The sequence below is a fragment of the Falco peregrinus genome, chromosome 1 (genome assembly GCF_023634155.1).
Source record: "Falco peregrinus isolate bFalPer1 chromosome 1, bFalPer1.pri, whole genome shotgun sequence".
NCBI lineage: Eukaryota > Metazoa > Chordata > Aves > Falconiformes > Falconidae > Falco > Falco peregrinus.
The window spans coordinates 87,109,444-87,367,402 of record NC_073721.1 but is presented as its reverse complement, the minus strand read 5'-3'; the positions used below and the strand labels follow the sequence as shown (position 1 = coordinate 87,367,402).

At 39.3% G+C, this 257,959-nt stretch overlaps 3 protein-coding genes and 2 non-coding genes across 6 annotated transcripts; 2 read left to right on the top strand and 3 right to left on the bottom strand.

The window, feature by feature from the left end:
* Positions 1 to 40,399: 40,399 nt before the first annotated feature.
* On the bottom strand, positions 40,400 to 122,002 carry KCNK13 (potassium two pore domain channel subfamily K member 13). Its single transcript, XM_055812786.1, has 2 exons — positions 121,371 to 122,002; positions 40,400 to 55,066 (listed from the first exon to the last, which is right to left on the bottom strand). The coding sequence occupies exons 1-2, from the start codon at positions 121,705 to 121,707 to the stop codon at positions 54,174 to 54,176; spliced, it is 1,230 nt and encodes a 409-aa protein (XP_055668761.1). The 5' UTR covers positions 121,708 to 122,002; the 3' UTR covers positions 40,400 to 54,173.
* On the bottom strand, positions 114,306 to 118,547 carry LOC101918579 (uncharacterized). The gene is made up of 3 exons (XR_008748566.1): positions 115,972 to 118,547; positions 115,688 to 115,775; positions 114,306 to 115,504 (listed from the first exon to the last, which is right to left on the bottom strand). It is a non-coding gene; the product is annotated as an uncharacterized LOC101918579 (transcript).
* Positions 122,003 to 130,997: 8,995 nt separating the features above from the next.
* Positions 130,998 to 176,354, bottom strand: TDP1 (tyrosyl-DNA phosphodiesterase 1). The gene is made up of 16 exons (XM_055812703.1): positions 176,272 to 176,354; positions 174,965 to 175,515; positions 173,546 to 173,589; positions 172,833 to 172,888; positions 171,711 to 171,807; positions 170,377 to 170,411; positions 168,018 to 168,110; positions 165,527 to 165,697; positions 163,892 to 163,970; positions 161,373 to 161,558; positions 160,559 to 160,607; positions 157,610 to 157,676; positions 153,463 to 153,570; positions 151,903 to 152,005; positions 138,733 to 138,847; positions 130,998 to 131,484 (listed from the first exon to the last, which is right to left on the bottom strand). Exons 2-16 carry the CDS (start codon positions 175,509 to 175,511, stop codon positions 131,411 to 131,413), a joined length of 1,824 nt encoding a protein of 607 aa, XP_055668678.1. The 5' UTR covers positions 175,512 to 175,515; positions 176,272 to 176,354; the 3' UTR covers positions 130,998 to 131,410.
* Positions 144,587 to 144,668, top strand: TRNAL-AAG (transfer RNA leucine (anticodon AAG)). The gene has a single exon. It is a non-coding gene; the product is annotated as a tRNA-Leu (tRNA).
* A 174-nt stretch (positions 176,355 to 176,528) lies between the features above and the next one.
* Positions 176,529 to 257,602, top strand: EFCAB11 (EF-hand calcium binding domain 11). 2 transcript variants are annotated; one of them, XR_008748555.1, is made up of 6 exons: positions 176,529 to 176,974; positions 177,729 to 177,821; positions 184,856 to 184,957; positions 186,335 to 186,425; positions 217,283 to 217,368; positions 218,185 to 218,372. XR_008748555.1 is itself a non-coding variant. In XM_055812872.1 (5 exons), the coding sequence occupies exons 3-5, from the start codon at positions 184,885 to 184,887 to the stop codon at positions 257,535 to 257,537; spliced, it is 285 nt and encodes a 94-aa protein (XP_055668847.1). In that variant the 5' UTR covers positions 176,529 to 176,974; positions 177,729 to 177,821; positions 184,856 to 184,884; the 3' UTR covers positions 257,538 to 257,602. The 2 variants fall into 2 exon arrangements, 1 of the variants encoding a protein (XP_055668847.1); XM_055812872.1 differs by lacking the exons at positions 217,283 to 217,368; positions 218,185 to 218,372 and adding an exon at positions 257,417 to 257,602.
* Positions 257,603 to 257,959: the final 357 nt, after the last annotated feature.

Below are 257,959 nucleotides of genomic sequence, written 5' to 3'. Positions count from 1 at the left end.
ATTTAAAGTTATGGGATTTTTTTCCTAGGCCTGATGCTTCCTTTCATCTCTTGCATTGGCTAGTCAATATAAAAATGTAAATTTTTTGTGTGTAAGACTTGCTTTGCTTATGGGTAGCACTGTAGGAACACCGGTGAAGTTCAGGAAATCCCTCCCTCCAGATAAACATAACATTTCTACTTACAGTGAGCTCTACCAATCTGTAATACTCCTGGGGAAACTTTTGGTGCCAGCTTTTGACATTCCCAGAGGTAAAGCACAGACTGAACACAAGCATGTGATCAGTTTGGGACCAAATGCCGGTTTTGGGTCAAGTGTGTTTTCCCCTGTGTCCTTGCACCAGAGGCCCCATCCTTGCTGGGGGCCTGCAGCGGCTGCTCCGTGGCAGCTTGCTGCAGAACCGAAGTGCCTGCTGCCTCTGGGAACCCTGGCTGTGTCGGTGATGAACTTGGGGGATCTTCAGATACTTCCTCTTCTTTGGCCTGAAAACTGTGACATGATATTGCAAGTTTGTGTGGGGAGTCAATATGGAAGGACAGGGCCTTTTGTCAGCGTCACTATCAGCAGAAAAGTTACAATCACAATGAGGATGTAGTCTAAAAATACTTGTATTCTGTATAAATCAACCAGCATAGAGATTGTATTTACATCCATCACTGTTCTCAATGTAAAGATCAGTGTTCATGAAAAACGCCTTCACTATAGAGCAGTCAGTAGGGTGTGAAGTATGATTTGCTGTTTGCTTTGATGTTGTTTCTTCTTTCATGCTTTCTCTAAATCCATGTCTGAGTAGGGAATTTTATTTATTAAATATTAATGTAACTGGCGGGGCTGTGTAAAAAGGTGAGATTTTGATAATTTATTTGGGTTTGGTTTGGTTCTGTTTGTTCACAAGGGTTACTGTTTTGCACTGTGGATTTAATCTGACTTCTCTATTATTTTTATTTTTTTGTGAATTAGCTGCATTTTTGTTATGCTATCAGCTGTTCTGTAACTTCTAAGGACACTTGGAATGAAATGAAATGAAAACAGATGTTCTTTGCTTTAATAACATACACTTTATGGAATTTACTGTCTTATAGGATTGCATCTGTATTTCTTTTAACCTTACAGTGCACAGATGCTAGAACATCCTTTCCCTCAAATATAATTTCATCTCTTCAACTTCACATTAGATTCAGACATACCCATATTTATTTAGAATTATACCTGTAATTGGTAACGGTCAGTATGATTCAAATTTGTCGTCACTTTTTTCTTATAAAACCCGGATTTAGTGGCTTGTAGCTTTGCAGTCATTTGAAGTGGGAGAATTATTTCATAAGCTGACCTAAACAGTAGGGGTGTTGGGTGAATCTAAAAGCTCAGCTTCGCATTTGTGGGCTTGTAAGACACATCTGCGCCAGCATATCTGGTTTTATAGCCTTTATAAAAATTAGGAAATTATATATGGGACCAACAGTAAAAGGATGCTGTCAACATTGTCTCCCAGCTCATTTGCTTAAATACATGCTGTGGCAGAAAACATGAATCACAGAAGGGAAATGCTGTGGGTTTTGAACCAGCTTCCTGATTTGGGGCGATCTGGTTAACGGCTTTCAGCTCTTGGGGTCAGTAATACTGGCTAACTGTAAGCATTACAGAAATGCGGTTCTGTAACCTGGCTGCTTGTCTTAACTTTCCACATCCAGATTTTTGGTTTAGCTGCAGAGTATGGATAATATCAAATTAGAAAGTTTAAACAATAAATATGTTTAATGATCCAAGCACCTCTGATTTTTTGTGTGTGTTATCCTCGCTAGAAAAAAACAAAACAGCAAGCAAAGAGGAGTAACAGGAAATAACACACAGTCTTTGTTTGCTAAAGACAAACATAGCCTTGGGGGCATCAAAAAGCTTCTCTTCATATCAAAAAATACTAAAAGTTGTTCAGGGAAGGTGGGGTTTTTTTGTGCTTTGTTTTTCTTGCTGTTTTCTATACCCTTTTCTTTATTCTGAAGTAGGCTTATCTTTTAGGCATATTGCAAACCCCCACCTCTGTTCCCAGGCTTTTGAGGAGGAAGAGGGCAGCTGAGGGCTGGGGGAATATTGGGGTTGGGATTAGTACATAGCAAAGAGGTTTATTTTCCCTTTGCACACAGAGGAAATTACTAGGATTGCTCATATTAATTTGTCTTTCTTAATTTATGTCTAGGCGCCTAGAGCTTTTTATGTTTCCAAAAGTTTAAATAAACAAACCTACAGATAAGAGGAATATTAATCTTGCTATTGTAGCTAATATAGTGGGTTATATTTTCAAAAGTTGCAATTTGGCCCTCCTTGTAAGTGGGTTATGAACTTACATCCCCTTCAATAAATGAATAAAACTGCAAGTTATTAAGGACCATTTGGAAATATATATTTTTTTTGAGTCTGTGTGTGTCTGAGTACCCAATTAACCTTTAAGTTTCTGTGCTGCTTACAAGTTGTTCAAACATTTTAGTAATGGAAGCTATTCCCACCACCTACTAACTGGCATGTAACTATGTGGAGGGTAGTTATCCACAGGGTATTTACTCCATGTAGGCTCCCCACAGAGTCAGTTAAGAGAAGTTTCTCCCCCAATTCAGAACAAGGCTCATCACCTTCTGGGAGAGTCTTTCACTTTACATTGCCCACCCAGGGAACTAGGGACAGGCCTTTTTTTAACTAAGCTGCTCAAATAAGTGTCTTTGGATTGCTCACCTGAGTTTCCAGCTACTGACTCACCTGCATCACTTTATCTTCAAGTATTTGTTCCTCTGCCCAGCAGCTCCCACTGATACATGTTGGTGTTGTGAAATCTGAGTACCACTAAGAAGTAGACTCCTTGGAGCAGGAGTTATTTAGAACTGGACAAGCAGAATTCAAAACATCCAGAGTGAATGGACACTTTTAAAAATGTTGATAATAAAATTATTGGGAAACTTTCAGTGCTGTAGCAAAGTCTGACACCTTGAAGACTGACTCACACATGTTTTTAGAATACTGCAGAACAAGTCATTATATTAAAAGCTATGCTTGTAATATGCTGTGTCTTCATATGGTCTCATTTGGAAGTCTCAAAGCAACACACAATTCCCCTAAGTTAAACCTCATCGTCTTGTAGGCAGGCAGAGGCAGGTAGGTGAAGGAGACTGTTTCAGTCCTAAAGTGAAATTGTGTCTTCCTTAGTATAAGCAGTATCAGATTCTCCTCATTCACCTGGTGGCAAATGCATTCCCATAAGTGATGGCAAAGTTTGGCCCAAAGGGTTCCGATGAGTGAAAGCAGCACAAGAGGAAAGGTGCATCCTAAACCCAACTGAAAGTGAGTGTAAGAAGAAAATGTCTTTTTTTCCTGTTTTTGAAACAGTGGTTGGCAAAATACTAGGTGGTGTGGCTTATTAGTTCTTGTATTTCTGTAAGAAAAGAATTTATAGTACTTCAGCAGTGAACAAAGAATGATGTTGCTATGGTGACTTTTTGTTGCGTGGCAGGCAAATGTAATAATCAGCTGATTTGTTTGTGAGGTCTAACATACTACCTAGTCTGTATTTTGTAGGGCTTTTGGTAGCTTTATGAAAGCTGATACAAAAGACTACCTGATGAGAATACTACTAAATTTGGGGGAAAGAGAAAAAGAGAAGTGATAAAATACAGAGATGCCATCTAAACAGAATACAGAGTTCTTCACCTGGCCGATTAATAGTTGCTGATGTTGAAAAGGTGCCATCACCCAGCACTCCTCAGGGTCGACCTATCAATATACTAAGAGCCTGGTATAGTTTTAACAAACTGAATACTTCATCATCAGTTACATCAGCCTGCACATAAACTTAGTTTGTTCCAGAGCCACTTTGCAGGACTCATTCAATTGAGGGAGAAATACTGAAATAATTTTCATGGAAAGAAATAGACTTACCCCCTCATTATACAGAAAGTAATGTTTCTAAAGACACTTATGAATGCTTTCTAGATGTTATACTGACTACTACTTAGGCTGTGATCCTGAAATCCTTAGACAACAATAGATGTTTGTCAAGCCTGTGCACTCCATGGAATTATTAACTGTTAATGATTTGTATTTTTTTTTCTCATGAAAAGGCAGAGTTGTTATAATTACTTACCTAATGCTGCAGATCCTCATGCTTTGCAAAACCCAAGAAAGGCATTATGCCTGCTCCATGGGGCTTCTCCGCACAGTGCAGTGCAGGAAGGAGGCCAGAGGGCAAAACAGATCAGTGCAGATGCGCTAGCGAAGGGTTTGTTAAAGACAGTAGTTTTGAGAAGTCAGAAAGCATTTAGGGACACTCGCAAAGCCCACTGAATTAGATAGAAGGAAAGGCTCGGTATAACAATGAATAGTGTAAGTGGACATAATGCACCGGAGTATTAAAGGGAAGCAGAAAGTGGAGAGAAGGGAGAGAGCTATCATCAGTGTAAGAGAATGGGAAGTCATTATCTGAGACATCAGAAAACAAGTGGAAAAATTTTAATGTCCCTAGTCACCTAGGGGTCACTAGCTTCACCACCTTGCCACTGGAGTTGAGATAAAGATATGCTGGTTTTAATTGCTCCTCACTGAAGTACTGGTTCTACATTAATCTGTTGGCTATAACGTAATCACTCCTTTCTGTCATTTCCTGCAGCACTGTAATCTTATACTGCTCAAGCGTCCCACCGTGTTCACATCCTCTATTGAGTAATTGTGGCTTCAGTTTCATGATGCATAGTCTGTTCAATCAGCCTGTAATTGCAGAGCTATCTGGAGGTATGGTTGATATACCTATGTAATTATGTTTACTGTTAATAATGCAAATTGAATCTGTTGAGTTAGTCAAATCAGTCATCGTCACTTGCAAGCAGTAGTTTCTACAGATTATTTCTTCAGCTGCTGAGGGACTGTTTTTTCTAGTTCCACTTTGCTCATTTACACAAAAGATATTCTTATTGAAAGAAAACTTCGAAAATAAGAACCAAAGCCTCATCATGGAAGTTCCAGTACTTACTATTGAGAGTGTGCAGAAATCTTGTCTATTCAAAACAGCTGGAAAAGGCCCTGAATTCAGTGGAATGAATGTGGTAGTGGCATGCAGAGTGAGAAATGAGAAATGCATGAATTTCTGTTTGCTTTGGGTATTGCTTCACATGGGGTTTTCAAATAATGGGCAGGATGATGAATTCAGGAGTATTTGGAGATGCCAGTCTCCTCTGGAAAAGCACAGGAGCCATGCATGTGCTGTATTCTGTCTTCTACAATTCTACAAAGAAATCTATTGAAAAAAAACTTTGTCCCTCCCTGATACAGATTCTTTCCCCCCCAATCCCATATAAAGTCAGCCTTAGCAAAGGTTTTCAGATATAAGTTTATAGTTAGTGAAAATTTCCATATTCCCTGCTTTAAAAATAGCTCGCTATTTCAGTTTCCTTGGGTTTCATTCACAGCAGTTTCTTTTGTACTGTATCATTCAGATGTTATATCTGTCAGGATAATATACTTCATAATCTAGTCTTTAGAGAGTGTATGAGTTTGATTCGTAGGATTATATTGTTTTTCAATAACACCAAACTGCACTGGGGTCATACTATGACATTTTGGGTGTCACATCTTTCATAACCTTTTGGTTTAGAAGCTATGCTATTTACTCTTAACTGCATTTGAAACATGTAAAATCACCTGTTATATTAGTGACTTCTTGAATGGCAACACGAGGAGATTGTAATGCTTTGGTGACAGGCTGATGCACACAGTTCTTTGTGTCAAAAGCACTGCATCAGTGTGAGGACTGCAACTGTCTGTGCTGTGATTATTTGGTAGGATTTGTCTGTATCCCCTCTAACAAAAGAGAAAGTCTTCAACCAAAGATACATGGATTTATACAGGCTAGAGGTAGAAGAGACATTACTTTTTTTCAGAATATGTTTTTCAGTCTGGAAAAAAACCCCTGATGTAACCTATGAGAGTACCCCCAAGCTCAGTCTGAAGTGACCTATCTGACACAGGCTACATGTGACTCAACATCAAGATGCAAAATTCTCTAGTCCCTTATCCTGCTTTCATCACTCTTAACACCTAAAGACAACTTTCTGTAGCAGCAGTATATTGCTGGCAGGTCTCACATCCAAATAATGGTCCAGCCCACGCATATTTATACATGAAATGTGATTTCATTGTGGCACAATCGTGGCTGCAGGAACCTCATGGAAGTGTTCCAGTTAATTAAATATGAAACAGGGACAGTAGTTAAAACAATATCAATGTATTCTGCTGTCAGCTCTTAAAAGGAGACATCTTAGGTCATGGTAAAACAAACCTCCCCAGCCTGAGAATGAAAAAGGCAGATGCCTGCTCAGAGAAACAATGTTTCTTTGCAAAACTAAAAGAATTCCAGCTAAAATGATATGTTAAACACAGCACACCATTGGCAATAATTACACAGGAATGTCTGGACCTTTCAAACTACATTAGTAGTATATTTGGTAGAAAATACACATTAAGAATAGATCATGCATTGTAAGAAAAAGTGCCATGACAATATTCCTCCACAAATACGCAAGTGATACTTTATGGTTAGAAGTAAAATTCATTAAACAGTGTAATAATTTGACTCTCGTTTTCATCTCAGTGATTCTCAAATAGAGCTTAGAACTTGCCAGCCGAGATCTTCATGTGTATGTGTGCTGCTGTTTTCACGAAGAGATGCACTTTTTGCTCTAGGTTATCCTGGTTTTCCCCATTAGTCATTTATTGTTTGCTGTTGCTCTTACTGACAGTGCACACCTATGCAGCGGTCATACAATCTAAGTAAACTGTCTTCCTACACAGAAAGGTCACAGCTGCAGAAAAAAGTGAGATACTTATAGGCCGGTTTAGCTCAATCCTAGATACATAATAAAGTGAGAGACTAAACAATGACAGAATGGGATGTGATAATAGAAATCACCAAGGAGGAAATATTTAACATTGCAAAATCAATAATAGAAAACAAAAAAGATCTAAGGAGTATTTACATGTATGTCAGGGTATATACATGGCAAGGGTTGGGAAGAACAGAATAATAGAAGAATATAAGCACTAAGAAGTGAGAGGTAGTATGTGAATAGGAATACCAGGATGACAGAAAGAAGCAGAACATGATGTTACTGCACGGACAAAGCTGCCCAGAGATGAGTCTGTCAAGTATTCTTCTAAACAGAGCATTGGAATAAAGACATTTAAAAGGACAATGAGCCAAATGTTTAGGCACACACCGCTGGCAATGTCCCGCTGTGGCTGTGAGTGGCTCTGGGTACAGCAGTGACTTTCTTCTTCCCAGCAGTATGTGGTACATCGTTTCCTTCTGCCGAAACCTGCTTTCTTGGGACTTCCCTGTCAACAGGAATTACTCACATTGTGTTCTTTTTTACAGCTTAGGATACTCCTTTTGTAAATGAAGAATTGGTCAGACAGTATGAATAACATTTGCAAATGGATCTCTTGAGCACATGTAATTGAGAGTGAACATAGCACCGTTGCAGTAAAATAAATCCAGTTCAGCCTCCAACAGCAGGGAAAACTGCAGTTTAAGGTACACAGTCCCAGAGTTCTCCCCCCTTTTCTGCATTTAGGAGACTGCTGGAAACTGTTGCTACTGTATTGTTATTCTGGGCAACTATTCCCTATGGCTCTATAAACTCCATGAAAAAAATTATTAATGACTCTGAGTACAGCTATTTACATAATGTTTGTGGAGTTTTCTCAGGAAGTGTCCTCCAAACATGCAAATCTATCCTCATGTTGCCTGTGTGGTCCCTCAGCTCTGACTGACTCCAAACATCATTTCAGGTTCTCACGTGATGCAAAAGTGCACAAAGGAAGAACTGTCAAAAATGGAGCTTTTCAGGGAGTGGTGTTACTTCGTTTACACAAATCTCAGAAGTGCCCCTCAAGGCACTCTCCCTCTGTCCTCCTCTCTCACAGCCAGCCTGCTGGACCCGCAGGTGTGGGGCTGTGGCCACACTGAAGGGTCCCTGCCCAGCTGGTTGGAGTTGGCCCTGGCCATGCAGCAGCTCTGCAGGGGGAAAAGCCTTGCTGGCTTCTGTAAGGCAGGATTACAGAAAACGTTAAAGAAAACAGCCAAGGGGAGCCTGCCAAGCCTACCAAATTTGCTATTTTTTCTTTAGCAGTACTGTCAACCTGTTTCATACTTCATTCCTCTGTCCAATTTAAGCTTTGAAGTTTCAGAGTATTAGGAAGGACTTCAGGGCATTTTCCCAATAAATCCAGGCTTTTGGCTTTTCAGATTGGAGCATAGTTACTACTTCATAAATTAGAAGGACTTCCAAGTTGGTGTTATAGCAATTAAATGGGAGCTATCACCATTTCCCTGGAAGCTAGACAAGAGCCCTCTCCCACTGTTTTTGATTTCCACTGTTGCTCTACCTCCAGTCTGCTCTGATGTTGGGACTTTGTATGGAGATGAAATAGTTTTCTTCACTACAGTATGGGTGACAATATTTATTTGTCTCTTCATTACATAGTCTTGATAATGAAACACTATTTGCCTTTTTTTCCTAACAGAAGTATTCCTCTGGAGCAACCCCTGAGTCCTTGAAGTAAGCATCCCAACAAAGGCAAATGCCAGGGCTTGGGTAAATGCAGACCGTACTCTCTACAAACTGTTTTCACAACAGAGAAGCAGGGCACTCCTTCGAAACCTAGACAGCAATTGTGTGTTCCCAGAAAGCCAGTAAGTCTCAGAAATCAGCCGTGATCGTGGAGCGTGAAAACTTCTCCATTTTTTATCCTGGTCTATTCTTTAAAGAGGCCACACTTCTTCTATAGCAGATAGTACACAGCATGTCTTAAACGTAGCACAACACCTGTGAATCTCATTCTGGAGGTCCTGACTTTTTCCTATGCATTTCCCAGGGGAGCCCACACATCCAAGTCAAGGTCATGATTTCTAAGAGGGGATGAGAAAGAATTTAGAGTAATGTGATTCCAGAGGATTTTGGTGGGTATCTGAAGCCCAGCTTGGCATTTACCCATTTGAGGATATAGATTTGTAGCCTATAGTAACTACAAACTGCCCTGTACCAGTATGAACCATACCCAGGCAGAGAAGAAGCAGGCATGTTACTGTAAGTAATTTTGATACCTATGTAAAACTCATAAAATTGAATATCTGTTCTTTAGCCAGAAAAATCAGTAGCCTTCATAGCCGTGGTCTTTTTCACTTATGCTAGATTCTGAACTATTAATAAGCTGTCTTTAAAATATAAGGGCATTTAAAAAGAATGTAATATGACTCATTGCCTTGTAAGGAGACAGTCTCTCTTTTTATTAAATAACTGCAGTCTGTGTCTCCTCAAAGTATTTGGAGCAGTTGATCTGTCTTTCACCTCCTGACTGGGTTATTGGCTATATCATAACAGGAAAAATGGCATCAAAATAAACGGTACACAAATGATGCATTTGTACAGTGAATGGCAGCACTGCCAATTATGGCCTGTGTGGTCTTCATTGAAAGTCTGCAAATTGTTCAATATCATAAGCAAGACAAACTAGGAGGAGGAATCACTACAGCAGGTGGATTCACTACCCCAAACAGATGTATTTGTAAGAGAACCTACTGCCAGTTGAAAAGTGATTACTGATATGATTATGAATATTAGATCAACAGGCTGACAATAATCATGGTAGCCAGATTTTAGTCTCTGGCAGAAATGAGATTAACAATTGAGGAGTCCTCTCATGCAGACTAACCAAATTTCCTGTACGACATAAGCATTCTTTACTAAGCTTGTCAAACAAAAAGGCTACAAGACATCCTGAAATAGCAGTTCCAAGAAAACTATCATTTCATCTATTTTTCTTCCTCTGAATAGGTCAATGCCTGACACTCCTGTCAGTTTGTTCTGTAGCCCACTCATGCATTGTGGAATGGGAGCCAGGTTTGATGAGTGATCCAGACGTGGCACGGAAGGCAGCAGAGCTAGATCACTGCTGGGTGAGGTATCTCATCTGAATCTGGAGTAAGGCAACTCGCATGGATACTGGACAAGCAGGCTGGCGCATGGGCTGTTCAGGGAGCAGCCAGGTTTGAATTGCAGTGTCAGAAGTCACCACTGTCCATGCTAAGCACGCAAAGGTTTTGGCTGAAGGCAGTGCAACCCCTGGGGAGGCAGCCAGCACCACTTGCCTTGGAGTCTGCATGTTCGTAGCGCTGGGTACCTTCTGCTCCTGCCGGTTTGCAGAGTCAGAACATTCTTCCCCCTCCTTCAGGGATGCTAAATCCCTTTTAAGAGGCTCTTCTCAGAGCTTCCTGCTGTCTCCTCCTGATGACTTTTCTGTGGAGGCTACTGACAATCCAACCCCATGTTAACAACTGCTGGCTGCAGTGCTTATACGTAACATTCACAGCACTGCCAACCCCAGATCTCAAAGCCATGCTGTAAAACACCGAAATGAGAATCACAATCTTCTCCATGATTTTTAGAAACACATTTTAATGGCCCCTCTGTCCTCAGCTTTATGACCTTACAGAGTGCACCAGAACCTTACGTTCAAGGTTTACTCTGTGACCATGAGAGAGGACTTTCTTTTATAAAAGAAAGCTGAGATGCTCCTGGATCACAGTAATGCAGTGGCTGGGAGTTCCAAGGAAAGTGTTCAGTATCCTCAATATACCAATAAAATAAATGGTGCTGACAAAAACCATGATTATTGATGGCCACTCCAGGAGTGAAGTGAAGACTTTGCAAAGCAATGATAAAACAGTTAGAACTGGTTGGCTAGACAGAGCAACAATAGCTGAAGCAACTAAAGGAGAGGTGCTGCCTGGCTGCTGGCTGAAGCATGAAGGGATTTCAGATGATTCCTGTCACCTATAGCCGGAGAAGGTTTTTCCAGAAGAGGAAAGTGTCTGAAGATGTGTAACAGCAAATAGAAAAACAATGAGACCATTGTTTCCTTTTCATCATTAGCTTGTGGTAGAAACATGGGTAACTCACTGTTTACATATACCCTGAATAAAAAAGGAGCATTGGGCAGGCAGAGGTCTGACAATTAAAACAAAGGTCCTCAATTAAAACAAAACCAGCAGGAATATGACATCTTTGTCTGTGCTGTCAGACTCCTTGGAAGAGACAAAAATTGCTGGAGGAATCCTCAACCTTTTATTTGCATTAATATTCTGAGTTTGTAAACAATTCTCTTCCTCCCATGGTAAAAGAGATGCAAGGAAGGAAAACAGCCCTGAGAGTTTTGGAGCTGGGGTGAGATATGTCCTCTGGAGCCACCCTAGCCAGGCTTCCCAGAGACTTGGGGCTACTAGAGAACTCCTGCACTTGCTGCTGGCAACTAAAAGACAGTATCACACAGAAACATGAGTGTCCAAGTGTTCAGAAGGACCAGGAGGGCTTCTTTTTTCCTTCTCCTTTCCATTCTCTGTGCATCATGGCTGAACATACTCACTGACAACCTGATGACTGAGGATTTCTATACATGCCAAAGACAGTCTGGATTTCCTCCCTACTTGTGTGACCTGGAGGGAAGGATACACTTTGAAACAGGCAGAGAAGTTCAGCTTTCATGACCCTATCTCTTTTCATCCTTTCCCCTCAGCTCATGTGGTGGCCAGACATCCCAACTGCAAAATACCCTGAGGTAGGAGCATCAGCCCCAGAGGAACTGGGCACAGACAACTCACTTCTCAGAATGGCTGATGAGGAACAACCAGCTACTGAAAGCACTCAGACCCAGCAGACACATGGAAACCTGTAGTGACCAGCCCAGAGGGAAAATCACTGGTTGTTACTCTTGTGCTCCCAGTCCTCCAGAACAGATGCAGAACAGACAAGCAATAAGGAGGAATGGAAACATACACAGTATCACCCACAGCATGCTGGGAAACTCCCTGCACATGATGTTCAACCATAGACATAGGCAGCTGGGCCATTTGCCACACCAAGGCACTAGCTCATTGATTTACTTTTCACTGTGGAGAAAAAGAAGAGACGAAACTTTCCTCCCATGCGGCTTGTCGCAAATGATTATGGTAGCAACTCACTGTGAGACCATGGAAAATGTCATATTAACATCTTTTTTTATATTTAAATGCAATACCTGTTTGGAACATATGAGCTGCTTGTTGCCTTTTTGGCCACCTCCACATTATCGCTGGCACTGTGGAGAAGCTCTCAAGTCCTTTATCTACCCAGGTAATTGAAAATAAACTACCACTGTCTGAGCATGAATGCAACACTCGGGACCAGAACTGGTTTTGGTCATTAGGCTAATTCAACTTGCTGAAAGTAAGTTTACGCCAGGTCTGACTAAGAGCCTGCCTGCAGGAAGCAGTGGCCAAGGCTAAGAGCTCAGATGAAAAGTCCAGAAGCAGCACTAATACAAATATTTTCTCACTAAAAAAGTGGAAGTCTATTACAGGCCTGTAAATTCTTTCAGCTAAACCTAGGTGCATGAGACCAGAAGAATTTCATGCTGCTTGAGGATTATGTTATTGAACAGCTATTGTTGCCATTAGCCTTAATAGAAAAATCCTCCTTGAAGCATATGTCAGTTCATTGTCTGAACTCTGCCTTTAGCTCAGTTATAAATGTCCTATCTAATTACCAAGTCAGAATCAAAAAGCTACCAAACACATAACATATTCCAACAAGTTCAAGAAGCCAGAAGGGGCTACTTGGGTCATGAAAGCCAGACCCTATAATCCCAGCCAGCCACACAATAGGCATTTAATTCACCACATTCTTCAGAGCATCCCCTCTGTGCCATAGCTCTGGCCTGGACACATTTCCCATACCCTGGGATAAGTATAACCTCTTTTGTACACCACCAAAAGTCCGCAGGACTGTAACATGCCATGGCAAAAAGGCACAGGAGATAGAGTCACCACAACCTGAGGTCCCTGCAGCAGTGGGGCTTTAATTGGGTGAACACACCAATCTGGTCTAGAAACTGATGGCAGCTCATCTACCCTTCAGTTTGGGTTTTAATCTACAGATTCTTTCTTTTGTCACTTGGGGACAAGTAATTTCAGTGACTGTTTTCTCCCTGTAAATTGCATGGGTAGTTTTGTTACTGTGTCTGTTGCCATCTTTGTGCCTCTGGTTAGAAACTGTCAAACAGTTTCTTACTCAAGCACTTCTGATTGCAGATTTCAGATTGTTTACTTGCTTTTGATTTGGTTTCTCACAGAAAGCCACAGCCAGAAACCATGTCCACAAATGAGAGAACAGGGCTGTGTTGCTAATTAGCGCCCTGCCAATTTATCATATTTTACAAAGCCTAATCTCCCGGCACAAGTGGCCACATGTTACACTGCTCTAAATTTGCCCAAGAGATCAAATGAAAACTCCAGTGGTTCTTTTCCAAAAAATGGAAAATTAAAACAAATGTCAAAGATGCTCTGAGGCCCTTTGTCACACTTAGAATACATTATTCCTATTGATTCATCTAGAAGGCATGAAGCATGCCTAAGCCACAGCACAGAGTGAATCTGAAGTCTGTCAGGAGGAAACTGATCTGTGGAAAGACAAAATGATGAGCAGATGAGCATAAGCCCCAGTGTTCCCCAGCACTGCAAGCAAACCGCAGGGGCACCCCTCACCCAGGCAGCTAACGCTGGTCTTCTGGCAGAAGCTGTGCTAGAAGGCACATGCGGCGGAGGGCAGAGAGCCTGTCACAACAGAAGTGTCTATACAAATGCTCACCCAGAGGAAACTATAAGATAGTGATGAAGCACAACAAAGGCAGTGCTGACACTCCCAACCTTTCAGTTGCCTTTCTGCTTTGTATGCCAGTCCTACAGAGATCAGCCTGAGCTTCCCTGGGAACACGCCTTTTCCCACAACTGAGGTCAAGGCAGCCACCTGTCTCTCTGCAGTGGCTGGTTGTCGTCTTCTCACTAGGATGGAAAGCACTGTTGACCCCTAACTTTGCAGAAGCTGCTGCTACTGTCCTAGCACTGAGGTGCAAACTCAGAGCTAGAGATGCAAGCTGAAGGAATAACTCACTCCCCCAGCAGCAACCTCCAAGCCTTCAGTGTGAAGTGAGGCATGAAGGAAGGAGCATGCCACAGCAGAGCAGCTACCAGGATTTTGTAGTACAAGATGTCAGTGCACCTGCCTGTCCATGGGAGATGTGAGAGCGCTTTGGGGTTAACTGCAGTGAACCACCTTATGTCTTTCTCATACCTGTAGAAACCTCTCTGAGAAGTTAGCACAAGTACATCCTAGCAGGCGTATGTGCCACTACTGCTTGTGATGCCAGCTGGGGAGAGCATTTAGATTTGAAATATCTAGGAAGGACTGAACTGCCTCACAAAACTGGGACAGCCATGCTGTGAACATCTTGCACCCCAGATCCTCAGCTGCTCTGCAACATCTGTTAATTCTCACAACATGCTATGGCATCGATTTTTATTGCTTTGTTTTTACAGGAATAAACAGCTTGAAGAACAGGTGACTGATGCTAGAAAGACAGTTCTGTTTTGTATAGTTTTATCAAGTCTGTAGATCTTCTTCTTAAAAATTGGAGGAAATTTTACATACTGGTACAGAGCTCTGGAGCTGGGGTGTGGACAAGAATGCCAGAAAGGTACCAGCAGGGTGCAACCACCCCAAAAAGTGTAGCTATATTGCAATTGGTAGCTAATGGTGCCATCCATTGGCACAATGTGGAGAATGGAGGCTTTCAGAGAGAGGATTTCCCTACTCAAAGGCAAAAGCAGTCACTTAGATAACTAAAAAGAGTAGTCACATCAATCTGATGCCATTACATTTAATGGAGCTGAATGTGAGACTTCTGCTGAAATAAAATAGTCTTACAGCAGTGCTAGGAGAGAGAGACACATTCTACATTGTAGCAGCCTCATGGGAAGGAGATCAAGATGACGCTGTGAGCTTAATCACAGAACTGTGGTTATTTTGCTCATTGCAAAAGTGAACAGGAGATTGATATTTACATAAATTCCCTAGGAGAGCTGAGCACAGGTGGAGTGACTGGCTTCCCCACCAGTATGGCCCAACAGGCACACACATCTCTGGCTCTGTATTCTCTCCTTTGTAATTTCTCTTTGCTTCCAATGTCATGCTGTTACAGAACCCTTATTACCATGATAAGGGCTTGGTAAAAGTGACTTTCACAAAAGACTAAACAGCTTCTCTCCTAACATTTCAGAATTTTTAAAATAAATAGGTTAAAAAATTCTTGTTTGGACTCTTTGGTCAGAGATGCAAGTATGAATTCTCCTTCTCCATTCCCATACACAGTCTATATTGGACTAATGCACAGTGGAAAAATGGAAGCAGAGAGAAACTTTCCTCCTTCCCCTTAATGCATGGTCAGGGTCTCATTCTCTGGCCCCACACAGGATCTTACAGTAAAGTAAGGTTTAACTCTTACTGTTCCCCACTGAAGGGTATCTATCTAACACTGACCCTCTGCTCCCAGTTTTTTCTCTCAGCTCTTCTTCACAGGGCAAGACTTGCTGGCATGAGTAACAGTTAGATCTGCAAAGGATTTGTGCCTCAATTCACACAAATGGCCATGACATGACAATACAGAAAGTCTGAGTTGCTAAACTGTAAACACAGTTGCTGCACAGCCCTGGAGGTGCCTGGAGTTATTTCCATTATTATATCCTCAAAGTGGGTCCGTAAGCAGCTGCATTTTGGCTGAGCACCTGGTTTAAACTGTGGGGAATTCAGATGCTCCAGCTGTTTTATCTGCAGATGTTTTTGGAGCATACCTGATTTGGCTTGGGATAGAGTGGACCTGGGAGCAACGGGATCTCCCAGCTACCCTTTCTTCCAAACGTGGCAGTACCTGTAGCACTCTGAACACATGCTGTTAACACTGGTTTGCCTTGGACGTCAAACAGACATGCCTTTTTCTGCCTACCCCAAAAGCATAAACAAATCTGTACTCATAGAGGAGATGGCAGGGTAAGAGCAGCTAAAAACAGTCTTTCATAAAAGTTACCCAAAATCCTAGTGTTTATGGTCTGCAGATTATAGATAGCTGCTACCCCCCCTAGATCAAAGTCCAATTCATAGCCCAATTAGCAATTGTGGCCTTGCTTTTAGTGCCACATACATGGGGAGGTCAGTAACAGCGTTGGTACAGGACAGGAAACATCCCAAACTAAATGCAAAATGGACATTAGCCTCTGGTCATCTTCCTTCCTTCCTACCCAGACTTGGGTAGCTAGAACAAAACCACATGATTCGGACCATTTTTGGAGGAAATAATGCAGCTACCACCTGGCTTTGTACCATGGCTCACTGCAATCACTCTTTCCTCAGTGCATTTTTTTACTGTACCATTCAAGTAAATTTTGGAACAATAGATGATAATGTGACTGCCAGTCAGCTTTTTCACCCTCTTTTCTGCTATAATTATGGGCTTCTGTTCACTTCCTTATTACTCAAGAAATCTTTGGTTTTACATGACGATTTAATTAATCCCATTATTTTCCAAATTACAAATCACATTTTCAATTTCTGCATTTATCAGAGTGGCAAACCACTCAATTAGTTTTACAGTACAGAATTCCCATAAGGTCTGATTATTATAGATCAGCTCTGCGTCACTGTGTTGCATTTATCACTTGAGGTTCAATCATTTCAATAACCAGCAGGAAAAGAAAGCATTCTGTATTTAAATTAAATCATTTCGTTCCCAGTTCAACAGAGCATTTAAGCCCATGCTTATGGGCTAGGAGGTCACCAGGACTCAGCAGGTGTTTCAGCAGATGAGTGATGCATTGCTGTGTCAGGAAAGGACCTGAAAGAGCTCAGCTGTATGAAAATGATGTATCTAGCCCTTACAGCACACACTACACAGGAGAGCTGCAATGCACCTTCAGCAAAACGGCTTATCCTACAAGTATTACACAGATGTTTTCTGCAGGAGGTATGGGATGTTGGTAGAGTCAGCAGCAGCATTTTCAGCTGATTCATGTTTCTGAGCTTCTTGGCCCCCGATCAGTATAGTAAGAATGCATGTGTAAATGCTGCTGCAGATAACTGGGCTGAAATCCATGCTGACGTGAAGGTACACACTAGCTGGTATTGCTGCCTTCCACTGCAATCCTGCAGGGTTGCATGCTTGCTTTCCTGTACAATTCGGTGGGAGCTACTGGAGCCCTGTCGTGGCTCACTCCTACTCTAAGACTGACAATCTTAACACCTTTTTTTCAGAAAAATATTTGTCTCTTTGCTAGCTTCTGTTCAAAGGAAGAAGGGACAGCCATTAAAAGCTGCTTTGCATGTACCCTCCACAGCACCATTTTACCCATTAGTTGTACCATGGCAACTGCTGATGTGGGTCTGGGGTACAGGAGATCTGCTGGCTGGCAAAGGCTGTGAAAATTTATCTGTGCAAAAAGGTACCAAATGCCATTAAAAACCTACATCTGACTGTGGCAACCTGTAAAAGACACAAAGGATGCCACCCAAATTAACTAATTGTTTTATTAATGATTATTATCCTTGGAACTCATTCAGTACTTTGCAGTTAGTAGACTAAAAAGCTGTAATCAAATTTAAATTCCCACATTCTTTTTCTACCGCATGGACAAGTTACTGCAAGCAAAATACCATGTGAGTTTCTTGTGTGGAAGTATTGGGGTTGAATGGCAGGGGTTGAACAACCTTGCAGTCCCTGCTGGCTGGGCATCTGGGGTGGAAAGTCACATGGCCAAATGTTTGTACCCCAGCATACACCCTGCTAATCTGCCTGCTCTGCACTGGCTGAGCTGTGAAGGAATAACTGTGATGCTCATACAATAGGAGCAAACCTGGCAATGGGCTAACAGATCTCCTACCCAACCCTGCAACTCTCCCCTTTGGATAAAAGAGGGCAGATATAAAAAATTTTCTTCTGAGAGGATGAGAAAAATGTTTTTTGCTTTGTTTGTGGCTTTTTTCTGTTGAAAATGCAAATTTCTAACTCTTTTTTTCCCCAGGGAGCTCCTCACTCAACCTTGCCAGGATGTACTGTATCGGTATAGCATTATGAAATCAGCTTGTATTTGATGTCTCAGTTCTTCAGACCATGGGTAAATGTTCTATCAAGAAAGGAAACAATACTTTTTCCCCTTTCACTTATTAGTGATATGACTTACCATGGGTGTAAAAGAAGACCACTCTACTGGTATGAAGACCTATTTAAACATCTAATCTGTATTGAGACATGGGCCAATCAGTGATTTCATCCCTATGGACCTCAGTTTGACCTTTCTTGTGAAATTCTGTCAGCTCCAAGGATAACAGTGTGCTTTGTTTGGGAGCTTGTTGCTCTCATGTGGTTCACTTGTGCCTTGAAGATTATAGTCAGATGCAGAAAATACTTATATAACATAGTGTATCCTAAGCCAGATCCTGCAAGAGCAACATGTGCTCCCACAGCTTGCTGGGATTCTCATTTTGTAAAACTCTCAATAGAATCATATGATAGCTGCAAATTTAAAAAAAAAAAAAAAAAAAAGTCTTATAATCTGGACTCCCCAGTGAGCCTTTTGCAGGTCTTGGCCTCACTGGTCTGACTCAACTGCCCTTGTTGGATGAATCATAGCATCCACTTCATAGAGAGGAGCCCTGACACAGTGCTGCTGCCAAAGCAGTGGGATGTATTTGAGAATAACTGGTTGGGAGCAAAGTGCTCCAACTTCTGTTTGGTTATAGCCAACAGGTCAGTGTGCTGCTCCTGCAGTTCAGAACAGCCCCTTCTGGAGGCCTTTTGATTTTATCCAGGGACTTTCAAAACTAACTATTAAAGTAACAGCTACTGTGAGAAGAGTTTTTGCCTCTGATGCTTCAACAACTAAGCACATTGATTTCTCAGTGAAATGTACTCTGCTGTTGAATCATGTAGTCTGTATTATCAGGGTTTCTCCCAGAAGAGACTGCATTTCCTACTCTCATCAGCTTTTGTATTTATTAATCTTAAGTCTCAAAGTCTTCAAATTGATAGGCAGAGGCACAAGAACACACTGGAACGGAGTAGAAGTTCAAATACTGTCTGAACAATTATATTAATTTGGAAAGACAATTTGTAATTAGTTTAAGGTCCATAAAGACAAATCAAAAGCATTTAATACACAACTGCAGTGCATATGTGCTGTTTATTGCCAGTGCTTTTCTTGCGTAGTTCTCAATGCATCCTACAGAAGTAAGCTACTGCAAACCATACTACAGGTGGGGAAAATTAATTATAGGGAGCTTAAGTTACTTTTCCAGACCAATGCTCTGAACCAACATCATACAGGCAAACTCCAGCTTCATAATTCCCTATCTGATGTACCATAGTGCATGAAATAGTAACCACAAATAGAAAAGCAGTGGAGTTGTGTTCTAAGCCACAGATTTCACATCTCAGCTTGGAGCCCAGCCTACCCGTTTTCCAAACCTTGGGTGCACTGGTGTTTTCATAGGGGCAGGTGTGCTGGAAGTTCCCAGCTGAAAGCCACTAAATGCAAAATGCAAAGCAGCTTAAGTGCCAAAGTTCAATTTTTCCAAGGTCCAAGGGAAAATAAGAGTGAAACAGGTAGCCTGAGCCCTAATTTGGGTCTGCACATCTAGAAATTATTATCTAAAGCACCCACAGGACTTGAGCTTCATCTGAACTGAAAATGAGCTGGGATCAGAAGATACATCAAAGTTCACCACTCCTCCCTCCTTCACCAAGGCTTTGGCTCCTACAGGATCTTCTGGTGAGGGTCAGCTGAGATTTCTGCTGCTCTAGTGAATAGACCTTTCTTTTCCCCAATGCTTGGATCATGGACAAGAGCCCTCCCTTCCTCTGGCAGCATGCTGTTCTGGTCTGAGTGGCCTTGTCAAGCTGTGTCCTGAGACAGCTTGCACTTTGGCTGACTGTGGTTTGAGGGTCTCTAGAGCTGGATCTATTGTCTCATAATGCAAACCCAATCATGAAGCAAATTACTGATCTGGTAAGAATTCACCCAAGCAACTGAAGTTCCTTCAAAATATTTGCACTGGCAAGATTGCCAACCTTGTATTTTCATCTCCATGAAGGCAGGAAGCTGGTATAAACTCCTTGTTCTGTGCCCTGGCTAATATAATAAAAATGCAGTTGCATGTATGTGTTGGGGCTGTGGTATTATTGTGTGGTATATGCTTCTGCTGTTAACAATCACAGACCGTGACAGTGGGTCTGATCACGAGAATAATTCCTTCAGTCCCTTCCAGCTTCTCAGTAAAGAAGGACATTCAACAGCTAACCTGTTAAACTAGGGGAATTTATTTCCCGTGGTTATCTGAACTCAGACAACCACAAAAAACGTAACAGACTCCTGCACCCTCACTGAGGACAGGACTCAAATAACTCACAAAAGAGAACCATGGAAAAAGCCACATAGCCAAAACATGTACACTGATTTATTCACTGTATGGTGGGATGATAAACTCTTCTGCTTTTATACCTCAAGCACAACAAACCTCATTTTAAGTCTATTCACAGCTCGTAGCAAGCTATAGACTGAAAAAGAGTCAGTGTACTTCAAGGGAGGTGTAAAGGCCGTTGTCAGTCAGCAAAGCTATAATTAATCATGATCATATTCTTTGGTGACTAATGAGGAATTAAATTATGTTATTATTCTTGTTTTTCAAACAAACCACGGAAGCTTTAAATTACTGAAGGGAAATATTAGCTGTGATCTTAAGATATTGAAATGCTGTGATAATACTCGAGTATTTATGTTTGAATTCGCTTACTGCATATGGCTCGCTCTTGAACAGATGGCAGGAATTTTTGCTTCTGAATGTTGCTGTGATGGTGGAAGGTCAAGAATCCCTCAGTTACAGCAAACCATTGTGAAGAGTAACAGCGATTGAAAAGTGACTACAGTTGTTTTCCTGCACAGGCAACCAACCAACCAAGCTGGAGTGTGTGCTTATGGCAAGACAGCCACCCGCAGCTGCTGGCCATGCATCTCTCTCCTTTCCCCTGTGGTGCATGTGGAGGATGGAGGTACAGAGACAGTTAATGTGATAAATATGTTTTGGCTACAAAAGTAAGATGCCAATTCCAAGGATATTGACTTGATCAGAGACATCTTGTTGGGCAACACTTGTTTTTACAAGGAAAGGTTAAGTCTGTCAATCACAATAAAATCTTGATTCAGCCACAAATACGCTCAAACATAGACTCTGAGAAGAGGATTCTAAGGCTTATAAAATAGGACCCAACAGGTGACTGATTTGTGTATTTCTTAGAAAAAAAAATCAAACATTTCTTTTTAAAGAACATCCAGTATTATTCTTGTTGTAAGAAATAATTGCCCAGACAGGCCTAGTGGTTTCGATCAATGCAACAGCCCTTATATCACTAGGTATGTTCTGTCATTATTCTATATTTAAACACTGGCTATAGTCTTCCCCCCCCCCCCCCCCCCATCCTGATCAAAGCTACCTGTATATAATAAGCTCTTTCAAAAGTCTCCCTTCTCCTATCATACATGCTACCAGCAAGCCTTGTTGTCTCATTTCTCACAAGCTCAGGTATGCTTGCTTTTTGTATCAAGGAAGTTTTCCACCCAAACAGAACGCAGCTGCTGCACTGTTGCCTCTTGCCTGAACCCACACAAGAGCTGCTGTTCTCACACCCTTCACCAGTGCTATACCATCCAACTTGTTCAGTTCCTGCCTCTGCTGCCTCCCTTTCTGCACTTTGCTGTGCAAAATCTGCCCCCATGCCCTAGAATGCCTGTGTTTCCCATCTCACACAACACAGCAGTTTGTGTACTTTTTGGACCATCAGCCTCTCTTTTGTTCTCATGGTACATTTTAGGAGACATCTTCCCCAGCTAAGAGCCAAAAGGGACTGTGGCATTTGCTTATGACACAGAGCCTGTAGTACACATAGGTTCCTGCTAGGAACTGGTTGTGCCAGGAAGAACCTATAAGAGTGGTGCATTTTTCCCTCCCGGCACTGTGCCTTTCAGTGCAGGTCACCCTGGTCATGTCTCAACACAAAGACCACAGCAGATGAGGTCACCATGCTGCTGCTGCTGTCACTCCTTCACCTCTCAGGACAATGAAGGAAGAGAGTAAGAGGCAAAGCAAACTCACCTTTTGCTGTGTCACACTGAGGAAGTTGTGCCTTGCAGCACGCTGCCAGAGTGGCAGAAGGGCTGTTGCAGGGAAAGGCCTGAGCAGGCAAGCACAGGTGCACATATGGCAAACTAAAGGACCTGCAGGTATTAGAGGTACTGGTCAAAACACCTCACTGAAGGGAATGGGGTCACTGCTGTCACCAGTGTAGGGCAGTTTGGTCTGTTTGTCTGAGGACAAGACTTACCCATTTTCAAATTGCCATAGAACTAATTGCCTACACAAACCAAGGGGTTTTGGAGGCTTTATTGAGGAGGCGGCTTGCTTCTTGACAAGCACACATAGCTGTCACCTGTATTGCATAATTAGCTTCCTACAATCCAGTCTGTGGTGTTTCAGAACCTGATAGATCCCACATCTGACAAGGCCATTCCTGTTTCTACGCCATGCTTCAATTGTCTCAGTTTGCAGGAAGCATTTGGATGTTAAATTTTATTTAAGCCATTATGTTTCATTTTTATTGAGAATCTTTGACTCACCACTTATTTAGCTGCTTCAGTTGCTTGTATGGCAGGCTGCCCATTGCCAAGGCACCCAAGCACCTCATCACCAGTTTAAAAGTCAGCAGACTGACAAGACCCAAATCCTGAGAGACTGGGCCAGATTTTACAGGGGGTGATTAATCTTTCAGTTGACAACTTCCAGCAGCTGATACTGGGAGGTTTAGTTCTCTGTATTGACAGCACAAATGTCTCAGCTGGTCTTAGCCATTTTATGTGACATGAAGAGATAACGTCTAAACTAACTGATCCCTGATGCAGAAGGGCCAGTCCATGTTTATTGGTAATATAATGAAGGCTATGTACTCTAGTGCCACTGATAGCCCTTGATGTCAGTGAGAAAGGAGCAGAGGGGTCTGTGTGGGTCATTTTCTTCACCCATGGTATCACCGCTGTGAGGCATCTTGTAATAAAGTAGTATGGCTGGGAGCTTCATGGAGGGCCATGCATGGTACATTCCTTACAGCCTCAGAGACACTAAATCAGTGAGTAGATTGTGGGAGACCCTGTAGTTGATTTATAATTATCCCGATGGCAGCCTACTCTCCAAACAGTGTTGTTAAGAGGCAGAATCATTTCACTAGACTGTAAAATGCTTGAACAGCAGACAAGATTTATGACACATTGTGTGTGAGCAATGAAGTTAGTTTAGTAGTTACAAACATTGTCAGATACAATGAGTAACTGAGATTTCCAAAATTGGGGTATTTTTTAAAGTTATCCTTAGAAAGCCTCAGAACCATTAAAAAGAATTGCAAAATCAAATTATGGACTTCAGAGTAGATTCACAAAGTAGTTATTGTTAGTTTTAGATAACTATATAAAAAAATTTAGATTCTCAAAATTAATCTCCTGCTACTAAGCAGCTCTTGAGGATACACAAACCAGATCCAGTAAACATACAGCCTATGGGCATGTGGACAACAACCAAGATCTGAGTGGCATCCAGCCCCTTCAAGCCTACAAACTGATGGTACACTGAGTGTTCCCCAACCCACACTGCTTGCAGAACCTTCATCCAACAAGCTAAGAGTGTTACAATGTCAAAACACCACACATTTGGGAAAAGGTAATGCCATCCTTTTTGGCCAATACTTACAGCAGTCTCCATGAAGTTTTTCAACATCCTATGAAAGTGTAGTTAACACAAGCTATAAAGCATACAGGAACATCAGCACCAAAACTGTTGAGCACTCCTGAGGCATTGTGTGGTGTTTCTGGTCATTCCTGCTCTCCTCACCAGCTGCACAAAAGTGTCAGCCCCACATAGGGCCATGCTCTGAACTTGGGGCTGCTCCTGCACAGCTTTCTGACCCCACCAAATCTAACTTTTAAAGCATGGCTGACAAATATGTGTTAGGGCTGGGTGTGCCAGGGGGAACTGGCAAGCTGCTATTCGCATCTGTGCCTGCCCAAATCACCTATGAGAACCCAGGCATGAGGCTGTCCTTTGCTCAGAGGGCAACACACACAATTTCATCCTCAAGAGTCAATGTCACAGAGGACAAAAAAGTCAATAGGATGACTAAATAGCAGGATGTGCATCCTGAGAGTCACATAAGTTTTATGGCACAAGTGACCACTGATGTACACAGCTGCTGAGTTGTATAAACACCTGCATACATTTTTTAGAGGATTTGGCCACCAATTGCCTGTTTAGTGGCTTGCTTGCCACAGACTCTGACTTCTTTCCTGCACCTTTTCTTAAATTTCATTATTGTATTTGAAATACATAGGAAGAAGATGCTTTAAAACTGTTTACATTACTAATTGAATCATAATTAATATCAAATTTGTGCAGGATGATGAAACAGAGCAGAAAGTAACCCTGAATTTGGATAAATTATTTTTTTAACACCTTCAGTTAGGGATTTTTTCTGTTCTACATTGTTTGATAGTGTTTTATTCAAAATCCAATTCAACCACAGCTATATCCAGGCAAGCAGCCACCATAGGAGCCTGATGATTGCTAGCAAAAGGTGAAAATCTGTTTTCTGGCCCCCCTCCCAGGAAGGGCAGGTATTATTGGGCTGCAGGGGAATGGTGTGCTCTTTCTTAAATATGGTTCTTTCACAGTTATCCCTAGGGTAGAAGTATTTATTGATTTATTTATTAAGTCCTAGTTCAAGGATGTTAAAGTTACCACAAGGAGAAATAATTTTATTGGATAACTATCCAACAAACAAGTAAAGTGATTTTCTGCTTCTGGAACTTGCCTTCCTTAAATTAACCGCTTCTCATCTCCAATCAAAATACTTCCCAGTGTAAAAACCACCTGTCCTGTTTATTCACAACTAACAGGGTGAATAGGTCACTCACTGGACTCTAAAGGAAATCATTGTAAGCATCATCTGCAGCTGGACAAAGCTGCCCCAGGGCTCTCTGAAAGTCTTCCCTGTCTATGTTTTTCTGAGTCACAGCATGGCCAAGACAGCTGAAGGGTTTCTGGCAGGGGCACAGCAGACAGAGCTGTGGTCCGTGAGCCAGGAGAGTCAGGTGCTGCTTGCAGTAATTTGCCTGTTGTATGGCCCCAGCCAAGATACTTTTTGCCCTACCTCCTCCATGAGTTGTCTGCTGCTGGGACAGGGTGTTGGTGCAGCAGGGGCTGGATGCAGCAGAATGAGAAAGGATCCTTCCTGAAGCCATGGAGCAGAGGAACAGGTTTGTCTTACTTGTCAGAGCTGGCAGCGTCCATTCCATCTCTTGGAGGTGTTCACAAACCAAACACTATCTTATGAAGTGAGGCTGGGGACAGCTTTCAATATCCCCTAAAGGCTAGGATGGTCATCTGAACAATTCAGAATTTCTTAGCCTACAGGACAGAAATGGGTAGCACTCAGTGTAACATTGTTTGCATCATGGTTTTCCTTTACTGTTTTCTTCCAAAACGCTTTTCTCTTTCCAAACCAAAAGTACAAATCATAAGAAAAATATATCAAAGGGGGCAGGAGGGACATCTGTCTGCCAAGAATCAGGAGAGGAGAAGCCTTGTTCTGGAGCAGGAGCCAGGTCCCTTTACACACAGGGAAAATCACAGAATCAGAATATCTCAAGTTGGAAGAGACCCATAAGGATCATCAAGTCCAACTCCCTGTTCCTCACAAGGTTACCTAAAACTAAACCATATGACTGAGTGTCATCCAGATGCTCCTTGAAATCTGACAGGCTTGGTGCCATGACCATTTCCCTGGGGAGCCTGCTTCAGTGGCTGGCCACCTTCCCAATGAAGAACCTTTTCCTAATGTACAATCTGAACTTCCCTTGAAGCAGCTTCATTCCATTTCCTTGTGTCCTATCACTGGTCACTAGAGAGGAGATCAGTGCCTCTCATTCTTCTGCCCCCCCTGATGAAGTTGTAGAGTACCATGAGGTCACCCCTCAGCCTTCTCTTCTGCAAGATGAACACACCCAGTGACCTCAGCCTCTCCTCATAAGTGTTGCCCTCAAGATCTTTCACCATCTTGGTTGTCCTCCTCTGGACACACTCTAATCGTTTGATGTCATTCTTATATTGAGGTGCCCACAGTACCTGAGGTGGGGCTGCACCAGCGCAGTGTAGAGTGGGACAGTCACCTCCCTTGACCAGCTAGCTATGCTGTGCTAGATGCAGTTTAGGACGTGGTTGGCCCTTTTGGCTGCCAGGGCACACTGTTGACTCGTATTTAACTTGTTGTCAACCCAAGCCCCTAGGTCTCTTTCTGCAAGACTGCTCTTCAGCCTCCCATCCCCCAGTTTGTATGCATAAACAGGATTACCCCATCCCAGTTGCAGAATCCAGCTAGATTTTGTATGGCTGGTAATAGCCCAGTTCTCCAGCCTGTCCAGATCTCTCTGTAAGGCCTCTCCATCCTCAAGGGAGTCCACGGCTCCCCCTAGATTAGCATCATCAGCATACTTACTTAATGTACGTTCAATTCCTGTTTCTAGATCATTTATAAAAATATTAAAGAGCATTGGCCCTAAAACTGAGCCCACCAAAATCTGAAATGTTGCTCATAACCACAAAGATAACAGAGATTTAACTAATTTTCCAACTAATCTTAACAGCACTCACTTTAAGACAATCTTTCAAAGCTCTGTACTAAGCTACCTCACTGGTAAAGATCTGGATATGAAGTGTCAACAGAAGATTCTACTTTCACATTCTTCACTGTAAGCTCAGTTTATAAAACACTTGTGTCAGTAGTCAGTCTCATTTTGGCTTGATTTGTTAATACTTTTACTAGCATAAGCTTCATCTCACATAGGTGCTTGGTTTAATTGTAAATAGGAAAGTCTGGGCTAATACCCCGTTCAGAGAAAATAACACTTTTAATAGAACTTGAAATTATTTTTATTAGGCAACCTATGAAAGAACTTGGAGAAGAGAACATACCTTTGTCCTAATATTCTTATAATTTTCTTGAGGCAAATTAAAAAAAAATCACAGAAGGGGCATCACATTGTAAATTCTAAGAAAATTTTCCCAGTTTTTGTGCCTTGGAGTATCTTTTAAAGGATAATGTCTAATGCAAGTTCCATTTTACAATACCTAACTGAATACCTACTGAAGCTGCTAAACCAGCACAGAACTGTTAGAAATGCTAGGTTATCTGATCATGATTTCCTCTCCTTATTCAGGTGCATTAGGCTACAATTTTTTATTTTATATCAGTTTTGGAAGAGTTCAGTAGCCCCAGTCAGAGTCCTGTCTCCGCAAAGAAACATCCAAACTGTCTACAGGTGCTTATGAAAACAAGCAAAGAGCAGGCCTGCTCCTCAGCCCCAAGCAGATGAGGCATACCTACATGGGTAGGGCAACAACAAATCATGGAAAATCAGTGTAATTCCTTTCTGCAAGAGAGGACATTCTAGCTGAGGGAGAAGAGGCAGAGACCATACATCTTCACAGGTCTCTGATGCCACCTTTCCACAATATTTTCATAAGCAATCTGGGGAAATATGGCCCAAGTGAGACTGCTTAAAGGTGAATCAGAACTAACTGCAAACTGTCAGAGATATAGTTCACCATCAAAATGCACGAAAACGGGCTTGGTATAATTCCACATTTTCACCAGTGAAGAGATCAGAGTTAATACTCCCTTTTCTGGGATGAGCACTACAGATGTCTTGGGATTTTTCTGAATAGCACATGGCAGAAGCAGTGAGGAGCTGAGGGCAGAAGCATTGAGAGGGGTCAGACTGTGGCTCCCTCACCCCAAGTTCTCTGGAAGCAGCATCATGAGGCATACTGTCTTGTTGAGAGTAAAGGCAGCAGTTACTCAAACAGGACGGACCTGCACTGCAGAAATAACTCTAAGGTGGTTATTTTATACTTTTCCTTGAATACAAGAAAATGTGTGCATCAGATGTCAGGAGTGATTATGGTAATTAGATGAATGATTAGGTCAGATCAATGATTGCAAAGCCTCACAGAAGCTTTCTCATTAAATGGAATAAAGTTTCAACCTAATTTTCCTCCCTTCAGCTTCAAAAACATAGCCAATATTTTATGTAACTAAATTCCTTAAACTTAGGGGTTTGGAACCTAGCCAAATATCTTTAAATTACATGAGATTATCTAACAGTATCCTAGTACGGTTTTGGAGTGCCAAGTTTATACTGCACAAAGAGCTGTGCATGTAACATAAATAGTGTGCAGAACACTTCACGTTGGTACATAGCTTGCCCTACATTGCAGAGCTCCTGTTTGTGATAGTACATAGCAAAGACAGTTTGGGAACCCCTGGTGTAAAATTAAGGAGTAGAAGTCCAGAGTAACAGCCTGTAACACTAACAATGCTCATTAACACTTCTCACTCATCATTTTGCCTACAGTAAACTATGACATACTGCGAACAGGGGATTAAATTTTAATGAACAAGTGCCAAAACCTCCCCCTTCCCACATGTTAAAACTGGAAAGCTGAAGTGGTAAGCAATGAGTGTATAGCTGCTGGAGCTCAGGGAAATAGATAACAGTATGTCTTTCCCAGGGACTGTCACATGAGCTTAAATTCTCCTTGTTTGACTTAACATTAGTCATCTGCTGATTTCATTACCCATAAGCAAAACCTGGAATTGTGCTTGCAGCTAGAGCAGTAATATAAGGAGATTTTATAGCACAGAACAAATAATGCAGTATTGAACTACAAGTATTTTTACCAAGAACTTTTTAGAACAAGAGCCAAAGCTGAGAAAACTCGCTTGAAACCAAGTACTGACGGCAGACTGATGAGCACATCAACATTGCGAGTGTCTGTGCCAGCAATATTGTACTGCCTTGGAGTGTCTCACACAACAGCGTCAGCCTTTCAGCCCCAAAATTATCCATACAATGTTCACGTGTGTACACATTTCTGTACTTCTTGGCAGTGCTCAGAAGCTACCTATTTTGTGTTTTTACTACACCAGGGTAACACTGGGGAGGACAAAAAGACCTTGGATTTTGTTCTGTAGCAGGTTATGTATGGGTTCCTCTGGGAGCAATAGATACTTTCACATCCCTCCGAATGGGCCACCTGCTCCCTTTCCCTATGTGTGGAGCAATGTCCTACTGCTACTTAACGTGTGGCTTTGCCATACAGCTTTGCAATGCAAAGAACAGTTTTTAAGTTCAACATTTTGTGGGTTCAAGTTCCAATAGCCTCAGACTGATGTCACTCTGGGCAGCTCATCAGTGTGCTGAAGGCCCTGTTCACAGCCATAGGGGAAGATGCTTCTTTCCCCTCTGAAATGCTATGGTGGCAACTGTCACCAAAAAACAAACCAGAGGGAAAGTGTATAAACATCAAAATGAAGTTCCAGCTCTCCCTAGTCACTTGCAAGTCTACATAAATCAGTATATTACTGCTTCCTCTTACACTTGAATCTAATGGTTTCATGCCCACCATATTATTAACTTTAGTCCTGCTAGCAGCTCTAAATGAGCTGAGCTGGGACAGAATGCAAACATGCACAAATTACTGTTTCAAAGCAATAAAACTAGCCTTCAGATGAAGGATGTGCATCTATTATACTACGAGAAATCAGAAAGCAAAACCAGAAATCCACAGTACAGTCAGACACTTTAAAATGAAATGACTGGTAATTTAGTGAGTTCATAAAACTTAGGTGTTTTTTCATATGAAGGATGATTTATCAGAAGACAATAAAATATCTTTGTTCTTTTTAATACTCCTGTTATCACCTTATTGAAGTAGTATCATATGTCATCTTGCCTTATAAGAAAAATGAGTGCTTTGACACCAGCTTTGCAAAGCGTGTAGCCGAAAGGTATACAGGTGTTTACATAGGTGTAATAGAAAATAATTTATTATAATTAAAAATCTGTTTTCCCTGTGAATTTGGAAAGATAGGGAAACAGGAAAATGAGTGAGAACTTTCTAGGCCTGCTAGAATATTCTATGATTAGAGTGAAGATGGTGAAGATGGTCCAGTGCTTAAGGTCTTGGATATCTTTATCAGGAACATTTTCCATGAAAACATCCCAGTTTTAGTAGCACTGGCCTTGTTCTCCATTGCTTTTCTCTTTATGCACTTTGTGTAGATGTTTAAAATGTTACAGTCCACCCATGAAACTCCAGTGCATTTCTTTTACACAGAACAAAGTAAGACAGGAACATCCATCTGAACAGGGCAATTCAATATAAGACGTGACAACTTTCTAAGCAATATAAACTGTACTGTTTCTGGACATAAGCTGCATTCTAAGTGAAAGACTTGAAAGAGAAGTTTCCAACATAAGCAGATTATTTCAGTTATTCAGGCAGTCTTCTCTAAGCCATCTTGCACCAGTTGCTCCCAGATACAGATCTGAATACATCATTCATCTGGTCCAGCATTATCTTCTTTTCTCCCCATAAAGACAAATGAAAATCCTAGTTGTATATTCTGGGATTTTTTTGGAGGGTGGGTGTGTGGAATGAGACAAGGAGTTGGAGGATTTATGGTTTTGAAGATTTTACCTCAAGATGCTCCATACCACCTCTTAACTTCAAATGCATTACATTTATAATAGAAATAGTTTAACTGCACTGCAGGGGAAAAAAAAGAGAAAATAATCAGCAAGTCCAAAGCATTTCCACCCTTAAAAGTATTGGAATTTGGAATTTAGGTACAGCAAAAGAAAAGAAAATTATTACATTGTGATAACATTTTCCCTACGCAAGTCTTGACATACTTTAAAATATGGATTCTGAAAGGCATTATTTTAAAAGAGAGTCTGACATGACAACAGATTTTGGAGCCAGACACACTTATGTTGGAATTGGATGGGATCATCACACCCAGGATGCCTTTATACGGCTTAATTGAGTTGCAACAGAGCCAGAGCTATGACAGGCACCAGCACTAGCTGCACAAGCCTGCCAGAAAACTTTGATGTTAACTCCTACATCTAGGGCATACCACAATGTTTATATCAAAATTGTTATTCAGACTCAGTGGACTGAGGGGAAAGGGGGTCACTACAGTGACTGCAATGACAGCATTGGTAGCAGACTCTTTAAAGCTAAGCATATACTGCAACCATAGAAACTATAAGATTACTATCAAGGCTAGCCATAAGAGAGGGCTTTTTTATTGCTCAGCTGTGACCATTTGGCCAACACCTGAATTTTATGACTAAGACAATTAAAATGGGTATTTTTTTCTTGTCAATGTACTGCTCTGTTAAATTCCCATTACCTGGGAAGATAATTAAGGAAAAAAGTGAAGTACCAAGCAACAGATCACCATGATACCAGGAGCTGGCTGAGAAAAGACAGGCTCAGGAAGAGCATTCCCACCCAGACGGAGCTGTGCAGGGAGAAGACAAATGCAGCTGCAGAAGTGCCCAAATGGGCAATGAAGCTGGTGGGGCTGGAGGCTGCATATGGCAGATGGCGGCATTGCAGTATAATTTACAGATGGAAACATAACATTTAAGTCTGGCATAGCATCTTCCTAGTCCATACAGGGAGGGATAGAGAAAGGTTTGGAAGTTAGATGGTGAGAACAGAGCTGTGCAAAAGGGCTGTTGCAGATCTAGTCTGTAGTTGGCAAGGCCAGGGAAGGTTTCTTTAGTAGTTTTGCATAATCCCTATCTCAGTAAGTCCAAATGTTGTGGAAGGGTTTCCACATCCGTTATGAAATGTAGGCACAAATGTAGAGAATTTGAAGGAGAGAAGGTGATGGCACATCCATCAATTGGAGCAAAATGGCACCGAAGCAGACAGCTGCTGCTGTTTCACCACAGTTAGCAGAAAAAGGTGTCTCCAAGTGACATCACAGAAGAAATGTTGTTGCGCAGTGAAAGAGATTTTCAAACTCACAGTTCCAAGTAGCCTGTGTTAACCATAGGCAGTGTAGCACTCACCACCATACTTCAGCTGCCTCTATATGAATGCACATTTGAAGAGTCCAATTAATTAATGGATATCCATAAGCAAGAGGAAGAGAGAAGCAACACTCTCCTTCTAAAATGTTTATCTGAGAAGCAAATGAATGATTTTGTAAGAGATGGAAGTACCTTCTCCCCTTATAGGCCCCATTTTATAATCATCACAGCCAAACTGCTCTCTGAAGGCTGAATGTACCATTGTGTCTTTTTCGCTAGGCTCAAATAATTCTAGCCAAGAAAATATTCAGCTGAGTCACTTGAGATTGATGAGATTTCTGAGTCTTGTCAGGAAGAGATGTACCTGCTATACTTGGTGAACAGAAATTGCAGGGTCTTACTTTGATAAACAAAGATGGTCCAGGCTTCTGGGGAAAAAATGTAACTTCCATCTCATTGGCTTCAAAACACTTCATTAATAAATACAGTTTTGAATGTAACTTGTTTCACATACAGAAGAGATGGCTTGGCAAGGCCTGAGGATGTTTAACCAGCTCCTGTCTTTGCAACAACATTTGCACTGGTGTAATGATTAGCACAGAGCCACTTGACTGTTTCAAGTTCTGATCCTTGATGACATGACCTTTACATTTAATGTGTTAGGATATTCCTCTTTCTTCTCCACAACCCAACATCTAGAAACTTGTCTAGCATCCCTACCTATAGTCTGTGTTCAGTATGTCTGTTAGACCTGAGTTTGATCTAACTTCTCTTCAGAAGGACCAGTTTGTTGTCTTGAATGACTCCCTACCAAACACAAGCACAGGCCACTCCAGAGAAACACCAATAAGTATGATGTAAATGCAAAACACTTAATATACTTTATTTGTGTATGGATGTAACCCATTACTGTGCATGGCTAAATTTAATTCTCCTTCCTGAGATGAGTGAGGAAAAGTGCACTGGAAGCCAATGTTCTCTGAATAGATTCATCAAGATAATCGCTAGTGACAACAAAAGAGAGGTTTCTTAAATACAGCAGGGAACCACCTGCACTGTGGTACTTTATTAAAGCAAGTGCTAATAAGGTGTCTAAACCAACTCATCAAGAGGCAGAATATCTATAAATTACCATGCAGATTTGTGATATATTCTCAGAATCTTAGAGCTATTATAGATCAAGGCTATTTTAACAAAATGTGTGCTTAAAGTAGTGCTACTTTAGGGTTAATTGTGCAAGTACAATAAGTGTCCGGTTATATACTTAATGGCCAGATACAGGTATTCTTTTAATATTGGAAAGCGTATTTGGCTTGCTTTTACATTTTTGCTGCAAGTGGAATTGCTCAACTTTGTGCTATATTGCTAAAGCTGGAGCAAAGTTATACTCCTATTGCTTGAACAAAATGTAACCACTTTCGAAATAGGATGATCAGATTTTTGTTTGCTGTCACTGAGAAATTTCAGATGACCGTGACATGCTGCATGGTGATAACCACAAAGTGCTAGGTGGACTTAGATTTGTTAAAAGGCTTACAGTTAAATGAAATTGTCATCCCTTTTCCTACTACAGATAGTTCTGTTACTTCTATCTCCAGGAGATGAAATGGTAGACTAAGTAACTTTAAGTATTTTTACCATAAAACTTGTTGGCTACCAAATTGTTAAGAGGCAAACAATTCTGAAAGTTGAGAGGAGAGCTGCAGAGCAGTAAGAACAGTGAACACGTGAAAAAGGATTATGCAAAGTGAACATATGAAGATTTGTTTAGAGCTAATATAAGGCACAAACATACATACAAGAGAAGAATCATGCAATTTTCAGAAGAAGTTTGGCTGAATATGCCTCTGGGATCATAAAATCATTTAGGTTGGAAAACATCTTTAAGATCATTGATGCATCTCAGTCATTCCTCTTGCACAGTCTGAGCTATGATCTTATACAGGAATTTCAGTTCAGCCTCATTTCTTAAACTGCTACAGATATGATATGAAAAAGCATTACCTCGCATAGCACTGCTGTTTAATCTATTTAGTATTATCATTCTCTTAACATTTGGCTAACATCCCAGAAAAAGCACATAGATAAGGGAAACATTTGCAAAATGAAGGAGAAACCTTGGAGGACTTAATTCAAAAAGCTAAACTGTATTTTTTTCTGCAGGAATCTTAGAAAATCCACTTCCATAAATTCAAGCAACTTTAACATTAGGAACAAGCTGATGTTTTTACTGTAGGTATGACAGTAGCATGTGCAAATAAATCCACTGCTAGTTTTTAATTAAATCATCTATCTGGACAACAATGGCAATGAAAACACATTAACCCTTAAACACATTAGCAGATTGCCTGTGCATACGGCAATTGCATTGGCAGAATCCCTGGGTGCATTGTGCTCTAGTTCTCAGCTCACAATAAACCCCAGACTGCCAGATCTTTACTCTGTTGTTTTCCCTACTGCAGTCATGCCTGAAACTTCTTATCTGAACACACTTGAGATCTCCTCAGTGTTGTTACTTTTACAGTGACTTCCTCTTGGAAGTCACTATAAAACTGCCATAGGAAAAATATCCATGGTTTTGAACTGTGTGCTTATAGACTTGCAAAGATGTGCGCTCCAGAACTGCATAGACATCCTCACTCATAAAACTGGCAACTCTGGAGAAAAATACTAGACTTTTGTCTAAGGCAAAAGACTTTAGGTAAAATGACATGACTCAATATAATTTTTTCATGTGGCTGTTCCTGGAGAAGACAGAATGAAGTATTCTGTATTTTCTGCAAATAAAGAATGGAAAAGAGAAACATGTTTCCTTGTTCTTTTGAGGTTATCTGTCCTATCACAAATTCTATTTAAACAGGCTACAAGAACCCTGGTATAATAATCAGGGAGAAATGGAACCTTCAATCATCTCCTTTTCAATCAAACATTTTAATTTAGAAGCAGAAGACTGCAGTGCAGGAAGATATGGAAACTCGTTCTGCTCTGGCATATCAGATAATTAATTCATAAGGCTGCTACATCTGCTATATGCAGGGGGAAGAGGGAGTGGCATAAATGCAGAGTAAACTGCCAGCGTACTAAGTAGCAAATTTCCATGAGTGTCCACAGATTTCTATCAATCTGCATATGTAGACTTCCTCTGCACACAGCTTCTGACATTCAGATAAAAAATAAGTCAAGAGAGGTAAATGAGACCTCTTACATTTATTTTCATCAGCATCAAGTGGTTTTAAATTATCACAGTGACACTGGCATGGTATGAAAACTTCTGAGTCAATCAGGAAGTAACAGGAAGTAATCAGTAAATTGTGGGAGTCTTAAAAGTAAAAAAGAGGACAAGTTTAGCAGGAAAGTCCATGAAACTTGACATGAAGGACAACTGTCCCCTCAGCTGTGCTCAGTATTGGTAAGGACAAATGCATTGTCAAAAGTTAAACTACTTGGCTACCCCTTAGACCTCTTAGAGTAAGAACAAGGCTTTCAGACATGATGAGACAGAGCAGAAGACATACAAAGTGAAAAAAGCAATCCAAAATCTGCCTTACTACTTCATTAGGACTATACTAATAAGCACTAAGAGAAACCAGTCACCCAATAAATGTCAGAAGTAACACTTTTAATTGGAAACAAATGGCAGAACCTGTGTTTATTTCATCTGAAGACTGAGATTCTTAGAACTCAAAAACTGGGAAAAAAACCCAAACAACAAAAGAGGTTACTCACTAAAGGAATACAAGTTAGAATGCAAACAAAGAGTACAAACCCCATTTCATAGCCTCTTCTATTATCTTCCGTTATCATGCTAGTTCACTGGCCCTGTCCAAAGATCTAATCTTTTGGACAGGCTTTCAATACCGACTCTAAAGTTCACTGGAATTGATGAAGATTCAGTGCCTGGAAGGCAGGATCCTACACTTGGGATTTGAACATACCAAAAAGATTAAAGGGGCAGAGCAGGAATCTTCAATAGCTTAGCTTCCCAGAAGTTCCTCATCTCATTAGCACTGATATGAAGGAAGGGTTATATCAGGTAATGACAAGCTGGTGTCACGTACTCAAAGCTATTAACATCAAACAAGTCTGCTGTTCACAGTGTAAAGCACAACGCATTTCTAACAGAGTACTTGTTGGTTGGTATCAATTGCACTGGAAATGAGAAACAGGGAGAGGAAATGAAAATAATATTAAGTTCAAAGGTAGTGACAGCCAATGAATAAAGAACAACCAGATTCACACCGACATTTATATGTGTTTGTCTGTCTCAGCTTGGGAAGTACTTATCAGGCCTGCTCCATCACCAGTCCATTGTGCCATAGACAATGTGCTACAGTCAAGATGAAAATGGTGGGTTGTTTTTTTTTCTCAGCTAGCATAGCAGAGTCCTTCACCACCCCAGCTATTCACTAAAATAGATCACACAGAATTTTATGCCTTAGGACAAACTCTGTCTTGGTAAAAAAAAAAAAAAAAAAAAAAAAAAAAAGACAGTGGAGTAATGTCTACTGTGACATTAGTTATTGCCTTTCCTCTCTATAATTGTGCTAGGAAGATAGAGAAATTGAGGATGTGAAACATGCCAACCACAGTCTACAGGACTGAGTTCTCCCAAAACCTGTGCTGCAGCTCTGGTAGCTCTGGGCCCCTAGCTTTCCCTGGCTGTGCATCTGTTTCACATCCAGAGACTGGGTTTGAGTCCTACACTTACCTCCAAGTTTCCTTTAAAAGGAAGCAGTGGCACAAGTGAAGGGGGTGATTTGAGCTGCTCTCCAACAAGCCTCCAGCAAAGCTTGGTGTGGAGGAAAGGGCAACCTGAACAGTGGGACATACTAGGGAGAGCTCTTGTCCCACCATGTAGACTCAGCCTCAACAAGGATCACAGCAGTATCACAGAGGTTAGTTTTCACATAAGTACCTGGAAGCACCCTTCCTTCACAGACCTTTTCCTCACCAGTTTGCCTAATTCTCCTTTGAAATAATTTTAAAATTTTTGTCACTTACTAATTGGAGAACTTTTCAGGCTTGCAGTAACATTTTGCTGGAACAGATATAACCCAAAGAAAGTAATCCATGATCCTGTGACTGAGACACTAACCTGAGATATAGGAGTCTGGTCTTTAGAAGAATAAAAATCAGGTCTGTTCATTTATTTCCAGCAGGGATTTCAACATGAATGTTTTTCCTCCACTTAGACAAAGCCAATGCATCTTCCTGCAGCATTTGTTATCTTATACCAAGCAAAGCAGGAGGAGAGGCCTTCAGGAATCTGTAAAACACAAACCCTAGGTTATGCTCTGAGAATAACATCATTTACTTCCCATATGAGAACTGAGTTCTCACTCACCACTGATACTGTATTTGACAGAGCACAAACTCAGCCACAAGAATAGCTTTCAGAAAAAATAGAATTGAAGACATAAAAATCGTCTTAATTATAGCAACTGAGTTTCAATGAACAGAAACATCTGCCTTTTGGCAGACAGCATGCCCAGGAGCTGTCGGCGCTGATTTGATACATCACATTAGGAGGGACAAGTGTCTAATTTAGCTGTTTGCTGAGACCATGAGAGCATTTTGACAAGCTGTGCTAACATACTAATAGACTGGGTTCGAGACACTTTTGCACAAAATGGCCCAAGTCCGTGACGGGCAAATTAAATTAGAGAGCATTTAACTGACAGACTCTCGCCTCGGCAGTGAGCGCTGACTGTTTCTCCTGTCACGGGACATGGCGGGGCCTCACAGCGCTGCAAGGCAGCAGCCAGCTCCTGCCAAGCAAATGGCTGCTGCGGTCTGGGGGATCACTGGTAGGGTTTATCTGGGGAACCGAAACTGAGCTGAAGCAAACCACAAACCCTGTCATGATCTTGCTGCCCTTTGAGAAGTTCCTGCCTAAAATGGCTGCTTCTTACCTCTGCCAGCTGACAGACCCATGCTTGGGGGCAGCCATGGCCACCTGAGCTGGAGCTCTCACCCTCACCAGAGCAAACCGCGCATGAGTCAGGGCGCCTCGGGCCCCGCCGGCCCTGCCCAGCCTCTCGCACCCTGCCCATGGCCCAGAGGCCTGCAGCGGGCTGGTCGCCGGCTCCCCCTGCCCTGCCCACATCCCGGCCTCACCCTGGCCTGTCCCCATCCCCACAGCACTGCCCAGCCATCCCAGGGCCGTGTCTGATCCCGGCTCCCTTCAGCAGGGTCTCACCCAGACCCACCTCACCCTCGGCAGGTCTTGGGCAGGTCTGTCGCAGTGCCTCGCACTTGTGCTTCTCCCCAGCCCTCCTCACTGAGCGTAGCCCTGTGGGGGACAGGCCAAGGCATACTGTTCCCCTGAGGGACTGACTAACCGCTGGCTTTGCTCCAGAGCATCAGGGGGTTGCCTGGTGCCACCCCAAAGCACCTGGAAGCTGGGGGACACACCAGGGCCTGCTTTGGGGGCTGCTGTGGGGGCCAGGCTGCATCCCCATCATAGGGTGGGAGCAACAAAAAGGCCTCTCACTTGGACATCTTGTAATCTGTGCTCATACAGCAGCTTTCTGACTTGTGCAAACACTTTTTGTGTGGTGCCAAATCCTACTCTCGCCACAAACCACCAGCCGTACATTTCTGTGCCTTGTAGCAGGGCCGCTCATCCTGCCCTTACACACTCTGAACAGGTGTTTGGAAAAAACCCAGCATGTTTCCTGATGTCTGCTGCTTTGTAGTGTTAAGCAAGTAGTCATTTTGGTCAATGCTACCTGAAAAAAAATTAATCCACGCACATATGGTAACATTGCTGTCTTTTATTGAATAGAAAAATACCAGTATCTTAATTTTCAAATAACTTGCAAACCATTTCTGGACATGAAAATAAATGGATTGCATGCTATTAATATTCTCATAGCTTCTCATTTGCAGGAGCCAAACTTGGTGACGACAGTGCTTTTTTAGGGACGGATTTTCTACTTATTGCTTTCAGCAGGCTCTACCAATCTTCATAATAGCTGGTCAATAATTGAATATCTCTCAATGAGAAAGTGTCAACAAATGAATACCTAATTAAAAAAATAGTGGGAAAATCACTTTGAAAGACTTGAATCTCATAAAATGTGAGTTTTGAATGATACATTATCACTGTTGCCTATCTTCATGGAACATTACCCTAATCCCTGATGCTAAGCTTATGTACCAATATATGCAAAAAGCAAATAGCTGTTAAAGTAGAATAAGATGATGAAATACAACACTTAAAATACAAGCTAAAAGATTCATACAGCTACATATATTAGCCACACTAGTAGTCATTTCCTTACAGGTCTTTTAATGTAAATTATTCTAATATCTAATTGCTGCAAAAATCAGAAATGTGGGCACTCCAGAAGGCTTTGGACAGAGCAGTCCATTATTTTAGTGGGAAGGAGCTGGGTGAATATTTAGGCCCCACAGTACCGAAGGCTAAATCCTTCTTTGGTGTAAATCCATCAGTTTACCCCCACCTGAAAATCTGTTTGTATAACTGCTTAAACAGTCCTCAGCATTTACCAAAGCTGGAAAGGAACTTGGTAGTTTACATCAATTTGTAACAAACTTGTTGATTTCCTGAGCATTTGGCAGTGGAGAAGAAAATCTTTAAATGTTATGATATGGTTGCAGTGTATAAAAACATACATTTTGCTTTTTCAATAATTATTTTTTTATGGGATCCATGCTGCTATTAGCACGGATATATTTTCAAAGTAAATTCACTTTGTTCAAGTACTTCCTGAGCAGTTTAGTTACATGGGAACTGCAGAGGCTTATTGGTCTGGTTACCAGTCCTTAATGCAAACTGCTAAAGAGAAAACTTTCACCTACACTTCTTAGAAAAATTTATGTTTTCCAGGAGAGGGAAATTTTTTCTTAACATTATCTGCCTGGAAGAATGATAATTCTGAAGCATTACTTTATATCAGATAGCACAATTATTATTTATGTAGACGTCCATTTTTTAAATTCTACTGCATTTTTACATTATTATTGTTCTGCTTTAACTAAACACAATCTTAAAAGTGCACTTTTTTCCCTTTTACTTGCCCTTTTTTGGCATTTTATTCCAATTCAATCCTTTTTAATGCTTTCAGTGAAGATAACCAGAAGGGTCCCAATATTTATCTGTTCTGTTCCTTTTATTCTGCAAGTGGTCATTCTGCTGGCCACCCTGGGACTTGAGTTAGACGTGTGAGCCTTGCTCCTGTTGTACCTGCACACAAGGGAACAGTTGCCCTCCTGAGCACCTGGTGAAGCTCATGCTGAAGGACTGGCTTTTCTCAGTCACGCCCTGTGCCCCTTGGGTTCCCTCTTCTCTCCAGCCATGGTGTAAGCAAGACTCACAATTATTTCATGATTCATCTGCAACTAGTCCTGACTTTTTGTTTTCCTATGTGTGTGCCTCAGAAGTAAGCATTTGGGGACCTCTAATTTGGATTTTTTTAATTGCTTTTCCTTGAGCTTTTTTTTTTATTTTTTACTTTTACTAATCATCTTGTTGTCAAGCTATTACAATAAAACCAGGATGAGGACATCTAATCTATATAGTACAATAACACATCTTAATACGGTTTAACATGCTACTTCTTTTTCACTTGCTTTGTACCTTGAGCAGATGTCATCATTGAGCTGCCTTTGGAGATACAGGCAGTAGCTTTTTTACTTGCTTCTATAAATATTGCTTAGAACCCATCTCGTGCACTTTAATGTTTTCTCTTTAAAATAGAATATACTCAAGTACTTTGTGGTATTACATCTGGTAATAACACAATGTTGCTGGAGTGCCTCAGAGTTATTTCTAGCTCTATGAATGTGAAGTATTATTCTTCAGGTTTTCCACTGTCCCTGAAATATTCTGATATTGTTCCTGGAATACCCTAGTTCTAATTAGTTATTAGAGCATTTGTGCTGGCAGTTGGACTAAGTCAGATGCAGATTCCTTTCCCCCATCACAATACCTATTTAGTATTAGAGCTGTGTCATGGCTACAGCCTCCTGCTCACAGTTTTTGATGGTAATGAGCTGGTAACGCAACTGTTGGGACTCTTTGAAAGCATTTGAACCTCTTGGTTATTTTTGACCACATTTGATACAGGGGTAGAAATATGAAATATATTAAATTTCTACAAATTTTGTGAAGGTAATGCCTAGAAGAGAAGTGTGCCTGAGGGAAGGGCAGGGCAAGCTGCTACCTGGCCTGTTAGCAGCCTGCCCAGGCACTGCCAGCTTAGGATGAGCTGGCCAGGGAGCAGGGGGCAACACAGGAGACGGGTATTAAACATGTGGAAAACAGGATAACATGGTGGGCTTGCTATGGCTACAGGAGGGAGCTGAGACTATCTGAATATTTGATATCCAGTGGAGTATTGGATTAGGGTGTCATTGGGAATAGAAGGAAAGGGGCTGGATTTGTTTGCTAATGATATAGGGAATACGAGGATGTTACAGTCTTTACAGGGAACAAGTATGGGTGACATAAATTTGTATGACACAGGCATTATTAGTTCTGCTGCTCACTTAAAAAACTTGTTTATGGTGATCTTTAATAGCTATATTAGTGGAGAGGCTTTTAAAGTAAAGGAACACCTGAGCAGAATCTTACAATTTCATCCTTAAGCTCTTCCAAAACTGCCCATCCCTGTGAGCACCTGCCCCAGCAATGTGCAGGGGGTCAGGGCACTTGACCTGCTGGCTGGGCAGCGAAACCTCCATCGGAGGCCGGGCAGCCAGCTGAGGTGCAGCATTTTCTGCCACAGCAGTGCATGGACGCAGGGCTGCAGGTGGGTGCCCTGGAACGTGGTACCTGGGAGGTTACCTGGCTGGCAAGCCCGCTCCCTGGGAAAATCACCGCTGGATAACTGTGAAAACAAACAGCAAGAGTGGGGAAATCCCTTGCTACTGCAATCACAGCAGCCTTTGTGGTATGGGGCTGTGTGTACCTTCACCCCTGCAAGTCGCAGAGGGTCCCCAGCACAGTGAGTGGGAAGCAGGTGGTGGCTGTGTTCATGTCAAAGGTGTTTGGGGTGACATGACCACACTGTGCAGCAGGCTGGTGTTGGAAACATAGACACTGTTTTAAAGTCGCCCTTAGAACGTGACTGAAAATAACTCTAATTTCAGGTTCAGGCACCTAAATAATTTAGATCTTTTGGAGATTTTATTTGGGAGGAACCCAGTCTATGAAGATACTTCAGTCCTTCGGAAGAATACTCTGTTCCTGTAATAACAACTCAGACATGCTTTGATTATCACGTATCCTCCTGCTGCAGCTTACTACAGCACCAGAATTATCAGGATACTGCATGCAGCAGGCTCATTTGCTTACACACTTAAGGACAACTTCTGGAAAAAGCAGCCCTAAAAATCTCCCACACTACCGTCCACCTGAAAGGAGACCAGTGCTTCCCGTTTAAAAGTCCCAGCTTACATCTAGTCCTCATCAACATCCAATGTCACTTTTAGTGAGTTCTCCTCACTTTCTTCTCTGTGGTGCTGTTCTACACTGTCTCTGTTGTTTACTAATACTATTAACTTATATTTGCTCCCAGAGGCCCTGTGCTGTTCTGTGCTGGAAATTGCAGTTATGACTGTTGCCAAACAATTGTGATACAACTCCTCTCATGTTGCCAAACAGTTGTGATACAACTCCTCTCATGAGCCCATTCAAAGTTTATCAAAATCAAGAGAGTGATGTCTTTACTGTATTGACCTACTTCCCACAAAGCGGATTTTGTATATTTAATATATAACTCTCCAGAGTTCAGAAAGGGAGCAGCATGACTTCTCTCCAGCAAACCTTAGCTCAGACCAGCTTCCCTGCAAGGAAGATTTCCTTACAATGAGTATCTGATGGGAACACAAAGTACATTTTACACCTTTTTTGGTTTTTTTTGCTGTCAGACAAGCATTTGCCAGTGGACCATAAGCCAAGATGCCTTAGGCAAACAAATAATTAACTCCCTCACATTCAGCCTATTCATTATCAATCCACAAGGTTTGTTTTGGGGATTGAAGCAAGAAAGTTTCTGTGATATGCTGGTCACACAGCTCTATTCCTGCTCTCCTCCTGCTGTTTCAAAAAGATAATCAACAGCCTCACACATCAAGGGAAAATTGTTCTTGAAAAACCTTTCACTTTTAGCCACTCAGGATGAATATTTCTAGCATAATATCACCTAAAATAGGATTTGATGTACAAACTTAAATTAAAATTGAACTCATATTTATAGAATAATATTCCGTGGTGATGTTTGATTTTTTAAATGGATTTTAATCAGTAAAACAGAAATACATGACATGGAGGGAAAAACCCAACCCAAGTCCTACTGTGTTATTGCCAAAGTACTTTTGTATTTTTCAGACTGAATTCTTCCAGGTAGTCTTTCAAGTAGTTTCACCCACTTCTGTAGCTCTGGGAACACAATTTTTTTCTAAGATGTGACTGTAAAAGGACAGAGCAGGGGTTTATGCTGGAGGCTTGGCAAATCAATATTTACTTTTGTTTGATTTTAAATTTTAACTATTCATTCCCCTACTAAACACTTGTGCAAATTCATTCAGGGATCTGAAAGCTATTTCTGGCTCATATTTCACAACCTGGAATAAAAATATTGCAACTGCAGCTTACTGTCATTTACATTTGATGAAACTAGCATGAGATGAGTGCAAAATTGATTGGGAAACATTATTTGAACAGCAGCATTTGCAGAGTGATAGTTTAGTTTCAAACTGGAGGAAGGTATCTGCTGGGTTTTGCAAAACTTTCCCTGGGTCAATATTTTTATTAATAACTTGGATGATGGAATAGAGAACACAATTTTTAAGTCTGAAGATGATCTCAGACAGTCATATATAGAGGAATGAAGCTGGGTTTATTAATATTGATAACATAAAGCTGTGGGCTGGCTTTAGGGGTGGTGGGTTGGCTGATGTAGATAAGGTGCTGCTGTGGCTGGTTCTGTTCAGTGGTGGGGCAGCCAATGAAGAGAGAGAAGCTGAGGAAGAGAGAGGAGGAAGAAGCAGAGAGAAGAGAAAGAACATGTACCCTGGATGAGAAGAGACTAGGAGAAGGCAGCAGAGGGGCTGGCATAAAGAGTATGCTGGTATGAGATGGTAAAAGACCTTATTGCAGCTGGCTAGCTTTGAGAGTGCTGTGACAGTCAGGGCTGTCAAAGATGCTGAGGACTAGAATTCAAACCCAAATGGCTATGGAAAAGTGATCTGAAAAACTAGAAGCAATTCAACAATAATGTAAGATGGTACACAGGAATAATCACCTATGTAGACTAGAGGCACTACAGTGTAGGTAACAGTTTTGCCAAAAATAATTTGATGCTAATAGCATATGACAAATTGAAGATCAATCAACAGTACTTTAAAATAGCAAGCAACAGCCCAGAACCTAAATGAACAGGTTGTTGTAAGAAAGATGTGGAAAATAATCATGCTGCTCCATGTTCCGTTAATAAAATATTTTCTGAGTCACTGTATCTGATTTTGAGCACCGTATGTCAAAGGGGAAAAAAGTGGATCTAGCAGATAGTCTGGAGTACAGTAGAGCAACTATAGGAGATGTCACACGTGGAAGGGGATTTTTGTAGTCAGACATAGTGAAGACTGAATGGAGATATTGTGAAAAATCACTTCTTTTGGAAAAGGAAGGGAATATTCTAATCTCCGTATTCAGCATGGCTAGAATGCAACCGATGCACTTTGGCTGTAGCTAGGGAAAGTGAAATTAAGCATTTAGAAATTTTTTTTTTAAAAAAATTTGCAATAGGTTGCCTGGGACAACTGTAGAATCTCTAACACTGGAAATGCATGAAAAGCACAACAAAGTTCTCTGATTTCTTGTTGTCATGAACTGTGGTCTGTGGATACTACTTGCTGTTGCACAGATCCGTGCATGGTGTCAAACATGGACCAAATCTTTTGCAGATAAGGTGACACATTTCTGTAGTTTCAGTGGTTTAAGCACAGGGCATCCAAGGAAGGTAACAGAGCTCAGGGTAGGGACTGAGCTATAAATAAAAAAGTTAAAATCTTGGCAGATTAAAGAGATCTTTTTTTTAGTGATGCTAAAGTATCGCAACACTCACTGTTCTCCCTTGGGATCTGTGCTGCATGTCTGAGGAGGTGTAAGCTCTCTTTGACACCTTCTCGGCTGACAGGATATTCAGAACATCATTCTCTTTGTGCATCTCACTGTTTTTCCCTCCTGACCTGTTTTGTGTGGCTTTTCTTGTATCTGACAGGTTGCGAGCCTGCTTCTCAGACTTTTTCTCAGGTGAGGTGCTAACATTTATGAAAACTTCCAGGATGTCAATTCTGTGTGAGACTTCTCCCCCTTTGGCATTTTTTTTTTTAAATTGGTCCATGTTTAAAACAGAGCGGAGGCACACAGACACATATGCACAGTCTGATCACATGCAATTTGTTTCCATGAGGTTTCACGCAAAAATGCTTTAAGAACATCTTATTACTGCCTCTGGTACTGGTGCAAGAAATTGCACTCAAATGCCAGTGAAGTCATGGCTGAGAAGATGATGAGATGAAAGTCTTTAGCCTCTATGCCATGGTTGTGTTTTATAGCAGCCATGAAGATTAGTCCTCAGGGAAGAAAGTTAAAGTCAAGACTATTGCTTCCCTAATACGTGGGGAAGTCTGGAGTGTTACTGATTGTTGCTGTGCTCAATGAGCAACACAGACCCATTCATTTATTAAAATGTGGTAAGCCGAAAGTAATAATGACTCTACCAATCAACTCAGCCTCTACTGAAGGCATCATTCGATAGTATATAAGTGTGTGCAAATTGCAGGCCAAATGGATGTACAAAAAGAAGCAGAATATCCCTTCCAGCTGCCATGGCATCAAAGTGACTTCTGCTCCTCTCCATCCCAAGTACCTGCATGTGATACTTGTATTCCAACTCCCTAAAAACTGTCTTACTACTCTCAGTGAAAGCAGGAATGAAAAATAATAAAAACACATCTTTATGATTACATTTAATGGATGAGGTAGGGCTCTGAATCTACATTGAATAAAGAGGTGTTTGTTTTATGACAATCTTTTTTTGACAATGAGTCCACTTCCAAGTGCAATGTTCAACAGAGGCAAACCCCATCGTATATTTGGCTGGGAGAAGGATTTGATGAACTGACAGAAAGATGAAGGGGGGGGGGGGGGGGGGGGAAGAAGGCAAGAGGTTCTTGCAGGTGTGGACTGAGGGAAGAAAGTTGAGGGAAAGAACAAGGTGATACAGGCAGTAAGCACAGAGCGAGACCTGTCCTTGCAGAACTGAAGGAAGTTTCAGGGAAAATGAGAAATTTGTCAGAGTTCTCCAGCTGAGGAAATGAGTGACTACTAAACAATTCTTAGATATAATAATCTGGATACTTTCAATTATAAGTAAGTCTTCCTTATAAGTAGATTATTATTTTGTAGACCAAATAATGGTCCCTGGGTAATAAGCTGGTGCAGAACTCAGTATTGCATGAGTAGAAATAGTATTTGCACAGCTGGAGGTAAAAGCAAAGCTAAAGGCTAATCAACATTTCTTTGGATTATTTTGTAAAGTGAAATTAATTCTTGTGAAAAATGTCAGATAAAGAGCCCAGTAGCAAAGTCTCCATTGATTTCAGTGGAGAAGAATCAGTTCCTGAGCCAAGAACGGAGCAAAATCCAACATGCAGAGCTAAGCCAAGATGCCATGGCTTTCTTGCCAAAGGGTAATACCCTGCCTAGAAGCCTGGGGCTGATAGACTAACTGGCCTTTTCATATAGTGCCATCTGTAATAACACCACCAACCATAATGATATCTAAGGATCAAAATACCCATCTGCTATGTATTAGGCTGAGAAAAGCAGCTGCCTAGATGCTATTTACAAAGAAATGTGTAAGCTAAGTATTTGCCCAAATGCAATAGCTGCAGAGGAAAGGCATTTTCTCTTGGTATGGGGGGCTGGCCAGTATTTCATGAGAGAAGGGCACTCCCAGCACACCGCAAGAGTGCTACACACAGCAGCAGCAGCACCCAGCAAATTACAGATATTTGCACTCATGGGCAGGAACTAGCTGGACCTGCTTTGGAAAATGGTTTGGAGACTAGATGGCATCCAGAGGCCTCTTCCAGAGTAAATTATTCTGTGAATTTCTGAACTGGTGGTTCTGGAAAGCATTATCTCTTGTTTACTTCTGGCCCGGTACACTAGATGCAGACAATACGACGCCCAGAGGTTAATAGCCAGCAATTGCTGCTGCAGCAGCAGTATGGACTTTACTGGTCACACAGCATCTCCCTGACCATTGCAGAGATGACAGCAATGGTGATTCCAGTCTTTTTAAGTCTAACAGACTTAGCACAATACCCACTATTCAGACCATCAGCTCATTTCTAGCATGTAGAACAGATGAACAAATGCAACTTTAAGGTTCTTTGATTGTATTTGTTCATCAGTGACCTGGATGAAGGGACTGAGGGTACCCTCAGCCAGTTTGCTGATGACACAAACTGGGAAGAGTGGCTGATTCACCAGCAGGCTGCGCTGCCATTCAGCGAGACCTGGGCAGGCTGGAGAGCTGGGCAGAGAGGAACCCAATGAAGTTCAGGAAAGGCGAGTGCAGGGTCCTGCACCAAGGGAGGAACAATCCCACGCACCAGTACAGGCTGGGGGCTGGCCTGCTGGAAGGCAGCTCTGCAGAGAAGGACCTGGAAGTGCTGGTGGACAGCAAGTTGTCCATGAGCCAGCAGTGTGCCCTGGTGGCCAAGAAGGCCAGTGGGATCCTGGGGGGCATTAGGAGGAGCGTGGCCAGCAGGTCGAGGGAGGTGATCCTCCCCCCTCTATTCTGCCCTGGTGAGGCCACACCTGGAGTGCTGTGTCCAGTGCTGGGCTCCCCAGTTCCAGAGAGATGGCAAAGTACTGGGGAGGGTCCAGTGGAGGGCTATGAAGATGACTTGGGGACTGGAGCATCTCCCTTGTGAGGAAAGGCTGAGAGAGCTGGGCCTCTTTAGCCTGGAGAAGAGAACACTGAGAGGGATCTTATCAGTGTCTACAAACATCTTAAGGGTGGGTGCCAAGAGGATGGGGCCAGGCTCTTTTCAGTGGTGCCCAGTGACAGGACAAGGGGCAATGGGCACAAACTGCAACACAAGAAGTTTCATCTCAGTGTGAGGAAGAACTTTACTCTGAGGGTGCCAGAGCACCGCAACAGGCTGCCCAGAGCAGTTGTGGAGCCTCCTTCTCTGGAGACTTTACAAACCCACCTGGATGCGATCCTGTGCAACCAGCTCTGGGTGAACCTGCTTTAGCAGGAGGTTGAACTAGATGATCTCCAGAGGTCCCTTCCAACCCCAGCCATTCTGTGATTCTAACGGTTGGACTTGATGATTTTAAAGGTCTTTTCTAATTAAATGATTTTATGATTCTGCAATTTGAACTGTGACTATTCACTAATAAGACCAAACCACTTCAATGAGCTGGATGCAAACCTAGTTAGCAAAAAAAGGAGGATTTCTGCAGCCTCAAGCAGTACATGTAAAGGTTATGTAAGGTTATTTTCATTTTTATTCATGTGCATCTTTTTCTTCTAAAGGTATCAAAAAGCAAGGTTATGTTTTCTCAGGTAAGACCACAAACAGAAAACACTGACAGTGTTCTAATGCTTTGAAAGGGGAAATAGATCTGAAAGATATTTAAAAAGATAATTGAAAATTAGGTCATCTTTCCTCTCTCTGGGAGCTTCTGCATGAACACCTAATAGAAAACCCATTTGGAATCCAGAAACTGGCACACTTGCTTGGAAAGGAAGCTCGTTGATTCTACTTTTATTTAAACTTTCCCTTTCTAAAAAGCTAAGTGACCTGAGGAAAAGGATATTTAATTTTAAACAAGTCTCTCAATTGTGCTCTCAAAATCTTTGCAAATTTATATTCTTTATTCTATTATCACAAATAATTTCAAATAATGAAAACGGAAGGCAAATATTAGAGTGGAACTGTAGAAAACCAAAATATACATTAATGTATCCATCCCAAAAGGTTGTCCTTACATTTACTAATGACTTTAAAAAGCTGCAGTGTTGGAGTTTTTCTCTGGTCTGACATGAAACAGCTTTATAAACATGGGCCATATCAAAAAGCTTCTGACTACTTGGACCTGAAGCGTCATTCTTTGTGTTCACACTGTGTTTCTCTTAAATCTAATAAAGAATAGGATTGTGTTAGTCCACCTTGATAAGAAATGGCTTTAATTTTCCTAGTGAAATGTGACCTTTTAAACGGTAAGCACAGAGTACTGTGTGGGCATTGTTGCCAAGATATGTTTGGAAGATAGGGAAGAGGGAAGGGATTGTATTCTTACTTCCTAGGTTAAGCAAAAAACTGCTGTGAAAGTTCTCAAATAGACAGATTGTACTCGTATATTTGGCAGTATTTTCTGCCCAGGGCAAAGACAACACTTGGTTCCACAGCTTGTAAATTAAATTGGAACAAAATAACTTTGCTAGTTCTTAAAGAGCGCAAGAAATTATGGTATTATCCAAATGTTAGCAACTGAAATCAAAACAACAAAAGATGCAAACTTTATTGATTGAAATGCTGACCCTTCTCTCAGCTAAGGCTTGCTGAGCTGCTGTTCCCAGAGTGGGGACATCAGTGGGTCATATCAAATGGCTCCATTTCCACAGCTGTTGGGAGAGGAGTCATCCAAACCACTTAATACCCTCCACCTCCTGAGGAACTTTATTCAAATATAATGTTAATCAGAAAGCTCTTTCCCCAACCTGATCTCTTTCTCTTGATTAATTCCATCTGAGAAATGAAGCTAGTTTGGTTTTCATGTCCAGCCCAACCTTCTCTTTTTTATTCAATTTGTAAATGTGTCAAATATAATTAAAACTGGCAGAGGCCAAGATTAAGTCAAACAAACTGTAAACATTGCTTGTGCTATTTGGTTGATGCAAAGAGTTTACCATAAAAGGCTTTTAAATAAATGAATTCAGCTATTACTGTCCGGCAGCACTGAAACCTTGCTGCAAGTGTTTGAACTTTTCAGGGACACTGTCAGGTCAGCTTAAATTCAAAACCTAATACACAGTCGGGACTCTGAAATTGCCTAAGGGAATTAGGTACTTGGTTTCTACTGAAAGTCAAGGTGAATTGAATTTCAGCAGGAATTAGATGCCTTCAAAAAGCCTGTTCGTGTCCTTGTAAAGAGAGGACCGTGTCCTTCATGGAGATGAATGTAGCTTTCTTTACAGCTACATAGCCAGCAAAGCATCTGCAAAACCTGACTAGCCAGAAAACCCTAAGGACTACCTTTACTCATTTGATGGTATTTTGGTTAGCACTAAATATTTCCTTTCAATGTGCAATAATTGTTTTGTACAATAATAATATTATTAAGGTGTGGCATAACTATAAGCCCAACTTCCAGATTACTCCATTAAGGACTTTCAGTTTCAGTCTGCCAGGCTGCAACTTGCAGTTTAACCCACTGATTTTAGTGGTACTCCTGACCTGTTAAGTGCAGATTCAGAGCATCAGTACATCCAGGGTTTTCCTTAAAACATTTTTTCAATAAAAACCCCATACCCATATCTCATTAGCCATCATGCAAATTCATAGCAGGCAATAGGGAAACTCAGTACTTTTGAAAAAAGGCTTCTGTCTTGTTGAGTGAGATTTTAGTGCTAAGCAATACAGCATTAAAATTTAGATTGCACAGCTTTGAAAATAGATCCCTGGCTATTTGACACCATTTCCTTTAATTCCTGATCACTACTTTAAAAAGTAATGCAAGAAATGTGATGTTGTCTGTATTTTTATTGTAACTAACATGATGCTAAATTATGAAGTGAGCTTTTTGGGATTTCTCTGTCCAATGCCTTTAACAAAACCCACTGTAGTAGCACCATTGGACTGGAGTCAGAATGTCTCTTTCCAATCTTAAATGTCTTCTTATTTATCTCCAGATGTTCTCTACGAATTCTAATGGTCTCCTAGGTAAAGCCACCTCACTCAGCATTCAGTGTGGCTGCTACAGAGGGAACTCAATGACAAAGTCAGAGGTCTTCTGGGGACAGGATGACACCATAATACAAGATGGCACAGTCACAGAATGTACTGGTCCATCTCTGGAATAGCAATTCACATCTGAATAGAGACGATGAGATGAAATTAGTGCACTTATTCCCTCTTTATCTTCAGTGGACATGAAATCAGACCACTGCAGAGAGATTTACAACTGGCAGACTCGGGTCATGGGGAAGCCAGTGCTTGAGATCAGGACTGATCAATGAAGGCAGAGCTAGCAAACACCAAAGGTCTCATACAGCCTTGCCCAATCTATTTGATCAAGACTACATATTAGTCCCTTGATTTCATAACCACAGATGTTTTCAGATCTGTTGAAAATAGGTGATAAAAGATTCCTCTGTGGTGACGAATAACTGAGGCTTGGTATCACAAAGAATGGAAAGGAGCAACGTAACTTCCTTATGTCTTGGGAGCAGCTGAAATCGTCTGAAGACTGTCCTAATGATTTGCTACTAGAATGTGTCATATTCTATAAGTTAAATAATCCCTGTTGAATTGACTATACAGGATGTTTATCTCTTTCCCTCAATGTATACGATTTTCTCTCCTTCTATTTGCTTTCTCACCTTTTTGCTATGAATTTTGCTCTGTGTTTAGACTTCCAGAACCAAATTTTGAAAGCTAATTACATATGGAAGGATTTGAGTGAAAATCCTATATGGAAGCCAAATCCTTCATTAACAATGATACAGAACTATATAATAAAGAAACTTGCATGTTTTGTTTGTTTGTCTAAAATGAAAATGTGTATTGCCTCAATCATCTGGAAAAGGTAGCAGTGTTGAGTAACTTCTGCCTTTAGCGGTCAGCAGAATCTGATGATTATAACTTAAGAGTTAATGATCGGCATAAATGGAGAAGTTGCACTTTTCAAGACTGTGGCTGTTCTGCCTGGGATGAGAGCCCTGCTTAAGCAACAGGTAAAGTACTAAACAATTTCTGCTAGTTGGCAGCATGAGGAATACTTCTGTAACAAAGGTATCTTAGGTTTGCAGGCAGTGAACAAAGGTATTGCTGAATGAGTTTGGAAAGAAGGCTTCAGAGCGGTACTTTTTTTATATCCAAGTATTTTTATTCAGTGAGGTTGAGACAAGGTCTTGGGAGAAGAAAAAAGGTGTAACAATAGAATAGATCTTGGGTACTATAATATCACCTAAAATAACTTAGTGGCAATTTTTGCTAATACATAACCCCCCTCCTCAAAAAAACAAGTCAGACTGCTTTTCTCACCAAAGTTGGGGTTTGGGAGCCAATTCAGATTTTACACGGATGCAAATGTGAAGGGATGCTCTTAGGGGTATTCCACTGCTACACAGCTGAGTTGATATCAAAATCTGGACTAATGGCTTCAGCTTGAAGCTCTCCTTGTAAGGACGGACAGCAGGATTAGACTTTTAATCAGGACATTTTAGCTGTAATATGTCAAAAGAGCTTGCAATTCTTTTCACTAGTTAAGTAATATCTGGTTTTACTTTATCATATGAAAGGATTCCAAGAGGTATGTTTTTGTTTTCAAATTCATATATTGCTTAAAATAAGTACTAAAATGCTATTCTAAAGCATTTGGAACCTAAATAAAATAACTTTTTGGCCAGAATGAAGAACAAGGATATGATATTAGTTCCTAATACAATTAAGCTGAAGAGGCTGTCTCCATCGTTCCATATGAGAGAAATTAAGAACTGCATAATGGTGTTTTAAATTCCCTAAACCTGTAGTATTCTGCAATATTTTCTAGCTGTGAGAAAACACTTGGTCCTGAGGCACGCAGTATTCTTTTCAGGGGGAACTGGGTCAGGTCTTTCATGACCAGTTCTGCTTATTTACACCCTCATATACTGTTTAGCTTTAATGCATTGCATGGTTAAAGAAGAATCAGGAATCCAGTCCAGTCTTCCTTAAATTCTTGCCAGACTTTGTTAATTTAATCCCTCATTTCTCCAGTTACCTAATAGAACGGATGATCTCATGGTCATTAAAGATCAGCTCTTTTCCTGTTTTCATGCTCTTGTTATTATTCTTCTCATTGAAATCTCCTTTCTAGTCATAATGAACGCTTGGAGCATTTCATTGAGAAAAATGAGGAGTTAAATATTTTCTATGTCCCTAATCAAGACCCTGCCATTACCATCACTGAAAACCAGAAAAGCAGCTGAAGAAGGACAGAATTACATAAAAGGTAAAAAGGACACTGCCAAAGTGATTTTGTGATCACAGTAACTTATAATAATACATTGAATGTTGGCATGGCAATCTAATTGCGTACTAAAGATTGTTGTGTAAACTCAGTTACTACTTGCATTTCATAATGCTGATTTTCAATTGCTTCAGTCACAATTGAGCAAAATATGAACTGGAATTTGGAAGTTTCTGATTATTCTTGTGGAACAATTCATACAACTCATCAGTGTGGCAGTTTTCAATGTCATTTAATATTTTTGAAACAGAAAGCCACAGTGATTTAGTTCTAGAAGAAAAAGTAGCCTAGAAAAAAAAATCATTTGTTTTGCAAATGCAGAGAAGAAAACAAAAGTAGGATAAATTTTGACAGGGAAAATGAAGACTACATTAAATTCTAAAGGCCAAGGCCTCTTCTCACTCACATCACAAGAGCTCCAGAATAGTCCTACCAACTTTCATATTATTTTCCATTAAATTAGATCTACAATATCACAGAGAAAGGCTGATTCCTCTTTTGGTCTCAGGTAAGCTACTTTCAGAAAACAGGTATGACGAGAATAAGACAGAAAGCTCAGAACAATCTTTGAATTAAGAATGTGTTCAGTAGACACACTTGGTTTCTTCCCATAGCACAGATTTCTTATCCTGAAATCTGTATTTCACATAAATTGGGGAGAACAGGACATGGAAAATTGATCTGAAGGCTAAATTAGATTTCTTTTGCAATGATCTGCTTGAGGAACAGAAGGAAGGAGAAGAAGGAGGGCTGAGACTGTGCAATTCAAAGAGTAAAGACATTGACAGCCCCAAAAAAGTGTCAGAGGTCTTCCAGCAGGAGGTATGCCATTCATATCCATCCCACCCTCTTGTGACACTCTTTCCCTAGCTAATTCCACTTGATTCATGTTGTTTCTATGCTTGTTGAAATGGTTCACACTGTTTCACTATCACTGTAATTCTTTTACCTATCCACACTTGTCTCTGCCAGTCTGTTATTCATAATTGCTAGGGCTCCAACCCCACCAGAGAATCCATTTTGCTTTGAATTAGAGCTCATTTGCCTCGGATAGCCATTAGCAGTTTCCGACAGCTGTTTCTGCATGATGGCCAGTGAGACTTTATTGGAGGCCAGGAAGTCTTTCATGGAGATCATCTCGCCTGACAGCCGGCGTCCGTCTGTGTCACTCTCATTGACAACATCAGTCTCGATAGAGATGTTTCTCCGGCTGCGCACATTTCCCGGCATTACCACATTCCTCCGTGAACGAAATAATTTTCTTTGGCATCTGTGGCAGCACCTGCAGTCCAGCTTCTTTAATATCCAGTTTATGGATTGTTTGATGACAATAGAGATCACATTAAATAAGGAATAGATGCAGCACACCCCCATGAGTATGAAGACAAAATTGCCAAAGCGATAAAGACCTTGGCTCTCATAGTTGATGTTCTGGCTACTGACCAGATCACCGAAACCGATGGTGCTGAAGGCCACGAAGCAGAAGTAAAGTGAGTCAAAGTAACTCCACCCTTCTATCGGTGTGTACATTGCAGAGGCACAGCAGGAAATGATGAGTGATGCTACACATAAAATCAGCATGACATAGTACACGGAGGGCTTCCAGCCTGCCAGGCTGTCCACCTCAGATGTCCCTGAGCCCCGCCGGCTGTTGTGAGGGAGAACCCCTTTCCTCCTCAGCTGTCTTTCATGGCAGGACTTCATGACATAGGCTATGACAGTGATCAAGCGCTCCAGGAACAGGTTAAAGAACAAAATGGTCCCTGCACATCCTATAAGGCCGTAAAATATCAGAAAAATTTTGCCTCCAACGGTGGCTGGGGTGGTCATGCCAAACCCTGGAAGACAAAACAGAACAGTTGAAAAAAATAAACCTGTAGTTATCGTGTCAGGAGTTTTGTCACATGCAAGACCAACGAACTGGCAGCAAATCCCTGTAGTACAGCTCAGCTCTGGGAAAAAGCAGACACTCTCCACAGCTGTTACCCACTTGTGCTTGACTATGTCCCAGCACTATGGGGAAGGAAATTCATGTCAGCATCTCCTCCAGAATCAGAATGAAACAAAAAGCAGAAGAAAACACAGAAAAGTGTTTTCAAAGAAAACATTTAGTGGAGGTCTGAATTTTGGTCTGATTGCTAGGCTTACTGCATCCCTCTTTGTGCCTTGGATCACATCCAGGCTTTGATGTTATCACATCCACTTCCTTCTCTCTGGTGCTGTTCTGCACCATGGGTCTGACCCAGAGGTGGCCCTGGCCTTGCAGGGGTCCATTCCCACCATGTTTTTTTAATGCAAGGTGAAATTTTTCTGACCATCACTTAGCTCCTGCTGTAAGTGCAGGTGGCATATCAGCCAGCACCAACACCCACCCCAGCCCAGCCAGGGAAGCCCAGTCTGGGAGCGCACACTAGAGGGTACAGCCCCTGGCAAGGTCAGCAGCCCCTTACAAGGGTCCCCAGCAGGCATTTGAGCTGCCCAGCATCTGACCCTGGTGTCTGTCACACATTATCAGGCCTTTTAAAATCAGCATTGTTGAAGTTTTCCAATTTCTCTGTGTCCCACTCCACAGCTCAAGACTGTATGTGAGTCTTAACAAAAGTCTCCTCTGGTCTCATTTCCTATCATGGGATTTCTCAGGCCAGAGGTGCTTCAGTCTTCTCTCAAGTCCCTCCCTTCCTAAAGCCGGCAAATAGTAATTTTGTTTTGGTTAAAACTACTCATAAGACAATCTTGCTTTAATAAGATATTACTAAAGAATAAAAAGCGTGTCCAGAACATCATTGAGGAAACCGGAGTAATTAATACTCATACATACATACAGATAAATGACTTTGCCACTGTTTCATTAGGATTAATAAGGGATTACATAAACGATCAATTAAGCCAAAACACTGGCTGAGAGGACAGAAAAATCATGTTGGACAAGAGACACAGTTATTTGCTCTTTGTAACTGTGAGAAGCTAATTATGAAATCAAGACATTAGGCTCTGGGAGATAAAGGAATCCTATTCAGCATGATACACTTGTGCTTGGGACACACACAACTGCAGTGTGAAGAGACCACATTTCCAACAGCCTGAACCACACTCATCCCTTCCCCGGTAACCTGCTACCAGTGCAGGTTCCTCCCTAACACTGCTCCTGCCTCACACAGCTCAGTGACAGCCCTCGCCCTCACCCTGCCGGCACAACCCACTCTGAACTGCAGACCCAAGAACGGGCTCTCGCGGGTCACTGCATCTGTGCCTGCAGCCAGAGCCAAACCGCGGTGTCTAGGGGACCTACAGGAGGCTCAAGCCTCCCCATGACATTTCTGTGATAGAGAGAGCTGGGCTGCAGCCCTGTGTTGTGGGGAACAGCATGACAAGAGACAAACGTTCTTTGTGACAAGAATTTTTTTGCTGTTGTGCCCCTTGGCACACAAATATTTCCACTTGCTTTCTTCCTTCCCCTTCTGCTCCATGACCTGATCCCCCCATAATCCTAGTTTTGATGCTCATTTTCTGTGCAGGCTGGCTTATATGCAAGTCATGACTTCCACCCTGTGGACAGACACATAAAGACCCATGGACAAGAGGAACCTTTGCAGCTTGTGGGATCTGCCCAAAGCAGCTGGTGGGGTGGGAGACGGGGGGCTGCCACATCCCTGGCCCACCTTGCTCATTGAAGAAGAGAAGCAGCTGCAGGCTGGGCAGAGATGGAAAGGTGAGGAGCCTCTGGCACTGGGTGAATGGCATGAGAGACTGGCATGCATCACTCATGGCATAAAGCAAATGCCCTGACACGAGAAATACAGTTATGGCTCACTAGCAAAAGCAGTATTTATCCCTTCTCTTCTGCTTCAGGTACTTTAGCAGGCAAGGGACTAAAAAATGTGGATTTCCTCCTTTGCTTGTAAAATGCCTTTTTTTCCTTCCATTATAGAAAAGGAAAATGGACTCTGGGGTGCCACTACAGGATTTAAACCCTGAAAGATTGCAGATTATTTATTTTTTTTGCAAAAATATAATATGAACAAATGCCTAGCAGGTCTCTGCATAGCAGCTGAGGCTTTCTCTGACATGCCACATGAGATGCTACCTACCTGACAAACTGAACCAGAGACGAACAGGATGGAGTGTATCTGAATTACTATTGATGTGTTTGATTAAGGCAGAATTTTTAATCCGAAATACTTAATTTTGCAGCTGAAAGATGTCAGTTTCAAGTCTTGGCAGAATGGTAGGACACCTGTTGCTCAGCCTGGTGTCTTTCTCCAGTCCTTGCAGCATCCCAGGAGAATTACACTTCCCCTGTTTCCTGGTGGGATACCCTAGAACTGGGCCAGCAGTCCCCATTTCCATGCCCATGACCTGTACAAGCAGAACTGCCCCTGAACCATCCTCTCTTCGTAACTGAGTACAGCCTTAAAACCAGCAGACGCTTTCTTTCCAATCCCTTAAAATGTTAACCAAAGGCAAAGTCCTTATAACTTCAATGATTCCTGGAGACGCTAGAGAAAGAGTGTGCATACAGAGGTACTGGTTCATTTTTGCTGTCGCCTTGAGGTAGCTGACAGTGTCACATGCAAGTATTTCTCCACCATAATTACAAGATCAGGTTTATTCACAAACTGGATCTACGTATCTTTTATAGCTGCATGTTTATCTGAAAATGTAGCTATTGGTATTGTCATTGTCAAATCAACCATCCAAATACATACTAGAGTTGTGCAACTAAGCCTTCCCAGGTGCTTGGCTTTTATTACAACAAAGAATAATGGGTTTAGAAGAAATTGCCATATTTTTGCTTGCCACCTACTGCAGGAGGTGGGCATCCATGTTCTGTGTGCCAGCTGAGGGGTGTCAGCTGCCCTGGGATTAGAGACTTCAGCAGGACCAAGCTGCAAGGACACAGTATCACCATAGTGGGTCAGACTGCTGCCCTTGACAGTGAAAGAATACAAGAAAGTGTGAAGAAAATATGAAGAGTGGTCTTTCCCTGGGACATCCTCCCAGCTTGTGGAAATCGGCATTTTAGAGGCTTTGAGGACATCATATTTAATAACTATCATCAGTCTTGTCAAATAATTTTTCAAATCATTTATACTGTTGGTTTCCATTAAACCTGAGGCAGTAAGTTGCACAATGTAATTATAATTTGTGGAAAAGTCTTAGTCTAACCTGCTGCCTGACAATTCATTTCAGGCTTCCCACTTTTTGCAGATAGCTGTAGCACTCATCATTCTCTATGCACTTTCTTACTTCACCTTCCCTCTTCTGAATTTTATAGACCTCTATTATTTCCTTCTTTCTAATTTCTTCCCCAGTATAAGGAGATCTATAGCATTTAGTATCTAGTTTTCAGTCTGCCAAGACATACTCCTGACCAGCCCTGTTGTCTTTCTTGTTTCTTTTCTACCGTAGTACAGTCTTTCAGAGGTAAAGGAGCAGGACCAGAACTATATACAACACTTGCAATACAAAAGTACTTTGAATTCATGCAGGACATACTTATGTGTTGGGCTTTGCTCTCTTTTTCAAAGGAATTCCTATTTGTCTTTTTAGTTGCTATTGACCACTGAACGGATATTTTCAGCAACCTATCCACAGCGGATCTTAGCTCCCTTGCTCAACAAGTGATGGCTGTCTTGGAGCTCTTCAGTGTCTGGCAGGAGCTATGCATTACTTTGCATTTGTCACCACTGAATCTCATCTAAATTTTTTACTTAGTTATTCAGTAATATGAGATTAGTCTACAGTTCATTACAGTCAAGTTTATAGTTGACTATGCTGAATGCTCCTCTGTCCTAAGAAATGTTATTATCTTTTTATTTATCTCTTTTCTTACATTGTTTATGACGGTTGAAATGTGCAGGTGTCAGCAAAGACCCTCAGAGACCCTGTTATTAACCTGCTTCCATCTTTAAAACTGAATATTGATACCTAGACTTTTTTTTTCTGTTATTTTTAAACAGTTATTTATCAATGGTAAGACTCCACTTTTCAGCCCATTAGAGTTTTATTTCTTTAGAGGCTTTGGTGAAGATGTTTGTGAAAAAGCCTTTGGAATGTCAAGATACACTGTAATTTTTGTGAGACATTACTTTCCTCTGCAAAAGCTCTATTGCCTTTTTTTAAGTCCTGACTAATTGTACTCCTGTTTACACTTTACTAATATGCCTCTATGGAAGACAGACTTACTGGCCTATGGTTTCCAGGAATATCTCTGCAGCCTTTTCTACAAATCATTAAATTTGCTGTTTTTTCTTCTCCTTGCAGCAAACCTGATTTTAGGCTATAAACCACACTTAGTTAAGCAGCAGTCTCATGTTTGAGCTCTTTTGTAAGTCCTGCGTGGAAAACTTCAATCCTGGCAGTTTGAAAGAGATTTGTCAAATATGAGAAACAGGGGATAAACCAACAGTCTAATATATAGAAGGGAAATGACTTAGTGAGCAATTAGAGCAGCAGTATGATCCATACAGCATAACTCTGAAAGAGCAAGAAGTTAAATTGCAGACCGGCAAGCAAATACAGAATGAAATTATGAAATCACATGAAAGAGGAAATAAAAGCAGTTGCTGACACTGAGATTATTTGAAAATACAAGATAGCTTCTTGTGATGAAGAAGCAAAACCAGGAAACTGCAGAAAAACAATGCTAGTGATTTTTTTTTTACAGTATGAGAGAACGCTGATGAAATTTAGTGAACTTTATGTTACAAGTTGGGTGACATTTCTTGAAAAATAGTTACTTCAAGAAATAGAGATTATAGTTAATCAAGTGGGAATTTCTGAGTTGGGAAAATTGAATGTTTTTAAGGTACTGAAAAGTGTTTCAATTGATTTGTTAGATATGTCTGCAGATATGGCACTATATTGTCACCACTGATAGATATGCATGAAAAATCCTAACTTTGCCAGCCCAGCACTGAAGGACTTCTTAGTAAAAATTTCAGATTTCTGTTCCGAGATGTGTATGATACCGACTTGCCTGTGTCCCATGATCCATTGACTACTGTAAACTCGTGTTACCTTTTCTAATGTTCAGCTGAACTGAGCAACTACTTGTACTACAATTGTACTACTTGTAGCTACTATTTGTAGCTTCAATTTTCGTTCAACTATTGTGGTTTGGTTTCTTTCACATAGTGCTTAAGCAAGAATTCAGATTTGTTTGCTGACTATTCATACTAATTCTGAATTTATCTGTGGAAAAGCTATATTTTCAGAAGTTGGAAGGAATTTAAACTCTGAGTTAAGTCAGTAAAAGTTTTCTAAAGCACTGCACACCGCCTATGCAAAGCGATTTTGCAGATTTTGTCTTGGCAGCAAAACTTCTGTTATGAAGACTGTTAATGCAAAGTGGTCTAAAAGCCACCCGTGTGTTCAGGCTATATGGTGTGCATATTCCAAGAAGATAAAGGTTACTTATAAAAAAGAACAATTCAAAAGTGTAAACACATTGATAGCATATTATAATAGTCCTTCAAGATTTCCTGAAGCAAGTACTGGGTATAACCAAAGAAAAGCAAGCACCTGTAATTCTTATCAATAGTCAGTTTGATAAGAATGACTGAGGTCCAACAAGAAGTTATCCTAAAGCAGAATCCTCTGACAGAAGGTAAATATTGGATGAAATTAAGCAAATAACGATCTCAGTCCAACAGTAGCATGCTTATATTGAAATCTAACAAGTGGAAACAGGCATCAACTTTCTATAACTAATTAACTCTACAAAAACAGTCTAGTTTATTTTCTTTCCTCAATACCTTGATTTATCAACCTCTGAAAATCTAGAAAAGCTGAATTAAAACGTGCCAGCCTCCAAAAGCCAGACCCCTGGGACAAGGCTGTGCATCAGTCCTGCCCAGCTGTTCTTGCTCTGCGCAGGTCCCCCAGCCCGATCACACCCTGTTCCTCAGACAGTCAAATGGGCACAGCCCAGGGGACTCCGCCACCCATGTCCTGGCATGTCACACATGACACACAGCCTCAGGGAATCCAGCTGCTTGCTCCAGGCCAGCACTAGGTCATTTCATCTTTTCTGTTCTAAACTACTCCAGCACTACCAGTTGCTATAGGTGTTTCTCCTGGATCATTACCCATGCTTATCTCCCTCTGCCTGGTGATACATGGTTTGGCATGTGTTTTAATTCTGGATGTCCTGACATTCACAGGTTACATTAATTAAACCTTCAGTTTTCATTTCCTGGTATGATTGATGCTGTGAAAGTATATGAGAAACAGTACATCAGTCCTAATCCCTCATGAATGAGGCCTGGAGTGCTGAATATAATGTGTGTGTAGGAAGACTAGGACAGACATATTGATTTTACAGTTAATTTTGGATCGCGAGATGGGGTCTCTTTTCTGAGAGGTTTCATTTCCTTTTTGAACGTGTGCAGTTCGCTGCTCCTGCCTTTCCCACAAAGAGGAAGTGGGTAGAAAGAGGGGTAACACTGTAGCAACAACAATGAATCATTGTGATGTTAGAAATATAAATATCATCATGTAACAGCTTTCCAGTTTAGCCTACGATCAGTGCTCTTTGTCTGTGATATTGTGGTTGTACTCCTAATGCATTTTCTATTTATTTGATTAACTCTTTTCCTTGTTTTTCTCTATCAGTTCTACTTTGGTCATGACTCACTGGGGAAATTATGAATTTCATCAGTGGAACAGTCACTGGAAAATGATTGAGGATATCATGACAGGTGTGAATCAAGCTAAACAGGGTGAAGACTTCCAACTGCAGTGAAAAGATCATCAGTAAAATAGTAATTAGGAAAGAGGAATATAGAAAGTCTTAGATACCTGCAAAGATTCTGATCCTGCTTCCCTCAGACACATTCCGAACTGTCTACATAAGGATAATTTGTGCTTCTAAAAAGAGGCACAAGAAACAACTATAAGAGAAGCTGTACTTCAGAGACTTTATTGAGAAAATGTCCTGTGCTGCGCACTGTTCCTACGGTGTGCAGACACCAATAATTGGGCAAAATTCAATTCTGCCACAATATTTTTGCTCTCCGAGCAGAATAAGTAGTTCTAGAAAACCTCTAGTTCTGCTGGAGTGATTGTCACCTGTAGGAACTCTTGTTGGAACAGCTAAGGCACTCTCAAATCATGTCACATCAGTCCCATTAGGACTCCGAGGTCAGCAAGCTTGTAACAGAGTCCTGTTCTAGAAAGGAATGAGGGCATTAAGTGCTTCATCCCAGGAAGAGAAGAAGATGACATTTCTGTGAAGACTTTCACTGTGTGAGCGGACACATCTATGGAAGCAGACACGGTGCTGTCACAGCTACCTGACAGCAATAAACTTGGACTTGGATCTGATTTCTGATGAAAAAAAATGTCTAGCATGGTTCACGTTGCTAAGTGTGTGCAGAAAATCACACACACATGCATGTACACATCTCTGATTTCCCATCAGTGGAAGCTCGGCATCTGAACTGTGTGGCTGGCTGGCGAGATGTGTTTGTACATGTTGTCACGACCATTCATTTCAACATCTTGACCTTCTCTCTGACGAGGAGGGGAAAATGAGCCATCCATGTCCTCAAACTCTCCTCTACTGCAACAATTATTTGACAAATAATATTTTATCGGGGACAGCCTGGTGTGTGGTAGCATTTATTCCATCGGCAATGCTATTTGCTTGTGCAGATGGCTATGTGGTGAAGGGCTTAGCCTGCCCAGGAAGGCAAGGATATACAGCTGTAACAGCATTCCTTCATGCTATATGCTCTTCTGTTTCCAGATCTTCCTGCCTGAGTGAGCTCTGTGCCTCCCACCTGGGCATGCTGAGCATTCTGGAGCTGTAAAAGCTGGAAATGTCTCCAGGGCTATTAAGAGCTGAGTCATATCTACAGATATACTGCTATGCCGAGTGATGGCTCCTTGATGACCTGGGACCCTGCCTGGAGTGCCATTGCTCCTGCTTCCTTCTGTGCCCGTCTGCACCTGCAATGTTACGCTTAGGCAGGCTGAGAGAGATGCAACTATCTGCAGAGCTCCTAGCGGGGTTAAGTCCATCCCTAAAGGGCACTATTGATGTTGAAATTGCTGGTATAAGATGCTTTGATTAAGTTAATAAGTATAAATAATAAAATAAATAAGTAAATACATAAATAAAAAATAATCATGATAATAATAACAGGTACCCATGTACAATCTATACATCCCCACATATATTGAGATATTTTTCCTCTGACTTGCTCGGAGCGTTGGCAGACAGCACTCTCACCACTGTTTCAATGATGCTTAAAGACAGGAGGGAGATACTGCTTCAAGGACTGCACGAGTCCCCTGCTCAGTCTGTGCCACCATGGGAATATAAAAGACTGTGTAAGTGATTGTGCATAATGCTTCTTTGCCTCTGAGAAAAGCCTTCTGAAAACCTGATCTCATAATGCGGATGTAGGTTAGTGTCACACCAAGTGCCTGAATGGGACTTTGAGGGTAGAAATAGCAAAATCCTGGGCTTTCACAGATTATTTTTTTTTTATAGCATAATAAAAAAATGGGGTTTTTTTGTTAATGTATGTAAGGCAATGTCTGTATTTAACACAGCAAAGTTCAGCTCACAGTGAGTCACTGTTAAAACCTGTCTCTCTCATTTCACATATATAAACCACACATTCTGCCTTGAGCAGAAACCTAGCATAAGAAAAGCTTCCAATGTTAAGAAATCTAAAAGACATAAGTAAAAAGAATGCTAAAGGGACAACGTTTGATGAAAAATATAACAAAAATTCAATTTTAATAGACATCTCTATGGACCCATAGAGATATGGGTCCATAGAGATATACCGCTGTTATAATATCTACCTAGTCTTTAAATAATACATGACTCTTCGGGAGAGAGAGCCTCTGTAATTTTCATTATTAAAAGTTTTTCAGGTAAGATAATTTATGGAAACCTTGCCATTATGCTTTGTATAATTAAGGTTATATTTTATTTAAGGTTCATTCCAGGTCTTGTGTGAGAAATGTACACAGCCTTGATACAGCTCCTTGTATTAATATTCCATGTACAAATATTTTACACCTATCTTCTGGTTTCCCTTTATAATTTTTACATAGTTTTTGAAACCTGAGGTGCTATGCCCAGTGCCTTTCCATCAACCCTAGACAGAATTGTAAGTCTATACACCTTCTGTATTACTATAGGGATAGAAAACAGGGCTTAGATTTGAAAATATATTCTGCTTTGTGAATTGAACAGTCATTTAAACATTTGTGTGCGTTTTGTTTAGTCTTAAAACATAGGAACATTTATCTAATGAAATATTCTAAATTTCATTAACAAGTTTGTATTTAATATTTAATACTAATTTTATTATGTCATCTGAAAAGGTCCTTAAGCCCTACATATAGGTGCAACACCATTTCTGGTCCAGCCTGCACACCCCTCAAAGGCAGCCATCAATAGTTCAGCAGGCTTGAAAAGGCAGAATAATATCGGTAACCCTGCCAGGGCTGCAGGAGTGTTCGAGCACTCTATCACATCTATAGCACCACTTCCCAGCCCCTGGGAAGGCAGTAAAGGTTCAGTGCCCACAGCTGTTTGCAAATGCACTGCAGACACCAGCTTCCACCTCTCTCCTCCACAAAAGCAACCTGCCCCAAAGGTGACACCAAGCCCAGTGCAGCAGGGCTCAGACACCTCTTTGGGTACAAACCTGCACCTGCGTGACCCCAAGATGGTGGGAAACTGTGCTGAAACGTGCGCAGCAGCTGTTCCCTTAGTATGGGTAATAACGACAAGGGTTAGTTCTGGGGACAAGTAGCATCAACTACAATTCAGCGAGTGGAGCTCTTTAGCACTCCTGCCCCGTCTCAGCCCCTGGCAGAGGCTGCAGCCCTAAGGCTGCTGGCGGAGTCTATTGGGAACCAGTGTTTTGCTACTTCTTTTTGGAGAAATGAAAGCCCTGCGTTTTACAATGAAAAAAAAAAAAAAAGTTCTGTTTGATGCCTCCATAAAAGCAGGATGCTAAAGCAGTAGCATTTCTCTCATTCAAAATAAATAAATTAAAAATAATTAGATTGCTATGTGCTGGAAGGATGCTTAGCCTGTGCCTTGAGGGGAGAATGTGCCTGTTTGTCCAGCCCGACTGCACCAAACCCAGGGGACTCATCTGACCCTGTCACTACACCAATGCATCCTAGAAGTCCTCTCCCCGGGGTGGGTGCCAACACACCTCACAGAGTTTGGCAAACCTGCAGTAAATAAGTGTCTCAAATTCAAACTATAGCAAAGTGTTAGACCCCCCGCAGTGGGTCAGCAGATTGTTTAACACTAACTGGTTTTCCTTAAAATTATAATAGCCACAATATCCTAAACTCAAAATTACGCACAAATTTATGGAAGGAACAATAAGGAAATATGACAGAATGAACCAATACTTTCCCTGGTTAAAAAATGTCATGGCTGACCAGGCAGTTTATATAGTACAGCAAAAACCAGCAGTATCACCAGTTCCATTCCTGTTAAAAAACACCGTAAGAATAAAAGCAAATAAAATTTTAATCACAACAGAAATATATTCAATTTGAAAGCCAAAGGCATACACTTTTGGATTGAAGGTCATTGAGAAATGCATTAGCAGTCTGATTTGAGATGTATGTTTGGTTAACATTTAGCACTAAAAGAAGTCCCTGTAAATGCTTTAATAGGAGAAAATGCTTTAAAATATTGGCCTTCTCTTACTGATCCCAGAAGACTATGTTCAGAAGACAAGTATATATATTATTTACTCTGTATATATGAGGTGTCTGTGATGTGTTGAAGAATCAAAACCAGACCTAAAGATCTTAAAGTGTGACTGAAACAAGAATAAAAAAATATTTCTTTCTCTCAGTTCTTTACAGCAAAAGGAACTTAACACAAATATATTTATATATACGCAAAACTCAAAAATATATGTAAGTCTCAGAGAAGCATGTTTCTATGTGATGAATACATATACTTGTATAGAAACCTCTTTTCTGTTTAATAATTTATCTTACTAACGATATGCAGTAACTTCAAGTCATAATTCATTTTGGCAGGATAATACTTTGAATTGTGAATGTAATTAACACTGTTTCGAGGTTTTGTTTTCAGTCAGTGTAAACATAGTAACTTCAGCTATTAAGGAACAGGAACATAATGTTGTGTACTAATTAAGCTATAGGTTCATCTACACTAAATCTTTCCTTTTAAATAGTACAAATCTGTCTGTATTTTAAGTTTTCAAAGGTTAGCTTAAAATTGCTTATTGTGAATTTTATTCTTGGCATACACAACTTTGCTCTGGAGTAAAGCTTTAGTGTTTCTTCTCATTTAGGGGTAAAACTATGGGAACTAAGGCAGGTTTTTTGGTTTCCCTCAATGGAAAAATGTGAGCAACTGTGATGTCTATTTGAATCCTTTTGGCAACATGACCCTGGGGAAACACTGTTAGTGGCATACTGCTGAAGGAGATTTGGTAAAATTAAAGCTCTTCCTTGGCTTTAAATACCAACACAATCAGAGCAATTTTATGCAACTGCATCACTTTTAGTTCAACTAAAGCAGAAAGACCTTGGCTGTGAGCGTTAAGCTGAAAAAAAGTAAGGAGAAGAAAAAAAATCTCCAGCATTAGAGTCTGGAAGGAATCTGGACACAGATATGGAAAACTAACTTTTGGTAACATGAAGGAAGAGTATATGTGCGTGTGTGCTTGTGTGTGATTACATTTTCCTAACCTTTCAAGCCTTATCTTGATGATGGAGAGGGAGGTTGGGAGCCATTGCTACCAGAACCACCACGTGCCAGTGCCTCAGCATTGGCTCCAAGGAGAAGCAAACATCACCTAGAAAAGTAGGTTAGCCTGATGCTTGGATACATCAAACTAAAGGACAGATCAAAGGAGCATAACATAAAAACACTGCTTTAGTTCCTTAGAGACTGACAGAGAGCCCCCAAAAGCTAAGAATAAAGACGAAAAATCCACAGTTCCCAAGCAGGTGCTGCAGGGACTGCAAATGTAAAGCAAGGGCCATGAGCTCACACCATATAGAAAAGGCTGCTGGCATGGTACATATAAATATTCTGTATAAAAGCAGAAATTAATATTGTGATTAAAATAAAAACTGGCAGACAATGCTGACAGCAAACATTATGAGAGATTTCAGTGAATATTTATCACTGGAGAACTGGTGACAGAACTGAAAATTCTGTGAGCACTTGCAACGAGCACATGACGACGACCTTAAGACCTGTTTTATCAACTTTGAATTTCTTACCCATTAATCTGTGTCTCATGAAGGGGAAAAAAGCTACTTCTCACCCTTTTTTGATATTTTGAAAGCAAAAATTTATGCTGGGGGCAATTATAGATGGACACTTGGGAATAAAACCTGAGTTTGTGAAGTAATCATGGAATCACCGAACAGTTGGGGCTGGAAGGAACCTTTAAAGATCATCTTGTCCAGCTCCCCTGCCATGGACAGGGACATCTTTCACTTGATCAGGTTGCTCAGCCTGAATCATGTCAGGCTACTCCAAAGAACACATCACTTACAAAAGAAATATTATTGCCACCAGGTGCAAAAATGTCAAGACAAACTTAGAACATCATAGAGAACTAAAAAAAAAAAACCAAACAAATCAAAAAATATAAAAGCAATAGAAAGCACAGTGATTTTGGGTTTGGAGGAAAGAATAAGTCTTGCTTAAACAGTGTGCTGGCTTCTATGTGCACAATGACAAGATGTATAACTTTGTTTTCAAAATGCCTGGCTTTTTCAAAAGGCAAGGACTTGCTAAGTCCCTTGCTCATGGATGTCCTAACTGTAATGCATGTGTCCCTTCCTTGTGAAGCCAGAGATGCTCCTTTAGTGACAGGTCTAAGTGGCATGTCTGTAAGAAAAACCTAAGTTCAGTGACCCAGCCTACTCAAATGATTTTACAGCTCCAAACATTTATGTAGAAATGATCTATATGTAAAAATAGGACGGGAAGGTTCACACTGCACTACTCCAAATCTTCCATAGCAAGTTTGGCTTGTTGTCAAAGTATTGTGCCATTGCAAATACTAAACTAACCCACAACAGAATACCTACTGCAAGGACTGATAACCCTTCTTGACTATCTGGATGATGACCATTCCTGCTCTCTGTGCATCAGGCATACTCAAAATCTCAGCATCAGATGCCTTACCCACACAAACAATTCAACAAGAAGACGACAAGCATGCAGAGCAGGGTAGAACTGAATGAGATTGTAACAATATGTTAAAGAGTGGTCAAAAGCTACAAAGCTGGGCATTTTCCAATATAACTGGACAAGCAATGTACTAAGGTCATCCCCAAATCAGAGGATGGCTGAGACTGGAAGGGGCCTCTGGAGATAGCCAGAGCAGCCCCCTGCTCAAAGATTTTTTTAACTTTTTTTTTTTTTTTTTGGGGGGGGGGGGGCGGGGCGGGGGGGGCTCCCATGCACAGCAGGTGTCCAGTCAGATCGGAATTCACTTTGAGGATAAAAGGGATGCCAGGCTTTCCAGTCAGTTATTTATAAATTTGTGAAAATAAAATCATACTGTAATGATGCCTGGAAACAGAGACACTCATATATGCAAAGATAAAACTGTAGTGAGTCCTTTCAGGAGTAAAATTGTGAAACTTTCTGAAACACTTTTGATAAAAGGATTAATGCCCAAGAGCAGCCTTTGAGAGACCCACAGATTCTTTATTTGCTTTCTCTCTGCTTTGCGAGGCTTCCGTCTGCAAGTTTGTTAACTGAATCAACAGCTGTTGTTTGTGAGCAAAAAACGCGCTGCTGTTGGACATGCAACCTGTTCCAGGGGGCCCTGACCTCTGCCCACAGGTAGCACCAGCTACCTGGCTCAGCAAAGGAGATTCCTACCCGAATTCAGTACCTGTGAGCCTCCAGGAGAGGGAAGCTCTTCTCTGAGCCATTACTTGAAGAACGACAATCACTGAGTTGAAATCATAATGCCGAAAAATATAAGAATAAAAACTTGAGGGGGGGAACGCCTGGCTGAACTTACAAGACATTCCATGGAATTTGCAGTGCAACATACCAACTCACTTTCTCGAAGCCTGAAAGATCTAACCTAGGGCTATGTCCTGGCCTTCGTGCTAAGAAACAGTCACTTAAGAAATGCCCATCATTTCAAACAGTGTTAAATAAAGGAAAGACATTTTAAAAGGCACAGAGAATCATCCTAGAGATTTCAGGTTATTTTGGAAGATAGCTTTTCCTAGTCTTCTGGAAGCGGTTAAGCCTGGAAGCAGAGAGGTTTGGCTGTTGGCAGTTTGTGTACAGCACCCTGCTTTGTAAATACCTTTTTCACAGATGTGCTGTGGTTTACTTGATCCTGTTCGTGCTGATCAGTTAGATAACTATGTTTAATGAAAATTATTTTTCACATTCTGCTTATGAAAACCGTGAAGCTGAGAAAACTTTTGCTACATATGTTTATCCCAGGAACTGGTGTCACCTATTTAGTTCATAAAGTATTCTGCCAGGGGAAGAAGAAATACATGAATAACTTGAAATACAATATACCTGGTTCATTTAAAAACCCTTGAAAAAATGACAAAGTCAAGTCCTGAATCTTTCTAGAAGTTTTGAAGATGTCACCTGTGCTGGTAATTGGTTTAAATGCTTCTAACCACATCACTCACAGAGCTGATTCCCCAGCTGAACAGCAAGTTCTACTTTGGAAAAAGAAGCAAATAATTAAATGACAGCATTTCTCAGGACTCTAAGTGACCAATGCCATGGCTAACTGTGTGAAAATAAATCTGAAAGTTTTAGAGGCCATTTACCAAGTCCTTTCTGCAATAAAAGGATTCTGCAGTCTTTTGTCTCTCTATAATGGCTTCCTGGAAGCCATGTCCAAACCCGTTTGCCATGAAAAGGAAATAGTGCTTTGATACAGCATATAATGTACATGCTGAAAAATAGGTGCAAAAGCCTGTGTCACAAAGGAATGTCTTTTAAAATAGGAAGCCTGTCAGTGGAGTAGTTGGAGAGAGGGACTTTATCAGACTTCCATTAGAGGATCATTTTCTTCTGAAAACAAGGCTTGTGAACTGCATAGGAGAAAAAAAATAATACCTTTTTTCCACCCAGACAGGAGCTGAAGAAATTAATGGTTTCAAAGTCACAGCAACTTTCTTAACAGGTAGAAAAATAAGTGATGCTCTCCAAAGGACAGTTTCAGATGAATGGGAAAAAATTAAGCTTTTACGTTTTTGTGTTTTCAAAAGTCTCAACACATATGATGCAGAATGATGTAGACAGAAAAATTAACCGTGTTGCAACAGAATAGGCAGACCATAACTGCTGAAATCCCACAAGTGCAAAACAAGGCAAAAAAATCCCCAAACTACAACAGGATGTTGTTAGGAGTATAGTATGATTTGAGTATGTAATAACATTAAAATGCTGAACGACAAAATTGGCTGGTCCAGTACAAAAATATTTTGTGAACTAACAAAAGGGAGCTGTAGACCAAAAATTAGTAATTATTCCAGTGCACTCTGCTTCACTGAAACTATTAGAGGTCCTGGGGTGCGGATGCTTTAAGGAAAACTATGGCTGACCTAGTGATGCTGCATTTTGCTGTGCACTGAGTATTGCTGCAGTCCCAAGAGCAATGTTTTACTTAGAGGCATGACAGTGACGTTCTTTACCAGATGCATGTCTGGACTTGCTAAAACATGTTTTTAGATAATCTTAACACGCTCATGGCTTTATGATTTATCTTTTACAAAATGCACCACTAGAAGTCCTCTTTACAGAAGCACTGGAATAACAAGCTTTAAGTATATTCAAATGATAAATCCTCCTGGTTGAGGTAAGAAAAAAAGCATCCAATGCTGTCCATGACTAAGAGGTGTTTTAAGTATCCAGAGCAAAATATAACATAAAATGCACTCTTACTTGAAGATTTAATGACTATTCTGGGACAGTATATACAGTTCAGGGAAAGAGGAATGAAGACATCCTGACAAGTAAACAGCAAACTAAACTCCATCCATCTCTGTGAATGTGCATTGACGGATGGAGTTTAAGACACCCTGCCACCCCAAAGAAATTTTCGTTTGTGTAAGATCCGGTAGTTGCCCATGCACCAGCAACGGTAAGGTATCATCACGCAGAAAATTTGATACATTCATGTAACCATTGGCTAGCAATGGCAGCTGCTTCATATGCATGTTATAGCTGATTCATGTTCTCGTCCTTGTATCTTCTGACCTCATATTATGGTTTTGAATATCAGGATCTTTTCAACACCCACTTATCAGCCTCACAACTGACAGAGTAACATTTAAAGCTGAAGATGTCTTAGCAGACTTTCTGCTGAAGACATAACTTCCAAAAAAACTGACACCTAGCTTAGACAACTACCTCAAGATTTGTATTGCTGGTAACTGGTCCAGCTGCTCGAACATCTGCGCATCTTTACTGTACAACCCATGCAATATTTACTAGTGAGGAGGCCTAGCAATACTTTCACCTCCTTCCCGAATCCTGGTGTGGGTGCAGTCTGTAATTTACCATGTTTGGTTAGATCCTCACTAAGCAAGCAGATGAGTTTATTGAAAGTCATAATAATTTCCCCTTCTATGTTATTAGTAAACTTTTCTTGAAAAAGACCTGGTGGCTCAGGTAACTTGAAAACTATTTTTCCCACTCTGGCAATGAGTTTTATGTATTTCTTAAGTCCTGTTTCCTATTGTCCACTTCTGCTGTTATGTGTCACCAGATATATTTATAAAATAGACAAACAGAAAATTGTTAGGTGAAATGCTGATGCTGAAGTTAAGCATCAGTCTTGGCATGAGCAGTAGAGGCCACAGAAAATTTCAGAAATGGAATAGCAATATTCTATTTAAAACCATATAATTTATGTAATTCCCAGGAATAAAAATGTCAAAAAGGATTCCTGATGAACATCTGTAGTGTTAGAAGGGAAATTATCTACTTATACTTGATGCTGGCCTGCCAGGCAGCAAACTGGCACAACCCATAGAGTCACGGGGCAAAACTACACAGGTGCTAAAGGTTTTTCTTTCATCCAGGAAGTTCCCTCTTTTGCCCAGGCATCCTCTTAGACTTTCCTTAATGGCAGGTATGACAGCTTAAAGAATTTAGAAAATCAGGGGTGTCAGCATCCTCTCAGCCCAGATCCTTCATCCTTCCCAGTCAAAAAAAAAAAACCTGGGCAAAGTGATGCACTAAATCCTCAGCTATTTTGGAGATGCTGATTTTTACATGGCTGCCACTTTCAAAAGAGCTATAACGCTGGCAGGAGGCATTGGATATTCCCACCAAACACACTGATTTCAGGCAGCACAGATGGAGGATGTGCTCAGCCTTTGCTTTGCATTAGCTCTTCATTTCTAGGATCTGGAGTCGAGGTTTTGAAGTCCTAGCACACTGGAGCAACTTTGCTAAAGCAAATGGGGATGTGTCACTTCTGCTCTTTTCTGAATGATCATCAGGTCAGGGTCACATTTATTTACAGATGCAATGCAGTTTGCCATAAGAGTCTGCATGCAGCCTGGTAATGTATTTATTATTTGTTCTTTAGAGGGTAGGCAATGCAGTAGGATATATATACAAAAAAATCCTCTATAAGTGGTTGTTACTTGATTGTGTACAGAAACAACAGTTTAAATCTGTAGTAATTTTTACTGAAGATGCTGGATAATCCCAATGGATAAAATCTACAGATAATACTAAACTATTAGCTAATAATCCACTTTATAGGAATCATCACAGGATTGGCATCTAACTTTATAATCCCTGGGTTTCCTTTTATATATAATAATGCAGTGTTGAAAGGCTTCCCCACAACTGTTGCATCTATTGGATCATCCAAAATAATTAATCATCCAAAGTAATTAATGAAGATGCACTTTTAAATGGCCTTTTCTTCTCAGCTGGAACATTTTAATCCCTGCCTATTTGGGGGCTAAGTAATCCTTTAGTCAGAAACAAGAACTGTTTTACAATATTTATACCTGTATTCAAGTCTCAGTCTCTTGCTTAAGATACCATTCATGATGAACAGTTCAGCAGTAAACACCTGTTCACAACCCTTTCAAAGCCACCTTTGATTATGGAAGCGGGCTCAAATGATCTGCTTTCACAAATGGGGGGTTATAGACAGGGCAAACTGTCCCCATAGGCCCTTTCCATGCTCAGAAAATGTGTAGGAAAATGTCAGTACATCTGTGACAGACATTGGACAAATTTTGTGTTAAAAATCTTGAAACTCCAACAAAACTCTTCTTCACAAATGCTGCTGTGGATCAGGAAATGCTTCTACATCCTAGATATTAATCTTTGTTTTGTTTCTGTGATTGATGATGCAAAAGCTTTTAACAAATTGCTTCACAAGTTATGAAAAATATCCCCTCTCTGTTTAAAATTTTTGACCTGTATCATCTTCTGAAAAGGCTCTGAAGAACTGGGGTTCTTCAGCAACTCTTATCTTTCAGACCTAAGGACTGAGTTACTTAGAGAAAACGTTTAAAATTTCACTCAAAATTTCAAACTGTGCTTGATGACCTGCCACCACAGATGCTTGTCACTGAACCTGCTTGCCTGAAACGCTTCTCTTTTTAAGTGTGTTTAAGCTGGTGGTTACCTCCTGGCTTGGAAACCAAGCTGTTATCTGCCTGCTGTTTTAGTAAGTGCTTTTTGGCTGCTTGTAAAAAACATTCACTACTTCAAAATTCCTACTCCATCTGAGGAATGATACATTATCTTTAAAAATGCTTTCTGTATAAATGTATCTGGATCTGAAATGTTGTTGACGAGTGAAGACATATTGATTACATAGATTACAAAAATATTAAATACAAAAAAAATCTTTAATGAGGTGATACTATATAGTGGTTTACAGCTGTTTGATAAAAGCTACTCTTTCCCAAACTATTTTAATATGGTGTTTGAGATTATTTTCACATCATTTATTTCATACTCTGTCAGGCATGACCAGCCATGGAGGGTGAACAATATGTCGACTTCTGCAGGACTGCCAGCGTGTTATTTGTGAAAGGCTTTAAAAGTCATCATCCAGCTATTGAGAACGAAGAGAAGAAACAACAATTCATCACAGCTTCTGCATTTGGTGTAGCTGATCAGTGGCTCTCCTGGCTGCACGCTGCCTTTCATTTCTAGCCCCTTTTGCTGTTTGTTATCTATTTGCCCATGCAAATTTGCTCCTTGGTTCAAACCATTATATGGATTCACTGAAACATTTCTCCAACAAAAGTTCAGGCCAAGAGTGGTCTTTCCCCTTGCTGCCTGGAATGCTGTCACTGATCAATGGAGGTAAAGTGATGAATTATTATTTTTTTTTAAGAGCTGCTTTATAGACATCCATATTTCCATATCCCATTCCAACTCCTGGGGAGGAAAATCTGTCCTTCTGTTTGAAAACTGTTGCTTTGGAGCACAGCCCCAGCCCGAGCAGCTCATTGCCACTTTCTGTTCCAAGTGACCACAGAAGGAAGGGAAAGTTTGCCAATTGCAAAATGTTTATGTTCTTTTCCAGAACTTACAAAAATGCATTTCCTCATCCTTATTCCTAGTCCTTATTCTTAGCTAAAAGACTGTACAAAGACAGAACAACACACTTTGTATTCCTACATCATTTCTTATCACTGCTTGTAAGGTCTCACACCCAAAGAGTTCTTATATTCTAGATAAAGAACATAATGTGATAGGTACATGCTTCCCAGATTTAATGTAATAGAAACATCAGTGTGATGGGAAAGATAAATGAATTAAATAGGAAGACAGAGCATGGGTCAATACAACTATATGCATATGCAAACCCTTCCCCAAAAACTAAATGGCAGTAAGAGAAGCTAGTTAAGTCTTTCATTTCAACAAGAAGCTTTGGCATTAGCAAATATTTGCCCTGTGTTAATCCAAACATCAAGGAGAATTCTGAACTACTAGTCATTATTTTCACATTTGCAGCACCTTCCTTAGTAAAGCACTTCCATATAAATTGTCCTTGCCATCTCCATCCCAACCTTGCAAGAAACACCCTTCCGTTTCAGTAGGATGAAATTCAGAGGGAGTTAATCAAAATGGATATAATCAGTTGAGGCTGAAAATGTTTCTTAAAATCATGTTAAATGCTTGAATTTTGTTGCTTATTGCTTTTATTTCCAGTAGGCAGGAAAATCCAGTTGACAAAGCAGTAATTACAGAGTAGTTCTAGTCAGATTTCCGTACCCTTAGCACATGACACAGTATCAGATAAATACACTGGGCAATCAGATTTTGGCCTTGATACAAACCATATTCTACAAATTAGACATAAATCTATTAAGATTAATGTAATTACAGTAGTTTTGCAGCAATAAGTGAGGTAAAATTTGATCCACAGCCCTGGGATTTGTTGGGAGCTACCTATTTATAATAAAAATATCTTTGCAGATAGAAGCATAAATGCTAAAAATAGAATGGTTACTTCGGGCAGCATTTTATCTTGTCTAGAATTTGGGGGGTTGCCTGCTGCTATTGATGTGAAATTCCTGGAATTTGCTACTCACATCTTACAAAGTGAAGTTTTGCCATTAATTTTTGTGATGCGAGCAAGTATATTGCAAAAACAAACTGGAAAGTGAAGGAATAATGCACAGCAAGAACCATATATACTGATGTTGTGTGCTTGCTGTTCTTGCCTTTCCCTAGGTTTATATAAGCTTGCCCAAGATCATTCAGCTTCTTAAAACCTGACAGCTGATTCTGAGGAGTCAACAAAAAACCTACATGACATCCAATGATGATTCAAGGACTCTGCATAAAGCAAGGTTAAGTAAGTTCAAGGGTAAATTTCCAATTGTATAAAATTATCTGTCTCAGTATGTAGCAACTCAGCTCACAGCTGACCGATACCAACCTCCTCTCTGGAGTAAATAAAGAAACAGAATAAAACAAAGAAGAACTTGACTTCAATAACCAAATTCTGGGTAGCTGATGAAGATGCCAAGAAGAGTCTAAAGCCAGAAAATAATTATTTAATTCCTTTCCTTCTCAGGGAAAGAACAATATATTATCGCACATCTTGCAAAGGAACAAACAGAACTTTTTTAAAGAAAAAAAGTCAAAGGCTGTCAGCAGAAGAAAGGTCTTTAAGTCCCCAGAGAGCAGGAATTTCTGGGGAGCAGAAGGAGACATGTTTCTCTAGAGGAGACTCCACAAGGAAGAAAAGTCTAAATCAAAGGGGGGGGGGGGGGGATACTGGAAAGATTGTGGGCCAGTTCATCTTAGCAAACAGATACTTTATCTCAGTTTGAGTATTTCTTCCTCTCTTCAGAGAAGGCTGTGGTTGATTTTGAACATTTGAAGAATTTATGTGGGATGTGCTTCACTGTGTGGTCCTGGAGAGGTAAACCACGTATCAGAGCTCCCTGGGGCCAGAGCTCTGGGAAGGGCGTGCGCTCACGCTGACAGGTTGTCTTATAGGATCAGTGTCAGCCCTGGAAGCCATACACTGAGATCCATGAAACAGAAAAAAATGAGTCCTCTCCTCAAAACATGCTAGACAGGCCAAAAAGGTTTTAAATTCAAACTCGGGAATGCCCAGGAAGTTGGGTGCAATCAAAGAGATTTGGTGAGAATGCAAAGGAGGTCACATAAAGATAGACTGTACAAACTGATGATTTTTCTTGATTAAAAAACCATCAAACCCAAAACCAAATAAAAAAAAGCACACAACTTTTTCATTAACATTCTCTGGAAATAAACACAGCTGGAAATTTACTTGCTGAAGTAAATACTCCTGCACCGTGAAGAGCACCTTGCAGTTGGATGTATGTTGAAGAACTATTGGCAGAAGACAAGAGGATATATTGACTGTAAAGTGCATCTTTAAATACTTACTGAAGACCAAAGCAAAAATAGTACATCAGCACCTAAAGTGTGCTTCATGAAAAATCTAGGTGACAAAGTTTAAGAAAGAGATGCACAGAACTCCAGGTATTGAAAGTCTGCAGGTAATTATCCTCCCTTCCTCAAAACTTCTCTAGATGCTTCGTTTTGCCATGTGACTATAGATGCTGCTGCCTCCACTAGCCTGAGCATTCCTGGATGCACAGGCGAGGTAGTTGTCCTGTTAAGCACCCTGCAGTGCTTAAACCACTGGCTGTACTAACCATGGCTAATGTGCAGCGGCAGGACTGGTTTTAGCACAACACACAACAGCTATTGCCACTTCCACTTAAAAACCTGGCTGGCGATATCTGCCTGTTACAGAAGCTTGAGATTTGGATTCAGTCCTCTTGACATTGTTTGCTCGTGCAAAGCACCAGGGTGGAAGCAGTGTACACGGACCTTGTGTAAAACATGGAACGGGATGCCCCACTATGCTGGGAGGAGCGAAGCCAGTGTTAGGAGGCACGGCGTCCCAGTCCAGCTGCTTCCCAACACAGCTACTTTTAGCACCTCACAGCCAAAGCAGCTGATGCACAGCTGCAGCAACTTCTTCCTCTGCCTGCATGTCATCTCAGAGCACACACATACAGGGAACCCCTACTCATGATGCTCAGAAAAGGATTTGTGGAGTAGCTGCTGCAGGCAAACCGGAACATTCCTCCTGTGTGTTGCCAGCAACCGGTAATCAAATTCCACGGGTGTTGCTGGTGAGTGAATGCTGGCAGCGGAGACTTCTTTAGAGGAACTTGGCCCCTCGTGTTACCCACATTTAAACTGACCTTTACAGCACTATATGAAATGTGTCAGGCTCCCGACATCCTCTGAACATGTCTTGAGTAGAAGGTGCCATCAGATATACCTACACACCAACTAGATAGCTTTCGTGAAGAGTAGCATGCCAGGTATCTCCAGGGACTTTAGCACAAACCAAGAATAGGGAAAGGAATAAATCACAATTGTTTTAACAAAGTATGAGGTTGCACACCTGATTAGAGGACCAGAAAAATATTACCAAAAAAAAAAAAAAAATCAATCATCAAATATTTACTTGGAAATGTCTCTGCTCAGACTCAAGTTTTCACTTTAGGTGTCAGGACTATGGACAGAGCCTCATAAACATCCTTCTCTAAGAGTAACATTTTTTCTTCCTATATTCCTTCTTTACTAGATATCAGTGAGTCCACCTGAACTTTCAAAGTGAAGCTGGCTTAGTTCTTTATTTTTATTTTTATCATTACATCAGTGTCAGCAAAAATATAAAAGAGAGATTCTGTACATTGATATAGACAGGAGACCTTCTGAATGCACCGATTCCCCAGGGATCGGTATTGGAACCAGTTCTATTTACCATCTTCACCAATGACCGGGAGAAGACAGTGCACTCCGAGATTCCCCAGGTTTGCGGGTGACACTAAGTTTGTTTGGGTAATCAAATGCCACTGATAGCAAGGAAGGATTTCACAGAACACAGTGAGTCTGCAGAAAGGTAGCAGATGAACTTCAGTGTAGTAATGTAGGGAAACTTAGCAAGGGAAAAATAACCTAAACCATGCCTATACAGTGCTGAACACACACCTGGACATTTCACCATGGGAAGATGATCTTGGAGTCACCATTGCCATTTCTGTGAAATTACCGGCTCAATGTGCAGCAGCACTCAGAGGAAAAAAACTCAGGAAAAAGCACTAAAAATAGTGCATCATTTGGCTGCTATAGAAGAATCTTGCTGTAAACATCTTGAACTGCATTCAGTTCTGGTCTCAAGAAGGAGAGTGGAGTTAAAGAAGATATAAAGAAGGATGACTAAAGTGATTAAGGGAATGGATAGCTTTTTTTACGAGGAAAGAACTTCTCCATTTAGAGACTAATGAGCTGAGGCTGGGTATGATTAAGGGTTGCGAAATTCTAAGCTGGGTTGGGGTATGGTATTTTCCAGATTCTGAAATACCAGAACTAGCACACCATTTAATGGAACAAATAAGAAACGGCTTTAAATCTTAAAGTTCTTTTTTACACAAAGAGTTCTGAATGTCTGGAATTTGCCTCCAATGGAGACCATACAGGCAGACAGCGTGAGCAAACTCAGAAAGGAATTTGACAAATTCATAGGGGAAGGGTCCGTGAGGAGAGAGTAATTGGATAGGGTCAGAACATATATTCTAACATCCACATCCAATGATTATGGATGCTGAGGGAGTACAAGGGGAACAGACCTGTGACTGGCCAGGCTCACATCCCCAAATGGCATCACGTCCTGTTGGTGTCAGAACATGACACAGGACTAAAGGGACCGTTGGTCTCGCTTTGTTGGGAATTTCTTGTGGTTTTACAGGAGCCTTGCTTCCCTGCTTGCCCAGTCAGGGATTGCATGTTACTCCAACTCTGCTGAAAATTTGAGAGGAAGGTTCCTTCTGTCCTTCCTCCCACCTTGTCCTTTAGTTTTGGATTAGTTGTCACATTTCTATTGTGTTCTGTGGCATATGAAGACATGGACCCCAAGTGAGATCCTTTATTGCACACAAGTGCTGGTTACATACAATCACTTATCCACCCAGGTTCTGCCCTGGAATATGCCTATGTGCAGCAAAGCACCTTTGCAGCCAGTTCACACTCCACCAAACTGTTTTCTCCCTCCATGCTCGTCTGAGGATTTCTCTTCTTCCCTGGTACTTTGGGCACCCCCCTCATTGCAGACAGGTGTGCACAGAATGGATTTGCAGGTGAGCTCAGAGAACCAGATTTAGTTAGTTGTTTCCTCACTACATTTTAAGGCATAACCACTCTGCAGTGCAGCCTGGCACCCATACAATAAACAGAGCCTTTTCTCAGAAAGCGCCCTTACAATTCCCCCCTTTCTGTTTGTTAAATTGAATAAATTAAGACCGTGTGAATTTGAACCATCATAGCTTGATGGATAGCCCTCTGTATCACAGCTCATACCAGGTTCATCAAACACAGTAGACATAACAGTGGCCAAACCCCCTAGCAATATAACAAACCCACACATCAATATTTTTTGTATCACATCCTAACTTATTCAACATGGTTAAAGCTTGTCAGTGATGTCAAGTGCAAGGAAAGAAACAGGAAAATCCACATTATTCTGACTTGTTCTTTGGCTCATCGTTGGTAAGAGGACTATGACCAGCTAGTCAAACAAGCTGAACAGGGATCCACCAAAGCCCTCGATCTAGATCTTTCATGTTCATTAAATTATCCATTGTCTGCACAGTAGCTCAGTCCCAGTACACCATTATCCAAACTGTACACTGCATAAAGTTGAGTCATATGACACAGCCCTTTGCAGTCATATTGGGTCATTACATATCCTTCTGCAATGGCAGTGTACAAGCTCATGGTAAATGCTGATTTGAGTCCAGAAAATCTTTAACTCAGCATCTGAGTTCTTTTACAGCTTCATATGGGAGCTGTTCTCACACAGCTGGTCACTGCCTGGTATCAGACAGGGAATGCACTGAATAACTCCACATCTCCCTTTTGCATAGCCTCCTTTCTGCACTGATCTAAGGCACTGTAGTATACTCTCTCTTGCTTTCAGAACTGCTTCAGCTCAAGTCTCTCTTCAGGTCTTTGTCAATAAAACTCATAGTACAATTTAAATCTACAGATCTAGTCACACTTGCAAAACAACACAGAAAAGATTCAGGTTTTTCTCTTACTCCTTGCTGCAAACACATGAATAAAATTCATACAGCCTCTACTGGACATGATATCTTACTGTTGCAAGAGGATAAACATGATTACCAAGGGAATGTTTGTTTCAAAAGACTAATCTCAGACAACTCACCAGAATGTGATAACCCAGTTGGCTTTGCCCAAAATGCAGAATCTGTGGGTGGGGGTGATTTCAGCTGTTTTGGTCCAAAACATCCTTATGATTTTTCTGTTCAATTTTTCTATTCCAATATTAATGATTGTCCCATGGCTCCCAGCTGCTCACCTACCATCCTGCAGTGGTGATGAGAGTGTTCACATGTCCATCTTCACATATCCATCTTCCCTGGCTCAGCTGGGCTATGCCACCATTTTGTTGGGGTTTTTTGTTGGGTTTTTTTTTTCCCCTTTTTCCTCAAGTCCCTGTTCAGGCATCATTTGTGGCATATGAAGGCACAGACCCCAGGTGAGATCCTTTATTGAAGACATAAGTGCTGGTTATAAACAATTGCTTATCCACTCAAGTTCTGCCCTGGAATATGCCTACATGCAGCAAAACACTTTTGCAACTAGTCCACACTCCCTCCATGCTCATCTGAGGAGGTCTCTTCTTCCCCGAACTTAAGCCATGGGAGGCTTTGGGCACCCCCTCATTGCAGACAGGTGTGCACAGAATTCATTTACAGGTGAGTTCAGAAAGCCAGATTTAGTGTTAGCTGTTTCCTCACTACATTGTAAGGCATAATCACTGTAGCCTGGCACCCAGACAATGAACAAAGCCTTTTTTCAGCAAGGGCCCTTACAGTGTTCCTTGGCAAAAGTATTAACTCAGGTTCAGGAAATCCTTTTTATCTTTTGTCATTACCTAATAAAGCACATATCTTAGAAAATAGATACTATGAAAACACCTTAAAAACACCTAATTAACCAGCTTCCAGCAATTCACAGAGATCAAACATGATATACTGACTGACACAATAAAACCCAACACTGAGACAAGAGAGGCTGGGTGACTGACATCATGCACATGATTAAATTTTGGGTACCTCCTCCCAAGCAGGTTTTGATGTGAGAACTAATCTGTTTTCACAAAATTATTAAGGGATATTAGCAAACCAGGATTACTTTACTGCATGTCAATTTAAATTTGAGTACAAGATTCTATGGCTAAAGACATATAGTTTGAACTGTAAATCACTGTAGCATCTCCATACATTATTAAGGTACGTATTTCCCTTCAACACAGAATAATCATGACTACACATATTTCAGTTCTGTTCACAACTCAGTTATGAAAGTACACAGTGCTGTGCAGATTACCTCCTACGTCTCTTGCCACATCTGAGGCTTTGATGCTTGTGAGGAAGAGGATGTGCAGTTCTTGCACTCTGTCTTTCCACAGAATGTTCACAGCTTCAGTTGAAAACTTTGCTATTTTCACCTTGGAACAATTGAATCTGAGGAGATCTCTGATGATTCAGGCAAAGACACCATTTGCTTTGCAGCCCATTCAGCATGAGGAATGGTAACTACTTTCTTTTTTCAAGGACTTTGCCCACTGCAGGTTTATTGAAGGCATTGATGCATATGATACTCTCTTACTTTGGTACATGACAAAAAGCAAATTAAAAACCCCAAACTGCCATGTTTTATATATCCCCATGAAAAGCTAATGATAAAAATCTGAGTTCATCCTTTTAAGGAGACTGTAGAGTTATAGGTCTTATACTACAAATAAGTATTGCTTTACTTGTTCTACTCAGATTAGTAAATTCTGAGTCTCTATTATAGCATCCTCCAAGTAATGCTATTTTAAATAGGCTGAAGTGACTGTTTTTAAACTCAGCAGTCTGAGAGCAGTAATTCAGCATAGTCACAACTTAGTGATGTGAGCAGGTGTGAGGAAATTATGGAGTTATTCCAGCGCTGTATGAGTAGGCGCATGCTAGAGCAGCCTGCTCGAGGATCAGGTCTTCCACAGTATAACGATACTGACCGACGGTATGGACATCTTAAAAATGACACATCATTTACCGCTTTGGCTTGTAAGATGCTAGTATATAATTTAAAAACCTCTGAATTCCCCATTTTACACAGCCTTTTTTTGCAGCAATGGTCTCTCTGGAATGAGACAAGGCATACAGCACTGCCTGTACTGATCCCCCGAGAGCTGCATCAGGCATACAAACAATTTTGCAGGCTGAACTAATTTAAACACTTAAAACATGAGTTGACTACTTTGAGTAGGAAGGTATCTGTAAGTATCTGAGCTTTTCTACCCACTGCACTGGCTAAGGAAAATCTAGGTTCCCACTGCCATAAGCTTCTCCTCCAGAATGTACACACCTACTGCGTATTTTCTAAGTGTCTCTAAAAGACATGCTTTACATAACAAATAGAAATTCACTTTCAGTCTGAAAAAACTATAATACGCTTCTATTTTGCCATGTTTATTGGAGATCTGCTACATAGACTTCATTTTGTATTTGTATTTGGACATAAGAAGAGCCATATCTGCAAGAACAGAAATAATAAACTCCCTCCTATTAAGATAATTTCAGTGTAATGCACACCAAATAAGAAAATGAAGGCATCATTAGCATTGATGAGAGGCAGGCTCAAGGACTTTGGAGCTCCAGTGCCCAGTTCTGAGCTGTACCACTATTCTGAGTTACAACATACTAACTTCAGCAGTTCTTACTCAGAGACCTCACTGCATCTGGCCTTGTTAAATGCTGCTGCAGTTTTGCTATTTCAGTAAATGGAACATGTTTAATCTGATGGATTAAAAGGTACAGATCCATGGTTTCACGTAACTGGCAGGTGGTGGCATATGTTGGGGAAGCAATAAAGAAAAAGGATGCAGAAGGACCTTGGCGTAAGGATGAATGACCTGTTGAGAGCTTAGATCTGGGTCCAAACATCCCAACTTTAAGGTTGAAAAAGTCTGGGACTTGGATGTCCAGAAACACAGACTTGACAGATGCTGGCTCCTTATCAGCATTGGGCACCTTTTACCAAATCCTTTATATTCTCAGGTGATGGCAAATTTGGGTGCAGGACTCCAGGAGAAGTGAGTCCCACCTGCCAAGTTCTGTCTGAGCCCTGTTGCTGCAGTTACACCAACATTGGCAGCATAAATATGGTTGTCAGCTATACTGAAAAAACGTAGCTTTCTCAATTTACACTGAAGTTTGATAAGCATTTATGTCAGTGGCAACAGCAGCAGAGGCAGCTCTTGCCCACTTAGCCCTGGCGTTGGCTTTCCTGTCATGCCAGTGCAATTGTCTGTGGCTGCACATTGATCCAGAGGAGAAGGTAAAAAATAACACTTTTGTCAGAGTACTTTTAACTAGATGAGTTCTTTGACCCAGCTAATTGCACAGCCCCATGAGAAGCAGGTAGGTGGGAGAGAGGACGTGGTTCTGGGTGTTGGGTGTGGAAGGGCTCCAGGGCTACGGGGTGCAGCACTGCCTCTGAAGCAAGATGTGCAGCATTAGGAATATGGTCTTTTCACCAGACCAGCTCCTAGTGAGTGAGCGATTCATCAAATGCTTTTGGGTTTGGACATGCTGTCCTTTCATTCCTGGAAACTGTTGTTTTCTGGAGGTATGTTTCCTTTGATCCCTGCTCACCAGGGGAGGCTCAGAAAGCTAAGCTCTTCCAGTGCTGCTCCTCCAGAGGACTGGAGAGATAGCACTGGGGGCCTTTTCAAATGGATGTTGCTACGGGCAACTGTATATAGGAGAACGTAGGCAGAGGCAGAGAAAGCTAGGGGGATGCAGCAGAAACAACAGCCCAGCAGGATCAGTTCTCAGAGTGGGTATAAATGCTGATAAAATGGCAACTCAAGCAGTCTGCCAGCCATTGCAAAAAATCACCACCAATGCACCAGCAGGCTGAAAGTCATCCCTGCTGGCAGCAGATGTGAGTTTTTGTGCTTCCTAAAATGAGGGTGCAGAGGTGCCTGTTCCTCTGGGGATGGGGAGCAGATGGAGCGGTGCAGAGGCTCTGCAGAGCAGCAAGCCCTGCGCCTTCCTCTGCTGTCTTCCCTCCTCTCACGAACGATGAGGAGGAGCTGACATCTGTGTAGGGAGTGTTGTCCATCGTGATCAATTTACTACCTTCCTCACATCTAGCTGGGCACAGCTGTGGGGTTTTCTTAGTATTATTTTGGATCCATTAGGAAAACTAGTGTTTAGTTTCTCTAAAGACACTTACAGAGCATCTGACAGTCACTTGTACAAGTCAGTTTGAAGTGAGCAGTTTAGCTGCCCAGGAAAAGAGCAGATAACCTTCTGTGCAACCCTCCGCTGAAGAAAAACATTAGTTCCTTCCATTAACACAGAAAGGAGCAGAAACAGCTATGATACACCTTAGTTTTAAAGCTGACTTTCACCTTCAGTTGCTTTGCCATTGCATTTCCGGGTCTAAGGTGGACAACTCCATGTGTGCTACAGCTTTGGTAACTTTCCCATATAACTGTATAGCACGAGGCCAGAAAGCACTGTGGAAACAGGCTATCAGGTACGTCAGTGCTACTACTGGAAACCAGCGACAGAACTTTTTTTCCTCTGCATCCTCCAGTTCACCGTTCTCTGCTTCCCTGGTCTCATCCTCAGATACCAGCCCAGGGGAGCCAGGAGTGCAGTACTGCAGCTGCCATCTCAAAGGCCACCTGGACAATCAAGTAATTGATTTTGCTTAATTTAATAGTCCATCCTGTTGCTGTTGCCTTTCTCTTCCCAGATCCAAGACAAAGTATTACCTTGCCTGCCTGTTTTACTTTTCCTTAGGCGCTTCGCTGACGGAGGTCCATCCGGCTCAGAGGAGGGGGCTGCACCATGACACACACAACTAGGCTCCTTTGGGGGACACTCATCCAGATTAGACTCCATCGAACTCTGTTTTATATGAAAGCGGTTCGGCTAAATCAACCTTTTTTTCAAACACAGCAAATTACTCACTTTTTAACACAGGCCAAGTAAGACTAAAGTCTCCTCGGCTCTCATTCAGCCAAACATTATTCATGCCCAGCTTTGAGTTTCACACATTATGACATTTGTTTCTAAGGCAAGAAATCAATTGCAGATATACAAGAACTTATCCTGAAATTTGCAAGCAGCTTTTTAATTTCATATAATTTATTTTAGTCTTCTATTTCCAAGAGGATAAAAGTAACCTCTGTGAAGAAGTGATAGTGAAATAGCCATTGCCAGATTATATTTCATTGCCATTTTTTCCAATGAACAATGATTTTATCCAAGCCCAACTTTAATAAAATGAAATAAATCATATCAGGAACTGTCACATCTTCACATCTACAATTATTTTCGAGCATCATTAAACAGGTATGTTAAGAAGTCTGCTAGAACCTCATGGACAAAAATGAGACTTCTTCTAATTAGGTGTGATTCTACCTGAACACAACCTCCAGCTTTCCTGACCCTGTTTTTCCTCTCATTCTTCTCACATTTGATACAGGCATAGTCTGCTAGAAATGAACAATCTCACATTCTTTTCAAGCTCACCTTCCCTGCTATTTATGTACATGTAAACTAACTGGAACATTGCAAAAGAGAATTAGAGCTTCATATAGGAAATACAGATGAGGACAAGATTTCACTTTAAAGGAGATGTACAGCACATGCGCATCCACAGATGAAGCACTGTGTTTTAGCACACTAGATAAGATGCAATTGTTGACACCAATAATTAACAAGTAATTTCTAATGTTTCCCACTGTAGGACAAGTGAACAATTCCATTAATACAAACTGAGTCTTGCCAATTTAAAGTAACAAGATGCAGAAAACTGCCATATTTGCTTTTACTGGGAAGTTAAGCATATCTCCATGGGTGATGGACACTTTCGAGTCTTGTTCCCATATGCTAAAACTTCTCTTTTTCTGACAAAGGCTTTTCTTGCCTTCCAGGATGAATCCTACTGAATGTCAATGAGCAATATTGAACTGCTATGAAAGGATGCTTCCTTTTAGCTTGACAGATAGAAATTAGAGCCTTGCAATGAAATGTGCACAGATGGCATGGGGCTTATGACTTGAAAAAAGTGAATTGGTGACAGGAAACAGGAACTTCAACTCTTTCAAAAAGAAAAACAGTTGTTGATGTCACATGCAGATTAAGTGAGCATGCAACGTGTGCAGTGACGCTGAGTCTCAAACACACAGACCTCTCCTTGAGTTCCTCACCGAAGGGTGAATGACTGAAAATATTGTCACTGCTTTCAAAAACTTGAAGTGCAGGGGTCTGTCTTTGAAAGACAGACGAATAAACTGATAGATGGCCATTCAATCCCACTGAAGATTTTTTAGTGTGCTTTCAGTTACAATGAATGGGTCTGCAATTTTCTTTCAGTGATACAGAAATCTGATGGTCTGTGCTTCTTTTTTTTTTTAATGGTTTAAGCTGATCCTGATAAAATCATTATTTGTTCTCCCAGAGATAAATTTTGTTTCTACAATTCAAATCAAAACCAACTCAAAAGTCAAGTATTTCTTTTTCTTCTTCAATGTTAGTAAGACGGCCATAGACTACTGAAAGTGAGAACAACAACAACAGCAACAAAGCATTTCAGTAATTGTCCTCTGTGGCCCTTCTGAGGGGTTTTTCAGTGATTTTGCAGTTAGTGAAAACAGGTATGAGTTCTGCTTTTATATCTGGGCAGATTCTCAGGCAGCAATATACAATGCCATAATATTTTGGCTGCAGACACTACAGAAAATTATTATTTTTAAAAAATTTCTATTAAATAATCACCATGCCTGCCACAATAAAGTATTCATCAGCATATGGGGATTAAAGGCTAGAAGAAAACATTAAATTAGCTTTCTTTCTAGGATTTAGACTGTCCCTGGAGACAAATACCTTCCATAGAACGTCTTCTCTTGTATTTTGATAGAATGCAGAGAAATATGGGGGAGTCACTTTTTTTCCCATAATAAAAAAAGGAAAAACTGTTCCTGCCTCAAAGGGAACATATTATGTAAGATTGAAGATTATGTTTAAGACAATAAAATTATTTAGATTAAGAAAAATAACACATAGTCATTTACTTTCAGTTATATCAATATTCTTGCTGGCAATTCTTATTGGCATGGGAAGGTAATAAAATCTTCAACAAGCAAAAAAATCCTTCTTCATAAATTCTGAATGAAAGAACCCCTAACTGTAAATGCTGATGGATGAATTCTGCCATAACTCCAGTAGCTAAAATCAAACACTGAAAGCCTGGGCTGGCCAAACCTTACAAACCAACCTGCTGGATTGGCTATTTCTAAAATAGGTTTTCTGTTCCTCATGTGGTCACAAAAGCACCACACACCCCCCTTCCTTTGTCATAAATTAGAATGAAGTCAAGACTTTCTTTAGAAAACAAGTCTCTTCATACTCCACTGTTCCCGTGACTCTTTCCTAATATCTTCTCTCCCGAGTCTTTGTATGTAGTTTGAAGCAAGAAAGATAAAGCATAGCCTTGACCAAAGGACAGAAACCTGGAGACGAATTTACTAATATATCTCAGGTGTCCTGTGGACAAAAAATAAGTTCAAAACCCCAAGCACCGAAGCAGGATATTAAAGAGTCTGTCATAATAAATGACTATCAGTGCCTCAACATTACTTAGTCTCAAATAAGGTGAGGCAATAGGCACAGAATTTGCAAAATATTTCTCTATAATTGTAAACGTGTATGGGGTAAGTTAAAGGAATCCTTCTGTTGCGTTAAATGTACAAAAAACTCCTGCACAGTGTAAAATCTCGGCTTGGCTGAAGTCAATGGCAAAGCATCACCTTGAAAACTGAAGAAGCTACTGAAAATTATGATTAACAAGGCTTTAACACTGGCATTTATTTGTACTTTTTGTAACTCATAAACTCAAATATTACATTCCGTTATGTATGTGATTAAACTGAATCTCGCTGAAGTTGTGTTAGATAATAAAGCATTTTTGCCTAATTTGGCAGATGTTTAAACTGAGGCAGAGGAGAGGCAAAGCCTGTCTATCAGTTAGTGGCAAAACTTCAAATAGATGCTAAAACCTTTTGACTTCTATTTCTTTGAAGAACTTGCAGCACTAAGCAGCTTCCCCATGAGTGTAAAATGAATGCTTATCAAGAAAACATAATAAGGTACTGAATGAAACAAAAAGACTGCACAACTAATTTCATCTAACAGATTAATCACAGTAGTGCAAGGCATCTCACGGTAGTGCACAGCTGACCTCTGACTTCCCATGGACAAGTTATTCTGCATTTGACTCCATGTACACTTCCATTGTTAAAACTTCAGTACATGGCTGCTGTGGCATAAAGGATGAACTGCAAAAGGCCACAAACAGCAACAGCCTCACATCTTTCTGGTCTGTATTCGTACATCTGCTCCCCAACAAGGCAGTGTGTTAACTCTGCAGCACACTCCAGATTTCTACCTGTCATGTCCAGGTGTGGAGACCAGTCTTAGCAGCTGTCTTCACCCTTGTGTGCTGTTCCCCCATGCTGGCATCACCCAGTTACACCTGCAGTTTTCAAAGAGACTCAGACATCGATGTTAAGATACTCTGCCAGTTACACAGTGCGAGGCAATATGCTTAGCATGGGAGCCCTGCACTGGGTCATCACAAGCTGGAAAAGATTGCAAATGGCATTAAATAAAGGCAAGAGCATGTTTTTAAAATTGCATTTGCTTCACCACTCCTGTACTACTGTTCGGTTTCCTGAGGAATATAGATATGGCATCATGGTGTCTGCATGCCCAACACAGTGTATCCTGCCTCTGAAAATAACCAGGTAGTTAGTCTTCAGAAATGGAAGGACTATAAGACTCTTACTGTATGACTATAAAACAAATCAGTCACAGAAAGTTTCCTTCTGTCTATGTCAGATAGAAAGCAGTTAAGACCTCAAAGCATACCTATGTACACAGCTCATAAAAAAAAAAAAACAGCCCTGAAAAAGTGTTGCTATGTGTGTATATTCTCATTAGCCATGCACAGATATTCACATAGAAAAATTTTACACTAGCCAAAGCTTTTTGTCTAGTGCTATGTTACTCCTTTCTTATGCCTTTGTAACTCCATTAGAAAAAAAATCTGTTTACACTGGGGAAACACAATGATGAGTCAGACACCAAGATAGCAAATTCAGTGACATATAAATGTGGTGTGAACAGCAGATGTAAAACTTTGCACAAATGACTCAGTATCTAGCAAACAAAATAAATACTATCTGATAGGGATGACAAAGACTGGGGGGAAAAGCCATCAAAACCCCTAAATAATTTTAATAGCCTAGTTGAGTAATAAGTTACATAATATTTCAGCTACATTACTTTTCTGTTACACAGAAAAAAACTGAAAAGATTTAGGATTCTGAAAGCTACTTGTTGGGCATAGCTTTTCCATTAAAATAAAGTTACATGGTATTCCCAAGTTTAAAGTGGGATCCTTATTAAATCAAAACCTCCAGCCCACTGAAATTATTAAATGAGCTAAAATATATCTTGTAGTAGGACCTGCATAACTTCTAATAAAATGTTCCTCATCAGCTCATAACATGTTTGAAAATCTTTTCCTGTACAAGAACCACATCTTACTAGAAGAGATGTTTCATAGCTGCCTCTTCTACCTGTGACTGAACATGTCCTTTCCCTCAGCGTTTGCAGTCATGGTCTATCCCCATGCCCAGCTTGGCACAATTGCAAACTTAGAAGGAAAGAATAAGAAAAGATTCGCAAGACAATTGCTTCAAACACAACAAATGAAATAACTAGAACATCTAACAGCAAGCATCTTCTAGACCACTGCTGATTCAAAACCACAACCTGAGAGATAATGCCAAATAAAACTTCCAATTTTTCCCTAATATTCATCTTAAACTTTTTCTTGCTTAATTTTAGCCCATTACTATTAATCATATTATTTTTCATGCTAAGTAAATGTACTCCTCCCATAGTACCAAAAAACATATGTTTACATTTCTAAATATTTTAATTGCCATCAGTTTATCCTGTACTGTCAAATATTTACAGGATGTTACGTAACTGCCTCTTACTGTGCAATTAATATTTGCTTTTTAAAATCCTCTCTCATCTATCCACACCTTGACCTGCTGGAAATCTGTGTGGCTCTCCCCTAGACTCCCTTTGTTCTGTAAAAATTTTGCTCAAAGTAGAAAAAAAAAAAATTATCTCAAAGGTCAAAAAAGCTATGTATGTTTACCCAGACAAAGTTGTGAGTAAACACTTTGGAGCCCCGAAAGCCTCCTCCGCTTTGGCGAGGCATGTGGGGGGACTGGTTCAGTTGAGGAGCTGCCACAGCTCGGTGTCCACCATCCAGCGCTGTTTGCCTCTCCACTGCCTGGCCATGGACAAGGATGGTGGCAGGTGTGCAGCCCACCAACACCAAAATGAGTTTCTGGGAGGCATCAAGAGGCATCGGCCTGAGGGTTTTCTAGAGAGGCTCAGCGCTAGACAGACAGTACGAGAGCTGGCACTACCTTGCTACTGAAATAATGGAGGGTAAGAGGTGCTCTAGGCAGAGCTCCCGACTGCAGGCATCTGCAGAGCATGAAGGACATCTTTCCTCTAGCTCCTTGTCACGTCCACAAAACCCAATGAATTGACCAAGCAGTAACTGAGTTTTCTAGTTTCTAGAAGTACAATGGAAAAAAGTTGCAAAAAACAATTGTATTTTCCTTGCCATTAAAAGCATTTATCATGAGGACGTGGTACTACTGATTTTAGTGTTGGTGACTCAGACAGGGAAGGGAACTTGGGTTGTTTTTTAAAGAAAATACTTCCTGGAATACTTTCTTAGTACAGGGAGGGTTTATTTTAAAAATTCTGTAAAAGTCAGATTCCTCAAAGCTCTTTCAGAATTACTGAAATGTGTGAAATATTCATACCTACAACAATTGCATGAATATATTTACTAGAAAATTCATGCTGTCTGCAGCCTAATACCATCGTTTGCTCTAAAACTCAGTTTCCACTGATGTTCGTGTTCTGAACAATGATCCACTAGCAAAGTAATTCAGGGCAGCTCTAACTACCACATAGGAGAAAAGTCTGTACGTAGGTCCCTGTTAAAGCCTGTGGTGACTTCAAAATGCAAACACAGCATCAGTGATAAAATGTACATTCAGCAGTAAATTTATCCCTCCAGGTGTCCTGTGCTTTAGATTAAGTGGCATTTTTTCAGTTTTTCTCTGAAGAAGACAGGCTCTGAATAAAATCTTTATTTCCAAGCATTGATTTAAAACCACCATTGACAGGTATGCACTACAACCACTATTAAGGGCTACTTTAATAGATTGCAGACTTTCTGATTTCATCACATAGCCTGGCCACAAGCAAAGTTAGAAGACATCCTAAGTGCTAAAATAGCAATATTACAAAGTATATAGAGGCTAAGTTAATTTTACCACTAGCAATTTCGCTGTTACTATGGTAAGTGTGAAAGCATTCCCGTTATTTAAGGCAGGATTTTGCAGCGCTGTAAGTCCTCATGCTGTTATCCTCCCAGTTCTGTAAGAACAAACCATCCCAGAGATACTTAAACCCCTTTTTCATATATGAATCACTTCTACATCTACCTCTGGCTTTTCCCTTGTGGAAAAACATTGCCAGCCCATGTCCTCATATGTCGGTTGCACCTCTGAGGCTTTCATGACAGCTTCAACACAGCATCTGGATCTGATCCTGTCTAAAACTCTGTGCATTACTGGCTCTCCTTCTGATTTCATCCTCAGCCAGAATGACCTCAACTGGGCCTTGAATTTTGCTGAGGGAGTAGCTCAGTAAAGAACCCCCCCAAAGAAACAGAAAACATCATCAGACTGTGGAAAAAATAGGAAAATATATACGGAAGAAGAGGCATAAACTAAAATAGAAAAAAAGAATGGTTAATGAACTAAATCAGTCTAATACAAACCTGTCTAATACTAGTCAAACACACGCCTCTGGAATGAATGATGAGAGGACACAGCCTTCCACAATGAAAAGAGATGCTGATTTGCCACACCAACTTTTATAATTAAAAAGATGTAGAGCCGAGTAACAATCAAAATAGCTAACAAATGCTAGAACATAAAGAACAGGAGATTAATTTAAAATACAGTACAGGCTAAGGTACCATATATATAATTAAAGTTAAGCACTTAATGTAAATTGCTAGAGTTGGGTGTCACGAGCGTGCAGCACTGCAAAGCACTAGTCCACATCACTGGAGCGATCTCATCATGGTTACTACTTTCAAGCTGTGGACTTCTCTCAGCGTAGGAGAAAGAGGATTCGGGGTATTAACAATAATGATGAAAAGCACAGGAAAACTGCTGAACGAAAAGAGATTGAAAAGGCTCTGGCTGTTAAATATGAAGAGAAGATATACTAAGACAAACATTAAGATACTTCATGGTGTAAGGAAAATGAAACATACTTGCTTATGTTTTCTAATCCAAGAACAAGAGGTTGTTTCTTTAAATACCAATACTGCTGAAGAAGAGAAAATATTTTCACATTATACAAATCACCAGAGACAGGGGTTGGACTTTACCACACACTTGCAGAAAGCAGCCCAGAAGTGGGTATGAGAACTCTATGTACTACTGCAATTGAAATATGAATAAACCCAAAAGGTCATCTCATCTATTACCCCATCCAGAGCAAGCCTAAGTAAGGTTGTCTAATTGCTTAGTAAGATCCAAAAAGGCACTGAAATATATTTCTGCGGACACCTAGCCTGAATTCTTCTCAGTCCCCCTAGCCCACCTGGTCCTGCTCACTGGACAGAGAGCAGACTGCTCCCTCTGCCTTTGCAGGCTCCTTTCATGTAGTGGGAGATTCTTACCCCATTTTCCTTCCTCCTTTCTTCAGCACAGTCTTAAATCTTCACTTTTTGCTAACAGATGACGTTTCAAGGCTCTGATCATTCTCAGCCATCTCCTCAGGACTCTCTCCAACTTAGTTCCACTTCTTTCTGAGGGTGCAGCGCCCAGACCTGAGGAATACTCCAGCAACCGCAAACAGGGTCCAAACAGACGGCAGCGCTTGCTTTGCACACCTCACAAGCAATGTTCTTGCTCACATACCACAGAGGGAGACCTTCCTTTTTTTCCAGCAAGATACCTTTTCATGTTCAGTTCATGATCCTCTGTAACACCCAGGTGTTGTTACTGAAAAATTTCTACATGACCTGTTGTCCAGCTCCCATACTTGCACACTTGGTCATTCTCCAGTGCAGGATTTTGCAGTCCCATGTTATCAGATCTCACCCCATTCTTGCACATCTTACCTCTCATTTGTGTTCTCATCCTGCCATTCAAAAGGCTTGCACCCATTCTACCATTACGACAGCTGTGATTTCAATAAGTAAATTATCTCCTTTTTCATGAAAAGACCTCCAGCAAAAATATATATGTACACATATCTTATGTATCTCGTATGATAAACATATACATATATCATGCCTTAAAAGCATGTAAGCATTTTTTCTTTTTATTTGCATTATGTACCTGGCTGATTCATAAAATATATTCTCTGACAATCCCTGAACGTTTGGAGTACCATCTCAGGTGCACTCAGGTTTTTCCCCAGTGCAGAGCCAGACCTGGAGCCATGAATGGGAATCTCCGCCTGGTGCGCAGCCCAGCCACAGCCGTCCCATCTCCTCCGGGAGACTGACACAGTCCCCCGGTTCAGGTGGCCACTGCAGTACTGTGGTGATGGTGGGCCGCATCAAGACCATAAAGGCAGGTACTCTCTTCATTTTTAGCAGAGATATGGGGCAAGGGGGATGCAGGGAACAAACCAATCTGAGAATAGTTCCTGCTTCTCACTTCTAGCAAAACACCCTGCGATGCCTGCTTAAATTTCTATAGCATTTTCTTTGTCATACTCATATTTGCCTCCCACTGACAGTGGACTTCAGCACTTTCTTCTCCTTAGTCTATTTAACCCTTTGGAATCCCACGGTAGCCAAATTTTACATTGAAAATTTCGTTTTGGCAGTATAAACAGGATATAATTACTGAATATTTTGGTACTCTCAAAATTTATAATTGAAGGATTGTTTTGATATTAAACTCAGATTTGTTCAGTTGCACATCAGCCCACAAAATATGAGCTAAGCTTAGCCCTTTTCTTTTCAATTATAATATTGCATGGCACAAATTCAATTTTCTTCCCTTCTCCTGCTCACATATGTGAGGACTGATCGTATGGTGCAGCATGCAAGATGGTATGGTATGGCCAGTTGACATTATATAGTAGCAAGGACAGCAATTTCTGAGCTGCATCATGTGACAGGCTCTCCTTTGTAGGTGATACAGTTAACAACATACTGTTGAAATAACACCAAATACATATACTCTTATTAACAAGGACATACTCTAGCAAGCTTTAAATGAGGCAGCAATGCAAAGTACGGTGTAGTGCGATGTCTGTGACAGTGAGTACAAGTTTCTCTTGCAGAATTTAACTGCTGTTCAGCTGACATATAGGAAGAGAAAGACATCAGAAAATCTTGGTTTGGAGTAGCACTAGCACAACTTTCCTATGTGATGTAGGTATACACAGGGCTTGGTTCTTTGCAAAGAAATCTTTAGGCAAACAAGATGTGGTCTTCCGGTGAAGTCAGTCAGCCTCTATTTCTGTTTCTATTTCGAAATATTCCTGCAAGGAAAGATGAGCAGCACTTATGTAAGGCCAGAAGGCAACAAATACTTCTCCTCAAGCTGAGATATTAAGCCAATGTTTCTTCTATTCATGTGTGGTTGCTGTGGAGGTGGGGTGTGAAGATCCTACAGCATTTAAAAAGCATGGGGAAGTCCTGCAGCCCCAACCACACGCCCGTCTTTCCGTCTGCTGAGGCACCGATCACTTTCACTCTGAAAAGGGGAAGCCCTGAATATCACCACAGTATGAGATCAAATTTGGAAAGACAGAAAGATCTGCTGGAAAACATCACTTAGAGCTAACTAAACACTAACTTTCAACACCTTGCAAATCACACCTGACTTTATATAAAGGGGAACTCTTTTTTTTTTATACATAAAGGTATCGGAAATTGAGATCATAGCATAGTCCACCTTAATTTTAATGTTCAAGACCATCAGTAACAGATTGACAGCAACACCTTGGCTGCCACATCTGTCCAAGTGTGAAAACTGATTTCAGGGTCTAGTTTCTTCCACTGAGATAACCAAGACCATATGGTCCAAAAGGACAATTTTATTCTAATTTTCTACTTAAAATACCTTGTCAAGGGAGGCACCTTTGCAAGATGACACTGCTTACAGTATCGTAAAGATCTCTGTCAGTTCATACCTTTGAGCACTACCTGGCAAGCATAGCTTGTGGATTTGTTGGCACATGTCCCATTCCAAAGCACTCAGCCAATCTTACAATAATCCAGGATTAAATACAAATCACTGCAACTAACACAACTGGATGCATCACCATGAAAACATGAAATTATCCATTCCTTAAAGACATTTCTTTCCTTCCAGATGACATACTTATTTTTAAGAACAAAGCACCACCTCTCAAGGAATATATCCAGTAATATAGAGTTTACAATAAAGAAAAAAATATGTAAACCAAACTTGCATAGGTGAGAAATTGATGTAATTTCCTTTTCTTCCTTCTTTATTATGAATTGACTACCAAGAAATAAAAGTGATGCTGACTTTGCAAATTCAGGACTTTCTAGACTTAGGCAATTACCTCTAATCTCTAGGCTCTAATCTAAAACAGTAGACCTGTGGCTCAAAGCACATTCAGTTCCCAGCAATAATCAGTGGCACTGCCTCTATCAGTGAGAAACTAAAATAACCATTAACAGTGAGTTTCATATCCTAGTGTCCTAAGCAAGAACATTAGCATTGTAAAATGTGCAATCACCATTTTTTTCCTAATGGCAGAGCTACTCATTTCCTTGCTGTATTGCTCCTGAAGTGAGGACAGAAGTCTTAGGATGATTTGCATTTCAATATGGAACACAGAAGAACTTGAGAGCCAGCCTCATAAACTCATATTTCCATGGGTACAGGACTGCACTAGCAGTGGCATTTTCCTAGAAACTAACAAACATTATAAGAACAACAGGCTTTCTTGCCTATGCCTGCAATACTATTCTTTCTAGCTGGCACTGTACGTTGGTTCTAAATGATGGTATCCTATTTTAAAAGTTTTAAATACCTGGGTGAATCACTGAATTGTTTCCATTCTTTACATTTCAAGGCTGATTATTTGTCCTGGATTTTGCCTATTGGGTGCTGAGAACTCTGATAATTTATGAGCCCCAGGATTATACTGGCGGATGGAAGAGTGAAAATCTCCCCTGCAGAATTTTCCTCAACTGACTCAAAGGCTGCTTTCTCCAGTAACTCTTTTCTTATGGCTGCTGAAGAAGATCCATCGTGATCTTGATTTTCATTAAATGCAATCATGAGCAATGTGTAAGAGTCAAAAATGATTCACTGGATTTTAGGCAGGGAAATCACAGCTGTTACATTTTTACCCAGCAAATTCTTTCATAGTCCCATAGCAATGAGGAGAAATGGAATTTTTCAGCAGAAAAAAAGGTGGAGGTAACAGTAATGATGGCAGATGATACTGTCTGAAAGATTAAAGTTTTGTCTTACATATTTTCATATGCTGCTCAGGAGTTTCTGAAGTTTTAATCCAAGTGTGTGTGAACGTCCACAATCCATGTCTTTCCTGCTTATCCTTTACATTCTAGTTTATTTAGAGATTATTTACAAAGCAAAAATACTCTTAGGCAAAGATTACATTACTTTGTAAAGATTAGAACTCACAGGTTCCCTGCCTAATTCTGCTATGAGAAGCCCGCCATACCTGTGTTGAACCTATGTTATGTACACATAAAACATGTACATGCAAAAACATTCTTACTGTGCCTAGCCAGGAATTAACAAAAAAGCACTTACACCCACAGATACGTTGTGAAGCTCAAACCTTTTAGAAATCTGAAGAAAAGCTTGGCATAGGACAGTCCAGTAGTGATAGCAACAGTAAAAATAAGCATATATATCGTTTTAGGGCTAGTTTAGGGCTTTGCAATAAAATGGAGCTTACATACCCACCTGTCCATCTCTGATTACCTGTGAGTGATATTCTGCTTGAGTAATTTTTGGAGCCATTGACCAGTCTCTGTCAAATCTGAAACAGGGCTAGAAGTCTCCAAGATAATTACAATCCTACAGGTTTTCTGACAAGAGTTTGGATAACAGACAGAGATGCTAATTCATGTTATTCTAAAAGAAAAGCAGTCTGAAAAACCTTCTACATATTCTCTTTGACAGCAACTAGCATATCTGCATTGCCCAGCATTTAGCAGTGTAGCTCTTGATAAGACATAGTATGTGCATGTGCTTTAAGAAGAACAGAAGACATTTAACAGTTACTGTAGAGTGGGTTGCCTGAGGGAATAAAAGGAATAAATTGAAGGAAACTGAGTTCAAGTAAAAATTTAAAATTAAAAAAAATCAAATTAAGTTTCAATATATCCTCACAAGCATCTGGGCCACTTGGGATGCTATACACTCCCAGTTCAGCTGAAACCTAAGTTATAACCTCAGCTTTGTTTCTGAGGTTATTATCAGATGTCCAGATGTGTGAGTGCATCAGGTACAGACAGAACCATCTCCAAAACCATCCCTAAGCTCAGTTCCTCTGTGTGGATTTCACAATCACCACTGGTCTCCCCATGACTTCGATCAGATACACACATCTTGGTGTTCAGTACAGCAGTATTACTCCTGCATTCCAATTGCTTGCCAAATACAGAAGTCAGCCTAAAGATATATATGGTTTCTATATGAAAACATGCTTTCTGAAAACAGGAAAATCCCATATCAAGCGCTGATAAATTTCAGGAGAACTTTGCAGGTTTGTTTCATTTCTATTTACTACTTCACTTGTTTGTGTCTAGGTGTGTAAATGAATACAGGTCTTCTGTGGTGTGGCATGTGTCAAATACACCTTCACACAGAGGTGTCCCAACAGCCTGGGCAGCCTTACTCTGTAACTTCTGCAAGGAAGATTCTGCAAGATTAGAAATCTTCACATCTAAGTGCTGATGCACTGAAAAAAAGTAATTTCTACCCAAGCCTAAGCTAATATCGGAGCCCTGCACTCACAGATTAGCACAGTTCATCAGCACGATGGCCCTGGCAGTCAGGCTCCTGGTGGCACATCAAGGCAGTTCTTGGCAGCGCAGCAGCTCATGCCCAGACCCAGTGACATCAGGGCAGAAAGCAAGCCACGCAGTTTAGGCTTCACCCTTCATGCATCCAGTTGACTAACGGCCACAAAACTTTTATCGCCATGGTTCACTATGTTATGTCTAAGGGGACAGTAACTGTTTTTCCAACAAAATGCTCTTAATTTAGTGAAACTAAACTGGTATCAATTACAATCCAGAAAGGTTCAAAGGAGATAAGCATCTCTCAGGTACTGCAGGGTTGTTATTTTTTATTGGTAATTTGTGCGTGTTTTGACAGTAATCACTGAACCCCTTGATGTTTCCAGAGGTTCCCATGGTGTTGCTGGTAGAAGTTTTGGCAGATTCTGCAGTCCTCAGATCAACAGCAGGAGGATTTATTCAATAGCAAGTATTGGGTTTATTCTTTTACTTCACACATCAGAGCTTCAAGCCTACATATTTTCATCATAATACCTTAAAAAGATAATTGTAAATGTAAAATTAAATGAATACTAAAAACTTGAAAACTAATTGATCTAAAAAATAGCTATCTTTTTATCTTTCTGAGATTGTTTGTGGCTTTACAGAAGACTTCACGTGCTCTTCTGTTTCACCTTGCTGTAAGAAATGCCAGTATGAAGAAAACTAGCTGTATTTCACTGTCCTGTGACGAAACAAATGGAGGAAAAAAAGCAAAAAAAGAAATTTCAGCTACATTAATTATATGTTTTTAATGTAATTGCAGAAGGAAAATTTTAAACTCATTTCTGCAGAGACCTGCTTATACATATTACTTGCCCAGAATAAGAAAGTAAGTAGTTTCATCACTTCAGGGTGATTACTGAGGATGTGTAAGATTAAGCAGCCACACAAATCTGGGTTGTTTTTCAGATACTGTCTACAGTACCATCTATTTTAGGCACATTTTCAACACAGAAATTTGAGTACTATTCAGAATATTTCCCCTCTGCAGATACCTGACTTGCAAAATTCCTAGAGCCTCATTGTTCCTCCACAAAGTACCCAAAGTTTCCTCCCAAAGTGCCATGAATACTCTACAGAGCCTGACTATCCAAACCTTGCGCTTGAGGAGTCAGGCAAAGAGATGTCTAAACTCTGCATCTCTTGACTTACATTTGTTAACTTTCCTAGGCACTGGCAATTATGAATTCTGTCCAAAGTCACTAGTGGTGGTGCCTAATTGTATTGCATATAATGAGCGGGCAATGACTGAAGTAACCAATCATCTGGGAAGTCAGCAGCTTCAAATCTAAGTCCTACTTGGCCACAGGGAGGTTTCAAGCATTGCTCTCGCTCCCCTGGAGCAGTATCTAAACCACCAACTTGAACACAAGGCTGGGACAGAGCCTCTTCTGTCCCTTCTTAGGGAACCTGTGCCACAGTGCCAACGATAACAGGAGGAGAAATGGAGCAGGGATGTAATGCTGCTAGGGAAGATAATGACCATGTTACCTCTGCTTTTTTATTTTACCAGTATAGCAAAGTCCTGACACTGACTGTCACCTCTTACAGATGCTGTTAAGAGGTCATCTTTCATCCTTGCCCTAGGAAATAAGATTCTTCAGAGGAATCTGCAGCTGGAAAAACTGCTCCTGGCAGCCCCTTAGCTTATCACACCTGGCAGCTGGCTCAGGTTAAGGGCTCCAGGGGCTTCTCCAGAGCTGTGTCCTAGAAGACAACTCTTCAAGAAAGACAAGATCCAGTCCAACACAGCCTGAAAGCCTCAGTCACGCCTGTGTTGTCATCAGGGGCAAGGCAACGGTCAGGAACAAATGAACAAGTAGACAATAAGGAAAAGAGGGAGGGAAAAAAGAAAAATCAGGTGCAAAGCCTGTGGTTGTTGAAAAAGATTTATATAGAGTGGAAAAAACATCTGAATGAAACCATTCATAGCAGTGTCTGTTGGACCTCTGCTGTCATCATACCCCACAGCTTTACAGAGTCCTGAAACAAAAAACAAGACCCAGAGAGGCTCTGAGGGGGATATACTTCACTGAATGGACCAGTTGTAAACACTACATTCTACATTTTAGAAATAAACTTCTGAAATTAAAAGTCCTACTGCTAGCACTTCTATTTAACCAAACTGAATTCATGATTTTAGAAAACAAAACCTAACCAGTTCATGGTATTTCAGGGTCTGACCCATCTTGTAGCACTAATTGTGCAGTGTTAATTATGCATCTACTCTGCTGAGCATCTTTTTCTTCTACATTGCTTAGTTTTGTGGGATCTTGCATAGATTTACTTCTTTGGATGTCCTGGAAGGGCAAGTGCTAAAGAAAGTACATTGCTAGAAAATCAGTATTCGTATTGTTAAAAAATCTTTGCCCTTTCTTTTGAAATGGCTGTTATTCTAAGTACTTTAAAGTTGTATTTGTTGTAATTGAGGCTTTTGCTTCTATCTACAGGTTTTTGATCACCTCCTAATTAATGAAGTAATAACAACCAATGATATTTACATCTAACACAAAACATATCGTTAAAGTTTGTCATACCCACTTCACATTCCTTTCTTGCATGCTGACACTATGTTGTAACCTTAACATTTTCTGTCTTTCTGCCTTACTGCTGCTGGGAGCATTACTCAGTAAAGTTATTCCATTTTAACATTTTAATTAAGTGGCAATTAAATGCAAAGAGCTCAAATGTCTGCGTAACTCGTCTCTCAGGATGCTTCTTCCAAGCAAAGCCTACAAAAGACTTAAAATGCATTAGGATGTTGTTGTTTTGCTATGGACAAAGCCTCATTAAAGCCATGAAAGGGAGCTACACACCTCTCTGCAGGGCTAAATCTAAGTTTTATCACTGATTTGAGTTATCTGTTCTCTGAGTCAGAGCCTTGCAAGAGCACGAGCCTCAGAATAGGTGGGGAAGGCCAACTTCACTTTCTAATGTTCACATCCATAAGCACCGTTGGGTTTTTTGTAAAGGAGAATTTGAATTTGTCTCTGTGGCTAAGGCAGAGGTTTCTGACATCCTCTATGGAACAAAAATGTTTGTTTGTTTTCTTTGGATTCAAGTAAAACTCTGTTGGCCACCATAGATGATTCTTCACTGGGTAGAACAAACTGGCTTCTTACCAAGTCCCATAATAGTTACTTGACGTGAAGAAAAGCCCATGGTGCCAGATGTTTGATTCATTTCTAATTTTAAAAATAGAATATATTTTTTTTAAAAATTAAAGCCAATTAAATTAAAAGTAAAGGGAACAAAGAAAGAAAGTTACTTATATTCTAATTGTTTCTGTGTAGTGGAATTAAGTAGGAATTTTCTAACAAAACATTTTTTCATGGGGAAATAACAAAGCATCAAACCCAAGTGGTTCACTGAAACATTTTGGTTTTGACATATTTTTCCCAAAACAGAAACAAGATTCTGACAATTAAGAAGCCTCTTCCTCAGTGGTCTGCTTAGAGGCCCGGCTTCCTTGCATGTGGCTGAGAGACAGCTCCGCTCTGTGGCTTGCCCAGTGGCAAGTAACTAGTAACCCCAAAACAGCCTGTCGCAGAGCCAAAGGTTCATGACAGCCCAGCCACACTGGCGGCTCTCGGATGCACAGCGCTCCTCAGGCTCCCTTCAGCATGGGAGAAACTACCATTATTCCAGGAAAAGATCTCCAACTGTCCCAATACCAGAAACTTTCCAGAAACCACTCTCCTTTTTATATTCAGCAAGTGGAGTCCTTGGCGCACTTGGCAGCCTGCAGAATCCTTGACATTACATATCTGGCTGCTCCACATTGCTTTGAAGGAGAAAAAAAAAAGTATTCCTGCAGACAACTTTTTGTGTATGATCTGTAGAAACTTCTGGAGTCTCTGTCCAAATGGTATCTTGAGCCTGAACTAGGTCCACCAGGTCACCTGCTTCCCCTAACTCACTCACTCCCCTGAGCGTGCTGCTGTTGCAAGCTGTCCTCTAGCAGCCAGACTGAGCACTAACCTGTGTCCTGGGACAGTTCCAGAGGTCAAGGGTTCGGTGGGCCAGTTACTACCTATCTCCTTTCTTAATAAAGCTGAGCAGCTGTTTTGTAAAACAGTTCTGCTAAGAAACACGTTTTCATTTTATAACTTGGTCTGTAATTCTGAATTATGCGGTAGCGCCGCAGAAATGGAATCACAGATACTCTGCAGCCCAACTTACCATTAAAGGGTATATAAAATGATGACGAACTGTTTGGATTTACAACAGCTCAGAAAGAGGAATACTCATTATTCCAGGTCATACCATGAAATTCAGACACAGTCAGGAGGAGACTGCCCCCTTAATACCCATCTCTTGGTAGCTGGTTATCTGCACATCATGACTTTCACCTTACAGCAGAATACAGGGCCAGGGCCCACTAGACATTACACAGAAAATAAGACTTGCAGAACAGAATGGAAGAATGAGGATGAAAATATTTTTGCCGAAAGCAAGTCCTTCCTCAGCTACAAGAAGCATAATCCCCCGGCAGCTGGGGAATAGTGGGCTGGATACTGTGGGCCAGTAAGACACATCCCGCATCCCTGGTTACAGGAGACTCCCACAGCAGCCAGCACTGGATAAACGCTTCTACACACTGCTTTGCTGGGAGCACCTTCCTTCTCACAAATCACGGGCATCAATCAAAGCACCAGGGTCCAGTTTTTCCAGTTCCATAATTTGGGCATGGCTCCAGTGAATAGATAGAAAAACAGCCAAAACAGCATGGGGGGGAGAAAAGCAGACTGCATTTGCAACCAAGACACTATTTAAGATGAAATGTAAATAAATGATGTGATTAGAATGTTTCAGCGCAATCAGACAAGTCTCCCCTGCTGTGGATGCTTAACTGTTTTCCCGTAAATTCATAGCCTTTTACACTTATTCCTTTCTTCCACAGCTGTCTGAACTTAGAGCTTAGTCACTCGACATTTCTGATATCACAGCAAGGCAAAAGCCGGCTTCTAGATGCCCGCAGCCTTCTTGCTGCAGACAGCTGCACCTCGGAGTGCCGGCCTGCGCTGGGAGCAAGTGCTGGGAAATGCTTGTGGAAGTCAGAGCAGTGATTCTTCTCACCCGTACTTCTTGCTTTGATTTTTCTCTATGCTGATCAGGTGCGGATTCTCTGTCAACTCTAAAATATCTTAAACTAATACTTAAATGTGTTTCACACTTTTTTTTTCCCCGATTACTCATTATGTCAGGAGTTGACATGATTTTGTCAGGATTGCAAACACTTGCCAATGCTCCCCCTTTAATCTGTCAGGGAGGCAATTCTGGGTATGAGACTGTTGTATCTCACAGCTCTAGCAGCAAATAAACACATCGGAAACTGAGCTGGTATTTTTGTATTCTTACGAGCTGCTCATTTTCATGCTAGATCTGGGCTATTCCCTATTACTTCCTTCTTGCGCAACTTGTTCTGTCATGGAAAATAATGATCTGTTTGCAATTGAAAGTGCTGCTGATATAATGCACTGCTCTAAGGGAAAAAAAATAGATGAAGAAACACAACTTTAAGTCATTTTTTCTAGTCAGCACTTGATTTACCCTTGCAGGATCACTCCAGGGACCCCACTGAATTGGAGTAGTCTTGAATTTCAGCTAGGATTGCACAATAGACTCTGAGAAAGGATGCCCTGAAAGTATGCAGAATCAGTGGCAGTTGACACACTTGTGCCCTTTCCTCATCAGCTTCAGCGACTGCTTAAATACCAATCTGACTGCATCAGAGCAACATGACTCCTTGTGCTGCAGGAGAATTTTCTGCCACCAAGGCAGTGTCTGTCAGCAGCACTCATGGAGCATCTATAGCAGTATGATCTAGCTCTCTGCAGCAAGGAATGTGCAGAAATCTGCACAAGTCTTTAAATCCTTAGGAAGGTTCCCAGCACACTGGGACAGCATGTGAGAGGGTTCTGAGCAGAACTGCCAGGCTGAATCTGAGATAGAGGGATGCAATGCATAGAGTGAGATTGTTTTTACTCTAATTAGGTTCCTGGTTCATGTTACTTCCTTATTCAGGAAATTCTTACAATGGTCACAGGCTAGATCCCATCCCTATCCATACACATAGATGAAGTTTAAACTTCTGTGCTCTTGATTAGGATGAGATTGTGCAAATTTTTAACCTTTCCCACAAATAAAAGAACACACCAACATACCCACCCCAAGTAACTATATTTTCTACAAATGCTCTAAATGATTAAAATGCTTCCCACTGAAGTGGTGAGAAGAAAAACAGGCATTCCCTGTGTGAAATAAATGGACAGGCACCATTAATGAACGGACCCTTTCATTATGTTAAAGGTCTTTCCTCTTCAGGAATTACAGATATGCCAGTTAGCAGCAAAGCCTCAAGCTCTAAGTCCTTAACGAAGAAATGAAATGTTGTAGGAACAAGCACCCGTACAATGCTGTAATTATCATGTGTAAGGGATGAAATCTCTCTTAGGATTCATTAAAGTAAGCAGTCCAGAATACACAAGTCAAAAGATTTTGAGCATAGCTTTGCTGTTGAAAGGCAACTGCCTATATTTATAATGTTCTTTTGCTGGATCTGTGTCTTCAAAACATCTGGAATACCTGTGAGTGAGGGACAAAGGCATTTAGCCTGGATAATATTCAGTGGGACCAAAGACAGCTGTATCAGTTCAGTTTGAGCAAGCGGTAGTGAGTACCTATGTACTTTTTTTTGAGTAATTTTTTTTTTAAATCCTTAGGAAGGTTCCCAGCACGCTGGGACAGCGTGTGAGAGGGTTCTGAGCAGGACTGCCAGGCTGAATCTGAGACAGAGGGATGCAATGCATAGAGTGAGATTGTCATTTTGAGTCATGCCACTGTTTTCTTTAGAAGGTTGTATAAGACAACCTGCAGACAGGTTGTATAAGACATTGAATTTAGCCCCTTGAATGCTGGTAAGATAAAAAATTAATCTTAAAATTATCTGCCCTTCAGTGCAACAGCCTCTCCAAGATACAACACAAACTTTTAGACTAAATAAAATGGTATTTCAAAAAGAAGTATTTTGTCCTTGATTTGAGTAGCAAAACACTTTACAATCTGTGTAGAAGTACACTACAAAAGATGGCTTTTAAACTAATTGCAAACTCACATACCTTGTTATTTACATGCTCAACTTTAAATACCTCAGAAAACAATTCCAAAGTTTCTGCAATAAAATCTCATTCATTTCATTTCTTTTCCAGCACCCTCCTGAACCAGACCTTGAAGCAGGACATAATTCATTCTGGGGGAGTGTCTGAGGAAAAACATTGCTAACAGGAGGATTTCTCCTTATAAAAGGACAATTTGCAAAGCAGTAACCAGCTCTTGCTGCATAAATCACAAAATATTTAGCACCTAGTTGTGACAAGCCTGTTACTTGCTACCTTCTATTGCTCTCCTCTTGCCAATTCCAGACAAAAAAAATTTAGAAGGAACAAATGTAGAGAACCTTGAAATTGTCACTAATGGCCTTCAAGAGTAAATGAGGGTGCTCAAGAGTAAATGTTTTATTTCTTTGCAATACTTCAATACTAGCAACTTGTGAAACACATTTCCTTCCAAAATTATATTTTTAGGACTGTATAGGGGTGTCTTGTCACTGGCACTGAACTATAGCAGTCCTGCCAGGAAACAAGGCTGTAATGTAACAGGGAACATAACCCCACGAGGTATCAGAGAATGGTGTCAGAATACACTGTCCAGCTGAAAATGTGGGCAGAATTCCTTTTATGTACCTGTACCAGGAACATCCCAATTAAAATACGGGCAAAGCTAAAGTCTTACTCTTACAGAGAGTGCCAAGACAGTTGTAATGATAAGGGGCTTTGGTTTACAGCTCATCTGAAAGGCAGTGTCTCTTTCAGCACTAGGATGTTTAAATTTGTGGTGAAGTAGCACTTCAGAGAAAGGAATAGTCAGTACTGCTCCCTAAAGCATGTAGGACAGTCTTAAGAATTTTCTCATTAAACCACAAACCCAGCTTGCACCTGCTTACTCAGTGAACTAGGAATATTGCAGCCTGAGACGGACAGTGCAGACTCTAGTTCTTTGGGCAGATGAAAATTCCCATTTAAAGCATTACACATAAAAGATGAAAGGAAGAAGGGCAGCCTGTATAACAAAATTAACTCCTACTTAGAAAAACGAGAGAAACTGTCCAGTACAAAATCTTTTTCTTACAATAAACAGCACCACAGCACCAGTGCAGAGCACAGGGAATGGAAAAAAGGTGTGATGTAGGAAGAAGACAAACGGAAGGAATTAAAAAAAAAAAGGAATTAATCTGCAATATGAAAGAAAAGTTGCATTTAAAGAGAAGTTTCTATTGTAACAGCATTATCCTATTTATATTTTTATAGAAATAACTTCAGAAAAAATCCAGTTTCTGCTTCTAACTGGACTATAACATTTCCTTATTCTCAAAATAATTAATGGACCATGGTGGTTTTGGTAACTACCTTAAGATTTTTGAGCTCGACTACATAAACAACTTTATGCGTGTGCGTAAGAACACGGAATTCAGTACCATGCCTATTTGGTAAGCATTATCCTCTACCAGACAGAACCAGCAAAGCTCATCTGTCTGTACAGGCTACATCTACAACACTGGCATGAATAAGAGAATCAGAAAAACAGACGTACACAAGGAACAGTCTATTTTAGCAAGAAGGCTGGACAGCTGTTGCTGTGAAGTTCTAATTACTGCAAAATACCATTGCAGAAAAGTACAAAATGGATACAAATACATGCTTAAAATAGAAAACTTCTTTTAGTCTGCATCCTCAGTACATTTAAAATCACTTTTGCTACTTCTTTTTTTACAATGTTACAGTTTTACACTGAAGTAATATGCACTTTCCACTTTTTTAGTTTTTTGGTAACTGAAGACTACCAGATTTTCAGCAGAACTGCTTCCTATTAAAAAGTGTTATGCTTAAAATACTTGCCGTTTCTTCCGTGTGAATAAAATCACATTTAGTGTCTTACTAACATTCTTACTATGAGAACAAAACCACCTCGAACTCAAAATTGGTTTGAGGCTACAAAAAGCCTAGGCTATATTTGCAATCAACAGAAACTTCTGATATATTGAATTTTCACATGTCAAGAAGACTGAAACACTTCCACAAGCTATATTCTTCCTTCAGGGATGGAAGTGTGAAATCAATGGAACTCTTTAGCCACATGAATGCTATAAAAATCCCAATATTATAACCCTAAATATTTTTCTTGGCATCTGAATTATATAAGAATATTACAAAGAATACCATTCATGTATAAACCCCTTTTTTTTCATTTTCAATATTGAAACAATTCTGAAGTATTTTTTACTGTGCTAAAAAAAGGTTTAATGTATTAACTGTTGGTGCATCAATCACCTGAACAAATGCTTCATCTTAACAGCTGAAATAATTACAGTGAATAAACAGTTCTAGCCATGTAAATAAACATAAATGGTAACCAAAGCCTTTATTTTCAGTACTTTATATCTTGACTAAACTATTCTAACATTCAGTTAAGACAGTCAGCTAATATTGGGATTTAAGTTTGCAACCCTTCCCCCCTGCATTTATGATTTAATTAGCACAACTTTCCCATTTGTTTTATATGTGGGCTAATCCAAGTCAAAATAATTATTTTATGTTAATAGCTAAAATATAAATCATTATTTGAACTGACTAGTTTTTAATCACTTAAGTCAATATAGTCTTTTTTTTTTTTAATGATCCCACTATTTGGGATCAGCCCCCTTCATTCCTAGAAGTCATTCACTGGACAAATTCAGACTGCTTCCACAACCAGCGATTAATTTGTTTAAATTAGTATTTTTCTTTGCTTTGTCCAATTTATCCCACTTTGTGGCATGTCTAATGTTCTCAGCCCTGATTAGGCTTTTGCTTTCAATTAAAAAAGTAATTTTCCCTCCAGGAAACAGGAGAACTTAGTACTGCATGTTACCACTCCAGTCAGAAAACTCTCATTTGCTGTGTGCTCCAGTACATTGAATTAACCTCTAGCTCAGCCTGCACCATGCTCCTCAGGAAACGTCTGGCTTGGAAAATTATAGGTGCCTTAGAAGTAAGTATTAGGCAGAAGTGGTAGAACGATAGCGGGGAGATCTTTTCACAAGGTGAGTAGGCTGGAGAGCGGCCTGTCTGGAGAACGGAGCTATCCTTCAGCTGGCCCATCTGGAGAAAGCCAACATCTACCTGAGCTTTCCTTGGCTGGTACTTGTATGCTCAGCCTTTGCCAGGGAGATGCTAAAGCAGCCGTGACCACGGTGCCTTTCCCAACCTGCTCACCTTTCTGCAACGGGCTGCAGCGTAAGCGGGGGACACTCCGGCTCTGCCTGCAGCGTTCCCTCCACCTTCACCTAGCGAACGCGCAGAGTTCCCTTCAGACACACAGACCTCCTGCGAAGGTCCTGCTGCACGTCACCTGAAGGACTACGTTCCATTTTCAGCAGTGTTTTGTGCAAAAAATGCCTTAGCTTGGGAGTATACGGACTTCTAGAAGCTTTAATTGTGTTAAATAACTCCTGAATATAGGATCTGGCCATCCAAATCATTTAGGCCTTCCAACAATTTCATATTCTAGGACTTATCTGCCTGTGATTGAAAAGTGGCATCCCACACCGTGGCCCCAGCCATGCCTGTACGTGTCAGCAAGGTCTGGGCATGCCCAGCCACCCTTCATTTCCACTCATCCCCTGGTGTCTGCAGGAAAACAACAAAACCATATTGCCCCAAAAATGAGCAATGGTTTCTTTTGCTAGGTCTCTCTTTTCAACATGTGGGAGATGAAGAGAGCAGTGGAGGGCACAGTGGAGAACATCCACCACTCAGTTTAAATGGAATTTCATTGCCTTCATTCTTCCCCTGTTGAATATGGGTAACTGCTTTCCTCATGCTCTTTTGTCTCGAAGTCACACCAGTACATGTAACAATTAATTACAGCTGCCAAAACAGAGACTTCCAGCAAAGTACTTGGCTCCTTACAGGACCAAGTTCTTGAAAGTAAAGGGTCTGTTTATTTTTAGCTGTCTTTTGATGAGTCTTTTTCCATTCAGGTTTTTTTTTTTTATTCCAGCAGCAGTAAAGACATTGTTATGTCTGATTTCACTGGTTTTAATTAAGTGCTTCTTAGTCCGTGATCAGTTCTATTTTAGGCTTTTTTTAAAGTTTATTTAATTTGAGATTTATACTAAGCAGGGTAACATAAGTGCACATGTTAAAGCTTCATCCTAATACTAAAATGTTGCTTTCATTTCCTGAAGGTTTAAAAAAAAAATCTATGAAGTCCCACGTAAACTTGTCACAAAATTCTTTTTATCGATACTTGAAAAATACAAGTGAAAAATTACCAAAGAACAAGATTCTATATGCAGTGCGCTGAACAACTTGCCTTTTTTTTTTTTTATTTATTTAAGGATAACAGGGATAATGAATACATACTATGAGAGAACCTGGGGAAAAAAGCTCTGGCAGAGGCATCAAAAGGTCATCTAGTCCATTCACTGCCCAATGATGGAATTAAAGATTCCAGCGTCATTCTTCCGGGATGTCTGGTTAAGCTGAGTGTAAAGGTGATGAAGTGTCTATGGCATTCCTAGGGAGGCTGCACAACTGCTTCACTTTACTCAGTGTTAGGAAACTTTTTCTCATGTACGACCTGAATCTTCTTTGTTGCAATTTAAGCCCATTGATCATTGATCCTAGCTGCCATGCACTTAAAGAACAATGTGTTTAATCCTTCCTGCATTGTATTTTCATACATCATACTCTCCTTCACTAATTCCGTTCTTTCAGCTGTGCAACTTCCTTAATTTTTTCAAATTTTTGCGCAAGTTCTGTTTTCTAAATGCCTCATCATACCAATCAGTTCCTTCTAGACTCTGCTTCCAGAGGCGAAGCAGCCGAGATCTGAAAACTGTATTCCAGGCAATGCTTCCCAGTGCAGCACACAGCGGAAATATTACGCTGCAGTCTTCCTCCTATATTTAAATGTGATCTTAAAAGAATTTTTTTTACAAAGGCATAGCAACAGTTCTGGACCGGAGACAGGTGGCAGGCCCCTGCAGAACCCCATCTGAGATACCCTTCTGTTCCGACAATGATCTGGTGAAAACTGGTCAATAAATACAATTTCCAGCTGGTCCCATTGCTAATTCATTGGAACCACATTTCCTCAGGTTGCTTATCCAACGTGAGGCAATGTCAAAAATCATGCTAAAGTCAAGCTATCTGATATCGGTTGCTTGTTTCTTATCCACAGGGTTAGCTACCTTATCATACAACAAAATAGACTGACTTTTATGAGATCTACATTTGGCAATTTCATGTTGATCATTACTTGACTCCTTGTTTCCATTCTAATGTTTACAAATAGTTGATCTGATTACCTACTCAAGCAATGTTCAGTGAATTAAGGTTGTTTGGGCTATAATTTTGTTTTTTAATTCCTTCCTGTCATCATCTTTTTTAAAGACTAGCAAAATATTTGCTATTTTAAGTTGCCTGGAATTTCAGCCCCTTCCATGAATTGCCGAAGGGCTCCTTATAGCTTTAGTAATTTGACTATAGAATGCAGTTGAGTTGGCTAAATGATTTGAAAAGATTTGACAATTTTAGGGATTCTAACCCATTCTTATACTTTCCCCTTTACTACAAGTATTAGTTGTACCACACATCAGTTCAGAGTTGACCTTTTCAGGAGACTGATGCAGAAAAAGGCAAAAAACATCAGCCCTCTTGCATCATTTGTTGAGATCTCTTCCTCTTTTCAAGGCAGACACGTCGTTTTCTCAACAGTATTGTGCTGATGAATGAGTTCACATCACCCTTGACACCCCTTGCTAATAGCATCATGTTTTGAGAGCTGGACTTCCTTTCTATTCTTGAATTTCCACATTATTCCTTTTATTTGTCTTCATTCTTGTGACTGAAACCAGTAACTAACTTAAATTTTGGACATACTGGTCTTTTATTACAGTACCTGTCCTCCTCCTACATTTGGATCACTTAAGTCAGTATCACTCATACCTTTTGTCCGAGAAACTGCTAGCCTGCCTTAAGTAATTTTTTCTTTAGTTTTGGTTCCTCTGAGATTGCACACTGCAGATCTCTGAGTTTATTACAAGTTTTGCTCTTGAAATCCCCTGGTTTTCTGTTCTTCCTCATTCTCCTTTAAAGAATAATGAGCTCTGCCACTCTGCAGTCACAGTTGTCTTCTACACTTTCATTGAAACTAGGCTAAAATCAAATCTGGTGTGCTGATTTGGTTCTGCTACTGCCTGGGTTCCCATCTTTAGATTGCTAGGGTGGGATTTAGAATACCTAAATTTCAACTCCAATAGTATTAGTATCTACCTTTGCACTCAGCATCTCAGCTGTTTTTTTTCCAGGCAGGGAAGAGGAACAGACACGTTAGGGCATATTAATTTATCTGACCTGTATTAGTTATCTTCTGTAAAATTGGATAACTTGAAGACTCTGGCACTAACAAGAAAATTTACAGAGGAGAACTGACCTGGCCCTTCCCCTAACCTTGTGTGTTACAGCCACATGGTTTTCCTTGTGTTTTAACCAGTATCCAAGACAGAACATGCTAGGCTATCACACTTGTACCTTTTTAGATCTTGCTTGTAAAAGAAGTTCCAGGCTGATTTAATTTTATACTTCCTTTCTATGACATGGTTTGCTTTCTTTGAATATTTCAACTTTGTTCTGCAGATAGCAGAGGCTGGTGGCCATCCTGTCATTATAACCACTGTCGTCCTTTTCACATTTTTTCCTACATCTTTGCTTTATACAGATCTGTCATATATTACAGAAAGCTTTCAGTAAAAGTTACAGTGACCCATTTACTTGAGCATGTAAGTCTTTCAAAGGTGGGGAATGTTCTAGTTTATTAACAGATGCAGTCCTAGGTTGGTAGCAATTACAAGTTAAAGTGAGTTGACAACTACTTGGTAGTCTCTGTAAAGCAAGTAAATGGCCTCAGTTTACCTGCAACTTCCCTCAAGCATCAGCCTAAGCAGCCCTTATTGGCAAACACAGAACAAAGCAGGGCAGGGGGTGGCGATGAAGGATGGGAATGAGAAGTGAGGCGCCTTCTGCTCTAGAGATGCCTCTCCTGAGGCACCCTCCCAAGCCAAGGGAAGGGAAACAGTCCCATCCTCCTCCCACAGCATATATATCTTTCAGGCTCTCAGGGCTGTCAATGCAGGAGTATTAGAATGCATTTTAAAGATGACCTATAATTAATGAAAGACTTTTTTATATACACTAGACAAAACTTTCTTCTCCAAATATCAAAACGAGAGAGGAACATTTTTGCCCAATTTGTTTGGTGTTTTTTTTTTACTTCACTGCCAGCTCCCTGCATGTCAAATAAATTTTGTTCTTCGCTGCCTCTAATTTCATTGTTTATGGCTGCTGTGTCCTCTTGTTGGCATCAGGCAAGTCTTGTTGTTCCTCTTTCTTTTGTAGCTCCAATTTTAAGACATATACTGGGTGAGACACTTTTTATCTTTAATTAAAATCCCCTTTGCAGTCCTCTTAATGCAAATGCTACACTATTTTGAAAAAAAACCCAAACCCTGTTTACTCAATGTAGGCCAGCAGGATTGTTTCAATACCTTCTGAAAAAAACAGCCTCCAAAGCAATCAGTGTAACTATTTTTCATTTTGTTTCTCATACATCTCTGAAATATTTCAAAGCAAGATCTTCTCTTCTAAACTTCATCTCCTTGTTCAATGTTAGTTACTCAGCCAAATGCACTTTTCACTTTTAAATTATCACAATGAAGTTGTTGATACATTAATTAGCACAATTACTTTTTTAAGAAGCTGTTTCTTGCATAATGTTTATGCTCATCAGAGTTTCTAGTTTTCTGCACTGAAACTATGAGATCTTTGAATATTTTTTCATCCTGGAAAAAAATTATCATTTTTAAAGTATGCCAAAAAGGAAAGGACAGCAGACGTGACATTCGGTAACCTGTACCCCATCTTTTCAGGGTGTAAGTGGACAACGCCTGTCAAGTCAGAGACTGCAGGATGTGGTAGATTCAAAGGAAAAAAGAGAATATGTGTCACACTAACTTAAGCAATCATGACCTGCACTGATATTTGGAGTATTCCTATCCTCCTGGTCACTCCACAATAGGAGAAAGCAGGGAAACCATCAATACATTACCTTCATCAGAGCTCGTTGGAACTAAATCTTTTATTTGCAAGTGGTTATCTTAAAGAGAATCTGAACAGCGTGGTGCAATCTTTGCACTTCTGCTGGTGAGTATGGCAAGATGACAGAAACTACTTTATATCCAGGAAAGGACTCAGAGGCTTAGTGGCTCGAGGAATGTAATCCAGTCCTTGCATGCTCTGGTACTGTACGTGGTACCAGGGAAAGGCAGGCAGCTCAGCAGGGTGTCTGAAACAGCCCCCATGATGAACAAGTTCTTCCTCATAGGAATGTCTCCATCACCGACAGCAGCCTTGGTGAAAAGCATCCTGGAATCAGTAAAGGATCCATAAAACTTAAAATTATGTACACATTGCCCTCCACTAAATGTAGCCTCTATCAAGAATAGGCAGAATATGAGAGCTGTGGTCAAAGCAGGGACCTGAAACCCAAACTCCCCTTCTTGTGGCAGAACTTTAATCACTATGCTTTTATTCAACAGCTGCATGCCACTGTTTTTAAGGAAAAGATGGATCTCTTTAAAATCAAATCTATAGGGGGTTGCATTCAGGACAGGATTCAGGGTCTGATGCTGTCTTCCAAAGTTCGCAGCTAGGCAACTGACATTCAAGGACAAGAATGACAATAGACTTTATGGGCGTAACAATGAGCTTAGCCTCTCTCAGTCAAAGAATAGTTCTGTTCTCACTGCTGGCCTGGATAAAGTGAAGCAGCGAGATGACACGCTTTATTAATGAATGAGGGGTACAGCTTCAAGCACAACTAAAAGATTCTACTTGTATTGCTTTCCTCTAAATGGCAGGACACGCTTTCTGCACATGCACAACTTCCTTGAAGCATCAGCTCACCAAGAAGCAAGAGAAGACCAGAGTCTATGATTAGAAAAACCCAGAAACTGAATGAATCTACAAAAAAGGGAACACTAGCTCCTGTAAGCTTATCTCTTTGTCCCACCTGGGATTACGGAGCTGTGGTTATGGCTCAGTGGCTGAAGCAGGTCACTTGGAATCATTAGGTCTGCTTGCGCGTAAACAATACTTAAAGAAGAAAAACGTTAGCTAGGAGAACAAAGTACCTTGTGCTGTACAAGTTCAAATAGCTCAGTATGGTTAGGCAATGGCACATCCTTTGGTCTCTGTGACTCCAGGAGCAAGCCTGGTCCTTGGCCTCAGGTGGATCGTTCAGTGCAGTTGTGTTCACTCTACACATGGTAAAGACAGGGTAATCTCAAGGCTACAAGCAGTAGCCCAGCTCTCTGGTTTTAATGACCTTGGTGGTTTGCTGGGCATTATCCCCATGCACACTTTTCTCTTGCACAGCTGTAACTCCACTCAGTAGTAAGTACTGCAGTTACGCAGGTGAAAATGAGGAAACAGGTACTTACTCCGACATCGGTCAGCACTCCCTCCTTCATGCCATTACAGACTGCTCTAACAGGGCCAGTGCAGCTGCCTCACACCATGCAGATATCCCTGTCAGCAAACAATGCTCTTGTCAGCAACCCTCTCTAAGCTGCTTGAAGAAGATGCTGTGACTCCTTCTACCCCTTCTGTACAATAGGCTCTGTTGTTGCTTGTCACTCTGTGGTAAACACCTCACCTGTCACTCCAGGAGATTTTACCTCTTTGGCCTCAGGTAATGCATCAGTGGAGAAATCTCTTTTCTCACCTTGCAAGAAGACTTTACACCTCTGGCCCAACATGCTGCAGCTTCTTGCAGAGAAGAAGGATGCAAATTTTGACAATTTCTCCAGAAAATGTGCCTTGTTTTGTGAGGATGATGCAACTTCCTCCTTCACCTCACTGCTCGTGAACAGTTCACACAGAAAAAACACAAGAGGCAACAGGCACAAATTGAAAATACAGGCAATTCCATTTAACAGGAGAAAAAACCCCTCTTTTACTGCGAGGGTGGTTGAACACCGGCACAGGTTGTCCTGAGAGCTTATGGACTGTCCATGGAGATACCCAGACCCCAGGAGGACACATCCCTGCACAGCTGGCTGCAGCTGACCCCGCCTGGAGCGCAGGCTGGACTAGAGCATCTGCAGAGGATCTGCAGAGACCCTCTCCAACCTCCATCACCCCATGAAAAGGGCAGCTGTATCATACGCCAGTTTGAGGAGTTGCTTCAGGCTGTGCCTTTATGACAAGATACATTTTGTGCCATTTACAGTTAAAATAAACAGGTTTTAATCAAGATCATAATATGGGCTGGGGTGAGCATAGGTGGGGGTTTTTTAAAAGAAAAAGGAAACACAGTCCTTTCAACGTTCTTAAGTTATTCAAAGAAAAATAGCTGCTCATGAGATAAGGGTGTCTTGAGGCATTGACAAATCATTCATTTGACGCAACTGAAGTCAGTAACAGGTTTTTTCCAATGGTTTCAAAGAGCAGAGGAGGATCTAGATGCTGCAAATATCCCAGTATGCTAACCCTCTGTATTGCTCAGGGGTCGTAGTGTCCACCTATTTCCAGTGGAACGGAGGGTGCCCAGGTGTCTGTCACAAAAGGTAGGCAGCGATCCAATGCACTGATCTTCAGACACCTGGGCAGCAGCTCCCTACCTCTTGGAGGCACTACTGTCACAAGGTACCACAGAGGTCCTTCAGTATCAAGAGTGCCTGCTGATGACTGCAACCCTACAGTCTAATGCTGCTGAACACCCAGAGCCTACCAAATGCTGTACCCCCCTCTATAAACCAAATAAACATTCACTGAAGTGCAAATCGGGACTTAGAACTTGTACTTTCTAGTCTGCAGAATATTTTATCAGTCTATGCAAAGTAAATGAGTTTCAACAGAAAACACCGAGAATCCTGGCTTAAAAATATTCCCCAGACCGGTGGTAAGGGCACTCTGCTGAGACACGAGGATGTTGCTTCAAGTCCTTGCTGAGAAAGAAGTTGCTTTGATCTCTCGCGTCCTGAGACAGCACTACTACCACCCAATTTCTAAGCAAAACGGACACTACACTATGTGACAAAGGGCTGATCAGAAACCAAAGTGGGCTTATGGAGGAGCCCAATACACACCTGTGGTCTCCTTCTGCAGGTTAGACTTAGGCATCTGCCTTCATGGGATGGAGAGGCTTCGACCCCATCTTTTTCCTTGGGATCACCTCCTGGCTGGTCTACAGTGTCCCAGTAGGGCAGGTATTTGTCGCTACCTTCCTACATTTCTAATAGTAGCATTAGTGCTGGGTCACACCTTCCAAAAATCACCAATTTGAGCATTAGTTAACAAGCAGACAGTGCATACGTGTCCCAGAGCACAATCGTTAGTTGCAATGTATCCTTCCCCTTTAGTTAGCTAGCAACCCTGGCACAACCCCTGCCACCACTCCTCAAAACAACATTAATAGTAATTACATGGGCAGTGTGTTTTATACTAAATAAAACAGAATAATAGATCACAGGATCATAGAATGTTTTGGGTTGGAGGGGACCTTAAAGATCATCTAGTTCCAACACCCTCCTCTAGACAAGGCTGCTCAAAGCCCCATCCAGCCTGGTCTGACCATGACAAACATGTGGCGTTTATTCCATAATGGCTTACACAGAGTCCAAAAGACATATTAAAATTTGGAGTTACAGGCTGAGTACTGATAGGAATAAACCCTTTTATGGAATGAACTCTAAATTAGTAAACTAAGAAAAGACAAACTATTTATTTCTTATTAGTTCAGCTCTGTTTAGCTTTGTTATTTTCTTGACAAATAAAATTAGGCTGGTTATATTTAGTTTTGACCTCTTGACTTGAAGCACTGACACCATGCTCTGATACCTATGTGAAAAACATTTCATGTGAATCTTAATTAAAAAGACAGTGTTATTCCCTTGGATATCGCAAAACTCTCTTCTTTCCTCTGAAACGCAAAAATACATGATGGTATTTCTAGCTAAAGTACAGGAAGCAGTAGATGCTACAGGTAGCTTTTGAGTGATTCTTTAGCGGTATATCAAAGTGTCTAGGTTTGCATTATTGACTGCAGAAAAAATATATTTATGCTGGTGGAGTAGCAAAATAATTTCCTCTATGCCAAAGAGAAAAAAAGAAATTTACAAAAGAAATAAAAGATGACTGCTTTTACAACAATTTACCTGCTAAATCAAAAGCTCCTATACCAGCACATAGTGCTGAGTGTAGAAAGTTAGCTGATACTAGTAATATGCCATAAAAGCACCCATTCCTGAAAAAGTGCTTTTAGCTGAAGTCACAAAATTCTATTTAGCTGTAGAAATGTAGAAATGTAGAAATGTAGAAATGTAGAAAAGCCACCAGAAGTATAGACTGAAAACCACATGGAATAATCCTTCCACTTTCCTCAGAACTAGCAAGGTCACAAGATGGAGTAATACATGAACTTTGGGGCACTATACTGGGGCATGAAAGATGTGGACCATTTGGGAAGGGCTGACAAGACAGCAAAAATCTTGATTTGAGATGCATAAAACAAACCCTATTGTTAGGACCCCAATACAGTTCATAAAAATGAGCGTGTGGTTGCAGAGCCTGCAGGAGAACCCTCCTGCATGGCACAGCTGAGGGGATCTGGCCAAAGCACAACAGTCTTGTGTACGTCTGGAGAGCCCAGCCTGCAGCACAAGCTAAGATCAAGAGCTGAAACCCACAGTCTCACAAAGTAGCAATGCTACTGAGAAGATTAAGAAAGAGGGATGCCACTGATATGACTGAAAGAGTGCAATGCCACTGACGGGATTAAGAAAAAATGATGCAATTGATAAAACACACCCAGAAAGTGACACCATTGATAAGACTGAGAAAAAGCCATGCCAGTTCAAAAGAAGGGACAGGATGTAAATTGCCAACGTCTATAGAGCAGACACAATCTGAAGCAAAAGGGGTCTCAAGGATATTTTCTTCAGAAACATTGATGGAGCTCTAAATTGTGGGCTATGGAAATCAGCAAGCCTGAGAAACTACCAGAAAGTGTGAGTGGGTAAGTGGATGCTTGTGTTTGCAAGCAGCTACAGTTAGTAAGACCACAGATACCCCTCTCTCCTCTACAATCTCATTTATATATGATAAATATGAATGTTAAGAACTACCGGCATCAGTTAATATATGAGAAGTAACTGTATCACTGCAAAGCGGGGTTACAACATTGGGGTTTTCTGAATGAGAAGACTGAAAGGACACATGACAACGATCTTTGAGTACCTAAGAGGCCATTCTCTGGGTATGAAGGATGGTAAGACAGAAATGCAAGTCACTGAACTGCAGTAAGGTAGACATCAGGAAAACCTTTTTTTCTAGTGAGGATAATAATGCACAAGGCTGGATTCCTTGTGGAAGTTGTGGGATCTCCAACAGTGCAGGTTCAAAATGGCAGCTTGGCCAAACTTCTATTAGGTAAAAAGAAGTCACATATAATTGTCCTCCTCTGGTAACAGAGGTGGACCAGGTGCACTTTGGAGACCTGGTCCCAGTTCTCTTTACTACGATTCTGTGACTGTAGCAAAGGTTAGTATCAACATGTATTTTGCTCATACAAGAAGCACACCTTACAGGAGATGTTACAATGCCAAACGGCTACAGCAGTTTGCAAAAATGGGTTTAACAACGTTAGAAGTTATTTTAAATTACCCGTTCAGCAGAACATTCAAGCATAGTTCTTGGTCTTACAGACAAGGTCTAAGGACACAAACACCCAAATCTTGATGCCCCGAGGAAATATAAAACTAGTGTGATGGCATCTTTCACGATAAAATTAACTGCAGACCTAAGAAACTCAGTGTTTAGGGACAGGCTGAGCAGAACCACCGGAAAGCATCAGGTATTCTACAACCTGCAGCACAAACTCTCACATGTCCTGCATAAAGCAAGGCACCTCAAAACTCTGTCAGGGAACGAGTGTTAACGGAGATTTCCTGAAGAATTGCTGTCGGTAATTAACCAACCATTCCTCAGTGTGCATTTCAAACGTGGAGGAAGACTGATGTGCATTGGAGATAGCATTACCAAGATTTAGTGACTCCATTTGCCCTAGTGGTAAACACACACAACATCGCCTGTCTTTAGCTAAAGGTCTGTTTCTCCAGGCTTTCAGCTGCCCGCAGCTGCCCGAAGGAAGCCTTTCTGTTGACACCCATGGGCTCCCTGGGGTGCGTATGTCAGTGCCTGGTGCTGTCCCTTTGCATCTTGATGTACTCTCGTAAGCCCCCTCGGAATTTCTATTCAGTATCGCCTTCCTCCCGAAGGCTCCTTCAACCTGAATAAACTCGGGTTTATTCCCAAACGAAATAAGCAGCGCCCACCCACTGGTTGATTTTGTCTCTGAAAGCCAGAAGAGCAAAAAGCCGAGTGGTTTGGAACCCAACATTTCCAAGTTGCATGCTTTGTAGCTGGACGCTACAAACCCTATTTTATGGTTCTCATTAAGAACTAACTAGATCCTCAGAAAGGTCCCTTCCGAGCTCACAACCTACGAAGCCACCTACCTCCCGATCTGAGATTCGCTATAATAAGATTTCCCAGCATTTAAAGACATACAGCATTTGTTTAAAGCTTTCGGCTCTGGGCGCGACTGTTCTCCCACAAAATCTGCCACCGCATGCCAAGGCCAAGTTGCTCGGCTAGGCAAGCGAGCCCCGAGGAGGGGGGCTGCCGGCCGGGGAGCGGGGGTGCAGCCGGGAGGGGAGGGCGGACAACCGGCCGGAGCGGGGGGGGGACAGCCAGCCGGGGTGGGGGACAGCTGGCCGGGGAGCGAGGGTACAGCCGGCAGGGGAGGGGGGGACAGCCGGCCGGGGTGGGGGGCAGCTGGCCGGGGAGCGGGGAGGGCAGCCGGCCGCCGCACGCTCCGGGGGCCGTTGCCCGGGGCGCGTCTCATCTCCGCGGCGCGGTGCTTCCCCCCGCAGCGTCTCTTCGGTGGGCGGAGGGAACAAAGGAGCAGCGAGGGGACAGGACCCTGCCCGGCACGGGCACGAAGCCCGCTGAAGCCCGGGGAAGGGGAGAGGGGGCTGCGCATCCCCGCCCGCCCTCGCCCCGCCGCCGCCCCGGTCCCCGCCCGTCCCTCCACGGCCGCCGGCGGGTGCCGCCGCTCACCGATAGTGGAAACGACGGTGCCCACGAAGTAGAAAGCGCCGGTGAAATCCCACCGGGGCCGAATGTCATCGACGCGGATGCCGGCCACGCTGGCCTCCTCGTACTCCCGAAGGAAGTGCCGGAGCTCGGCGCGGCTGAGGTTGTGGCGCCGGGTGAAGTTCTCCAGCCGCTCCTCCCAGCGCTCCTTGGCCTCCCGCTCCGTGGGCAGCTCGATGGCCGAGAAGACGGCGGCGCCGCACAGCATGTACAGCACGATCAGCACCGCCAGCAGGAGGAACCGCGCGTTGTCCGCGTTCAGGCGACCCGCGCTGGAGCAGCAGCCGCCGCGACACGCCATCCTCCGCCCCGCGGGACCGGGCTGCCTCGCCGCCACGCTACGTCGGGGCCCTCCCGCCGCCGCCGCCGCTGCCGCCGCCGCCGCCGGGCATCACGGCGCCGCCCGCCAGGCGTGCGCAGGGCCGCGGCCGCAAGCTCAGGGTGCCGCGGTGCCCGGCGGCGGCGGCGGCGAGTGGCGCTCCCGGGAGCCGTCCGGCACCTCCGCCCCGGGGGCAGGGCACTGCCCCACCGCGCACGGCACGGCCCCGCGGCGGACGGGCTGCGGGCTGCGGCGCATCCTGCGGGCGAGGGAGCCGCCCGTCCCGTCCCGTCCCGTCCCGTCCCGTCCCGCCCCGTCCCGTCCCGTCGCGTCGCGCAGAGCCCCTCAGCCCCGCCGCGCCCCGCGCCGGGCTCCCGGCCCCGCCGGTTTCATATCCCCTTCCTTCCCCGCCCCAAGCACGTCGGAGCGGGGCGCAGGGACAGGCACCGCCAGGCGCCTCCTGCCTGCCGCGGGGGGGGGGCGAGGCGGGACCGGCGGCAGGTCGCCGGGGGGCAGCTCGCCCCGCCGCCCTCCCTCGCCGGCGCGGGGCTCCTCCGCCCCGGTCCGACGGAGGCGGCGGCCCCCAGCTCCGGGCTGGCCGCGCCGTGGCCGCGCCGCGCCCCGGAGGGACGCTCCCCTCAGCAGAGGCGCGGCCGCCGCCTCGAGGGTCTCGCCGGCGCTGCGGGCAGGGCGGGCCGGGCCGGCACCTGGCGGGGCGGGCCCACGGAGGACGGCTGCCCCGCGGCCTCCGCCTCTCCGAGGGGCGGGGGGTGCCCCGCCAGCGGCCGCCGCCTTCCCGCCCGTCGGGGCTGCCGTCCGCCCCGTCCGCTGGGGTCGCCGCGGGCACGGGGCCTCTCACAGAGCCCCGGAGTAAACACCTGCGGCCGATGAGGTGCCCCTGCTATCGAAGCAACACAAATGACCCCCCTCTGCCAAAAGAGGGCACCTCTCGCTCGGCAGGGCTGGCCACCGCTTGCTGTCGCGACAGGTTGTGGCGTCTCCGTCCTCCAGAATCGGGCAGTCGGAGGGCCGCGGAAGGCAGAGGCAGCTCTCCAGCTGCGGTGTGGCTTCAAAACGCATCGTTCTCAGGGGCAAAGAGCTCGCGATCCAAACCTTCTGGAAAAATCCGTGTTACTATAAGGAAAAAAAGCTAAACTCTGCAATATCTGGCAATTACTACAGTGATGAATTCTACTTTAAAATCATTCAGAGCTATAATTCAGCTCTGTAAAACATATTAGTATATAAACACTCTTTCTTTCTAGTGAAAGACAACTTTTAATTTTAGAAAGCAGGTTAATGAGGTATTACTACAACAGCTACCTTTTTTTTTTTTCTTCCCCCCCAGTTAAATGCAGTTAAAAAGCAATGGGAGCTAACACTAAGGTCTTAGCAGTTAGAAATCTCCCTTTGCGGTGCACAATCATACACGCTCAGTGTAAGAGTCACTGGTGGTCTCTCAGCCTGAGGCGTATTCAGGTATCGGGTCAGAGCCCTGGGAGGGGGCTGCGGGCAACTCTGTGCCGGTGCTCGAGGGAGGATCACCAGCTGCGTGGCAGCGCATCTGCTTGGGCACCAGGCACAGAGGAAAGCTAAGTCACTTCCTCACATCGCACAGCAAAGCAACAGCCGAGGATGAATGAGACTCACGCTTCCCCTTTGTTTATTCCCATTGGTTTTATTTGTTTTATTCGTAGGTAATACAGAACACATCATGTTGCAGGATTTTATTCCTTTTTCATTAGTCTGCAGCATAGACTGACATATGGCAATTAAAATTAGCAGCAACACTGGAAGACATTACACAGCCAAAAAAAAGAGGAAGACAAGATGCCAGTCAAACTAACCACACTCTGTGCCAAGTGCTAAAGGTAACCACATGCTTCCATAAAAAATGCTGGTGTATCTTAAAAACTATTGATAGTTACTATTAGAGGAAAAAAACCACACCCCTGTATTTCCCTGCTTTGCCAGAAAGATGGCTCTCAGTCAGTGCTCTCGCAGCCAGCAGAGGCAGAACTGACTGAGCACCCTCAGTCCACACTGAGGTCTTCATCCATCAAAGTTGTCCTTGGGTGGCTTGGAATAGCGCGGTGGGAACAGGAACTTTAACTGCCATTACAACATGTGATTATTGATCTGCTTTTTGAGGTGTGTTTGAGGTGTATCTGAGGTGTATCATCTTTGGCTAGTGTTGGATGCCTGTTTTGGAGAAGGATACATCAAAAAGGTTGGCAGTCTACTTCTGTCATTTAAAAACTATGACATCAATGTGATTGCCCAAAGGAATGTGAACAACGATCACATTATCCCAAGAATTTTCCCGGGAAAATTATTCAAGGCTATTGAGTTCCTCCTATTATTTACATACTATTTTGTTAGTGAGGAAAAGTTATTCTTGTGTTGGTCTTGGGCGTAGGGGGAGCAGGTAAGAATTAATGCAGATAAGAACATCTGGCATGGTTTTGAACAACAATGAAGTGTACTAGTGTCACTGGATATAAAAAATGGCAACTTCCCTTAATTTGTCAAACCTGATCTTCACCAAACTAAAACACTGAAGGATGTGCTGTGATTTAACCTCTTGAGAAAGCAGCTTTTTAAGGACATGCTTACTGTTAAGGGATCAAGAAAGTGTGAGCTGATATTGACTGGAATCCTGAAGTGGAAAATGAGAAGGTGGCTGTCAAATATCACAGGTGTGGCACCTTTTATTGTTTTAAGCTCCTTTTCTTCCTTTACTTCCTCTGTTTTAATTAAGGTACTTATTCTAAAGAATACTTTCTTGTATAAAAGGTCATTAATTCCATTGTTGTTGGGTAGGTAGCTGGAAAAACTGGAGTGTGTGGAAAGCACAGACAGTGTAATGATGCAGTCACCCATTAAGAGCATTTAAGCAAGGCTGAATAAAGAAAAGCAATGTATTCACTGGCATTAGGAAAAAAAAATAGCTTTTCATTTCAGGTAAAAAAAAATGGTTAAACCTGTTGCTGATGTTTAACTCCAAACCAAAGTTAACACCTTGTGAGCACAAACACTGCATTGCCATTAACCTCAGTACAGTCCCTGGTGGCATCATTATCAGGAAACCTGCTACATGTGCCCTACCTACCCCTCAGCACCAGCAGCACACAGCTCCCTAGTGCCTATGTGTGCAGGTATTTCGTGACAAAGAGACTGGTGGTGGTGAGGCTTAGCGTGATTGTAAATAATAGGAAAAAAATCAGTGTCTTTACTAGTTCTGTTGATAATGGTAAATGAGAACCCTGTAATTAACATATTTACAAATATCTTAAGGGCGGGTGCCAAGAGCATGGGGCCAGTCTCATTTCAGTGGTGCCCAGTGACAGGACAAGGGGCAATGGGCACAAACTGCCACACAAGAAGTTCCATCTCAGTGTGCAGAAGAACTTTACTCTGAGGCTGCCCAGAGAGTCTGTGGAGCCTCCTTCTCTGGGGGCATTCAAAACCCACCTGGATGCAACTATGTGCAGCCTGCTCTAGGACAACCTGCTTTAGCAGGGGGCTGGACTAGATGATCTCCAGAGGTCCCTTGCAACCCTCACAATTCCATGATTCTGGGATTCTGTAACAAAACTACAGTCACTGAGCACCCTAGTAACTATTACCAACAAATGTCTGGTCAGAACAGAGCTATTATTAATGCATCAGCAAATTACTTGGAAGCATCACATAGAGATTTACTCTCGTTCGTTGACAGTGTTGGTACTTTTTGATTAAACATCTCCTTTGGAAGTGATAAGGTGGTACACTTAAATAAAATACACTGCTTATCTATGAGCTGCTGTAGGAGAGCTGCAATTTACTCCTGAGCAAATTTTATACATAATAAAACATATTGCTAGAGAGGCAAAGGAAGCAGCTTTCTGTTACCTTTGATGCTGAACAAATCTTCTTCTGGAACTTAATAACCTTGATGTTAACAAACTAATTTGGAAAAAAATTCCAAAACCTCATGAATGTGTAACACTTGGGGCATCTAGAATACGCTAAACTTTTCAACATCCCCATTGCTTTGCTAGGAGTTTCAAAGAGATTGTATCTCTGGGGGAGTCCTACTGAATGTGAAGTAAAAAATCATAGAATCATAGAATCATCTAGGTTGGAAAAGACCTTTAAGATCATCGAGTCCAACTGTTCACATAACACTGCCAAGTCCACCACTAAACATGTCCCTAAGTGCCACATCTACACATTTATTTTTTTTTAAATGCCTCTAGGCATGGCGATTCCACCGTGCCCCTGGGCAGCCTGTTCCAATGCTTGACAACCCTTTCACTGAAGAAATATTTCCTAATATCTCCCCTGGTGCAAATTGAGGCCATTTCATCTTGTCCTATCACTTGCTACTTGGGAGAAGAGACCCACACCCACCTCGCTGCATCCTCCTTGCAGGGAGCTGTAGAGAGCGATAAGGTCTCCCCTGAGTCTCCTTTTCTCCAGGCTAAACAGCCCCAGGTCCCTCAGCTGCTCCTCATGGGACTTGTGCTCCAGACCCTTCACCAGCCTCATTGCCCTTCCCTGGACACGCTCCAGCACCTCTACATCCTCCTGCAGTAAGGGGCCAAAACTGGACACAGGACTCAAGGTGCGGCCTCGCCAGTGCCGAGCACAGGGGGACCATCACTTCCCTAGTCCTGTTGGCCACACTGTTTCGGACACAAGCCAGGATGCTGTTGGCCTTCTTGGCCACCTGGGCACACCGCTGGCTCATGTTCAGCCAGAATGTTGCTTCTTGCCTTTATCTAGTGTGCACATCCCTCCCAAAGCAGAAGACACTTAGCAGTAAAGACAACTGAGCCTTGCTGTATAAAAGAGATTCTCAGGAATGAGAAATGTGAAAACTTTTTCCATATCTTTTACATCAGTTACTAAAGCGTGGCTGATAAAGATAATTGTATTCCAGTCTACCTGAGGAAGACAATATTTCATTTATACTTAGAGAATACCCTATAGGTGGGTTTTTTTTAAAATATATTTGGAAATTAAATTTTACAATTGGGAGAGTGAGGCAGATAGACAGGGCTTAAAAGCCCCTACAAGGGACTGCTCGAGAGTTGTCCTTAAGAACAACTTCCACTTTTGGAAGCCACTTTGCATTTGCATGCTGTTTATCTTTCAGCATTTCAGCAGGTAAGAAAAACTTGGTCGAGTTGATAGCTTAGTTTTCCAGACTGCATACCAACCAACCACAATTCAGAGCAAAGTTGTTTATTCATGCTAGAACTGTGTCCGGTAGTGATTTGCATGTTAAGCGAGAATCAGAGGCACACGAATCAACTAGTGTGAAGTCAGAACAGAGTTAGTAAAAGAATCCAGGAGCCCGCTTGCAGTCCTCCGTTCTAAGCAATGGAAAATACTTTCAACTAAAGGATGAACTTTTTATTCTGATTAATACAATGGGGTCACAATACCTTGAAAGCACTGCAGCAACATTTAGAAAGCAGTACTGGGAAATAGTCTGAACAGAGATAAAATCTTGATAAGTGGAGAAGCAGAAAAGAGTATATTACAAAAAGAAAAAAAGCCAAGGAGATAGAGACTGTTGATTAACATAGGAACTTATTTGTCTGAACTTTCACATCTCCCTTCAGTCTCCAGTGCTTTTTGCTGTGTTTCTTTCTTTTGCCCTTTAGGATGCCAGTTACAGTTGCTCAGATTAAAAGAAGCTCGGAGGTAAGAGAAAGGGAATGGTGTGACTACTGTCAGTGTTCCGCTAAATTTCTGACATCCTGGGTCACAGTGATTAATTCTGCAGCTGTAAAATGTCAGCAACTTTACCGATGTCAGTAAAAATACCTACGGGATTAGGTAGCATCTAGCATTATAAAGAACATTACATCTCCATTCTAGCTTTTTCAAATACACACGTTGGGTAGCCAGAGCATGTCACACTGAATATCTATATATGACATTAATCTACCGATTTCAATATTCAGTTCTTGGTATCACATCTCTCTATTAATTATAATTTACCTGGATTTTTTGTGCAATTATTTCTGTTACTGTATTCATATTTGTTTACTGGAAGACAGTCTGGAATATCAAAACCATAGTAAGCCTTAGCAGAAGAAAGTACAAGGAATTAACATATCAGTAACTGCTGAAAAAAGCATGTTGAAACGTTTGGGAAGGTCACCAAATGACACAGTTATAATATCGTAGCACATTTGCACACCTAACATGGAACAAAATGCATGGTACCTTTTATGCCTTTTTACCTTCTGTGATGCTGGATTTAATCTCAAGTACGGTGAAAAGACTCTAAATAGATCACTGTATCATGGTCTTGAGCAAACCAAAATGAGATCATTGTTTTACTATGTGACTCCAATAAGAAACTGCAAATGCTACACTGCCCTTGACAGAAGATTTAACCTTTTCAGAATCATAAGCAACAACCAAGTTTCCTTCCTTTTTCCAGGAGGGAGTAAACTTTTATTATCCTATTATGTTAATGGCTACAGCAAAGCAGTCCAATATTGAAGTGCCATTGTGTAACCACATTTCTAGTCGTCCACCTTGATCTCTCCTACAGGGTGTATGGCAGCTCTGCAGAGTTCACTTCCCTTCCAGGTTGTGATGTTTGTGACGCATGGTTTATAACCCCAGTATGGGACCTTGTACAGCTGGGGCTTAGGAGTCAGCTGAGCTTTTACAAAACGTAAGCAATTATATTAGCCCTTAAAATTGGCTAGGGCTTGATCAAATTGTTTGAACGATTTAGGCACAGAAAAATGCACAACTTCCTTCTTTACAACCTAATTAGCAGCACTGCAGAAATGCATGCACATTGTTTGCACCAGCACATACTAATATATTAACAAATTCTGAAAAGCACTTATTTTTGAAGGGGAACCAGAACAGATTCATTCTCAGCAACAGCAAGAAAAATTAATCAGCAATTTATTGAGTAAAAAAGATGTTGTACTGAATAACAATTACTTGTATAATGCTATTGCTTTTTTCCTATTTTTTTTAAATTTTAACTACCTTTTAAAAATAAAGAAGCACACAGGTCTCACACCTAAATATCACTTTAACCAAAGATCCCAGAGTCAAATTCAGTTACATGTCAGACATTCTGCTGTGGCTTGACTACTCTGTTTTCTCCTTCTCTTTATTCAGTTTCACTTCTAAATGCTAGGGACCCTGACATGAAATAATAAAAAATAAATATTAGGGTGGCATGAAAAATGGAATTTCAAAATATTCTGCACAAGAAAAAATTTAAAATTTTATTTGGACAGTTAAGAAGTATTCTTAGGTCTGTCCTGGCACCCAAGAGGCTGCACATCTAGAAAATTGTTATTAAATAGCATTTCCTGGCCAAAGGTTTTTCAAGACCCTTCTGTCCAGCTCAAGTATGTCATGAAGCCCAGCTGGGTTTGGGTTGCACAGGACTGCAAAAGACTGTTGCCACCCTGGAGTTTTAGTTGTCTTCAGTTTCTTCAAAACAAGTTTTCCTTGCAGTTCTGGAAGAGCATTGCTTAGACAGTTAGAACTACACACGTTATCTGTTTCAACCAAACTCAACCTTGATTTGAACCATTAGTTTGCCCAACACCACATATTGTCCGGCAAACCAAACCCCCACCCTTCACTCTTACCTCCACCTCTGCCACCAGCAGTGCTCCACTTCCACGCTTATACCACAGTCCAAGTTGCCTTGGGTCATAGCTCTGTGTCGGAAAGATTTCCTGAATTTTCCTAGCAGAACTGATCACTTGGTTTATTGGTTCCCACCAATGGGCTTTGGAAGGACCTTCTGACACTACGTTCATCTGAGCCCTGGAAAGCTGAAGTTAAATCATGCCAAGTTCCTGGAAACTGAAAAATTCCAGCTGGAATTTAAGCAGTAATGCCTCAGAGCTAGTCAAACCACTCTGTGGCAAAATCAGAAACGCTCATATATGGAACACTAATAAATCACATTCTTCATAATTTAAAGATACATGTCCATTAATTGTTAGCTCACCTTCTGGAACTCTTAAAGCTTTCCTCCTATGAAGATATTTTACTACTTAGAACTTCTAATTCTCATAGAGTCAAAATAATTAAAGTGATAATACTCTGTTAACAAGAAAGTACAACAATGGCTGTGAAGTTGGTAACTCGGTTTTTAGAGCTCACTGCTCCATTTTCATGTTACCTTCCCTGATCCCTGTCTCTTCAGGCTCATCAGGGGCAGAATCAAAAAGTTTTTGTGTGTAGCACAAACAGTACAGATTCTGCATACAAGATCAAGGGAAGGTGAAAACAGAAAGCAATCTTCCTGTCTGTTCCGTGGACATCCCAGCAGCACTCTGACCCACACTCAGCTAACATTACTTGCAAAGTTCTCAAAACCAGGTGAAGCAATAACAAGGACCACTGGCCTTCTAAATTGCCAACATGAACTAAGAAATGAGCGACCTAAATACCTAAGTTCCTGGTATTTGCTGTGAGGAGCAAGTGTAAAATTTCTCTGTGTTATACGCAAGGCTATTTTGCTTTGTAGTTCCATTTACTCTTTGAGTAAGAGACTGTACAATAAATTCCCCAAAAGTAACTCAAAGCTGTAACCTTTCCGATTTGAAAGACCATCTGCTAACTGCACCAGAGAACTTGAATGTAACTAGAGGGTAGAAAACAGGGAAAGGATATGAAAGATGGAAAAGTAGCAGAACTTGGAGTTTCTCTATGGATTGTTCTGTGACAGTGTAGGAAAAAGAGAACTTCTCCTTGGTAGGCAGACAGATGCCATGACCATTCCTAAACACACACCATTTCTATGGTGATTTTTGAATGAAACAGGGATAAACACTAGATAAACATTAGGAAGTAGCGCACTCCCAGCGTACTCTAAACCATCCTGGGGAATGACACTGCAAAATGAATGAGATAGTACGGGAACAGCTTCCCTGTCAGATTATTTGGGATCCAGAGGGAATTCTGAACAAAGCATCACACTATATTACAAGATTTCCAGGCTGCAGGACCAGTTGTTCATACATTCCACAGCACTACTTAAGACTACTCTTCAGTACCCAAGCCCATCCACTGCAAATTAGTGGTTTTGACAGTACTTGGATGTCTGCAAAGTGGCGTCGGGGGGGGAAAAAAGAGATTAGGAAATAACTGACAAGAAGCCAAATGCTGCAAAAAGCCAAAAAAACAAATATCAGAGTTTGCATTAGAAGTGATAATTACAAAGCAAAGTTTCAATCCAATTTGAAATGCACACACTTAGAAGAAGATGGAACAAAGGATATATAAACAAGATTGACTTTATTTTTATTTAAATTTTACATACAATAGCTTCTATTCCAGCTACTGGGGCCAAATAAGTCTTGCAGAACAGAACATTTTTAATTCATTACAGCTAAAAATGCAGAGAGAATCTCTGAGAACAGTCTACACCTGTTAACCTTGAAAAGTATATTAGGAACCACAGTAAGGAAGAAGCATATAAAAAGGTATTTTAAAACGTGGGCTCATCTGTAATAATGTGGTTACAGATTCTCCAAAAATCCTCCCATTATCAACATTTTTATGCTTCTTTCAACTACAAATTACCCATTATAGCAGACAATATAGCTTAAAAAACAGAAATAAGCAGTCTTGCAAGTAGCTTGGCAGGGTCAGTGTCAGTAAGTGAAATGTCACAGAATACTGGAAACATTCATGATGGAACCCACATATTTCCATGCGTATCAGGGGCATTAGTGTAAGGAATATTCCAAATCCATGGCTGATCTGTAAACCAAAACAAAAACATGCTCACGATAAATTCAGTTATTAAATGTAAAATTTTGATCCTCTTCCTCCCCTACTCCCTTTGGAGGAAGAGGAAGGTCAAAATTCCCAGTGATTTTCACATAACCCCACGTGCAATTTCAGTTTACTGAAATTCTTATTCAGCTATTTTTTAAAAGGTTACAGTTTTCAAAGGGCTTTGCTTCCCCCCCAAGTATTATTTTAAATATAATTTTCATAACCCAACATACTCCCCCACCAGCTATAAAAGAATGGTATTTCAGACAGTATACAAAGAACAGTAATGCAGCCACATTTGGTTTGGCCCACAGGCAGCAAGTTTTGACTACGTATCTCTTAACCAAATGCAATTATAAATAAGTGCTGTAACGTATTAATATTTCTCACACGGACAGCAAGAATTCAGTATCTAAGAATGACATTGTCTGAACTCTGAAATGTTCAAATTCACACCTCACTTCTTCAAACATTACATCTTTAGATGAATAACATGTTTGCAGCTGACATTTCCCTCCCTCCACTTCTCAGCATACAGAAACTATTCCCACTTTTGGGAAGGAGAAAAGGCAATGCAGCACGAGACAACTGCTTGCTCTGCAACCTGCTCTAGGCTCTTCCTACCATGTACATCTTGCAGAAAAGCAGCTGGTCTATGAAGCCAAACTATTATTCTTCCAACCCAAACATTCTATGATTCTGTGATTCTCTCAGGCTATTCCTACTGGAATACAGAGAAAACTCCTTAAATTCTTTCAGTGATTTTTCTCCAATAAGTTTATATAAATCTAGCCTTGCTTCTTTTCTCCATCTACAAAATGAGCCCTGAAGGAAGACAGTGACATTAATCTGTACGATGCAGAGATTAAACCGAATGTACTGAGGATGATGAGTTGTTCATTTATCAAAACCAAGCTACTCATCTACATGATACATGTATACATGATACACTTGCTAAAGAAGATTTGCTACATGCTTGTCAATCGAAATTTTAGATAAGCTACTGATGATTACTGTTGTCCAATTTTAAGTTTACAGGATCCAATGCCAGCTCTCACAGTATATGAAGTGAGAATTACTGTAGCAAGAAGAGGAGAGTAAGAAAGTGACAGAAGCAGTAGTGAAGGGATGTACACACAAATTACACAACAGCGCACTACAAGTACCGCCAATTAAACATGGGGCAGGGAAAGCATTCCTACCAAGTCCTATTAACTTGCTAACAGAGTGCGTTTAATTCTAGTACTGTAGTTCCATATGTTGTACTGAAACATATCCCAACTATGCAAAAGTTGTACAAAAGTGTCTGTTCACAGTAGTAAGAGGGTAATAGGAAAATGCTTTAAATTACAACAAAAGTGAATCTGCTTGACTTGAAGAAAGACTTTCAGTTTAGAGTTTATGAAGGCTGATAGGGATTTTACAAGTCACAGGAATGTGATCACCAGAGAAAGAACAGCCTGTGCCACAAATGCCATCTTTCATATAATGTTATTGTAAGAGGACAATAAACATCTGTGCTTTCCCCTGATCTAAAATCATCAGCTTCTAGGTGGAACAAGTAGTTGGCTAGCCTTTGGTTACAGTGAATTGGTGACCTCCAAGCGCAAAACAATAAAAGGCATCAGAAACTGGAAGAAACTATAGCACTTAACTCAGTGTACTGCCAAAAAATGTCTCTAGGTTTCTGGGTCAATTGCATGAATGATCTCTTAAAACCCAAACCAAAACAAAAAAATGAGTAGCACCATTATTTTCCTAAGCTGCTCCTATCAGTCTCCTGCTTGACAGCCATGTGGGTTTTTTTTTATTTTAGGTGGATACCTTACTGCATAGTAAACATTAACAGTTATAAGAATGGGTAAAGAATAGAGCAAGTGCTGGAAAAAGCATTGAGGATTTCGAGCACACATTGAGATTTGATCATTGACCTCCATCTATGACATCTGAATAAATCCAGTCCCACTGAAGCATTGGAATCTGTCGCTTGGAGTACATTATGCAGCTTGGACCTATCCATCTTTGTTACCATCTGCAGTAACCGTTTAATTCAGCAAAACATACATACAGGCAGAGGAAGACTTGGATGTACAGGAATTATTTCAGTCAACCCTTAAAGCACTCTGAGAGGCTTCAATACTTACTTTAGTTCTTTTTTATTGTGGCTATCTTAATAAAATTTTTTAAGGTAGCTATTAACATACTTGGAACTTTGTTCTATTAATGGAAATGCTATTGTTTTTGTGAAACAGTGGATATTATTTTAATAAGATGTGTAAAACTATTGCTGAAACAAATTATAATTCAGTCATTTTTAAAGTGTCAGATGCATTTAAAAATTATTTATCACTTTTAATAGGAGCTATATCAGCAAAAGAAAGACAATGACTGTGTAAAAATACTGCATGAGCACAGCTACTTACTGTTGCACACTAAAATGATAGCCAAACATTTGAAAATTAAATCCTTTGGGGCGGGGGTGGTGTTAACTTCCCTATTTAGAACCCTGCTATATGTATTTGTAAAGCATCCTCAATGTACCTATCCTCTACACATTTCAAATTCAGCTCCTCATTTCTGATAATGCTAATGCCAAGAAGATGCAGTTGAGACAAAATGTGGGTATCTAGTGACCCAGTACCACTGCTTCCTTCTTGCCTCATAAGCAGCAGAACTCTAGCACTAGTTAGCACACAGTAAAATGAACGGGGCCATTCCTACCCCATTGCTACTTTAAGTTTATCTGAAATCTCAGACAAAGCACTGTTTCAGTTATACTCTGGCAGACTTTTGAAGATTCTTCCACAACCGAATAGACTATCACATTTCATATAAAGATAAAGAAGCCCTGAAGAACAAGACAAGTTATTTTTCAAGTACACCTGATTAATCACTCAAAGAATGCCCCACATTTGGAGATCATGTTACAGAATATGAAATCATGAGCTGACAATGGTATAAGAAGGTTATTTTGCAAATTTTAACAATAGTATTTTATAAATGCAGTATATTGTGTAGGTCAAAAACACCCTAGCAAGCTATCTCAAAATTTCATGTTCTCGTAAGTATGACAGATGGCAGTATGGTATGTACAGCCAAAACCTGAAAAGGCTATGAATTACAGGAACATGCCATTGAATAGTAAAGTATAAAACACAATTAAAGCATCTCCGTGATCCTCTTCCTACAGTTTAAAATGCAAGTGTCTTTTGCATTGTGAGTGGAGATCTGGATGAGAGCTATTCCTGGCTGATTTCTAAACACGGACACTGGAGTCTTACATCATCTTTCACAATATTTCATGAGTCTCCCAAATGAAAAACAGCTTTGAAGTAAAAAGTGTTCACCTATATAGAAAGGTTACTCATGAATAACTGGAGTTCTTCAAGTCATTCTACATATACATTGTAATGCAGCAAACTTGCTGCCTGCTGCATGAGGCTGGAAAGTTCTCCCTTTCAGCACTTGCAGAAGGTGCACACCATACTTCAGTCTCTTTTCTCCCCTCCCTTTGGATAAGCATGGCATATAGAAAGGAACTCATCTTGTTCCTCTCAATGCAAAAATCATACTTGAAAGATCTCAAAGAAAGGGGAAAGGCAGACAGGGTGTAAATGTAGGGTCTATAATAATATTCACAAACAAGGTCAGGACAACGACCACTTATTGGGGAAAAAAAAAAAGAAAACAAAACCCAGTACTACAATTTAAAAGCAGCATTTGCTTTGTTTCTCAAAGCGTTGATATGATGACAAACACACACACACACACAAAGACCTTTGCACTTTTCTGATGCCTTTCTCAAGCTGTTCTATAATACATTAGTACATCAAAGGGATTTTTTAAGTTTCAAGTTCCTCCCATACAGATGACTTCTGTATGGGAGCGTACAAAGCAGATGATTTCCTTTACAGTCAGTAAACTGTGTAATATTTAAACCACAATTTAAGTGATAATCCATGACTACAGCAAGCAGCTTGCACCTCTTCCTATGCAAAGGTGCAAAAAAAAAAAAAACCTTGGGGCTGTATCTCTTTGTGTAATGTAAGTCTGTTCTAAGAAACTTCTCAATAGGTTGAAACAAAAATGATAGGGGGAATCAGTTCTCCAAACACTAATACTGTGCTTTCATGAGAGGATCAGGTTTTTGATCTTTGCAATTAAATTATTTCCACACACTAAGGAACTGTTTTTCTTTCACTTTGTTACATTATACAATTCTGTAACATTAAGTGTGTCTGGTCCAAGATTTGAATTTGCATGTGTCCAGGAAAAAACAGCGTATTTTGGTATACCTCAGTTCTACTTAGAACTTCAACATGGCAAATATATGGCCCTGCACCTGACCATCTATTCACCGTTCCACTTGCTTCTCTTCCCTCCTGCTCCTAATAGGATTTTTCTGATTATATGAAAGTGATGTGTACTTTGTTTTCCCATGGTTAGAGGATCTAAGTTCATGGAAAATGCCCCCGAGCCTTTTCTCCTTCAATTATAGGGATCAGTCAATATGGTTTCTTTAGGGAAAAGATAATTACTTGCATTTCTGCTTCTCAAGACTTTAAAAATACAGTTATCAACTGCCAAAGTCTCTGGAGTGATATAAATAGGTTTATTTTAATAAAGACAGATTACAGATTATTTTATGAGTCCATCCCATAACATGGAAATTCTTTAAACAGCTTTTCCACCAGGAGACTGAGGAACTGAAGCAGAATATTCAGGAACGAGATGTGAAAAGGCACAGGGCAGCTGTCTTTGCTTCCATTGCCAAAGCCTAAACAACTTGAATTCTGACATTTGTTCCTATCATGGGAGAAAGCTGAGACCCAAAAGCTGAACTACAGACAAATGAGTTCTCTACAGAAGTAAGTTTTCCATGCAAATAGTGAAAAAACTTATTTGGAAAAAAATCTTAACATTTAGTTGAAACATGCATAAAACTCACTGCCACAGTAGGTTAAATGGAAGACAACGTATGTAACACATTTGAGAGTGCACATGGATTCTACTTTTTAATCATTGTTTTAAATTTTCAACAAATTTACGTATGAACTTTTAGAAGAACCTTCCAAAAATCATCAGTCAACATTAGTTAACAAGCAGACAGTGCATACGTGTCCCAGAGCACAATTGTTAGTTGCAATGTATCCTTCCCCTTTAGTTAGCTAGCAACCCTGGCACAACCCCTGCCACCACTCCCCCAAACAATATAAACAGTACTTCAATGGGCAGTGTGTTTTATACTAAATAAAACAGTTTAATAGATCACAGAATCATAGAATGTTTTGGGTTGGAAGGGACCTTAAAGATCATCTACTCCCAACCCCCCGCCATGGGCAGGAACGTGTTTCACTAGATCCTGTTGCTCAAAGCCCCATCCAACCATACGATACATTTGATTGTATTATCATTCCTATATTGAGCCAGTATTTTTTCTCTGGGAAAACTGAAATAGCAGTCAAGAATTCTTTAGGTAAGTAGCAAGGTCTTAAAGCAGAAAAATCATCTTTGCAAGTTACAAAAGTAACATTTAACATATTGAACAAGTGAATGTCTGTATGCAGCTGGTGCTATACTCAAGGTCTGGCTTCTATAATCATGGATCTACCTGTGACAAGCCAGGTTTCTTGGGAGCTGATGGGATTCACCTGACACCAACTGGGGCAAGAGCCTCTTTGCCAACAAGCTGGTCAGACTTGTAAAGGTTTAATCTAGACTCCTCAGTGGTGGAAGGGGATGGAGTTTTAAGCAACACAGAAGGGCCAGGGGACTGCTGATGCCTTAGGAAACAACAGGGAAACACCTGTGAAATGCTGCAAAGGGATTATGGCTTGTTCCTCTAAAAGGGTGACACAGTCAACAGCCCAGCTGAAGGGCCTCTATATGAATGCCACAGCATGGATAACGAACAGGAGCTGGAAGCCACTGTGCAGCTAGAAAGCTGCAATGTAATCAATATCACTGAAACTTGGTGGGATGAATCACATGACTGGAGCACTGCAATCAATGGCTATAAACTGTTCAGAAGGGACAGGCAAGGAAGAAAGGGAGGGGGCTTGCTCTCAGTGTAGAAAAAAGTAAACTGACTGCACAGAGCTGTGTTTGAAAAACAGCACTGGGTTGACAGCTTATGGGTAAAAAAATCATAGGACAAGCCAACAAAGAAAAACACATCATTATTTACTACAGGTCGCCTGACTAAAGAGGATGCTACTGAAACATTCTTACTTCAACTACAAGAAGCACCATGCTTGCAGACTCTGATCGTGCTGGGGGACTTCAGTCACCCTGAAATGATGTGTCCTTACTTTTATTTACTATATAAGACTCTATAAATAGTCTATTTACTTCACAGCTTTTAAAAATTCTTTCTCCCCACATCATTCGTTAGTTCAAAAATCTACAGAAAGATTTAAATTGCAATAAACACCATCTTTCCTGAACTCTTTGTTACTCTCTATTATTTCAAACTCTGCTGCAGATGACAACTTTTCTAGATCATGGCTTCTCGAAGAAGTTAGTTACAATCTTTTAGCATTACTCAGTGTATTTTTAGGTTTTCAAGCCTTAGGTTTTCATTACCTCATAGCAGCACTTACTTATCACTTTCCTGATCTGAATGTTCTAGAGTCTCAGAAGCTGAGAAGGTTGAAATTTTTACCATCTCAGCAAGTGTTATGAAATATATCCCCTCTGCCCCTCCAAGGAGGATTCTAACACAGATCTTCAAGAAAATGGAAGTCTGAAACTATGAAATACAGAATAGAACAAATAGAACTCTTCTTTCTTCTGATTTGCAGCAATTCTTTTACATTTGCTCTACAGTATTTCTTTCACACCCCATTTTTTCCTGACACCTGCTCTTTTCTAAACATTCCTCTTTCAACACTCCTTCCCCCATTAGTTCTGCTGAAGAATATTTTGATTCCATAAAGAATATCTATTTTCCTAATGCATACAAGAATCCCAGAAGAGGAATGAAAAAATATTTAGGTTGCTGACTCAAACCTTAAACAACAATACAGAAAAAATTTGAACCACAAGACTCTGTAGTTGCTTGCTTTGAAGTCACAAGCAGAACGTGGGACTGATATAATCTCAAATGGAGTCATGCCACAAAAATGTTAAAGCTTTGGAACATCGCAGTGTTCAAATGACTCAAGAGTTACTCAAATTAGTTTACTCCATATATAACACACCTACTTTTCTTCTGAAGTCATGCCTTACCTTTGCTTCCATACTGTTCTGGTGGCAGGTCATAAGGTACAGGAAAATATTTTGCTGAATCATTACTTTCTGAATGCATTTTCCTTCTCACATGAAAGTAACCTTTGTCCAATCCCTATGAAGGAAGTGAAACATACAGAAGATAGACTTATTAGTTTTTGAGGAAAAAGACAAACTTAATCCACAATAGATTCTTTCTCAGTAAGACTTACTTTAGTAAACAAAATGTTTTGGCTCTGTTACTTAGATTAGATACTTTAGCATCTTCCTGTCCTAAGAACTCAGCTTCTATTAGTGCTACTATTTTAGGCTCTTCTCTTTCTTTTACATTCATGTGTGTGGCCCCACGGTCCCACTGGATATACTTCGTTTTCTCTGTCCCTTACGCATATATCTATCTATTTACATGTTCAATAGGTAAACACACTCGTGACTTTGTGTAAGCAATTCTATATAAGCTGCACAAGTCTTTGCTAGTACAGTATGGGCAGCATATCTCGATACAACAAGATGTTGCTTCTTTTGCATAAACTCTTATGGATGTTGGAATCAAATTTTAATTATTAAACAAAACATTAATACCTTTGGTGTTTAATATTTAACTAAAGGGAAAAGCTTTAAAAAAATTCTCTTTGTTGTTCAGTTTCATCCTGACCATATTAGTTAGATATTCTGTATCTTTCATGAACTGAATTAAAACTCAACTTGTGATACAGACACATGACTTCAGACTTAAGCTTTTTAGATAACTTGGACAACACCATCCATGTACACTAAAAAAATTTAATGAAGATTTGACACTGCTTGAGTAAAAGTTTCAAAGACTACGCTCATATTGGAATGACAGTGAACTTCAAACAAGGTTAAGAACTACCAAAAAAAAGCTGTAATGCAAGGCAATACAAGGGAAGATAGACTTAAAGCTATTAAAATAACTTTGGCAGACGATATTGCTTAGCCACTTCTCCAGAGAAATTGGATCCCATTCATCAGTTGTAATGAGCTATATAAAAGCAAATCTCTAACACTGAGATTTCCAATGGCCTATTGTCAATCAAGTACAATTAGATTAGAATAGACTGAAAGTTTAAAGGCTATCAAGCTTTTATTATTTATTTCTAAGACATTACTGAACAACCATACTTTTCTTTCTAAATTCATAGAATCATACAATAGTTTGGGTTGGAAGGGACCCTTAAAGGTCATCTAGTACAAACCCCCTGCAATGAGCAGGGACATCTTCAACTACATCAGGTTTCTCAGAGCCCCGTCCAACCTGACCTTGAACCTCTCCAGGGATGGAGCAGCTGTCACCTCTCTGGGCAACCTGTGGCAGTGTTTCACCACCCTCATCATAAAAAAATTCTTCCTTATATCTAGTCTGAGTCTACCTCTTTTAGTTTAAGGCCATGACCCCTTGTCCTGTTGGTAACAGGCTCTGCTAAAAAGTCTTGCTCCCATCTTTTTTGTAAGGCCCCCTGAAGTCTTGAAAGGCTGCTCTAAGGTCTCCCTGGAACCCTCTCTTCCCCAGGCTGAACAACCCCACCTCTCTCAGCCTGTCCTCATAGAAGCGGTGCTCCAGCCCTCCAATCATTTTTTGCAGCCCTGCTCTGGACCCACTCCAACAGGTCCGCGTCTTTGTTGTACTGAGGTCCCCAGAGCTGGACACAGTAGTCCAGATGGGGTCTCACCAGAGCAGAGGGGCAGAATCACCTCTGTCAGCCTGCTGGCCACACTTCTTTTGGCCTTCTGGGCTGTGAGCGCACATTGCTGGCTCATACCCAAATATTAACTTATACTTTATCCCAGCTGTACGATCCATCAGTCCAAATTTTACTGGATTACTGTAGCACAAGCAAGCTTCTTATTCACCACTAAATAATCCCATTTGAATAAAACGGGATACACACTGGCTGAATTGATAGTCACATCTATATATGGTACTTTTACCATACTGTAAATTCTTCTTTATTGAAGTTTTACTTCATCAAATGCTAACACTGTAAGCTAGAGGAAGCAACATTCATATGACCACAAAAAGCACAGGTTACAAAGCAGCCTTACACTTACACCCCTTTCTTTGATGCCCAAGAAGCACAGTAACAGAAAATAGGCAGAGCTGCCAAAGACAACATCAAGCTGTATTACAGCAGTACTAGCAAGTCAGTTCAAGAAACTCCTTTAGAATATAGATGCTTCTTTTGTCTCATGACCCAAAGTAATGGGAAGCTACTGGTTATGATCTACGAAAAAATGTGTATTATATCAAAGACTAGGTAAAAGCCACTGCCTTTTAAATGAAAGAATAGGGGAAACAAACAAGGTCCATGCTAAAGGACTGCATGAATGAAAAGCCATTTTAAACTTCCCCTTCTTATGCCATTAAAGTCAGTGGAATTTTGATTAATTTATTAAAATCAAATCAGGCTACAATCTTCTGTAGAGCTTAGCCTTTAAGTAACAAGCAACATCTTCAAAACAAACCAATGCAAAGATAAGATTATTTTTAAAAGCTCATAAATATCTATGGGTTTGAAATTGACTGAATAGAAAGATAAAAAATTAATAACTTCAGGGAAAAATGGAACAATCTAGTTGTACAGCTTTACTTCCAATTAATTTGAACCACTCTGATAGAAATTTCATGTAAAAATGCAAATAACCACACTTATGTCTGTAGTGGAAAGAACATGAAATATGCCAAGGATACTACAGCTCAGAAAGAACTGAAACTGTGTAAGTGGTGATAAGAACTTTCTTTGCAACTCATAGTAGTCAGGTTTCAGCTGGTGGAACGTCTGGGTGGTGTGCAGTCCTAGATACTACTCATAAGGTCACTTTTATGTTGCAGATAAAGTGGCTTGTATGAGGTTTGATAGCCCCAAGCACCTGTGAGCTTTTCCCTTGTTTTCCACATGCTGCTATGAGAGAAATGTGGAATGGTAAAGAAGGCTTCTCTGCTGTATTGAGTTGGTTCTTATTCCATTATGAACTTCATATGCATGCCTGATCAAGACCACCAAAGCTACACAGCTGTTACCTGGCACAGTCTGAGTGAAATTTGTATAATCATTGCTATCAAAACACATAGTGTAGAACACCACCTACTCAGGCCTCTACATACATACATAGTAATCTCAGTTTAAGTATCAAGAACATGCATGCCGTTCTGAAGTTCATGGCAGTGGCTGATTTTCCACACAAGACAAAAAGAAAATCCCCACCACTTGTAGACATTTTCCATCTTATTTTCCTCCCTGTTATCCATCTTTTTTCCAGACCCATAATGTTTTCATTTCTGCTTCACTTCTTCTGTCCCCTGTTACTACTTCAGTGTGTTTCTTTGCAGGCATTTTGCTTCCTTCTCTTGCCTTCCTCTTCCTTGTTCTTCCTCAGTAGCCACTAGTTATATTTTCCTCTTCTCTGAGCATCTTATTTCTTTTCTGATGCTGTCCTCCAACCCCACTTGTCTCATCAATTGATCCCTAAACTGTTTTATTTGTCTGTCAGAATTTAACCTGTAGAGATCTTCCATTCAGGAAATGCTATTCTAAGATACTTAGTTTTCCTTAAAACATCCTGGAGTGAGAGTCTAGGTTATGAAATACGTTCTTTAATAAGGCCCTCCAAGGAGATTCACATGCTTTTAAAAATAACTCATGTCTCTATCTGCACACAGAAATTACAAGTCACACATTTTGCCTGTTTTGAGCATTTCCTAAGTGTTCACAGCTCTCATTGCTGTTTCCAAAAGCAAACCAGCAGGCTCTTGCCTAAAAAAAAAAAAAAAAAAATTCTGCCTGCCTCAAATTTTCCTTAGCCTTATTCTATTCTTTCAGAATTTTTCCCTCTGCAGCTATATTCTGTTCTTTAACTGCTGCTCACAGCAATACGTTTTGAAATGTCGATACAAATTTCTCAGTTGGGAAAGTATATTTTTTTTGTACTTATGAAACTTCAGATGCTGTTGTGGGTTCTATTAGTGCCTTAGCATCATACATTGTAAAAGCAGGCACTGGGAGGATGAATAGAAAAAGTAGAACAGCTTTTAAAATTCTGCTTTCCAACCATTTTTGCCCCAAACCAAGGCACACCGCAGACTATAGGAAAGCATCACACAAGAGGCAAGAATGGCTATCCCTACATCAGTGGGAATTAATACTGATATCACTACAGTATTTTGTTACTACTGAAGTAACTCCTATAGGAAGCAGCCAATAATTCCACTGGATGATTATGGGACTATCCTTTCCCATGCTAGTAAACATAAAAAAGCCTGCTCTTCAGCAAACCTATTTAAAAACTTAGTAGTTTAGGCAGTAAAGAATTAAGGATGCACACAAACTTTGCAGTGACCATGCTCTTCTGGCCAGGAGAGTATACAATGAAATCCCTCCTCAACATTGAGGCGCATTTATTCAGAACAGTTTTACTCAATTTTATCAGAGCATTTTTTAAAAATTTTTTTCTGCAAGAAGCCCACAGTGCCAAATTCAGGTATCTAAAGCCGAAGTTCCTTGGCATGGAAAATGTGTCTCTGGGTGTCTCTACCACTGGAGTTTGGAAACCTTGTGGCTGTTCTGTGAACACTAAAAGCAAGGTTTAACGTCCTAAAGTCCATACATAAACTCTTGGTTTGCCTACACTGTATTTATTTTCCCCACCCACACTCCATTTCATACAGGATAGAAGACTTCACCTGAAACCAGAGAAACTGAAAAAAGTGGTACAAAGAAAAAAATTAATGTTACAAAGAGCTTAACCTATTTATTTCGGTTCTGGTCAGAGTTGAGCTATGACTGAAGGTACTCAGTTCAGTTGTTTGAACTCAGCAAAAAATTAAGCAGTTCAGTTCTAATGATCACACACATATACATTACAGCTAGCTGTTCTCTGAACAAGATTCAGCCCATACACCACCCCCATAGGCAAGTACATGAGTATTTTACTCATTACCAGTGAGTATACACCATCAAATACAGCATTTCAGAACTTTAAATACTATTAGTTGTCTGTGACTGATTATCTAGATATAATTGTAGCACTGATAGCACTAGGTAGGCAAGCATGGGTAAGTTCTCAGTTTAATAGCAGCTACTGTATTTCTCTGAGTTTATGTTACCAAAAGGTGACTGGCTAGTACCGTATTCTTCAACAGATCTTTAAAAAGATTTAAGAATTCCACAAGCTTTTATGTTGTTTTACAGGTCAAGTTGAGTTTGTTACAGCTTCATCAGACAAGGGCTGTGAGGAGGAACTATTTGTTTAAAAATCTTTTCATTAGACACTCCCAGGCTTTTTCAAAGTAATTACTGCAACATGCTTCCCAGAAGTTCATTATGTTAGGTGTTTTACATGTTAAAGATGTAACTTATTTCAGCCTCTGGAAAGGAATCCCCAGCAGCTGAACAAGCTGAACATGAGTAAGAGTGAATATGTAGGAGGTGAGAAATAGAACTGGAGATAGAAAGGGAAATGCAGTTCAAACACAGGACACAATCTTTTTTATAAACATTATTTTTTAATCAAGGGAAGCTTGTGATCTGTCAGCATCAGCTAATTTCTCCCTAAACACTAAAACTGTAAATGATAACAGCTGCTGCTATGTTGAGAACAACCATTCAACACATTCCTGAGAGTCTGCATCAGCACATCAGGCCAAGACCCAACCACAAAGCACAAGTACTGGAAGCATTTTAAAAACCAGACAAAAAACTTGGCAGTCAACAGATGGCAAGTGAAGAACAATTAACTCCCGAATTTGTATTCCACAGAAAACAGAATGCACAAACTGCAGAGCTAGTGGCATTTTTAAGTTTAGGAATATTAAGTGTGTGCAATACCAGTGCAACAGGGTAGCGTGGCCGAGCGGTCTAAGGCGCTGGATTAAGGCTCCAGTCTCTCCGGGGGCGTGGGTTCGAATCCCACCGCTGCCAGAAATGTTTTCACTGTCCAACTCTATTCAAGGTCTTTTCCAACCTGAACAATCCTATGATTCAAAGCCTTAACTTCTACCAGAGTGTCATTAACTTTGTGATCAAAATGCAGGAAACAACCTGAAGAAACAGAACTATCAGAAATTGGCAGTATTAAATTGTCCGGCCAATAGCTAGAGCATGCTGTCTCTCGAAGTCTAAGAATGCTCAGTTATGTTTCAAAGCACTATCTAGTTTGTAGTCTATTTTTAATTGCAAACAAACTTCAGAAAATTCGGTTTCTAAAAATGTTAAGTCTATTCCCAGTCCTCCATTATTTTCATGTAAGACTAATATGCCACATAGGATGTTAAAACCACACTGAACCAACAAAACCCCTGACAACTGGACCAAGTTATCAAAAAAGTAATTTTAACGCAGAATTAACTACAGGGCATATACACAAGATAAGCACTGCAAAATATCAGATGACTGCGTGCATATAAAACAAGTACTAATATTTGTGTCTCTGACTACCACCTAGTTATCAGGTGTCCCTGCAGTCACTTTGCAGTGTAATGAAAGACAGACACAGTCCCTTTCCCCACTTTGCTCCTATATACACCATATCATGTGACTACTGACAGGTGACTTTTTTTCTGGTTGCCAGCCTGTACAATTAAGCATCAATATTAAGGAAACAGAGAGGAAAAGAACTGAGTACTCTCTTCAAAAATATGTATTGCTACACATTATTCATGCAAGTTTTAGATGAGCTTCAATTAAGTTGTGTTCCAAGAGGTCTGAAGCTCAAACATAAGACTGTCTCATACACACTGGCATATTTTACTACACCCACCTGTATATGAGCACGTATTTACATGCTTTCTATAAATTTACATAAGACAAAAGTTGTGAGGTCTGTAGAGAAAGCACTGTACTTACAGAAAGTATCTTTATATTGCATACATTGTCATTATGCTATTTGACAAAAATCAAACTAAATTATCACAACTTGCAACATTAGAATTGTTTCTCATGCATATACACTTCTGTCAATTCTGAATGAACAACTTCCTCATTCACTTGTTGAAAAACAACCTAACCTATTACGTACCGCTTTGTTAAAAAAAACCAAAAAAAACCACCAAACCAGCACGCCAGACTCAGTAGGTGAGAACATCATTTGTCACAGATTTACATCTGGATCTGTTTCTCCATATTTATACTTGCATCTCATGTGTGCTTTTGTCCCTCCACTAACTACCCTCTCAACCCAAATGATACAGAAGAAAAATAGAGAACAGCAGTAAGAATGATCAAACAATCTCTACCCTAGGAGCAACAGGCTAAGGACTCTTCAGCCTAGAAACAGCTAAAGTCTGCAGAAAGAGTGGTGTGGAAAAGGTGATCACAGACCACATTGTTACTGTCTTTCAATGCGAAAAGGAAAAACCATCAAATGAAACCAATTCTCACAACACTCTGCTTCATGTGACATTAAGTTGTTCTAGCCAAGTTCCACATGTTGCGAATGCTAAAAGCTTACAGGCATTTAAGAGAATACACGAGATGCTTGCAAAGGAGGCTTCTAAGTCAGGAAGTCTTCAGGGATAAACTACTGCATACATGGCTGACCACTGTACTTTTCTATAAGCATCTGCTTTTGGTCAGAGTTTTGAGATGTTCCTTTGATATGACAAAGTTAAGCTTTCTTCTTCCCCAACAATGGATATTTTAAAGTAACCACTGTGACAAAAAGGGAAAGATCTGGGGGCTTGGCTCTACCATTTATAATGCGCAATGTATTTTCCTCAGCCAGGTCCTAGCCATTTATGCCCACTTTAATTCAAAACTTCACCGACTGGCCGTCTCCATAGGCTCTGGTTCCATAACCTGGCCAAATACATGCTATCTCAATGTGATCCTACACTCACCTCCCTGCTCTCTGCCCCCTTGAACCTGCCCTTCCTATTGCTTCCTTGCATTAGCAATCAACTCATCATTTTGTGCTGGTTCATGGAACAACACCTGAAAACTTGTGCCATTTGGTTTTGGCCAGTCCAATCCAAGCTGGTTTAAAGCACAAGAAATGCCAATAAGCACCAGTGCCAGTACAACTAAGGCAATGAAGACAGCCATGCACAGGCTGGTGTCATGGTACAGCCAACTGTTGATGCAGTTCCATGTGATAAGGTAGGTTGGAATCTGGCTTCTCAAACATCTCAAAGGAACAGACTAGCTTAGGCGTTTAATTCTCTAACAGACTGATCTGCTGAGTGAAACAGGTACAGCAACCTACCTGTCACCAGAATGTGATCTTGAGTTGCAGCAAAGCTTCACTATATATGTATTCTTCCTAGGCTGAGAGTCTAAGCCTGCAGCAGTTGTAGGTTTAAGAGAGGCCTCGAACAAACAAAAATGATTGCCACAATCCCAGTCTTGTCAGCATCCTTTCTGCAAATCTGAACTTGCCCTACAACTACTCAGCAAGATCAAGATCTTGGCTAGGTTTGTATGAGTAACTTTTGTGTTTTGATCTGCTGTATGTATAGAAATGAGATTATTTTACTCTTATGAGTAACTAACTACAATCCTGCTGAAGGCTCCTTCTGTACTGGATATTGTTACAAAATTTCCACAGCCTTTGATGACAAAGGAAGGCCCAGTAGACAAAATCTTCATCTCTAGCAGTTAATGACACCTTTGAAAGAATGATTTTTGACACTTAGACTTCTCAAAGGTCAGATCCTATCACTATAAAGTCTAATGCAGAGTATCATTAGACTGAAACACAGCCTTAGAACAGGTTATCTCAAGTTATGGAAGCTAAATTAACTGTCACCTAAAGATATTTGGAACCACCTTCTTTAAATGCTGGCTCCTAAAGCTGCATAAAGGAAAAACTGCCAGAGGTATTGGTGTCTACTAAAACATTACAAATGTATTTAATTAATGGAAGGCATGTCACTAATGACAGCGGTTTGTATAGATATACCTCAGGAACTCTTATCTACCATGGGCACACCACTAGTACATAACATAATACTTACCTTGGCTCTCTAGTAGCTCCATTTCTTGGACAGTTTTGCCAATTTTTTTCTGAACTCCATTGCTATAACAATCAACTGGCAACTCTCAAGAAAGAAATATGTTGGGTGCATTAAGCTGTTTCTGGTTTTCAGATAAAAGATTGTTATGCATGCATCATAAAGGTAAGTTTACAGTGCAATAAAACACCAGCCATTCAAATTCTTGATGCCAACAGTTAATTTGTTTCCAGCAGTACTTAAATCACTTGGTGTTGGTGATTGATCTTGCCAATATGTATGTTTCTTGCACTCTGAAAAGCTGTTTGGGTCCCAAACAGCCCCACTCTACCCCCTCCAATGCTGCTTATTTACACTTCTGTAACTACATTAAGGGTACAAGTGGAAGTTCAGTTTTGAGAATAGCGGCCCCTAGCTTTTGCATTTGACACTATATTTAATATGTTGTGTTTATTTTCAACTTTAAAAAGAAATTACAAAGCAGCACAGAAACTGTATTTTCTCAAGAAGAAAAAAATTGTCATAAAAAGGTGGACACTCTCAAGATGAAAACTAGAACTTCATTATTGCTGTAAGGTTGACGGCTACACAAGTGTTACATAAGAGCACAATAACACTATTAAAGAGTCTTAAAGCCTGAAATCTTTTTCTATGGGAAAATCACAACAATCAGACAGTAGGGAGCAGTGGAATAAACTGAGAACAGACAAATCCTACTCCTGTAATTAATATGATTCTACCTTACAGGCACACTGTACAAGATTACAGTTCCTGCTCCCAGTGTATGAAATTATTAATTCTTCCTCCTTTTTGCTACTACAAACAATAAAACCAAAATAAACATTTTTTCATCTGCTTACTTAATAGTCAAGTTTTCAGCAGCGGCCCTTCACACTGCAGGAAGTTTTCACACTACTTGCTGTTTCAACTAAATAATATAAAGCTATATAGTAATAGGTTAATTTGATCTTTACCTGAACATAGCAGGGATTAGAACAGGACCACCCCTGACTATCTTTGCCAAAACACTGATTAAAAGGAAAAACCAGAATGTCAGAAGTCAAGGATTCTCACACATTTAAAACCCACGTTCTCTGTGGTTCATTTCATGAACAGATTTAGAGTGAGCGTATGACTAGAATGCAGTAAAAACTGCTGAAAAGCCTTTAAGATTCAAAGCAATGCAACCACCCTCCCACACCAAGAATTATCTCTAGTCCCTAAACAGAGGTTTGGCAAAGGAGGGAGAAAAGAGGTTAAAATTTTGCAGTGTTTCAGTGGAACTTTTTCTCTTGTTACAGCAGACCCAGCCAATGTCTTTTTTGCCTCTCACCCTGATGACCACAAGGCATAAGCTTCATTAGGAACTGTTTACCCAAAAGTATTTACCAAACTGTTCTTACAGTTCTCATTACTATTAGAGTACTCGTATTGGACTTATAGCAGAACGTATCTCTAAATTTTCTTGCATAAAACAGCCTGCAGACTTCTGCTAAAAGCTGGAGCAGATGCTTAATAAGTATCCAATGTGTTCTCAATCATCAGTAAACTTAGCTTAGACACTGCATTTAAGTTTTGGTTATTTTGATGCAACAAGAATAAAAATACACTTCTATTTTTAATAATTCTCTATCTCTTAAATGACTAGGTGGATTTTACTCCAACTGCTAAGACTGAACTACAAGCAGAAACAATTTTGGTCTAACACACCTAGAATGATAAAAAAGTCATTAACAGCAGAAAGGTTAACTAGTTTGCAAATAGGGTAAAGGCTTCAGATTGCTGAAATTTTCTAAGGTTCAAGTGTTTCAGAATCTTTTATATTTCTGATAAGTTAAATGCTCCTGAACAAATAATTCTGTTCATCAAAATGATATTAGAATGAAACTGAGTTATAGAAAAACTCACAACAATGAGATCAAAGGCATTAAGACTTACAGTTTTAGGCACAGGGAAGAAAAATCAAGATCTTTTTACATAGGTTTTGGCCCTCTGAAAATTATTCTGGTGATGCCCCCTCCCCTGCTCCACATGCAAGAAATCTTGTGTAGAATGCAAGCAAGATTCAGAGTGGAATGCAAGCCAAACATTCTCACAAGGTTTCAGTTTGGGTTTGTTGGGGGTTTTTTGAGGGGCGGCCTTTTTTCCTGTTTGGTGGGGGTTTTTTTCCTTAAAGCGAAAGTTTGGCAGATTGCTCAGATCTGAAACACATACGGTCAACTCTTGGCAAAAAGACTAACTCAATTATTCCTGATTTTCTATCTATTTGAAGTGTGTTTTCCAGAACTAGCAATGCATGGGAAGTCCAGGGTCAAAACAGGAATATTGAAATTATTTAAAATTACTGTACAATCTGGTGATCAGCTATGTTAATACAAAAAACTTCATTCATTAAGCACAATCACATCAGTACTGTATGTAAAATCTTTGCTTGACAGCATCCAGAAATAACAGTAGCCAGCTTAGAGCATTATTTTACCCCTTGATGTCAGCTGCTGTTAAAAGTAAAGTCTTTTTGCACAAATTTTTTCCTCAGTGCTTCATTATTCTGTTATTAATAGCTGTTTACACAAGTGATGTTTGCTTTTTTTCAGAGCACAGCGATATCAAAACCAATGCTTTCTACTATAGGAAGTTGTTGGATTTTTTTCTTGTTTCAGTCTGATCAATGCATTTTCTCTAAGTTTTCTTCCGCATAAAAACCATGCTGGAGAACAATGTCTGAAATTGTCTCTAATGTTCAGAGTATCAGAGACCACACTACTACATCAACTCCTTAATAAATGTTAAAGGAGTTGTTTACAGAAGTAATGAGTTCTTTTAGATACAGCCAGAAACCATCAATCATAATATCATGATCTTAGGAGACTACAGTTATACAGTTACGGTAGGTAACTTTTAATATCATAATATTAGTAAATTTTCATTTGGGAGTACATCACTAGTCAACAGAAGCGAAACGTTATGTGAATATCTATGAATATTATCTAGGAAAGATGTATTCATAAAAAATATTTTTAAGGACTTATAGCATACTAACATTTCAGAGAAACTTCCAAATTCTCCTCTGGAAAAGAAGAAATTCCACAGGAATGAGTTTGAATGGGTTCTCATCATAGAGTACCAAAATGTTACCAACAGTAGTTAATAACAGGTTCACCAGAGAGAAGGAGGTATCAACAACAGGAACAAGAAGCTCACATCCCCACTATCGGGCAGTAGATCCAAGTATGACAAAAACAATCTAAACAAGAGAAGGAAGCTTTTTGTTTTCAATACAATGCACAATTAAGTCACAGGACTCACTAGCGCAGGATTCTGTAGAGGGCTAAAAACCAGCAAGAGTAGTTTAATAAGGAACTTGATGTGTTAAGAGAATAAACAGTGTTGTAGGTACTAGCCATCATGGTCTGGATACAATTTTTATCCTAGAAAGCCTTTAAAGTAAATCATAGGGAACATATACTAAGAGATATTACATACATACTGTTATACCAAACCCCATGGCACCTGCCACAACTGCACTAAGACTAGACTACAAGGTAGATGGACCTTAGTTACCATGAAAACCTTTCACGTCTCCCAGTCCTCTGCTTCACACTAGAATAATAGTTACTTTGGGTCATACTTGTCTTCTACATACTGAGACTGCTGTCATAGGCCTGGAAGATACAGTCCTTCAGCTTCTAAATAGCCTTTTATGAAGATGTTCTTGGAGTTGTATCAGAGGTTTTAGAAGACACATTTGAGAACTCAAAGCAAAAAAGTTTGAGAAAAGTCACATGGCTTTGCAAATGCATTTCAGGGAAAGAGCAAGAACAGCAATCAGTGCAACATTAAGAAGTGTTTTTCAAATTACAACCCAGACACATCATTTCAATGTGAATATGCACTCAGCCTAGTTTTAAGAAGCACAGAAGAGATTTGATCATCCTTTTCAGCAACGTTTAGTATATGTTACAATTTCAAAATATTTTTGTAATTTCAGTGACACAGAGTCAGATCAATACCAAATCCATACTTGCTGCGTAGGAAAAAAGACTGCTTCTATTTTAAAGAAAACCTTGTATAAACTCCACTTGCTATCAGCTTTCTAACCCAGAAATACAGAACCTAATAATTAGATTATTCAGTCATATTTGTACTCATCAATATTTGCATATTCTCAGTACACTCCAGGATTTATACTTCAACTATGAACTCACAAATGCTGAAGGCAAGAAAAGGACTCCGAGTTCATAAGAACGGATCATCAACTGAGTGCCATTTTTCTCCAGCGCTCCCCAAGCTGCCTTAGATAGATTGGCACTGCAAAGAGAAACAAAGCATTTCAGTGAGGCATAATCTTCATGGCAGAAAATGTTTAAATACCGCAGTTGTACCAATGCACTTCTGATTGAAGTGAAGCTTTACTGCTAGAACAGTTTTTTCATGAAAAGTGATCTGGGTGTTATTCCTTATTGCTATTTTTATAGCACAGTGGGAACAGCAGAGACAATATGTAGAAGGGTATTTGTACACCACATGGATAATTATAGAAGTCTATGCCATACAGATCTACAAGACAAATTCAGCCTTTTGAATCTTCCCTGCACATTTCAAAAAAGGAGGTTGATACTGGTAAATAGCTTGTTTGATGACTTTGGAAGATTAAAGGCTAGCTCAATTACGACTACCTACATTATAATACATTTAGTACAAAGCATTTTTGCAAGGGTTAAACAGTATCTTTTGCTCCTGGCATTTTGTTCTTTGAGATATTTATGAAAACAAATATTAGAGGTATTCTCGTTTTAATGTGTTATTCAGTACCATGTTGTAGATAATCCTTCATCAGTATCTGCTATGAAGTGTATCAATTTGGGAGTCAAAAAACCCCTGCAATTCTGTTGTCAAGACCTACTTCTACAGCAAAGCACAAAGCTTAAACACTACATTTAAACTGAGAGAAATACTGCATGCTTCTTTGATAGTATCAAATGATGGAATAGAAGAAACATGAGAAAAAAATAAAAGTGAATTTCTGAATTAGGTGGACTCAGCATCGCATCTGAATAACTTAAAACCTTTAAAAGCACCTTAATCACTACTGTCATTGCAGGCAACTGTATTGATCAGCAATGAAATTCGGAAAGACAGAATATAAGAGTAAGGATGCAAGACCATCGCCTATAGCATACAGGTTTGCACAAAAATCAGTTTTGGCAGAACTGAAACATCTGTATTTTTCATTCACAGTAAGACATTCTCCCCTCATGTCAAGAAATTTCTTGCTCCCTCTTTTGGCTTTAAAAAACAACAACAGAAGTACAAAGCTAGACTTCAAGCTAGACAGCTGAACAGCTCAGTCTAACAAAAGGTCATATTCCAAATACTAGGTATCTACATGTTTCATAATAAGGCAGCACAAGTATAAACTTTGGCTTAATACGCATCTGTTTCGTACAAACCAGCACATTCAAGTGCAGCATGTGTTAAAGAAATTTAACCCAAGGTTTAAAAATACTTATCACTTCAGTTGATGCTGAACCAGCCCAGACAAGATTTTGGTGACTACTGCCAACAGTTCCTGACTTAATCATTTCAACCTGCAGCCCTCAAAGGGGCAATAAAATGAAGAAACATTCAATATGGACAAAAATTCTTGTCACTACTTGTAATAATATTATGAGGATTATGGCAGTAATTCACCTGGACCTGCAATTGACAAGAACCTTATATATGACTTTTTTTTTTTTGTGAGAGGTGTATGGTTAGTTGTTTACCTTGTAACTAAGAACCATGCAATCTTCTGGAAGTCAGGAGAGAGTCTCATGTATGTCTTAATGTGAGGCATAGCATGACTTCGACCCGAGACTTCTGCTGACCATTTACTAGAAAAAGAAAAGGAATTGTTTTCATATATAGTTTTATTTTAAGGCCTTAAAATTACCATACTACAGTGCCATGTTTTCAGTGATATTACCCTACACTTGTTGCATTTAGTCTCATTTCCCCTACAGAAAGGCTGAAAATGCTTTAACTGAATTTTTATCCTGAAATCTGATCTCAATAGTAGTCACAGGGCAGGATTTATTTTTTCTTGACAAAGCAACCATTTTCCTCAGGGTATCAGCTCTCCTAACAAGGTTTTCCACTCCTCCACTCCAGCTAGTACTCAAGAAACTGAGTCCAAACTTCCAGCCAGTATTTCTTCTTTGAAGACTACCAATGGTTATGCATTTAAACAAAAGAGCTTAGGAACAAATTAAATCTCACAAAACTCCTCAAGCTTATTAAAATTTGTTACACATGAAGTAAAGGCTGGGAGCAACGAATGAATTCTTGATACTGCCCTTCTTCCCTTTTCTATGCCCCTAAGCCACTGAGAAATTTGGGGGCTTAAGAGAATAGAGCTTGTATCTATATGTATATATAAAACTAGCTTAAAACAGCAAGCCATTGCTGGGGTAGTTCAGCATCAGTGTTACAGATCTAAACTGTAAGCAAGCAGTAAATATATGCACATAACTGAAGGGTACATAATCATGGTAGTATTTAGAAGCATTTTCCATTCGCAGCTCTTAGGTCTGACTCAGTCAGGAAGGAGGCTTTTAAATACACCTTCCTCCACCTAGAGACTTCTTTCCTCAGTTTGGAATATAATAGGCTCTGGTTCTGCGTTTCTCTAATTCAGCGTTCTCCTCTAAAAAGCAAATCAAAAAAGAATCAATCAGCTCTGAAAAGCCCTCCTAAGTGAACTGCGTTCATTTAAAAGCTTAAGATGACTGAAGTGGAAGGGCTGGAATTATTTACCTAAGTTGACTTTCAGGACTAACTTGCACATAGCTAAGCCAAGAAGCTTTGCCGTTCAGGGGTCAAGACCTACTTCAAGAACCCCATCCTGTGATGAAGGAAAGAAAACTGTTGCTGAGAACTGGTCCTGTATTCCTAAATGGCAAGAGAGGAAACACTGTATGCATGTTTGGAGCAAACAAGACATTTTTATATTTTGTTGCAAGCCACACTGAAGTCTGTTTCTGAAGAACAGACTAAGATATACATGATACAGAAACCTGTAAACTAAACTTGTGTTCCCCTACAGAACTCCACACTTCCCATACATACAGAGTATAGGGCTATACCATAACTCAAGAATTCTTGTTAACAGCTTTTATCTCACAACTGACAGTTGAGGCAAACGTTATCTACGAGTTTAAAGCACAAAAACCCCTGGGTAACTCCAGCAACATTGTAAAAATGAAAGCCAGGAAAAACAGTAGAATTGGGAACCGAACACAGACTTTCTTTAGATCTATCTTGCTGCCTTACTGAGGGATAAAACTCCTCCCACTATTAACTGCAATAATTTTGAGCTACTGTCCCTGTCTACTGCCTTTCTGCCTCCTTATCTTTGACAGATACAATTAAGTACTGTGTTTTAGCAAGAGTACCACCACTTCTCTTCCATTTACTAGCTACAGTAATCTAATTGCAGTTAGTTTCAATTATAAACTGATTGAAACTGGTATTCCAGAAAGTTAAAATCAGAAAAGGGAGCATCTATTTCGGCCATATTTTCTTTGTAGGACAGCACAAATACATAAAGACAAGAAGGGAAAAGAAAGTGACTATGTTCTCCAACTGGGTTTGGGTTTATTTTTTCATTTGGTTAGTTGGGTTTTTTTTTAAGTCATTACCCCATTGAGAAACTCAGATGCTTTTAGTAAAAGCATTATTAACAAAGAAGTATTTAAGAAATGTTTTCTCTTCAGCCTAAAAGCTTATCTCCAGACTACATAATGACATTATAAACCAAAAGAACTGGAAGGGGTTTCAGATGGGTACAATATCACATTTGATTTATTCTTAATACAGCTAAATTTCAATTTCACCATGGAGCTTTCCTGGCATATTTTAGGAAAAAAAAAAAGCCAAAACAGATTACAAAAACCCTAAAGTAAAATTCAAGAAGTTGCAGAGCATATGTCAATATAACAATTTCAGGCTACTTCTAGCCAAATTGACTTAACACATTTTAAGCAGTAAACTTTTCATCAGAATGCAGCTGGCAGATGATGTAGACAGGACTGATCTCATGTTGCAGTAAACCTCAGGCATGTTCAGTCTCAAGATAAATACCGTTAATTAAATGAAACTAGCTTTGACAAATCTTACGGAGCAAAACTACAGCTTGAGGTATGTTGGTTTGTTGGTTTAGGGTTTTTTTGACAGTTAGAGGTCATGGTACCATGTAAACTAAAAGCTCAAGTGTGGGGTAAGGAAAAGGAACTAACAAAAGCAGCAATTAACAAATCATTACGCACTGCAAATCTCTCCTTATCAATTAGCAATACTGAAAGGAAAAAACAGCAACCCTATCAGAGAGAAAACTGAACAAATTGCACCATTTACACAGTAGCTAATCTAACAAAGCGATCTAGTAATCATTTGCTACAATCAGAAAAGTAAAATCAACATTATGTTTAGTTACCTAATTCTTCTGAGAAATTACAGTTCAGAGCTGCATTATAGGTTAAATAGACTCAGCCAGCAGAAGAGACAGACAAGCAGCCCACACACATTACAAAAACTGTTTGCCTGGGGCAGAGGTTCTACCTCTTTGGGTGAGACTACAGGACACCACTTTCCAACTCCATTACTCTCTCCCTGCTTGTAACAAGGAGCTATTCCTTCTATTTAAAACAGCCCTTTTGTTGCCAGAGCAGGACCCTAGTATGCCCAATGAGACAGGTATGTGGGTGTTTTCTCATTAAACAGGAATAAATCAATGAATGATCTCATCAAGTAACATTCTGTACACTAAATAAGAGACTAACTGAAAAAAGCTATATTTTTCTTCCAACAAGATTCTCATGAAGTATATATAGAAACTGAATTAAAACTGTATGAACACCCCCAGTTTTACTGTCTCCTCACTTTTTTAATCGTAACTGAACAATCTTGAAGTCTTGAACATCTTTGTAGCTTTCTTCCTTGCCGAATGTGCTCATAGAGCACACTTCAAAGGCAGGAGAAACAAAGCCTCACATGCTTTCTGTTCCAGTTCCATTCCTTGGACATGGATCAGCAAGGCTCACAGCAGCAATCACGTTCAGTCCAGAATGGAGAATGCTCTCTGCCACTAGCAATTGTATTCTCAGCCCTCTGAATATATACACAATTTTACATGCTATTACTTAGATATGGGGAAAGTATCTTACCAGAGCAACTCCCACCTGGAAAAATTAAAAGTTTCTGCTGAAAGGAATGGGGAGCTGTGGTCTTATAAGAGGTTACCAAATTATTATTTTTTTTTCATCTGTGCAAAACAACTTTTCCCATTGTTCTCAAAACATGCTTAAGTTTTTAAAAATTCAGCCTCAGGGAGACATCTGGCATGGAATGTGCTAGATTTAGAATTTGGCAAAATTAGTAGCATGTGAAAACAGAATTCTTAATGGAAAACGTCAGGCACCTTTAAGAGAAGATATTACCATGAGAGACTGAGAATTTTTGCACTTAAAAAGAACCCAAACACAAAAGCCTTCCTAACCCTGTCGTGGCTCACTTGAAATCCTGTTAATACTGATGCATAAGTGGGAAAGTGAAATACAACTGTAAAAAAAAAAAAAAGAAAGAAAGAAGAGTAACATTATTCCACTTCAGAGAAGGAAAGCTTAAATACAGAATCCAAAGTCTGGTAGTGGTCTCCATTAGCAACAGGTAAATAGCATGTTTTGACTGTTTTAGAGATAAAACCAGCAGATAAAAAACTAACAGCTTTTCTTTTAAGGAGTTGAAGAATATCATACTCCTGAATGCTTCCCCTTAATTTGCTTTTGAAACTCAAACATTACAGCATTGTAAGTTTAAACATACAGTCTAAGGAAAAAAAGAAAAACAAACAACAAAGCATTGAGCTCTACTTACTGAAAATAGGAATGTAGCCACAGCTGTTTCTGTGCTGTCTGTATACTGTATGGAAGCGAGCCACCAGCTTAAGGAAAAAATAGAACATGTACATTTGTTTTTTGAAAGACATACTAGAAGCAGCTTATTCCTCCAGATGCTTGCTATCTATATTATCTTCATTGCTTATTTTCAGAAAATGGTTAAATGCTCAAGTAATATAAACTAGTATGTAGTTGGATGGGGATTTTTTCCTCATTCTTGTAGTTTAAGAAGTTTCTAAACACTACACAGCAGATTTACACTAAGAGAAACAATATACAAGCTATAGAATTAAGTACTTTTATAAGACAGATATTTATGGGTAATTTTTTGTTACAATACCACTTGATATCAACAAATCAGAATCATTACTCATACAAGCTAGAGGGAATAAAACAGGCAACTTTCAGAAAAACCCCAAAACAAAGTAGACCACCAAAAAACATTTTAAAAAGCAAGAACTTCTCTGATGAAATTATATTTGTATTGATTTGGTCTTTGGCTAAGGCACGTTGTGATTTCTCCAAATGGATTTAAAGAAAAGTCAGCCATGGCATACTGAGTTATATTAGTATTGTTTATTACAAACATGATGCAAAACCTACTGCATTCAACCTGTCCTAGAAGATACCATTGAGACCTGTTACAAAAGCTTTACGACTCTCAGGAATGCACTAACTGCACGAGTCCATGGAGCTGTTCATGTGTACAAATACAGAGTTAAGTAACTCACCAAGTTATTTCACAATGTGAAAGAAATTACAGTAAGAAGTCATTGCACTTCTTACCATTTTTTTTTCCTAAAAGTTTGCTAAACAGATGCTGAGACAAGCAAAAGTATTTCAAAAGACCCTAACTAACATCTATAAATGCACTGGCTGCAGTTTCTACATTTGTCCAACCACCACTCAATTCAGATGAAAAAGAGAGCTGAAAGCATGCCTGCTAGCCCTGTGTTCAAATTCTACCAATTGTTAGAAGAGTTCAACACCTACTCTACTTCATACTACACAGGAGTACAGGTATTCAGCTTGGAACAGGAGCACGTGTTTATGAATTCACCAATGCCAAAGAATCACTGAATTGTTGAAGCTGGAAGCACCCGCTGGAGATCACCTAGATTAACTCCCTGCTCAAAGCAGGGTCAAACAGAGCATATTGCTCAGTACAGTGTCTTGTCAGGTTTTGAATATCTCCGAGAATGGAGACTCTACAACCTCTCTCTCCCAGCAACTTTAAACATCAGAAAACATTTTTGCTTTAAGATTACACTGGAATCTCCTTTATCTCAATTGATGTCCACTGCCTCTTGTTCTTTCACCAGTCAGCATGTGAAGAATCTGCCTCTACTTTGCATCTTCCTATCAGGTATTTATACACATTATCAGATCTCCCAGGAAAGTTCTCTTCTCCAGGCTGAAGAATTACCCAGCTCTCTCAGCCTTCCCTTGATGCTCCAATCCCTTATTCATCTTCGTGGCCTTTTGCTGGGTTTGGTTCAGTATGTCCATGTCTGTCTTGTACTGGGAAGGCAACAACTGGACACAGCACTCCAGATGTGACCTCACCAGTACTAAATAGAGGGGATGGGTCACCCCACAGCAAAGTGCTTCCTAATGCAGCCCAGGATGCTGTTGGCCTTCTTGCCACAGGAGAGAATTGCTGGCTCATCTTCAGCTATGTGACCAGCAGCGCTCTCAGGTCTTTCCCCAGTCACCCCTCAGCGTGTACCTGGAGTTATTCTTGCCCCAACACAGTACTTTGCATTGCTCTCTTTGAACTGCTCAACATTCTTGTCGGCCCATTTCTCTAGCATGTACAGCCCCTCTGAATGGCAGCACAGTCATCTGATACATCAACCGCTCCTCCTGAGTTTCTATCATTTGCAAACTACAGTGTATACTCTGCCCCACCATCCAGGTCATTAATGAAGATATTAAACGCCCCAATATCAATGCCTAGCACACACCACCACTACTGGCTGGCCTCCAGCTAGCTAGCCTTTGTGCCACTGATCACAACCATTGAGGCCTGGCAGTTCAGCCAGTTTCCAAACCACCTCACCATCTACTCATCCAGCCTGTACTTCATCAGGTTGTCTGTAATGTGTTAGGAGACTGTGTCAAAAGCCTTAAAGTTAAGACAAACAACATACTGGACACTCCTGTCATTCATCAAGCCAGTCACCTTGTCATAGAAGGACATCAGGTTAATCAAGCATGATTTCTCCTATATAAACGCATGCTGACTAATCCCAATCACTAATCCTCATGAACCTCTTCCAATTGCTTTGACCTTTTGCAGACTAATCAAAGACAGCTTCGCACTGACATCAGCCAGGTCCCTTAGGATGCAAGGGTGCTTGCTTTTGAGAAACAAAAGCTTTGCTGCATCAGAATACTACAGTACTTCTTCCTCTTTCAGGCTGGCTGGGGCTATGCTTTCTATACAAACTATTGACTTTATTAACACAAACATGAGAGGACTGAACAACTGCATACTGCAATATTAAAAAAATTACTAATGAGTAGTGAAACATCTTATTCTCTATTGTATCTGATGTGCGGGATGGCACTGCAAAGACATCACAAGAACTTGGCACACTCAAACCTGAATTTTCTGTCAAAATGAAAGTATGATTAAGTTAGAACAGTAGGCAAGAGCTGATTTTTCCTTACAGTGACATATGAACATGGTTATACAGACAAACATTTTACAACAATGCCCATAAAGCTTTTTCTATTCAATCACAATAGGAGAGCTAGAGTCAGAGCTCCAGCAACAGTAATAAAATGATTCTACTGCCACCTATTCTACCAGCTTCTCAGCAAGATGACAACTTCAGGTTCATTCAAAATCAACCACTGAAGTGATTTTGCAGGACATTATGACCACAAAATGCTAATAAATGGGGGTTCATCTGCTTACCGGGATAGCCTTCCAGACTTTGCCTCACATTGTTCACGGTAGGATAAACCTTGGAGAGGGGTGGGGGGTGGTGGGGGGTGGGGTGAGAAAGAATAGTTTTGATGACACAGCTCTCAATTTTCAAACAAAAAAAATACCTTGAGGAAAACATTAAAAGCTTCATTTTTCAGAATAAAATGACAATGCAGCCTAAAAGAAGTTGTGTGCCAGTAACACAGGAAGTCTGTAATATCTTTACTGCTTTTGCACAGCTTACCAAAATTAGCTAGCAAGACTCAAACAATCCTGCTTCAACCACTTCCACAGTGTCAAAGTAAGCCCTTAACATTATTTTATGAGATTTTAGACTCATCTCTTAAATATCAGTATGCAGGGGCAATTAGCATATCGTAAGGTCGTAGTTTGACAACATTTTCTCCTTGATTTAACAAGCTCCTGCTACAAACTTGTTTCTGCACATGCCCTTAATTGTGCTAATAACCAAATAACCAGGTTAGAAAATAATTTGGCTTAGGTATTAATCACTCAGGCTTCAGTTACATCTCAGTAGCAGATACAAGACTCAACGGAAGACAAAGATAATATAATGATAATGTAACACTCTAATGTCATAGAGATGGAAATTACAGTACGTTTCTATAGTATTCCATATACAAGTTAGTATGTAAACTAAAACACTGAAGTGGCATCCTTATGACTTCACAATGGAAAGTACATCAATGCCTTCCAAAAGGTAAAAGCAAACCAATGACCAAGATTTAAACAACAAATGAACAAGTGTTAAGTAAAGGTCACTAGCATCTAAAAGACATACCAAACGGAGTGGAACATCACATTTAAGGAGAGCTGTCATACTGCTGCCTGCAGCCACCAGGCTCTCCTGGAACTCTGAGCACAGCCATTTGGACCCATCGGCTCCCATTGAACCAATGCTTGAGAACTGTCCAACGACAGGCCAGGATTCTTGTGCTGGTATTGACAAAGCATGCTCTTTCAAAAGCTAGTGAGGGAAATCAAAACATTGTTAGACTTCAACAGGCAAAGAAAACCTTAATTAGTGGTTTGACATTGCTTCTGATATAATAAAGCCCCTATAACTCACTTCTGACAACAAAAGAAATTAACATTCAAACTATCTAACTTTGCAACAGAGAAGTCATAAGGCTCTCCAAATAAACCCACTTTTCCTTCAAGAGAAGGTCAAACATTGGAAGTTTTACCCAAAAGCACTGAAGCCCACCATTAAATAATGAGTAAAAAGAATACTAGCAGCTCTTCCTAAAAACATGAAACATTAGCTTCGGAATCACAGTAAATTAAACAACTAAAACTTTTTATATTTGGTGGTTGTAGGCCATAAAATTCCTCTCATATCCTAAAGCCCCAACTACAATAGAAGCCTACAATAAGATGGGAAAAAGAACAGTTGGAGAGAAAACTGAAATAATCCTTTTAGAGGAGTTCTTTAGCTGTGAATGAAATTTAAAGTCACATTAAAACCAGATGGATATAGGCATATATTAAATTGGATACAGTGGCTACCTTTTCCCTCTGCAGAGAGGATACAAAATTAAGTGACCTCAGTCACTAAAAACACAATCTTTTCAATCACTTAAACATCTGCCACAAGACCATCTTTATCCTTCACAGGATTTTTCTGGTTTATTTTGCTATCATTCAGTGTCTTGCTAGGCAAAAAAAAACATGCCAACAACACATGAGAATGGGCAAGCACTTTATGAGCAAGGGGAGGTCTAAAAGAGTAGACTTGTTTTGGAAAGCACTACGATATATAGGTATTTTTTGTCACTGAAATTTGGCATGGACAGAATTAGAATGTCACATAAAATTCATGAGGGATTTTCAAATAATGCCACTTCAGCAGGAGGTGGAGTTTGAAATTTCCCCAGTTCTGAGGCACTTAACAGATGATATGAAACACCTTACCTCATTCTAAACAAATACTGAAAAGGAGCCCCATAAACCTGAGAAATACAGTCTTGTATGAAAATTAAGCATTATGGCTTGCCTAAATAAACATACAATTGTTTAGGTTGGGAAAATGCCTTTAAAATTATCAAGTCCAAACATTAACCTAGGACTGCCAAGTCTAACACTAAATCACATCCCTATATGCACCCCATCTACAAGTCTTTTAAACACCTCCAGGGATAGTAACTCAACCACTTCCCTGGGCAGCCTGTTCCAATGCTTGACCACCTTTTCTCAGTAAAGAAATTTCACTTAATAGCTGAACTAAATCTCTCCTGGCACCAGTTCAGGCTCTATCGCTTGTTACTTGGGAGAAGAAACCCACACCCACCTCACTACAACCTCCTTGCAGGAAGTTATAGAGCACACCAAGCTCTCCCCTGAGTCTCCTGTTCTCCAGGCTAAGCAGCCCCAGGTCCCTCAGCTGCTCCTCATGGGACCTGTGCTCCAGACCCTTCACCAGCCTCATTGCCCTTCCCTGGACACGCTCCAGCACCTCAGGGTCTGTCTTGCAGTGAGGGGCCAAAACAGGATTTGAGGTGCAGCCTCACCAGTGCCGAATACAGGGGGACGATCACTGCCCTAGTGATCCTAGATCCTTTTACCACTTTGAGACAGGGGTACCCCATCTGTTGCCAACAGACCTGCTATCATGTGAACTGATTCATGATCAAAATACCCAAAATTCTTCCAAAAAAACAAATGGGGGGGGGATGGTGGTGTTTAAAAAAAAAAAAACAAATAAATCTATGTTCCTAATTATTCAGTTGATTTAAAAAAAATAATTTAAAAAATCAAGATCTTAGAAAGATAACAGAACAAAACTAAAGACCTGACTGAACTGATGGCATCACCTACATGCAAATTTGGTGTTAATGTGATTTTTTGTCAGGTCAATAGGGAAGAAGAAATTGTAATAGCCCTCTGCATTTCAGTAAACAAAATAAGCCTGTTCCCTATGTGCAAGCAAGTCCGTATCAACACATCTTCACTCAGTGAGTGCCTTTGAAAAAGGCTGTATTTGTTTCCCAGTCACAAAGTTTTTATGGTGTCATACCTGTTAGAAAAACCAACAGCAGACAAAGCCATTTGAGTCATGGTGACTCCTCAGATATCCATTAGTACATTCAGACCACAAGCTGAGCATGGTAGTAATTCCCAGGAATATTACGTGCAAAGTCTACGCTGTGATAAGTTGGAAGCTTACGTTATTGCTAGCAAACTGTACCAATGTATTAAAAGATTGCTGATCACAGCTGGAAAAATTGAACTAAAGAATGCTCCCCAAAATTATATTTACAGTTAAAATTATATTAACAAAAAAGATTATAGTTTTAGTACCTTCCTGAGCCTAAGATGACCCCACTTCTCTTTGTCACTACCTTGATATCGTCCAGGGGTAGAACCAAGCAGATATACTCTACAGAGAGGAAAAACACAACGCAAAGTTATTTGCAACTCTGAAGTGTTTTGGTTTGCAAAGTATTAGGGTATTTATGTAAAACCTATCAGCAAGGCTGAACATAGAAGTACAACTAGAAATAGTTAATCTTTCACATTTAAGCTTTATAATATAAAGTGGATTTTCAGCTGTGTAATTTATTATTAGCATCCTATACAGCTGTCATGCACCACCAGGCTATTCTATAGCCTACACAAGAACTGCATCTATTCCTGTGTACAAAAATGCAGAAGACAGATCATGTTAGCATAAATGCAAAGAGCTCTTATTTGGCACAGAAATAAATATGTAATTTTGAGTAAAGCCAATCTATTGCTACATCTAAATTGGAAGATTCATTCAGTATGAGATTTCATTTGGTCACCTAATAGTTCAGATGCAAAGTACACCTTCTTCAACTGTCTTCCTAGTAATGGTTTAGTATCCTGTTTGACTTTACCCTGAGAACAGACCTGCTCAGATTCAAAACAATGCTTTAAGCAGCTGTTCTTTACTGTACTCATGCCTAGTTTTATCCATAAATGAATGTCCCCTACATATTTTATATGGCAAGGAACTGATCCTTATCTTAACAACTGACTCTTCCCTAACCCATGCATAAACGCACATCAGTTAGGGCTCTACCAACCTCTCCAAGCTCATGTAGATGACAAAGTGAATAAGAACAGCAGCTCAGGGTGTTAGCTCACTTGATTAAGACAATTATTTTTATTTTTTACCCCTTCCAATCTTCTAAGAATCCACATAAAGAAAAAAGGACTTTTTTTTTTATGTATTAAACTAGACAGGATTTCAGTCTCTATTTCCACCAAATTTTTTGCCAGCTTATAAAACTACTATTAAGCAGCCAAGGAGATCTACACTCTCTGAAGCAAATGCCACATTTCAGTAGAAATGTGGGATGTATCTATTAGAAGTAAATTAAGCATCCTGAATTATTTTAAGTTATATCAGCAATGCAATATTAGAGAAGACCATTTCAAGACAGAGTTATTATTTAACATAACATTGCCTACCAGACAAATCCATGCCTGTAATGGACAAATATCTATACATATGTATACAGACTGTACTTATATGGTAAAGTTCAGAAACCTATTCTTAATAAAATCCCCATTACAGTAACCTTGGCTTGTATGATCCCTCTTGCACAACAAACTAAATACAATGCAGTTTTGTCTACTGATAATTTTATTGGAGCAAATATTTAAGCTAGACTGACTTAAATGAAACCGAGTATCTATTATGTATATCTACCTTGTGTCAAGTTATTGCTGATGCACCTTTTTTCATTCCTTTAAAACATATGTTTATAAAACTAAAAGCTGGTCAGTTCAACATAACTTACATAAGATTTAAAAAACTGCCTAAAGTTAGACTAATGTTTGAAGACTTAAGTCTGTAAAAAGGTAAGCTTACAAACCAAACCCATGGTCTAATAGATCCTAACAGAGATGTTTAAATTTTTTGGAAAAGCAGCGTGCAAGTTATTATAAACACAAGATAACTTATACCTTGTTTCTGATAAATCATGTTCTTGAATCAGATCTATCCATTCCTTGAGCGTAGGAGAATTGTAAGCCATCAAGTAACTTATTAGGTCGGATTTAAAATTAGTTTCAGATTCACCAGCAGAACCAGTTGTTCCCTGAGGTAGCCTTGGATATAAAGGGCTTAGCCATATTCTAAAAACAAAGCCACAAAAATAAGGACACCACACATTAACACATGGCTTTAGTAAGTGATCAAAGACACCTGAAGGTCCCAAATGAATACTAGACAGATCTATTGTGATACTAACTACAAAGTGACTTGCCTTTATTTTACAATTACAGAATCACCAGGTCTTATACTCAATACCATAGAGCTAATACTTCCAAATGAAGACAATCTCACACTTATCCATGCACCTGTTTACAGCTTTCACCACTGTTAAACAGGCCAGGCTCAGACTTACCAACGAACAGTCCTTTCAAAGATTTTCTGTACGATTAGAACACTGTAATGAATTCTTCCGAGGTATTGGCTTCCATAATGATATAGAAAAAATGACCAATTACAGCATTTCAAAGTTCTGCACAGTTTGAAGAGTAACCCACAGTGATAACTCGCTTCTCCAGAACTTCCAACAGAATAAAACAGGGTGGGCATTATGCAGGGAAAACATCTAGCATTTCTTTCTAGTCACACATTATTGTAGCCATGGAAACCAAAGGTTCTGCATTATCAACTTTACAACACATTGATATTATCCTCTGTAATTCAGAAGCCTATAAAAATAAGAAGCCAGTGAACCATCACATTCGTGATACTGCATATTATTGCAGGGTGCAAAAGCTAAAAAGAAAAATGGTTTTCATTTTTGACAAGTAGGGCAACTTCTTAACCATCCCAAGTAGGTATTTTCATGCCTTCTTCACTTTCTGAAAAGCTAACTACCAAAAGATACTAAAGCCATCCTTAAGTAAAAGATCTGAAGGCAAAAAAATCAGTGGTTTTATTTTGCCACTCAAAACCCTTGAGACCTTCCCCCAGACAAGTGAGAAGCATCAAAACCTTGCCACATTTAATGGCAGCAAAATGGAAGTCAAGGTGAGAGTAGTTTCTGAAAAGCCATTTTCAATCACAGATTCATTTAGGCTGGAAAAGACCTTTGGATCATCAAGTCCACCTGTTAACCCAGGACTGACAAGTCCATCACTAAACCATGACTCTAAGCACCTCATCTACATGTTTTTTTAAACGCCTCCAAGGATGGCCATCCAACCACTTCCCTGGGCAGCCTGTTCCAATGCTTGACCACCTCTTCTCAGTAAGAAACTTTTTTCCTAGTACTCAATCTAAACCTCCCTTGGCGTAACTTGAGGCCATTTCCTCTTGGCCTGTTGCTTGTAATCTGGGAGAAAAGACCGACCCCCACCTGCCTACATCCTCTTTTCAGGTGTTAGTAGAGTGATAAGGTCCCCCCAAGTCTCCTGTTCTCCAGGCTAAACAGCCCCAGGTCCCTCAGCTGCTCCTCATGGGACTTGTGCTCCAGACCCTTCACCAGCCTCACTGCCCTTCCCTGGACACGCTCCAGCACCTCAGGGTCTGTCTTGCAGTGAGGGACCAAAACAGGATTTGAGGTGCAGCCTCACCAGTGCCCAGTACAGGGGGACGATCACTGTCCTAGTCCTGCCAGCCACACTGTGTCTGATACAAGCCAGGATGCTGTTGGCTGCCTTGGCCGCCTGGGCACACTGCTGGCTCATATCCAGCTGGCTGTTGACCCACAACCCCAGGTCCTTTTCCGCCAGGCAGATCTCCAGCCACTCTTCCCTAAGCCTGTGGCATTGCGTGGGGTTGTGACCTGGCACATAGCCTTGCTGAACCTCATACAACTTGGCCTCAGCCAGTCAATCCACCTGTCCAGATCCCTCTGCAGAGCCTTCCTGCCCTCCAGCAGATCAACACTCCCTACCAACTTGGTGTTGCCTGCAAACTTACTGAGGGTGCATTAGATCCCCTCCTCCAGATCATCAACAAACACATCAAAGAGGACTGGCCCCAACACTGAGCCCTGGGGAGCACCACTTGTGACTGGCCACCAGCCAGGTGTCACTCCACTTACTACCACTAGCTGGGCTTGGCCATCCAGGCAGCTTTTAACCCAGCATAGAGTCTAAATAGCTGCTTCAGATTTGTATGAAGAGTACTTCATAGCTAGGCAATTTTTTCACAAAGGGACAGCATGGCATAATAGAAGATCTTAAATCAGCCAGAACAAGTTTAAGGTAACAGCCAGCTCAGGACATAACTTTGTTTACAGTAGAAAGCAAGTAGAGTTCAGGCTTAGATACCTACCACAATTTTAGGCTTGATTTTTGGTTTTCCAAGATAGCTGTATCTTAGGAGTGTAAGACTTGTAGCACTGGATAATCCAACCTAGCATCTTGTCTCCAGCAGTAGCAGATACCTACTGAAAGTATTCAAGTAAACATACACCTGCTAGAGATTGTTGCTTACCCCTGAGTTTTCTGGTGCCAGTCTTCAGCAATAAGATTGGATGTATGTATCACAACTCGAAGACCTTCTTCATATAACAACAACATCATTTTCCTTTTAAAAGAAAAGGATACATAATACTCAGTCTATTTCAAGTGTATTGAGTGTAGGAGATAAATTAACAATTCATTAAAATGCTCCAAGGTAGTTATTATCAAAACCTTGTTCTGCACAGTGAAAACAGTAAGACTTCAATCCACGTGCATGCCAAACTCTTGGCAGTTATTAGACCACCCCCAAGTACTTTTGTCAGCAGCATCTTACAATATATTCTGGAGTACAGCTTAATATCTCATGCAACTGATTTCCCCAAACAAAAAATTAATACTTGCAGAACACTTTCTATATTTGCTATGTTCTTTAGATAAAATTATTCCTTTGCAGATAGTTAAAAAATTAAGGAACACTAAATGGCCTGTGCTTATAGCTGAATTAAAACCTAGTTCTTTTCTCAAACTGAGAACTTTCAAAATAAAAGAAGGTATATAGGTAACTAACCATTGGGATAGCAAAAAAGGCTATCTATCGTAAATCTAAACTCAAGCTACAGCACAAAGGCATTTTAAAATTAGTAATAGAGTTAAAAATAAACATCTGTAGTTTTGGTAACATAAATGTTCAAATTTTCACAAACAAGTTTTCAATAGTTGTGTAAATACAGCATATCCATGTGACCCTGAAGGATGAGATGGTTTTCATAGAAACCAATGCTCAAAAATGAAAGCTGTAAGGAAACACACTTATTTTCATTGCTGTCCCATAGCAAGATAATGCTATGCAAATCATATCAGGCTCAAGTTTAGACAATGATTTATTCAGTAATTTCTGCTTTTGATGTTAAGAGCTCAGCAAACTAGTATTCAAGTACCTGCACATTTTTCCTGTGCTTCCTGCATAGTTTATGCAATATGCAAGACTTCCTAACTATAAAGTAGTTCCCCACGTGTTATGCCTTGATCTAAGCACAAATAGAGTTGACAGTAAAATAAGTATTTTACAGCAAAATAAAGATTAAGGTATATAAGTGATAACTGATTAAAACATCACTACCTCAAAAAGGTCACCAACTTGTAATTTAAGTTTTACATCATACAACAGGAATGATGTGAATTTAAGTCTTTATATTTGATGGGGTGGAAACTGTCAAGCTTCTCTTCAAACAAAATTGTTTCATTACCCAACAATATCCAGATTTACTGGTCTGCTACACACCTGATGTTTTCCACCTGCAGTAGAACATGCATTCAGAAATACTACCCAGAACAACCCTTTAAAATATAGAGCTAAAGAACTGTAGCATTACACATCACTATCCATTACTTATCCCAAAGCGTGGTAGAAGAAAAAGTTTAAAGTTGGGCATACAAGAATGAGAGCTGCTGCTTAAACTGCTTAAGTGAAAATAACCTAAAGCTTTAAAAACAATCAATTTGAAAAACCACCTCAATTCCATCCATATACCTCACTAAACCCGAGAAGCAACATTCATTTTTCAAATGCTGATTTTTCCCTTATTTGCATATTCTTCTCCAAGTAGGCAATGAGGTCAGTTTGCTTTCTACCAGAAACACACCACAAATGGCTCTTTAAGATCAATGTTTTAGCATAATATTATGTTTTATAAAGTGAGTTTATGAAAGGATTGATTAAAAAAATACTGCAGTGTCCTGAATCCAAAGATCTTTGCTGTAAGATTAAATTTGTTCTTATCGATAGCTTGCAATCTACAAAATCCCCTTTGTGACACTTCTACAATACCAAATTTAAGTTTTTTTGAGAAGACCTCAGAATTCACTCTTCCCAGATCCTCCACATTAATTGCAAAAACTGAGTAAATCAGTGTTATGTCTGACCTGCCAATGACTGATCAACTCTGCATTACCGTTTTGGTATTAAGGCACGAGTTAAGAGCCAGGACCTGCACTTCACTGACTTCAATTTTCTAACTTGTACATCTCATATATACCCAATAAACTGATTTGCTTTCTCAAACTAGAGCAAACCTATAATCTATAAATACAAAATAATTATGGAAATTTTTCTTCAAGACTCAGCAATTTCTATGAAGGCCAGTTTTATGGCTTTACAGTAATTTGCAGATAAATGAAACTGATACATATAGAACATGAAAGGTACTACTTTTAAGTTTCATTAATATATATCAGGCTTTCAGAATTATGTTTTCACAAACAATAATCTATCTTGCTATGCTATAAATACTGTGGACTACTAATTAGTCTAGCGTCTTAATCACAGTAACTGCATGTACCAGCTCCACTTCTAAAGATGGCCAGTTTTCTGCTTCATAGCTGTTACTTACGTATGATGAGTTCCAAATGCTATATCCAGCTTCGCCTATAAAATTAAGAAGTTGATCATTAAAAATTCCTATTGTGCATTCCTATATGCAAGAATGTTAAAGGAGAGCCGTTTCTTCATTTTGTTTCACTTCACTGCTCTCTAGCGGACAGATCACAAAATACATTTCTTCCCCCCCCCCCGCAACACCTTTAAACATATTCCCTAATTTCTAGAAGTTAGACTTTAAACAGCCACGCAACTCTTTGCTGGAACTGCTCCAGCAGAATTTCTGGTCTCTTACCAGCAGTATTTTCAGAAACAGTCAGCTTTGCAGAGAAGGACCTGAGGTTCCTGCTGGACGCCAAGCTGACAGAAGCCAGCAAGGTGCTCTTACAGCAAAGATGACTAACAATGTCCTGGGCTGCATCAGGAGGATCATTGCCAGCAGGTCACGGCAGGTGATCCTTCCCCACTGTTCAGCACTGGTGAGGCCATACATTCAGTGCTGCGTCCACTTCTGGGCTCCTCAGTACAGGGAAGACATGGGCACACTGCAGGGTCCAATGAAGGGCCACCAAGGTAATTAAGGGACTGGAGCATGTCTCCAATGAAGAGAGCTTAAGAGAGCTGGGCCTATTCAGCCTGCAGAAGGCTCAGAGAGGATCTGACCAGTGTGTGTAATACCTGAAGGGAGCATGCAAGGAAGGAGCCAGGCTCTTTTCAGTTGTGCCCAGTATCAGAACCAGAGACACAGGGCACAAACTGAAACACAGGAGGCTCCCCCTAAACATCAGGAAACACTTTTTTTACTGTGAGGGTGACTGACCACTGGCACAGGTTGCACAGGGAGGTTGTGGAATCCCCATCCTTGTTCATATTCCAGACCTATCTGGACAAATGGATCTGAGTGACCCTGCCTGAGCAAGAGAGGTTAACCAGATGACCTCCAGAGGTCCCTTCCACCCTCAAGCATTCTGCGACTCTGAAGTATACGATGGCTGTTACAAGCAGCTTAATGGCTAACATTACAAAGAAAAGCATAGAAGCCAGACAGAAATGCTTTTTTATTAGTGCTTTGCTCTTATTAAAGAGTATTTACAGCACAATTTCTAGGGAGAGAACAAAACATGAGTTACAGATGTTAAGAAAGTACTTTTAGCCAGTGACAGCTTCAACATTGTTCGTTTTGGGGTACTAGCATGAAGGAACACATGTAAGTCTACCAGAAGAATCTGAAGGAGTTTTCCTGTCTGAGAATACCATCACAAATGCCATTTCCCCCTTCTTCCTTAATAAGACTGAGTGCAACAGATGGCTTAATTTCAGCTAAAGGATGATACAAATTTCAATTACCTGACAAAAGCTAATGTTCTCATAAGGGCGAGCCTGTGCAAGCAGTTCAGCTTTGGATTCTCTCTTTTCACCATGAACTATCAACAATGGCTTCTTCCTTAAATAAAAGGAGATTACTGTTAAAACATAAGTGAATTAGTAATCAGTCTAAACCACTCCTTAATGTAGCTATGATTTGTGGCCCCTAAATCTGATAGCCCAGCAGGAAGATAGCACTAAAAATCTATATGCCTTATTAACTAACTCAAAAGGGCAGTTAACTACAATAGAACCTGTAAGAGTAAGATACTAGAAAACTTTAATGGGGAAAAAAAGGAAAACAGGGAACACAGTAAATTAAACATCACAAAAGAAACCAATAATACAAGATCTTGTAAGGAACTCCTGCCTATATGGAGGGAAACAAACAAATAAAAGTTCTCAGAAGTACTGATACACACACTGTGGATCTAAGACAATGTAGTAATTGTTATCTTACAGAGAAGGTGGGAAGGAAGAGGGAAAAGGAAAGGGCTAGGTCTACTGCGGCAATAGTTTCATGTTCACTTCCTAATGCTCCATTATACTGCATTTCCAGTAAAAAAAAAAAAGATAGAGAGAAAACTGTACATCATACACTTACTTCATCTGCAGTAGGTTGCAAATACCAGAAAGGAATTTCAAGCAAACATAAAACCTGCGTTCACAACAATATCATACCCGTGATATATTACTCCGATCACTTTCACAGTTTTCTTGTGCCCTTCCCACATTCCCTCCTTTCTCCTGCATTACCTTGCTCTTGGCTCAGTAAACCGTATGGCAAAAAAGTTTGTTATTCTGTCTTTATTGGTCATCTACTGCATTGTTATCATGGCCCACAATGGGAACTCCTAGGTGTTAATTAATAAAATGGTCAGAGTTCAATATGGCTAGTTTCTGATTTAACAGTCTTGAAAAGAGTCAAGAAATCAATAGAGAACTACAACTGTGGAATAAACTTTCAAGGAAAACCAAGAGTCTACACATACACAGCTAGTAACAATTTGCAAATGCAAACAAGTGTTTATCATTCACTTATAACAGGAACTTGCATGAACAGAATGATTTGGAAACTGTATCATTTCATCTTCATAAAAATACCTGAATTCCTGCGGATACTGTCTCACAAGCCATCCCACATCTATACAGTAGTTAAACTTGTACATAAGGAAAAGAAAGCAGACTTATTAAAAAAGAAAAAGCAGACTTTGCCAGAACAATGAACTACAGCAAAAAAAGCTTCCTACACAGAGTCATCAGTCAATATTACGTATCATACATAGCATGTTTTAAGAACAGGTGTATTTTTGAATTTGACATGCTTTCTTTCATGTCTCTTAATTCAGGAATAAATTTAAGTTATTCAAAAATATATATTATTTAACTTGCAGAAGAACCATCTCTTTGCCACATACTTATATCATGAATGATAGCAAAAGCTTCTATGCAATAACAAAAACATCACTCCTAGATCACAAGGTTATTCTCTTTAGAAAACATATTTACGTGCATTTAAATATGCATTTTTCAGTTGCACACTCCCCCAATAAAGGGGAGAATGCCATCTTACAATTGCCTTAAAATTAAGTAGAACATGGAATGATTTTTGTATTTCAATAAATTGTACAGCTGAAAAGATTTATAGTTTCCTCTGTATTTTAACCAGGTTCCCTGCTAATACCAGTTACAAACAAGTGAGAAGACATGAAAACATTCCCTCAATTTAACAATCCTGGGTATCTTGTGTAAACATGGATTATGAAGTTTAAAGTGAAATAAGAAAGTGAGATCAATTTGGCAAACAGAAAACTCACCTGGGCAGAAGATACGAGAGTCCCAAAAAGAGGAGACAAAATATCTATTAAAAACATTAAAACATAATTGAGTCAAAAAAAAAAGTTCAAGTAAACTTCACATCTCAAACAGTTTGATAACTACCACAAGTGCCAGACGGTTCACAGACTTGGTCTAACAGAGACATTCACACTTAAGTTCACTATTCTGAACACACAGAATTCTCCTGTGAAACTCTTATGGTCTTATGTTTATAAAAAGTATTAATCCTCTCAAAGTAGAAAACAAATTTTAAGAAGATGGAGACCAAGATCATATGGAAAAAAGGACATCAAACTACTCTCTCCCCTATAGAGAGAGCTTGTACAACTGTGGCAGAGTAGAGCAATAGGGGCACAGGTAATACTTAAAGACTTGTTGCAGACTATTCTTAGGATATGTGTATCATTAGCTCAATCATGGTAACACAGAAAACTAATCCAACTGAGGATTTATAACCCCAGTAACAGAAGCACAACAGCAAGTTGAGAACAAATTACAAATATGTTCTAGGATAGACAAAATATCTTATACCCTATCTCTACAGAAATCAGGTTTTGCAGGTTAAACTTCTCAGCCCCTTCACCAGCTCAATTAATCACCTAGTGGGACAACTACTGCTAAGATAGAACAAGTCAAAAGCCACAATGAATTCACAAAGCGGATACACACAGTAGTAAAGCAACTGAGGTCTCTGACACAAGGCTGCCATCAATAATCAATGCTCATAGGGAGCACATGAGGTCAAGGAAGAGTTATAACCTAATTGTATAGGTCTTCAGTCATTTGTTCTCCTTCAGAGAACTACTTTTTTTTTTTTTACTACAACTACACAGCATTCCTGAAGCATCAGTACTGTACACCAAAGACTTCATCTTGACTTGTGCTCACTTCTAATTACATTGAAATGGGCCTACGAATCCAAGCCACAGAACTTCAGATGTACTGTCTTGTACTGCACCATATAATAGTGAACTACTAGGTCCAAACCACTCAGCAGCATAAAGACAAGTACAACTACTCAGAGATGGTTAGGCACCCAAGAAAAGCACCCCTTTAAGAACCAAAGGCATATGGTCTTCCCCAGATTAACTGACAGAGAAAGCAGCAATAAGCAGCACCATATGATTTGCCTTTGCTAAGCGCACAAGAGATTTCTAGAGCACAGTTCCGAACTCACAACAGACTCGGTATCAGCAAATTAATGCTTTATACATTATACATCTAAAAGAGACAGACAAAGATAACGGAACCAGTTCCTACAACTTGGACATTTAGAATATGAAGCTTCAGCTACAACAAGGAATACATGCACCTAAAAATAGCCACAAGCTAAAAATAAGCACTCTCTTGCAAACAAGTCTCCCAAAAGCCCACTTCAGTAGAAGGCACTTGTTCACCTTTTATGTGCAGGGCTCCAGAATTATAGCTCTGTTCAATTCCTTTGACTTTCGTGAGAAAAAACCTGAAAGGGTTCCCTCCATTCAACAAAACCCAGGTATCTTGGGCTTCTTCGGGTGTTTCATTATACTCCTCTGCTTTCTCATCCTCTAAGAGTTCATCATCTTTGCAAAGATTCTGAGGATGCTCTTTGGGTGCATCACATTTTTCTTCTTTCACTGTTTCTTTGTGGGCATGGTTTTCTCGATCTTCAGGCTCTTCATCACTACTAGAAAGACACCAACCTAAGCCTTCTTGGCTAATTCTCTGTTTTCCTGCTGGAGGTATTTCTGTAGAAAAACTTTTATCACTGGGCTTCAGGGGAGAAGCTTTTCTCTTATGAGCAGCCTTCCGAGCTTCGGAGCATGGATATTGCGGCCCACTTGCATTGCCACATGCGGCACCCAACAGTGAAGATGTAGATGGTTTTTCACTGTCTGAATTCTCCTCAGTACTTTCATCACTGCTAGATACTGTCCACTTTCCATGTGCACCTTCCTGAAGCATGTTCCTAGGGATTACAAAAAGAAAACCCCGAACAAAAGTTGTGCATTTTTCCTATGCTTAAGCCTATTTCCCTTCGCAGTTTCCATTTGCTGATTACCATGGAATCTTATATTTAGCAGAATCTCCATGCAACTTCTGACTCGGGAATATTTCATAGTGTTCAAGGGTTATTTGTGTCAGTGCCCAGGAAACAAAGAAACACGCGCCATGGGAGCAACCATCAAGCGGGAAGCAGCTAAAGTGGAAATCTGCACATGGAAAACGGGCTAGGAGAGGGGCACGTACAAGAAAGCACTTCGAAAGTCAAATGAATAGTTTGCCCGACGCAGATCTTTCTCATAGCGACCCCACCGCTCCGGGCTCCGGCGCGCGGAGGACACGGGAGCACGGAGCCGAGCCAGCGCCGCTCTCTCCGGGACCACGGCCTGGAGCCACAGACCCCCGCCGCCGCCCCCCCGCCCCTGCCAGGCCCACAGCCGCGCTTCCCCCCTTCGGCCGAGTGCGGCAGGAACGCCGTCCGCCGCCGCCCATGTGGACGGCACCGCTGCTCCCGCCGGCTGCGACACCGCCCCGCGGGGGAGGCGGAGCCCGCGGCCGAGGGAGGCACCGCAGCGGGGCGAACGGCGGCCGCCATCCCGCCCGCCTCCAGCTGCCGCCGGCTGAGAGAGGGCGAACCAGCGCGCAGGCCGCGGCGCCAGGGGCAGCTCCCCCCGCTCCGGGACCCCGCCACCCGCCCCGCCGCGGGAGGAGCGCGCCTTACCGCCCGGCGCGGCGCCCGGCAGCGCGCCCCACGCCCGCCGAGAGCCGCGGAAGGCCAGAGCCCGCCTTCGGCCCGCCCCGCCCCGCCCCTCCTCCCGAGCCAATGGCACGCGGCTCATTTCAGCCAATCGGCACCGGCGCGGCGCCTGCCACGCGGGAGGTGGTGGCGGCCCAGCGGTGAGGCGCGGGGCCCGGGCGCGGGCGCGGGCACGCGCACGCGCACGCTGCGCGCCCCCGATGCCGCGGGGCGCCCCCTGGCGCGGCGGCGCGGGAGAGGAGCTGTGGGGCGCCCGGTGATGCCTGAGGGGTTTCCCGCCCTCCCGGGGGCGCACGGGCGTCAGGGGGCACTCGGGCAGCTCTGGTATCTCTAAGGCTGCTAAACCGGCAGAAACAGCCCCGCCTTAGTGACCCGAATTAATCTAATAAATTTGTATTTGACCTTAATATTAGTTTAGGGAAAGTGCGGTATTTGCATAATCGCTCATTGAGCTCGGTGTTAATGACTGTGTCTGAAGTGTCCCGCTAATGAGGTAACTGCCTGACGGCTACAAGAAGGGAGCGGGAGGAAAACAGGTGTAAAATTAATCAGGGTAAGAGCACAGGCGACATCAAAGCTTCCTCCCTCTGCCAACACGAACTGCCTCAGGTTTGGGGCTTGTTACTCCTGATTCACCTCAAGCTTGTGACTGCAGTTAACAAATAACGTGAGTGTCTTATATCAGCATGTGATAAAATCAGCAAGCTATGCCAAGAAATACGTTAATAAAATTTCAGCTTGGTGGTGTAATTTTATTAGTACTTTTCTGCAGAGTTGCGTGTGGTGCCTCCTGAAGCAGCCTGGGGATATACTCTTCAGTACTACGGGGTTAAACGTTTTATTATCAGCCCTTGCTGAAGGTGGTCTGTGGGTAAAAAGCTGTTAGGAAAGCTGCATGGTTTTGTATGTTATGTGTGTAATCTCTTGTCTAAGTATAGCTCTGGAAAGAGTATTTGTTTTCTAAAAGTACTTCAGGAAAATCTGATGGCTTGTGATGATGCTCGCATGGCAGTCTCTCCTTGTAGTTCCTGTCTATATAGCGACTTAACTGAGAATTAGAGATGCCTGGTATTTTTCAGGAAAAAAATTTGAGGTCTTGCAGAAACAAGTTCAGTTTCTAGAAGTCTGTACTATATATAGTTTGCAAACAGCTTTCTAGTAATAAGCACGTGAAATGTAGAAGTAGGAAATCTTTAGTTTAACCCAACAAAAATTCAAAATTAAATGGACTCAGTCCATTTTCAGCTACTGTAACAGAGTAGATGAACAGGGCTCTGCCAGAGATGCGACTAAACTTCAGCAGTTTATAACTAGCACAGTTTCTTCAGCAGGTGTCTATTTTATTCTTCCCATAACAGTTATTCAAAGTAAGAAATATTAGGTCAGGTTTATTGGTTTTTAATGCAAATCACTTTCTGTAGGTTTTTGAAGCATGTGATGAAGATAACAAAGGCTGTTTAAGCAGAGAAGACTTGAAAGTTGCTGTAGTGATGTTTGGTTATAAACCCTCAAAGGTATTTATTTTTTGATTTATATTCTGAAGATCCAGCTTATGTAGATGTCTCACTATTGATGTATCTCTGTATTGACTGGTCTGCACTAATTGGATTACTGTATGTTTGGTAAACAAAAATACCTACCGATTCTTAAAGTAATTTTCTTATCTGGGGGTATTTATTTCAAAAGAAAATAATCAAACCTCTACCTTTCCTATTACAGACTATGATGAGCAGAAGGATGCGTGTGGTATTTCAAATGTGTACGAGGTTATGAAATGTGACTTACTGAGCTTGTTATGGATCAGTTACTGGGTTTTATTAGTGGTACACTCCATTTCTTTACTCAGTGGTTTCGGTAGATGTGAAACTACTGCATGTCCTAATAATAAACATGTGTTCTCAAAAATATAGCTATTTCTGGTTTCAAGTAATAGCTGGGCATTTTTAGTCTTGACTTTTCTAATATAAATCTACAGCTGTACAAAAATCTTAACAAAAGAAAGGTCTACTGAGAGAAATCCTGTGTTGCACGCTCACAGGAAGATACGGAATAAATTGTATGGCTTAATGTAGGTCTGAAAGTTGTTCCTACTGTAGTGCTGCAAGCAACTGCAAAAGGAGTATGAAGAAGACACATGCAAGATTTCGGAATAAATACACATTTGTTTGTCTGTGAGTTTGTCTTTCTCATGGCATGTTGATACAAGCTTGACCAATATGCTATAAAGTATATTTAGCATAGAAATTATGATTCATCTTTCTTCTGCAGTCTGAGCAATCTTCTTCCTCAAGGACCACTTGTGACTAATTTAATTTTTATTTTTTTTTACTTAAATACATCTTCTAGGAAAATAGTCTTAACAAGGTCATAAATAAAATTTTGTCTATGATCGTTTAAAGTAAAAACCACAGAATTTTTTTATTAAACTGTGAAAATAGTCATCTCTACACTCCAGCTGGTAAACATTTTCTCAGTAAACTAGGGTCAGATCTAAAAACAATTTAGACTTCTAAAGCAAGTCTTAACTGCAGAATTATGAATCTGAAAATGCTCAGTTTCTCCCTTATATATCTACTGTCTATTTTTACCTTCATGCAAAAATTAGCTATTTTGTTAAATTCCACGAATGTTTCTTCCAGTAAGAGTACTCAAAACATGCTTAAGGCATTCAAACAAGAGCAGGTTCTGTGTGTAAGTCACTGATGCCTCCTTCTTGGAAAGAGACTAGAAATGAAGGACTCCTGTGAATAAAGGAGGTGCAGGTTTAGTTATTTCTTCCTGAGAAGGTGCCAAGTCACACGTGCTGTGTCTCTAGGCAGTGCCACGACCACCTGGCTGTAGACCATTTTGTCTGTGCAGCTGCACAAAAATTAATTAAAAACGTTTGTTCCAGGGCTGATTCCGATGTCTAGTAGTTTTGCTAGCTCCTTAAGTAGGCACAATTTTTCTTTGTGGCTTTTGCTAATGTGCATTAAGGATGGCTTGTGGCACAGCCACACCTTTTCCTTTTGCTGATGGCTAGGCTTTGTAAGTGTTCCTTTCAACATCTGGGTACTTTTTAATCTGGTTCTGAGAAACACAACTTTCTCTGTGCACCAGATAGGAACGAAAAGTGGTAGTTACAGTCCTAAAAGCTGCTTTTTAGGATCCTGTTCTTGAGCATATTACTGTGCATTTTACTTTGTTGTCAAAATTATTACAATCAGATAATTTTATTTCTTCAGAAGTCACTAAGAACAGCCCTGGGAAGGAGAGTACTTTCAAGAGCTTTCCCAAGAAATAGAGAATGGTGTGCACACGTTACTACTTAGTTAAGGTGAAACCGTTTCCTCAGCTACACTACACACTAACATAAATTTTTTAGTAGAAATGGCAATTACTTAGCATCATCAACTGCAATCAAGCAACTGCATTTTTAGTAAATTGTTGCTGCATCTGTTTTTTGGTCATGTTTTCATTTATTCTGTAAATTAAAAGTAATACTAACTTACCCACTAGATGGCACTAACGAACTCTTTTACTGGAGAAGCGACAATAATTTGAATCTCATTTCTACTGTTTTTTCAAAATAATTTGTTAAAACACTTCTATGTTATTTTTCATAAAATATTGTTTTTATGTGGTTATTCATAGAGATTCTGAACTTACTACTGTTTAAAATTAAGCCTTCTGAGACAAGTACTTGGGGAAACATGAAAGTAGAAAGAGATTAACCTGATTGTTGCACTGATCTGTATGTATATTTGATGTATTTATCAGCATATAAAAATCATAATTTCTGGGAACTAGCAATATTGTGGGAATAATGTCTGAGATTTATCCTTTTTTTTTTCTCTGAAAGTTTGGTTCAATGATCCTCTTTTCCCCAGAATTATTTGAACTTATCCAAAATGCTCTCATAAGTCAACAACCATTCAGCTGGCTAACTGCACATTCAGGTGTTATGTGTTTCAAATGAAAAGGGTACTGCAGGAATAGTAGTCATGAAAATATGTAGTTTCCCCAGCTGAAGTTTCATTTCCAGTACTGTTACATTTAGATCTAACTAAAAGCATTCTACATTGCCTAGGAGGCCAAGTCCCCCAAAATGTCCAGTGTTTTCCCTGACCCTGTCACATCAGGACACTGGTAGGTTGGCATGTGCTGCTGAACAAGATGCCAGCAGCAGGGCATCCTGTCATCCAGAGTACCGACGGGCTGTCTGAGCTCAGAGCTGCTTGCAACTTCCAGCTGCTCTCCTGGCACATCTTATCAAAACTTTCTGAAAAGGACTCCCTAATCTATTTGTATGCCTGACACAGTCTATGTGAAAAGTGTTGCAGGCCAAATGGAATGCGCAGTCGTCGGTTAACCAGTCACAGTATGTTTGGCTTGTCCATTCCCCAGAATGGAGTACACTTCGGTTGCACTCGAAGCTGCTAATGTGTCATCTCCTCCCCTGTGAGTTGTCTCAGTGCTGCAGCTATGTGCAGTCTTATATTCTAATAGCACAGATGTGAGAGTTTGGACTCATGAGCGCTCAGTCATGATAAAAAGCAGATTAAATATTACCCAAAGCAGAACTCTGTGCTTTCTTGGCTATACGCTCCCTTTCTGTTCTTATATCGTTCAACTATCTTTTCCGGTGATCTCTTGGTCACCTCCTAATTCAGTTCTGAATAGTCAATTATTTTTTTTTCATCATGTCATTTAGTTTTTTGCTTTCGTACTACTAATGAATCTTGGTAACACACTAATATTAGTGAGTTTTAGTGAATCTTGGTAATGCACTAATCAACATGCAAGTGTCACTCATGTTCCTATTAAATAAAATTGTGAGTTAAGATGCTATTGAAGGACAGTAAAGGAGATACGTAGTACATAAAATGATATAGTTTTCAGGGTAATTGTAGGAGCTGGATGATGCAAACAGATTTTTTTTCCTTCTGATTTTCTTCTCAGTTGCTTATTCTCTGCCTTTTTGTTAAAGTTTTTATTTTAGACAGATTTACCAAATGAATTTTGATCAAAGTAGGTTTCAGGAAATACTTGGTCTCCAATTTATATATTGAAAGAGAAATTTCTTTCATTGTTTAAAGGAAATAAATTTGGAGGCTGTGTGTTCCTGTGTGTGTATCTGAACTCTAATCTGTGTAAAGTTAAACATGTTTGTTTAAGCATACCTAGTTTAAGATTTGGATTGACTAAGATTCTGTTAGGACTACATATATACTTAGTTAACTGGATGCAAGAGAGGTGGTTTTAATTAGAACAAATTTTTTTCTTACTTAAATGCCATAGGTGACACTGTTATGTAATATGTATTATTATGAGATCAGTATTTTGTGAAATTGCATACTATTGATATCAAATGGAAATCCTACAGGAATTCAGATTTATCATTTCTGTAGAAAACTACTGTGGCATATCTTCTGTGTTCCAGGTAGAGGTGGATTTGGTGATGTCTTCTGTGATACTGCAAAATTCAGTTAATATGCAAACAGCTATCAATGATTTCTATTAATTTTCATTCATAAATTTTAAAATTTTAAAGCTTAGACTCAATAATTCTCAAGAACCCGATGTATATTGATGATAACGTATCCAATTGTATGAGGTTCAACAAGGCTCAGTGCCGGGTCCTGCCCTTGGGTCACACCAGCCCCACACAGCGCTACGGGCTGTGGGAAGACCTGCTGGAAAGCTGCCTGGTGGAAAAGGGCCTGGGGGTGCTGGTTGATGGGTGGCTGAACATGAGCCAGCAGTGTGCCCAGGTGGCCAAGGAGGCGAACAGCATCCTGGCTTGTGTCCAAAACTGTGTGGCCAGCAGGACTAGGGAAGTGATGGTCCCCCTGTACTTGGCACTGGTGAGGCCGTACCTTGAACACTGTGTCCAGTTTTGGCCTCTCACTGCAAGAGGGATGTAGAGGTGCTGGAGTGTTTCCAGAGAAAGGCAATGAGGCTGGTGAAGGGTCTGGAGCACAAGTCCTATGAGGAGCAGCTGAGGGACCTGGGGCTGTTTAGCCTGGAGAAAAGGAGACTGAGGGGAGAGTTTATCACTGTTTACAACTCCCTGCAAGGAGTTTGTAGTGAAGTGGGTGTTGATCTTTTCTCCCAAGTAACAAGCAACAGGACAAGAGGAAATGGCCTCAAGTTGCACCAAGGGTGGTTTAGATTGGAGATTATGAAAAATTTCTTCACTGCAAAAGGGTTGTCAGTCATTGGAACGGGCTGCCCGGGGAGGTGGTTGAGTCTTCATGAGGTGTTTAAAAGGCATATGGATGTGGTGCTTAGGGACATAGCTTAGTGGTAGATTCAGCAGTGTTAGGTTAACAGTTGGACTCGATGATCTTAAGGGTCTTTTCCAACATAAATGATTCCATGATTCTATTCTGTGATTCTGTAAATGAGTTGACCATGGCTATTAAAGAGGATCATATGATTTCATTTAGTTTTGTAATGTTTTTAGTGCTCATATGTTACATTTAGGTTGAACTTACTCTTGCTTCTCAAAGTGATATTTCTTAATAGCAACATTATATAGATTAGGGATTGAGAAAAACAATTAGTAATTTTTAGTGTTCAGGTTGGAAGTGATGAAAAAGGTTCTGTCAGGTTTTTTTTATCCTGTTCCACTGTTTACTTGTGCGAATAGTGGAGTCTTACACCCCAGTTCAATAAATCTCTTTTTGTAACTACCCTCCCATTTATGTAGCGCTGCCTTTTTTTTCCTTCTTGTCCTTGACCTTATCAATTATGCCCATACATCTGTTTTTGGGGTCATGTGGCAAGTCTTATTGAAAAAACGATTCATATAAAAACAATGAAGTGGCAAAAAATATAGTTGCTTTTATCAATAAATTCCCTCATCCCTTTTGCCATGTGGCCCCACAAGTACCTGTATCAATACATTTGAAGGGTATTGTGGAGGTTGGTACTGTTTGATCTAGCATTGATGCCCAACCCCATGTTCATTAAACCACACCCTCACTTTTAAATCTTTAATTTAGGCAAGAAATACAGAACAAAGAGTTTACTCAGATTTTTTTTTTCAAGAGAACAGCCACCTATGAATGCCTGAACCAAAAATAGCGAACTAAGATGTAGAGATAGATTATGGGCTTATTAATACCTAATTGGCTTGAACAGTTTTTTAAGATGACCTTTTTGTGTGTTGAGATAGCTTTACAGCCTGTTCTAGTAGAACATGAATTGCCAACTCTCCAGATCAATGAATAGGCGGCACTTTATTATAGGAGTCATTTTGTAAAAGAAAAAATGTATACTATAATTTTCTGGGCTCGTATGTTACTCTGAAAGAAAAAATAAATGGATGGACAGCTTATATTGCTTTTTATGGTTTCAGTTCCATAGTTATCCAATTCAATGGAAAGCTGTTCATGCAGGCAAGTTCAGTATGTTTAGGCAACCTCTGTTATTAAAGAAATTGTGCATGTACAGAACCTAGCAGTTGAAAGCAGCAAGACTTCATAATCCTGGAAACCGAGACTATAACAGTTCTTAATACATGATTTTTCAAGAAGAAATGAAGAAAATAACCCCAGAAATCCGTAAGCTTGTCGTTTAACACTTACATTGAGACAGCAGGTGGAGCTGGAGGAGTTGTGCTTTTGAACCACTGCAGAAAGAATAAGATGTGAATGAATCACAAGAAATAGAAGTGCAGAGCTTTTGTTAATGTATTTGATAAAGGAAAATTCCAGCAGGATACAGTCATGTTGCCTTCTAAAGGAAATTAAATTGTTTAAAATAAGCGTAAAGCATATATTAGAAAGTTACGGGAAAAGAGTATTTGTCTGTGTTTAAATACCAAGCTGAAGTAGGATTCCCACCCACCCACCCCCCTCAAAAAAAAAAAAAATGCCCCTGCAGAATTTTTATTTCAAGACCTTTGCATGTTTCATGGGGAGGTCTGAAGATCTGTGGGGCAGATTTTTGTTTCTTAATTTTTATGATTTACTTTGATTTAGAAGAAATGGTCAATGAAGAACTTACAAACTATGTTTGCATTTCAATTTTTTTCATTTTTAATTAATTAAAAGCATAAGGTAAATGTTCAAGTAAAGACTTTCATATAGTATGCAGGGGAAAAAAAACAATCCAGTTTTACATTCAGTTTTATTATGAATTTCATAGGAATCTATATCTGAGGTTATAGATTATATCAGAGTTCTCTCACTGCTGGGAATGATGTCAGATAGATTGTTTATGCAGCATGAATCTTTATCCATAGCATGCAAGTGCTATTGACATAAAAAAGTCCATGTTTCTCTCCAGTGTAAAGAAACATGAGATGACAGGTAACAAGTAGTAGTAGTAGTAAACAGAAGCATTATATTTAAGTATAGAAAATATGTGAGAAAATTTAAATGATATTGTTTGCATGATCATGAGCTAACTTTGAAGGCTATTATTTCAGTTTTGGTTTTCTGTTTATTTATATAGTTAGAATTCATAATTAGTAGACCACAGTTATACATATTTTTAAGGAGAAAAATAAATCTGACTTTATTGAAGGGAGATTTATTTATATTTTAAATTTTTCTAGGTCTATTATTTGGAAAGTTTTTAAATCTCATGAGTGAGAAGAAGGATGCACAGTTATACAGTAATGAAACAAGGCAAAGTTTTATAACTTTTGATGTGCAAGGTAAGTTTTTTCTCCTATTTTGAGTATTAATTTAATTCTAAAACAATTAGGCAAAACAGAACATATGAAGGAAATGAAAGAGACATTAAGATGAGATGTCCTGGATGCTACAAAGTTAAGTATAATAGTACCAGACTAACAAAAAATCATGATGATATTGCTATAAATAAAGTCAGGGTTAGTAGACTGCAGCATTTGATGGTAGCACTGGATTGTCTTTTGTTCTGTGAGCTCCTCCAGCTGTGGAAAGAAAGAAATATCTAGCCATTCACTCTATCTACTTGCTGTTACTATCTCTCATTGTTTCTCTATTACTCATACTCGTGCATCTCCACTTGCTTATTTGGGCTACATATTTTACAGATTTCGGTCCCTGGTGATGGCTACAGATATATCTTACTTCTTATGATAGACCAAGGAAGGGAAAGCAAAGCAACAAGGATTTTTTTCTCTTGTTCTTGTTGGGAAGCATATGTGGTGATTCTTATTCATGCCTGCTAGGCAGCAGAGGATCTCCCATCACAAACTGAAAAATGGAAAAGTTCATCAGGAGCCTGTGAACTGATGGACATTCAGATGATCCTTTTAATTTTGCGTCCTGACCTGAGGATAGGTCTATGGTCCTTGAAAAGAGGGAAAGCGAAACATACGGCAGATCTGATGTTGGGATGATCAGATAAGCATGAACTGAGCTTTTTGCATGAGCTAAAAGTGACTTTTGAAGTGTTATTTTTAGTGAATTATTTCAAAGGACCTGAGTGCTTCAAGCACTGTGCTTTTGTTTGTCTCGCTCTCTGCTGTACACAATCTGTGATAGCCGTGTTTGAGATGCTTTATTTTCCAGTTGTATCTGGAAGTGAATTCATAACCTAAGTGATTGATCAGTTGGTATTATTCTGATACAATACAATGTATTCAGGATCTTAAGTCTGCAGCAGGATTAAACTGAATAAGACATTTTTTATGACAGAAAAAATTTGACACACATTTTGCTCAGAGTAATTATGTCAGTAAAAATGATAGACTTGAAATGTAATTTTGCATATTTTAGAGTCTGTATTTTCAAAGTTTTACAAATCTGAACTTTGCAAATCAAAATGTCTGCTTCTAAAGTTAAAATAAGAGAGTTGTAGATGTTGTAGGCACAGTACTTCTGAAACGGGTTCACAGTGGCAAAAAGGATTAATCTTCCTTAGACTGTTCGTCTGTATAATGTAGCTATCCTAAAATATTTTGTGACTACAGTAACTTAAAAAGTATATAACCATTTCAGAAATGTGAATTGATAGCTCACGTGCAAACATAATTGTATTAAGTATTTTTTTTAAAAAAACTTAATTTATATTATTTTTCTCTTGTCTAATTTTGATTTAAAAGATGGAGGATTTTCTACTTTTGAGGACTTCAAGAGAGCCTGCAATTCTTTTTCTCCTAAGCTGTCTGAAAAAATCATAGTTGAAGCCTTCAGGTAAGATTAACAGAGAGATCCTTATTCCTGGATAGCAGGCTTTTTGTTGTATGCGTTTCAGTTAATTGAAATTATTTGATTCTATCATGCAGCTGAAGATATAAGCTTCACCACTTTACTGTTTCAATGCCTTTAATGATAAATACTATAAATTTAAGTAATGTGTAAATAATTAATATAAATTATATAAATAGAAATAATAAAAATAATAGCTATAATTAAAATAATAAATATTACCTGATACATAAAGTAATTTGTTGCCTGTACTGTTTCCTAAGAAGCCTAAAATTATTTGATTTTACATTTTCCTCCTGTAATCAGGAAATCAACATTCAAGAGCTGTCTCTTGAAAAATTCAGTTAAACTGTAGTGCATATTGCAAGACAGTAGTGATGAGATTTCTTGCAAGGTGAGATTGGCTCCAAGTGAAAGGATAAAATTTTGAGGCTAATTTGCAGCTCATAAAAAATTGATCTTCTGCAGTTGCTAGTAAACATTATTTTAAAAATGTTTTGGAAAACACTGTATTGCAAAGGGTAGAAATTTCTTTTTGTGATGTCAATGGTTTGTTTGGAAGTAACTGAGTTATTGAAAGAAGTCCTTCACTTTTGTAGACATGGTGTCAGATAGCTTGCTCAGAACCATCTTTAGAAGGCGGGGTTAGATTTTAGGTTGTTCTTCATTTTGCAGTATCTGGAGCCATGGTACAAAGCATTGTAGCAGGACAAGAATTGGTCTGTACATATGTCAAGCCACTGACATACAGTCATAAAATCAAAGTGTAGCATGACTCATGAATGTCTTAGATGGTAATCTTGCGGTTTTGCACTAAAGATGTAACACATTTTGGGGAAAGTAATTATTTTAAGAAGGTTTGCAAAGTTGTATGGTGTGGTTTTTTTGATGTCCAAGAGATTTTACTATCACTTTTTGGTATATTGTCAATAAATAAGCAGGAAAATGTAGACAGAATAGCTGTAGGTTTTACCTTTTAAAAATACTTTATTTTAAGGACTTCTATGAAGACCCTAATGTCCAATTTTTCTGCCCTGTGAGTAAAATGTTTTTCTTGAATATTAATGCTTTTTAGGTCAGAAAAGCATATGTAGTTGCTATTCATATTGTTTTATTTTGCATTTTTACATATATTTTTTCATTAGCTTTCTCATTTGAAAAATTGTCAAATAAATTCAGACTTAGCTTCATATTGTCAAATAGTTCTGAAAATTTGTGGCCCATTTTTCTGTCAATGAAACTCCCCAATTTCAATTTTAAATCCTAATCATGATAAATTTAATAAATTAAGGAAAGTTCAATCAAATATTATGGTATACTATGTATCTATTAAAGATGACATCCCATGATCAACAATAGCTCTTAATGCTAGCATATTAGTCTGTAAATAACCCAGTCCAGCAAATGAAACTTGTGATTGCATATTTATGAACAAGGTATGGAACCTGAAGAGAAACACACAAAAAATTCTTTTTCAAGAAGTTTGCATGTTTTTTCAGCTACCTTTGAAAAAAATTTCACAATAGTGTGGTGTAATACAGATCTCTTTATGACTGAACAGGCCAAATCTGCATGGATCTCTTCAGAATTGGAATTTGAAATTAGAGTCCTCAATACTCTTTTAGGTACACACCCTTTTTGGACAGTTCTTTTAACTGTTGGTGTATATGTTGAAATTTATGTAGGGAAACAGAGTGAAGACTTTTGTCCTAAATTGAATTATATGATTAAAACTGTATGAAAAGAAAGCCAGAGGATATACTTTGGATATTAGGTATTTGTCAGAAGCTTCAATGTATCTGTAGCACAAAATCCACATCACAATGGATTACTAAAACAAACAGAAGATATATAATTTCATATTTATAGCTATGTTTCTTGTTCTTCCCTCTTTTTAGTACAGAGATCAAAATTAAGTTTTGCAACTGAACATAGTTTTGAAATATATTTTTGCATTAAGTGAAATAATTTGCAATTCATATACATTTGAGATGTTTAGCATCTTTAGGTGTGATGACTCTGATCAAGTGTGAGTTATAAAACTGCATATAGAGCACACAGAGATCATGTCTGTTGAGCAAGAAGTTTATGCTGGGGACCCAGTATCTGTATGACATTTGTTGAGGGAGTTACTTGGACTAATTCTAGCCTGGTCAACAGACTGAATGATCACTAGAAGTTTGAGTGCTTCGGATGCATGCCGGGAGCACGTCTTTCAGTGTAATTTCATCTGGAAGGGGTGCAGTTTATATACTGTGATCACTGTGATGTTAACCGTAGTACAATCAGTGGGGAAGACTGGGAGTCTTCAATGTTCAAAAAGAGCATTCCAAATCTTAAGTAAAACATAGTGACATATGGAGACGAAGAAAACAAGAAAGCTTAATTGGTGTATTTCAGAGCTTTTTGAAATTGTTATATGAAAAGGGTTTTTAATGTTTATAAAATTTTCACTTTGGTGGAAATGCTTTCTCCAAACCAAGTCAGGTATTGGTGGGATCCTTTAATTTGGAAGTTTGCATGTATTATTTTCTTATACTTAGAATGAATAAAAATGTTACAGCGCAAGCTAGGTCTCTGGTTAGTGCCAGAAAGACTAGAAGGAATCGAAAGGAAAGGGAAGTAGGAAAAAAGTTAAAGGCAAGTATATAATACTTAGCTTCTCTACTTACCATAGAGAGCAGAGAATTATTTTCTGCTACAGAGTGTAATTCTCAACATATTCTTACACGTAAAAATGAAAAAAAGTGTAATTCTACACTTGTAGAAATATCAGTAATTGATTTACTTAAGAATGAAGGGCCCCACCAAAGTAATTCGGCTTTCAGATAAAACAGGCTTGATTTGTAGGCGTTCAAAATGCTCATAATAAGGCATCCATACATGTTGAACTGATTTTAAGAAACTTGAGCCTTGGTAATGGAATTGCATCTTTCATTCATGTATTTTATTAATATTAAAATAGTCTTAAAATATTTAATATAATATAGTAAGAAGCTAAAGAATAACAGATTATTTTTCTAACCTACCGGTAAACAGCTGTTATGCTCAAAACCTTTTTGTGACTACAAAGGAGACACAACTGATACATAAAGCCAGTATTTGTTTTTACTATATAGTGAAATCTTAGAAGTCTAGTCAAAGAACTATTGTTAGTACAGATTTAATAATTGAAAAAAAAAAAGAAGGAAAATAACATACTAATAAAAGGATACTATGCTAAAAAAAGTCTCAATGTGGTTAAAAATATTATACATCTCCTATCATATACCCCTCTTCCTGTGGTTATTCTCAGCTTTCCACTGTCCCTCAGTCCTGAGGCTGACAAGTTCAAGACAGGCATGGTAGGGTGAATTGCCATTATCCTGAGTTCTTCACCAGAAGGAGTATGATATTCATATTGATGTTTTCTTCTCTCTCACTCTAGCATCTGCTTTGGGTCACTATTATATGTTTTCCAACACAATTTACACCTTCCTCTTTTTTGTTGGACTACAAGCCCACATTGCATCATTTTATGTATTTTAGATAACTTGTTCTTTGCTCTCTTTGTTATCCATAAAACTACTTCTGTCCAGCTCCTGTGTCTGCATTTCTTTAACTGACAATTGGCGAGTTGTTTATAGTCTTGGTCCTCCAATGTCAGCCTGTGCCCTGTATCTTAACACCCTGTCCCTGTACTCCTTTACTCTATATGCCGTGTCTTTACTTCTGAAGGCTGCTGCTATCATGCCTGGTCCATATTTCTCTACATCATTATCTTAAACTCATAAATATTTCATTTTACATAGAAAAAATTCTTGTTACTACTGTTTGTATAAAGGTGTTTATACTGTATAAAGGTAAGAAGAACAAATTAGGCATAGCCACCTGGTCCTTAAAAGAACTGCTGTTAAAGGTAAAGCGAGTAAAATCTCCAGGCAGGTCAAGCAAGTTCAGACAAAGTCTGACCAGCCTCAGTCCTCAGACCTTGCAAACTCAGTACAGAGTTTGTGGTCTATTATTAGCAATGGCTGTACTGTATTTACTGGAATACAGGGCTATGAAACATACAGTTACTATCTCTACTGTACATTAACATTGTATATTCCATTATAAATGAGTAAAGATGTAGTGAGTTAATCTGAATTGGTAATAGAGCTTCAGGATGGAGTGGTTGTGTTAAACGCTCAGTTTTATGAGAGAAAAAAGATACCTCATTCAGTAGTGTTTCTAAGTGTAGTGAGTGAGTGATTTAGGTTTTGGTGTGTTTTGTTTTGTGGTTTTTTTTAAATTCCATGGGAATAGGACCAAACACAAACATATTTTCATCTTATATTGACAAAATGATATTTAATGTAGACATTCTTTCTCCTGAGGGATTGTTTTCTTAAAAATGTCAGTAATATACTGCACTGAGCTGTCACTAAATTTTGCAAAATGTGGGTAAGTTTTCAGTTTATATTTGATTGTATCAACTGTCCATAATCTTGCCTGAACCATAGCGTAACATTTATTATTTCTGAGCTAATATTGCAGTTATATTGAACAAAATGCTCAAGTACTTATCATGCACCTGATTAAAATGCCGTCATACCGTAAAAAGTCAACATTCTTCTCACAGGAGTTGCAGAAATACCTGCTAAGGTAAATGATGTGATATGTTCTTTCATGGTGGGGCCCTTTGTAATGGGTAACACACACAAGAATTTCTATAATGCTGCTGTTCTGCTTGTAGCTACATGGATATGAAATGTGACAAGTCCTCTGCAGTAATAATTTGTGATAAATGGCTGTCTGTAAGTGAACATGATGTCTTTTAAAGTGGGATTCAAATTCTTAAAAAAAATATTTCAAGTACTGTTTTCCTTTTTTGTTGAGAATATGAATGTCATATTTGAATTATACAATATTATTAATTACTGCTGCTGAGAAAATATTTGTCTTAGCTGTACCATTTGTTTAGAAAAAATAGGTTATTTGTATGCTAAATCCTGAGACCATGATAATGGAAATAGTGACAGAAGTAAGCTGAAAACCAATCACATATGAATGTGAGTGAACCTATAAATGATGAAAAATGTCTTACAAACCAAAAGTAGACAGAAAAGTCTCATACAGTTTTTAAAGCTAGCAAGCATAAATCAGATCTTAAGGAAGAAAAGAAGACGTTCATGATCTGCATTTTATGCTGCTGTGCCTTTAGATTGATAGGATCACACACAAGAGGTATATTAGTACTTTTGTATGTATTGGTACTTTCCATACAAAAAGATGACCTAATTGTCTCGTATTTCTTTCATGTAATTATCTAGTAATGAGAAAATAACCTGTTTTTCAGAGCCACCCCATGGAAGAAATCTTATGCTCCTTTATGCAAGTTTGATTTATAGACATGTACTGCAGAGCACAGTGAATATGAGACATTATTCTTCCTATGGCTAGTTGCCATGGAAACATAGTACACAGTACAATGTCATTCCAGCTCTAGTGATGCCTGCAGTAGTTTATTCCTTTGTTATTCTTGTTTCTTAAGCAACTGTCTTGCAGCCTTTCATGTTATCACACTTCATCACCTATACAAGTCCTTTTCCTTATCTCTTGAGAACCATCTCTAATAGAAAAGATCCATTTTTTTTGTCTACTCATGCACCTAAGTGTATGTACCTTTTCTTTTTTCAAATCATGGGTTAAAAGCTTGTCCTGTGCCCACAAATAATATACCATTGCCCTAAAACTGGTAAAAGAAGATGGTAAACCAGTCTGAACATCAAAGTGTAAAGGACGTGGCTCAGCATCTTTATTTACTCTCTCCTATCAGGGACTGGAGTTGAGAATGTCTTTCTGTAACTGGTATCTCACTCCAGGAAGACAACAAGTACAAATAATCCAACAGCTCCTAGCTCTCCTTAGCTGGCATTTGTGAGTTGGACAAAAATCCAACAGCTTTCTTATAATACCCACTGTGTTTCATGCTTGTGAGATGAGAGGAACTGGAAAGGGGAAAAGGAGATCACAAATTAATCTAAGAAAGTACTAAGTGTTCAGGAGGAAAAGAGTCAAACTGAATGGTTTTTATATTGAGAAGCTGTACCCTAACACAAGTTCTTTTTCAAGGCAGTACCTATTTCATGATGCATTGCACAGGGAACCAATACACAATTAAGGCTGTATGTATCCCAGGTACTGCCTAAGTGGGGCGATACTTGGAGAGAAAACACACATGGTTGAAAACATTTTCTAGAGAATTCTGAGTTAACACCTAAAGATAGATGTATCTTTTGGGTAATACTAATAATGAGGTCTGGGTTGTTTTTTTGTATCTAGAACCCTGTAACCAATTTTGTAATCCAATTACTTAACGACGTACTTTGCTACTGATGGTGGGTTGACCCTGGGCAGCAATTAAGCACCCGCCCAGTCACTCACTAACTGCCCCCACAGTGGGATGGAGGAGAGAATCAGAAGAGTAAGAGCAAGAAAACTCGTGGGTTGAGATAAGGACACTTCAACAAGTGAAGCAAAGTTGTACCTGCAAAAAAACCCGAATATAGAATTTATTCACTACTTCTCATTGGCAGGCAGAGATTCAGCTGCTTCCTGGAAGCAGCATGCCTAATAGTTACTTGAGAAGATAAACACCGTAACAACAAATGTGCCCTCCTTCCTCATCCTTTCCCCAAGCTTTTATTAATGAGCATGTCATAGAGTCATAGAATGTTTTGGGTTGGAAGGGACCTTTAAAGATCATTTAGTCCACCGCCTCTGCCACAGGCAGGAACATCTTTCAGTAGACCAGGCTGCTCAAAGCCTCATTCAACCTGACCTTCAATACTTCCCAGTGATGGGGCATCCACAGCTTCTCTGGGCAATATGTTGCAGTGTCTCATCATCATCACTGTAAAAAGTTTCTTCCTGATAGCCAATCCAAATCTACCCTCTTTCATTTTAAAGCTATTGCCTCTGTCCTGTCAATACAGGCCTTGGTGAAAAGTCTTTCTATGGTTTACTTATAAGCCCCCTTTATATATTGCAAGGCTGCAAAAGGGTCTCCCTGGAGAGACTTCTCCAGGCTGAACAGCCTCAACTCTTTCAGCCTTTCTTTTATTGCAACAATAGGTGATGTAGGTCTCTTTACAGCATGAGCAACAAATTTCATATAGTATGGAACATTTGTTTTGTCAGTTTAGGTAAGCTGTCCTAGCTGTGTCCCCTCCTAACTTCTTGCCCTCCTCCAGCCTACTCACTAGGGGAACAGAGTGGGGAAAAAGAAAGCCTGGAGGTTGTGCAAGCACTGCTCAGCAATAGCCAAAACATTGGTCTGTGGTCAACATGGTTCTAGTCACAGATCCAAAACACAGCACCATTGGTGCTACTGTAAGCAAAATTAACTCCATCCCAGCCAGGCCTAGTATACTACTGTAAATTCAAATTATTAATTCGTTCTAACACTCGTCTAATAAAAACCATCGCTAGCTAAATACTGCAGGAACTGGGCATACTGTTCCTATGGATCAGTAAGCTGTTATACATCTATTTCATATCTAGTGAAAGCACAGAGCTTTCATATTAAAAAAAAAATCTGACACCAAATCATCCCAACAAAAATTTTAAATAGAATTTCTAGCAGATATGACCCTGGTCTTTTTGTTTTTCCAAACCTACAGAAAATTAATTTAAAATGTTGAAGTTTTTTGTGTATCACTTTATCTGAAGAGAAAGGGACTGCTAAAATAATTGATATAAGTACACATATGAATTTTTGCATGTTTGAGAGCAAAACCTAGCACGCAAGTGTTATACAGTACATGCACATTTATATGCCCATTCCTTCTAAATAGTTCAATCATATTAATCATTGGCCAATGCTCCAATCTATCTAGATCCTTCTGCAAGGCTTCCTGTCCCTCAAGAGTCAACAGCACCTCCCAGTTTGGTGCCATCAGCAAGCTTGTTAATGGTGCATTCAACTCTTGCATCCAGGTCATTGAAAAATCTATTGAACACAACTGGCCCTAGAACTGAACCCTGAGGAATGCCACTGGTGACTGGTCACCAGCCACATGTAGCTTTCACTACAACACTTTGAGCTCTGCCCTTCAGCCTGTTCTTCACCCAGCACACCATAAACCCACTCATCCCACAGCTGGATAATTTTTCCAGAAGGAAGATGTGAGGGACAGTATAAAAAGCCTTTCTAAAATCCAGAAGAACTACATCCACCACCTTCCTTTCATCCATATCATACCATAGAAGTATATCAAAGCAGTTAAACAGGACTTTCCCTTTTTGAACCCATGTTGACTACCTGATGATTGCACTATTTAAATGCCATTCAATACTACATAATTTTTCTAGGAACTGAGGTTAGACAAACAGGTCTGTAGTTCCCTGGGTCTTCCCTCACACCCTTTTTGTGGAAGTGGAATAACACTGGCTGGCTTCCAGTCAGCAGGGACCTCCCCAGACTCTCAAGACCTTTGGTAGATGATAGAGAGGGGTCCTGATATAACATCTGCTGTTCCTTCAGTACTCTGGGGTGAATCACATCAGGCCCCATGGACTTGTGAACATTAAGGTGAAACAGCTGATCCCTTACAATTTCAGTGTCCGCAAAGGAAAAATCGCTGTTCCCACAGTAGTGGTCCTCTAGCTTAGGGAACTGGGCAGCCCAAAGTCTATCATTACTATTAAAGACTGAGGCAAAAAAATGCATTGAATATAGTAGAATAATATAGTATGAGTAGTAGATAATATAAATAGCAATAACTCTTTGCAAGAGCAAAGGAGGTTTGCAAAGCCTAGGGTCCCTTTATAGTAGAATAAAACCGTGACAAAATAAAAAAGAGCCAGTTTACAGCATAATAAAATAAAAGGCTTCTGTCAAATTGTTAGCCAGTTTTCTTTGGGTTTAGATTTTGTTCTTTTTTTCTTACAATTTCTGCTGCATTTTGAGAAAACTAATCATCATCAGAATTGCAACACAATTGAAAAAGAGATATTGTCATATTACATCCTAACAAAAATTAATAGCTAGTTTAAAGAAATACCTGATGACAGCACTTGTTTTTAACATGACAGACTAGGTTATTACTTGATTTAATAAATGCTTTTGAGTTAATTGGCAGCATGTACTGTTTATTACATAGCTGCACAGTGTCCATTTACTTCATCTTTAGTATTTTGTTTGAATTAAGGATGAAATATTATTGATAGCATTTAAATTATGTATGTGCTCTTACCAATACTTATATTCCTTAATTGGACGAAGTTTATAAAAGTGTTCATGTTTCAGCTTTACAGGAATTTCTGTGAGTTTTTTAACTGACTTCTTATAAGGCTTGTAAGATAATGGGTGTCCCCTCGCTGATACCTTTGGAACTTAGAGACTGGTTTCAGCGAAATATCACAAAGAGCTGAGATCAAATAAATAATTGAATTTCTGGAAATTTCCTAAAAATAGGTGAACAAAGAAGAAGAGAGAGATGCTGTAAGTACCTCCAACAGAGGAAAAGGCTGTTATGTGAGTTAATGAATCTTAACAGTCATCACAGAGTCTACGTGGAAGCAAGACCTCATAAAGGCCCAACTGCAGAGAAGCTTCAGACAAAGATTTTATCATAGACTCTGAAGTCAGTCAATCATAGGGTGGAAATCTACAGGAAATCAGGCATTGTTAGCTCAACTATTCACAGAATTATTTGTTTCATATGATTTATAACTGATGTATTCTTCTGTTGTAATATTTCCCTTAGAAGTTTGAGAAGTACAATGCCATAAATCCTGAAAGATAATAATCTAAGATGATTTCTGAATTTTTAAAATGTATCCATTGAATTTTTCCTCCAAATTTTGTAAATTGTGCAAATTTTCTTAAAATGAATTTAATGGTGGGAAGATTCATTTTTAATCATGGAATCCTAAAAAAATAAGTTTACAGATACCCTTGAGCATATGCTGGATCTTGTGTTATGGTACATTAATGATACTTGTCCTGGTTTCGGCTGGGACAGAGTTAATTTTCTTCTCAGTAGCTGGTACACTGCTGTGTTTTGGATTTGGTATGAGAATAATGTTGTTAATACACTGATGTTTTAGTTGTTGCTAAGTAGTGCTTATTCTGCTCTGCCAGTGAGCACGTGCACCAGAAGCTGGGAGGCAACATGACTGGGACAGCTGACCTGAACTAGCCAAAGAGATATTCCATACCATAGACTGTCATGCTCAGTATATAACGTTGGGGGACAAAGAAGGAAGGGGAGGACGTTTGGGGTAATGGCATTTGTCTTGCCAAGTAACCATTCACCTGCTTCCCTGGAGATGGCTGAACACCTGCCTGCCAATGGGAAGTGGTGAATAAATTCCTTGTGCTTGTGTGCCCAAATTTTGCTTTACCCATTAAACTGTCTTAATCTCAACCCAGGAGTTTTCTCACTTTTAGTCTCCCAGTTCTGTCCCCCATCCTGACACGGGGGGAGTGAGTGAGTGGTTCTGTGGTGTGTAAGTTGCTGGCCAGGGTTAAACCACAACAATACTACAGAAGAGGAGTCATCAGTACACAAATTCACATGATCATGAAAAAGGCCCCCGCACAGCACAATGATGTACCATGGCAAGAGGCAATGTATACAAGTTCTGACATGGGAAATTCTATCTGCATATGTGAAAAAAGTCTTCATTGTTGAGGAGAATTATCATTGCAATAGGTTACCCAAAGAAGTGGTGGAATCTCCTTCCTGGAATAGACAGGGCCCTGTGTAAGCTAATCTGAGGCCCTTCTTTCAATATAACCAGGTCATGCCCAGAGATCCCTTCCAACCCAATTGTATGATTCTGTGCTTCTGTGATTTCTGTTGCAGCACAAGAACCTCAGAAGTTAAAGTATATTCAGTAGCACTTGAGAAACTTAACTAAGGACTAGGGTCACACATTACACTAGGCAATAGAAAAATACTCAGCAAAATACCATTTCTTTCCCAAAGATCTTGTGACTTACCACTCAACATGTGGTAATACATATGAGAGGCAGTAGATTCCAGAACCCAAGTTCTTCTCTTCTTCTTAGAGAAATGAGCTATGGTTCTCTGGGAGCTGAGGACATTTTGCAAATGCAGTACCTCCACAGTTTTGACCTGTTCCATATAGCTCAGTTAGACAGACTGATTATCCTTAATGTTTTTGGAAAATGATCTTAAGACTCAGAAACATATGCACCTGTCACAGAACACAAACTGGAATGGTAAAAGAGAAGTCAGTGTGCCAAAGCAAAAGATTCTCCTGCATTAGATAGAGTTGAATTACTGTCATTACGTGGGTCAGTAGTCTGCATCAGGCCTGAGGCTATGTTAGGTAAGATGTGTCTTCTGCCAAAAAGATAGCAATAAATGGTGGGTTTTTATTCCCAAAAAGATTGTCTAGTATGAGCGTTTGGTGATAGATATTATAGATAAAAGAGTGATTAAGAGTGCTTCACTGATGTGCTCTGGATAAAATTTCAGTGTTGAATTGTTGGTAATTTGAGTCAACGGATTTTTTTAACTTCATAAGGAGTTCTTTTAACAAACTGTGGATTTGTGGTCGGTATGCCTTTGCTTGCTTTTTTCTTTTACAAATTCTAATGTAAGAAAGAACATATGTGGCTTTCTCACAGAACTTCAGCTAGTACAGAGAAAGCTCTATTCAATCACTGATTCAGGGGAGTCAAGAGGATTCCATTTCCTGTCATTGTGAACAGTTTTCAGATATTCCAAATAAAATGCTGGCCATTTAGGATCCTTTGTTAATATCATCCTTGAGCACTTGCAGTACTTAACTGCTACATATTCTGGAGAAATATACCCTCCTGTGTTATTATTTTGTTTGAAAAGAGCTTTCCGTGAAAGGCCTTAATTGCCCCACTCTAGGCTTGCTTCTCTCAGACATGACCAGAAATTATGGCTTCAGATTTCTTCACTTTGTGTTTGTGTACTGTAGCAGTTGTAGGAAAGGTAATTGATTCACACTAAATTATCTTCTCCTTTGAAAAAAAGATCCTTCATCAAAATTTCTCACTCCATTTGTCTTTGGTTTCTAGACTCTTAAAGGCTTACAATTTCAAATCCTTTCATCCTGTCCCACCCCATCCCTATGAATTCACAGCTTTTTTTGCCCCTAATTTTCTTTCTTTGTCTATGTTGGTTATTAACTAGGAATAGGAAAAAAACTTGTTAGTGAGTGAAGTGCTCAGTAATTATTCTTAATTTGGAACATCTGATGATGCCCACTGTGGTAGACAGGTAATGGGTGAGGAAGCTGTTCATTTGTCAGATACTCTGTTGTTATTCCCGTATTTCTGTAGAACAACATTCTTTTTCCTAGCAAGCATGTCATACTTTTCAAAAACTTTTAAATAATTCAAACTGTTACTTTCCCATATGAAACTTGTAGTTCCATTTCAACCAGGAACTGTCCGTGTCTAGGTGCTGTATCCTAGAATTGTGCAACAGCTGTGATTTCAATCTCTGCCTTGAACATAGACCATTCTAAATACTTTTTATGTGTTTATTTTCACAGCCAAAGCTGTTGAAGGTTTAAGTTAACAATTCTATCATGTGATATGGCATCTGAGTAACCTGATGTGACCTCTTCTCAATATTACTTATATTGTGATCCAGACGGAAATCAACAAGGCAAAATGAGCTGAGGAGCCTTTTGCCAAAAGCTGATGTACTACCAATGCTCTATGTCCTCTATTAGGGCTACTTGGCAGGACATCATCTTTCTATCTTGATATGGGAAATGCCATGTATATGCTGTATGAGTATGGCAGATGTATTCAATCTACTTCCAATTCTTACATGTGTTTAACAGACACTAAAGGTCTAAGAAATTTGTTCAGCAATTTGGATCATGGTTTCTTCTCTTTCAGGATGTTTTCCTCCAAGTTAATGATCAAGTACTGATAGGCTTTAGAGCTTTAAAGCACATTGCTGATGTCCAGACTGTTGCTTAGCTCAAAGCAGGGGTTCCCCTCCTCTTTTCCTTCCCCAATTCCAAATTTCTGCTAATAATCTAGAATTCACCAAGACTTCCTAGCCAGACAGGGTTGTGGTTTTTCCCCACTGTGGAGTCTCTTATACCAGTTAAAGTGTTTTCTTTACTGAGTTTGATTAAATATTTGAATCTTAAAGGAATTATGAAAGAATTGGTTTGGGAACTGCAAAGCAATTTGAACAAAACCAAACTTTTGCTGGATTATGATGTTTCAATCAATTACTTGATCGACTGCCTATTGAAATTATTGTTGGAATTATGTTAAGTAGAAGGCATCAGTATACATGTTCACTTTACAAACACTAGAGTACATTCCTGGGGTTGCTCAGACACATGCAGAGGTCATATTTTTTACACTCAACAAAAGCACAGGGAAACAAGTTTGGATCTTTCTATCAAGGTAACCCATTGATCCATATAGCCAAACAGCCTGCAGAAAAAGGTAAAGAAATGGTTTCAAGTCTCTAATGATTTGAAGTTTTATTCTCCAAGGTAGTTGTGGGTCTTTGCTGAAAGTAAGCCAAATTCCATAATTAAAATGCAGGTTTACTGTTGAGAAATTGATCAATCATCTCTGTAATTTAACTGCTAAGTATATTTAGCAAAGCAAAAATAATGATCCTTTTAAAACTATCTTGTATTAAGGAGCTGCGTTTTTTGGTTGATTTGTTGTGGGGTTTTTTTAGTATATTCCTAGTCAGCCTGTCTACTGTATATTACGTGTGTGTCTTTGTCCTCTAATTATAAACTTCTGTACTGTTAATATCTTTCAGAATGAAATAATTTTAGGAAATGAGTGAATGAACAACCCTTGTTTTCTTGACAGATAATTTTGATTCATCTTGTGTACTGTAACGACAGTGTCTTGTCCTTCACCTAATAAATACTAAACTGTAGTATCTTATACGTTGAAATCGCAAAGTTGGCAGAAAATTCTCTTCTTCCTCTATTGGTCTTTATCTGCTGTGTTTTTCTCCCATGAGTAACATTAATATGGTGTAGGGACTACAATGCCAAATGCAATGTTAATCCTTTACTTAAGTTAGTGAATATAAATACATAGTGACATTGTCTTCTGCTTATAGATATACATAATATTCTGTGAGTAGAATTTTTGAGCATGAGTGTTACTCCAATTTAAGGACCTAATAGTTTTTTCCTTATATTAATTCTAGAGTGAAAAGTAATAATTCTGAAAAAAATTAAACATTTTTGTGTAATTTTAAAGGGCATATCAAGTTTTATTTGAAAGAATTATGTCAACTGTTTAGTCTTTTCCTCTTGGCTTCCTGTGCTGGAAGGTTTATAAGTTCTTCAGCCGAACTTTTTTGTGCTGACAAACGTGCATCATAAGCATTTCAAATGGAGTTTTGTCTGGAGTCATCTAGTGAAAAAGGTCAGTAAGGAGTCACTGATGCATTTAATTAACAAGACTGTAACTAACTAATTTGTTCTCTGGCCCTCACCTTAATGTCATTCTTTTTTCTGAAGATTGATTTTAGTAAATGTGTGTTATGCTTATTTTCATGTATGTATATAGCACAGCCATTCTGTTTTACAGACTCATTCTTCTGCTTTTCATACTTTTAAAATCCTGACTGTTCAGGACTGGGAGCTTTTAATAGCTGGCTCCTTAGTGAATTTCCTTTTGCATTTGCTGATATCCATCATTTAGAACAAAGTAAACAATGGTCATGCCTCACATATGCCTAAAGATAACTGAGGAGGGTATGAATTTTAGTGACTATAGCTTCTGAAGTCAAGTGACAAATATTATTGGTGTTCAGAGATCATTGATTTCCCCCATGCAGTGTCAGTAGTTAAAATTTAATGGATTTGGAAAATACTGTTCTTACACATTAACTGTTCTCCATAGTAACGGCTTGTAATAGTTCGGACATTTTGGTCTTTTGTATTGTTTTATACGTTCACTTTTAGGGGTGGAAAACCTAAGTACTGACACAGAAATTGGAAATAACTTCTTTCTGTTCTTTACTTAATACAGTTTTTGGTAGAGGCAATTGCTAATTTAAGTCCAGAGCTCAATTAATAATGTCAAGAAATCTGTTGACAATCTCATAAAAATCTATAAAAAGTTTTAAATCTGTTTATGAAACATGGTAAGGCTTTTTTCACTGGCATGAATTGGAATGATCCTGTCTTGCCGAACTGAATGTATAGTGAAGAGGAACATATATACATTGGCTTCTTATTTGGTGCATATGATGTTATTCCATTTTAAAATCTTCATGACCTTGCAATGTAATAAGGTACCATGTATAGCCTCCTGGTCTCATGAATTCTTTCATGGTCCTGTGTCTCGATAGTAGGAGGCCTTTTACATGTTAAAGGAGTATTATCTACTACTGCAGCTTTAATAGGGAATCATTAAGCATTCTTGATAGTCTTTATGGTCATTCAGGTTAAATTGGTTTAATCTTCTTAAACTTCGGGAAAATCCAGCATGGTGGCAGATGTCCAGCCACAACCAGCAACAACCATGATTTGTTTTCGGTGACTAGAGAAATACGGGGTCTCTGGTCTGGTTGGTTTGTTTGCTGAGGCTGATGCTGCCAATGGTTCCTGATGGTCTGGGAAGAGTTTGTTGGCCAGTATATGCAGGGTCAGCTTTGCAGTTTTTACATATATAAAGATTCAGTCAGTTGAGACATATACTGCCTCTTACTCACCCAAACAACAAGGGAAAGGAAAAAGGTGAGAAGCATGAAGAGTATTGTAAAGTGAGAAGTCACTGAGGAATCAGGTTATTGTGGTAGGTAGATGAAGGAAATCTGTACAAGGCTAGATTCATTATTTCTCTACTGATTAAATGTCTTGTTTCTGCTCATCTAAGTAATTTTTTTTTCTGAAAGAGAAAATTGGATTGATGCTGACAGCATCTGCTATTTGGCAAGGCTAATTCCTCAGGACGTTATTAACCCCTTTCTACCCTGTCATAACTCTGTGTGGCTTTTTGAAGAGAATTTATTGAAATATTCCATGACTCTGAAAGAATGTAAGAGAACAAAATTGAATAGAGTTAAGGGAGGCTGAAGGATGGCGGGGGTGGTTTTCAATTTTCTTCATTTTCTACAATAGTTTATAACCAAGCATTTTCAATTTTTAGTGTTAATATGGACCCTTAAAAGTAGACACCTGTGATGCCTATATAGTAAGTCTTAAAAATGGTTCAGAGAAAGCTTACTAAAGTTAACCTGTTTGCTATTCTGTGTAGCTTTCAGGAAACATACAGGACCAAAGCTTTCGATTTCCTAATTGCTGAAGTAATCAGTTTATCCAAGAAATTCTGAGTTTAAATCCTACATTTGCTCCTGTGTCTTCATGACATCAAGTTTACACTTTTCTTTACCACCAAGACCCCACCATATTTATGAAACAAGGTCCATCTCCAGATGCTAACTCATGTTGTCTTTTGCCCTTCCTGCAGGTCCATTTTTGGTAGCCTTTTTCTCTCTTTTATTCTTGACTTCATCGCTCTGCCCAAATAAACAGATGCATTTCTTCATACAGAATATTTTCTGTATCATCTTTTTTGTTGTTAATAGAATAGAAACAGAAATGAAAAAAGAGCATCAACATTGAGTGTTAAAACTGTATCGGCTGTTGAGGAATTATTTTAAAAATTGTATAGATAAGCAACTTTGAACAAGGTGTAAAAAATCTGGAAATCAACAGCAATGTTGAATGGGATAAAGTACTGGAAAAGAATGACACAAATAGGAAGTAGAATGTGTTCAAAGATAAATGAATGTATCTCCTAATGTTATGCATGTTGCTTAGCAACAGGCAGTAAAAGTGTGGATGAACCAGTAAGTACAGAAAGTAATTAAAGGAAAGAGGCATGTGCATGACATGGTACAGTATAATAACCAGGAATACAAAAAAGATGAGAAAAGCCAAAATGGAGAAAAAACAGCTTGAAAGAATGTTAAGAGAAATATTGAAACTCTTTTTATTCTTTGTAGACTGATTTTTTCCCTGTACCATTAGCTAGAAAAAAATAGGCAGCAACTTCCTCTATAATAATGCCTTAATATAATACAGCTTACCCTAAGGAAACAAGAATTTTAAAATGTGAACTGACTATAAAGAAAAATATTTTAAACCTCCACAAAGTAATAAATTTTAAATATGATAAAAGTTTATTTTGCAACAGAAAATTAACACAGATTTTTAATTATTTCAGTTAACTAATCAGCATTTGAAATAATACTGTTCTCTTTTAGCAAGAATCCAATTTGCTCACAGTTTCAGCCTCTGAATCACTTCTTGAAAGAGTATGTTTGTGAGGTTCCTTTTACAGCTTCATTTTCTAATGCTTAAATAAAAATCCTTATAGTGGAGTTTTTCATTTAACTGTCTTAAGATATGGGTTGGAATTTATTATAAAAATAAATTTATATATAAAATATTTTTTTTATAAAATTCTACCAAAATGCATATTAGGCTTTTTTTTCTGCACCGTTGAATTAGAAGATTACAGAAGGGGCACCTAACATACACAGATCAATGAATGTGTTTAGAATTATTGTCTTGTAAGAGGAGTGAGAAGATCTGTGGTTTCTATATCTGCCAAAAGTTATTACATACTCTTCTGTGAGTTGCTGTACTGTTTGTGCCTCAGTTTCCTCGTCACAAAATGATGTTACTCACCAGCCACAGTGAACACATTAATATCATAAACATAAACGCTTTTACAAAGTTTGACTATTCATACAGTGATCACGTCATAATCGAGGACTGCATAATATTATTGTAAGGTATGCCTGTTATTACAAGAAACTTATTTTCATAATGTACATGATCAGTAAGAATGACTGAAAACCAGGCTACTTAACAATAGAGGTCAATCTAAATTAAATTCTACTCTGTTGTTCAGATGTAGTTTTTTAATATAAGTTATGGCTACAATAATTTGAATGAGGATTTGAATAAAGCCATGTTGTAACAAGGGGCTGAAATCTAAAATTGGTAGGAAGGACTCTACAGTAGGCATTTGGAAATTTGCACCCAAAAATATGAGACAATCTGGAATCCCCAGACTCTTGAGATTCTGTATTCCCCTACTCAGCAGGTATTTGTGACATCATTACAGTGTTTCAACTCCACATACAAGGATAAATGTTGCTAATATATATAAATATATATATATATGTATATGTATATTCGGTTGGCTCAATTGTAGGATAGATTCCAACTCTAATCATAAACTCTCTGGATACTATTCTACCCGTGTCTGATTTTTTGAAAACCTGGAAAAACTGTGTTTTAAAAGTTTGTTTTAAAAGGATATTAAACTTGCAGAATCAAGCAATCAAGGATGGATTTGCTGCATGGTTTTATTTGAGCTATTTGGAGATTATGCATTTTATAAGGGTCTTCAGTTATGTGACTACATAATGCTGTCTTTTCTAAAGAAAGAGTTCTCGTTTAATTGTTTCACTCGGAGTCATCAAGTGAAATTGTTCAATTAATGAGCATCTGCTCAATGTTATTGCTGAGTGCGTGGCCTTGTGCCTAGTTTAATCCATACCATTCAAACTCTGCAAGGTTAATTCACGTGTGATTAATCAAACTGTAAAGCCATTTTCATGTTACTGTATCCCTGGGTACTGCACCACCAGTAAATATTGAGACTTCCAGAGTCACGGACTGTCATTCTTGAAAGAGTAACCTTCTCTAAAAAAACCCAGTTAGGTGACAGAAGCTTCTTTGTGACAAGATAGGAGGATTAATATTTATCTTTGAAGGTTTGTAAAAGAACAGTATTCAGGACTAAATTTGCAAGAAAATCCCGTTGTTAACTAGGCCCTTTAAAAGCTTAGTCCCAGGTTGCATATAGAATTTATTTACTTGATAGATTCGGGTGGCTGTTCCAGTGGTTTCTTCATTCCAGTGTTTGCCTCATTGTCTGTCTTCCACTTAGCTGGGACACAGTGAGCAACCTAAATACAGTTTTCCAGAGTACTAAGGTACAAGCAGGTCTCAGGACTGTTAGGATATCACAAATTTAAGTGTGAAGATGGCATTTATTTAAGCAGAACAGTTATTTTTTTTATTTTATTGGATATAACAATGTTCTGTGTTAATAGCACTGCAACAGAAATCTGCTTTAAAATCAGTGATAAACTATGTAATACAGTGCCAAACTAAGTTGGCCACTGGTCTTCAAGTACTCTCTGTAAAAATGAATATCCCCAAAACATCAATGAAAAAAACCAAATTATTCCTGTTCTCGAGAACACAACATTACCTAAACCCAAAAGAAAATCCTTTGTCGGTTGTAATAGTGCTGGCTTTCCTTCCTCAGTCTTGATACGTTTGCATAGCTATTGCTGATTCCAGTTCTGTGATTAAGGGCAGTTCCAGCAATCCTGTTTGTAAATACCTGCAAATCTCTTTGCTACCTCTTTGCCCATGGAACACTGTTCCTAAGCCTAAATCAGAAACAGGAGCAGCTCAGCAACAGAAGGGCCATTGTTCCTCTTTTGAGCCATGAAGGCAAGAGAGTAAAGAATGGAAAACCAACCAGCTGAAAAAGATCTAAGACTCTCTGTTCACAGTTCACAGCTAGTTTACAGAGAGAAAAGAAAGAGATTTAAATGAATGTTTAAAGCTTACTGAAGTTCTCCAAGGTGTATCGGTGTTCTAACAAAACCGTCATGAATATGTATATCATTATCAACTTATGCAAGGAGCCAAAAAAAAGCAGTAAGTACCCTTCCTCTGTTACTGTTTGTGCTGGCCTTTTTAAAGGTGCACTATCAGTAAATGACAGTTCTCTTCATATTATATAATTGGTCCCTATGAGGAAAATCAACTGCTTTGTGTGGAACATGCTCTAAAATAAAAGTACTTATATTCTTATAAGATGTAGGTCTGCCTTGATTCAGCAGCAGTGAAATAATAATTAAAAAAAAGAATACTTTAATTAATCTGACTTGCAGAGCACTTGATACAATGAGCTCTGTATACAAACTTAGCAACAATAAGTCTCCCAGAGGAGACAGCGCAAGCTCGTAGAATAACTGGATGAGAATGCTTAGGAAACAGAAGAATTAGATCCAGTAGGTTCCATAATACTTTCAATCAAACACTGGAGTGGGTTGCCAAGAAAGTTTGTGGAGTCTCCAACTGCAGAGATATTAAAGAACCAACTTGCGACAATCCTGGACAACCTAGCTGGCAAGGGGGTTGGACTAGATGATCTCAAGAGGTCCCTTCCAACCTTAGTAATTCTGTGGTGGCATTGAATTAAAAGGTAGGTATGTCTTTTCTCAAGAAAGATTATGGTTCCAAAGAACATTAACTGATGTTTGAAGGCTTTTTAGAATAACCTTTTGGAGAAACTTAAGCAGTGTTAGCTATCAGTTAAGATGTTTTTCTGTACATCAGTGAATGAGAATAAAAAAGTAAGAAGAATTAGGCCAATTTCAATTTTCAGAAGACGTAAGGAAATCTTAAGGGTTTTTTCCAACCTAAATGATATATGGAACAAGAATTGATTGAATAGATTTCAGAAAGTCATTGGAAAATTATCATTGAATAGAGGTGTTTGCTTTTTGGTTTTTCAGTTATTAATAGAAGGCCTAATTTTATTAAATATTTTCGTGATTTGTCAGTGCTGGTAGAGTATGTCAATGACACTAAGATGGGCAACATAGCAAAGAACAATGGTGAAAAGGCAGTTTGAGAGTGACCATTGGAACAAATTATTAGGAGAAATAGTGAACTAACTGTTATTTTAAAATAAATGTTGGTTACTTTATCTACATAGAAGTTGACTGAATGCAGCCAGTTAACAAAAGAAACTGAGGCATTGCAGTACCAGAAGTCACACTAGATTTGCTAATGATTCCTTTTAAATTTAAAATTTATTAATCTGTGAAAAACTGTCTTAATAGCCAGTAGTCATATTGCCTGTTCTAGTATCAGGAGACAAATAATTCTGTTTGTATTGCTTTTAGGAACAGTTGTGATCAGTCAGATTAGCATATTAATCTCTGTGATAACACTCAGACAGCCTATATGGGTATGCATAATAATGTACCCAGCTACTAAGTACATCCATATGCATGGACCACCATTCTCAGAGAATGTCTTCAGGCTACTCCTAAGGCCACTGTTGCAGGTGCACAGGATGATGTAGACAGACATAGCCAAGCCATCTACTAGCAGCAGCACCGTAAATGATGTTAGCGAGTCAGTCTAGTGAGATGCAGAATGTATCATTTCTAGATCTGGGTCAAAACCAACCACCTGCTTTAAATTCAAGGTCCCATACCAACAATGAGGCGTAACTGCCAGAGAGTTCACATCTCATCTAGCCTGGACAAAAGGAGTGAAATTTAATTATAGTTTTAATAATATTGTTTGGTTAATGAGTTTCTGAAGTGTCTGGTATTTTTGTTTGGCTCAGAACTGAGCTTTCTAAAACATTACAAAGTGCTATTAGGGTTTCTTTGTAAGTTACAGTAAAGAGTCTACTTTTTGCAGCTACCATTTAGAGGCAATCTGAACTATCAGACAATATATCCAGGCTCTTCACACTGCTATATTCTCAAATGGAATTATGCCAGAGCTGAGGGAAATGGGAAGTTAAATAGATATGGGGTTTAATTCTTATTTAACAGATAAAAAAATGAGTCACAGAAATGAGACATACAGAAGATAACACACTAAATCTGTAGGTGAAACAGAAACTAAACACAGAATTTATGAGTGTAGGGAGATACAGTGACCCCAAAGTCATTCTCCTTTCCTTGGACAGGTCTCTTTTCCCCCACTCTTCCGTGTTGCAACTATTTTACCAACCATTTCAACTTCCATTGTCTAATGCTGTAAAGAAGACATTCAATATCATAGTACTGTTACTGAATGTGCATGGGTCTATGTACTTTAGCAAAAGACAAATTCAGAGCTACTGCATGGCTACTGCCATCTTTCTGAAATAATTACCTGGGTTTTATATTTTGCCTCAGGTTTTGTGTGTGCCTCACCTTCATTAACTCTGCTCAGAAAGCAGAGTAAAGTGCCAACCAAAATTACTGCACCATAGTTGCTAAAACTAGGCAAAGTTTGCAGTTTTGTCATTGGAGTCCTGATACTTGCCTGCAGTTAGTCTTGCTACCTGGTTACAAAAAGGTGAGCACTGAACAAACATAGAAACACCAAAGACCAGCATAAAAAGAAATAATTACCTGCTTGTTATGCTAATATTGAAGTACAGTTGAAACTAGCCTCCTTCTCCTTCCATCTTCTCTTCTCAACACCAATTAGTAATAAAACATGGTTCTCTCCAGGGAGTCTTGAGTCTTAAAACATGCTTTGGCAGGGTTATAGGTGATATGGTAATTATTTAAAGATGAATCAATTATGGACACTGGGGCCGTAGGCAACACACAATTTTGACTTGTACTTCAGTATTTGCCCAATTTTCATTAAAACAATTGGTCATATAATGCCCATGATATGAATAGATTCCAGAGTTTTTAACAAGAAGTAAAACTGTGATAATTTGATCTTTGAGCTCCAGAGGTCAAAAATGTGACCTTTTTGTAGAGCTCATTAAAATGAACATGATAGATATGTGCAACTATATAAGAAGTTTGGAAGACTGTCAGTAAAGAGACTTGCTTTAAATAGAAGCCCCTACCTGCCCTACATGTGTACTTTTTTATGATTACCAGCCAGTAGTAATTATCTTACCCACCTCTTCTCTTCAATAAACATATATAAGCAGTAGTAGCAGTTCTGCAAGATACCTGGAGAAAAACATGAGGCCTGAAGCAGTTTCTTTTATGTGTGCTGGATATGACTGCGGATATTAAGTTTAATATGTGAAATTTCTAGTCCACATAAGCTCATTAATATCTTGCTTTTATGCTTTTTTTTTTCTGTAAAATAAATACTGTGAATGTTAAGGTTCCCCAGAAGCATTACATTTGAAATCTTTACATGGTTAAAACTGAAGAAATTGTATGGAATCTGCAGGCTCCAATAACTTGAAAATCTGTGCTCTGGTTATGAAAACTAAAAACATAATGTTGTTAAAGATCAAAAGAATACCAATGTTTCAAAACCATGCTACCAGTATACTTTTCCTTACTAGTTATATGCAAAAGTTTACTGGGTAATAGTTTAAATTGAGTAATATTTTATTGTATTAATGTGTTATACAAATGAAGCAAAAATAATTCACAGCTCTTGTTTCTTTGTAATCAAACTAAATAGTCTGAAATAATTCCATAATCTCAAATTATTCAAACCAAGAGATCTCCTTATCTTGGATATTCAAGATTTTGCATGAATATAGCGAGACCGTGCTTACATGAACATATAGAAAGACTGCATATAAAATTAGATGAAAACATGTTTGATTTAACTGAATGATGTATTTATAGGTACAGTTCCACTGCTATTCTACACTGCCCATTTCTTGTGCTTTAAGCCTAGGCTGGAGGAGCCCACTGTAACAGTAAGAAAATATCCCAGTTTTACCACTTGATTCCTGTGGTTTTGTAGCTTTCAACCCCTAGTTTCTTTGCTGAGGCTGCCAGCAAAGTTGTTGCAGAGTTGTTTGGCAGAGGCAATAGCTTGTAGGGAACTAGACTTAACACTATCACTGGGTAGTCATTGGTTTTAACAGTTTTAAGAATTTTAAAGAACTTAGATATGTTTTGGTAAATTGATGGTGGAGTTCTCTGTCCAGTTATAAATCTCTTCCAAGTCAGCCCAGTTCCACAAAATACACAATTATTCAAAGTACTTACTAGTATGAAGAGTGGAAAAAAAGATAGAAATTCCATGCCTCGTTGCATTTTTGAAGTTTTTTGAGGATAATGGCATTATTGTACACAGGAATTTGAGAAGTTTTTGCTTCTGGAATAGATTCTATTTTAACATGATCACGTGATAGTTGTTACGTGTGAAGAAATGTGTGGATGTTCTCTTTCAGCTTGTATTATGTTTTCTGAAGTGATTGCAATGAAGTGTTTTATATTTTATACTGTTTCACCTTAGCACAAATAAATGCAAAATTAAAACAGTAAAGAAAATGATTGAAGTTGCACAATGTTTGTGTTTTGAATTAATCACATGAATACTTCAGGAGACTGTAAATATTGTTTTTTAAGAATATATGTGGATACTTGTCTTGAAACATTATTATATTCAAAATATTTTAGTATTTTTAATCTACTCCCCACCCCAAGCAACATCTACAGAAACTGAGATCAACATAGTAGGTGGGTTACTCTATGAATCAGTTCAGTTCTTCAACTTAAGAAAACCACAGCAATTTTCAGACTAATGCTTTCCTCATGTAACCTATAATATTAATCAAAAATCTTGAATTTTATGTAAATAGTAAACATTATTACTGGACAAGGTTAGTAGCAGTCTGAGGCTTATTCTTTTTTTCTCTAAGATACCAAGTTCTTTAATGTGTTTGTTAGAATCTCTATTCCTGGCTAACCTTGGCTAATAGTAAGAATAAATAATAGGAGCTGTTCAGCATTGCTTCTCTTAGTTCACCAAAAATATCAGCTCCAAACATAAATATACCAGGGAGATGCCCGCCTGTAGCATTTCTGCCCAGCAGGCTGAATCATCACCATCTACATACACACTCAGTTAAATAATTAATTCCATCCAGTTATGAATTCCTATTGGCTTTGTGGGACAGGATTTCATCCAAAGAGATGAAATGGAGTTCTAATTTGGTCACTTGTGCTCTCAGTAGCATCTCTTTAGATTAACTTGGAAAGATCTCTCCAGTTTATTTTTGTTGTAATTTCTGTGGCAGTTTCTAGTGCTTCAGAGGTCAGCTGAGAAGAGGGTCTTTCATGCAGGCAGAACTTTCTCCAATTGCTAAATCATGTTTAGTGAAGGCAAAATTAGTGTATTCTCAACAGAACCTCTCAGGTGGGGTTTTTGGACTTTCTCTTCCCAAAAAAGAAAATGACGTTTTGTAAGGTACTTCCTTTTGGAGCAAGTTCTAGTTAGACATTTCACTGTACTTCCTTTTGGAGCAAGTTCTAGTTAGACGTTTCATTATGTAAGTCTGGATTAATAAAAGAACCTTACATATTTCTACTCTATAGTTCCAATCAGTTGGTCTAGTTTCTGCCACCTTTTAGTTCCTTCCTGTTCTATTACTTACTTTTATTTACTTAGTCCCACAGATTGCTTGAGATTTAACAGGTTTCTTCCTTGAAAATTCATCCTGTCATTGTATCTTCTGAGTGCTCTTCTGTCAATGAACCTAGCACCAAAGAGCTAAGAACATACGCCTACAAAAATAGATTTGCTTATCCTCCTCTTCAAAGTCAAGAGATTCCTCAACACACGTTTATAAAAAGATATCCACAAAACAGGCCCATTCAGCTTTGCTGAGTTCTGTTTCTTCCTTGATTTGACATTTCTCTGTGCCCCTGAATTTGTAAAAGGCAAGCAACGGATTTATATATTGTAATGGCTAGGGTAGTCTATTTAAATGCTTTTCCTAAACAGCTGCCTCATCAATGGCTAAAACCAGGGAACCTCTCAGTGCACATGCAGTTCCGCAGCATTCCTAAAATCCTTATGGAAAGTATTGCTTTGCTAAAAATTGTTGTTTACTATAAAATCAGTGAACTCATGTTCCTGCTGAAGCACAGCTATCCAAATAGAGACAGGCTAGTATGTGGTTTACATAGATATGCTACAATTTAGTTCTGCTCCTGAAGAACCTGTCAATATTAATATCCTCAGAATTTACATAAACAGATACAAAAGCTCTAGATCTTACCCCTGTATGTGTAATCTTGATTATCTTTTCTGTTATTTCAAATGTGTATAAGAAAGTAATATTGAAGTGCTCATTTTATTTGTACAGATATAACTCTTAAAAGCTAAGCTGGAATTCACTTTTTGATATGTCAGTGACTTGAAATTATTTATGTTAAAACATCTTATGAAGGTTTGATAGTGTAATTCATTGTCAGTACCCCACTGCTTTTCTTCCTCTTGCAGCTTTTTTTTTTCATATTCTGTTACACACATGAAATGTAGTTTTCAGATGTGTGGTTATTGCAGCATGCTGCTTTCCATGCCTTCCTCATATTTACATCAAAAGTTTCCCCTCACTTGGGTGTATCAGCCATTTATGACTAGGTTGTTTCTTTTTTTTTTTTTTACTTAGTTGAAAACACAAGCAACATGTTTCTCCTAGAAAACATATTTAGTGAAATTACAGTCTTGTTTGCCATATGGTGCTTCATACAGATGGATGATTATTATGCAAATCCTTTGATTAGTGAGTTTCTGCTATTCTAGGAATCGTTTGCTTTGTATGTGTTGGCTTTGTACACATTTAGTTCCATTCTTGGGATGATCTGGGACCATGCCAAATCGTTGATAATCTCAGTGATACTTTTTTTGCAATTTAAACTTTTTCTTGTATTTATGGTTTATTCCATTTTCTTTGTTCATCAGGCAAAAGATTTAACTTTTACTTCAATTTATCGTATGAGAAATACAATGCAAGAAGCATCACTCCATGCTGACTGAAATCAATAGCAAAATTTGCGTCTTTCTGTCATAGACTTCACTTCCATGGCTATAGGCATGTAAGATTGGTGAGGGGACCTGTCAAATAAAATATTTTGTTTCATATGTAATGTTTTGTATGCAACCAGAATCTAGTCCGATGATTCCTGCTAACTTTTCTCCAGATCGCAAGTTTTGTAGTCAAGCACTGCACAGATTGATATGTAATGCTAGGGCTTTTTTATTTCTACACGGTTCATAAAGATTTTGGATAGCAATTGTATCTTCAGCTCTTCATCTATGAAAATGGAATGTTAAAAATGTATGAGAAAAGAAAATGTTACTTTTTGTAGCTAGCCCTTCTGTTAACTTTAGATTCCTTAGATCCAAGGGGCAAAGGTCTGTGAGTGATGGAAAGCATTCAGTATATGTTTAATAAGTCCTTTACTAACATTATATACTCTATTATGGTTTGTTCAGGCTGATGTAAAAAACAGAGGTTTTTTTCCACTGCCTTCACCAGGCCTAATATTCATAAAAATTAAAGCATTCCTAAATGGTATAGTTGAGGTGCATGGACAGGAGCGTCAGATTTCTTGTTTCTTCAGAGAGGTGAAAATTAGACCTTAGTGCAGCTGAGATCCAAGGAGATATGAGAGGTATCATTTAGGCTCTCCCACAGAATGTTAATGCTGCACATCACAGTATGTGCTCCAGGAGTGGATTTTTGTAAATTAAGCTAATTTTTTATCTTTGTCATAAAACACTCTAATGATTGAGTCTACTAAACCAAAATTTAGGTTTTTAAATGTTTTATTTCATGCAATGTTTTGATGTTGTGCAAATATTTCAGACATAAACAATATAAAATGATACAGTTATAACTTAACAGTATAAAATGTTATAAAGTGATATCCCTTAACTATATAATTCAAGGTTATAGTGAAGGAGATGGTTTCCAAGTATGAAACAGTATTTTATGATCAAAGCTGTTGCCTTTCATCCATTTATCTAAATCAGCTCATTGAAACATTTAATGAATATATAGATACCTGTCCCATAGAAAGCAGCTCTTATTTCTTCAAAGCCTGTTGAAAACAAAGCAGTTTTAGCTATATCTAAGGTAACACTCTAAATTTACTAAATTGTTTTTTTGCTACCTGGAAACCATTATACCTATATGAAATAATGCTCTTAATTAACTTTTCAAAATGTGTTTCAATACTTGGTAATCTAAATAGTGAAACTGTTCCAGAAGTGGGTCCTATTTTGAGAGACAACAGAGCCATCTTTGGACCTTCTTTTTCAGTCTGATATTGTGTGTGAATGATTTTATTGTTTAATGCTAGATATTTATCACTTTGCTTTCTCTCTCTAGAAATTTTCACTGTGTCAAAATGAGATGTTAGAAAGTAAGGACTTTCTAAATGGCCTGTCCACAATGGTAAGCAGATAGGGCAACAGCTGAAAAATAAAGAAACCAAACCACTTGCTGAAAGGTTAAATATCAAATCAGCTAGAATTTAGAGAATTTCTTTAGTAGGGAAGTAGAGAGGCTGGATTACTTAGTTGCTCAGTTTCATATCTGAACCTTATACATGATTCCTTATGCCTCCTAGTTGTAAGTCTCAGTTCTATTGTCAGTTTCTCTATAATCTGCTTGATGGTCCTGTCTGTGAGTGTTAGGACCCCCAGTTTTGGCATAGCACATGTCCTACACTGAAATATTATAACATTGTTCTCTGGTTCTTGCCAAGGCTTACACATAATACTGTGTAGTGAGTGTTCAGTGTGTATTAATGATTGCTATGAATTGCATTAGTAACTGCTAATTTTCCCAGTATTAAAATCCTTACAAAAATATCCTTCATCAGAATCTTCTGATACACTAGTTTGGATTGCTCCTATAGCACTTTACTTGGAATAGTATTCTTACCAACCCATCTAAACTTGGGCAATTTCTTACCCCCTCTGAAGACAATGATTAAACACCTGTTGCTATACATCCAAAATATTAATCATTTGACTTAGACCATTTAGCAATAATTATTTTCCAACCAGTACATGACAAATTTTACAACATCATAAGTTTCTAATATGTTTTCAGCTGGAGTAGCAAGGAAAAGTGCATGTAGGTGCTACTGCTCCTGAATACAACTCTTACATTTTATTAGGAATTTAGGAAGGAGCTGGTAAGAAAGAGTAATAAAGGGGAATATATTTTCTTTGACAGTATTGAAGATTTGAGACCTACAAGGAAAGCTAAGGTAGTCTGGAAACATGAATATGAATTTAGAAATATGAATTTACAGAAAGGAAAAAATTCAAGAATGATAACAGGGGAATTAGGTTGTAAATGCCACTGTGTTAACAGAGGAGAAGCAGATGGCATATAGATTCAAACTATGTTGAGACATTACACCGATTTTTTCTTTTTTTTGTTAGTTTACATTTCTGCTTTCTGACCCATTTACATGTGAGAAAGTTTCTTTTTCTTTCTCTAAAACAGATCATACAAAAAAGTTAGTATTAAAACAATGTTGTCTACACAGAAGTATTTAATAAGTAATCTATTGGAAAATATGGTCAACATGACCTGTGAACAATGCTCTAATCGGTAAAGGTGTAGTAAAGGTTTCACAGTATTTTGTACCTTTCAGAAATGTATTTTCTTTCTGGATATGTTAGAGTGTATATGAATTTGGTTTTATTGTTCTCTTTCATAGTTATGAGGTTAAATCTGTATTGTGATGCCACTATCATTAAAATTTCAGTAGGCAGAAATATTCCTTCATTACAAACAAATTTATTGCTTCATTGGTTTGCATAGTAAAAATGTGAGGAGCTACAAATTAAAACCATGACTCTGCTCTATAACAGAAAAATGGTTGGATGGAAGGAAGATAAATACCACTTACTACAAATGTATAGTGTTTGTCTTGCATAATTACCCACCAGAATTCATAGACAGCTATACACTTTTCAGCACTTAACTTTAATATTTTGTTCTATTGGACTGATATTGGTTGAAAGTGTAATTTCTAAAACACTAAATGCACTATGTTCTGCACAAATGGATGAAGCTGGTCAGACACAGTGAAGAAAATTACTTTTGGAGAATGATGGTCAGCAAATATTTTCCTTCCATAATCCTACCACTATTGTCAGATATTGACAAAATAAATATTCAAGTGTAATTTCTTCAAATGTAATTTATTCAAGCTTAATTGAGAATTAATATCTTCAATAACTCTAGTAAGAGTTGAATTAATCAGATATAGCCAATCTTTTAATATTTAGACCTTTATTTCTCATTGTTTTTCAGGGTAGTAAGAACTTCATGTACCTTAGCAGTTTAGATGTCATACATAAAAGAGATTTCAGTGGTGGCCTCCAAATGTGCTAAAATCTAGCATGTGCTGGTTTTGTTTTTAAAAATTCTTGGTTTTCTTAAAACTCCCCTTATCTTACTTCCATTTAAATTATAGTATAGCATTTAATGTATTGTTTCTGTTAAAAAACCCCCAACAATTCATTTAAAAGAAACAAGATCTGAAGAATCTGTATGCTTGAAATTTGCCTGATTTATCCAGCTGTCTAATGAAATATATTACTTCTTCCCACAAATTTCTTAGACTATCTCAGTTGTGACAACATGACATTGATTTTATCATAACTGATAATCTGAAACTAAAAGCTTTTTGTCTTACAAAAACTGGATGTTTGAGTTCCAAATTAAAGAACTGTCTACTCATTTGGAAACACATTGAGAACTGTTCTTATTCAGAGACATGAAATTCCCTTCATAACATGCCTTTTACTTTCCAAAGTAAGAGAATTGAGCAGTCTGGCCATGCCTTATTTACATTTTCTGCCTTTTTAGCAACTGATCAACAATGAAGGAAAAAATTAGAATACAGAAAAGCTGCATTAATTTTCTATAAATATCTTTCCTTTTGTCATTGAAAATAATGATGAGCAGCTTCTCTGTAATCACAAAAAAATTACCTATGGAATTCAGAAAGTCAGTTTTTCTTTCATTTTCAATGCTAAGATTAGGCTAATATTGTCTGTTGAGACACGGCAGTCCTTAATGTCAGCTCTGTGCGGTCGTCATCTAGCTCTACATCTCCTTCACACTTGTCACAGATAGTGCTGCCTTCCAATTCTTCATCTGCCTGGATGAGACTAAACCTAAAACACCTCTGAAAAGAAAGGGTACACAAATAGTATTAGTAGGAAGAAGTACTTTAACTTAGTAACATTTGTTCTACTTCAAGGGTGGATTAGAAGAACTTTTTCTCCAAGCTGCCAAGTCACCTTACAGACTGCAATTGATACCCTTCAGAATCCACGGAGTTGCTGGGTGAGCTATAAATATGCAAAAATCTCTTGTGTTTTGAACGTATGCAAATAAATAGAAGACTGCATTCTGTCTTGCAGCAGGTGGTCTGTGCTACAGTGATGCTTGCCTTCATGAACTAATGAAGATATTCACTGCAACCCCAATCTGTTAGCCTTTGCTGTAGCAATCCTTGTGCTCAGATAAGCTGTTTAAGACCTTCAGTCTGATGTTACCTACCCAGCAATAAAGTTTTCTGTTGTACTTAGCTGAACTTGGTGGTTTAGTGTTTGTATTAAAGACACCTTGATAAAAGGTGCTGGAGGTAGGGCTTCCCAAATTCCAATGATGACTTTTCAACTCTTAAATCCATCATGAACTACAAAGCTGAGTTTCGTCAATGCAAGGGAAGATGCTTTAAAGCTCTTACAAGAAGAGAAAAAGTTGACCTAGTCTTGTCTTCAGGACCAAAATACAAATTCCTCACTTCAACTCTTTTTCATAGCTCCAATGAAAAACCAGCAAAAAAAGAATTAAAACAGAGAAAAAGATGCACTGGTAGGTATGCAAGGAGGAAAACAACCCCTTAACTGTAGCTGGCTCATGGTTAAACTACTAAGCAGCTGTGATTTTATCTATATGTTGGACAAAATGGGGAAAAAAAGGTCTTATGCTGGATATCACAATAATATTATGAATTACCTTAGTGATGAGTGTAGTAAATTACTTCAGAGCTTTTATGTCCTCAGACTAGGATCTGAGTATCTTACAGCCACTTTTAAAGTGAATAATAAGAGATTTTTGGAATGAAGTGTTGCATTCTCTCTGCGTTGTAAACAGGAATGTTGAAGCACAGAGTAGATGAAACGGCTTGGCTGGTGTCACACATGGAACGAATAGAAACACCAGTAACTGAACACAGGCCACCAGTTCTAGACCATCTGTCTGCCAGCCATATTTCTTCTTCATGATTCTGTCTGTGATTGGTTATTAAATTCATATATCAGTTTTTTAAGTGGAATGTCACATTGCAGTGTTTATGCAGTGCCTTTTCAGTTGTATATGATTTACTTTTAGAAACGGATATGTAACTTATGTACAGAGCAACTGCAAGCCTTCATGGGAGACAATACAGTATTTATATCTAAATAGTAAAATAGACATGACTTGCTACTCTGCTTCCATTTGTTTTTCTGTTTTGCTTATAGAGCTGTTGACAGTTTGTTTGCAGTATTTCAGCATAAAATAAACAGTTGCATCTGAACACAGAGATTTTATGTCATTGAGAAAACCAAATTCTAATAAAGATAATTGTAAGAAAATTTACATGTAGATCAATAATATCATGTGGTAGAAGATTTGCTACATTTTCTAAAACATTTACCATTGCAGGTTGGCTGTCTCTTTCTTTCACATGATCTTTTTGCATAATCCACACTGCTAAATAATGGCATCTCTTAACTTTCCTTGGGACTTACGGATACAGGGGACCCAGTGTACTTAACTGCTTTTATGTATTTAATTTAAATGTTTTTTTACCTAGCCTTGGCAGGTGTTGAAGTAGGAGAAAAAGCATGCTTACTTGCAGAAAGAGAGTTTAGGGTGGGGGAAAATGTGTTTCTTTCCACAAAGACTACAGATCCTCTGTGGACACTTTTTGTTCCATACAAACCTCCATGCTGATCAGAGCTTTGGGCACTTTCAGGATTAGCACTATGCCTATATCTGAAAAGCAGAAAAGTACACGCATAAAATAAAGAGTAAACTGTGAACATGAGACTTGAAAAGTGGGGTGGCATCTGATTAAATCATTTTTTAAAATACCTTTTTTTTATTTTTTAAAATTGAATTGAATTGAATTTTTTTAAAAAGGAGGTGAATACTGAAGTTACTGTTGATAAAGAGTGTCTCATTATTTATGTTGGTTGAGATTGTGTGAGTTTATCAAGACATCTAATGGAACCTTCAATGAAAAGTAAATCTGTAGCCCAACAGGAGGTGAACACCATTACCTAAGGAATTAATGATATATATAGCCAAAGGAATGGTTTGCAATAGTTATGTGCATTCTCAGTTCCAAATTAACTCAGCGACTGCTCAAGGAAATGGCCTGCCTACTGTCATAGCCATGTCACTGCATATCTCTGCTTGTATTCAGCAATATCAAAAACATATGGGGATGGTTTTGGGAAGTAAAGGGAACAAGAAAAAAAAAGCAATATTGTAATATTGTAACATACTGGTGTAAACTGCTGTTATTCCTTTCCTTTCATTGCTCCATGTGATTCAGTGGGAAGTCTCATCTCTCATCTTCTTTAAAGGATTATTTACAGGGGATGATTCATCCCACCTGTCTTAGATGCCTGTGGTAGGATGGGATGCCTTCCTCTCAGAAAGTGCCTCTCCCCGTCTCCAGCATGCAGATGAAACCAAGATAACTAGTTTCAACTAGACTGAACTTTTTGATGACAAGTTAGACCAAATAAATTCTACCTTCTGGCTGAGGAGGGCTTTGTTTCTATTGGAAAAATTCCAGAAATGGCAAAAAGTATTACAGATAAGTGCAGACTTGCATGTCAGAAGAAATTGGAAAGACCGGGATCAGTTAGCTTAGATAAGAGATTAATAAGAACATGCATGACTGAAAGAAACATAAAAAAGGATGTTAAAAAAGACAAGGAACTCCGAACTAGTACTTATCTTTTATTTTAACGGAAGTACAAACACCATGTCAAAAAAGTGCAATGAGGCTTGCATGAACACAGAACACGTTATATAAATCCTAATATTCAACAGTATTCAGAAAAGGCTTAATAAGCCTTTTACTCCTATGAGGAGTAAAACCACAGAAAGTTTCATTAATAGACTTTTATTTAGGTGAGAAAATACAAACACTTAGAGTATAAGGCATCCAAATATCAATGAGCACTGGGAAGAACATTCCTCTGTGAATGCCTGTTTCAATACTTAGGACTGTTGGCAAGTACTAGTATATTTTCCTGAAGTATCTCCTATTGATAAATCTTAAAGGCTGGGTACAAGATAAAACCGATTATTTGATCTACTGTGGCAATTTTTGTGTTTGTAGTCTTTATTTCTAATGTGAAGATTTGAGATTTCAAGGTAAAGCTAGTTAATTTCAGATGCTATGCAAATGATTAGGTTTTGCATTAAATCCTGTTATGGTGTTAGAGGGTACACTTGTACCAGAGCATTTATCCATAATATGTGAAGTAGCTTTCTATAGATTGCTGTAGGAATGTACGAATTTTGGAAAAATGTGAAGTGCCGGTGAAAAATTATACTCTCTGAGTCTAATCAGATTCTTGTTTTGAAAACATCATTTTGTTATTTTTACTTTTTCCTATTAATTTTCTTACCTATGGCAGTCATATCTCAATAGCAGAGAAAAAACTACAGAACTGGTTCATGAAAGAAAAAGGAATTTTACCAGTGGGTGGAAGAATTTTAGTGTAAATTCTCTGATTTTCTCACTTCTTTAGGGCTTTTTTAAAATTAATTCATGTGTGATCCCCTATGGCAGCAAGGAACATAGCTTTTAATGAAACTCAGTATAGAGTATTGTATTCATGATGTAGCACACACCTGGTTCACAGACCTCTGCTTTCAACAATGAAAGCCTGCACTTCCCAGTAGTGGGGATTTGCAGAAACAGAATACTTTAGCTCCATAGACTGGTAAAGAGCCTTTTTTTCTGTAAAGAATTGTGAATATAGATGTATTGCTTCTCTTTCTGAGGCATAGCATATGCTCTTATTGTGCATCTTGAAATTACTTTAATAAGATATTAGTAAAACCAGTATTATTCTTATTTAGTACATCTATAAAGTCTTTTTTTAACATAAAGTCAGTTTAATGAAAATACGGTTTGGCCAGTGTAGAATAATGGATTCTATAAAATATATTTATTTAGTAAGTTTAGTAAAACTAGGATTTCTACTGAATTTATGGTTTCTATAAATCTGAAAAGAGATTTGTTTACCTCTGCTGTTTTCTCCTTAAACCTGCTTTTAGCATGCATTTGTATTTTTGTGCTTTGATGTGTATCTGTATTTCTTGTTGAATACAATACTGCTATATAGCAGCACACCTAATGAAGCATGCAGGTTTAATGATAGTTTAGTTCAGTGTTTAAAGTATATAGTAACATATATATTAATGAAATAGTCTAGATAACTGGCCTGGTTTTCTTTAAATAAATACTAAAACTTCCTTTTTATAAAGAAAAAGTATGTGCATTTAAAGATTATGTTTGTATGAGTCCATCTGTTTTTATCAAAGCAGCTTTTGAAGCAGTTTATGTTATCCAGCTCTATGCTACCCTTATGTGATGCTTCATACTGAAACAGATGGTGAATTCAGTTGATAAGCAGGGAGAAAAAAGAGAAGAATTAATCAGAAGTCATAAATATCTGAAAACCTCGAAGTAAAAAAAATTGACACGCAGTTAATGCTATTTTTACCTCTTATACAATTTTTTTTCCAATATTATTTAGTAAGTAGAAAAAAAAGAAGCACAAAAGTGATTTCAGATTCATTGTAACTACATTTTTTTTCAGGCACTCTTTTTTAAAATAGTTTCCTAAAATAATTTCCTAAGCCCTCTATTAATATCTAGAAAAATTTACTTGCTGGGTTCTCAAATTGAGATGAAGGTGCATAGGAAATATGTGGGAGAACAGAAACACTAAAATATTAAATCTTTGAGTAAAAGTTTTTATTTTAAGGTGTCTGTCATGTAATGTGCTCTTACTAGAGGGCAGACAGCATCAGTGAAAAGTGTAAATTCCTGATACAATTTTCAGAAATCAGTATTACTTCCTGACTGATGTTCCTTGAGATTTATGCCTCAAAACAAATAATATAATCTGGCCCATAGGAAGAAAATTTATGACTTGCAGAGTAGAATACAAATACTCTTAGAAACTTGCACTTTTGCATTACTTTACATTTCACAATCATATACGCAAACTCATTAATCCATCACTGGAATAAAGGCACCTCTGAGGAGACACGTGGCAGAAATGTATGGTAATGCAAGAATCAAGTTGGAATCAATACATAAGGCCTACCGTATGCAATTACAGAGAGTTGTTTAGGTAGGCAGAATGTAGTAACCAAAGGTATAAGGTTGACTGCGTGCTTCAGTAATTCTTACTTATCTCATGGGGGGGTTATATTTCATGTAATGCTAGTCACAGAAACCATAGTGCCTATAGTTCTGAAAGTACATAGAAGACCAAGAAGTCTGTTCTGGTTACTTTGTAGTATCAATAGCTGATTGCAAGGAGACTTTCTGATGCAAATAAAATGAATTGAGAGATATTAATATTTCACTAAGTGTAGAAATGTTTTAGAAAACATTCTTATTAAAGCTTACAAAATCTCATAGGAATGCCAATGTTTTAAAAAGGGGTCTTGATGACATTTTGCTTTTTCCAGTACTGCATGTGAAAAATGGTCACATTCTTTCTTTTTCTATAAAATATTATGGAAAAGCTGTGTATCTGAAGTTGACCTCAAAAACTGAATCTTTACAATAATATTACAGTTCATGCATAGTTTAAGAAATTAATTCTGTAAATGTGAAGGTAGAAGATGCAGTGTGCTATGTCTACCAAGTGAGGTACTAATAGCAGACTATTATAACTGTATCTCTGTGCTTCAGTAAGTCAATGGTAGGTACTAATTCCAGCTGCTGTTAACCTGTGGCAATATTAAGAACCAGAGCTTTATGATGTATACTGTTCCCTTCATGTAGCACAATAAGTGAAATTAGTTCCTGTTTTCCATTGGGTTTGTTTCATTTTGTTCTTTGAGGAAATTGTGTTGTGGTTTGAAAAGGATAATGTATGTTGAATGCTGTCCTGCCTAGACCACATATGATAGTATAAGAAGAATTTAATTTAGTCAGAAATATTTGGTAACCTGTATGCAAAACAGATCTTGGGAATCAAGTTTAATCACATATTGCTGTGCTAGTTGCTTTAGTGGTATTTTTACTAGTTTTCTTCTTCAAACTAGTCCTTTAGACTGTATGCAAGTTTGATTTGAATCACACCATGATGATAGTTCTGTGTTTACTCAGTCACTAAGTAGCATGTGGTTAAAACATGTTAAAACATTTTGCAGTAATAGACAAGCTTCTCCAAAGTATTTAAAAATTGGAATTGAAAAGGTAAAAGCAGTCTTAGCAAAAATTACCTGATAGGAAGGTTACAGTCATTTTCATGCTCTTTTAAATACATTGTAGAAAGGGAGCTCTCTGCAGTGAGTTGTTTCTGAAGTGATGTTCTGCTGCTCACCCTGAGGAAGGTGCTGGCGATGTTCCATGGGAACAGCACTAACAGTCCCTGTAGACCTCAGGACATTGCAGGCATGCCTTTCTCGAGCTATATCGTCTGTTAGCAGCAAAGAGCTCCAGCAACTTGGCAGATAGGTTGTACTTGGTCAGACATCCTTAAGGGGTCCTTGAAACTCCCTTTTGAGCAACGGCACTTCCTTTTCCCACAGTCCACATTGAAGCTGCTTGGGAATTCTGCCTGCACCTTCAGTTTGGGAGTCACGACTAAAATTTCATGTGACTATATCAGTGAACGTACAGTAGAACTGTGCTGTCTCTCATCCCATCCCGTCCCATGTGCATATATCTTCAGCATCCAGGATTAGCAAATATGTATTAATCTCTGCTACATTAGCTCTGAAGTTACAAATCCTCACCACATCTAATGATATGAACTCGTCACTGTCAAAGACTGCATCGACACGCTCGTCTATGACACCAGCTGTTGAAGTGGCCAGTTTTCCTATATTGTTCCTTTTGTAGGACTTCCTGTTACTGTGAAAATTCTCTGTTACTGGAAACATAATTTTCCTCATCATTATGTTTCTTTTCTAGCTGGATCATAGCATACTAGAATACTGTTGAGCACAAAGTGAAAAGCTCTTCAGAATGACTGTTCTTAAGGGATTAAATGATTATCATCTCTGTCCCATTTCTTTCATCTTATAATCAATGCCTAGATGGTATTGGATAGCTCAGTTGAAGTAATTATATATTTGAAATAGAAATTATTTGATCTCCTTTTTGGTATCACAGTGTTTCAGACAGATGGATTTCTTGCCATTAATTTTAATATATTTATGGTTCCTTGTAACTGTCCCCTTACCTGAAGACCTGAGTGACATTTAGAGCATAAATCTAACAGGAACTGATATGCTAAAGGTAAGATTTCAAACTCTCTTATTTACATTGATACTAATAAGTACAATTAAGGAATTAAGAAATGTTTCTGTACCTGAACTGGGCGTAGAGAATGGGAGCTTGATGCCTTAGAGAAGGCTTAATGGGAGACAGGATCTTTCACTTGAGTAATCATCAGTTTTCAAAAGCTTTTATTGCATCATTATTATAATTGTTAGTATTCCTAAGGTGAATTGATTATAGAACAGTTTCTGTTGATAAACCTGTAATATTTTAGTTAATATTGTATGTCATCCATTTTGATGATTTGTACAGAGACACTAAGATTAGTATGCCCCTGAAGAAAATTTCATTTATATTTGTCCTTTGCTGAATAGAGTGTTTCTGGATTTCCAGTCCTTTTTTTAATTTAATCTTTGCATTTGAGATGAGGCATGAGAAGTTCAGTTTTTTATATCACCTTAAATATAGTACTGTCTAATAAAATTTAAATGGAATTATTAAAAGTGACTAACAAGACACATTACTTTCTGGGTCTGTTAGGCATCTACAATTCTGTCTCACTGAAAATAAATTAAACTTTGGTCCTCAAACTTTTTAAGCGTTTTTGAATTTTTTACATAGCCTCTTAATATTTTGCTTTTTTCCTAAATTATAATATTAGATCTGTATTTCCCCGCTCCAAGCAATTTCACAACAGGTTTCTAAAACACATTGCTCTGATGTATTTTGTTTTTTAACAATTACATTAATCATCACTGACATAGAATATCCTGGTTCATGTAAGATATGTAGTGTCACTACAGTTGGAAGAAACAGAAAATGCTCTTCTACTCAGATATTTATATGTGCTTTATTATCTTTGTAGCTGAGTCATTTCTAGAATAAATAGGGGTAGCACTTAAGTGTGATTGTGTTTTCCTTCATTGCCTGCTATTACAGCAAACAAAAACTTGTTAGATGTTTTGGTGAATTTGTTTCAAATTGCTGTATTGTTATTACAAAAGAACTAGTTACTGAGATTAAGATCCAAAAAGTACATCTTGTACTCGATAGCAAGTGATGATGCTTTAGACATTACGAGCATTTTTTCAACTGTTTTAGACTATTCTCTGTCAAAGCTCTATCTACAGTACATAATAAGCTTTGTCCTTAATGGGACAGAGCTGCAGGTTCTCAGTTGATCCTTTAGGTATTCTGTTCCCAGACTACTGGATACCTTAAAGATAATGACAAAGACATAAAACTTGGCTCAGTATTTTAGAGGAGCTAGTGTGTAAGATGAAAGCAGGTTTGATGTGCTTATAGTACCCCGGGTTGCTGCGGAAATGTGTTCTGTACTATATTGAGTTTCCTAAGGGCTAATGGCTTCTTGCCCAGGATATTGCATTGCTGTAGTCCAGCTGAAAGGTGACAAAAGCATGTATGACAGAGGCCAAATCATCCACAGCAAAGACAGGATGAATTCTTGTGCCTGTTTCAGAGTTACTGTCAGAGAGAGAAGTCTGGCATAGTTCTAAATTATAGACTGACTTGCCTAAATGGGGCTGTGTAAGACCAGCCAGTAGGTACTTCACTGTGCCACAAGCTCCTTTAAGTGTTTCTTCCTGCCACCAAGTGTGACTTACCTTTTTCTCAGTTTCTGCTTCCACCTTCTGCTTTTTATCCATTGGCTGAAGTATTGAGGCAGTTTGGTGACATTGTGTTACTGTTAGCAATACAATATGATAAAAGGGTGGAATTCTGTAATGCCTACATAGTGTTTTCACTGGAGTTCATGACAGCTTTCCAGGTCTTTCTGCCTCTGTGTCTGTATTTGAAATAAGGTTGAAGAAAAAGGGAACTGTGAGGTACATTTTTCTGCTGCTCCTCTCTGGTTATGGCTCTCTTGAAATAAACTGTTTCAAAACAGTCGGCCTCTCTTACATACAGTTCATAGTTCATTAGCTATGTCAGATGCTGTAGAAAGGGTGGAAAAAAGGAGCAGGGATGACTACGGTATTCATAGTGTGGATTGTCTGGCAGTGGCAGTAATGGTCTTTCAATCCCATGTCCTGCAATAAATTCAGATCATGACAGATGATTGGTAGTATCCAGTTGAAAGTATAGGCAACAAGAATACAATAATCAAGCTCTAGCAGGAATATCTTTTGAATGTGTCGTTGGATTCAGATGTGTATTTGCAGTGCTACCATGTCAAGGTGCTGTCTTAACTTGCGAAACTAAGCATAAACTTTGCTGCAACATGGCAGCTGCAAAGGGATGAGCAGATGTGCATTTGAAAGCATGAGAAACAAGCAGGCTGTCCATGAAAGGTAAACATTTAAGAGTGTGAGGAAATTGCATCATTCATCAAGGAGGGCATTTGTCACTTCATTCAAAGTTTGCATCGTGGGTTTGCAGCTTTGGACAAATAGGAGAGCTCAGCTCACCACCTCTCAGCCTATTCATGTGCCTATGACCTTCAATACTCAACTTTTAAATCTTTTTAGAAAGACAGCATCCTATGTCACAGAGCATCTGCTTTGTCCATGCTAGAACATCGTTTCAGGAATGACTTAGGGGAATGAGTATTGGAACACTAGTATTACTTCATTCTTTTCCAACATATGAATTTTATTTGAAGCTTTTCAGATCTGATCCTACCTACCATGGAAGATTTCAGAGTGCAGCTTTAAATAATAAGAAAAACCATGTCATATATTTTTTTTCTGAAGTCTGCAAGTTAGCTAGAGAATAATATTCTTCTTTTTCAGGATTAGAATAAAAAATATTAAAATATAATGGAGAAAAACCCTGGATACTATTTAGTTACATTTAATTGAGTTGCTTAATGGTGTTTAATTGTTTTAAGTTTTCCAGGGAACACAGGGAAAGTGCAGGTGCCCATCTGCTCAGACTGGAGCTTTAGGTGGGTATGTGCCCTCCTCTGTTTCTACCAAACCTGAGTGACCGAGGGTAAACAGTTGGCACACGGGCAAGATGTCTAACTAAGCAGAGATGTCTAACAAGGCACCTCAAAGATTCGGCAGCTCTGGAAAGCAGGGTGACTGCTTGCCACTTGGAGTTAAAGGAAGTTTTAACCAAAGTTCCAGTTGAGATAGCACTTGAATGAACTAGGACTCCTCTACACTGATTTGTTTTTTCCATGTCTTCTTTTTTAGGTATAAGCTCATTTTTTCCAGGTTTTGTCTTTTGTACTTTATAGTTCCTTGTTAAATGAGACCTCAAGCCTGACTGGGGCTTTTAGGCAACAGCAGAAGGTGCATATTAATAACAAGAATACCTTACCACTAGGTAAGGTATTTCATGTTTTCAAATAAGTCTATTCAGAGGAGGCAAAAGGATGAAAATTTTGAAGACATCAGATATATCTAAACCCAATCATTTTTAAACTCCCTTTTTTCCTCATCTGATGAGTTAGTACTATGGAGAAAATAATCTCTGAGTCAACCTCAGTGCTTTTACTGAGTAATTAAAGGCAGAATTAGTAACTCTAAAGTTAGGTGTCTAGTCGTCAGCGAGGATGATGATTTTAAAGCAGTTGCACTTAGTAAAATAAGAAATGAGGAATTAGCTGAACTTTTTACTTAAGTATAGTGATTAAGGTTTTTTAAAGATACTAGCTTGAATATTTGTACATTGCAGGCTGTATAATTTGGCTAATTTTTTCCTAAACTTTTTTGGTTTATTCTTCATTTTGCTTCTTCTTAGCCTTTGCCACCGGTTCATGTTCACTAGCCTTTGATATTAAGTATCATCTCTGTAGAGGTATGCTGTGGTCATGTCAACAGTGTCTGGTGGAAACGGAGTAACTGAATTCCTTTGGGCAATTTCTGTTTCTCAGATTTTTTGGCAGGTTAGATTTCTGCATCACGTAATGTTTTAAGTCTTCTTTTCGAAAAAACAGACACCCAGGTTGAATGTAGTATTCCAGTATTGGTGTTATCCATGGCATTTTGCATCTGCAGCATATATAACACTTTTCCCTTATTTGTGTAACTAAGGATGGGTTCAGTACATGGCTTGACTGCTCCTTAAAAGCTCACACTAGGTTGCTTTTCCACCAAGGATCCAGAGCTCTTCATGATCATCTTTCTATGATAAACCTCCCGGCTGGGATATAATCTGCATTTCTTTTTCCCAGGCTTCTAGTTTTGACTCTGCAAAAAGCAATTTTGTTTGAACAAGCAAACTTAATGCACAATTCAGACTGTTGTGTCCAACTACCATGCCTTCCACATTACATGCTGTTGCATCATTCTCTGAATCATCCATCCATTATGTATTATTTATAATTATATTATAGAACATTATATAGTTATATAATGATTATATTACTAAATACTACCTATTAAGTATTATATCACATATAATATATTAGGTGCTATATATAATTATATTACTAGATACTATTATGATACATATAATATATTATAAATTCTACTTAATTCCAAGTCAGGAATGAAAATATTTATTAATGATGTTGTTCCTAGAACTGCTCATTAAATAAATCCACCAGAAACACATACATTTGGTAGTGATTCCAAATGGCAGTTCTTTCTTGAGCTCTGCAAAGCATTTCTTAACTCACTTATAAACCTAGAGATCCTTGTAGATTTCGGTAGATCTTTTCTAACAGGCAGAAGCTTAAGAACAAGCAGTAAAAAACACTGACATAAGCAAGGATCATTTATATTTGAAGGGTACGTTATTTTTCCTAAGTGAAAGAGAGTGAGAAGACACATGACAGTTGACAGTTGCACACCAAAAAAAAAATCAAGATGAGCTAGAAAATATACTCAGAGAAGTAGAGGCTCAGAAGTTCTTCTGTGGAGTTGTCCTGATCAACAGAAAAAGGCAGAAGTGATTGAGAGGAGAGGGACTGGCACAGTTTGCTCACTGAGAAGCATTCAGAGAAATAAACTGAAGAGTTACTCTACCCAAGTACCACTACTAACCTGATGTGATCAACCATGGCATGAATGATAAAGACTTCAGAAGACAGAACCAGTTAAAAAAGAAGGGACAAAAAGGACTAGGGTGTCCAAGTCTATTTCCATTGTTCAGAGAGAAAACCAGGGAAAGCATACATCAGTGGATAAGGAATACTGCAGGTAGAAAATTGGGCATCAAGAAGAAAGTATATTTCAGTTATTGAGAGCAGTACTCAGGCAGCAAAAAAACTCAGAAAAAAAGGACAGTGTTTATCCCAAGGAAGAAACAGCTGAAGGTAGTACATTGTTGGTGGAGTTCTCCCCTCAGTAATGAATTTGTTCTCTACTTCTAAAAATAAGTTTTAAAAACTAAACAGCATTGAAGGTAAGGTGAAGTGCATTTCTACCTTAGTAGTAATACAATTCTGTGACAATTTAAATGCTTCCTTAAGCTCTCCTACCTGACCAAAACTTCTGACTGCTAGTACTCCAATAGCATGTCCTATTTCAGGAAGCAAAAGCAGGAGTGTCTTCATAAATCTTCCATGTTCACTAAAGATCAGAATGGCTTTTCTCAACACATAGGTTTCTAAAGAAGTGAAATTAATATACACATTAGTAACAAAACAGCTGTGGAGCTCTGCAGGAATCCCATCAACAAGGAAGCAAGCAGGATGAGTAAAAAGAACCAGCTGGTTAATCAGAAGAGAAGGCAGCTTGTTGAAGAAGCTGTCATCCTTGAATCTTCAATTGGTGGGTCATTTTGTCCTCAGCAGGGACTCATTGCGTGAAGTCTAATTTTTACTCTCACTGCTCAATCAGTATGACAGCTTTGGTTCTAAATGCAGGGAAAGTCTTGTCTCTGATTTAAATTATTCCCCGATGGTTTATTTAAAAATATCAAATAAATGTAACATTAATAAAATTTCGATATAATCAATTTAATCAACTTAAGCTCAGTATGTGAAAACTTTACTCTTAAACTGTTGAGATTATATACATGTGATCAATTTCTGCAGTTTGTAGCAATTATTTTTAGGTTATTTGGTGGTGGTAGTTTTTTCCTGAATAATTGTGTGAATACTGAATAAAGTAGTGAGTTTCTTGCTCAGAGCAATTCAAAGTGTGAAATACGAAATTTCAGCTGTTGTAGACCCACAAGTTTGTATGATCATTGTAAAGTTTAATGCATATTCAAGCGATATTGCTGCTTATTCTCTGAAATTACATTGTAACCATATGGAATATTTTTATGAATGTGTTTGTTTCACAGACTGGTACTTTGAAAATTCTAACAAATGTTCTGTTCTTTTCACTGCTGTTTCAATAAGCAGTTTACATAGCAGAAAATAAAAGGGCTTTTTCCAGTTAATATGACTTCCTTTTCTAGCTTACATTCTTTTTCTAGCTTACATTTTTTTTTTATTATTGCCCATTGGCCTATTGGAGCCAATATTAATTTATAAAACTGTGACCAAATATTAGGAAAACATCTTAAACACACCGGTATTTGTAATTTTTTTTTTTTTTTTGGGGGGGGGGGGGCGGAGGCAGGGGTGGTGTTATTATAATTTGAACTGTAATTCCCAAAGAAAGAAGTCAGGATTGAAGGTCTTGGTCAGATAGGGAAGACCTAAGAACAAATTTGGAGTCCCATGTTCTTAACATTTAATCTGAGGGAAAAGGCAGTAAAGCAGTCATCTCTGACTCATGGCTGGCAGGCAACATATTACCCTACAGATCTTTTGACATTGTTCAAGTCACAAGGAATAAGTTAAAACAAGGGCCAGCGGGCTGAGAGCCAAGTATCATTTACCCATATTGCTTTGAAGCTCAGTGCGTCAAGGAAGGTTGGGAGAACATTGTAACAAGTGGCTCTATAAAGCAAAAGAATGTGGAAGGAAAAGATGTCAGTAATAGGGTTAAAAAGAATCTGCATACAGTAGAGAAACATAATTTGGAAAATTTTATCACTGGGGTACATACAATGGATGATAAAAAACAGGAAAGATAGTTCCCTTGGAAATTGAATCACGATTTTCTGACTGAGGCAGAGGAAAGATAGTGTCAGAAATAGTAAAGGAGCAGTAAAGGAAGATCCCTGCATCACAGGGTAAGTTGCATTTCTTCAGTACTTCTGCTTCCTTGAAAATACAAGTTAGATCAAAATTTATCATTTTGTATTAGTGAAAAAAGCAGTGGGGTTCTTAAATGCCTTCTCCTCATGGAATCACCACAAGTTTCTAGCATAGGCTGGCTCCCTATGACGTTCATATTAGATTTCCATAAATAATACCATGAGAAAATTTATTTTAACAGAAAATGGGCTTTGGATTGACACAGCCAGATTGGAAGAGGGAAGGTAAGGCAGATGTCAGACCTGAATGGTGCCAGGAACTTAAGCATAAAACTACACCCGGAAATATTTGCAACAAGGACTCCAGGCCGGAGTCATTCATAGCCAGCAGTCCTGCTGGCCTCTGGTGTCTAGGTAAGATACAGAAATTGAAATGTAGAAAATATTTAATGAGACAGTAAATGTATTGTGAGAGTTGCAAGGCAGTATAGCTGAATGGCGCACAGTACTTAAAAGCAGTTTGGATACAATCTAGCATGGCAATTCAGGAAACTGCAGTTCTTAGCACTTTTCTGAAATCATTTAAAGAAAATGCACTTCTCTTTACTCACAGTATACACCTGAATAATGAGATAGCAGGGAACTTGATATATGTAGATTTCAGAGATTTATGATAGAAATGTGTATGAATGCTTAATCTCATTTGTATGGCTAGAATAAACAGGGAAAGCCCGCTGCTGTTCTTGGTATGTCCTAAAACCAGGGAAATGTAAATTGCAGAGAAATCAGGATTTGAAGACCCAGCCTTGTGTGCCTGGCATGCTTTTGTCTCTGATTCAGGAAGACTAATATATAATATTGCTAAGTCTTTCAATGTGGAAGAAAAAATGTGGACAATTAAGAAAATCACTCTAGTTCGTGGACTATAATGAAATTATAGTTTCATCTGTTCTGAGAAAATCGTGGTTAGATTGCAATACATAAAAGGCCATGTATTATGCCTCCACATGTAGGCATTTGATAAATTGCAACTTTGTATAGAAGGCTGGGGCCTCTGTAACTTGTTGTTTCTCATAATGCCTTTGTTAACTGGGAACTAAAATTGTTTGGGAACAAGTATTTAAAATAGCTCAAATTTCTAACTTTATTTGTAAACAGAAAGTAGTCTTTTTATATTTTATGAGTTATGGTAACTGTTAATGCTGTTTTACCCAAACTTAAATGTATCATTAAAGTTTTTAATTCATATATTAGACAATAAATTATTTGAAAAGTCAAGTAACCATTTCTATCACTGTAAAGAAATACTCTTTTTTTTTTTTTTGGGGGGGGGTGGAGGGCAGGGACCAAAGTGAACCCCTGTTTATGTAGAATGCTGTGAGAAGGAACCCTGAAGTTTTCATTCTCAGTGGTATATGCCATATTTATATTTCTCTTCCTGCATTTGACTGATGTAATATATCTGGCATTTTCTTCTCACTAATCTCTAGGAAAACTTCTGCATGCATAAAACAGATTAAATGAAAACTTCCTTCCCAAGGCTTAACTTCAGTTCTCTCAAAGTCAAACTGAGGACCATTCATCTTTAGCAGTATAATTAATGACCTCTAAAGTTATTTACATAGTGGAGAAATCTAAGCTAGTTTTAAGCCATCTTGTTCACTTGTATACATCTGATGTACAGCCATGATATCAGAGATCTGAGCAGAGGTTAATTTATCCTGGCTCTCATGTGACTTCTGGGGTTTGTCCTACTGAGCTAACCAGTTGAAACCCAACTCAACGTCAGTTTCTGCTGGCTCTGCAGTGCATTCACTACTCTTTTTTTTTTTTTTTTTTTTTTTTTTTTTTAAATGGAAATGATTACTTAATTCTCTGATTTACCACTCAGGACAGATATTGAATTATCTAGAGAAATACAGGGTAGAATCAAAATCTTTGATCTATATTTTTTATGTTTTGGACAGATATGATGGATTAATGGAAAAATGATGTATAAATCAGACAGATACAGTATATTTCAAATTGTGTGCCTGCTTTAAAAGGAAATGCTTATGTAACAGTCTTTCAATACAAAAAGAGAAATATGACCAAAGTATTTGTGTTTTTGTCTCAGGAACTACAAGATCTGACTGTATGTAAATTGTTGTGGGGTTAGTTGGGAAAAAGCTCAAGTGACTGATTAATACATACAGCTATTTATAAAAAAATAGGCTAGGCTGTATTTGCATTTGGATACTTTTTTGATAATACTCATTTCAGTGAATTAATAAACATGAAACTTAAAGAGGCAACTTATATTAAACATTAGTCCTTTAGGTTATTCATTTACTCTAGTCAGATTTATGGTAAAATACTCCTGTCAGAAAGAAAGTACCATTTATCTAATCCAGTTTCCTATGAAAATACACTTAGGTGGTTTTGGGAGTCTTCAATTACCTAATTGTATAAGAGAATAATTTATATCTCACAGTCAGTAACTTGTGATGCTGATTATTACTCAATTTTCAGTGAAAGATCAGTCAATCTACTTGAGGCACTACATACCTTGAAATATATATGTATATGTATTTTACTAAGAGTGTTAAATGAATAGTCACCTGTTGGGGCTCTTGCTGTATTGAATGATTATACTGAACTCTGAAGCAAGTGGAAAAATACTGAAGAAATAAGACGAGGTTACGGCCAGAACAGTGGGATGAAGAAAAGGAGCAAATTGCAGATGTTTGCACAAAACCAAGGCCAACGGGACGTGATAAGAGGAGCTGGGAAACCGCAGAAAGGAGCCTACGTGCCAGAGAAAGCAGAAACAGAAATCTTCCCAGTAAACAATTGTTAACCAATCATATTATTATACGCTTGTAAAATAGCCAATCACATTATTGCACGCTTATAGAATGCCTTATAAAAGTCTACCTGGTTTGTACAATAAACGGATCAGATCTTGAACTCTGTGAGTATTTGAATCTGACTCCCGCTCGCCCGAAATGCCCGCAGCAGTCACCTGTGAAATAGAGATCAATATGCTGTGACATAGTATTTTGATAATCACAAGGATGAATATATCATTTGCTTCAGCTAGATGAAAATGAGAATTTAACAGTCCAAGGTGATTCTGACTTTCAGATTACTTTTGGCAAAATTCCAAAAATCCATAACATTTAAATAAATGTTGTGTTTCTTCAGATTACAACAGCTAACTACTTACTAGATTATTTGTCATTTATTTATCACCCAACATAATTTGCTACTCTCTGCTGAAAGGTTCAGAAAGTGATTCTTAATTCAAAGAGTCATTTAGTGGCTTTCAGGGTGTTGAACAAACACTGTGTAAAGTTGAGGGCCATTTTTCAAGAGTAGCTTCCAATCGTAGTGAATATAAACATTAAAGATATGATTTATGCCCATAACTCAGTTACTTTGGGTGAAATCTTTGCCTCCTGAAAATTAATGGCAAAACTCCCATTAACTTCAGTTTAGCCAGATTGTCAGCACCGACTTCTAAAACACTCATGAAATGGTCTTCCAGAAATAAATTCTGAGAATACATCATAATATTAAAAAAATAGATTTTTTTCTATTTGATTATTATACATTCTCTCAGGTACTTAAATCTGTGCATTTTCTTTGAATGAACTAATTTACTTGCAAGTAGCACAGGTTATAATGATTATTACTGTCATTAAAATAGGCTTTTTGTTAAAAATGCTTCAGTGGTTGATCCTTTTATGCACCCTTTTTATGCAGATCCCTTTTATGTACCCTTTGATACATAGAGTCTCTGAGAAGGGTACTTAAATTATCAGGAGTATTAAATGACTTGCAGGTTCAAAACAAATAAGAGGCGGTACTTAATCACAGAGCAGGTGTTTTAGCCATGGACTTCACATTGGTTCAAAAGGCTGTTAGACAAATCTGTGTAATAAATATACATCATGAATAATTACATGCAGACATATGTGTGTGGTTTAGGAAACTCCTGAACATACAGAGAATACACCAAGGGAAGGTAAACCAAGGTAGTATCACTTCCCATATCCCTGGATATGTTACCTCAATAGCTCAACAACCTTATTTAAAAAAAAAAAAACAAAAAAACCCCAAAAAAACCCCGCACCTTACTTAAGTTAGAAATTTTTCTAGCTTTGACTTCACCTTCAACCTATCATCATGTTTTTCCTTGTAATCTTAAAAAGATATTTACTATCTAAAATATTTTCCCTAGAGATATACTTATATGGTCTTGATTTGATTGGATCAGTTCTCCAAGCTTTTTTTGAACAGAGTATTTTAATGTCTTGTTATGAGGCATGTTTTCCAGAACTCATGTAATTACTGTAGCTATTTTCTCAATTCTTTTAAGTTCCTCAGTATCCTTTTTGAAGTGTGGGCACCAGAAAGTAGACACAGTATTTCCCTCATAATTTTCCTAACGCTGCATTCTGAAATAAAATCAGTCTTGTATTTGTTTTAGGTATTATCCTGCTTATACATTCAAGGATCATATTCACCCTCTTATGTAAAGCATCACAGTAGGAGATAATCTTCATTTGATTACTTTCTATGACTCCTCAGTCCTTTTCAGTCACTGCTTTCCAGGACAGCATCTCCATTTTGTAATTATGACCTGCATTTTTTCATCCTTCACTGGTGAATAAGTTTGCATATCTTTGTGTTATACATGTGGTGTTTGAAAGGTTTCCTTTCACAAAGAAACTGCATGACTTGTCCATCTCCAGCTATCATGTTGTCCCCAAGGACTTGATTAAGGGTGATCATCATCTCAAACTTGTCCTTATTTGAAAAGCAATAGAATATCGTCATGACTTTGTCTTAATCTAGAGCCAACAATGAGCTGAAGGAATTAATTTCATTTAAATATTTCCATAACAATAGCATCATTTCATACATTTATGGCCCTGTAAGGTTCATCATTGCACCACAAGGCTTGAATTCTGTCTGACCAAGCCTACCTCACAAGAGGTTAATAGTTCATCGATAGAAAAGTTATGCACTGGTACAGATTGTTTACTGCCAAGAGATAAGAGGAATCTTACCAAATGATGTTAAAAGTTTCAAACAGGTGGGAAGTTGGTAGTTTGAAGGATTCTTGAAAAGGACAAAGTTTAATAATTTTTATTGAAGAGGGGACTAATAACATTTTAATCCAAATAGTACTTCTTCAAGGAAAGGGGAAGCATATATTCCAAATTGAGACCCTCTTCTGTGAAGACAAAATTAAAGATGTTGTGCGTTTTTCAGAAGAAATCTTTCTTTAGTCCCATGATTTGATAGTCATTGATGTCTTGAAAGCTGGATAATCTAGAGAAACTGCTTGCACGTGAGGTAAAAAGAGGCAGATGCAAGCAGTTTTCTGTTTTCTCTTGTCTTTGTAACCTTTGTAACTGTGTTTCTGTATTTGAAGATGTTGTAAATAAATTATTTTCTTTTACCTTTACCACACTTTTCTCAAGACTGTGTTTAGAATAAGTGTCAAACCGGACATCCTATCCCTTTTGTGAGGCTTTCTCTAAAACTGAATTTTTTAAGGGTATAGAACCTCTTTGAAATGTCCAAGCCATTCAAATGATGATAAAATGTGTCACTGCTAAACAGCATGGATTATTTTGGAATTTTCAATTTTATCTATGTAGAAAATACATCCCATTTTGCATGCTGCAAGGTGGTAGGAATGTTACCATTGAACACTAATGGTGATGGCAAAGTTTGCAGCACTATAATTCTAGCAATCTTTGTGTCATCTGTAAATTTTATCAGTAATAATCATAAATTTTATTCCAGATTATGAATAAAATTGTGAAATGTGCATTGGTGTAAACCAGTCACAGATTTTCCTAGATGATGAGCAAATGTTGAGATCCAGCAATTAAGCAGGTTTTTTACTTTTAACTTTTGTATAAGTGTCATATTTCTAGTAAGAAGCCTAGGCAGTAGACAAATAGTTTACAGAATACTATTTTGTCAGCCTAATTTGTAACTGCATCAAATAATTTTGCAAAGTGTATTTGATAAAACTTAGCTGTGTATGTTAATGGCATTAATTGAATTGCCATCTTCTATCAGCTTATATCATGGAAATAAATATTAACAGCTCTTACTTTTCAGAGACTTTTTTTTTACTATTGGAATATCCACTTTAGCATATACTAACATACAAATTTGCTTTTTTTTCCTTACAACCACAAGGAGTAGTTCTTCTGTTAACATGGTCTTTGTTTCAAAATAAGTTGCTTTTAGCATGTGGAAGGCCATGGAGCAATTTGAGAAATTTTAAATGTAAGTTTGCAGTATCTTCAGACCTAGAAGTCTTGGGTTGCATGTCATGTTATGGAACTTTGAGGATCTCGATGAGGTGTAAGAACTAAATCTGTGCTGAAAGTGCTAAATTTGCAGAAGTTATATTGTAATGAACTTTTACCTCCTGCTGGATACACATAGCAATACTTGTTTTTCTTTTTAAATAGTTTTGAGATACTCATATAGGTGTACTACACAAAAAGCATTTTTTAGTTCATTAATTTTTTGTATAGAATTCCAGGGATAGGACTCTTGAGCTTTACAAAAACAATATTGGCGTTGGATATCTACAGCTAAGTATAACGTCTGTTTTACACAATGTCTTTTGGGTTTTAAATACCAAATCACTTTTCTCCTACAAAGGAGTCTATCAGGATTCTGACGGCTGCATCAACTTCAAAGAGTTTGAATCTGCAATGTAGTACGGACAAGATGAAGTATCACCAGTGTACTTGGCCTAAAGAATATTCTCTGGTGAAAAGACAAAGTGAAAACTTCAGATCTCAAGATATTTAAAAATCAATGAAACTTCATTTGTTTCAGCCAGCATTTCAAGAACTTTGGCTAGAAGTGTAGCTCTGAAGAACAGCCTTTGAAGCTTTACTGTTGACAAGTTGGGTGTATTAATTTACATGTGTTTGTGTGTGTAGAATACTTAAAATATTTGAAATCTCAATTGATTCCCAATCACCCTAGTTAGGAACTGCAACTCTAATTTTCCTTTTTGACTTAACGTATGAAAAAGGAGCAACTCTGATTTCCAGTTACTGTGAAATGTATTTGTTCAGTTTTTCCAACAGCCCTTTGTTGACAAACCAAAATATCTCACATGTATAAAACTGATTAAATTTATGGCTGATAATGCCTGTTTTTTAGAAATCAGTAGTATGTTTGTTGTTCCTTTATTGTTTTGCTTTCAGATATTGTTCTTTTTTATATATTACACATTATTTTTCATTTCACATGTATTGATTAATTAGCTACATTATTTAATTCTGAACAATTATCAAGAACTGTGTATGTAAGGAAGTAAAGTAAGCATAAATACTTAGATTATTTTTAAAAAACAATTTTTTAAATGGAGATAAGAATAAATCTTTGAAGTGTACATCATGGACCTCAGTCTTGCAGGCTGAAAATTCTATGTATTCAAACCTTCAGCTGACTTTAGGGAAGAATTTGTATATATATACTTCAGCAACATCAGAGAATTACCCAAGCGTTGAGGGGAAGTATAAGGTAGTATCTGTCATTGTCTGCAAAGCTATCTTCCCTTCTTTCTCTCTCTCTTATCCAGTAACTGGGAGGTGTTCTTGCCTGCTGTAACTTTATATACATCCATCCAGGCTGTGCTACAGTGAGATAAATCTTTCTTATTCAATTTATTTTATCTGTGATCACTTACTTCCTACTGCCTTTGTGTGTTCATATTAATAGTAACAGATAATAGAGATTTCATTATGGGCACTGTCTCTGATCCTATGGTCCACTCTATTGCTTCATTTCTGTTTACCTGGCAGTTGCTAAATTGCGCAGATTAGATATTTCTTTTGAAACTGTCTAGAAGCAGTTCCCTCCTCAAGTGAGCTTACAGACGGTAGCACGTACTTAATACTGGTGTAAATAAAGTAACAAATAATAATGATCAGTGAGAGGAAGAAAGTATCAATTCTACTCTAAAGTCAAGAGAGTCTCCAGTTTCTTTCAAGTTTTAGTGAGGCATTCCAGAGTACAGTTTACAGGTGATGTATTTATAAAATGATGTCTATGTTTTCTGTTCCCATCATCTATGTATCTCACTAGGTACAGGCAAAGTGAAATCTTTCTTATTTTTAATTCCAAGACAGATGATGTATATAAATGATGGGAGGGAGTTGCAGACGGTGAATATATCAGTAGATATATCTGATTCTGTATTTAAGAATCAGATATCCATTAGATTAAATGAGCTGTTAACTCAAATAGCATGCTTTATGTGCTAATCAGTGGGAGCAAATTAACTTTGAAAGGTGATGGCAAGACATGGTAGTAGATTGGAGGTTTTGCCTTAGAAATACCAATTCCCAATAGATGAATGTTTCCATAAGAGAATCATCACCATGGATGTTAATTAGCAATATCATCACAGCCTCTTCTGAGATGCAGGACATTGAATTATTATCCCACAAGGACAGTTGCTACGACATCTAGACACATTAATGAAAAAATGTATGACAGTTTGCTGTGGTATTACTTATGTTGTATTTTTTTGTCAGTAGACTTCAGGTTTTATGGTGCCTAGACCCTGTATCCTTCCTAAACACTGAATCTATGCAGTATTATTTTATTATACTATATTATTTTATTATTATGTATTATTTTACCTATTTAAAAAAATATTTAGTTAATAAAGAGCACTGAAAAATCTATGGCCTCTTGTTTATATTTCTAGTCCAGCTGTGGTTTGTTGACTAAACATCTGACAATATATCTGCTATATTGTGCAAGGGTAGTCTTCTGTTAAATACTATAACAGACAGAAATGTCTTTGGGTGCTTTTCATTTTAAGAAATATGTATGTCTTGTATGTATGGCAAGGAACTCTGGAGAGGAAAGTGCTCTCTGTCTCCTTTATTTCCATATGCTGTCAATCCTAATTTTCTCAAGGACTTGAAAAGTTTCTATGAACTTGAATTACTGAGAATAGAAACTCCAGGAGAGGCCAATGAAATTATTCTACCATGCTGGAATTTTTTTTTTTATAAAAGAACAGAATGGTATTAAAGGATTGTAAGTGTTCTCATTTCTCCTCCCGTGGGGACTGACAGAAAGAAACTGCAGATGACCACAGCGGAGTGGAACTGAGTAGGCCCTGGTGACACTCTTTCTACTGAGTAGTTGAATAAAAATTAATTACTAGCTAGTGCTTATCTGGGTTTTGGCTAGCAAACTGCAGAAACACTTCAGCTATCACTACAAATTGATAAAATTAGGAATGACATTTATTAGGTGGGTTAGGTGGTGGCCTATTCTCAGTAATGGCTTGGGAAATACTAAAAGTAATCGCTACCCAGCTATCAGATGAAAGAGACCACATGCTTTTTATTTTTGTGTGTTTTCTATTGCTGATGTAACAGCTCAACATGAAAGGTCAGCATGAAAGGATCAGCAGAGCTAAGAGCTATGATCAGCCTTAGCTTACAAACTGCAACTCTGACAACTCATGTTAAGTCTAGAGTGACATAAAATGAGTCTGTACACTCATTAGCAGGTTACATTCTTATCTGCAACATTTCGAAGCCTGTAAGGACATTAATTATATGAATGATAAGAGCCCAGATAAGTTTCATTTGTTGGTACAACCCTGGGAAATGAATTGTGGCTGAACCTCCAGCACTGGAAAAAGTGAGTTACAGTAGCTGAAGTCATAGCTCTTTAACAAATAATTATTCATGTACCTATGGAACAGCACAGAGGGGGATCTTCAGAATTTACTTACCGAATATCATACTGTCTTTTCCAAGTTTATGAGCACATTTGCTTTCTTATAATGTAGACAATTTGTGGTTTTCTTATACCTCAGTTACTTAACAAGTAGGATTTCCTTGTTAAAAATATCCATAAAAAGATTATTTACTTCTCTCAAGTTTTCAAGTGAGGAATCATCTGTCTAAATTATTTGCAAATGGATTCTTTATACACAAGCTTATTGCTACCATTTTATAGCAAACAGATAGATTATATAACCATAATTACTATCAAACTATATTTGTTTTGTTCCCCTGGGGCTTCTGTAATTCAGTTTGGCTGTTGAAAGCCAGTAATCTGTGATTTCCAAAGAATGTGGATGATTTAGAATTTTTACCAAGGTCTGTAGTGACAGGACAAGAGAACGGTTTTAAACAGAAAGAGGGTAGATTTAGGTTGGACAAATTGCCCAGAGCAGCTGTGGATGCCCCATCCCTGGCAGTGTTCAAGGCCAGGCTGGATGGGGCTTTGAGCAACCTGGTCTAGTGGAAGGTGTCCCTGCCCATGGCAGGGGGATTGGACTAGTTGACCTTTAAAGGTCTGTTCCAACCCAAACCATTCTATGATTCTATTGTTTTATCCATTGAATGAACAGTTGTTGAACGATGGTCTTTGAGAAGCATAATATTCCTGGTAGACTGCACAGTGCAGCATGCTGAAATCTCAGAGAGCTTTGACTAAAGAAGATTTCAGACAACTAAGCCCAATATCAAGATTGTCCTCATTGAAATATTTTGTTTACTTTTTTACCTCATGTATCAAATAATGAGGGAAATAATATCATCTCTTTATTCAGTAATCAGAATAATAAAAAAATTACGTGCAATACATCATAGAATATGCAATATATCCTTAAAAGGTTCCCAAATTAAAACTTCATGTAAAGATAGTACATTAGGTTTGTGACAGTGTTGCTGTGTCTTCTTTCTTTAATCAGCTGAGCGGGTGGTGGCTGACAAGTCAAACCCAGTAACCAGCTGACACACAAAATGTCATAGTTCAAAGAAAAGCTTTGGCATGACTCTCATTTACTGTAATGTACCATTTTTACATTCCTCTGGTGTTGTGGTTTAACCCCAGCCGGTAACTAAGTACCACACAGCCACTCGCTGACTCCCTGCTCACCCAGAGGGATGGGGAGGAGAATCCAAAAGGAATGTAAAACTCGAGGGCTGAGATAAGAACAATTTAATAAGTAAAGCAAAAGCCACGCATGCAAGCAAATCAAAACTAAGAGTTCACTCATTTCTTCACATGGGCAGGCAGGTGTTCAGCCATCTCCAGAAAGCAGGGCTCCATCATGCGTACCTGGTTACTTGGGAAGACAAATGACATAACGCTGAATGTCCCTCCCTCCTTCTTCCCCCAGCTTATATATACTCAGCATGACATCATATGGTATGGAATATCCTTTTGGCTAGTTCAGGTCAGTTGTCCTGGCTGTGTCCCCTCCCATTTTCCCATGCCCCTCCCAGCCCTCTTGCTGGCAGGGCCCAAGAAACCCGAAAGTCCTTGGCTTAGTATAAATACTGCCTAGCAACAACTAAAACCATCAGTGTGCTATCAACATTGTTGTCACGCCAAATCCAAAACACAGCACTGCACCAGCTACTAAGAAGAAAATCAACTCTATCCCAGATGAAACCAGGACATCTGGCAATGAAATGCAGTCTTAAAATTAGGATGAATTACAGCTGCATCCCTGCTTTGATTCCTTAGCATGTTCTTCGGGAAGGCTGCCCAAATGTAAAAATGATTCCGACCTGTTGGTATAACTTTTTGTGTAGAGATTGCCGGTAAAAATTTGAGAAAATACAGTGCACCATTGTCTATAAGAAACAAGAATAACAAGTGGGATTTTCATCATAGTTATTAAAGGATCCAGATCTGAGCCTCTTATTTGCAAGAAATAAAAAATCAGTGATGAATTTTTAAAAAGCCTGGAGGTTGCACATGCATTAACATTTTGGCTCAAAACGTAGTGTGGTTCTGAAGTGAATCCCCTGATCTTTTTCACTTTCTGTGTATTGGTTCAGCTTGCAGAGCCATTATGGTGCATGCAAATCAAGAATCAATTTGGAGAAAGATAAACTAGAAGACCACTCTGGGTACACATGAAATGTGCTTCAGTACCTAAGGAGACATGTGTCTGAATGATGACTAGTTTGTACCACCATGAAGGTCTCAAAGTCCTCCAGCATATACCAAGCAGTCTATCTGACCATCAGCAAAACTGTCACAGCAGCAAGGCATCCCATTCTCCACATCTGATTTTTCTTTTCAAGGAAAAGCCAGTCTCACTGCCACCGCAGTGTCCTCTTGGATTTGTTTGTATGGCTCCAGGCCTTCATTAGTCCTTTCAATGAGACCTTTGGATGTTGATCAAACTTAGAGTAGCAACAGAGTTTGGCAAACAGTATCATGGTGTTAGCCAGAAATAAGCATGAACAGAAATAAAGCTGTTTTTAAATTTGAGACCATAAGCAGACAGGGCAGTGACATGCTACCGTCTTTGCATGAGACAGACAAAAGGATGGCATGGAGTTTCCTAGGGTGGAGGATCCTGTGGACCAGAAAGGCACAGTTCTGTGGCATAGCTTCTGTTCAGAGAACTTCAAACAAAATGTGTGGTGAGAATATTTCATCTAGTGACTGAGCACCAATGGCATCGTAATACCTACTGCTTTTGCAGTGAAGTATTTGCTAATGTAGAGTTATCCAGGGAGTGTGGTGTTTAGAATTGCTTTGATACTTATGCTATGGTGAAAATCTCAGCCTTAGTCGGATGAAATCTCTCACTGACACCAAGGAGGAGTATTTCTATGCACACTAGTCAAGTTTGCATTTAGATATATAATTCTGTTAGTCATTCTAATTTAAATAAATTTAATATGCAATGTGAACATTTTATTTCTTTTACCATTGACTTTACCAAATACAAGAAAATATTGAAGAATGTAGATAAAGATGGCTTACAAACTAGTTATGAAGAATAAGACACCTATAGTAGTACATCTCATCTTAGGATGAGTTGCTGTAACCTGAGAGTGGTCTGCTGAGAAAACCCTAGTAGCTGCAGAACATTTACGCTAGAAAGAATTTTGAAATACTTAATCTTTCTTGGAGAAGAAAGCTGTGATAGATGTTAAATAATTGTGAAATATTCAGTGACATATTGAGATGTAACAGATGTTATGGAATCAAGTCATAGTCAAACATTGTACTAATTTTGTAAGTGTCATATATTTGTTAGTGTTCCTATTTCTGGCTAAGGGCAACCTTGAGAGTCAGTAATATGAAATTCCAGTGATAAAAGAGTGCAAAAAACAAGTCATTTGAAGTTCTACTTACCCACTCTGTTGGGAAAGCAGCACACAGGCACATTTAACTGTCTCAAAAGGCCTCAGAAGATTAATTACATGAAATTCAGACTTTTGACAGTATTATTTTGGAAGAGGAAAGCCCTATTCCAAGAACCAATATGCTGTGCCCAAAGACAGCAGCCCTGAAGAAGGACCCCAAGCATCCTAGATTTTCCAAGTCCCCATTTGGAAACCAGGTCACTGTCTGATAAGCTAGCAACTTTATTAGCAACATGTTTTAAGCTTTCTTTTTTCTGAGAGGCTCTTGATCTGCATTAATATGTTTAATTGTTTTGGGGATTTTTGTTTGGTTTTTTCATAGTTAGCTTTGTGCAATGAACATATTTTGCTGGAGATTTTAATACTGCCATGTAGTCCGACCTACAGGGACAATTGCAGAATAGGGCAGATGATGGAGCCCAAAAGCCCCGTCTGGACAGAGATAGAATTTCAAAACATAAAAGATGAAAAGCAGAATCCTGAAACTTAAGCTAAATGCCAGATAATTGTAACTGTTTTACAGGAACAGACCTAAGATCCACCTCTTCCAAAGTCCGGTCTCCAGCAGTTGGCAGAAGTGATTAGCCATATAGCAGTAGAGACACAGAAAAGTGATGCTTCCCTAGCACGCTCTGTGTGTCCAGCAGCCAGAGGTTTATAGCTCCCTTCCACTGTGGCCCATACTATAGAAGTGATTCTGTCTTGAATCACATCTGCTTGTTTCTCTGGGTGTTTTTCAGTCCTACTACAGTCTGTTTGAGATGACTAGAACTCTGCTCACTACTGAAATTGTAGAAATAACTGTGGCTTTATATAGCAGCATAATAATGTTTCCCATTTTATGTTCTATAGCTTTCATAATAATAATCTGAAGATTCAGTAGTGAAATGGATGTATAGTTAACTGAGAAATTGCATTAGGAAGCAGTTAGATTTCTCTTTATTTTTGCCATGATCTTCATTCATACATTATATAACTTCACTACCACAAATAGAAATGCATATATATGTACATATATATATAAAAATTAGAAATAAAAATTAGAAGACAGATTATCTGAAATATTTAAGCACCTAAATAAATAAGGAGATGGCTCTTGTAATCTGCAAAATGGTTGAGGCAGCTGTGTGCTAGCTTCTACTGAACCTAGTAGTTCATGCACTAAGTACACAGATTTGAAAATCCTGCAGGAATTTATAACACAATCAGCCTGCTTTTTTAGATTTTTAAAATTGGACATTTCATATGAAAAAATAGGAAAAAGAAGACTTCTAAAAATCAGAAACATATCATAGACAGCCCCTCCTGCAGTTCACTGAAAACATAAGGTAGATCCTCAAATTCAGACTTGGCCACTGTTGTGTTTATACACTGCAGGGCAGTATCATGCAAAATGCTGCCTAGAAGCAAGGTTTGGGTCCTGTACTTTGCTGTGCTGACACAGATGTGCTGGTCCAAACAGTGGCACGCTCCTCAGCATCTGCTGAGAACCTCTGCAGTGCTCTCCCGTGCTTGATCTGCCTTATCAGGCAAGCAGCATTCAAATCTTCATGCGGTGCCACAACCTTCATGTATTATGATCAGACAGAGACTACTTCATAGAGAGATTTTCTCTGTTCACAGGGGTGCACGAGAACAGCTGTGGATTTCTAAACTTAGAAAATCACTTAAATTTAATAGAGCTTAAGAATAGTGAGACATAGAGATTTATTGAAAAATCATTAAATACTGAAACTTATTAGATGCCTTTGTCAAAGACTGGTCAGAAACTTTGATTACATTGTTGCCATGATTATAATATTTTACTCCTAATTGTGAAGGGTGTCACAATCTGCAAATTGGTATGATGTATGAAAATTTAGACCAGGAAAAGTCCAATTTTTAATCATATAGAACTGAGGACTGTAAGTCAAGGGTGAGAAATCATGTTAGATCTCTGGTTGAGAGCCAGTCATGGCAAAAAAACCAGTAGGATTGTAAAGAAAATATTTGTAGCTTTCTGATTTGTACTGGTTCTCCATTGCAGTGATTCATCATTGCAGTTCTCTGTTCTCTGTGGCAGTTCTTTAACTATAGTATGGAACAAAAAAATTTAGAAATGGTGTACATAGACCAAGGGACATAAAGAAGTTCAGGCACCTTTGTCCTACTGAAATCATAAGAATGTTAGAAATGCCCTGTGGGGTCAGGTCCATGGTCCATCTCTTTCAATAGCCTGTATCCAACTGTGCCCATGGGAAATACTGTTTAGAAAGAGCACACAAGCTTGGACGCTACCTGCGCTTCAGTTCCCTCATACTGCCACAGCATCCACAGTCACCAGATTAAGAAAGCTGGAGGGCACACTGCTAGTCTTAAAGACTTATGAGGGAAAAAATATAATTTACTCTTGCAAGAACTGCTAAACACAAGCTAAGCTAAACTTGAAATGGCTTGGGCCCTTCCAAGCATCATTGAAAAAACAAAACCTAGACTCTGGCATAGGAAAATGTACACAGTCAAAGGTTTTCTAAGTACATTTATGATCTTTTATATAGATAAGCTACTCACTGCTCTTTTACAGCATGCTTCTTTTTTCTAGGAAGCATACAAATGAGATAAGATTTTAACTGCTAATTAGTAGTGTTCCATAGCCTTCTGACAACAGAGGAAATTCTTCAGTGGCAGCTTTGCTTTTCGTTACACCTACTTTCTCTTGAATGACTTCTATTGTGCTTTCAGCAAAGTTATAGTTCTTAACAGAGACCTTGGTATCAAAGATGCAAGGATCCAAAGGTGGACTTGCACACAGAAGAGGTGGAAAATCCTTCAGTTATATTTTACTTCAAAACCTCTAGCTATTCGGGCTGAAAAGAAGAAAATTATTCTTTCCTGGTGGCATATGCCTGTATTTCACAAAGAAGTGCCCGATGTGGTTTGTGTACTGCTTCAGGTGTTTAAATGTGGTAAAATATTATCTGTCCACTTGATTATTTGCAAGTCTTCATTAATCTATAAACTAACACAACCTTTAAAGAACAACACACTAATAAAGAAAGATCACAAAATGAGTCTTCTAGAAAATAATTCAGAAAAGATTCCTTATAAACTCATAAATGAGGGCATTTTTGGAAACTTGAATCCCTTTAATGAATTCTGTGTTGGTTTTATACGGTAATTTAAAAATCCAAATGTTGTTTAGTACTGAGTCAAATGCCTCAGAGAGGCTGTCATATCAGAAAAACATTAATACACCAGACTTGTAATTTCACAGAAAAATCATATCAAGTTTATTTAACAGGATCGGATTTTTAAAAATGTGTTGACTGGTATAATACCATCCCGTGATTTCTTATTGACTGGGTATTGTATTTTCTCATGCATTATCTGCAATTCTTATTTATATATAGGGCTTTTTGTGTCATTCTCGCACTGTGAAGGGATGTTAGAATGAGTGTAAATGTAGTTTATACTCTTTTGAACATCCATTTATATTCCTAAAATGGTATAAAATGAAGAAATGAAGATCATAGGCATGGTTATTTTTGTGTAACTTTGTATGTGTTTCAAGTTGCGAGCTTTCTGAAAGGTTGTACAGAGTACCTCGGATTCCAGGAATTATTACATCTTCCCAAGTGAAGGGCTATAATTGAAGTACCTATCTTCCATCTCTCACTTTAGAGGTTTTCTTCACTCTTTCTGTTACACAATGGTTATGGACATGACATACTGTTGTTACATGAAAAAGTGGAGATTTCCAGGTGATAAAATCTCAATTAACGCAAAGACCCTTTGAGCATATATCCCTGGGAAGTCTACCTGAAAATTCTTCTGAAGGAGAATCTGAAGCCAAGACAAATGTTAAACAGATTGTATTTTGATGTTTTCCAGACGTAGCCTGAATCTTCATGTTCTAACATGAATGACTTCAAATTTCTTTCTACTTTCTTTTCTATTTACTTTCCAACAACGTGTATTCAGTTTACACGAAACAAAATCTAGACTTTTGTTGATAAAATTGTTATGCACAAAGAGAAAGTTTAAATTTGATACTGCCTTCAAACAGCCCTGATGGTTATATAGCAGAAATTCTGACAGAGACTTACTAAGGACAGCATTTTGAAGAATTGAGCTGAAAAGGGTCCAGAAATAAACTAGATCAAGCCTGTCAGTGTCACGTCAGACTGACCAGAGCATCTCAGGAAAACTGAGAAAACCTTGGAAAATTACACTAGAAATGCATGTAAAGTACTGAGGGAGATACACAAACAAATGAAATTGTGGTTTTCATACAAAAGCAGTTATATTAATGTAATTTTTTTGATATATTGTTATTCCACAGGCATGATTGCAGTAGCAATATTAATTGTTTCTGCTGGTTTGTAATCCAGTTCACCCAACACAAATCCAACACTGACAGGACTACATAGGCACCAGTGGAGGTAAAAGAGGGATTTTCAAAAGTGTCTGTGAAAATTAGTGGTATGCCTCGCTGAGGTTACATACAACACATGGCTGAATACCTTAGGGCTTGACTTGGGACATAAAGATATGCATGAGCTAATTTATGTTAGTGAAAAGTAGCTGAAGTTAAGCTGTTTTCAATATCTGAGCTAGTGATAACTGCAGATGTCTCCATATTGTGCTCCACAGCAGAGAAATACCCCTGAACATTTTTTAATATCCCATCCATACTCAGTGGAATCAGAGGTGTCAGTGAAGACTTTATTTTGTTGGCAGAATCTTGAATTCTGATGATAGTGCATGAGAACAGTAATCTAGTTACATGTCAACTTCTTTTGAAAGTTTTGTTGGAAGATTTGCAACTACATGAAGCATCTTTTTACTTGCAACTTATATTTGATTCAAAAATCATTGCTGCCCAATAAACAAAAAACACCACGATATCATTTTATAGTCACATTTCAGAGCATAGCAGTTAATCTAACTCTACAGTTACAAAGTTACTGTATATTACAAAATACATGTGATGTTCACTTACCTGCAATATAGGGCTATGGTTATCTTAAACTTTGTATTTTTATGACTTTTAAAGCCTCAATGCTGGAAACTGCCCTTGATCACTATTTCAGGAATATTTACTGCAGCAGCATCTACCCTTGCACAGGATCCCAGCAGGCAAAGTACTCCACAAACATGTCTAAAGGTCTCTGTGCCTCTAAGAACAGGGTATGATAGTTCATCTTTCTTCCTGCTGAGATGACAACCATACTCCACTGTTTTCTGACTGATTTTACTTATCTTCAGCTATGTGAATACTGCATTTTTTGCATGTTTTGCAACCCCCAATTAATGATCCTTCCTGAATCAACAGAAAACCTAAATATTTCACCTCTGTGAAATAGTTTCTGGTATTATAAAAAACACGTGGGCAACAGTAGATTGGCAAGCTATGTTTGATGTTTCTCTTCCCTGTGTGAGATAATATATGTGCATAATTGCTCAAGTGCCATCTGGTTGCAACTTAAGATGTGTTGCTCATTGATAATGAAAGTGCTGATTTGGTCCCACACATGAAGTAGAAGTGTGTTTAATATAAGCCCACATGATTTTGTAGGACCCTGATATAAAAAAAGAGCAATGCCTTGTCAAAACCTTTTAAAAAATGTGCATTTGATAATGATTTTTCTAAATGGAATGAAAATATGGCTGAAATACCTGACAGTTTGGGGATTTAAATATTTATTTTTTACTATGAGCATGGAGTGGCAGTGTGAAGCCTTCAGCCCTTTTCATCACACACTGCTAGGGCTACCCTGGCACAAAGGAAATGGCAGGGAAAAGCGGGGTTCAGAGATGACTGGGTCTCAGGCCAGTGTCCACTGCAGTAAATGGCAAAACTCCCTTTGACTTAAGTGTGTATGGCATTGCCCTTGTCCCCCCAAAGCAGGGGGTGGTGTCAGAATAATTGGAAAAAATCCCAAGAAGAAGTGAAAACTGAGCAAGGACGTGGTAACATCATTCAAATGTGCAAAAAACTTGCAGATATGAGGAAAAAAAAAATCCCTTTCTTCTTGTCCATTGATAGTACAAAAAGTAATGTGATTAAACTGCAGCAAGTAAGATTTACTTTAAAGAAGGAAAAACTCTTTAATGATCAGGGAGTGACTGGCAGGGATCTATTGCCTGGAGCAGTTGTCAAATGCCCATTAACAGGGAGGCTCTAAGAACAGGCTGAACATACACCTGCCAAGAAAAGCTTAGGTATAAGTCCATTCTGCCATGGGGCAGAGAGATGAAAGGGTGACCTCCGAGATCCTTCCAGACCCTGCTGTGGTCCTCTGTGTTCTGCGTGAAGACTTCTCATCTCCCATGCCTTTATACCAACATTTGTACATAACTTGTCATTCAAAAGAGCAATGCCCTTAGCAGTTCTTCCCTTTGACCCATATTTGAGATGATAAACCAGTGAAGCATTATATATTTGGTTTTCTTAAATCGGTTTTAAAATTTGCTTGTCTACCTGATAATGTCCATTTTAAACACAGATTATTGTCATTTCAAATGTGTGCAAAAGTGATAAGGGAGGTGACTAGAAGCTTATTATTAATTTGCTGCTTTTAATCTTTGGGAAATTAACATTCTGGCAAGGAATTTAATTGGAGTTTTTTGTTAATTCTCACAGTGATGCTTTGGCTTTTCCTTTTGGGACTGGAGAGAAAAAACAGCATCTGGTGTTTGAGGATGCTAGGGATTTACACCATATTATGTGTAATGTCTCTACTGTAAATAAACAAAATTAATAATTAAGTGAATAATGAGATGTCCTGAATGAAGACTTCTCTGACTGCACCTATGGAATATTTGTACTCCTGTTGTTTGTTGTCTGTTGGGCATCTTGGGCATCACATTGCTGATATGGATATTAGCAATGTATTTTTTCAAGCAGAAACCAGAAATAATATTGATGAAGGTTATCAGATATGCAGAGGGGCTTTTGCTCTTCAGGACTGTATCTGTACAAGCAGGTAGAACATAAGAATAGTAGAATTTGTCCCTGAGGATGCTGACAGGCTGGACTGCTCCTGCCTGGCTTCCCACAGGGCTCTCCACCTGGCCCAGGGCCCCACGTCACCCCCCGGGGCCACCAGCCCCTGCCCTGGCAGTAGGACGAGTCTCCAGCTCCCCACAGCCAGGCCTGGCCATGGGCTCCGTCAGGCTGGGCTCACCTGCAGGCCCATGTCCCATCCCAGCCTCGGCCAGTCCTTGTCCTCAGGGAGGTGCCTGATGCCCATGGCTAGGGCTGCCCCTGTGCCTCAGCCCACCCTGCCCACCACTCAGGGAGCTCCTGCAGCCCATCACGAGCCCCCGTCCCTGCTGCCTCACCACGGCGTGGGTTGGCATCTTTGAGTTCAGAAGGGATGCATGGGAGGTGTTGTACGGTCTCTCCTGACACAAAACTGAGTTCCATGAATAGATGGGGTATTTTGGCTTTCTTGCCATGGGGACAGACCCAAGGGTTTGTCCACCCCCTGGATGGAGGAGGTCTCCTGCACTGGTCACCATGCACAGCGCTGGGTGGCCGCACGGTCCTGCCGTGCCACCTGAAGCAACGTCAGACCTCCTCCATGGCAGAAAAGTTCAAGTCCCCATCTTCACATTTTTAGGACCCATGAAGTAATGCTGCCATTGAGGGAATCAATGAGGGAATCAGCTCCTCCCGAAAGCTCCCAAGGCTTGGCAGCATGTTGGATATAGATGCCGTCTTCCATACGTAACCATTGTGCTGCGGATGGTGGTAGGAAATGTTCAGATCACTGGTATGTCAGTGGCTTGAAGGACAGCTCTTCTCACAGTCCACACAGCAGTTAAGGACAGAACGAGGGGCAGGAGGTGCTGGGTTCAGCCATGGAGACGCCTCAGCCATTGCCAGACAACTGCTTGTTTTATCTCTTCCTTGCATTTTTTAAGAAATAAATTGGAAGTAATCTGATTTGTTGATTTCACTTGCTTTTACAGAGAAAATAAGGTGACCACACGAGTGAGTGATTGGTACCTCTATAAATGTGTGGCATCAGACAAAGTGAAAGCATGATTATTTTTTTTTCCTTTGACACTTTATTAACATGCTTGTGATTAGCGCTGAGCAAGCTGAGACCTGGATTTCTGCCACTGTGCTGAGGCAACCAGGAACACCTCCCTCAGCTGGATTTCAAGTGAAATTTCTGAAGACTATAATGGGGCAAGAGCCACAGGAGTCCACAAGAGAACATCCCCATCTCTTGATTGTTCTTCTTTAGGTAGATTACCAGGTACACCTGACACCAGGGCAGCTGGAAGCTGTGGCTGGAATTAATATTATCTCAATCTCAGCTTTCCACCTTGAACGTAGCTGCATATAAGTAGAATGTAAAGTGATTTTTATGCATATGTGATATGATAATTAAACTTAGCACCTTCTCAGTATTTGCTATTCAGAACTGCAAAGGAAAGCTAAATGAATTGCCAAGGAGCCATAGTGAAAATTAATGATGGGGGTAGGACTCAGAAGGGCCGTTGACATCTGGGGTCAGTGCTCTGCTGAACACCCCATTGTTGGTCAAAATCTGTCAATACCACGTTATGTGAGCACCCTTAGCTTTTCCCTGACAGCTCCACTGACTGCTAGCTATGCGCTTGTACCTTCGTTTCCAGCCCAGTGCCAGGCATGCTCTTCTCCTCCTCCCTGGGGAGAAGGCTAAACATTGGCAGATGACTGCTGCAACTCTCCCAACTCCTTGCTCTGTCCCCAGTAGCCCGTGCCCACTGTCAGTGGTCAAGCTACCTGGTCATAGGTAGTCTCCTGACTTCCTATGTGCTGCTTAGTGAGGATAAACTTTAACACCTGTGTCAGAAAACATCCGAAGTCACAACAAATAATGCCACTGTCAGTGGTAGAAAACTGCATGAATTTCCCTCTGAACCACAACTGTACAAAAACATGTCAAAAAACACTGGTGCTCTGCCACATCATCAGTAAGTTTTGATGAAATGACAGTTTTTGAAAAAAGAATAAAAGGTATTTTTGTGTCTGCCTTAAAACACAATCTTATATAACAACTCATATTCCCAGTAACATGGCATGAAACTACATGATGTGGTTTGTCCAATGTTAAACCACCAGCAAGGACAAACTATTTTTAGAGCTGTCATATATTATTGCACCTGAGCTTTATTTGTCTTCTGATTAAAAGAGGTTTTCCTTCAGAGAAGTTCACTTGAATTTTATTCTCATTTAGTAAGTCTTATGTTCCTATTCAATTTATTTTAAAGCAGATTCTTTGGGGAAAATTATAAAGCTAATTTGAATTGATTCTTTGGAGATTCAGGCTTAAATGAAGTGCCATAAAATTGGCAGTCAAAGTGAAAAAATAGAATTGAATTTTATACTTGTACTACTCAATGGGCACAGGCACCTTGCTCTTTGCTGCTGCTGAGGGTTTTGATGTAGTATATTTCAGATAATTTAAACACACGTAGGAATTATACTTCACTGAAGTTTTGGTTACTAAGGAACCAGAGTTTTCCTTCTTCAAATATATTTTATCAGTTTATAAATTTATGGCTGGCAGGTTCACAAAGTTAGTCATTATCTCCAGTTTTTGAAAAGTAATTCCCTAAACTCCTAGTAGTATTAATCCTAATTTTGGTTAAGTAAAATCAAGTCCTATATCTGTAGGACATCTGGAAGATGGCACTTCAGCATCTAGTTGTGGACTTGTCAGAGTAATGTTCCTCACCAAGAACCTCCCATTTCTCCATTTCCAAGTCTACCAGCTAACATTTGGGTAAAAATACTGAGCTGTTTCAGGTGTCCAACAGTTTGGACTCCCAGTTTAAAACATTGTGTAAAAAGTCTGAAGTTTGGGTGAAGGTGTGGCATCTTTTTTCAGATTTTAGGATCCCATATTACAGGGCATCTAAAATCATTAATGTTTTCAGACAATTTAGGCCACCATGGTAATTCATTATCAAGTGAGTAAACATTTGGTCTTACAGGTTTTCTGTCAACAGGTTAATTATGGAGGGTTTTTTTTCCCATAAAGCCTGTAGACATACCTAGAAAAATGAGACCTTCTGATTAACAGAATTTATGTTTTTCTGTTTCTGTTTGATGCATTTACAGCTTGAGAAGTTCACAGAAATAGTAGTTGCTCAGTTTCTTGTCACATAAATTACTGGGTAGATGTTCATTACTCCATCCCAGCACTGTGCTTCCAACCTAATCAGAAGCAGAAGTGAGGTTATGAAAAGACATGCTGGAGAAAGCTCTGGTCCACTCTATTATTTGCTCTGCACCCATGGTCCTATGTTAGAAATGACTGTTAATTTGTATGAGTAAATACATTAAGAAATACTTAAATGAAAAAAAAATAATATTGCTTTTTTCCAGTAATCTTTATGTGAAGCCTTGATTTCCAGGATTATTTTCTGATGTGCTCAGTTTTCCAAAAAGTACTAGTCAGGAGCAGACGTGCTTATTTGCTTTGGCTCTTATTGTAAGCGTTGGACACCTGAAGTTAGATACCAAAGTTGATATTTAAATGTGGAGATTAAGATCCCCCAATCTTTTGCACATGCTAAGCTGCTACAACCCTCAACGATCTCAGTGGGAGCTGAGGCTTCTCAGCATTTTGAAAATTTTGCTGTTTAAAGTGAGGTGCTTGGTGAAGGAGGTAGATGTCTGACTGCCTTGATAGTGCTCTACTGCTCCCTGGAACCAGATGGACGTGAGGCGGATGCGATGCTGCTCTTGTTTGTTGTGCTGCTGAGCTGATGGAAACCCACGGACTGCTCTCCCCTGTGCCCCCAGCTTTCTGAAAGCACCTGCTATTCAGAAACCTTCTTCTACCCACTTTTTGCGTAAGACATTGAGCAGAATTTGCCAAGATGCTGCCAGTTACAAACATATCTAGCTACTGGGCCCTGGGAAGTGGCACGTGGTACCTTATCTCACTCATAGGGCAGAATTCTGATAGACTGAGCTGATCTCTGGATCCCTGGAAATGCTTTACCATTTTTCATGATTACAAAAGGAATAATGCTTGCTCAAAGACAGAGACCTGTCCTTGGTTTTTATCAATGGCTGAGAATCTGAAATTTCCCTCTGTTAAAGACGGAATTGTTCCAGAATGCTACATACATTAAGAATGTAACAACATGAAGTATGAAGAAAAAAAGAAGAAAAGTAAATTTTATCCAGTTGTGTCTGCTTTGCATTTCTGTTCACCAGAAGCCTGAGTCTCTCCTCTCCATTCAGAGTAGCATGTTGGAAACTAATGCTGGAAACCATGATGGAACACTGAGCCAGCACATCCCTCTCTTTCTTTGAAGTGAGCATGTGAAAAGACACCAGCACTGTCCAGTCCTTAGACCTTCATCTTACTTATATGCTATAATATTAAACTGAACCAGGATAACATTTTTCAATGGATAAACTCAGCTTTCTAGCCAAAAATGGAGCACAAGGTTTGGAAACCAGCCTCCCCCCTGCCCCCATCTCCCCACAGGGTACATCTTTCCCTCAAGCCTGGCTTTCACATCCTGTCATTCTCAGTGGCTTTTTAGGCTGAGCAAACCCATGAAGCTCTCCCAGCCTCCTGGGGAAGCCTGCTGCTCCCTGGATCCCCACAGTTCTGGGTCTGCTTCCTGCTGCCAGCCCCCTGATGTCCCCCAGGGCCCTCCCTGTGGCCCTGTCTGGTGCCCCCAAGCTGAGGAGGCTTCCCAGCAAACTTTTCTGCCAATGTACATAAAGATGTGCAATCATTTGTTAAGAATCCTTTTTTGCTCTTGTTGAATTCAGAGTAAGTTACAAGTTTCCTCTTTTCACCCAGTCTCACTGGTGATTATTTTTTTTCTTGGAGAAGGCAAGTGGCTGGCAGTTTTGGCTGTTACTCAGTTGTAAATAACAATATGTAAACTGTTGTTTACATGATACTCATTAATCTGCTGAAGGTTTGTAAAGGTCTTTTAAGAACCCCGGCAGGTTTGGGGGGATTACTAAATGATATGGTAAAAGGATGGATTTATACCTGATTCTAAGGGGCAAATTAATTCCACTTAAGGTCTATAGAAAGCATACAAATAGAAGGAAAGACACTTCATATTTTTATGAAATAAGCTGCATGGGAACAGGAACTCATTGCAAATAATTCAAATAATTTAAGCATTTTTCTAATTAGATTTTTATCATTTTAGTGAATTGTCCCTTTTGCATAACTGTGTCTGAGTCTCCTTTCTGTTCTGAGTGCTGTCCCTCAAAGAGGGGGTCTTATGTCTCATTTGTCTAAGGATGAGAACTCATAGTTTTCTCAGGTTTATATCAGAATTTAGGTATAACCATCTATTTTCCAATCATTATTTTAAATAGACCCAATTGTATCTGGGCATTTGTTTGATCTTGTCACCAGAAATAGCAGCAGTAAAACCAGGTTTGTTTATTAACTGGTGGAACTAAACCTTAGACAATATAAGCTCAAACAACAAAAGAGATCTCGTATTTATTTAGCCTTATCCAGTCCTATGCTTTGCTACAAATTAAAGTAGATACCGAGTCAAGCAACAGCAGATGCAATGCATATTCTTTTAGCCAGCACAATCATTCATTAGAAAACCTTTTGGAAATGTTCTTTTAAAATGTTCTCTTTTTTATTCTCATCTCTTTTAGGGGCAATCTGAAAGAAGCAAGAGAGGAAATCCAAGTACAGGAGGAGAAAAATGAAGAAACTCAGGAGAAACAGAAAAATGGAAATGCAAAAAACGTAACAAACCTTTTCACAGGAAGCTGAGCAAGTACACATTGTTTCTTTCAAAACTACCTATAGAAATAGTAGCATAAATGAAAATATTTGCATCGTTACAATCTGCCCATAGGTAATCTTACTCTTAATTATTTCACTCTGTGTATAATGCTAAGATATCATACCATAGAGATAAGTGCTTTAGAGATACCAATAGGTAGATAGGCTTTTGATACTAAATCACACAGTATTCAAGGTGAGAAACAGTACAATGGAAAAGCCTTTATTTGAGAACTGGGAGCACATCTCCATAGCAGAGCTGAGGGCAAAACAGAGCATGCATTGCACAGCACGGGGTGTCCTTGTGGTCCATGCTGTTCACAAGAGAAGTGGAGAGCCTGGCTGGGGTGCTGCTGGCACCCAGTGTCCTACCCAGCAGCTGTGGAGCCCCATGCCTTTCCAAGCATATT

Coding starts and splice junctions, on each gene's coding strand:
- KCNK13 (XM_055812786.1), bottom strand. CDS start 121,707: ATGGCGTGTCGCGGCGGCTGCTGCTCCAGCGCGGGTCGCCTGAACGCG. Junction 55,067..121,370: donor CACCGTCGTTTCCACTATCG/GTGAGCGGCGGC, acceptor TTTGTCTTCCAG/GGTTTGGCATGACCACCCCA.
- TDP1 (XM_055812703.1), bottom strand. CDS start 175,511: ATGCTTCAGGAAGGTGCACATGGAAAGTGGACAGTATCTAGCAGTGAT. Junction 170,412..171,710: donor AGAACATTAGCTTTTGTCAG/GTAATTGAAATT, acceptor TTAATTTTATAG/GCGAAGCTGGATATAGCATT. Junction 131,485..138,732: donor AGAACAGTATGGAAGCAAAG/GTAAGGCATGAC, acceptor TTTGGTTTACAG/ATCAGCCATGGATTTGGAAT.
- EFCAB11 (XM_055812872.1), top strand. CDS start 184,885: ATGAGTGAGAAGAAGGATGCACAGTTATACAGTAATGAAACAAGGCAA. Junction 184,958..186,334: donor TATAACTTTTGATGTGCAAG/GTAAGTTTTTTC, acceptor TTGATTTAAAAG/ATGGAGGATTTTCTACTTTT. Junction 186,426..257,416: donor ATCATAGTTGAAGCCTTCAG/GTAAGATTAACA, acceptor CATCTCTTTTAG/GGGCAATCTGAAAGAAGCAA.